At 45.9% G+C, this 255,169-nt stretch overlaps 1 protein-coding gene and 5 long non-coding RNA genes across 27 annotated transcripts; 3 read left to right on the top strand and 3 right to left on the bottom strand.

The window, feature by feature from the left end:
* Positions 1-32,867: 32,867 nt before the first annotated feature.
* Positions 32,868-53,950, bottom strand: SERP2 (stress associated endoplasmic reticulum protein family member 2). Of its 2 annotated transcripts, none has more exons than XM_077855592.1 (3): positions 53,552-53,942; positions 49,284-49,356; positions 32,868-33,313 (listed from the first exon to the last, which is right to left on the bottom strand). In XM_077855592.1, exons 1-3 carry the CDS (start codon positions 53,633-53,635, stop codon positions 33,273-33,275), a joined length of 198 nt encoding a protein of 65 aa, XP_077711718.1. In that variant the 5' UTR covers positions 53,636-53,942; the 3' UTR covers positions 32,868-33,272. The 2 variants fall into 2 exon arrangements, with proteins under 2 accessions (XP_077711718.1, XP_077711717.1); XM_077855591.1 differs by lacking the exon at positions 32,868-33,313 and adding an exon at positions 38,419-40,021 and having other exon boundaries at positions 53,552-53,950.
* Positions 46,383-61,747, top strand: LOC144288022 (uncharacterized). Its single transcript, XR_013355976.1, has 3 exons — positions 46,383-46,794; positions 52,764-53,329; positions 58,271-61,747. It is a non-coding gene; the product is annotated as an uncharacterized LOC144288022 (long non-coding RNA).
* A 17,887-nt stretch (positions 61,748-79,634) lies between these two features.
* On the bottom strand, positions 79,635-253,898 carry LOC144288016 (uncharacterized). 21 transcript variants are annotated; one of them, XR_013355956.1, is made up of 12 exons: positions 252,004-253,520; positions 251,387-251,460; positions 241,595-241,659; positions 240,756-240,938; positions 204,585-204,722; positions 158,229-158,386; positions 155,483-155,617; positions 153,668-153,827; positions 116,960-117,083; positions 97,796-101,986; positions 86,562-86,778; positions 79,635-82,712 (listed from the first exon to the last, which is right to left on the bottom strand). It is a non-coding gene; the product is annotated as an uncharacterized LOC144288016 (long non-coding RNA). The 21 variants fall into 21 exon arrangements; XR_013355971.1 differs by lacking the exons at positions 79,635-82,712; positions 86,562-86,778; positions 97,796-101,986 and adding exons at positions 109,587-112,675; positions 167,725-168,112; XR_013355953.1 differs by lacking the exons at positions 79,635-82,712; positions 86,562-86,778; positions 97,796-101,986 and adding exons at positions 109,587-112,675; positions 151,878-151,988.
* On the bottom strand, positions 83,529-84,703 carry LOC144288018 (uncharacterized). Its single transcript, XR_013355974.1, has 2 exons — positions 84,642-84,703; positions 83,529-84,321 (listed from the first exon to the last, which is right to left on the bottom strand). It is a non-coding gene; the product is annotated as an uncharacterized LOC144288018 (long non-coding RNA).
* Positions 120,222-134,025, top strand: LOC144288017 (uncharacterized). Its single transcript, XR_013355973.1, has 4 exons — positions 120,222-120,573; positions 120,743-120,829; positions 133,024-133,125; positions 133,583-134,025. It is a non-coding gene; the product is annotated as an uncharacterized LOC144288017 (long non-coding RNA).
* LOC144288019 (uncharacterized) lies at positions 171,600-191,349 on the top strand. The gene is made up of 3 exons (XR_013355975.1): positions 171,600-171,732; positions 178,660-178,720; positions 191,095-191,349. It is a non-coding gene; the product is annotated as an uncharacterized LOC144288019 (long non-coding RNA).
* Positions 253,899-255,169: the final 1,271 nt, after the last annotated feature.

Here is a 255,169-nt window from a genome sequence, read left to right as displayed (position 1 = left end):
AGCGGGTGAGCAGTGGGGGGGCGGTTCATCAGCTCTCATCTGCCCTAGGACCTCAGCAGCACCCCCTCCACCCTGTGGGAGTTGGGGCATTTGTAAGCCCTCAGGCTTATTTAAACCCCTGCAGGACAAGGACTTAACTTCTCTGAATCCTTCACTTTTCTGCTGTAGAGCTGGAGGGAGATCAGTGGGTGAGTGAATGGAAGGTCAGTGCCCCCCTGAGAAGTGGACAAGTGCGGGCGCAATACAGACCCCTGATACAGACCCCACAGCTCTCCTTGCAGTAAACCACGCGCTGGCACATGCTGGTGGCAGTTGCCGTGAAGACGGTTTGGGGGATTTGGCGAGGACTTAAAAAAGCCTTTGTCATTTTACTTTGAAGGCGATCTAACTTTGGTTTAAATAAAGGGGGGTATGTACATCATAATTACATTTCCTTTAAAAAAAAAAAAACATAATCGAAATCTCTGGCCACGCCATCGTTTGTGTTTAATGAAGAGCCTCAACACCAGCCGCCGTTAACGGGGAAATTTGGGAGGCTTCATGTCCATGCATCATTAAAGTAATGGAGAACTTCCTTCTCCGTCGTTTAATGGAATTTTGGACTTTTGATTAAAAATGTGAGACTCCCATGACACTTTGGGAGCTGAATACTATGTGTGCAGTAATGAATTCTTTAAAAGATGTTTTCCCATTCATGTTTATTTTAGCAATTGCTAAACATGTTTTTTACATGATTGACATTTCGGGATGTTTAAAAAGGCATTTTATTACTTGCTTACTGGCCTTTGATGACCTGCGGGTTATTATTTAATTGATTATATCACACTTAGGTTCTGTGGAGCAGGAAAGATTTTTCAGAGGGATGGAATGCTGAACCAGCACTGGGTGTTCGTGACATCATCATTTGCAGCAGGAGACACCGTTGTTCCAATAAAGTAGACACAGAAGGAATTTACATGACTTTAATGACTGTCTGCTTTCTGTTTCAAATTAACAATGTGTATAACTCAGTAGTTCTGTGCTATTTTTTGCATACTCTCAAAACAGATTTGTCATTCTGTGATGAAGATGCCCCAGCAGAATCAATTTTTAAATTTACTCAAGACACGTATAAAAAGTTCATTGGAACTGAAATCAGAAAATGAAAATTAATTTCAACAGACACGACCCTGGCCTTGCTGTACGTACCAGAAGCAGCGGAAGCTCTCAGGAGTCGGACAACAGAACTGCCTTTAGCCATCAACCTCAGGTCCATCCCAGCAGCAGTGATGGTGTAACGGAGGCCCAGGAGAAGGTGTCAACTCCCCTTAGTCGGGATTGGCTCCACGCGGAGAAGTGGGGGCAAGAGAGGGAGCGCACCCCCTAGACCGGCTCTTGCACCTGTCAAATAAGGAGCTGGGTCAGGTCACATTCTGTTCTGCCCTGAAATGCTCCAGTCCTTTGCTTTTTAAGATGACTCTCCTGTATTATTCTAACTTCTGGGAGGGGGAAGAGCACCATTTTTGTTTGTTCATTTAACTTCTTAAACTAACCTTAATTTGGTTTTAATGGTAGCTCCGCTGGTTGCCAACTCAGTGACCTCAGACAGGGTATTTTACTTGCTTTTCTCTGTTTCCTTAACGCTCAAAATGGGACGTGTTCTCTCCACAGGATTTTTCTAAGGAGAATGCTGCAAAGCAGTAAGCACAGAGATGGGATCCGAGCAAGTGTTTGAGGAATGCTGGCCTTCCTATTATTTCTGAGTCGCTTGTTCTTTTGTTTATATATTTTGTACTTTTTTGTAGGAAGAAAGCCGTGGCAGTTTTATTTTCTAATAGCTTTTGACCCAGCTTTTGATAGTACTGGTGACTTTTATGACAAAAATACGTTAAAAATGTCATTTAGGGGGCGCCTGGCTGGCTCAATCAGTGGAGCGTGTGACTTTTGATCTTGGGGTTGTGGGTTTGAGCCCCTCACTGGGCATAGAGATGACTTAAAAATAAAGTTTTTAAAAAAATGCCATTTAGAACATGGACAGAAATGTACCATTTTTTTCTTCATCTCAGAAATAATACCTAAAGGCAGCTCTTTCATTTCTGAGTTAGAGAGGGATTGGTTGAGAATTGTGCTTGTTTGAATATATTGATGGAAGTAAATACACAATTACAGGTGGGAGACATATAGATACACACACACACATATATACATATATATAATTATTAATTTTCTTATGGGAAAAACAGTGCTATGGAATGCCAGTCAGGCTAAAAAATCTCCGGGATTAGTAACCAGGCTTTAATTAATAGCTATGGAAGTTTCAGTGGCCATTTTAAAATGTGCGAAGTTAATATAATAATTACAATATAAATCTATGCTTTAATCTGGGTTTTTTTTTTTTTTTTAAGATTTTATTTATTCATGAGAGACAGAGGTGGGGTCGGGGACAGAGACACAGGTAGGGGGAGAAGCAGGCTCCCTGCAGGGAGCCCAGTGAGGGACTCGATCTCAGGACTCCTGGCCTACGACCCAAGCTGAAGGCAGACCATGGGGCCACAGGTGCCCCAATCCAGGTGTTATAGACTCAGATGTCTATAGGCTACGACAAGTTTCTTGCTGCAGTGAGGGTAAGACAGTGGCAGTGATCGGGACAGTGGCAGTTGGAGAGTGCGTACTCCAACTAATGGGGACGCTGCTCCTTGGCTCTGTCCAGTTGCCCCTCTGCGGGGACTCAGGTGTCGTGTTGCCGGGTCTTCCAATTTTTCAAGCTCCAGAAATCCAGGCTCTGATTTTCAGACAGGGCAGCCCCGACGAAAGCACCCTCACTCTACTGATTCGGCCCGCAGGCCCAGAGTTTCCACTCCTTTTCTGTGTCTGTCTCAAGAGCCAGACTCCTGCCCCAAATAGCAGCTCATCCTTCAGCACAAAACAAACAAAAAACCCCTCCTCTTTCTGATTAGAGAAACTGAGCAGAGGATGTCTGGTAACTATGGGTGAGTTTCTTCAGCGAACCTTCTCTGGAGACCTTCCACGTGCCAGAGATAGGAGGGTGGACGAGCCACAGTCCTTGCCTTCCAGGACAGCCCACCAGCTCCTCTTAAAATAAACAAGGTACTTTGTTTTCTGGCGAAATTTGCCTTATGCAAATATCATTATTGCACATCATTATTGAACAATTGCTTCTGTATTCCTTGGCAAACCTATTTCTAAGAACTTTTGTTAAATCCGTGGCATTTGCTCGCGGTAGTACCACTCCCTCCATCATAACTACATCTTAGAACTGACTCATCTAGGGACGAAGACAGCATTTTGCAGATGTGTGTGCTACAAGGTCACACCACACATGCTCCAAATTTCCAGGGATGACCTAGATTCCAATGGAAACCATCTTCCCTGTGGTCTCCAGTGCATTGAGTTTTGTCCTCATGTGTAGTTGGTAGTCCCTGCAGATGGTGGGGGGGGGGGGGCATGCAAACAGGACACTTGGTTTCTCTTCTTAAGGGGAGGGATGTGAGGGAGGCGGCAGAGTGATCAGCTGGACTGGTTGGCCTGGGCCCTCAGGGGTGTTCCCTGGAAGTGGGCCTTCTGGGCTCACACCAGGAAAGTCCCAGGCAAACGGGGACAAGTTGGTCGCTCCAGCTCCCATGTCCTCTTCTACTTGGACACACAGCTGAATTACATCTCCCACCCTTTTGGAGTGAGTTAGATGCGACCAGGGGACCCAGTTGTAATCAATGGATAGAAAGTACTCAACAGCTTGACACTTGGCTTTCAGAAAACCACCGCCAGCAATCCTCTGTGCTCCTTCCTCTTCTGCTGACCCGATGAAGAAGACCTGGCACCCTGGGCATGACAGATCCTCTGCCAGCAGAGTTCTACAAGCAGCTCTGTCCCAGCCATTGGGTAATTTAGAATCTGCTCACTTCGGTGGCTGACCCTAAAGAAGGTGAAGTAAGTATGTCCAAGTGGGAGGGAGCTGTCAAAAAACCTAAGATACATGGCATTGATGATGGTTGGGTGGTGGCTGATGATGACACTATTGGAGGCTTAAGAGGTTGAGGCATATATTCTGAAATGGCAAAACCTTTTCACAAAACTGTTGCTGATGATAACTTAGAAGGCCCCCCAAGTGTCCAGTGAGCTCCTAGCTCTAGGGGGCCGACAGTTGGCTTGTGGCTCTTCCCTGTTTTGGGCTCGAAGGAGGTGAGCTCAGGACAGAATTAGCTGAGTTTGTAAGCAGAAAGGAGAGGGGATAAAAGGTGCAGAAATGTGGGGTGTGCAGCATCAGAAAAGCTTCTAGATCCCCTTAAGACTTTTCAGTTACACAAGGTCCTTCACGCCTTCAGCCAAGATGGTATCGCTCCCCATCTACACCTTTGGTCTCAGATGCGCTGTCAGCTGATGGAAGTAGGCGAGACAAAGCACTAAAACTATCTTGTCCAGAACAGATATTTTAGGTCTTGCTGCCAACACAATGGATTGGATATAAATAGGGCAGAAACCTACTAAGTTTTTGAGGGACTTCTATTGCCAAGGAAGACATACGCCAGCCCAGACTTTACCAACAACTACAATAAAAATTGATAAAACGTTCAAATAACTTTAAGGCCCTGGAACTCGCAGGAGCTGGAAGTGGGTGACGCAGATGTCTAAGCTGTAGAGCTCCCAAGGAGAGCATTCTCCCCAACGCCCACTTCACAGGTGGCTACGGAGGATAACAGACGAGAAAACCTCCCAGAGGAAGGAGACTGGAATTTTGGAGAACGATGAGCCAGGGATTTTTTTCCCCCCCAGAGGGCAGAAACAGGGTCTAGTTAGGGAACTTCCCCCACTGCCACGGCAAAGGGGTCTTCTCAATGCCTAAGCAGTAGGGTTTCATAACTGCTGAGGACTGGGTATGCTTCCAACAGGAGGTTTATGGCAGGTCTTATGCCCTGGCTCCCCCATTGTGCATTGTCTGTAAAGGGAAACATAAATTTGCCTGGGGCCACATCCAGACCTACGTCTCACCCAGAGATGTTGGAGTTTGAGCTGGATGGGATCTGGGGCTGCTGCACCCTGGAAGGTGAATGTGTACTGTGAGGGCAAGATGATGATACACATATTTAAATCCAAAGGGAGGATCCATGGCAGAGACTGGTAGGTGTTTCAAAAAAAAAAAAAAAAAAAAAAAAAAAAACAACTCTTCCTTTCCTCTTCCTGGACACACAGACTGCTTTTCCCAGATTCCCTTGGAGCTGGGTGAGCCCATTTGATGAAATTCTGGCCAGACTTGAGGATGTGGATGGAAATGCTGGTTTGTCATTTCTAGGCCTGATCCATAAAAACTTCCCATGGGCAATCCCCCATGCTTTTTCCCCTTTGGCCAACTGGTTGGCAATGGGATAGCTTTAGGAGCCTGGTTCCCTGAGCGACTGAGTGGAGCAAAGTCCTTCTCCTGCCCCCTCCTCCCCCTCTCCAACCAGGAACTACTCAGGATTGTTACAAGAGGGCAATAAATACATTTCTATTATGCTTCAGACATATGTTTTCAGTTCATTACCTTAGCTGGGCACGGACGCATGGACAGCCTGATGCAGTATTACAAAGTGATGGGCAATAGAACTAAGAACAAATAATCCTAAAATTTGTATGGAATCACAAAAGACCCTTAATAGCCAAAGCAATTGAACCAGACTGGAGGTATCACGATCTTAGATTTTGAGAACTTCTTCAAAGCTGTAGTAATCGAAACCGTATGATACTGGCACAGAAATGGACACATAGATGAATGGAACAGAATAGAGAGCCCAGAAATAACCCCCCAATTATATGGTCAATTAATCGTCAAGAAAGGAGGCAAGAATATACAATGAGAGAAAGTCTCTTCAGCGAAGGTGTTGGGAAACTGGATGGCTACATGCAAAAGAATGAAACTGGGCCACTTTCTTACACCATACACAAAAATAAACTCAAAATGGATTAAAGACCTAAATGTGAGACCTGAAACCATAAAAATCCTAGAAGAGAGCTCAGGCGATAATTTCTCTGACATCGTCCATAGCAACATATTTCTAGATATGTCTCCTGACGCAAGGGAAATAGGAGAGCAAAAATAAACTATTGGGACTACACCAAAATAAAAAGCTTCTGCACAGCAAAGGAAACAACCTACTGAATGGGGGAAGACGTTTCTGTAAAGGGTTAATATTCAAAATATATAAAGAATTTACATGACTCAACACCCCCAAACCAAATAATCCTATTAAAGATGAGCAGAAGACATAACAGACACTTCTCCAAAGAAGACATCCAGATGGCCACCAGACACATGAAAAGATGCTCAACATCACTCATCATCAAGGAAATGCAGATCAAAACCACAATGAGGGATCACCTCACACCTGCCAGAATGGCTTAAATCAAAAACACAAGAAACAACAGGTGTTGGCAAGGATGTGGAGAAAAAGGAGCCCTCGTGTGCTGTTGGTGGGAGAGCAAACTAGTGCAGCCATTGTAGAAAACAGTGTGGAGCTTCCTCAAAACATTAAGAATAGAATTACCATATGATCCAGTGATTTCACTACTACTGGATATTTCCACTACTGGGTATTTACTGAAAGAGTACAAAACCTCTAATTCAAAAAGATATATGCACCCCTGTGTTTATAGCAGCATTATTTATAGCAGCCGAGACATGGAAGTGGCCCAACTGTCCATCAACTGATAAATAGAAAAAGAAGATGTGGTGTGTATGTATATATATATATGAGCAGAAGACATAACAGACATTTCTCCAAAGAAGACATCCAGATGGCCACCAGACACATGAAAAGATCAATATATATATTATATATATATATATACATATATATATGTATGTATATATATATATATATATAACAGAATATTACTCACCCACAAAAAAGAGTGAGATCTTGCCATTTGGAACAACATGGATGGATCTAGAGATTATAATAAGTGAAATAAGTCAGAAAAAGACAAATACTATATGACTTCAGTCATATGTTGAATAAGAAACAAAACAAAGAAAAAAAGAGATAAAAATCCAGACTCTTAAATATAGAGAACTGATGATTACCAGAGGGGAATGGGTGAACTAGCTAAAGGGGATTAAGAGTACACGGTAAAGGGGATACAAGAGTATTATGATGAGCACAGAGTAATGTCTAGAACTGCTGAGTCACTATATTGCACACCTGAAGCTAACATAATGCTGTATGTTAATTATATTGGAACTAAAATTTTAAAAAACACGGGTGCAACAAAATACAATAAAAACTGAAATCAAACCAACCAACCAACCAACAACAATGGGCATGCAAGAACCAAGCAGGAAGTAGAGTTAGATGAGACTGTATCACAGAGGGATTCCAACAAGAGGTGAATTTTTTTTAAAGATTTTATTTATTTATTCATGAGAGACAGAGAGAGGCAGAGACACAGGCAAAGGGAGGAGCGGGTGCCCCACGGGGAGCCTGATGTTGGACTCGATCCCAGGACCCCAGGATCACGCCCTGGGCTAAAGGCAGACGCTCAACCACTGAGCTACCCAGGTGTCCCTAGGAAGAGGTGACTCTTGAGGTTGAAGGGCCTGTAAAGTGACAACACATGAGCAAAACTAATTTTTGATCTAGTTGTTGAAAGCAATTGCCTTCCCATGTGGATAAGAATAAATTATCTTCCTAAGAGTTTTGAGAAATGCTTCTTTGCAGTGAGAATTGGCCTGCTGGACTCTGAGGTGTAACTCATTTTGAGAAGCCCTGCTGGCAAGGAGTCAGCTGGATCAGAGGTCACACTCTGGTGACCCTTGGGCTGTAGCAAGCAAGTCCAGTGACCAGAGCTGGCTCTCACATAGGCTTTTACACAACATTTGAAAAACAAATCAAGAAAGTCAATCAGTGTCCTCCTTGCTGGGACGTGGGTATCATTCCAAGTCCTGGCAACCTTGAGCCTGTCTCCTGTGTGGTAACAATTGGCTGCTGCTAAGTGGGAGCTGCTGTTGGGGGTGGGGGAGTCCAGCCTGGGCTCCCAGACAGCCACACCTGGGATGGCCCCACCCTGTCGGCTGCCAGCACGCCTCACTCATCCCGTTACATACCCAGCTCAGGTAGCCATTGGAAGCTGCGTCCCGAAGCCAGATTGTAACACCTGATTCCTAACATTCTGTGATTTCATTCATTTTAGCCCTGTCTGTAAGAATGCTCAGGTCCTTAAAGAAGAAAACAACTAGAACGGGCTCTGTTGTCTCTTGGGTTTTATTTCACTTCTGAGTCCTTGCTGTTGAAAATGAGCAGTCAAATTGAACTCCAATAAAAATAAAAAAAAGAATAGTACCAAACTTTTTAGAAAACCACTGGAAATGACTATTAAAACATAATTAGGCAAAAAAAAAAAAAGAGAGAAAATGAGCAGTCTCTGCCTCTCTCTCTGTCTCTCATGAATGGATAAATAAAAATCTTTTAAAAAAAAAGAAAGAAAGAAAGAGAAAATAAGCAGTCATGCTTTTTCCTTCCCAGGTGTGAAATGGTCGAACTGGGCCACAGCACGAAGACCTAAAGTCTCCTTCTGGGAAAAGGAGAATGGAGCGCATTTCTTATGTCCCTGAGTTACTGATTGTTGGAGGAGGTGCGGCATCTCAGTTACCCTTCTCCCCCGTGGTGAAGTTAGCAACCTGTGTTACAGGGGAAGATGGGATAAGGAACGTGCCAACTCAGGTGTGTAGAGACCTGATGAAAGTGATGCAAATCAGGTGTGTCTGATACCAAGGTCCATGCTCTCGGCCACCGTTTGGGCCACTTCCAAAGCCAAGCAGCCCTGGCCAGGGGAGCACTGTGGGGTTCTGACCCTCCCTGAGCATGTCTGTCCGAAGGAGGGGTGCAGGGGGCAGTCCCATCCCCTCCAGGAGACAGCCTGCCCGAAACCCCTCCCTGTCCATCAAACTGCTGGGCTGGCAAGGCCCAGGGGTTTCTGCGCCCGCAGGGACACGCCAAGGGCAGGTGCAGGTGCGGGTGGAGTCCGGGGACCCGGAAGGGACCGTGCAGCTAGCTCCCCGGCGTCGTGCCCAGCAGGCGGCAGACGGATCTCGGGCGCAGACAGACAGCCACCCCTCCGGGGTCGCGGCCAGGGCCCCGGGAAAGCCAGCGCGGGAGCACGAAGGGCTCCTGCAGAGGATGCTGCGCCGATGAGGGCCGTCGTCGCACTGGGAGCCCCCGGAGCCCCCGGTCCGTGGCTACGACCGTGACCCGCTTCACTTCTGCTCTCGAGGGGCCCAGGCTGGTGGCAAAGACAGTCCGGCGAAGAATCCTCACAATGCCAAAGGCCATCTCCTTCAAAAACAGTGGACACGAGAGCAAAACGGAGGGAAGGAAGATGTCATGCTGCCTGGGAAGCAGCCGCTAGGGCGGGAGGGACGCTGCTGCCAAGGGGACCCACCGTGTCCCCTTCCACGCCTGCTGGGGGGGGCGTCACCCCGTGTGTGGTCAGCTGTCCAGCGTTTGTTCTCCCTCCTTCTCCTTGGGAGACCCTGCCGTGGGCACAGAAGTGGCCCTGCTGGACACCTGCCCCTCCCCTGGCCATCGTGACCCGACCCTTAGCCCACAAAGGGCTCAGACACTTGGCCCAGCCTCTCCCCGCTCCCTGCTGGGATCAGCCCCTTGAAAATGAAACTGTTGAAAGGTCACGGCCTTGAGCGGAGAGGTTGGGGCTCCAGCAGGAGCCCGGGTGAATCCACTTAAGAAAGCTGGGGTCTCTGCATCTATTGACAGGATCATATGGTGCTTGTTTTTTCTCTTGCTGATATGATCAGTGGAGGGTCCTCAAAGAGTTAAAAATAGATCTGCCCTACGACCCAGCAATTGCACTGTTGGGGATTTACCCCAAAGATACAGATGCAGTGAAACGGTAGGACACCTGCACCCCGATGTTTCTAGCAGCAATGTCCACAATAGCCAAACTGTGGAAGGAGCCTCGGTGTCCATCGACAGATGATGGATAAAGCGGCTGTGGTCTATGTACACAATGGAATATTCCTCAGTCATTAGAAACGACAAATACCCACCATTTGCTTCGACGTGGATGAACTGGAGGGTATTATGCTGAGTGAAGTAAGTCAGTCGGAGAAGGACAAACATTATATGGTTTCACTCATACGGGGAACATAAATAGTGAAAGGGAATAAAGGGGAAAGGAGAAAAATAAGTGGGAAATATCAGTGAGGGAGACAACATGAGAGACTCCTAACTCTGGGAAACGAACTAGGGGTGGTGGAAAGGGAGGTGGGCGGGGGGTGGGGGTGACTGGGCGATGGGCACTGAGGGGGGCACCTGATGGGATGAGCACTGGGTGTTATGCTATATGTTGGCAAATTGAACACCAATTATAAATAAATAAATAAATAAATAAATAAATAAATAAATAAATAAATAAATAAATACTGGGGTCTTTGTGACATCATTCAGCCTGATCCGAAGCCCCGTCTGCCCCCCAGACACAGTCCTTTGCTCTGCAGCTGATTTCAGTTGGGCTTGCTGGGGCTTGCAAAGTAGAGGATCCCTAATTTATACGTGTCCTTTCTCTGTTTCCTTGTCAGCAGATTGGGATTCTGGTTTTATTCCCATCGCCCCCCCCCCCCATGGGAGTTAGGGTTCCCTACTTTGAATTTCAGAAGAAATAATTCCCGTTGCATACTTTGAATTCCCCAAGTCCTATAGGACTAAGGAGATAACTAGAGCCGGCCTCCCATAGGCTCAGAGTGGGTCTGTCTGGGTGAACACGCTCCGGGGCCTCGTCAACCGGTCAGCGTGGTCGAGACCACCGGGCAACACGACCGACGGCAACGGCCACGACCTCACGACCTCGGCGGCAGCGGGCTGCAGAGAAATCCCTTCTGGAGCTCTTGAAATGGATCCGGTGTGAGGGACGAGCCTAAGAAACACCTAGAAATAGAGATTGGTCAGGCAGGGGTGCGGGAGTGTGGGATCCTCCCGGGTCAGGTAACTGGGCGTGCGGGGGGCCCATCACCCCACGGGCCTAGGATGGTAGAGACCTCCACAAAGTCTGTCTTGAATAGGTGGGGTGACCGAGGGGTAAGGCACCCCGGCGGGGATTTCTCAGGGCCAGTGGCTGGGGACCCAGGCGGAGAGCTGGCCTGTGCCTCTCCCTTGTCCCAAGGCACGGCCACCCCGGCTTCGCGACCTGCCTGGCCTCAGGGACGTGAGCGGGGCCCACCCCAGGGCCTGGGGCGCTGCGGGCACCCCAGCTGAGGGGAGCCGTGCTCTGCGGCCTGGCGGGTGCGGGGGGGACAGAGAGCCGGGCTGGGACCAAGGAGACCAAGTGGCTGTGGCTCTGGGCCCAGACGGGTCAGTCACTGCGAGAGCAAGTGCAGACCTCGTGCTGTCCCTGCCACCTCCACCGACACCTCTGTCCCCAGATCGGCAGCCTGAGGGGGGTGCAGGAGGCGCGGGGACACTTGTCTGAGGACCCCAAGCCCTGCGGGGAGACCCTAAGCTCCACAGGAGCCGCGGGGTGGGTAAGGGACAGGGTGGGACGCGCAGACCAAGAAGCCGTGGAATCCAGAAGGCTGCGTGACCAGCCGGACAGAGGGTGGGGACACGGGTCCTGGAGGGATGGCGGGGACAGAGGGTGTGGCCTCGCGAGGTCCTGGGGTCCCGGCAGCAGGGGCCCCTGCAAGGTTAGCCGGCAGCGTTGCATTGCTCAGGAGCTGGGAGCTGGGGTGCTCCCCAACCAGAGTCTGGTCCCCCCTCTTCCAGGCTTAGGGCCACGACAGCGCTGGAACCCAAAGTGAGTGGCAGGGAGGGAAGAGCTGGGGAGAGGTGGGGAGGGGAGGGGGCTCGTGCATCCATCCCTCGCACCTCCTCCCTCCGAAGCCTTTTAGATGAGGCCTGACCACGGCCTGACCACGGGTGGACCCCTGAGTGGGGGAGGGGAGGGCACAGACGGCTGCGGGGAGAGCGTGCAGGGTGCAGCCGGGCAGCCTGGGGCGAGGCTGCATATCTGCCCTGGGTGCTGGACGGGGTGGGTGATGAGGGGCAGGGAAAGCCTCCAAAAGGAAGCAACTTGACCGGGTCTTTAGGGTTCCCCCATCCGAGACAGACGGTGCAAATCACTCAGCTGAGAACTGGAGGAAGAAGCAGAATTCAAAAACCAGGCCTCGGGACTGCAGGATGCACCCCACGGCGCCCCAGGCTGCCCCAGGCCCCCAGGCACCACCCGAGGGCTCCCCGGCTCCCCGGGGGAGTCAGGCTCCTCGGTAACACAAATAAAAAGTGAGGGTGCTAACCTGCAGGGGAGAGTGGGAGGGAGCGGGGATTAACTCGGCTTGGAAGGGAGAGAGAGTTAGGGTCTGAGGCATGAGTGGGATTTCGACAGGGTGCGTGGGGAGTCACAGGGTGATAAGAGCTGACCCCGGGGGAGCCAGGAATTATTCTGATGGAATTTCTACCTTTCCATGGATTTCACAGCAATGAGCAGTTGGAATCCGCACTGTCTTTGAGCCTTGGCTCCTTTCCATCTGCCAGTCCCCTGACCTGCCTGCCAGTCTCCTTACCTGCAACTCCCCTAACCTGCCTGTAAGTCCCCTTATCTACCTATAAGTCCCCTGACCTGCCTGCCAGTCCTCTCACCTGCACGGCTCAGCAGTTCTCTTTCCAGGGCTGCCTTGGTGTCATGTTTCCAGTGTGCCTTGCTTCATAGATGCTAAATAAATGTCTGTTGAATGAATGAGTGAGCGGAAAAGGATCTCTATCCTTCACCCCTAGAGGAATGTTTTGTAATTCTGGGATTACAGAAGGTTTAGTTACCTGTAGGTCACAGGACTCAGACCTTAGCTTCCTCTTCCCGGATTCTTTTTTTTTTTTTTTTTTTTTTTTTAAGATTTTATTTATTTATTCATGAGAGACACAGAGAGAGGCAGAGACACAGGCAGAGGGAGAAGCAGGCTCCCTGCAGGAGCCTGACGTGGGACTCGATCCCAGGACCCCGGGATCACGCCCTGAGTCCAGGGCAGACGCTCAACCACTGAGCCACCCGGGTGCCCCTCCTCCCGGATTCTTAATCCTTTTTTCTGCTTTGGATCCTTTAGGGGGATGGGGTATCCTTCTCAGAACAAAGTTTTGGTGGTTTTTTTTTTTTTTTTTTTTTTTTCAGTTTTTGTCAGGGAATAGATTAATTCTTTTCATTGTTTTAGAACAAGGTATAAATGCTAAAATTAAATATACAGGATCACAAAAACATTTATATTAAAATACAGTTCTCAGAATATTTAAAAAAATAAATTAGTATTATAGTAATACATGGCCTTTATTCACATGTCAAGTAATAAAATCTAATAGCAGTTCTTTTTTTTGTAATAGCAGTTCTCATTTATTCCTGTGATTTTATTTTATTTTTATCTTTAAAGGTTTTATTTATTCATGAGAGACACAGAGGGAGGCAGAGACACAGGCAGGGGGAGAAGCAGGCTCCACGCAGGGAGCCTGAAGCGGGATTCGATCCCGGGACCCCGGGATCACGCCCTGAGCCGAAGACAGATGCTCAACCACTGAGCCCCCCCGGGAGTCCCTAATTCCTATGATTTTAAAGTGGTGATGACCTTCATGACATTTTGAAATATTTGCAATATCCGTAATAGACCTGAAAATACCTATGATTTCCACTCCATACTAAAGTCACCACTACGGGGAGTGCTCGTTGCCTGCATGGATTCCCAGAGAAAGCACTTAGTGATGTCAAGAGGGCAAACGAGGAGGCCCGTCTACCCCGTGCCAGTCTCTGCAGCCACCGAACTCCCTCCCTGGTCCCCAGCTGCTGCCCCCCACTCCCCTGCAACCAGTGCACCTGCTGCCAGAGCCAAGGTCACGGTGGGTCCCCGGCGGCACACACCTGAGCCCGGGAGGCAGCCTGGAGCCAGACACCACCACCCCGAGCTGTCAGGGAAGCCACGGTGCTTTGGAATAATCTGGGCCTTTTGGTCACAGGCAGAAATAGTCGGTCTCCAGGAGACTCCCCGACCTGATGCTCTCACAGGTGGGGAGGCTGCCGGAGGGCAGGTGTGCAGGATGCAGGTGTGCAGGACCAGAGCTCACAGGAGACCCGGGACGGAGCGGGGGGTGTCGTAAATGCCTTTGAGGCTCCAGGGGTCGGATGGAGGGTTTGGGTGGTTTAGGAGTTTGCTGGTTTTCGGGCTGCGGGTTGAGTCACAGCGTGCAGGTTGCAGGTGGAGTGAAAAGGCTCCTCTGCCCACATCCTGACGTTGCTGCGGGCCCAGCGGGATGTGCCCCAAGCCCCAAACGCGGCCTCGGCTTTGGTCTCAGTCCTGTGGCTCCAAGTTTTCCTTAAGAACTCTGTGTCTTCTGGGAAGACGCGTCCAAGGTTCCCGGTGATGTCTTTCCACAGTAGCAACGTTTTGAAAACCAAACAAGGCGGAGGGGGTCATCCGTGACGTGCTGCAGAGAGAGCAAAACCAAATGCGAATGTGGCCAGGATCTCTCTTTTTTTTAATTTAAAAAAAATTTTTTTTATTGGAGTTCAATTTGCCAACATTTAGCATAACACCCAGTGCTCATCCTGCCAAGTGCCCCCCTCGTTGCCCGTCATCCAGTCACCCCAACCCCCTGCCCACCTCTCCTTCCACCCCCCCTTGTTCACTTCCCAGAGTTAGGGGTCTCTCATGGTTTGTCACCCTCACTGATCTCAGAGAGTATGGGACGGTGCCTGGGGGGCTAGAGCTAGACCCCTCGCTAGAGCTAGACCCCCACGGGCCCCTGGAAGCGCTTACAGCAGGTGTCACCGCGGTCACTGGGGGCCTGGGGGCGCACCGGTCTTCTCCACCAGCTCTTCCAGGCTTTCTAAAAATCCTTGCAGGGAGCGTGCAGTACGTGGCTTAGCCAGACACGTTCACTTTCAAGGAAACCTCTGGTTACCTCTGTGTCTGCCACAAAGACCACCGCATGTGTTTCAAAAAAACAAAACAAAACAAAAAACCATGTCTCTTTGAGTGTGAATTCAATGAGGACAATTAAAAAAAAAAAAAAAAAAAAAAAGGAAAGGAAAAGGAAAGTGCCCCCAAGTGAAAGGTTAGAAGCGTTTGCTGGTCTCTATCCTGGGAAGCCAGAGTCTCTGAGGGGAGCCAGCGTCATGATGGTCCCCTGGGGGCTCCATCCCCCTGCCTCCTCCCCCTGGTCTCCCCCTCCTCCCCCCTTGGCAGCAGCCAGCCTGATGGTGGGACAGGGGCCACGCCAGCCTCTGCCACTTGGCAGCGGCAAGCAGCAGCATTGGGGGTGACCTAGGCTGCCACTGGGGCCGGGACGCCCATGTAGCAGTGGTGACACGCTCATCTCCCTAGAACCAGCCGTCCGAAACCTGCTAGCTTCAAATGTCTGAAAATCCCAACGCTTTGCTTTGCCTTCGCACGGGTTTTCTTGCGGAGGAGATAGGCTGCATGTCAGTTGTGGTGAATATTTATAGTACAGGCCTTGGTGCTGCACAAATATTTACGGAGTGCTCACGTCAGAGGGAGCAAACGTTGGGTGGCTCCCTCTAGGACTGCACCGGGGGTGGGGGTGCTCTGTACACCCCCCCATTGGCAGATCCCAAGTATCCTTCCCGGTTTGGTGAAGGGAGGCCCCAGGGTGTGGGGTGGGGGTGGCTAAGGGGAGGGACTCGCATCCTGGGCTGGTGGGGGGGCCTCACTGGCTGTAGTGGGGGGCAGTGGCAGGTGGTGACAGGGTGGAGGTGGCCCGGGTTGTCAGGGGCCCGCAGGGGGCCAGGCCAGGCACCTACGCGAGGGGACTGGTATGTGCGTGGCCGCCCGCGGAGCTTTGTGCCCCTGCTTGCTCACTGCACTCATGCACCTGCATCTGCGGAGACCTTCTGGAAGTGACTCCTGGCTGCGGAGCTCTGGTGACCTACCAACCCCTGCTGCCCGGGGTGGGGATGGGAAACCAAGTCCCTGCACCCGGGACAAGGGCGGGCCAGGCTGAAGTTTAAGGGGCAGGCTTGGAGCTAGGGGAGGAGATGACCAGCTCCGGTCCCCGAGGGCCGGGGACGGGGCCCCTCCAAGGGAGCACGAGCGGTGTGAGGGCAGAGGTGTGTGCAGGCAGATGGTCTGGCCCGGGCACCAGGGGTTGCTGCCGAGGCCAGGCTGCTCGCCCCAGCGGAAGCCAGCGATGTGGCCACAGAGAGCATCGTGGTCCCGCTCGGGGCCCCCGAGGGCTGAGGTCAGGGACAAGGTGCTCCCACCTGCCTGTGGAACTCCCATGCTGACTATGGGGGTGCTGGGGGGAGGGCCCGCGGGGGCCCAGGGACCCCTTGGAAACTGCAGCCAGAGCAGTGACCGTGACCCCGGGAGGAGGGAGCAGGCCTGGTCTAGGGATAGCCTGGCAGGGGGCGGGGGTTGGGGGAGGAAACCAGGGCGGGCAGGACCCCCCCAGGGGCTGCACCAGGCTCACTGCCTGTTTGGGGGGCAGGGCCGGCTGGGTTTTGAGTGGATCTGGGGCAGCCTGGTGGGGCCACCCCAGTGCCCGTTGTTTGCTGGGATTTGAAGCTTGGGCGAGGTGACCCGGGCTTCACAGCCCGCCCCGTCCTGGTGAAGGGGACCCGCGGCGGTCCAGCAGTGAGGGGACCCTGAGTGCCACCACCAGCGACCTTGGGCGAGTCGCTTGTCCTGGCGCGGGCTCCGCTGGCTCCTCTGCCCGGTGTGAGGATGAGTGGGATGACCCACTGGAGCACGGTGCTCCAGACAGTGTCTGGGACAGAGGTGCCCCACGTGTGTGAGCGCTCTTTGGTGACTACCCGGGACCCCCCAGGTCTTAAGTAGGGGTGGTGAGGCCTAATGAACAGATGACACAGTTGGGAGGGAGGGGGGGCAGGTGGAGAACAGCTGTGACCAGAGCGGGCGAGGATGTTTCCTGAGTATCTGAGGCAGGCTGGTGGCGAGAACAGATCACGGGGCCGTGGCTTCAAATCTCCGAAAAACCAAACGCTCGCCAGCCTTTCTCGCTGTACCAGACAACTTAGTTTCGTGAGCAGACCAAATTAAACATTTGCTCCTTATGTTTCCAAATGAGCAAATTGATGCTGCAGAACGTGTTTGAGGTGCCTGGGGACTGTCGGTGACCCCAAAGCTGGCTGTTAACCAGCGGTGTGACCCGGGGAGCCACCGCTGTCTCCGAGCCTGAGTTCAGGAGTCGGTCAGATCGGAAGCATCACCCAGCTCTCGTGAGCCCTGAAGGTCCAGCTCTAAAGGCAGCCAAGGGTTAGGCTGGCCTTGGCTACTTGGTGCACTTGGGAACAAAATGACAGACCCTCTTGAGGAGCCTAAGTACAGGTGGAGGGCAGGGGACAGGCTGGCAGTAGGCAGCAGGCAGGGAGGCTCGTCAGCAGGCAGGCAGCAGGCGGTGGGGGGGCGCTCGGGTCAGGGGATCCTGCAGCCTCTGTCTCTCATGAATAAATAAATAAAATATTAAAAAAAAAAAAAAAAGGAAATGAAGACATGGGGACTCAGGGATTATACGATGAGGGAAGGATAAATTAATCTCCAGGCTGCACACGGTGGCCCTCTGCTTGCTAGCGGCGGGCCGCAAGTTCAGGTCGGGGCTTCTAGGCTATCAGAGAAAGAGGGAAATAGGACAAGGCTGAGCACATCGCTTCTGGTTAAAATGTTTCGGTGATTTCCTCTGGCCCTTGGATAAGAGCCACGTGCCTTCACCTGCCAGCCTCTTCCCTTCCCTCCAGTTCGTGCTTGGAGGCATGGGAAAGCCTCACTCTTCCCTTCCTGGGGCCTGCCATGCTCTCGCTCTCTCCATCTGTCATTTGGGATCAACTGGCCTGCCTTCCCCCGTCACCCAACTCCACGGCCGCGGCTCTGTCCCTCCCTGAGGGTTTGGCACACAGTAGGCATCAGAAAAGGGTAGGATAAACGGATCTGCGGGAACTCGGACAGCTTGCCTTGTCCTGAGATCTCTGTGTCAGGCTCCCCCACAGGTCCCCAGAAAAGGGGCACCGTACGGTGTGGGGGACACACTGCGCTGCCCACGGCCTGGCCCTCGGGATTGAATAAACAGCCGCCCCGGAGAACTGGAGAGAGGTTCACGGTGCAGAGGTTCCAGCAGGACTTGCTGGGGACCACACCCTCAGATGATAAGGACAGAGGGAGGTGGCAGTTTCCTGAGGTGGGGGGCGGGGGAGAGTGGGTTTAAGAGAGTTTACACGACACCTGCAAAGGGCATGTCAGGAAGCCTGCTTTCTGTCACCACCCTCGGTACCTATAGATACGTATCTGTAGAAGTGAGTGAGATTTGGGGAAAGAAACAAAAGATCAACCCCAGAAAAGAGAAAGCAGAGGAGGGTTCAACCCATAGTCTCAAGGGACATAGTCTGGGACAAAGGTCACAGAGATGGAAGTGCCAGTGACTGATCTGAATCATCTGCAAGGTAGGCAGGTAGCAGGTAACCAGAAGTTGACACGGTGAGAACATCCAGACCTGCTGTCCTAGGAAAACGCTGCGGTGAACCTCTTGGTAAATATTTTCAGAACCTTAAAAAGCCCAGTGAGCACTCCATGCCAACATTTTGCAGATAGAGATTGTTCCAGACATCTTTAATCATTACATCTCCACGTCATTACGCATATCCCCGGATTCTAAGCTGCTTGAAAACAGTAAGAACATGTCCCCCTCATGCATTTCCCCTAGTATCCATTCCAGAATCTCCATTCCGTACTTCCTTGTTGGACTCAAGTAGACGAAAAGAATTGGAGTCGTAGAGCTTTCAGAGGGAGGGAAGACATGCCAACCCTAACGGTATAGGCTTGCGTTTCCGATGGGTTAAAAGAATTATTCACTTTTAAAAATATTCGCCACCCCGTTACGGAAGTGATCTGGAGCCTACGTGAAAAATGACTTCGGGGTTTTAGATAAGGATGTATTTCGAGGGGTCATCGCAGGGAAGTGAGTCCGAAGAAGATCCTCCAGAGGCAGGGGCTGCATTCCTCAAAGCGCGTCACTGGCCAAACCACAGCTGGAGGAAGACGTCCTGCTCTGGGCCCCATATCTTATATGATGGATAAACCCAGAAGAACTCGGGAATCGGTGACCGAGAGGAAGCCCCTCAAAGCTGTGGGACGTGGGAAGTAAGATCCCATTGATGCTACCACCTGTCTCCTGGCCCAAACTGGAACCTTGGCACTAACTCCAGATGCTTTCACTTCCCCCAATCCCTCCTGGATCCCAGCACAGCTCGCCTTCCCCCAAGTCCTCAGCTGAGTTCTGATGCCCACCAGGTCCCCCAGCTCTGCAGCAGCCCCCTTCCTCCGGGTGGGCTCATCTGCCTGTCTCCTACAGGGCTCCCAGCGTGAGCTTTCTGAAATGCACACCTGTGGGCGCCTGGGGGACTCTGTCAGTTGAGGGTCTGCTGTCCTGTCCTCGGCTCAAGTCATGATTCCGGGGTCCTGGGACCAAGTCCCTGTAGCTGGGTCCCTGCCGAGCAAGGAGTCTGCTTATCCCTCTCCCCTTGTCCCTCCCCCTGCTCACTCTTCTCTCTCCCTCTCTCTCTCAAATAAATAAATAAATAAATAAATAAATAAATAAATAAATAAATAAGATCCTTTGGAAAAAATGCACGTTTGTGTCACTGCCTGCCTAACCGCTTCTTGATCGCTCACACAGCCGGCACCTGACCCAAGCCCACCGAGGGAGCCTTATCCAATTTCTGCCGCCTGCGTCCGCATCAGGCCACAGACTGAGCAGGCCTCTCTGTAGGCCCCGCGCTCTCTCACCTCCACACTTTTGCGCGTGCAGTTTCCTCTGCACGTCGAGCCAGGACGGAAGCTCAGCTCCAGCTAACTTAAAAAGAGAAATGATCATGCATGCAGTATATGCCTGAGTATAAGGTAACCCTAAACATAAACTATTTCCCCCCCAAAAAAAGTCTCTGCCCTGCCTCCATTTTCCCCCCAAGCTGAATATTCACTCTACCTGAAGAGGCAAGTGCTTCTTCCCAGGTGCTTCCAGAAGTCCTCGCTAATACCTTCCCGCCAGCATGGGGTGCCTACGATGGTGTGGATTCTACACTTGCCCACCCCATATGAGTATGGGATTTAAATTCCTGGAGGCAGGAATTGTGTTTGTACAGGCCATCTTCTTTCTTTCCTATTTCAAAAAGATTGTATTTATTCGTGAGAGACACACAGAGAGGGGCAGAGACCCAGGCAGAGGGACAAGCAGGCTCCATGTGGGACTCGAACCCAGGACCCCAGGTTCACGCCCTGAGCCCCAGGCAGAGGCTCAGCCCCTGAGCCCCACAGGTGTCCCGGGTCACCTTCTTTCCAAACTCCGTGTTCATTCTCCAGCGCCTTCACCCTGCTTTCCCATGGGGCCGGCGACAGGGCACCCTGGGCCTGATGGGCCAACGGGGGGCTTGTTGACAGGAGGTGGGGGACAGAGAGGAGAGCGAGGCTCAGGTGTTTATCCCTCTGGCTCCTTTCCTACAGAGGTACCGTGAACTGGCTGCCCCCCTGAACTGAGGGCGATACCTCCTGCGAGAAGATCTCTCCGCACGGCTTTGGGTTCTGGGAACACCTCCCTTCCCTCACCCCTTGCGGCCTTGCTCTGCAGGCCCCAGCCCTGGGTTCCTATCTCTTCAGGTCTCCCTGTGCCCTGCCCACCAGATAAATAGCTCCTTTATTAAACTCTCCTCGTATTACCCAATTAGAGCATGCCACCTGGTTCCTGCCGGGCCCCTGCCCGACACAGTGTTCTCTATTCATCTTTGTTTCCCGGGGGCCAGAACTGTGCCTTCCATACCATGGGCACTTAATAAATTTGGGAATTAAGGAATGATTAAACAGTGGCTGGATATAGGAGTGTTGAGCCCTGTTCTGAAAATGGACCCGGGTGGGTAGCTTTCAATTTTTTTTTTTTTTTTGGTAAGAAACATAGCTCGTATTGCAGGGCAGGACACACACGTCTATTTATATACACGTGAACGAGAAGTTTTGGGAAGCAACGTGTACCTTTACTATGTGCAACACGCGGGGATATTTTCTATTCAATTCTGTTCTGTTTCAAGCTGAAATTCCCCAATTCTAGGGTCTGCTGAATTGATTTCACGGCCTGAGACAGGATTGCAGCCCACAGCCTAAGAAGCACTGGCCCAGGGTCCTTGAGCATTCCCTCCATCCTGGAGAGTCTGTGGTTGGTTCCAACGGTTGGATTTAAGGCATGATGACTGAGAAGGGTGACGATGCATCCAGTGGGAGCTGACTTGGTGGCCTCGGAGAAGCAAACATCGCCACTCCGCCTTCAGTTTTTCATAGAATTCTTACTCAAAGTTGGCCTTTTTTAGCTTTGGCCTAATTTAGGGGGAAGGGCAAATTAAAGCTCTTAAAACACGCCTATGGGTCTGAGTAAGGTTCAACATCCGATTGATCCAAGTCTGTGTGAGGGACCACCCTGCTCTGAGAGCTCTGGGGCGAGCCTGGAGAGGACAGCTCGTCTTATGTGCCTGCCCCACGGTCCCTGGGCCTCGCCTCCCTGTCCCCGTTGCCCCCAGCAGCTCTCTCTCCTCCTCAACAAAAGCCTGTCATAGCACCCTGGTCGTGTTTGGAGCCTGACCGGCAGGACAGCCCAGGCCTGTCCGTGTCACCAGGGGTGGTAGTCACCAGGGCCACACAGCCCATTCGCCCCTGGGTATTGTCTCGCTGCTTCAAACCCAGCCCAAGTCTGCGGCCCTCTCCACCTCAAACCCTGTAGGATTCTATTTTAAACGTTGAGTTCTATGTTCTCTAAAATTGACTCTCCCTTCCCAACTCACCATCTGTCATTCGCCTGGTATCTGAACCGTAAAGCCAAGTTGGAAGAGTTGAGAAGATGGCAATGGATCTTCTGCAGCTATGATTCGGCATCAAATCCTCAGCCCTCGTCCCCACGGCCCCAACCGGACATCACCTGCCTGCCGGATTCTCGAGAGAGGTAAAGGCAAGGAAGACAATCCCAGACAGGCGGGCGCGTGGCCAGATGGGACTCCGAAGTGGGGGCCTGCCGAGCCCTACAGGCGAGCTGTCATTCACTGGTTTACTCGTCACCATTCTTTCGAAAAAGTCCCATCAGCGCCCACGATGTGCCAGGCACGGGGGCCGAGAACAGTGAGCAGAAACCACAGTCCCTGTCCTGGTGAAGCTTATGCTCCGGCGGGGGGGTCAGGAGAGGAGCGCGGACGTGGACAGCTGAAGGGCCACGTGAGAGGTGGTGGCAGGTCCCGTGAAGGACGCAAATCCAGCTAAGGTGGGTGCTAGGTAGCGTGCAAGAGTGTGTGCGCGTGTGTACGCGGGATCGCCCTTTTAGTTAGTGATGTCAGTGAGGGCTCTTCGAGGAGGTGACATCCGCGGAGAGAGCCTGGTGGATTCGAGCCAAGGAGACACGCAGGGGAAAAGCACCTGGTGAGAGAATTGCGCACGCAGAGGCCTTGAGACCATGCAGGAGAGGCCTGCTGCCCCTCGGCCTCCTCGGCTCTTCTCCACCCCAGCCCCCACCAAACCTCAGCCACTCTCGGACACGAAGACTCAGTCATCTTTTTTTTTTTTTAAGAATTTATTTATTCACTCATGAGAGAGAGGCAGAGGCACAGGCAGAGGGAGAAGCAGGCTCCATGCAGGGAGCCCGACGTGGGACTCGACCCAGGACTCCAGGGTCACGCCCTGGGCCAAGGGCAGGTGCTAAACTGCTGCGCCACCCGGGGATCCCCCAAGACTCAGTAATCTTAAAAATATTTTTAATTGTGCTAAAACATGTCTAACATGAAACTTACCATCGTCACTATTTTTAAATGTACGGTTCAGGGGTGTTAACTGCATTCCCGCCCAGAGCTGTCCAGTCTCGGAGAAGTGGCACTCCCCATCCCTGGGTTGACAACTCCCCGGTCCTTGTCCCCAGCCCCCGGCAACCACCGCCCTACTTTCCGTCTCTACGAGCTTTGACTATGCTAGGGACCTCGGGTACCTGGAATCACATGGCATTTGTCTTTTTTGACCGCCTTATTTCAAGGTCGTTCGTGCGGCAACCTGTGTCCCAATGCCTCCTTCTTTTTGAAGGCTGAGTAATATTCCACAGGCCACATTTGCTTCTCGCTTCAGCCGTCGAAGGTCACTGGGTTGCTTCCACCTCTTGGCTGTTGTGAAGAATGCTGCCTTGAGTCCGGGTGTGCAATCCGATCTCTGTGAGCCCCCGCTTTCGGGCCTTTGGGGTGCATCCCCAGATGCGGATCAATGGCTGTACATCACTTTTCCTTTGAGCTGAACAGGTGCTGTTTGGCCGTGGCCCCTGAGAACGCAGGGGCCTGTGAGGGGCGCTCCTGCTGTCCCTTCTCCTGTCCCTCTTCCCGCTGCACTATAAGCTCCTGGTAGACGGGGAACGCCCACCTGACACTCCGACACCCCAATACCCGGCAAGGCCTGAGGTCTGCCCTCTGCACGATTTAGGAAAGGAACGAGTCTGACCAGGCCTGTTGCAGAGAGGAGGGTGCTGAGCCCCCCGCCTCTGCTTGCATGTATTTCTTTTATATGGGGCTTCCCTGATTTTGTTTGAAAGAACTGCCCTAAGATTAAAAAAAAAAAAAAAAAAGAATATAATTCAGTTTCCTGTGGGAAATTCAGAACCCCACAGGGGGCTGGTGCAGGGCCAGGAGCCAAATCCAGGTTCCACTTGGTGCTCTACTTGGTGCTGCTGCCACATGGCCTCGGCCAGGAGGGGCGGTTGCCTGCTGTGTGGCCCCCCTTGCTCTGGGCCTGTCGCCTCCCTCAGGAGAGAGGGGACACCCCTCAGCAGGCCTGGGCCCCGGGGTGGGGGGCAGCCCAGCGTGGGGTCAGCAAGCTTTAACCACAAGCTTTAACCACAAGCTTTAACCCAGGTAGGAGGTGTCAGCACCCAGGCACCTGCAGGCAACCCGGGCGGGGGGTGGGGGTGGGGGGGCTCCAGATGCCCCAGCAAGAGGCAAGGTGCTGAGGTTCCTCATCTCTGAAGCTGCTCCTTCCGAGGAGGTTTGTTGCCCGAGGACCCCAGACGCCGCCGTGCGATGGACAGAGGGGGGCCCCGGTGTGTGGGGTGTGTGTGCAAATGCGTGTGCGTGAGAGAAGGCCCGGGCGAGGGGGGCACGTGTGCGTGCAGCAGGGGAGTTCCTCGGGGAGTTTTGGGAGCTCCAAGTCCTGAAAAGCCCTTGGAACCGTACCGGGCACAGGTAAGTGCTCCGTGGACGCTGTGCTGGTCACAGGGGCGGGGAGGCGCTGGGTCCAGAGGTGCTGGGTGGGGAGCCCGAGCACGGGAGGGGGCGGGGGCAGCAGCGGGGCCTGGAAACCCCCGCAATTTAACAAAAGCTGGCATCTGGGCAGGCCTCCCTTGCCGGCTGGCTCGGCTCTCACCTTCCTCCTCTATTGTATTCTTAAATTTACATAACACAGGCTCCATTGTGTAAAGGAAAAGTGATTTTCTGGGTTCCCCAGGTACCTGGGCACCGGTGCATCATCGAGGGTCCCCGGGCAACAGCCAGCGAGGTCTCAGGGGATGGGGACCGCGGGGTCTGGGGGCCGCATAGCACCCCCACCCTTAATAGTAAAGACTCCCCGGTGGGCCCGAGGCCCCTGCCTGCCCTCCTACCCGCCCCCCATCCCCTGGGTCCCTCCCATCTTCTGCAGGAGGAAAGCGCTTCCCAGATGTGCAGGGTTCAGGGGGGCTCCCGCGCAGCCCATGGATCCCGGGATGCAGACGGGTCCGGGGTCCCTGCGGGCCCTGACCAGGCTAGTGCAGCTCCTCCGGGACCAGCGGGACCCCACTGCCCGCCCCCCCCATGACTCCGTGATGGCTCTGAAGGGACAAGGCACATGGGGCCCCCGCGCGCTCCCTGCTGGGTTTCCATCCAGGCCATCACGGGGCACTTTGGGTTCACATTTTTAAAATGCTGCCTCATTTCTCCACCGAGCCCGGGGAGAGGCCCGAAGGAGGGTTCCTTCCCCGGCAGGGGGACCCCAACCGTCCTGGTGCCTCCGGCGGGAGGTGGCCGCCCGGAGCAGGATGCGGATCCCAGCCCGAGCAAGCGCCTGCGTCTGCCCCCCGCCCCTCAGGCTGCGGGTCGCGGTGGTCAGGGGCTGCCCGCAGGGGGCAAAGCCAGGCGGCCCCTCTGGAGAGCCGGTGCGGGACGCCGGGACGCAGCTCGGAGGCTGGGAGAGGCCACGCTGTGGCACCCCCGCGTCCAGGGCGACAAGGGTAGTCCTGCTGGAGGGTGGCAGTCACGGCTCCCTGCTGGGAGCCTGAGGAGAGAGGCAGGGGCACCAAGAGGCACCCCGACGGCCCCCGGGCCGCGTGGCCGGGGTGGCTTACCAGGGGACAGCTGCCGCCCTCCCTCCTGCGCTGTCCCCTGGGCCCCAGGCCCACCTGGGTCGCTCCCTCACGCCTTCGCCCCTCCTGGGCCCCGGGAGCCCCCAGGGATCTTCCCCAACACAAGCACGATGCTTTGAGGTGGTGGCCCGGCTGCAGGGAACAGGGAGCCACAGCCACGGGCTGTCCCGAGTGGTTGGAGGGGTTGCAGCCAAGCCCGGTCCCTTGGGTCCCTTGGGTCCCTTGGGTCCCTTGGGTCCCTTGGGGCGCAGGCCGGCCTCGGGCTGAGAGCACCAGCGAGATGGCCCTTGAAATACAAGTTTGGTGACTTCTGACAATGAGCGACCTTAATTCGGGCCGTGCGCGCTGCGTTCCTTGCCAGCCTGTGCCTGGACCCCTGCTGGGACACATGGGGTGTCTCCTGCTGCAGCAAGAGCCCGAGTTCCCCCCCACCCCACCCCCAGAGCAGGCCCTACGCGCCGTGCACTCTCCTCCTTTATTCCCCCCGAAACACCTTCTGGAAGAGACAGCAAGCACCTGTTGAGGGGATGGCCCCTCACCCGCAGGTACCTTTGGGGTCAGCGTCGCGCTGAACGTCGTCCTGTGTTCCGGCAGCCATGCCGGCTTCCTCGGAAGGACAGTCCCGTAGTGTCCCCTGCAGCGGTGTGCAGGGGGGTGCAGGGGTGCCAGGTGCTGGGGCCTCCCACTCTCCGCTCCTCGTCCTGAGCTCCGAAGACACCCCCAATCCTCAGGATGAGGGCCCGTCCCCTGGCAATCGTGCTCCAGCCTCCCCACCCGAGGGGCACCTGCCGTCCCCCCCACACCCTATATCCAGCCTGCAGATGCTTATCAGAGTCCGAAGGCAAAATAAGCCCTTTTCTCAGCCAGAAATAACCCAGGTGTCAGCGCGGGGCAGGTTCCTACCGTCCCTCTGCAGACGGGTCCCTGGGGGCTGAGGCTCGTCCGGGTAGAGGCTGGCGGGGGAGGACCTGGGTCTGGGTCGGGACTCCGAGGGGGCGACAGGGTCAGAGGATCCTCTCACTCACTCCGCCCCCTTCCTCCTTCCTCTCCCCACCCGCATTCCCTTCTTTCCCTTCTTCCTTCTTCCTTTCTTTCTTCCTTCCTTCCTTCCTTCCTTCCTTCCTTCCTTCCTTCCTTTTTTTCTTTCTTTTCTTTCTTTCTTTCTTTCTTTCTTTCTTTCTTTCTTTCTTTCTTTCTTTCTTTCTTTCTGATTTTATTTATTTATTCATAAGAGACACACACACACACACAGAGAGAGAGAGAGAGAGAGGCAGAGACCCAGGCAGAGGGAGAAGCAGGCTCCATGCAGGGAGCCCGACGCAGGACTCGATCCTGGGTCTCCAGGATCACACCCTGGACCAAAGGCAGATGCTCCACCGCTGGGCCACCCAGGGATCCCCCTTTCCCCTCTTTCTTCCTTTCCTCCCACATCCGTTTTGAATCTCGTGTGTTGGTGGACGGTGCGTCCCGGCCCCTTTCTCTTCAGGGGTGACACACGAGGACCTTTGAAGATAACCTGGGATCAGAGTGAAACTCCAGTGGGTCAGCGTCTCCACAGGCTCCGGGGGCCTCCAGAGCCCGGGTCAGTTCGCAGTCGCACCTGAACGACAATCCACACCGGTCATAAGGCCAAACGGTGGCACTGAAGTCGTGCACGGGCCTTGGATTCTCTCCATCGGCTGGGACGCCCTGTGTTCACCCGTCCACCCTCCCCGCCTGCGCACTCTTGCCAGGGACAGCATGGTTTGCTTTTGCTCTTTTCTTTTCTTTTCTTTTCTTTTCTTTTCTTTTCTTTTCTTTTCTTTTCTTTTCTTTTCTTTTTTCTTTTCTTTTCTTTTCTCTTCTCTTTTCTTTTCTTTTCTTCTTTTTTTTCTTTTCTTTTTTCTTTTCTTTCTTCTTTTCCTTTTTCTTTTCTTTTCTTCTTGTTTCTTCTCTTTTCTTTCTTTAAAGATTATATAAAAAAAGATTGATTATTTATTTATTTATTTATTCAGGAGAGACACAGAGAGAAAGAGAGGCAGAGACACAGGCAGAGGGAGAAGCAGGCTCCATGCAGGGAGCTCGACGTGGGACTCGATCCCAGGACCCCTGGGTCACGCCCTGAGCCGAGGGCACATGCTCAACCACAGAGCCACCCAGGCCACCCTGAATGGTTTTCTAAGCCGGGGTCCTCCTGGTAGAGGTAGGATTTTGAATGTGAATTGCTTTTTGTTGTTTTTTTTTTTTCTGTGCAGTCCCCGCCCATCCAGAGTAGCAATTATTATTATATTATTATACGGTTGCCAGCAATGATTACGTAGGTAATTGTATACATAGATATAATTATATACAGATATAATTTGTATACATTTTACAGTTTGTTCAAAGCAATGGCCCATACATGGTATCATTTGCTGCCCACAAGAGCCCTGTGATGTGGGAGGGCAGGGTATCTTCAAATGTGTGGCCGAGGAGATCAAGGTCCAGAGAAGAAACGATGGGCAGGAGCCAAGGCAAGAAGCCCAGGGCCTGACCTCCGGTCCTGGGCCGTTTCCACCCTGCACGTCCACCTGCCACCCCTCCAGTCTGGCTGCAAGTGTGTATTCCCCAAGGGGCTACTAGTTGCTGACTCAGCCGAGCATTCATTTCACGATCACTGGGCTCCAGTCACTGATCTACACTGGGAATATATAGCAGTGAAAATAAAAATGGAACAAAACCCAAATGGGCTCCTTCTGTGCGTGAGGATCAGGCCCTGTTAAGGGCAGCACCTTGGGGAGGAGCTCATACCCGGGTCTGAGCCCCAGCTCCCCGCTTCCCCAGCAGCATCCTCTTCCGGCAGAGTTTTCAAAACTTCTGGGTCTCAGTTTCTTAATCAGTGGGTGGGGAATGATTCCAGCCCCCACCCGTGCGTGTTGTGAGGAATACATGAGCAGATGCAACAAGGATCGGAGTTGTCTCTGTACGCGGCAAGCCCTCTGTACGTGCTGGTTGTGCGTCGACCTACCTTGGGGGGGACTAAAAACACTAAATATGTGTGAAGATTGGAGAACGCTTAGGGATGCTTTGCAGTAAAATTGGGGCGATGACTCAATGCTTCTTTCTGGCTTTTTTTTTTTTTTTTTGTCTTAGCAGAGACAAACCTTCTCTTGTCTGTACCTCCCTTTGCCCCCCCCCCCCCCAAGAAGAAATGGCCAAGTTTAAAAAGTATTCATTTGGGCTTTTCTTCCAGAGGTCTCTGCAGCTCTACTCCGTTCTCCTTGAGTCCCTAACGCAATACTTCACGTTTGTACCTGTCCAAATAACATAAAATAGAAGTCTAGGAGTAGGGGTTGTATACTGAAGACATACAGGATGTCCGTGACGTAGTCTGTGCCTCTGTATTGACAGATGGCATTTGGAACATTCCAGGCTGAAACTTTCCAGTTGCTTCGCAGATAGAGCGAGCCTCCCAGCACCTCCGCCGGCCCCACCGGTAAGGTGGTAGCTTGGCTCTGGCCACCCTCCTGCTTGACTCCCCACTCACACTGGGGCACCGAGAGGACTGATATCCTTGGTGGTCCCAAAAGATTTTCTCATGGCTCTGCTAAGGCAGGTCAATTAGTTACTTGTCTCACTTTGATTATTCTAACATTCTGAGGGGAGTCGGCCTTCTGCTCCGGGTGTGCAAAAGTGCAAAACTTTCCAACGTGATCTAGTGTCTCTTGAGATGTGGCTTTGTGCCTCAGTCCACGGGCAGGCTGACCGTATGTCTGCCCAGGACAGTCACCCTTTATGTTTGGGGTCCTCGTGTAATTGTTCATAGTCCCCGCTTTGTGCTTGACAAGCATCCTGGCTGGGGTGATGCCCTGGTCACCTACCCGCGGCACACAGCGAGCCTTCTCTTAGCCACTGTCTGTGAGCTGGGCACAGCAGGGCCTTTGAGGCCTAAGGAGTGTGGCGAGAGTTAGAAATTTAGAAAAAGTGATGGCTAGAAACCTGCCCTTAACTAAACACTGAGCCTCACAGTCACACAACATAACCCGCTCAAGATACAGTGTTAGGGCGGAAACAGAGTTCCCCAGATACCCACGCGCACCCCATGGGTTCCCAGGCTTCCCTGCAGTCATGGGACTCGCAGAGGGGCCAATGTCGTGGTGAGCGGATGCAAAGGGTCAGGGCAGCGAAGATGCTGTCCCGCTACATTTCACTGTCTGTGCCGAAGGGACCTTGGGCAGTGACGGCAGCGCAACCTGGAAATGGAAACTCCCCTCGCAGGGAAGCTTGGCCTGCTCCCGTCAGACTTGCGTGAGCGAGAAGGAAACACTGGCTGGGTGACTGAGCTTTTCAGTTGTTGCTGCAGCACGGCAGTGCGTGGACCTGAAGCTAGAATATTCTTGCGTCTGCAGAAGATGAGAATTGTCTTTTAGCAAAGTGCGGCCTACAGGTGAGCGCGCGTTTCCCTGTCTTCTGAACCAGCGAGCCCTTTCGTGGATGTCCTGGCCTTTCCAGAAACAGTGTTTGATCTGTAAGTATGGCCTGGAAGGTGGAGACCTGGAAAAAGCCCGTGGCCTTCCCACCATGCACACTCCCCTCCTACAGAGCTGCGGGGGGCGGGGGGGGGCGGGGGGGGCCGGGGGTGTCAAGTATCAAGCACCCTGTGCCCGACTCTGTGAGCTACTTGGAACACCAAAGACATGCAAGACCTGGAGCCAAATGAGACATAGTGTCTCACTGTTGTTCAGCTCTGCCCAGAAGCCCAAATGCTTAAGACATCAGGGGGAGAAGCTATCGTGCCGGGTCGCTGCAGAGTTCGGGTTGGGGGTACTCCTGCTGAGTGAGTCCCTGCTTTGGCTGAAACTGAGTCAGAGTTCAAGCTGGTGAGTTTGTTTCCCAAATGCCAGCTGGTGGATGGGCAGCATCGGAATCTTCTGGACACTAAAAAAAAATTAAAAAATGATACACGTGTAGGCCCATCTTCCCTGGAGACTTTGATTCTCAGTCGACCCAGGGTGGATTCCGGCTTAAAAAAAAAAACCAAAAAACCATCCCGACCACCAGGAATCGTGATGAACCTCGAGTGATGGCTGACAAAGGAAATGTGATATTAGTTTCATATTATTTCAATGAATTCAAGGAGTTGCCAGTGTTCTCTCTGGGATCTGGTGATGCACCGTAGAACCGGGAGCAAGCGCTTCTGGGCCACAGGAGGTACGGATGCGCTGTGACCCGTGTGACATCAGGCTCTCGCCAGAATGCAAAGCGAGATGCAAACTCCCTTATCTTGTGAGACTCGCTCCTCTGTCTCCGCTAAGGGCCTGACGTTCGGCTGAAGAGCAGTGTTTCCAGTGCGTGGGACCTACCGGGGGGGAGGGGTTAGAGGATGCGCTGAGCAGGGTGCAACCAGCATTAAAACAAAAAAAATTAAATAGACCAGGAGGGCGGGGGCTGGGAAGAGTGCATGACGTATGTTCAGGGTAGGTGTTGTTCTGGAAAACTCGTTTCGGTGGGTGTGTCGTGCTTTGGGCCTCCATGTATTTCTTTCTGCGTGTCACGGCCCAAGACGCCGGAAGTCTCAGCCGGACGGCGTACATCAGCAGTGGCCCTCGATTACTTGGGGGCAGCCCCTGTCTCCTCTTCTAGAAGAGGGATAGGAGGCGGCCCCCGGAGGGCAGACCGGGTGGCATACAAGTACTTCGGGGAGGCTCCCTGGGAAGTAACAGAAAACCAATTTGTGGGTGATCACATATGGGGGGACAAACCAATCTCAGGAAGCCCAACCGAGAGCAGCTGACTCACCTGTCACCCTGTCACCTGGGGCCAGCTGGGTTTCCCCGGAGCCCAGTCTGGCAGAGTTTCCCCTGCCTTGCCTGGGGGAGCCTGGCCCCCCGCTGGCTGCTACTGCTGTGGGCGAGGCCCAAGTGGTGTCAGGACAAGGTTCCATCGGTCCCGGAGGAGCGTGCGCCCGGCAGCGGCCTATCGCGGTGGGTGGGTGGGGTGCTGTTCCCAGGCAGGGGGAGAAAGGCCAGACTAGGTGGGCTCTGGGCCACGCGGGACTTAGGGCACGAGCGAGCGTGGGCCAGGTGAGCCCCTCTTCTTCCGAGCCCTGAGGTCTCTAAGACCGCTCGGGCACACGGATCCTAGAAGAGAACCGCGTGGGGCCAACGGGGTGTCGCGGAGCACCTTGTGTGCGGGCCTTGGTGGGGGCAGGTGCCTTCTGCCGGCTTGGGAGGGGCTTAGCGGTGGCCTTTGAGGGGACCCTGAGAGTGCTGGGCTGTCCCTGGGGCTGCTCTCTTTGGAGCGAGCCGGCCCCCCTCTTCTCTGCAGGAAGAGAGGAGGAGGAAGGGAGAAAATAAGACCTTAAAGGACATCACTGAAGGCTCCAGGGGCCCCAAAGCCCCCCCCCCCACCCTATTTCCAAGTGTCCTATTTACAACAAAGCCCCTGAGTGGTCGGGGGAGGTCCTGGCCGCTGCTGCCACTTCCACCTTTAAAGCTCTCACACTATTTGGGAATGAAAAAAACCGCCAGGAAGGCAACGATGGAATTTGCAAAAGCAACACGGGCCTGTTCAAAGCTGCAGGGTGAACGCCTTCAGTCCCGCCGCGGATCTCTGGGGCGGCCCTCGGGCTTCCTCAGGCCGGCTGGGGACAGGGGTGAAAGGGCAGGTGCACTCGCCACCTGCTTCCACCAGCCGCCCCCGCCAGGGGCCCCTTGCTGCTTGGAAGGGCACAAAACTCCCTCCCTCCCTAACCGGGCTTTCTCAGGATGGTGGTCCTCCAAATTTTGGGTGCGTACGCCTCACCTGGGGAGCTCGTCCAAAAACATTAGCCTCATCTCCACCTGCGGCCCTTCCAATTTAGCAGGCCTGAGATGGAACCCCAGGGTCTGTATTTTGAGATGCATCCCCCACCCACGCACCCCCTGACCTGCCCCGGCGTATGCAGGGGTGCCCATGGAGGCAGACCACATTCTGAGAGGCTGCGGGGAGGCTGGCCAGGGAGGGGAGGCTTGCACCCACCAGCCCTGGGCCTCACCCAGAGGTGGGACTCCCGTCCTCCTGTGCTGCTTATTAGGGCCTGGCTGGGTCCTGAGGTTGGTTGGTTTTCAGAAAGAGGCCTCAGACACCTGCTCCTCACCAAGCCCTGGGGCAGACGAAGAGGAGAGAATGGCTAATCGAGCCTCAACATGCTTTGTAAATGCCTTTTCTACACGGAAGAAAAGAACAACAAAAGGCAAACAAAAACAAAAACAACAACAAAAAAAAACAAAAACAAACCCCAAAAGATCAAAACATTTATAAAAGCAAAATGTGTGGAAAATCCAAGGCCTGGGCTTCCTTCTGGGCAAACCAACCAACCAACCAAATCTTGAAAGGTAAATCTAGCTGTGGCCCCTCAACCAGATTCCCTGACCCAGTCCCAACCGTCTGGTCCAGTCCCCACCCACCCCTCCACCCCACCCAGCACCCCCTGGACCCGTGGTGGCCTTGTCTTCGCTTCGGTTTTCTCAGGGTCACCCACACATGGCGTAAGGTTGAACAAAGACATTTATTTGTAAAACCAATTCCCAGTGGGGGAGAGGGTGTATCCATAGAAAGTAGAGTGGTGGTCGTGCAGAGGGCCACATGCATACATCAGTGACACCAAGGGCCCAACCAGACGGGCCGCTGCGGGCACTGGGGAGCTACCGACCCCGCCAACAGAGAAGCAAAATGTCCTTTCCGCTCCAGCACACGGATGTGCCAAGATGTCCTGTGAGAAGGCAATTTGGTCTGACATCCACGGTGAAGTCATCAGGGAACAATTGAGGGAGCCTTTTTTTTTTTCTTCCCTATTCTGTGTGGCTCGTTTGCTTCCCACCACACCCGGCTAAAAGCCTAAGTGGTCCTCCGCCCTCCAGAGGATGGGGGCAGTGTCAAAGCCCCGGGGCCTCCTCACATGCCCATCCTTATGCTCTGAATGATCTGAAAGATAGCTGGAAGGAGGAAAACAAGACACAGGCTCAGACAGAGGCAGCCCGCAGCTGGAAACCCCAGGCCGCAGCCAGCCCTGCTTCTGCTGACCCCCGCCCCCAACTCCAGGCCCCTGACATGTTAGCATACAGCTGATTAGATATTTCCTAACAAGGAGTTAACAAGAGGTCAGTGAACTTCTTTAAAAAGGCAGCCTTGCTCGGCCTGCCCAGGGATGCCTGGGGGATTTATGGATAACTCCGGCTAATTCCAGCGGGAGCTAAGGCCAGCATTCCCTCAGGCGGAGAGCTTTGGGCCCCCTTCCCCAGAAGCCTTTGGTGGTGGCTGCAGGGGACCGGGTTGGGGGGACACAGGGCTGCCCTCATCGAACAGGTCAGCGAGGCTGCCTTTCCCAAGCTGCAGTGCCCTGGAAAACAGGCAGCCCCTGAGCTGGGAAGGCGGGCCAGGTGGTCGGAGCAGGTGCAGCAGGCCGGGGCCCTGGGTGCGGGAGCCCGGGGAGCAAGCTGTCCTGGCGGCTAGCCCCCATCCAGAGCAACACTGAGTTCACACCGAGGGGCTGGGAGCCTGTAAGCCCGCAGAGAATTCTGGTGCCCTGCTGATTGTGCTAAGAGCTGGTGAGACAGCTCCCCAGCCTGGGTCTCGCTAGGGAGTTCTTTTGTTTGTTTGTTTGTTTGTTTTTGTAGCTATGGTGTTCAATTGTGTCCCAGCAGAGTGAGGCCCAGCTTCTATTTTGCACCCTGTCCGGAGGGCAGTGTTGGTCGGTCCTGATGAGGACGACGGGCATCATGATGCACACGGCCGCGACCACGCGTTGTGCGATTTTTTTTTTTTTTTTTTTTTTTTTTTGGAGGCGAGGCTGGGTATCCTTCCACTTAATCATGTCTAAACACAGAATAAACAGGAAAGCAGTGGAGCGGCCGCAGTAAAACAGGCTCTCCAGAACCCTGAGGAAACACGTTGGCATTCCATGATCTAACTTTAGTGAGCACGCACTGGGCGCCAGGTCCCGGGCTTCGGGTGTGCAAAGATCAGTAACACGCAGGGCCCTGGGCGATCTTTCCTGGACAGCTAGATGTGAGGGCGAGATAAGGCCTGAATGCACCTTTTTTTTTTTTTTCTAAAAACAAACCAAACCAAAAAACAACCCTGCACCCATCGCCACTACTCTCCTCAATTGGATGCACACCAGACATGACATACTATTAATTTTTCATAAATGTTCAGTGTCACCATAATGAGAAACGGTCCTTGGTAAGACTCTGCTGTAACATCGTCGTGGAATATATGTGAGGTTTTCCACCTGACACCGACAGCTCCGGTCGGCTGGGCCCTGGGCTCTCATTTCTGCTTCTGTTTTGATTATTATGATCTCCGCTCACCTCTATGGTGTCACCATACCACCATGCAGTGGCCCCTCTTCTATCATCATGTCGCTACAGACCCAGCAGGGCTGTTAGAATTACATGGAGCATTAAAGCCAGCCGGTTCTGCGTGAAGGTCGGAGGGGCTCTTCTCCAGAGGGAGCGAAGGAGTGAATTCAACAACTTGGGATATTTAATTCTGGTTGTGCTGGGAGGTTTCCTTGGCTTCTTCTGGGTTTGGGGATGGGTCTTGACTGGAGAAGGTACTAACTGGGTGAGAAGGCACCTTACCGAGATGTATAAGCTCCCGGAAATCATGGACATCTCTGTCCTCCCCTCCCAAGGCGGACAAGGGATAAGAATCAGATAAACATTCTGTGGTCCAGCTCACCAGGACTGCTGGGAGGCCCCTGTATAGTCAACAACATTAGGGGAAAAATATTTACGTCTACCCTGCCTCATGTTTTGTTCTTGGGTTCGGAGGAAAACGTCCCTAATCTTGACAAACAAGTTGACAGTGGAATGTTAGGGTTAGATGGAACCAGGTTTTCACTGAATAGCTGTGTGACCCGACAAATAATTTAACCTTTTCGAGCCTGTTTCCTCTGGGGTAAAATGAGGACCGTGGTGTTTGCAGTGCTTGTTATAGGGTTTAAACGATATGACACATTGACACATAGGAAGGCTCTGTGACACTGAGGACTCCACCCCGGAGCTGTCGCTGATGTCACCATCCCTGCAGTAATGACTGATGCTTCTCCACGCCTGGGCATCAAGACCAGAGCTCAGTTAAGGCCCAAGTGCTACCCGCCGCTCTCTAGAGGGAACTCCCAAATAGTTCTGAGTGGGAGTTCTGAGCCCTGATAGTTCTGAGCCCTGATTTCTCTATTTGTGCAACTGTAGATGATATGGGACTCAAAGCATGGCAAGGAATAAATAATCATGACACAAGCAAAAAAATCTGCCCATCATCAAACGCTCAAAAATGTTATTTCTCCCTTAACTTTATCCTTAGACAAGAAATGTAGGTCAACAAATAGGAAACAGTCTGTGCCTTAAGTCTATTGTGCCCCATTCGGTTAATCCACGACTTGAAAAGTGCTAGGTAATGATAAAAAACACTTAATTCTTTTTAAGGAAAAATCCGACAAAATTTGCTTGTTTCAGAATAGCAACCCTCTTATTAAAACAACTTGTCAGTTACGGAGTCGGCTTTAAGAACTAATCAAAGATCACTCCTGATCCCACTGAATCCAGGAATTAACATTACACATTAAAATGTGACAATCTGATAGCCCTTCACCTGTTTACAGGTGACTCTGTAAAACTGAACCCGCTTGGAGAGACTACTCTAAGTTCAAGTTCCCCATTGGCCTCCACCTTTAAGGTAATGGGGGGAGGGTTGGGTTTATTATTCCTTTTTCGGTTGTATTAATGTCTTTAAGAAGCCTTCAACGTTCCCTACCAATTCTGTTAACTGTACTTCTGTGTGGCTGCCCGTAATGACCCGCAGAGTAACCCCGGCCTTCCAAGCGCTGACTTTCCGAGGCAGCGAACAGGAAAGGGGCCAACAGTGGGTTCAAAGAGGGAAAGGAAGTGGGGAGTCTGGACCCTGACAAGTTAATAACTTAACAGTGAGTGAACAAAGCTGAGAAAACAGCTGAGCGGCCTGGAGCAGAGGGGCTGTGGGTAGTAAGCCAGACAGCAGGGAGGAGAGGTGCCAAGAAAAGGCAGGCATTCCAGGCCAGGGCATCGGGTCTTAGGCAGGTCACTGGGGTCCAGAGAACTCCAGGCCTGCGCACGAGCTACGGAATCGCAGAGCCTCTGGACTCTGCAACGTGTTCGCTTCCTGATCTTTGGGAACCTTGGATGGTCACGTCTCTCTCTTTTACTTAACCATCCCCTTGCAGTAACATCCTCAGGCTTTCACATGAGAGAACCATTCACACTCAAAAGATCCAACAAACCAGAACGATCCTCCTGACTCGACATCTGCCATCAACAGGTGCCCTCTCGTCCACTCCCCAACTTTTTCTAAAGAGCTGTCTATACTCACTTACTCCATCTCCTTACCTTCAATTCCCAACCCCAATCCACTTCATTCTGGCTTCTGCTCCCTTCACTCCACTGAAATACCTCTTGCTAAAGCCACAAAGCTCCCCCATGTCACTTAATGGGCATTTTCCAGCCTCCTCTTGCCTGCCTCCCCTCCTCACCATTGTTGAACACTCCCTCCTTCAACCCTCTCCTCCCTGGGCCTCTGTGACACTATATTCTCCTGGTTTCTAGTTTTCTTCCTTCCCTTCAGCTCTTCACATACATGGGTTTTATTGGGGGCATCCCGACTCCACTTGACCAGTAAACAAGAATAATGTCGTTCCTCAGTGAGCATTTTGGCTTTCTTCTATTCATTACATTCTTTCTCCCTGGGCGACCTCATCCTCACCCACAATTTCAGCTGGCACATAGCTTTGGATGACTCATCTGTTGGCCCTGACTTCTCCTCAGAGCTGCAGACCCACACCTCCCACCATCTAACTGATACCTACACATTGATGGCTCAAAGACACTTCAACCTCAACAGGATCTTCTCATGGTCTCTTCCCACCACCAAACTTGGCATCATTATCCTCCACCTTGAATGGAAACCCAAAATGCCAGAGCCATCCTGGACACCTCCAACGGGTCACCAAGACCTGTGGACTTTACCTAAGTACCTTGTGATTATGCACCTTTCTTTCCATCTCTCCAGAAGCCACCGTAGTGCAAGTTACTACCATCTTCCCCCAGACCCCTGCGATGACCTCCAACTGGTCTACTCTTGCTCCTCTTCATTCCGTGCTCCATACTGTAGCTAGAATTATTCTTTAAATTAAAATAAATAAGAGGGATCTCTGGGTGGTGCAGCGGTTTAGTGCCTGCCTTTGGCCCAGGGTTCGATCCTGGAGACCCGGGATCGAATCCCACGTCGGGCTCCCGGTGCATGGAGCCTGCTTCTCCCTCTGCCTGTGTCTCTGCCTCTCTCTCTCTCTCTCTCTCTCTCTCTCTCTGTGACTATCATAAATAAATTTTAAAAAATAATAAAAAAAAGAAAAGAAATGAGAGTGTGTCATCCCTGTGTTTAAAGCACATCAAAAGCTTCCTATTGCCCAATCCTTGAGGAGGACTCCATGACCTGCATAGGCTGGCCCTATCAACCTGTCCAGACTCATCTTGTATCACTCTCCTCTCTGAAGGGTAATCCCTCGTGTTTTCAAAAGCTCTCTGCTCTTACTACAGGCCTTTTACACATGCCATTCTTTTGGTCTGAAATACTTCTCCCGCCCTACCCTGTTGCCTAGTTTTCCTTTATAATCCCAAAGTTATTTCTGCCGAGAAGCCTTCTTCCACCATGTGAAGCAAGAGTTCTCAAATCTGAGTGTGTACAGTAGTCTCCTGAGGACGTGTGGAAACAGAGGCTGGACCCCACCTCCAGAGTTTCTAGTCCACTGGGTCCAGAGTGGGAAATGAGAATGTGTATTTCTAACCAGGTCACAGGTGGTGCGGAGGCTGCTGGTCCAGGGACCACACTTTGAGAACCTCCTACCCAGAGGATACCAGCCTTTGTGGTATATGCTTTCACAGCCTTATATGCCTCTCCTTCAAACACCGTCATGGCTGAAATCTCACGTTTCAGCATAACTACTTGACGAACTCCTCTTGCTTCTCCACTAGACTGTGAGCTCCAGGAAAACAGGGACCTTAGATGATTTCTTTTCTTTTATTTATTTTTTTAGAGATTTATTTATTTATTTGTTTGTTTATTTGAGAGAAAGAGAGAGAGAGAGACTGCGAATGAGGGGGAGTAGGAGAAGGGAGAGAATATCCAAGTAGACTCCAACGTAGGGCTCAACCTGAGATCATGACTTAAGCCAAAACCAAGAGCTGGATGCTTAACTGACTCAGCCAACCAGGCACCCCTGGACCTTGAATGATTTTGCTCATGACTATACCACTGGGCCCAGCTCAGCTCTGGGCATAGTAGATCCTCAGTAAATATTTATTGGGGGAATGAAAGGTGAATAATTGCAAAGAGCATGGAGGAAAACACATGTACATTGAAAACCTCAAACTATGACTCTGTGAGCCACGAGTCAACATCAAATCATTACTTTTCAATTCCAATATTGCAAGAGCTCAGTCTTTAGAGGGGAAGGAAAGTCATGAAGGACCATAAACTCCTGAAGTCCCGGGACTATGTCATCCCAACCCTCTTCCACCCTGGGGACTGATCTATCCCAGCTAACTGGGAGTGCCAGAAGGACACGGGGATGGCAGGAAGGGATCCCCGGGGAAACTGTCAGACAGCGAGACAATAGGAGGCTGCCAGAGAGCTGCCTGCCAGGCAACAGGAAGCTTCAGAAGGCCAGTTTTATTGAAAATAAGGCTGATGATAAGCAAGGTCAAGAGATTTGTTGAGAAGAGAGATTGAGACAGGCCAAAGGAAAACCCGTTAGGAGGATAAGATGACTCTAGAAATTATTTAATTCTGATTATTTTTCATCTAAAAAATGAAAAGAAAAATAAAGAGCTGGTAAGAAAAGAGTACAGGTTCTACGAGAGGGTAAGTGGAAATGTCAAGAAATGAGACATTGCAAAGGCGAGTCATTAAGCTCTCAGGAAGAGTCAGCACAAGGAGAGTCAAAGGCAGGGTACTAGTCCTGGTCGCATTTTCTGGTAGCTTCTCCAGAGATGGAGAAGAGGGAAGAGAGAGAGGTGCCTGGGACACATGAGAGCAGAAAGGCGCTGTGGAAAGAAGGAATATTATTAGCAAAGAATATGATGGCCCCATCTCTGGCAAAATGGCACACAGCAGAAACGCTCTTCTGAGGACCAGACTGTACACAAACCCAAATGCTCCATGGGACAGAAGGCAGAGGGTGGCCTGGAACGAGGGAGGACGCAGGTCCCCTTGAGGCAGCCAGTGGCTGCTGAGATTTCCTTCCCAGAGTGTCCATCGCAGGTCCTGAGGCAGGACATAGAGCTATGTCCTCAGTCCTTCCTTCGTGGTGACATCGAAGGGCTCCTTCTGGGCTGCTCAGTTCCTCAGACATCCTGCTCGCCAGTCTCAGGGGCTGTGACAACCACCCTTGAGCATCACAATTTCGAGAGAGTTCTGGAGGTCTCCGGGAAAGGCCAGTGTTTATTGGTCGACCTGCAGACATGGTGAATTCTTGGTCCTGGAGCAAAGTCCAGAAAAGAGTAAGGTGATCGGGGCCTCCCGGTGGCCCAGTCAACAAGCAGCCCATGGCTGGGTCAAGGCTGTCTCCATCTGGGGGCAGACCCAGGATGGCCGTACATCTGGAACCTCTGGCAGGGAAAGTAGGAGATGTTTTAACAGGAGTTCTTTTCGATATGCATTCATACGCTAAAGGCCTAAGGTTGGTGGACAACTTCTGCTGGGTCTGGTCCTACTCTGGGGGGGAGGCCGTGAGAGAGAGAGAGAATGCAGGGCAATAGGAAGGGGATGGATTTAGAGGTCAGGTTTGGGTTCTACCTCTCTCACTCTTTAGTGGTGATGCGGGATGCTGGCTGATTTCCTCTCTAAGCCTCAGGTTCATGATCTGGAGAAATGAGCCCCAGAGCTTCTCTGCAGGGATTCCGTGATGAGAAGAGCAAAGGTACGTGGAGGGCCTGGTGTCATGACAAGCCCTCAGGAAATGGTAGCCAGCATGGTTCTATGAACAGGTCTTGCTCACCCCCATCTGCTAGTTTATAAAGAATCCTTTCTACAGATAGAGAAGAGGCTTGAGCTGCCCCTGCGGAGGTGACCCCTCCGACCTCTGGCTCACAGACCTGTCCCCCACCTCTCCGGGTGGGCGCTGGCACAGCCACAGCTCCCTCAGGACCTCAGGGCTATCTATCCCAATACAAGTTTTCTAAGTCAAGTCACTGGGAAGATGGAAGTGTTACCTTTCTTTCCCTGTGTGCATTCAGAATCTTGGTCAGAACCCCCCCGAGGGGGCTGAGGGGTGGGGAGACGGTGTACCAAGGGTCATAAGCATAACGACAGTAGCAACAGGCTCCTAAGGTCCTAGGAGCTAGGGACCATCCCTATGTCTTTTAAGAATGGGAGAGCCAAGGCCTAGAACGGGCATAAGTTGGACGAGGCCACCGGCTACTAGGTGGCAGAGCCAGGTCTCAAGCCCGGGGGCCTGGCCCTGATGCTGGCACACACACGACTTGGTCCTTTCCCTCCTCCGCACTGTTCTTAACAAAAACAGCCAGTCCTAGGGAGCATCGGGGCGTTGGCTCTTCCAGAGACACGGAGATGCCTTCTGTAAAGGGAGACAGTTGGACCCCCTGACACACGAGGCTGGGGACACGGGAAGGGTTCAGGCCCAGCCAAGAGCATCTCGGGGAATCACTTCTTCGTATCTGTTCTGAATAGGCTGTCCTCAAGGACGGACCTGCCTGTGGCATGCTATCCCCTCCTACCCCCCCGCACCCACAGGCAGGCAGGGGCCCTGGACGATACAGGAGCCTGTCGTCTGTTAAGTGACACACAAAGGAAATGTCTCTGCCCAGAAACAGCGCAGCTACTCGCAATTCGTGTGCCAAACAAACCTAGCAGGCCCTTTGCTGAGAGGCATTAGCTCTGTCATGATCGAGGCCAGCGCTGGGCCAGACGCAGCTTCCTATCTGACGGGCAAGGAGAGTCCAGATGTCTGTTCCCTTCTTGGGATGAAAAAAAATCATAATATCCAGCAACACACGCACGCGCACACAGTCACACACACAGTCACACACACACTCACACATAGACACGCTCTCACGCACACACATCCTACTAAAACCAGGACAGATGCCCTTTTATTAATTTCCCTCTAAGATTTGAGCAGAGCTCAGCTGCTTTTTTTTTTTTAAGGTGAAAATGCACTAGTCTAGATGTTTCCTTCTTCAAATACACTTCATTTTTTTTTTCTGGTGATAGAAGTAATATATGCTCACTGACAAAACTGGGAAATAGAGAAAAATCTGAAGGAAATAACAGGCATTGGTTAATCCTATTACCCGAGGGGTTTCCCTTTGATGGGGGATGCAAGCTCACCTTGTTTCGAGAAGACCCAGGCCTCGGTAGCCATTGCAATTCGCATCATCTCTAATTTAGGAAAGGAGAGTCAGGCTTGGCCACAGCGAGAGGAAGAAAATTGAAATCAGGAATCTGTGAGGGAGAGACAGTCTGAGGGAGGGACCGGGCTGTGGCTGGCATGTAAGAGTTTCCCTCTGGAAACCAAGGGGTCATGGCACCAAGTGAGCACTCCATGAACCCCAGTGGAAGTGTCCCTGAGGACCTGAGGGTGAGGCCCAGAAGGGTGAGGCCCTGTTGCAAAGAGCGCGGCCTCCGACTGGGGCCCTCTGTCTCCAGTTGCCCACTGGGGCTGGGAAAGGGGAAGGACTGCCACGGGGTACGAGACAGGTGGATATGCTCACTGCCCAACGGAACTGTCTAGAACAGCCAACACGTTTAAGGACAAGACCTAATTTCAAGGAGTCCAGGAGGCCTGGACTAGTTCTAGTCTCAGGGGAAAGCCGAAGAGGCTGAAGACGGTTGTCCTGTCAACCTGTGGCACTAACATTAGGAAAAGGCTGGGCCACGGGTGGCAAAGATGAGCTTGGGACCCTGCTGTGGCGGATGTTAGGAGTCAACTGCAGCAGATACCTCCCCCCCCACCCAACCCCAGAGCCTGGCTCAGGCCTCACAATCCTTCCCAGGAAAGTTCTTAAAATTGCTGAGGGCAAAGGGGAGAGGAAAACCCAGGGCTCTGGGGTCCCCCCTGCAATGACTGGCTTCACTGCCGGTCTGGGGCACTGCCTGGGGATGGCAAGTGGCTTCCAGAGATAGTAGCGGGCCTATCTGGGCGACGGCATCTCCTCAGACACACATTCCGGGGCGCGCTTGTCTCTGAGTCTCAAGATAAAAACAAGCAGTGCTCGGGAGCTACGGCAGGTTCTCAAGGAGGCGGGCTCCAGAGGGGACCTGGACGGCCAGGGTGGGCTGCTTATCTGGAAAGAGGCCCCACTGCCCGCAGAAATGGAAGATAATGTTTTTATAAAGAAGAGAGAGAAAAACACAGCAAAGCCTCTGAGCATCCTTTGGGCTTCTGCGTGTACCTGGGGTCCTTTGGAAATCATGGAAGGACAAACGCCACCTGCCAAGTCCCAGGCCAAGACTTGAACGAGAAAAGTTTCTGGCCTTGGGTGTGGGGGGGGACCTGGGGGGCTCAGCAATTGAGCGGTTGAGCGTCGGCCTTCGGCCCAGGGCGTGACCCTTGGATCCTGGGTTCGAGTCCCACATCGGGCTCCCCGCAGGGAGCCTGCTTCTCCCTCTGCCTGTGTCTCTCAGGAATAAGTAAATAAAATCTTAAAAAAAAAAAAAAAAAAAGAAAAGAAAAGTTTCTGGTCTACTTGGAATACGCATCTGGGGAGACTATAACAGGCTTTCTGAGAAACAGGTTTTGGGTTTTGGACAGAATGTATATACTATGAATAACAATAGAGCAAATGACACAAAGAACGGTGTGGCCCCGAGATGTCCTATCCATGTCCTATCCGGGTGATACCATGTCTCAAAAGAACACACTGTTCCCAAAGCCCTTGTATCTCGCAAAGAAAACTTCTGCAGCCAAACAGTGGTGTGGTCAGGTTGCCTTAAGGAAATGCAGCTTCACGTTCCATTTCTGTTATTCAACTTAAAGTACAAGCCCCTATTGGTTAATTCTAGTCTGCACGTGGGTGCTTCCTTTGTCCTGGGTGGGGAGGTCTGAAAGATTTTGCTGCTTTATCATCGGAAAATAGTCTCGTGCACCCAGAGGGTTATCATTTACATTGCTGACACCCATCCTCGGAGAGGCAGGGCCTCTGGCTTTTTGAAAGATCAAGAGCGACGCGAGTGGCTGAGCCTGGAAGGAGGAAAGGCAAAAGGAAGCCGAGCCCCCCACGGCACACGAGCCCCAGCTGCAGAGCCACTGCTCTCCACGAGGGCCACGGTGTCGGAAGCTGCAGCTTTCAAGCTTGCTGGGGACCAGCACCGATGTCCCTGGAGTCACTCAGTGCCAGGGGAGGCTGGGGAGGGGCCCCCGGGATCCCTCTTCGATCAGTAAGGAAATCGATAGAGTCAATAATGCATCCAAGGTTGTCCAGCTGATGGCCACTCTAGGCTTTGAACCTACATCTGGCACATTCCAGAGCCCTCCCCCTCTCCGAGGCCTCTTAACCTCTTATCCTCTTATGGCCAATTGGTCAGGTTTCAAAGAAGTGTCTTGCCCAAGAGCCCTTTTGCAACCATGGAGAGTAAAAATCTACTTGCTCTGAAGAGGGGTGTGTTTGGGCAGCTCCCCCAACTGTGTCTCAACAGGGCCACGTGGTGAGGGCTACGACTGTGTGCCTGGGCTGGACCTCAGCGCAGCCCCCGGGGGTCTGGCGCCCTTATCTGATTTCCTGGGGAGGGGGTGAGCATTCTCTGGGTGCATGTCTGCGCCGGGGTCCCTGGGTGCCTGTGCTCTGTGCCCTCACCACTGCCCTGATTCCTCTCCCTCCTTTCTCACTATCTGGCTCTTATCAGCCCCACAGGCATGAAAGGCATGTGCGGAGAATGAGGAAGGCCTGCAAAGGGGCCGGGAAGCAAGGGGTCAAGCTGCGACACATGGCTCCCCGTGGTTAAGGGGTCCGGTGACCTCCTGGAGGTTTGTTAACTCGCTTTTGCACACACACGGGAGTAAGGGTGACCAGTAAGTGAGCGCATATACTTCAACGCCAATGTGTTCCCAGCCTTAATCCTTTCCCATAATCGAGCTAAGAAAACAGGTAAGATGCACATTCCTTATAACTTGCCTGTACTCCGTGTGTCTCCATCCCAGGCCCACGGACTCTGTTTCTAAAAAGATGTTATACTACATGTTGGCAAATCGAACTTCAATTAAAAAAAAAAAAAAAGTTTCTAAAAAGAGCACTTTGCCTAACCAAGCATCACGAGAAAAGTGGGTTAACAGAGTGGGGTAAGGAGAGCGAGTCTTTCAAGAGCATCAAGTCCAGGATCAACACCTTCATCAATCTTGGAAGATTCCATAGCTTTCCTGTCTGTATAAAAACATACAAACTATGAATCTCCAGCCACGTGGACTCACTCACTGTGACCAGGAGCTTCGATCACCCAGCACCAGGGAGGCTTGGGGCACGAAGCAGAGGACCTGAGAAAATCCCATTCTTTTACAGGCAGAGAAGACACTGGCCTTGCAACCTTCCGAAGGAAAAGCTCGGGAGGGACAGGAGGCTCCGTACGATGAGCTGAATCGTGACTAATCCCAGGGAGGTGGCAACAGGGACAGATCTAAAGGAGTTACTGTGGTTTTTTTTTTTTTTTTCATGACATGTTTGGATAGCAAAGAACACGTACAAAGATAGAAGGAAGGGCACAGTACCAAGGACAAGTTGAGAAGAGTGACACATTTTTGTGAGAACAGTGCCCGGCTTGAGAGAGGCTTGCAAAAAAAAAAAAAAAAAAAAAGAGAGAGAGAGAGAGAGAGAAAGGTGGTAGTGGATTATTTTTAGTTATGATTAAAAAAGAGATGAAGCCCATTATCTAGGGATCACGGTAGCATGTTAACAGAACACAGAGAAAGTGAGATGACCCAACTCCTAACTAGCCTCACTGTAAAAGGAACAGAGGAAGACCTAAAGCACCATCCCCGGAAGAGCAAGGGACCTGAAGGCAGACGGTGTGACATGTCCCTAATCGCGGTGTCCTATCTGCCACTTTGAGTCTGCATCTCCAGGCCCTGCAAGCGCCCGTCCCAGGCCCCTGGACAAACCCCCAGGAAGGATAACAGAGCCAATGTAGTTAATCCCTGGGAAAAAAAAATGCATGGAGGCTGGGAGGGCTCCAAAAGATTGGTGTCAGCAGATGTCCCAATTTACTCGGGGCGGGGGGGTGGTTGGTGGGAAGAGACACGGTTCCTACTATATAGACCAAGAGCCTGGCAAGATTATAATTAAAATGCAATTTCGAGAAGGTTTTTAAGAAGCCCTTTGAAAAGGATGGGCATTGAGAACCAACACAGGTTTGAGACTTTATTGACTGAACCCGCCCTCTGTGCTACCTAACGATGCAGACTGGGGTTTGGGTGGGGGCTGTTTAGTGTGTATCTTGATGCCAAAAATAAGAAAACAGTGGCTCTGTATCTATTAGGTTCCTGACAACCCTGGCTGCAGGATGACTGGGCTCACGGATGCCTCAATAGGGCTTTGGCCATTCTTGAGCCCTGCATATAGCAGATTTCAAGCCTAGGAGCCTTGTCACCTGGCATTCCCTCCTGTGGAATGACCTTCCCTTTGTCTGGTGGTTTGTCCTTCAAAACTCAGTGCAAATGGCACCTCCTCTGGGAACTTTCTCCTCTGCCCTGTACGATTTGGAAGTCCCTGCCCTAGTCTGATCATGTGTGTTCTCCTGTATTCACTTGTTGGAATCCTAACATCCAGTGCGGCAGTAGAAGGCAGGGGCTTTGGGAGGTGGTAAGGTCATGGGGGTGGAGGCCTCATGAGAGGGATCGGTGCTTTTAACTATTTTATTTATTTTTTTTATAAAGATTTTATTTATTCATGAGAAAGAGAGAGAGAGAGAGAGAGGCAGAGACACAGGCAGAGGGAGAAGCAGGCTCCATGCAGGAAGCCCAACATGGCACTCGAACCCGATTCTCCAAGATCATACTCTGGGCCGAAGGTGGCGCTAAACCACCAAGCCACCTGGGCTGCCCTAACTATTTTATTTTTTAAAAAGATGCTTTGATTTATTTGAGAGAGAGAGAGATCATGAGCAGGGGGGAAGGGCAAGAGGAGGAGCTGACTCCCTGCTGAGCCCGATGGGAGACTCGATCCCAGGATCCCCGGGATCATGACCTGAGCTGAAGGCCGACACCTAGCGGATTGAGCCACCAGGTGCCCGGCATTAGTGCTCTTGTAAAAGACACCCCACAGATCTCCTTACCCCCCCTGCGATGTAAGGCTACCAGGAAAAGTCTGGGACCGGGAAGAGGGCCCTCACCGGACCATGCGGTACCCTGATCTGACTTCCAGCTTCCAGAACTGTAAGCGATACATTGCTGCTGTTCATAAGCCGCCTGGTCTGTGGGATTTTGTCACACGGGCCCAAAGAGCCTGAGACAATCCCTTATCCGCGCCCACCAAGCACCCTGGGCACGCTGCTATCATGGAACTCTCCCCCCACGTGCAACTGCCAGCCTCCTTATCTGCCTCCCTCAGGGCCTGCAGGCTTCTCAAGGGGTTTGCATTTCCAACGCTTGGGACAGCGCCAGGCACACAGGGGACCCCCGAGACCTGGTGACTGTTTGCAGGCGTCTTGCTGAGACGTTCAAGGTCAGCCTGAAGGGAGTTGTCCCTAATGGCGTTCCGGAGGCTTCTCAGAGTCTAGACTTTCCTAGTGACTCGGAGGAGTTATGCGCTTTCAGAGACTGTAAAGCTGGCGGAGGAGGATGATTAGATAAAAGGCTCAAGGTTCAAGACCTAACAATCTACAGGCTGGCCATAAAGCCTGAGAATGCAGATTATTTTTTTATGTGGATTTATTTTTCCTGATTTGTGTGTGTGTGTGTGTGTGTGTGTGTTGGGGGCATGCTAAAGGCATACGTTTGTTTGTTCTGTTTTTGGCTGAAAATCAGAGACAGATCGTCTGAGGCAATGCGTAACGGAAGACTCTGCAGGCCATACTCCTTGTAATCGTGTACAGTGCCCTGAGCCATGCACGGCTAATGGGGGGAGACCCTGAGCATATCACGTCATGTCACTGACCGTATTGCGCATTGCAATGTGGTATCGGCAAGCCATTTATTATGTATATTCTTTTACGTTTCTAGACTTCGTGGCTACCCTTGTAGAAAGACAACTGACAACCAACAGTAAAATTTTAATAGAAATATTCATGAAGCTTTATGTTAGATCTCCAAGAAAGTCAACTGGATATCTACAGTATGGGCCACATCTGGCTTTATTCATCCATCCACACATCCACGGATCCATCCAACCAACCACACCGAGCACTCACAACGTGCTAAATACTTACAAGAATGTACACACTTAGTGGATGACTAAACACTGCCTCCCCTGAGCTTATGTCCCAGGGGTGGAAAATGGATAGTAAGTAAGCGAACTAAATAATGTCATATGTTGATGAGGGCCATGAATAAAACAAGACAATGTGTGATGGGGATAAGGGACAACTTGGGACTGGGGTGGGGGCGGAGGTGTGGAGATGCATCTCTGAAGCTTGCAGGACATTTATGTAAAGAAGAGCCTGGTGGTGCTGAGCTGGTCATCAGCTCGATGTGAGTCTCGGATGTGCTGTGACTGTTGAAAATAAACTGAAGCTCGGGTCATATTAATAGAAACAGAGTGACAGGATGAAGGTCAGTCAGTGACAATCCTACTGCCTCTGGAGCAGTCACACCATTTCTAGACTTCTGCAGCTGCAAATGCTATAAATTTCAAGAAAGTCATGAAGTGCATCCAGAAGAGGGGGGGTCTAGAAACCACATCTTATGAGGCGAGGTTGAGAGAGGTAGGGAAGGAGTTTAGTTGGCAGAGTTTAAACTCATCTTTGAGAGAGCCGAAGATTCAAGATGTTCAGAAGAGAGCGAGTCCATGCCTTGTGGTGTTAGGAGTTCACCCCTGAACTACTGAGAAGACAGCACAGTGTCGTTCAAAAGAGGGGAGATGTCTCTAGCAGAATTAGGGCCATACAGAAACGGGGTAGGTATTTTGAAGAAGTGAGCCCCCCACCCTCAGAAGTATTCTAGCAGAGGTTAGATAACATCTGCTAAAGATAAGAGATCCCCGTAATGGGTAAAAGATTCCTATTGAGCTGCATCCTTGGGAACGGGGTACAGTTTTGTTTCTGTACGTGAGAGATCTCGGGAGCCTCGGAAGGCCTGTCCCGCTAGAAATGACCTCGTTTCTCCCCACTGACCACTATTGCAGAGACCCAATCTCGGGGATTGGGGATTACAAGACTCCTAATAACAGAATTCAACTAGAAACAACTGCATGATCCCATGCTCAAGCCTCCCGTGTATGTGTGTGTGTGTGTGTGTGTGTGTTTGCACGTGAGTATAAGCAAAGCTCTCTGAACTTACAGTAAGAGGCACAGGTCAAAGGCCCAGTTCTCCCTAGTTCTCATTTCCTTGTAGGGCAGAAAGCCTCTCCCTTTCTCCGGAATCTGGAGCTATCTTGGGCAGACAGGTGCTCCGCTCTGTTCTAACTGCCCTTTTTAGGCCACGTTTTCACACAAAGGTTTAACTGAACTCTCAAGTGTGTACAGCCGACTTAATTGCTCCGTGTAATCATCTTACGATTATGATTTGATAGTATATCAATTCTGTCCCTACTCATATTTGCTCTGCCGGCCTAGAGACTGGTTCAAAACCCACCGAGATGAAGGCTTCAGGCAGTGATTAACTTGAATCCCAGACCAATATTTTTTTTTCTGTCTATTTACTTATGAAATGTGTTTCTGAAGAACAGAGCAGAACATGGGCCCGTGAGGTCAGCGAAAAACCCATACCTGAGCCACAGACAACAAAAACAAACAGTGCCAACAGCCATGGTCCCACAGGATATTTCTCTTCTTGTGGCCTCTGAAAGGGAATGGGGGAAAGTAAGATTAGGTTCATTGATTCAGGAAACGTTTGTGGGGTACTGCTAGACGCTACTAACGGCTGGGGACGCCACGGTGAGGGAGACAGATCCCGTCTTAATGCCCAGTGGGCAGAAGTAGCTGAAGAAAGCCAACTGTAATGGGTCCACAGAGGTGTGAACAGGCTCATCAATAACCTTATTTCTACTCCTGTAATGCAGTGAACTTGGTGGGCTTAAACATTCTGGGGATGGATGGGGGTACAAATACACAAACCAATACAGTGATTTGGGAGCCCCAAATGACACTACTCCATTTGTCAAAGGCACACTCTATGCCAGGCTCTCCCCTGGGCAATCTCCAGCCCCTATTTCCACCACCCACAGCTCTGTGCAAGGCGTATTATCATCTCCCCACTTCTAGTTGGGAAAGAGACACCCCAAGTCTGGTAGCTTGAGCAGGGGCTGGGATTTAGGACTGCCCCCTTAGAGAGCCAGGGTGTTTTCCACTGATAGAGTCATCTTTAATTCCTGAACCTGTGGATTCCAAGTAAGGTCACAGAACAGCCATTTTCTCAAAACCTTCTATGTGCCCCCCCTTCCCTCCCAAAAAAGTCGAGAAGTGGATGCCATGGAAATCCTTGGAACGACAGAAGCGGCATGGCGACCGTGAGTGGCTCTGCCAAGGAAGCAGCATTTTGTAACAAAGCTCCTGAACCTCAGTGAAGCTTATGCTTTGGGGAAATCTCTACATTCCCTGGGGAGCAGAAGGGCACTACTGTGCCCACATGAACCTGGCCCTGTGTACCTCCTGCCCCCCTCAAACCAACAGCACAGGCATAATAAGAATGACCATCCACAGCCTAGGTCTCTTTGCAGGTGGGGCCTGGACCTTAAAATCAAATCGATCCATGGAAGGACTATCTTTTGAGGGGGGGGGCATCAGTGGTGAGTTTCTCAAATAAAAAGGGTAAAAATCAGAGTGAAAAAAATAAAGAACTCACTCCCATTTCTTCCTGTGTGTGAGCCAAAAAGAGGCTATCCCCAAGGTAAATTAGGGAACTGGTTGTCTCACAGATGGGGCCACAATTCTTTGGTTCTCGGCTTGCCCGTTACATTCTGAGAGAGCGTCCTGTCTTCTACCTCAAGTGGGTCCACTGACCACCTATCTATCGCCACCGGCTTTTTCTTGACAGCATGTCTTAGAGTTCGTATCTGTTTATTCTCAGGATTACGTGTTTACTGTCTGTCTCTCGGCCAGACCATCGGCTCACGAGGGCAGGCACTATGTCGCTTTCCTGAATCAATGTACAGCAATGGCTGGTACAGGATGTACACACAGGAGGTGCTCAATAAGTGCTCATCGGAAAATGAATAAGCATAAGAACTTTTTTTGTATATATATAAATACTTCCTAATTGGTGGTAGGGTTATCCCTATCACCCTCTTACTGGAGAAGTACAGATGAAAGTGCTACTGGCAGGTAGACTCTAAAGATTAAAACCCCTCAATTCTCTGGCCTTGACAAGCACTTAACACCAGATCAAGGTCAGATCAGGTAAATAACAGTGATATTAACTAAAGTTACCTGAACAGAGCGTGGCACTTAGCCCTCTCCACCCTCTTACATTAATGCCCTACCAATCTGTCATAGTTGACCAGAAACCAGTTCTGTGGCTGTCATCCCACTAATGCTATATAAAAAGTTCATTTAGCTCTGTCTCAAGCAAAGCCAACAAGTGAATTTAGGAGCCCGTAAATGAATTACTGGTCCAATGCGGATACCAAACGGAGTCCATTATTGTTCCTTTGCAGGAAAACACAGATTGTCAACACGCAGAGCTTGGGCTACAAAACACAAATAATGTATTTGATGACATTTGCCAATAAATCAATGTTACTGGAGGACTCTCAGAGCTCAACGACAGCAATGTGTCCTTTTCTGAGAGCTTGGAGATCCTCTTTTTTGCAAGCAGTACCCAGCTCAGTCCCACTGGGGCAATTCACCTAAGCCTGAATCTATGGCTGGCAAAGGAAGGAAAAGCAATAGAATCCTGCAAATGACATGGTTCATCTCAAACAGAAGTTTGCTACTTCTGGCGGCTTCAGAACGTCGGGGGCTGGCTTTCCCCATGATTATACACCAGCAGGGTAACTCAGAACTCTGAAATTTGAATCCCCCTTCGTTCTGGAGAAGTTACTACTATATAATCACAAAATGATTATTCTATTTCCTTCTTTCTTGGATTTATCTGCTACCTGGGAGAGTATCATTCACTTCGTAGCTGTTAACTGATGAAATTCTGAAGGATCTGCATACAACTGAAGGGGTTTATTTAGGAAGGATTATTCTGAATTTTCAGTTAGACTCTGTTCACAGGTCCCCAGTGTCATCCTGGAACAAGTCACCCTTGTAAGTTACTTCTTTCAAAGTATAATTGTGTTTGACCTGTGATTAGGGAAATGAGATTTAGGGTTTAAAGTATTTCTTTTTGAAAGAGAACTTCATTTATCTTTTTGGACGCTGGTCCGTTTACGATAAAGTTACCCAAAGAGGTCTTCTAACCAACTGAAGATCAACATAGACTGTGGCTTGGTTTGGGAAACTTTCATTACGAATGTAGTAGGGCCGTGTGAACACCTTCATAGGTGCCAGGCACTTTGGAAGGGCCCACTCCATGGTATAGCAGAACCTATTTATATTCACTCATCATAGATTAAACAAGTATGAATGGAGCTCCGAAAGTTGAGTTGAGTTCCAATGGCGTTAAGTCCATGTTTTAGATAGCTAAACATTTCCCCCCAATTTTTAAGTTTCCTTATTTTGAAGACAGTAACTTTTTCTTTCCCCCAGATCTCAACGGTCTTCTAATGGCCTTGAGAAGCCAGAGGCGGCCCACACTGAGTCTACAGAGCCTAATGGATACATCGGCTCCCCAAATCGGTTCCCGTGTTGTTACTTTTGCAGGCCTATACTTGTCACCTGAGTTCAGCTAATCATTTTCTTAGTTCTTTAGTTTCTCAGTTCATTAAAAAAAACCACACAACTAGAGATTTCCAGCACATCAGCTAGTCTGTATATCTAGGACGAAGCGATCTCCCAGGGACATAAAACCCTGAGTGCTTTAACATCAATTAAAATTTATTTTTTTTTTCAAGGTCAGTTTGGACAGCAAGGTTTGTTTTTCTGAGCAAAACCAAATAGGGAAAATAGATCTATGTGAAAAGTGGTTCGGATTCAGTGGCATAGTAGCATTTTACTGCTCAGTCACCACTAAATGATCTAACACCCGGGGTGTGTGTGTGTGTGGGGGGGGAATTTCCATTGTAACTTAAATCTGGAGCTGTGTATGAAGCTCTGGGTAGATCCTAGAGTTTGATCCTAAGGTCTCTCTGCTTGGTTTTGTAGGAATCCTGCTGTGATGATCGGAGCTGTAGCGTTTTGCTCAGTTACTGAGCTAAAAGGAATTGCCTCATCAGCTCTGCAAGCTCTTCCAGCCAAACCCCAAGCTTCATCTGGACTTCGCTTAAGTGTCTAGGATAATAGATTCCAGGCGCCTTGGCTCATAGGCTTGGAGACCAACACTGCCCGACAACTGGTCCCAGGCATGCCTCTGAATGTCCCAAATCGGCGGCCTGGCATTTTCTCTTGAAGACACTCTAGAAGAAACCCCCTGTGCAGAGGCCCAGGTTTTACTTTCAAGTCCAGTTATAAAAGCCTTAATCTAATCTCCAAAGTTCTGGATCCTACCCTCAGGATGGAGAACAAGAGTAGGGCCGCATTTCAACTGGAGCCCAGTGGGGAGAGGCCTCACGGGAGAGGAGGCAAAGGAGAGAAAGCAGGATGGAGGGAAGACGGGGCTCTGAACCCCGCTTCCCTCGGACTTGCACAAGCCCTTACAAGGGGCTGCCGAGAAAAGCCCGCCGCGGGGGGTGCCCAGGGTGGGGCGCCGGGATCGGCCGGACCGGGTGATGGTAAGGGCCTCCGTTCCCCAGCATTCATGCAAGCGTGCGTGCACCCAAGGGTCAAGGGGGTCAACCCCCCGCAGTGGGGTTCACTGCTCCCTGAGGATGGGCCTCTCGGGCTCCGCGGAGACAAAGGCCCACTCCCTCCCGGGGCTGTCTCTGCCGCTCCCGGCCCCACCCGCCCTGGGCGCCCGGGGGAGCCGCGACGAGCCCCGCCCGCCCCCGCCTTACCAGGGTCTTGGCTACGTTCCCCCTCTGGGTGATGTTTTTGCTGTGCTTCTCGTTGGCCATCCGGATGCGCTGCTTGGCCACCATGGCTGGGCGCTAGCCCCCGGCACGAGCCCCCGCGACCGCGACCGCGACCGCGACCCGGCGGCGGGGACAGCGACAGGGCGGCCGCGGGCGCTGCAGGTGGCAGGCGCGGCCCCCGAGCCCCGCGCACCCCGCTCCAGCCCCCCGCGAGCCGGCTCCCGAGAGGCCAGAGCCCGGACGGAAGTAATCTCTCATCTCAGGAAACCCTCCGCTGCTTCCTCGCCATCCTTCCGGTCCCCCCTGCTACCTAACCAGCGCGGCCGCCCCAACCTGGGCGGCGGGAGCGCAGCGCGGGGGCCCGGCCGGGGGGGGGGGGGGGGAGTGGAGGGGAGGGGAGGGGAGGGGGGACCTGCCGGGTGGGGAGGGGGAGGGGGAGGGGGCGGGGCGGGGAGGAGCGGGAGGGGAGGGGGCAGCACGGGGGGCACCTGCGGGGTGGGGATGGGGGAGGGGAGGGGAGGGGGCGGGGTAGTACGGGGGAAGGGCCCTGCCCGGTGGGGATCGCGGAGGGGGGTGGGGAGGGGGGCAGCACGGTGGGGGTGGAGGAGGGGGCGGGGAGGGGGGTACCTGCCGGGCGGGGAGGAGGGAGGGGGCAGCACGCGGGGCCCCGCCGGGTGGGGATGGGGAGGGAGGCGGGGAGGGGGCAGCACCTGGGACCCCCTGCCGGGTTGGGATGACCGGGAGGGGGCGGGCTGCACGGGGGCGGGCGGGGGCCCTGCCAGGTGGGGATCGATCAGGGGGCGGTGGGGGGGCAGCACGGGGGCGGGCGTGGGGGGGTCCTCAAAGGACAAAGCAGAGCGGGGACGAGGCCGGGCCCTTGCTGTCGGGGACAGTCCCGAGAACCCCGGGGCAGGGGTCTGGGCACGGGGTCCTGCGCCGGGAGCCCCTTCCCCGCAGGACCTTGGTCGAGCGCTGCCGAAAGCGCGGGAACAACGCGAGGGTGGGGCTCAGTGGGCGCGAGGCTGGACTTGGGCGGGTGGCCTTGCCCTGGAGGCCGAGGGGCCACAGGGGGAATGGCAGCGGGCAGGCGGCAGGTGTGGCGCAGACAGGTGTGGGGGCTGGGGGGGCCTGGGCGCCTTTGGCCCCGCCCGCGGGGCGGTTGGAGCTCCTCCCGCCACCCTTAGCCCGAGGGACCTGGACTGGGAGGTTCCTGGCACCGCAGGGATGACAGCTAGAGTGTGGGTGACTCACTGGCACTAGTGTTGGGGCCCGCAGATTGCCTGCTTCCGGGGCGGGGGTGGGGGGGCGGGGAGGGGCGTTGAGTCCTTCACTTTTCCTTGCGCCCCAAGACTTGAGGTTAGCTCTCAGCAGCTCAGAAGAGTGGAGAACGGGGTGGGGGGGAACGGCCTGCAAGGTCTGGAGGGTGGGCTGTGGTGGGGGAACCTGCTTGGGGCCCTGCGCCCCAGGCCTTCCCTGAGGGCACGGTAGGGCCCTGCTTGGATAGAGGGTCCCTGCCATCCTCCCCCTCCTCCTGCAGCCTGTCATCCAAGCTCCCACACAGAGGGCTTGGGGGCTGCCCTAGGTGGCCCAGAAGGGGCTGCCATAAAGCCTCATTTAGTAAAGTCCGGGTCATTACTTCTTCTAAAGTCAGTTAAGTTTCCACTGTAGTTCCCACCAACATCACCACCCTTCCACAGGCCTACAAACCAAGCAGGCCCCCCCCCCCTTTTTTAAAAAATATTTATTTATTTATTTATTTATTTATTTATTTATTTATTTATTTATTTATGATAGACATAGAGAGAGAGAGGCAGAGACACAGGCAGAGGGAGAAGCAGGCTCCATGCAGGGAGCCCGACGTGGGACTCGATCCCAGGACTCCAGGATCACGCCCTGGGCCAAAGGCGGGCGCTAAACCGCTGAGCCCCCCAGGGATCCCCCAAAGCAGGCCCATTTTTAAAAGACCCGCGCTCTTTGTCACGATGGGCTCTGTTGGTGGGGCCGCGTGAGAGAGGGCCACCCCCGCCCCCCGGCTGTCCACTGAGCCTTGCCAGGGTCCCAGGCCCAGAAAGTGCCTCTCCCTGAGGCACCTGCCTGGGGAGGATGTAGAGGGTGAGTTCCCCCCTGAGTTGAGGACACACCTGGCTCTGAGGGACAGTAAGGAAAAGCTACAGACAGAGATGTTTGTCCTTTGGGCCTATAAGCTGAAAACCATCCTTTTTTTTTTTTTTTTTTAAGATTTTATTTATTTATTCATGAGACACAGAGAGAGGGAGAGGCAGGCTCCATGCAGGGAGCCCCACATGGGACTCCATCCCCGGACTCCAGGATTACACCCTGGGGCCAAAAGCAAGTGCTAAACTACTGAGCCACCCAGGGATCCCCCCTGAAACCCGTTCTTAACTGAGAAGCCTGCCTTCCCACAGCCTTAGGTGAGCCCCTTGTTTGGGGGAAAAAAATTCCTTCTTGGCCCCTGATTCCTGCTTGGTGGAGGCTAATTTTGCTCCTTTTTCTTGCCATGCTTTGCTTCTACATCATTTAAAATGTATTCGTTTTAATTTATGTGTAGCCTGCACGCTCAGAGTCAACCTGCCAACAGAAATCGGATATATACAGTAAAAACTGAAGGTTTTGTTTTGTTTTTTTTTCTCTGTCTCTCTCTCTCACTAATTCCCACGGGTCCTAGGTTACCCTTCCAGCATTTTTTATTCATTCATACACCCGCCTGCGTATTTCCTTTTTAAAAACAAACAGAATCGTACTAGACAAACCGTGCGGCCACTTACTCTTCTCTCTCAGTTTATTGACAGTGTTATCACGTCTACTTATAAATCATTTCTATTTTTCGTACATGCATACTATCCCTCAACATGATTATATGGAATGTACTGGATTATTGCTAGACAGTCACTTCCGATGTGAGTGTTTGCCTGCACTGTGCACATCCCTGCCCACCTGCCTTTATGTACTTGTGCAAGTAAATGTGTGCAAGAGATTGCGGGGCGGGACCTTGCTGCACCTTTTCAAGGTCCTGGGTGGAGAGATTGCTCCTGATTTGGGGGGAGCCAACCTGCTGTGACTTCCACCGTACTCAGGCCTGCTCCTCTGTGGATCTCAGTCCTCTTTATGGCCCCTGAGCATCAGCATTATTTGCTAGGAAAGCTTTTCCCTTCCCCCTTGGATTCTGTCCCTGCCTCTCCTCAGCCTTCGGCTGGACCTGAACTAGAGGTTGAGCTGGCTGGTCCCAGAGGCTTTTCTGCAGGGAAGCTGGGGCCAAGGTCTGAAGGTGTGTCCCCAGAGTTCCGGAGTAACCACAAGGTTAAGAAGGAGCAAGGCCCTGGGTTGTCTTGTTTTTTTATTTTTATTTTTATTTTTATTTTTATTTTTATTTTTATTTTTATTTTTATTTTTTTATTTTTATTTTTATTTTTATTTTTTTATTTTTATTTTTATTATTTTATTTTATTTTATTATTTTATTTTATTTTATTTATTTTATTTATTTTATTATTTGTTTTTTTGAGGTGGGAGACCTAGGAGAGGAATGGAAACTTGATCAAGAGTTAAAAGTTCCCTTGGGTTATTTCGTGCTGGCAGCAGGAATTTTATAACATGCCGGTAGCATGCGGTGCTCAACCACAACTTCTAAAATGGCCCTGGGTAACGTAGCAGGAAACTGCTAAATGATTAAAATTTAATTTTGGCCAGTAATTTTTTCGACCTTTAGAGCAAGAATCCTAACCAGCCCTCCCTACATTAATCATGAGTCTGCCCCACTTAGGGTACTAGGTTTGCGGCTGTAGACTCTAGGTTTCACACACCTTTATAAATGATGTATTATCAAAGTGTACAGATGCTACACTTGACTTGTGAAGTAGTGCACATCTGTCATTTTTCTGTGGCTGACCAGCATGCAAATCTCTTTTCTCTTTGGGGGACTCCCCGACTGCATGCAAGTTAGGACCTTCTTTCCCAATATAGAAGCCCAATGGGACAGATATGGCATATCTTATTGTGCTTTGTTCTCTCATGCTTTGAAAATATTATGATTTTTTTAACAAGTTGAAGATTTGTGGGCACCCGGCGTCCAGCAAGTCTATGGGTGCCATCTTTCCAACAGCAGTTGCTTATTTCACGTCCCTGCGTCGCAGTTTGGCAATTCTCGCAAATGGTCAAACTCTTCCATTATTTTATCTGTTACAGTGATCTGTGATCACTGTGTACAACTCACTGAAAGCTCACATGATGGTTAGCATTTTTTAACAATAAAGTATTTTTAAAGTAAGGTATGTACTTTTTTTTAGTTGTAATGCTATTGCACACTTAATAGACTACTGTACAGTGTAAACATAACTTTTCTGTGCCCTGGGAAACAAAAAACCTTATTTGATTCACTTTATTGTGATACTCATTTTAATGTAGGAGTCTGGAACCCAAACCTGTAGTATCTCTGAGGTGTGCCTGTATTTGGCTGGGAGGTATGGCCCAGCTTGGCCAATCATATTCTCCGTTTGGGGCTTTGAATTTTGAACAAAAAGAACAAAAACAAAAGGATAAGGTACTGTTCACCCTGGTAGTGGGGTACCCAAGAGGCAAGCAGCATTCAGCAGTGGAGAGGGTGGTGGCGGTGGAGTGGGGGTGAAACCCACTGATTTTGTGGTACCTGAAATTCTTAGACTCCTCTTCTGCTTCCATTGACCAGAGGTTCTTTGTGTTGTTTACATCCAATAACACTGACTCATGTGCATGAAAATGAACAACAACAACAACAACAACAAAAACCAGAAAGTTTTGGCTTGGTCATTTCCCCTTCCAAATCTGGAATGATTGTCATGTCACTTGAAGCCTTCAGACACTGTTAGCCAGAGGTCCTTCCTCACCAAGGGGAACTGAGTCTAGAGGCCTTGGTGACAAGTGTGGGCAGCCAGTTCTCGAGTATGAATGGGGATGATTGGCAGACACAACTGCTTACATAAAACCAGCAAATCACCAACACTTCAAATTAAGACTTTGTTTCTCCTTCATCCAAACCATTTCCAGTACTGGCAGAGAAGAGAAAAATTGGGCAGATTTCAACATCATCTCCTTTCGTACATGTTATATTCTGGTGCAAATGTTCGTGAAGGTGTCTCAATAGGAAGCAGAGAAAAATAAAAAGAGAACTGACAGCCAGTGTTATCTGCTGCATGCCTTGGAATCAACTCAATGCACTTGATTATGATTTCATGGAATCATGCCACATTGTCACTGGAAGGAAGCTCAAGAGTCATTTGTTCGGTGTTTATTGAGTGTCTACTGTAGGCCAGACACTATTTTAGACACTGAGAATTCAATGGTTGATAGAAGGCTTCTGCCTTCAGGGAGCTCTCAGTTGTGTGGCGGAGACAAAGAAGTAAACAGTGGGAGACGGCCCCAATTTCACAAGTGAGCTCAAGCCCAGGAATTGCAAGGAAAACTGTAGCAGAACTGAAAGCAAAATTGAGGCCTCTTGGCTTTCCATTTTCTCAAGAGAAACGTTTACCAGGTAAACTTAAGAGGGAGCCAGGGTGACAGGGCCAAGCTTTGGAGCAGCTTATACGTACACAAAAATAAATCACACACACACACACACGCAAGCACGCATGCATGCACACTTGTGCATGATAAATTCCATTTTGGACCTCCAAGGCTTGAACTTCGGCCCATCAGGGGTGGCACAAGCAGACTTTAACCATTCTGATGACTGTCATTCCTTGACCCCAGAGGTGATCAGATTAAGCCTCCAAATGCAAGATGTGATTACCCATCTCCGCTCTGTAATCGGCTGGCCATGTCTGTTATCAATTGCAGCAAAACCTTCGTATCCCAAGGGGAAAACACCTGCCCTGCTGCATACAGTTCTCTCCCTGATGACTCCCCATGGCCGTCCCCTCGTGGCTGCAGAGACGTGAGGCTCTTCCACATGTCTCAGCTCCCGCTATGGCTGTGCATCACTCATGACTGTGCCCCCGCTAAGATTCCAGTGCTTCCAGGACAGAGTCACCTTGTTTCAGTTCAACTGGATGCATGTTCTTAATGGGTGGAAGAGTTTCCTGGCAGGGAAGAAATGACATCACTGATAATATCTAACATTTCCTATGTGCTTCCTAAAGAGCCAGACTGCCAAGTACCTTCCTTACGCTTTCTCACTTCTTACACAACCCTGTGAGGATGTGGACCCTGGGAGCAAACAATCCTGGGCCCTCCACTTCGTACTTTAGTGATGGGCCTCTTTTTTTTTTTTTTTTTTTTTTTAATATGCATCTTTTCTAATCTGCAAAATGGGAAGAGCAAGAGTGTTTATTAGATGTGATTGTTTTGAGATGAGATGATAAAAAAAAATGTTTAAAAAAAGCACTGAGCACAGAGGCTGGATCCGTGGTGATCACATAATAAATGGCAGCTGCCGCTTTTACCTACACCATTAAGGCAACAGGTCTACGGAAGTTAAGTAACTTGCCCAAGGAGAGTCAAGATGATGAACCACAGTACCCGCCTTCAGGTGGTTTGGAGTCTTCTTGAGGTTCTTTTTTTTTTTTTTAATTTCTTTTTATTGGAGTTTAATTTGCCAACATATAGCATAACACCCAGTGCTTATCCCATCAAGTGCCCCCCTCTTGAGGTTCTTAAACACTAATAAATGCGGTAACTCAGGATGAATGCGAGAAGCCCTTGAAGTGAGAGACAGAACCTGTGGACAATATTTCTGGGTCCTGTTTTTCTTTTTAATTATTTTTAAATCTGAAAAAAAGAAATTCAAGTATTACCATATCAAAGGCATATAGAGAAGAGTTGGTCTTTTTTGCCTCTGACTTTAAGTTCAAAGGAACCCCTTCGTGTCTTTCTACGCAAATTCGAGCACGCATGCATAGAGCATTTTATATATACATGTGTGTATGCTTATTCATGTATAGTATATTTAAAGAAGCTATTTACAAAATCCTTTTAATCCCTCCTTAAAAATCCCAAATAGTCCATTTTTTTTTCAATATGATCTGTACCTTGTGTTTGTTTTTTTTTCACTTGATAGTGTATTCTGGAGGTTGAGCTACATCATTATATCAAGATTGATTACAATCTTAAATGGTTGCACGGTGTTCCACTGTGTGGGTATATAATGATTGATTTAACCAACCCTTTATTGATGAATATTTAGATTGTTTCTAGGTTTTTTTTTTCCACTATGAATCAATAAACAACCTTGTATATGTGTTTTTGTAAATATGCACACATGTGTTTGTTGGAGAACTTCCTAGAAGTGTGATTACTGGACCTAAGGTTACGCACATAAATCTGTGATGGATATTGCCAAATTATCCTCCAGAGAAGTTGTGTCAATGTATGCTCCTTCCATAATGTATATGAGCTCGTTCAGTCTATTATTTCTTAGTTGCATTGGGCAAACAACCCTGAGTAAATAGTGTTGCTTCTTTTTGTTTCTTTATATTTACTAGTTAGATTGAGCGCTATGTTAATGAGCCCAAGGTCATGAATTTGTCTACTAAGTAGTTAATGAGCTTTGCTGGCTCTTTCATCAAGGTTAGTCCTTTCCATGGTCTGTGAATCCCAACAGAGACTAGAGGAGAAAATGGACAGAGAGGCAATATTCTTGACCATTTCTGGATTTAAAGACGGTAATGGTGAATTATCGACAGACTTACATCTTTAAAAATGATAATATTGCTCTGTTTCCTCAGCTTCATTATTTGTAGCAAGATATATCTATATTTAGTATAATGCTCTAAACAATTTGGAGAAAGAGGACTTACATTTATAAACAATCCTTATTGCGCAGAAATTGTTTTTCCTAAACTGTTAGCCCCTTGGTGGCATAGACCATGGATGTTCAGCGTGATATTCCCAGAGGCTGTCATTATGGCAAATGCGAGGTATTCAGTGGGTATTAAGTGAAAAGATAATGGGAGACTGAGAAGATTTGGGGGGTTTGGATAGTGATCACAGTAAATATTCAGTGTTTCGTCGAGTTTGTATTTCATTCATTCAGAGTGCACATCAGCTTGTGTTGTTAGGTGCACAGAACAGGTACATATTCTGAGTTGTGTGACCCTGGAGTCTAAGAAGGATGACAATGTAAATCCTCATTTAATTGCCTTTGTTGTTTTTCTTTGATCTAAATTAAAAGTTAAATTACCATTTTTAAGTAACGTTCATGTTTTCCTCATCCAATTCCCGTATTCCTCTTTACAGTCGTTATTATTACTATTATTATTGTTTTTATCTCTGTCAGGTCTGATTTACAGAAAAGTCGGGCCTTTTCAGTAACTGCATCACAAAATCACTTGAAAGGAGCTTTGTGAATGGTCAGGAATGCTGTCGGCTTTTCTGACTGTCAGCACATTAAACCCAGGATCCCAGCTTCTGGAAACCTGTCACATCTGATATACTTGAAAAGGCTTTCGCCCAGAGCTCATTGGCAATGAGAGATATGGATTAACAAACCGTCTGCGGAAGGCCCAGATGTTTGCACGGAGCTGCTTTCACCGAAACCATAGCAGCTTCTAATCACCCCACGTGCTTGCGTGATTTTGTATGTGGAGGGCCCTGGCCACGCTGGTATCTTCAGCTTCATGGGGGTGCATGTGGGGGGGTGGCAATGCAAGCCAGGCAGGGGTTGCCCTCAAAGTGAAATCGGAACCAGCATCAGGAAAGAGGGACTGCAAAGAGGAAGCTTTGCTGGGAATTCGGGTCCCTGTAGGAAGCATCGGAACCACACCGTGTCACTGCAAGTACAAGCCTAGGGCCGCAGGCTTGGTCCCTCTCCCACACCCCCGTGCACACCCATTTCATCTAGGAGCAGAAATCAAGAAAAAGCCAGTCTGGGGGAGGAAAGGAAGTGATTCAGAGCATTTGGCAATCATCCCCAGCGCTAAGTGGATTCGCAGGAATTCCTCGGAGCAAGATATTGGGTGTGTGTGGTTCAACTGCCCTTTGACTCCAGAGCCCTTTGTCCAAATGTGACAAAATACCAGCGGAGAGTGACAGGAGCTGCGGCATCACCCGGGGTCAGGCCTAGGGGATGGTGTGAATTCTTTCTGACAGAGGCAGAGGGTCCTGTTGTCCAGTGTTCAAGGCGTTTTGCAGGCCTTAATTAGTCCATCCCCGCACCTCGGTGGGGAGATAGGTCAGCGTTATTATCATCCCAGGTCTACAGCTGAGAAACTAGCACACAGATGGTGACGGCTCCAGAATTTCTCTATGGGGGGGGCCTTCAGGGCAACAGCTGGCCAGAAGGGATGGGGTGGATGGTGGTAGGAACCTGCCCTGAAGTCCTGTTTGCAAGACATTTGATGTACAACCGAGAAAACCCCAAACACACACAACCTCTACCTGGCACCCCCATTGCCCATGGGGACCCCGTGACTCTACCAGTGGAGGATTCTCCTAGGAACAGGGGTGGTGGCATCGGGTCGGGGTTCAGGTTGCCCGACCTGTCCCGTCAGAGCCCCCCAATTCATAGCCGGTGAGCCTACCTCCTGCACAGCCTCACGGGACTCTGGGGTGGAAAAGAAGCCTGGAGATGATCCAGGCCCATGCCCCGGCCTAAAGGGGATGCAAAGCAAATGTCAAAAAAGGGGCATCATTCATCACACTGGGTGCCCTGTGCCTGAGACCCGGGAGTTTCATATGCAGAAACTGTACCCCAAGAATCCGAGCATGTGTGTTTTTTTGGAGGGGCAGTTGGGCCTCATTTCTTTCTTTTTTTTTTTTTTTTTTAAGATTTTATTTATTCATGAGAGACATAGAGAGAGAAGGGGGCAGAGACACAGGCAGAGGGAGAAGCAGGCTCCATGCAGGGAGCGCGATGTGAGACTTGATCCTGGGTCTCCAGGATCACACCCCGGGCCGAAGGTGGCGCTAAACCCCTGAGCTACTAGGGTTTGGGCCTCATTTCTGTTCATTTTGATAACACACGTAGGGCACGCAGTAAAAATAAATCACTTCGTTTGAACAGGGCTAGTCATAATTCCATAGTAAAAGCCATAAACAGAATTTGGCAACAAAAGGAGCAAAGTCCACAAGGGAGACACGGTGACCGATTGGCTGAAGGCTTTGTTGCTCCTTGGTGCTGAGGGAACAAAAATAGGTTTCTTTTCAGATCAACTGCAGTTATTGGTAGCGTTACTGTTTTAAGAATAGAAGTTCACAATTTCCCAGGCAGGCCTGGTTCTCCAGGGAAGTCCTGTGATTTGTTTCCCACCCAACTGTGTTCCCTGGGCCCCCTGGGGCCCCTGTTGTGCATTATCTTTGGTAACGAGTGATAATTCTGCGAGCGGATCCGTCTGGTTCGTGTTGGCATGATCTGCGTTCCCTTTCCCAGGCCACCTTGCCCACGGTTGCCACTCGGTTGACGTTGCGGAGGCCCTGACATGCAGGCGGTGCCCCTCAGATGGCCCGGGCTGGGCTACGTCACGAACAGCCTTGCCTGAATTCAACCCACATTTTGACTCCATGCAATAGAAAGAGCTGAACGTTTTTGCCCAAAAGAAAAGTGGGATTTTTTTTTAAAAAACAATACGCCTAGTTCATTCTGCAGCTCTGTCGCTCTGCGACGCAGGGCCTGCCTCAACTCCGCAAGCCACAGCTGATTGTGTTCAAGGCCCCAGCACCCCTCGTGCTCCCGGCTCTGGGAAGAGCTCCAGGGAGGGCAGGGTCGCTCTGGGTGGACCTCCCGATGGCTGAGAATGCCAGAGAGGACCCATTTCTGAGCCTGCTGCTGCTTTCACCTTCCTGAGATGCTCGGACCTGAGCAGCCCATGGGAACCTCTCAGTGTGTGGCCCTGTGGCTTTGTGGCCTCTGTGCCTGGTGTGGGCCACATCCTCCGGCTTTGCTCCAGTGAGAGTCAGGGACAAGGTGTCATGTCACGACTGCTATTTTATCCCTTCTCCTCCCCTGCCCAAACCCACAGAGCCTAATCGGTACCCAACAAGCTTTATTACAGACTTGGCTTTCTCAGTGACAACTTAATGAAAAGGGACCTTAACTCCCCTTCTTGCTTCTCTCCATCCATTCCTTTGACTTGGACTCCACCCCGTAGGAACTCACTCCGACAAATGGTACGGTTGGCCTTGGCTCTCTCCGGCCCTGGCCTGTAGAGATCTGGAAATAATTGACTCGTCTGACACTTCTTTCCAGAGCTGAACTTGTCTAAGTCAAATTGTGGTTTCTTCTGCTTCATTGGCTATTTGTTTTCTTAGCTCTGAAATGTGCTTCCGCCTCACCACCCCCCTCCATCCTGTGTATCTTGTTTATCCAACGTGGGCGGTTGCCAATTTAAAAGAAAGAAAATGACCGGGTAGGGCTCTGAATAGTTTAGGAGGGGGAGGAAGGGGACAGGAGGACAGAGAAAGAGGGACCGGGCCGCTCGGAAAACTTTTGGCTGAATGGGGCCTTGCCAGCCAGAGATCCGTGAGCGATGTCTCCAGACTAGACGGGCTAAGGGCTGTCTCACGCCCATAGCAGCCCTCGTGTGAAATAAAGATTTTTTTTTTGCCTCCCACTATCTACGAACTGCCAATTCTTTATTAGTCTTTTTTCTCTAGGACTCTCTCTCTCTTGGAAAGGCTGTTTCGTTTTGCTCTTATTGCAAAGGGCTGGGACGGTTTAACCTTTTTTAAAAAATTGTGGTAAATACACATATCATAAAATCGAACCGTTTTAGAATGTACAATTCAGCGGCATTAAATAGGTGCCCAGTGTTATGTAACCATCAGCACTATTTCCAGAATTCTCTCACTATCTGAAACAGAAACTCTGTACCCACTAAACAATAACACTAAACAATACCCTCCCCCCACCCCCCACCCCCGGCCACTTCCCAGCCTCTGGTCAAACTTCTATTCCATCTCTGTCTCTATGAGTTTGTCTATTCCAGGTACTGAAATACAGTTTTGAAGTCTCAGTTTTCTTAAAAGGGTAATACTTGGCTCCAGGCCTCGATGCGCTTCTATCAGATTGCTGAATGACCATCTGGCAGGCTGAGAGGTTCCTTGAATAACCCAGGAACTGATGGCGCACCCGAACTACTCATAGGATGGCTCCTAGCGGACAGGTTGACTTTTCTTCATATTACGCTCTTCAAAGGCCCTCCTGTCTCCCTCCCCTTCGTTTATGATATTTTAAAAATAGTTGACTAAAAGCTAGTTTGTCATAAAAAGGTGGCAATTGCCCTAGTCACTGTTACTAGGAAAAGATTCTAGATTCTAGGTTTTGAAACACATTTCCTTTACTCTTTTTCTAAAAATTGGGCACCCGGGGGGCTCAGTCGGTGAAGCTCCTGCCTTTGGCTCAGGTCATGATCCCGGGGTCCTGGGACCGAGCTCCTGGCTGGGCTCCCAGCTCAGTGGGGACCCTGCTTCTCCCTCCCCCTCCGCTGCTTGTGTGCTCTCTCTCTTAAATAAAATCTTAAAAAAATAAAATAAAATCGTGGTACAATATACATAACAAAATTTACCATTTTCACTACTTTTTATGTGTGCAGTTCTGTGGCATTAAGTACAGTCACATTGTTGTGCTCAAACTCACTAGTCACCTCCAGAACATCTGTATCTCCCCAAATTGAGACTCTGTCCCCATTGAACACAACTCCCCATCTCCCCCTTCCCCGGCGCCTGGTGACCCCTTTCCACTTCCTGTCTTTCTGAATTTGCCTGTTCTAGGTGCTGCATATAATTCCCTCTAATTGACTCAATGTCTATAAATCCTGTTCAACAGCAGCAATGGGATTTCACATCAAGGGGAGAGGGAGCTGTTCAACTTCTGGTCTTTATTTCAGGCATCTGTTTTAACACAGGTGGACTTGGAGAGATTTATAACCGGGTTCCTGGTTATAGATTGGCTTTTTGAGATTCCTCTCCAGTGATAACGAAACCACTTTAACAAATGTTGTCCATATTGGGTTCGTTTCTTAGGAAATAGGAATCACATGTTTCTTTGGCTACAGGTGGGGCTTGCAGATTTCTAAAAGGGAAATTACTTCCTTGAGGGACTGTTGACTTAGTGAGCAGTTGGAGGCCCCTGGGGCACATTCAGGGCACTTTCAAATTCCTTTGGGATGGGAGTGTAAATAAAACTTATTCTTGTGGCATGAGAAGGAGAGATTCTAGAACTGGAACAGGCCACTCAGGTAACCACCTCAACGTTGTGCTTAGAGAAGTGAGAAAAGTTGTCACTATTTTTTCCTTCTTTTGGCCAGAGAGAGAGAGAGAGAGAGAGGAAGGATAGAGGAAAGGATATGAATTTGTTCTCTATGGTCTTGGTCCAGAAAGGATCAAGACAAATGTGCAGAGGTAATTACAGGTAAACAGAAGAGCAAGAGCACAGAACGATTTCTCTATGTAGAATGTACTGGATGGACCCATGTTTTTCCATTTTCTCTGACTTTTCCATAACAATTCAGCCTGTAACTTTTCCTTCTCTAAAATCCTCCTGCTGTTTTCTGAGTCACTCACACTTCAGTACAATTGTTTTTAAAAATTTTTTTACCTGGGGGCACCTGGGTGGCTCAGTGGTTGAGCGTCTGTCTTCAGCTCAGGTCATGATCCCGGGGTCCTGGGTTTGAGTCTCACATCTGGCTCCCTGGGGGGCAGCCTGCTTCTCCCTTTGCCTGTGTCTCTGCCTCTCTCTCTCTCTCTCTCTCTCTCTGTCTCTCATGAATAAATAAATAAAATATTTGTAAAAATATTTCCTTACCTGTGTTTAAAGCCTGACTTGCTTCCCACTGGGACAGAGAGAAAGCTCATCGAGGGCGAGAATCAGGTCTCCTGGAAGGTGATTACCATTACATCTGATCTTGGACACGCTTTCATTAACCACTGAACATAGTGCTTTGCCCACAGGCAGCCATCAGTCGCCATCTGGTGAGGCTGTTACTTTCTTTGGCTTCCCAGGCTTCCTTTTTTGTTTTTCTAACTTTTCATTCTTCACCTACACCTTCCCTCTTTTTTTTCCTCAATACCCATGAAAATTCCCTCTTTTCCCTCTGTGCTGCCCAAGGCAGCAAGGAGCCCCTAGGGCAGTGGAAAAAATACTGAACCTGGGACCAGAAAATATGCGTTGGAGCTCTGAAACCCTGTGTCAGGCTTTTGTGTTCTCATCTGTAAAGCTAAGCCTGACAATACTTCCTCTGTAGGGGCAATAGGCTGATGTGGGGAATGAGCACCGGACGGGAGTACAAGTGTGTTGTAACCTGTCATGCTATGGAGGGAGGCTGGTGGTTAAGGGTGTGGCTTTGGGGGCAGCTTGCCTGCGACTGAACCTGGCTCAGCATGATTACGGTGGCCGTGCCACTTGAACTCTGTGTCTCGGATTCCCAGTCTGTAGAACAGAAATGATAATATCTGCCTCACAGGCTCGGTCTCTAGACTCCCACAGTTAATCTGTGGGTAGACATAGAGTAAGCACCCTGTGAAATGACGATGATTATTATGTAACCCGAAAGAGTGATTATTCCTGAGTGCAGATAAATTCCAGTCTGACACTCAGGTTTAGCATTTGTTCTTATCTCCCACCCCAGTCTGCAAGGTGTTTCCCCTTGGATATTTTTACTATCGCTTGAATACCTTAGCCTCGAATGGAATACATATTATTGCGATCCAAGCACCCCCTAAACCTTCCCTCCTGTCCATCTCCACCACTGCTGGTGAAGGACAGGGCCCAGGTCCTAGCTCCGCACGTTTATACATCCGGAGGAGTCCTCCTCGACTCTCTTCTCCCCACTACCCTCCATGTCCAGGTCATCAACGGGATGCGCTATTTCAAACATATTCCAGTTCAGCTGAAAGAGCTGGAGACGTCTTTGGCTCTAAGAGGAAACTATGGGGTCAAGTCAGTAGGGGACATAGGAGAAGCTGGACTCGGTTGGACATCCTAATTGTTGGCATTCCTGTCATTTCCCCAGCTTTAGAAGCAACACTCAATCAAGTGTTGTGCTTCATAGGTTGTGAATCTCAACACTTCTGCTCTGAAACCTGTCAGGTCAGGCCCCCCTGAACACGTACCATACACCTCCTTTATCAGATTAAATGGGGTATAGCATGTTGGAGTGTAGTTGGCGTTTACTCCTGCGATTATTCGATTAGTGATTTATGTCCCCTCCAGACTGTAAACTCCATGAAGACAGATACCATATCTGTTATTACCATGCTATCCCTAGGGCCAAGAAGAAGAAAGGGAATCCTATCAGTTGACTGAACATATGAAAGCCGAAGTACACAATATTAGCAGGATTATTTCAAGGGCCACTCAACATCCTGTGGAAATTCCAGATTCTAAATCTTCAAACCCTATTTTAAGGATAAAATTTCAGGTCAAATTAAACTCATATGAAGAGTGGTTAAGGGGATAGGCTTTGAGTTCAACCCTCCACTTTCTGCTAACGAGCTGGGTGACCCAGGGCAAGTTATTTAACTTCTCTAAACCTCGACCTCATCAGTTGTAAAACCAGTTTAATAATACTTCATCTCCTCAAGTAGAGTACAGCACTTGGCGCATGGAAGACATTCAGTGAAAAGTAGTAATTATTATTAACTGACTATTTTGACTAGAGTTTCCACAGGGTGCAAATTAGTCATCTTACATCATTCCCGCACGTGAAAATAATGAGTTATTGATTAGCGATGGGCCGTAACATCAAGCTTGTTGAAGATCAAAATCAGGACTTAAAAAAACTTTGGGATATCACTTTCCTGGTTTGAAAATGAAAACACAGATGTATTCTTGATTACGTATATCCTGATCCCATCTGAGCTGTATTTAAAACAAAATCTACCACGTGAAAAAAACTTGACACGTTTATGACCGCATTTTTGAGGTGCAATTTCCATTCTGGTGTGTTGTTTCGCAGATCGCATTGCTGGCAGTTAGGCAGGATGGAAAATGAGATGTCAAGTTGACATCTTGGATAGATAAAACTTCAGATTAATGGGGTAGGGGAGTTTATTCAGGGCAATAGGGAAGTACACTGTGAGTTGAAGAGTAATCTCCTCAGTCTGTGCCCAGGGACACAGGCGAATTGCCAGGCTGGGATGTGACAACAGTGACTGCTCTGACGTTTGCTCTCACGACATGCTGTCAAATGTTTTTGAAGAAACGATCGTGTGCATTTGTAAGTTGGAAAGAAAGAGAAAGAAAAGTAATCCAGCTGCTTTTGCTTATGAAATAGGTTGAAAGGAGGATCGGAAAAACAAGAAATCGAATAAAATATTTGGCATGTGAGCCCATTATAACGGATCACAGAATAGCACCTTTGTATGTGGTCTCTTCTAGGTTGCTCTTACAGTTGGCCGAACAGAAGTTCGACTGAGCATTGGAACATCTGGGTCCTACTCCCAGCTATCCTGGCTGTAGGATCGTAACAGACCACTTAATTCTAGGCCTCATTTGTTAGATTTGTAAAACAAGAATAATATAATAATATTTATTCTCTTAACTCATGGAATGGTTGTGCCAACTGCATTAAATGGATGAAAAATCTTTGAAAAATATAAAGCATAATATGCCTTCTTATTATATGCATTTCCCCCAGGGTTTACTCCTTATTTTCCAATTATGTATGTATTATATATAATATATGAATATATATATATTTCAAAAATTACCCAGATTTCCCCTCATCTCTCAGAAATGCTTAGCAAATATGTCCATTGCTTGTTGAAAAGATGGGCTTGGTGCTCGTTTACGATGGTTACTGTGCACATAAATAGGACTTTCTTCTGAGATGCCTGTGTGTCCTCCGAGCAGGGGATCCAGAAAATGCGCTGCAGTACAATGACTGATTTTAGAGATGCAACCCGTCTAGGGCCAGGAGGGAACTCGATTATATTTCTAAGGCGACTGGGATGACTGTTTAAAACAAGGTAAGTTCTTCTTAGCACTTTTCTTAGGGTTGGCAAAATGGATTAGCTAATAGCCTAATAATGTATGGATTTATCTTGATTAACACGTAACGACTATTTGAAACACAAAGGTCAGGAACTACTACAGTAGAACCTAAGACCCTATTGCTATCACATATCTCTATGTCATGGGCTTAAGAAATAACAACAACAAAAAAATGGGGTGCCTGGGTGGTTGCGGCCAGTTAAGTATGCAACTCTTGGTTTCGGCTGGGGTCATGCTTCAGGGTTGTGAGGTGGAGATCAAGCCCTGTGTTGGGCTCTGCACTGTTTAAGACTCGTTTTCCTTCTCCCTCTGCCCCTCCCCAACCCATGCTCTCTCTTGCTCTCAAAAAAAAACCAAAAAAACAAAACAAAACAAAACAAAAAAAACAAAAAACAAAAAACAAAAACCCACCACCACCACAACAAAAAACAAAACAAGAAAATTTACCACCAACTATAATTTTAAGATATTGGTGATTGTTAACAGAGAGATTGATTTTAGAGATTTTAAGTGAGGGAAACATTGTGACTTAGAGGTAATAGAACATGGTATGGTAAGGAGGACATGACTTCTTCGGTACGTTAGTCTCCACAACAGACCCAGGAGGAAGATTTCTTTCCCTCACTTTCCAGACAAGGAGCCTGAGACATGGCTAAGTTACTCTGCCAAATGAGTCAAAACTGGTAAATAATAATCCTAGAATTTAGATCCAAGTCTGTCTGATTCCAAAGCCTATAATGCCATGTTGGGTTTTGTTGTATGTTGATCTGGCAAGGAGTTTGTCCCTCTGATTGTATTGTAAAGTTGGAAGATGTTTGGCTGGCGCCTTGTGCGTCCTAGCTGGGTGTTCCTCCTTTTAAAATCATGAATCACATTGGACTTTCACAAGATGACTGACCCCAGAATGAGACTAGACTCAAGAGACCATCATGCCAAGGCATCTGCTTGCTGGCCTTGGCAGAGACTGGGCCATCCACCGGGGACCTAAGGAGGGGCCCAGGGTGCAGGTGCAGCAGGCGGATGAGGGCAGACTACTTTCCAGCACAAGGCTTTTTCAGGATATCATTTCCCTTTTCAGTTTGGATGAAAAGTTTGTAAGTTCAGGGATCCCTGGGTGGCTCAGTGGTTTAGCGCCTGCCTTCGGCGCAGGGCGTGATCCTGGAGTCCCGGGATCGAGTCCCCCGTCGGGCTCCCTGCATGGAGCCTGCTTCTCCCTCTGCCTGTGTCTCTGCCTCTCTCTGTCTCTGTATCTTAATGAATAAATAAATAAAATCTTAAAAAAAAGAAAAAGAAAGGTTTGTAAGTTCAGAAACCACAGCATATGTAGCCACCACCCTGTGCCCACCAGCCGGAAGGCATAGATGCACGGTTGTATCATACTTGCTTCCGAAATGTCTGAAGTCCTTCTGTTCCCTTGCCAGGCCCATTTCGTTCCCCCTTTCCTAGACATCCCCATCATCGTGAATCTAGCATGCACCTTCCAATTCATATCTTTTTGCTTTCCCCAAATAGCATATCCTAATGGATAAAACTATTTGCAGAGAGGTGGTGACATGTTGTATTTTTTACGCTGTGTTCATTTCGTGGTAGGTTCCTAAGATGTAACCATATTGGTTTATACAAACCTAGTCGATTAATTTCAACTTCTGCATTGTGTTCCAGAGTGTGAGCACAGCACCACATCTGTTACTTCCCTTATTTTTGGCTACCACCTAGAATATTCTAGTAAGTCTTCTTGTGTGTAGCTCCTGGTGCACATAAGGGCCATTTCTTCTAGGATTTTATACCTAGAATGCCACAGCTGGGTCTTAGGCCCCGCGCATTGGCAATACTATGAAATGTTCTCCAATGTTTGAGTTGATTTGCACTCCTACCAGCCCTATATGAGCGTTCCCATTTCCCCCACACCTTCAACAACCCTTGGTAGTGTCGAACTTTTCAAATCTTGTAAATCTGATGAGTGGGATCCTCTCCTGAAGATCTCCGAGGCTTCCCATCATCCACCCTCTATCCTCTTGAGTGTCTGAGGCAGAAAGGGAGAGGGTGGGCAGGCCAGGGTGTGGCCTGTCGTGTGTGTGGAAGATATGTCATGCTCTGAGTCTGATGACTGCTTCTGTGCCCACATCCTGTTGGTTGACAGGACTGCGTGACCATAACAAATATTGACCCTAATTTTCTTAAGTGTAGGCTTCTGTCTGTTTATCGGTTGGTTCCATTGAGGAGCCACTCTTTCTGGTGAGCTCGTGGAAGAGAAAATACCTCTAGCCAAAGGCCCTTGGCAGAAAACGTTCGGCTTCCATGTCTTTTGAGAATCTACGTCACACCATGACACAGCAGACGTGGAAGCAATGACTCATTGACTGTGATTCTCTCTGAGGCTCTCTGTCTTAACTCCTCAAGTTCACTTAGGCATCAGCTCTTGGGAGTGTTGAGGGAACTGGGATTTGGAGCACACATTTACTGATCTTGGTGTCACCTCTTAACAGGTAGATGATCCTGGGAAAGCTATTTCTCTCTGAGTTACGTTTTTTTCATCTGTGAAATGGGTGACCATGATAACACCTACCCTACTCGGGAGGATTAGGTGAGGTGAATAGGTCCACAGTTAGAGCTCATTACATGTCGGCTATTTGTGGTGATGACTATCAGATTTCTATCGGAATTACAGGTCACAGTAAGTGACATGAGTGCCACTGGATCTTCACTGGCCTCCAAGTTCCCTATATAACACACTGTGCCATTTGCATTTTTACCTTGAATGGAGATTGCAGAGTGGAGGACCAAGGGAACGTATTTTATTTGACCCTCAGGAGAGTATTTTTTAATTTTAATTTGGTTCAACTTTTAGAAACTGGGAACTCTCAAACACATATCTCAATTTCTTGCTTCTCTTAAAAAATTGGAGCTCTGGGGGCACCTGGGTGGCTCAGTTGGTTAAGTCTCTGACTCTTGATTTCGGCTTAGGTCGTGATCTCAGGGTCATGGGCTCGAGCCCCACAGTGGGCTCTGTGCTGAGTGTGGAGCCTGCTTGTCCCTCCCGACCCCACATACTCTCTCCTTCTGATAATAAATAAATAAATAAATAAATAAATAAATAAATAAATAAAATCTTTTTAAAAAATTGAATCTCTGGTAACACGGGGTCAGTAACCTATGTATTCAAGATAATCCCAAGAGCTCTTTCTCCATGCGGTGCACTTTCTCCTATTTGTCTCAGCCCCCATGCTCTCATACTGGATGCATTTATTTATATCTCCTGCCTGGTCCTGGTGCAGAGCTGAATTTCCACCTCCTGCTCTTGTGCTCTCCAATCTTCAAGCTCCTTCACGATGATCAAGCCATCTTTCTCTGAGCTTCTAGGGATGAGGGTGGGAAAGAGGGAAGAGTAGTGTTTGGTGATGGGCCAGTTCCGTGCCAGACATTTATTTGTGCCCTGCACTTTCCACACCCCTGTATTATTTAATCTTCACAATAGCTGTGAGGTAAATACCATTATCCTCAAGTACAAATTACAAAATACATCTTACAAATGGTTAAGCAAGCTTGGTAAGTTGGATAACTTGCAGCAGGTCACGCCGCTACAAAGAGGCAGAGCTGGTATTTGAGGCTGGCCCTTTGGAACGCCTCCCCCCTTTTCTGTTTTTTATGTTGTGCCCAAGGAGAGGAAATTAGCTTCTCAGAGGTTTTGGTGTCCATCCTGCCAAGGCTCCACCTTGGTGTCCTGGCATTGTTATCGCTTTTTAGGTCTGCTCCTGAGGAGAGAGGGGGCGGGATCTCGGGGAGGAGGTGCACCTGTGTGAGCCCCAGGGCATTATTCACTCATCCCTGATTGGAGCTACCTCCTCCTGCAGTGACGGGCTCCCTGAAGGATCCAGAACCTCTTAGTTGTGCTTCTAACTCTTCAGGGATGGTGTTTTGTCTGCGCCCCAATATGCTAGGACACAGGGGTTTTGAACTTCAGGAGTCCGGCCACTTATTTACCTGTCTCAGACTTCCCAGCTCAGTTCTGGAAAATCAGAGAAAATGTTAGTCTGGGAGTTTGAGCAAGCGGAAACAGGATGTGTTCCACACGAAGGTAATTGCACGGCTGGCGCTGGCGATGTAGTCAATGGTAATGAGGTAGGTGAAGTCACACAATCGAGGTGCCTCTGAGTGGCTGAGGAATGTTTCTCTTACCTGGATAAATATTTTGCATCAGTTACCCTGGTGAAAACCAGCTTCCTGGTAAAGGGTTGATTTAAAAGCATCATCAACAACAACAAAGACTCTTGTGGGCCGAGTGCTCTGTGCTATGTAATTATTTCTCAACTAATGATACCAGCTCCACTTTACGCAAAGGGAAGATTCAAAAACAATTCTCATTGGCCAACGAATATTCCAAAGTGGGTAACCATTGCTCCAGAGCTTCAAAGGTGAGGACCACTTGTTCCTTTGTTCTTCAAACAGAATTCACAGTTATAGAAATCTTCGAAATGAAATGAAATGAAATGAAATAAAGCCATTGAATTTAGCACTCACGGTTCCGTAGAAAGTCCTGTGTGTGGCCTTGGGCATCAGAAAACTTCACAGGGAGATCCTAGGTGAGAGAACTTAACTTTTTTTAAGCCTTTATTTTCACCCATATAAATGAAATAATAATATGCCAATTTCCACCTGGTGCTGTGAAGGTCAAGTGAGATTATGTTTGGTTCATGCAGCAAGTATTTATTGAGTGCTGACTATGCACCAGGCACTAAGCTTGACTCTGGGAACAAAAGACAGAAGGGTCCCTGAGCCTCAGATGCTCCCGGTTTACCAGGGACAGACCCCATCCCACCCACTAAAGGATGACCGGGACACAGAAGTCCATCCTGTGCGACAGGAGCCCACGGAAGGCCAAGGCCCGGGCCTGGGATGGCAGTGGGTCGGGGTGGCACTGTTCTGGATCTGGAAGGTGTAGGGGGCTCCACCAGAAACAGAAAGGGGGATGATAAGGTGGGGCAGAGCAGTGTGGGGAGTACCTGTAAGCCCTCTGGTGCTCCTCAGAGTTAAGTGGGGCGCCCAGGAAGCGGGAGTGGGGAGATGAAGCTGGGAGGTGGGAGAGCAGGGAAGGGCTGGCCAGTGCTGCCTGCAGGCCGAGGCGTGGGGGCCTCCTGCCCAGGGCGAAGAGCCCCTGCCGTGGAAGGGACTTTGGCCACTGTGGGGGGCAGCAGCAGGCAATAATAGACAGTGTTGAAGTTTTGCTGTCATCAGGTAATGTGGGCCAGTCAATGGCCTCCAATCAATATGTGAACAAATCTCACCTGGACCTTGACCCCTGCAGAGGCTGCTCTTCAGCACAGCTGTGGATCTCTCTGAAGTCATTTCTCAGAGCCTTCCAGGTGTCCTCCCAACTACAGGCCCACTTGGCCTTGGGCTCATCCTCACTGGATTTCGGCACATGCCAGACCTCAGCACCCTCACTTATAGGGTGCCATGGCATGTCCCTCTCTACCTCATGCACTGGAGAAAGTCCAGGCCCGGCCGAGGCCTGCCCCTCAGACCATCCCCAGGCCCAGCTGGACCTAGCAGTTCTGTGGCCCAGCAGTCGGATATTTGTTTGCCTTGGTTTGGCCTTCAGTGCAACCTTGGGAGGTCTTTGGTTCCATGAGGGGACAAGAGCGTGACTTCCCTGACAATAAGCCACAGAAAGAGCCCACTGGACCCTCTCCCCCTCCCCCCCCATCCATCAGGGGTGCTAAAGCACCGGGCCCACTACCCTTGCCTGTCTCGATTGTTGGGACTCTTAGGCAGGCCAGACTCCACCAGCCGCCGGCCCAGAGAAAGAGTTTGCGGTGGAGAACCACAGAAGGCCCAGCCACGGCGCTAGCAAACTGGTAAATAAAATACATTATTTTTATACCTACCATGCAAAACGGCAACAAAGCTTAAAAATATCTGTAAGGCTATAGTTTTTTTCTTGACTGATAGTTGGCAAAATGTTAAATATCACTGAATTTAAATATGATTGTTGCATGTCTGGGTGATCTTCTGATGAGCTGGCGATGTGCGGATAACTAATAAGTTTAATAGATCTTATATAAATATGTCACAATAAATTATATAGTTTTTACATACGTTTTATTTTTCTTGCCTTATTTCAGCTCAGCCACCATGTTATAATTAAGATTTTCACACCACTGATGCTCACTTGATAATAAAGATAAACAGGATTAAAATACATTGTAAGTTTTTGAAGGTGATGAAGTAGATACTTTTATTTTAAAAATGAATTATATTAAATGTGTAAACATTTATAATTATATTAAATGTGTAAACATTTATAATTATTTTACATCCGTTTTTAATGGTTACTTTTCTCCTAAAATAGTCACAGTTACCTTTTAAAATTAAGAGGCAAATTAAAATAAAAGGCACTCCAAATCAAAATGATTTAAATGGAGCTGAGTGTTTTAATTTAATTTTTCAAATATTTGAGTCCCATTAAATATTTTATGAAAGTAAATCTGTTTGTATTTCTGGTTTTCTATGTCTCTTTAGTTGCCAATGTAAAGAACTGTTGTCATGGCTTATGTCTGTCATGTGCATATTTATAAACACTCAAATTTGAGTGTAATGTGAGCTGTTTAATATTGCAAAATGCTTTTCTGTCAGCATGTTGTGAATGCCCTGCTAATTTGCGAGTGCCTCCAGAACATGCACTGGAGCACAAATTAGTCGTCTGGCCCTACTGTGAAGCAATATTTAATTTATGCCCCCGTGTTATCTGAAAGGAAGGTCTTGGCAAGTTAATTTGTCTTTTACCTTCATGCTTCTCTCACTCTAAAAATTCTGGGCCCTTTGAAGCAGTGTTCACCTCTGACCTTGGCACTGGCTCAACCCACAAAGCTTCACAGCCTTTTGGATGCAGTTGCCTTTTATTTCAAGGACAAAAGAGCAAAGAGGTGTGGACGAGTGATTCCCTGGGGCCTGGATGGTGTTTACTAGAGAATGGTGTGGTTAGAGACTGTTTATGGTGACAGGTTATGCTGTGCCACCGACAAACGCCAGGTCTGCAGAGCAGATGACAGAAGGCCCATGTGTTTCTTTACTACATTTTTTGTTTGTGGTGACTGTGTTTATATTATGTAAAGCCTTCTAAGGCATGGGACAAATACAACACAGAACTCACAGTTCAGTTTAAATTTCAGATAACCAATGACTGACTTTTTAGGACATGTATATCCTCAAAATTGCACGGGACATACTTATACTAAAAATTGTTCTTTGGTTATCTGAAATTCAAAGTCACCTGGCTCTCCTGGATTTTTATTTGATAAACATGGAAACCCTAGAGGCCAAGAGCATGCTCTGTCTTGCCTCGGACTCAGCCACAAGGGCATTGTATGGAACACAAGAAAGAAAAAACTAGATTCCTGAATTCTGAAAATCTCAACCAGGACCCTAGAGGGAGGAGTGCTGAATAGCCTTTCTACTATTGCCAAAGGTAAGTAGAATCAGACAGGTTTGTTTCCTACCAGGAATATCTGTGGGAAACCAGGAAGTGAGTCCTTTCTCCCAAGTATTTCTTTGAAGCCATAATAGTGTATTTTGGGTTCACGTTGTCATAAAACTCAAATAATTACCAGCTCTCCATTTATTTGCTCATTTGCCTATAACATATGTGCCAAACTTTTCCATGGATCTGGCATACTGTTGGTGTCAGAACAGCCCTAGGAAGTAGGTATTATGATCTTTATTTTACAGATGGAGAGATATCAGCTCAGGGAAGTTAAATGAATTGCCCACTATTGTCCACTTGGTAAGTCACAGAGGCATTATCTAAACCCATGTTGTTCTGACTCCCACCTTCTGGTGGAAATGCAAGCTAGGGAGTGGAAGAGAGAACGAGAGGAGTGCTCAACTGTCTTTAGCACCTTATATTTTAGGCATAATCTTTTTTTTTTTAAGATTTATTTATTTATTTATTTATTTATTTATTTATTTATTTATTTATGATAGACCCACACACACCCAGAGAGAGAGAGAGAGAGAGAGAGAGAGAGGCAGAGACAGCAAAGACATAGGAGGAGGGAGAAGCAGGCTCCATGACAGGAGCCTGATGCGGGACTCGATCCCGGGACTCCAGGATCGCACCCTGGGCCAAAGGCAGGCACCAAACCGCTGAGCCACCGAGGGATCCCCCATTTTAGGCATAATCTTAAACACTTTATACTACTGACAATCTTTCTTGTTCCAGTCAGATTATATTCTGACCTCTTAGGAAAAAAATATATATTGAAGAAATGCAGAATTGTTTCCATAAGGTAGAAACTGTAGTGCTCAAAAAAAAAAAAAAAAAAAAAGTGTTTGATCATGTTAAAACTTAACTGGAAATGCAAAAGACTTAAAATTGCCAAAACAATTTTGAAAAAGAAGACCAAAGTGGGAGGACCTAAAACTATCTGATTTCAAAACTTAATGTCAAGGTCCAGTAATCAAATACACCTGGTATTTGCATATGGATAGCACGTAGGTCAATGGTAGACACTAGAATTCAGAAATAAACCCACATATTTGTGGTCGATTGATTTTTGAAAAGGGTGCGTGCAAAAGAGCAAGGATAGTCTTTTCAACAATGGGATTAAGAACAGTCTTTTCAAAAATAGTACTGGAAAAATCTGATATCCGTATGCAGAATTAACAACAGCAACAGATAGAAAATATTTAGATGCTTACCTCATTCTACACACAAAATTAACTCAGAATAGATCATAAGTATAAATATTACAGTTCAAACTATAAAATCTTCAGAAGAAATCATAGGAGAAAAATCTTTGCAACCTTGGGTTACGCAAAGGTTTCTTACATATGACATCAAATATATGATCCATAAAAGAGAAAAAAAGGATAAGGTGGATTTTATCAGAATTAAAAACTTTGACAATTCAAATGACACTTCTAGGAGAATGAAAAGCAAACCACAGACTGAGAGAAAAGATTTGCAGATCATGTATCTCTCACGAGGGACCTACATCCAGAATGTATAAAGAACTCCTACAACTCAACAAGAAGACAAACTATTTAATAAATAAATAGGCAAGAGATTTAATAGACACTTTATTAAAGAAAACACATGAATGAACAACAACAACAACAAAAGGAGCATGTGGAAAGATGCTTACCATGATCAATCATTAGGGAAATATAAATACTACCAGAGTTAGACACTAATACTTACCAGAATGTTGGCAATCAAAAAGACCTACAATACCAAGTTTTTGAGAGAATGTATAGAAACTGAAACCCTTATGCATTGTTGGTAATAATGTAAAATGGTAAAGTCACCTTAAAAAACACTTTTTTAAAGCTTAAATTTAAGGGCACCTGGCTGATTCAGTGGTAGAGCATGTGACCCTTGACCTAGGGCTTTGAGTTCCAGCCCCTTGTTGGGTGTGGAGCCTACCAAACACACACACACACACACACACACCTTGACCTAAATTCACCTTACAACCCAGTGATTCTGCTTCTAGGTATCTGCTCAAGAGACATGATAATATCTATTCACATGAAGACTTGTACGTGAATAATCGGAGCAGCATTATGCATAACAGCTCCGAGTCTAAACGTCCATCATGATGAACGGGCAAAAAAAAAAAAAAAAAAAAAAAGTGATATATTCCTAGCATGGAATATTGCTTGGGCAGCAAAAAGGCACGAACTACTGAAACATGTAACAGCAAGAGTGAAAGTCAGAATGAAAGAAGCCAGACACAAAAGACTGGTGCATGACTCCACTTATGTGAAATTTCTAGAAAAGGCAAAACTGTTGAGGGTGGCAATGGGAGCAGGGTTTAGCGGCAAACAGGTGTCAGGAAGCTTTCAGGTGACAGAAGTGCGCCAGCCCTGGATGTGATGGTCAGACAGCTGGGTAGTTTGCCTCAAGTTAACCAAATTCAACACTGAAAATAGGTCAATTGCACAATGCCTAAATTATATTTCAATAAATCTGTAGAAAGACATGTGTTGTGTTGTCTTTAGCCACTCACCCTACTCTGTCAGATACAGCTTTGTGCCCAATAACCCGCCAGGGGCTTCCAACACTCCGGATTAGTCGTCCAGTGGAGACATCTTTGCAAGTGGATGGGCCTGCTTTGTTGTGTGCCTTCCAGTTGTCCTTGGGGATATTCTGAACTCCTGAAGGACAGGGAGGTATGTGGTGTTCCAGAGTCCTCCAGAAGCCGGTTTCTTAAGACACCATGTTTGGATGGGTGGAGGAGAAATCCCTCAAGGAAGCCACTCAACTCTTACATTCTCTTATTTCTTACAACTGAAACAAATGCCATTAGGTTCAAATTTGCCATGGATGGAGTCACTGCCTTTGGCATTTTTTTAAAAAAAGATTTTACTTATTTATTTGAGAGAGAGAGAGAACAAGTGGTGGGGAGGGGGTGCAGAGGGACCACGGGCTCCATCTCCTGATAGGGGGACAGCAAATGCACCCCACACCTCGCTGGTGGCAAAGGGCGACAGTGGAGTTCCAGCAGAGGCCATGTGCTGAGGGGCGGGGGCCTCTCCTGGGGGTGGCTGACCTCATGCATCGGCTCAGTGCCACACTGAACCCCAGTTCATACTTTCCCAGGGTCCCCAAGATATGGAAGGAAACTCCGCAGAGTCTCAAGCTGGCAGTTCATAGCCTCGGCCTGGATCACTTCCTCCTGCATCTTTTGACCAAACTAACCCACCCCTGCCTGGAAGTGGGGCTAGAAATGTTAGCAGATGGCCCCCACCTTCCCACAAAGGCCCTTTAGGAGCACCTGTCATCCTCGTGATTTGTTTACACGTGGCTCCCCCTCGCCCCCCATCACCTGTGAGTGTCTCTAGAGAAGGTGCCGTGACTCGTCTTCATCCACCCCGGCCTGGCCCAGCACGGCGCCTGGCACTTGGCAGGTGCCGAAGACACATCGCTGGCCTTGCTTTGTTTGGTTTTCTAACAAAGAAATGTTCACCAAGCAAAGCTCGAAGGCCTGGCGTGGAGAAATGGTGTGTTTTCGCATTTGACTGTCTTTCTAGCAAAAAAAGTAGCCCAAATCCTGAAGTTTCCATTTGTTCTCCTGCAAGTCTTGGGATGGGCAGCTGCATTTCTCACAACTTGGCTGGGGCGAATCACGAGGGACGTTTTTCACAACTTGGCGAGGTCAAATCATGTGGTTTATGATTTTTAAAAAATTACGAGAAAGGACCGTTAGTTTCTCACTGTTGCTGGAATATTTACAACAGTGTAACTTGTGCTCAGACCCACTCTCCCGGGAGCGCAGTGTGGTCACAGGCATTACCTAATGCAGTCAGGCCTGGGGAGGGGAACGGAGCTACAGTAACCTCCATTGTCTGGAAGGAAACCTCGGGAAGCCTCCCTGGTTCACACAAGTGCACACATGAGCCGCTAGGCCTTGATTTCCTGACTTTGGTTCACACGTCTCTCTAGTCCCTCTGGTTCTCCGTTCATTTTTCAGATCCAGAAAATGTGTGAAAGCGGCCAACTGGCCTCTTTTTAAGGTGAATATTTCTCTTTTCCAGTGTCTTTTTCGTGTTTTTAAACAACGTGAGTTCAAAATAACAGATATAAAAACAAATCCACCAAAATAGCAAACAAGAGCGCGCTGAAGCCAAGGTCACCCCTCGGGTTGGGCTGGACAAGCTCAGAGCGTGAAATTAAATGACCTCAAAGGCCCCATCCTCTTCTAAGATTTCACGACTCCAGACTTGAGAACATCTCCAAATGAAATCTATCCCGATTTAAACAAATCTCTCCAACTCACTTTCCAACGGCTGTCTCAGGCTGTTTGCCCGGTGCGCTAATGGCCTTGGGAGGTCAGCCAGCCTCTCTGGCTTCTGTTCTTTTGGGAAAAAGTGGTTCAGAGTTTTTTAAAAAAAAAACAAAAAAAACCTACTATATAATGTTGCAACTCACCTGCTTGCTCCATGTCTTTTTCCTCTCACTTTGTTGGTCCATTCACTCATTCATTTCTTCATCCATTCACCAAGCATTGTCTGAATACCTGCCCTGTTCTGGACACGGGGCTTCCTGCAGGGCCTGGAAATGCACCTGGCTCTGTCCTCAAGGGTCTCAGCGTCCAGTGAGCACACAGATAATTATAATCCAGAATGGTAAGTGCAATACTAGGCACAGAATATTTGAAGACCCCCACAGAGAGGTACCTCGGTCAGCTTTGGGGCGGCCAGAGAAGAGGTCAGGAGGGAATTCCTAGGAGAGGTGATTGCTCAAAGTCAGTATTCAGGTATGAGATATTCATCCTGGAGAATACAAGAGTAAATAGAGGGGAATGCGGCAGGATTGACCAGTTGCACTGAGAATCCTTTTGAGATTGTCAGTCATGGGTTGAAACTGAGACCGAGGAGCCCGCTAGAATGTGGTCCACCAGCCACATTTGGATGTGTGGATACAGGTTCAGAGTGGGTGGAGGGTTGGATCTTTCTGGGGCTTGGTGCTTCCACGTGAGTATGAAAGAGGGAAAAACAAGGAAAGATGGTGAGGCTGAATGTCAGGGCTGGCTGTGTTTATGGCCAATGCCCCACAGCTGGGAGGAGTGTGAGGGAGAGAGCAAGTGCAGCCGTGGGATGTTTGGAGTCCGGGTCAGCATCTGAGGGAGTGAGGCGGAAAGGCAGCAGGTGGAGTGGAAAGTGTTGCCCTTGACAGTGAGACATGGTTGGCTTGTCATGACAGGGGACAAGATGGCGGGAACAGGGTCTGTGGAGGAGAGGAACCCCAGGGACGGAGGGACTGGATGATGCTGGATGGATTGTCTACTCTAGCCCAGATGTTAAACTCTGGCCCCTGACCAGAGTTGTATCTACTTCCTACTGCTGCTGTAACAAATGACCACAAACATTAATGGTTTGAGCGACACAAATTGATAATCTTACTTTTCTGTGGGAGGCCGACATAAGTCTCATGGATTTTAATCAAAGTGTTGGCAGACCTGTGCTCTCTGGAGGTTCCAGAGGTGAATCTGTTTCCTGGCCTTTCTCAGCTTTCTTTTTTTTTTTTTTTTTTTCTGGATCTATGTGTTAGTTTTATTTTCTTTGCTTTGGTCTATACAAAAAAAACCAATAACCAAAAACATAAAGCGAGAATAATAAAACTCTCTGCTGGGACCACCCCCAGCCCCCCACACCCACGTGAGGAGGTGGTGGAGGGTTTGAAACAGGAAGGGGAAGAGAAAGCCCCTCACCGCACACCAGAGGGGTCAGCCAAGAGCACTTCTCAGGAGTCAGCTAGGGCGGTTGTATGGGTGGGATGGGGTGCTCCCAAGCAGGGGCCAAAGCCAGCTGAACATCCTCGAGAGGGGAGCAAGCAGTGTCCTCATCTCCGTCCCATCTCCCTGGTCCGTCCCTGAACTTCTCAAACAAGCTTTGGATTCTGGGACTTTGAGCATTGAACCTGGGTTCTGGCCACCCCAGGGGCTCAGAACAGGTGGTGGGTTGGAGTTCAGTGAGAAAATCAGGCCCAGAGAAGGAACCAAAGCTCTGAGGGGCCTGGGTTGCTGGAGTCAGGTCACCCAGGGTGGGGGTAAGAGTGGGGGGTGATTACTGGGTGGGGGAAGAGAGTGATTGGTTGAGTCTAAAGCTTTAGTGCCAGGGCCACAGAGGTGGGAGGGGGTGTTGGGCCCTGGACCCACAGCCTAGGACAGAAAAGCAGGAGCATCCCTAGAAAGACCCTATAGAGGATGTCTGGAGGCATGGGCCGGCGAGAAGACACAGCGAGAAGTCGTGGCCCTGCTCCCCTGGGCTCAGGCACTTTCCTGTCTCGCCCCATCGCCCACATGGAGAGCCTCTCAGATGAGGAACCGCACCTGGGGGAGGGGGAGTTATACACAGAGGGGTCAGGGCAGGCCTATGGCCTCCAGGAGCTTGTGCCACCCCCGTGTCACCCACCCACTACCCACCTGCCCCCAGCAAGACAAGGGAGTGAGGCAGGCCAAGGCACGCCTTCCTCAGGGGAACTCAATGGCAAAAGGCCCCACACTCACTTCCCCCAGAAAAGGGCCAAGGTTTCAAAGGAAAGATGACAGGGCCTTTGTGAGAAGCAGGTTCTAGCGGGGAAGAAAAGCATGTCTCAATGGCCCAGAGGCCCCAGGCATGGGGGAAGCCTGCAAGCAGGAAGGTGCCGTACTGGAGTGCAGCCAGCTAGGCCAGCATATGGTCCGCCGTGGGGTAGGGGGGCCTCAGGCCGTCTCAGCTTTCTAAGGCTGCCTGGACGTCCCTCGGCCTGTGGCCCCTCTTGTACTTCAAAGCTGGCCACAGCAGGCTGCGTCCTTCTCTCATGGCATCACTCTGGCCTCTTTGCTTCCCTCTTCCATGTTTCCTTATGATTGGGCCCATCTGAATAATGCAGGATAACCTCCATTTTAAGGTTAGCTCATTAGCAACCTTAATTTCAACTACAACCTTAACTCCCCTTCGCCATGTGTTTTAGCCTGTTGGGGATCCCAGAACAGAATCCCACAGACTGGGGGGCTTGTACAACAGAAATTTATTTCTCACAATTCTGGAGGCTAGAAACCCAAGATCAAAATGTTGGCAAGGGGACGCCTAGGTGGCTCAGTGGTTGAGTGCCTGCCTTCGGCCCAGGGCGTGATCCTGGAGACCTGGGATCGAGTCCCATGTCGGGCTCCCTGCATGGAGCCTGCTTCTCCCTCTGCCTGTGTCTCTGCCTCTCTCTCTCTCTCTCTGTGTCTCTCATGAACAAATAAAATCTTAAAAAAAAAAGTTGGCAGGTTTGGTGTCTCCTGAGGACTCTCTCCTTGCCTTGCAGATGGCTATGTCCTCCTCTGATCTTTCCTTAGTGTGTGCATCCCTCATGGCTCTCTGCGTGTCCAAATTTCCTCTTAATATAAGGACTTCAGTTGGATTGGATTACACCCCAATCTAAATGCCTCATTTTAATGTAATTACCTCTTTAAAGGGTCCATCTCCAAATATGGTCACATTCTGAGGAATAGGGGGTTAGGGTCTCAATGTAGAAATTTGGGGAAGATGCGATTCAGGCCATATCACCAGGTAACATATTTACAGGATCCAAGGATTAGGACGTGGGCATCGTGTGTGTGTGTGTGTGTGTGTGTGTGTGTGTGTGTGTAGGAGGGCCATTGTTCCACCACAGGAGAAATGTTGAAGAGAATAACCATCCTCCCAGTGCTAAAACCTTCAACAAGTGGGGATGAGCCCAGGCTGTGTGCAGGTGACACAACAGGGGGTTCTGGCCTGAGACTATGTGCGTTAGACTCGCTGGAGTTTGGGGAGGAGAAGCTAGAGGAGGCCCCACGGACCTAAACCAGGCAGGGAACTTGATGTGTGTGTGTGTGTGTGTGTGTGTGTGTGTGTGTGTGTGTGTGAGAAAGGGCTGTCGCTTGAGAGGGCTGCAGGAGAATCGGCCTCCTTAGGAGGGATGAGGTGGAGTGAGGGCAAGAAGGTGACACGGTCTCTCAGAGAGGAGGTTTAGACCTCAGGGTTTCACGTCATGAGCTCAGAGGGCATGGGGCAAGGGCTGGTAGGGTAGCAAAGGGTGAGACTGAGTTGGCGCGCGGGGCTACACACCTGCCCCGGAGGTGGGCCTGGCCTGGAGACTTGGCTGTCCCATGGTGACTGATGGGAACAGAGACGTGAGGCATGGTAACGACTACTCAAGCCTTCCTCCACACCCGCTCATCAAGCTGGCGCTGATCTCATTTTTCTCATTCTTTCTCCACTGAACGTACCATTTGGCTTTGTACCTAATTTTCCTTCAAACAGTTAGACGGTCGTATGGTTCGTCCGCACAATTGGGTTGTACCCTCTTCTAGGGCAGGGACCATGTTTGATTCTCCAGTCATGCCAGGAATAGTCCTGGGCATGTCATTCAGAGACTCAATAAATAATTAAGTTCCCCATACCTTTTATTTTTAGACGAGCTAACAGGCAGGATACTCGCACCACCTTCCATGACTCTATTTTCTTTCTTACAATTACCAACTTTCCAATGACTTGAGAATTTTGCTTAAAATATAAAGTGATCTTGTTTCCTCATAGATCCGAAATGGTGACTGACACTTACCGAGCGCTTTCTTGGTGCGAGTGCCACGCGGATACTCTCACTGCCTCGTTTTACAGAGGGGCAAACTGAGGTCTGGACAAACTAAACAACTTTTCCTGAGACCACACAGTCGGAAGGTGGCAAAACCACACCTCAGATTCAGCTCTCTGTGAACCCGAAGCCCATTCCTCCTATCTTTTGATGGGCAGCCTTCCATTTGTCAGTCTTTCTTTCTTCCCTAGAAAGAAACAGCAAACGATAATGCATATAAAAGTGTTACTTGTACAGGACGACCACTCCCTGGCTTTGTTGTAAAGCGTTATTTCTATTTGCAGAGTTTAAACCTCCAGAGTCCAGGTTCTTGCTATGACATCAGTTTGAGTTTCTAGCCCAGGGGCTTCGGAACGTGTGGAAATGAAGTCTAGAGTCTAGGTCATTTCTGAACAGAGTTGCCAGTAACTCGAGCTTTCTTCTTGTCTGCTCTCCAAACCTCTGTTTCCTGTGATTTGTGAAGATGCCAAGGAGGCCAAGAGATGCTCCCACCTGGGACATGAGCCTTGTGGTGAGCGTCTGCTCCATGGGTCTTTCCCACTGAGAGGAAGGATGATACATGTTTTCTAGGCAGCTCATTTTAAAACCATGGTTGAGTGAACTTTTTTCCTTTTCTTGAAAAACTTAAAAAAGCAAAAAAAAAAAAAAAAAAAAAAAAAGATCATTTTGCTCTTTTGGGGAGGTGGGGAGGAGATTAACTTGGAAGCAGAAATTCTATTGGGATCTAGAATATTTTCTGCCTCCAACATCTTTCTCTAGGTTTTCAATTTCTTTTTTTTTCCCTAAGATTTTTTTTATTTATTTGAGAGAGAGAGAGAGAGAGTGCGCACAAACAGGGGGAGCAGCAGGCAGAGGGAGAGGGAGAAGCGGGCTCTCCGCTGGGCAGGGAGCCCAATGCGGGGCTTGATCCCAGGACCCCGGGATCATGGCCTAAGCAGGAGGCAGAGGCTTAACCGACTGAGCCCCCCAGGCACCCCTAGATTTTCAATTTCTTGTGTGTGTGTGTAGAGAAGTTGCATTTGGGTTGTACTGGCCTGTTTGATCCGGTGCTGTAGGATGGAGAAAATGTTCCAAACCATTCATTCCAGGAAGCAGCCCAATTCTTTCTGAAGGTCACAGAATCTCAAATCACATCCACGCAACCAGATCCGTGCGTCAAACAACTCCAGAGAGATGGCTCTCCCAACTCCTAAAATCTCCAGATTAGAAGACTCTGGGACAACTTGGTTTTTGCAGTGAATTTCGGTGTCTCACATCCTTGTTGCAAGATGAGTTTTGTTCATGAACTGAAATCTCAGCTTTGGGGAAAGAGAGACTCAGACCTTGTTTGCTCCTTGGCGGGGCTTAGCTTGTCTCTCTGAGGTCCATCATCTACGGAATGAGTCTCCTGGGAGCCATGACCCAGACACTGTCATCAGAGCCCCTCCGTGGACACAGTGGACATGGGCCTCTGGAGGTCTGTTCGAGCCTGGGTCCAGAGTGGCGACGAAGCATTGGAAAGGTCTCCTTGGAGCCACGTGTGAAAGCTTGGGCATTGATGGGATTTGGATTGGCATCAGGGGCTAGTGGACACCTGAGAACTACAGACTCTGGTTATTCGGTGGCCAGTGGCTGTGGCTCTGGTAGTGGTTCTCCAACGCTGGTGAGTTAGGAGACGATACAGAGCCTCGGGCTCTCCGAAATAGGATGCGGCCTGGCCTGTGTACTTTTAAAAAGTTCCCCAGGAGATGCTGATGTGCAGTCAAGTTCGAGGGCCACCTTTGGGAGCGTGACGGTAATGACTGTACAACTGCCCAGCCAGTTGCATGCGAGTGAGAGTGTATTTCTGGACAGTGACCTTTTGCAAAATCGTTTTTCATTACGACTGGAAGGGAAGAAATAGAAAGTACCAAAGGTCCTATCTTCTTACAAGGCAATCAGGAGAAAACCTAAATCGTTGATAAGAAGAGTTACTAAGCAACTGCTTGTCTGGCTAGGATGAGAACTTCTAGGCCTAGGGAGAGAGCTTTAGGCCCCACTTCGAGAGCCCTCGTTATTCACTACTTTGTTTCTGTTGTCCCTGCTGGTGTGCATGCCTGATGACGGCGTCCTCATCGAACAAGTAAAGAAATCGTAAATGATATTTCAAATGAGAGCTACGTCCTTTACGCCAGACGGTGAGACAGACGAAGCAGATAGTCCTTGATGAAGGGTCACTGGGTAGACTAATTTGTACTTGTGTGTGAAGTTCGGCTCAAGGATTGTTTTCTCAAAGAAATGGGCACCAATATAGCCTTCGGATAAGACACCCGAATCTCGCAAGGGGAGCTGTTGAGCCAGTGGAAGCCGGACTAGCTAATCCCCAGCCAGGCTGTGGGGCCCAGGGGCCTGCTGGCCTTTGGACCTCGGGGATAGGGCTTTGCACAGCCCCTCCCCGCCTGTCTCTTATTCCCAGGATTCCCAGGACAGGCTGGGCATGAGAATTAACAAAACAAAACAAAACATCAAAACCAAGAGAAAGACGGCCACTAAATGTTTCCAGAAGTTTACTCTGTTGGAAAACTTTTCGAGGAGCCCAGTGACTACCACCATTCCCAGACAAGCGAGTGTGTGTGTGTGTGTTTCTTTCTTTTTTTTTTTTTTTAAGATTTTATTTATTTATTCATGAGAGAGAGAGAGGGAGAGGCAGAGGCACAGGCAGAGGGAGAAGCAGGCTCCATGCAGGGAGCCCAATGTGGGATTCGATCCGGGGTCTCCAGGATCATGCCCTGGGCCGAAGGAGGCGCTAAACCACTGGGCCCCCCGGGCTGCCCTGTGTGTGTGTCTCTTAAAAAGGCATAGGCCTCCAGCCGTGTGGACAAAGGAGCACCCTCCGAGGTGAGGTGCCAGGATCCTGGGAGCGCCCAGGGGACCCACAAAGGGCTTTTGAGGCCCCACCGTTGCCGCCGGGCCTGAGGGGGCCTCTGAGCACAGCGGGGCTGTGTTTGCCCCCCGTTTTCTAAATTCAATTTTATCACCTGGACAAATATTTGTTTGTGGGGCCACAGCATGGAATGTCGGAGCTCAGGACTGTAGTCAACACTGCAGACATAGAAATACCTTGTCCCTCTCTCTTCAGGGCCCCACATGAGACCACCCCATTCTCAAATCCACAAACAAGTAGATTGTCTCAGACCCGGTTTTCTCCCCAGACTTTGAGGGGCTTCTTCAGGGTTCATTTTTACTTGTGCCAATGTTCAGATTTCCATCCTATACAGAATATGCAAGAGAGAGCCTTTCCTTCCCCCTGCCCCCCCCCCCCCCCCCGCTCCTCTAGGCAATGCCTAGTTCTTTCCAGTGGGCAGAGAACAAATTTACCAGCTTAAAAAAAATTAGTAAGTAGATCTTTTGTTTGGTACCAATAGTTAGGAATGCTGGCCAGGGAAAGGTCCCTGGTCCTTCCTTGATTCTGCTCTTGTGCTTCAGTCAGCAGGGTTTCGCACCATCAGCTCTACAGGGCAGCACCCCTGGGCCGAGTCCCCTCTGCTGGTGGGGCCGCTCGGGTGGGCCCTCTGGGTGCTCTTGGCTCTGGAAGGCCACCGGGTGCTGTGTGTCAGGTTGTCATGTGGTACCCGGTGGGCCACTGGAGCCCACGTCCCCGATCCCGGTCCTCGGCTGCCCCAGAAATGCTCATGTGAGCTCGGGCCCGCTCTCCCCACCTGACAGAGACAGCCCGGCTCCGTGGACACCGGTTCTCACCGCCCCAGGTGGCCGTGTACGGGGCCCCGCGACGCCAGGACGGGCACATGGGAGGAGGGAAGAAGAGAGAGCATTTCTCAAACTCTTGCTCTGAGGCAGCTGCTTTATATTTTTATTTTCTTCATGCTCTCCCCAGCCACTTCGTGAGCACCCAGTCTCACCCCCATCTAACGGATGGGCAAACTGAGGCCCTCGCGGGTTGAATCGGCCGCCCAAGGTCCTGCAGCCGGTAAGTGGCTGTGGCATGATTTGAGCTCCTCCGCCTGATTTTGAAATCTGTGCCATCGCTACTGCTTTCTACTGGAATGCCCGGGTACCGGAGATTCAAGTCCCTCTGGTCTGGTACAAGGGCAGAGCCTTGCTTTGGTGAGGTTCCTCCCCTGACACAGAGGTGGCCCTCCTCGGGGGCACCTGCTGCTGGGATGGCGCCCGGCACTCTGGAGGCTTCCTCCCCTGTGCGGGGCCTGGTGTGCAGAGGTCTGGGCGCCTCAGGGGACTCTGCAGGGTGACCTCCTGATTCCGTCATCCCCGTGGTGGGTTGTAGGCCGTGCAATCAGCTCCTCAGCCCCACCGTCCTCCCCGCTCCTCCTCTGCACCCTTCCAGCAAACTCCTTCCAGCTGAGCTGAGCCCACTGAGATTTCTGTTGCTTGCAGAGCACGAGCCCTGGCAGCTGGGGCCTCCTGGAGATGCAGCAAAGGAGAGGGAGGCCCCGTTGCCCTGCCCCTCTGGGCGCTGCCTCCCCCCGCCCCGGATGCGCCTCTCCTTTGTGGGGAGTCTATCACTCCCCACATGAGCCCTTCCAGGGCTTCTGTGCATATGAGCTGAGCAGGCACAGGTTGGCTCCCCGACCAGCACCTTCCAGAACTGTGGGGAGCCTCTGAGAGCCATGACATTCGCTGTCAGGGTTCATGGAACTTCGGACGAAGGAGGTGGGAAGGACAGAAGCAACAGTGAGAACAGCTTTGTCTCCTCAGAAAATTCTCAGCTACGTGGCTGCAGGCTGTGCCTGTGGAATGAGGTCGAGAGAGTTCTCCGTCTCAGCTCCTGTAAGCCACCACCCGTTCAGGGACTGTTGCATGGTGCCTGTAAGCCCTGGCTGTGAGACCCCAAGAGAGGTCCTGTCAATGTACGGGAGGGGCACAGAGTGAGGTTCTGGCCAAAACTGGGTTTCCAAAGCAGGCAAGCTGGTTTTGCATTCACTTTGGTCGGGGGGGAGGTGGAAGGACGGACGGAGGTAAGAGAAACACTATGCCGTCTCTTCTGGAGAGGCCACTGATGAGACCCCCCAGCCCTGTCAGATGGGAGGGCACGGAAAGGAGAGTCCTCTCTAGGGCCCTATCTATCCCCAGAAGATTTTAAGGTCTCTGAATTCAGACTCCCTCCACACCCTGGCTGTGAGCCACTCTGAACTTCTGTTTCTTTTTCTGAAAAGTTGGCAAAATAATGGCACCGAACTTGAGCTGATGGGAGACCTTGGGATAGGATGGTGCTCTAGAAAGGCATTTCTTTCTTTCTTTCTTTCTTTCTTTCTTTCTTTCTTTCTTTCTTTCTTTCTTTCTTTCTTTCTTTCTTTCTTTCTCTTTCTTTCTTTCTTTCTTTCTTTCTTTTTTCTTTCTTTCTTTCTTTCTTTCTTTCTTTCTTTTCTTTCTTTCTTTCTTTCTTCCTTTTTTAGAAAGGCATTTCAAAGATAATAGTGGACTGTTCCCATAAGCCATCCTCATGTAATATTATTTTAATGATAAAATGAAGGAGACATTTTTCATGATGAGAGAGCTTCTACAGGGTCTCATGTGAGTTCTATGCAGGTAACTCTTTGTTTCTCCAGTTCTCCAGAGTGAAAATAGTAGGTCTCCTTTTGCCTTGTTTGAGCCTGGCCTGGGAAGGAGTGGGGCTGCCTCGGGAATGAAGGACTAGAAGGGGGTGCAGAGGCTCACACCCGGGGATGATCGCTGTAGGAGTTGGAAGCGGCTTTGGGAGGCAGGATGCTGCTTTCAGAGTTGATTTTTTTTGAAGTGGATTTTAGAAGCAGGAATCTCACTTTAGAAAAGGATGATGTGACAGCAAAGGTTAGATGCTTGGAGTAGAGGCCCGAGGGGAGAGAGTGTACGCAGGAGGGACCCACACTCTTCAGGAAGTCATGACCCTAGGCAAGCCGCTGGGGCCCATGGATGTGGTGGCCATGGGTAAGAGGAATCAGGTGTGGATGGCTGAAGAGAGAGCTGCCGAGGATCCACTGGGTCCCTAATAGGAGTGGCTGGTTCCCCAGCTGTCCGTGTCTTCAGGCCTCCATCACTGCAGATCCACCTCATCCCACGGCAGCCTCACCACTGACTGGTTGCAGTGGGGGGCATGGCATATCCACCCATTTCAGCCCCAGGTGGGATAGCCCTGGTGGGCCGTGCACACTCCTGAGCTCCTTGCTGTGCCAGCCACACTTTTGTTGGGCATGTATTGCTTTGGCTCTCCTTCTGACCAATCCTATTCCCTCCCCGTCACTTCCAACAGCTCTTGATCCCTGATACATACCCTCTATACCAAACCCCATTTCTAAGTCTCCTTCCGAAGAATTCGGTCTTACTACCAACCTGCAAAGATTGTTGCCAGGAGTGGTCCAGGAAAGCAGGCGCTAAGAGGGACTTTGAAACAGGATCATTTCCCATCGAACTGGGTAAAGAGGTCCCTCTCCCTAGGGAGAGGTGCTGACTAGATAGCTTCTGACAAAACGTGGCAGTCCAGTTGCTCAAACTTTCCCCCAGTACCGAATTGGGAGAACATATTGGTTGAGGACAATGTATTAGCGAGAGCAAGGTGTCAGGCATTGGAGAAGAATGAAAGAAACAGTATATATAGGACTGACTTTGCTCAGTGGCTTTCAACAAAATCCCCAACATAGTAGTTCAGAGGTAGGTATCTATCTCAAGTTAAAAATCATAATTCCACCTTATTGGGAAGTTCGAGAAAGTTCTTGGAGACTCTAGAAACTTCTGTCAGCCAGGAAAATGTCTCTGTCATTGAAATAGTAAAACTGAAAGTCAAAACCTGCAGCACCAATCATTTCCTGGACCCCCAAGAACTGGGAAATGGCTTACCTTGAATAAACAATTGTCACATTGGAGCTAGAGATACAATTTTAAACTCCTGAAATGACCAGTTAATTCTGCACTTATCCACATTTCATTTTCCCTGGTGGCAGTGACCCACTAGTGCGTGGGGATCAGAAATCCTGCAGCCCCTTCACTGTCCTCCATAGTTGCGGGGGGAACACACACCTGCCTTGTGGTTCCTGCATCCACCCATCTCTCTGAGCCCAGCTTGAATTGGGTGTTTTATGAGATACATCCTGTTTGGATTCCTTGATGCAAAAGAATATCCTATAGAAAAATCTTGCCCACCTGCCTCAGTCAAAAGACTTTCCAGCTTAGATTTCAAGATGCATTCCGTCACCAGCTGTTTGCAAACAGTCCTGCGAAGCTTCAGCTTCATGAGCTGGCCTCTGCATTTATCCCGGGTTGGGTTTTGTTTCAAAAGGCTGAAAGGAGCCTCGACATAACTCATGAGCATCTGCAAACTCACAGGGATAGGATGCAGTGGGGCAGGTAGGGTTTTGCTGCATGTACAGGACTCCCCAAGGAACAACATCCAAATTGTGAGTTATTGCTCTTTACCCATAAAAACCGTTTTGCCAAGAGCCCCGATTATGCAGCCTGAGAGGTAGATACTGGGCAGCTGTTTTGGTTTTTCACTCGTATCTGTTTTGTCATAAATACTGCTTTATCTCCTTGGTGTTACATAGCATTTTAAACTTCCCAGACCTCTTTTCATCCTCTGAATAGCCCTGCAAAATAAATAATTACCATCTCCTTTTGATATATAAAGAAGTAAACTTTAAGTTGATATAATGTGTTATCTAGAAAAATTAGTAAGTAATACCTTTTAAAAATTCTTCTAAAGGACTCTAAGTGTTGACTCAAATTATTTTTATCAAGGGCTATATAAAAATGCAAAAAATATGTAAGTAGACATACATTCTGTATGCTTTTTTTTGTTATGCAACCATTAAAAATCTAATTACATACAAATAAGACAAAAATATCAACAGCATTCAAGTTCATAACATTCATTTCATATGTTAGGTGATGTTTTACTGAAACTAAATTGCCAATGTTGGGCTTATTAGCAGACTCAAGTACCTACATTTCTGATACTTCACTTATCAACATGATTCCTTGCCTCTGCTGGAGTCACTGTATCTACCATAGTCCCTATAGTCTCACTTTAACCTGACTTTATTTGATGGATCCACGATCAAGAAAAACAACCAATTAAAAGGTATAAACCAAAAAGTCATACTCAAAAAAAAAAAAAAAATTGGTGTGTAATGAAAAATTCCCCAGTGTACGTTTGCTGTGATAGTTACCAGTGCTGAACCATTGGAGGTGAGTACCAACAACAGTGGGGTTCAGGGAAAGCACCAACTCACAAGGTGACAGTACTGTGAACTTGGCTCAGGATGGTGCCTCCATCACCGTATTTCTCCATTTGAATTACCTTCTATTAGCAAAGCGATATAACACTGTCGCCCTACCCCCAGGTTTATTAAAATCTGCTCACCCCACAGGACCCCAATTCAATGCTTTTGCTTCTGACCAGGATCAGGACCAGTGCCTCCTCTCCTCATTTCCATGGTGTGTGTCTCCTTTCTACTCTGCCTTGGGTTGCAGTTGGCAGTGGCATGTTTGCTTTTCACAGTGGGTGGAAGCCTTTTAAGCCAGGTACGTTGTCATGATCATTGTGGTTCCCAAGATGAATGAAATGTCCCAGTTTTTGGTGAAGGCAAAATGAGGGGCCTTCACAGGATGTGTATTTGAGCTCCACTAGAGGAAGAAATCTCTCTAAATTGCTTGCTTTCTGGCATAATGGAAGCTTCTCAGCATAGACTGGTTGACACAAAACTAAATGTTCAAAGCTTGAGCAGATTTGGGACTCATCTAATCCAACTTCATCCAAATCCCTTGGTTTATAGAAGAGGAAATTGAGTCCCAGAGAAATTAAACAACTTGCCTAAGGAAAGGACACACAGCTAAATATTTGTAGCACCAGTCACTAGCTCCAAGCTCACTATGTTCTTCTACATCAGACAGTTTCCTGCCTTCGAGTCTTCCCTGATCCCCAGAGAAGCCATTCTAATCAATATGCTCAGATCTCAGTTCATCAGAAGTTCCTGAAAATGAAAATTGATTTTTACTGCCTGCTGCGGTTCAGCTTTTAATTTTCTTAACTAATTTCCACCTACATCACCAAAAAATGAGGTCTTCGTCATATTTAATAGAGATAGGACTAATTAAGGACAAAACTAAAGGGTGACTGCATACAGTAGGTAGCAAAAAAACTCATGTTTGAATGAATGAATCAATAGCTACATCCTAAATCCCATGACATATGAATACAGAAACTAATGGAATGGACCAATGGGCTTGCAAACACAAATTGCAGAGAGCGAGACTACAGAGTTGATGGATCGTCTTCCCACTTTACCATTTACACACTAAATCAAAATTGACAAAGTATAAATCCAGGACTTTTTTTTTTTTTTTTGGACTTCTTTTTGTTAATAAAGGCTCATTGGAACATGGCTGTGCCTGTTGTTTATAATTGTTGGTGGCTGCTTTTGTGCTGGCAGAATTGAGTAGTTGTTCCAAACACCATCTGGGCTTCAAAATCTAAAGTATTTACTATCTGATGTTTTATAGAAAAAAAAAAAAAAAACCAACAACTAGATCCTTGAACTTGAAGTGTTTCTTAACCCGGGGTTTGTAACTCCAGTATATCTCTAGACATACTTTGGGAATCCTACCAGAAGTTTTAAATGCTGTGTTTTCATGTGGATATTAGTCTGGAGGGGAAAAAAAAAAAAAGAACATAAACACGCCCTGCATCATCTGAACGACTCCTCTAGAACCTAGTCACTCAAATTATTCAAATTATAAAGTGCCTTGTGTTTTAGTGTCTGCATTTAGATTAGGGTTGATCATCATCAGAAACATGAGAAGATGGAAAGACCTCACAGCAAGCTCGACAAAGTCCCTTTAGGAGCATCGAGGGCTGTGTTCACCGCCTTGCCTATGACTGAGAGGTATTTGCCCATGAGTCAGGTAAACTCCGAACCAAAGAAAAATATACACCCCCAGGAGACTCATCCTGGTGTAGTCAAACCCACTTTCCATGCTCCAAAGGAAAAAGAGCCTCGTTACTTTTGTTGTATGGAAGAGTGAGAAGGGGTTAGTTAACATTAAACTTTGCATGGGGTGCATTTTTCTTAATGTCCCAGGATTTCACAGAGTGGTCGGTGGGTTTCCAAGGACCTGGGGAAATCAGAGCTGCCCCATCTGGTTGGAGCGATTGTACCGCTTCACTCCCGGACTGGAAATGTGCCTCTCACAGGAAGTATGAAGTTGGGTTAGATTATCCATTTAAAATGGTGTCCTTGAGCCATTTACGAATCCTTGGGGGGTCTATATCAATCCAATTAGATTCATGAAGGGAGACAGGGAGATAAAAGCAGACAACCTTTTAAAAGTTCATGGCCTATGGGGGAAAAAAAAGACTGATTGGTTCAAGGGGAACTTTCAAAGCAAGAAAGCAGAACTTGACTTATAAAGTTTGAAACCATGGCAAGGCAATCAAAATACCGATTTCACTAAAGTACAAAGACTTCTGTGATGTTTCAAACCAAGTAACTGCTTAAAGGAACTCAATTTCAGTCTTGACTAGTTAAGATAAAGTTTATAGTTGCAAACTGGAACAATCCTTTTAGAAGGAATTATACAGCAGGAGGCATAAAGACAATACATACCCGAGAAACAGTAATTCTATTCCTAGGAATTTTTTATTTAGGAAATAATTCACAGAAATCAAAGCATTTGTAAACATCTATGTTTGCTGCTGCAATATCTTCAAGATAAAAAAAATAAGGAGGCAGTTTGTGTACAAAATACCAATGTTAGGAGACTGTTCAGTGAATTATGTTGTAGCAATATCATAAAACCATTAAAACGAATACTTTAAAGAATGTATAGAAATGCAGAGAAATGTGCTGTGATTTAAGTAAAAATAACAGCAAACAAAGTGGAATGTTCACTATGGTCGTGGATATGTAAATATTACACTCAAAGGTAATATCAAGGAGCAAAAATAGTTTTAATTAGGTAGTGTGATACTATGGGTGCATTTTAAATGTTTTCTTTAATGATGCTGTGTTTTCTCGAGGACAGTCACTAATTAAAAAGCTGAAAGCTCAGACAGGGACAAACATTAATGAAACACTTTTTTTTTAAAAGGAAACACTATTTTAATTATGACATAGATTTAATATATCAGGGGAAAATAATTCACCTTATTAAAAACATAAAAATTCCGTGAAGAACCAAGGTGCCAAAAGTCATGAGGCTCCCTTTCTCAGGACAGCTAATGGGCACAGAGTACTCACTGTATGGAGACGTGCTTCAGTCTTCAAGCATCCTTTATGGCAAGCACTAAGATTATTCCCACTTTTCCGATGAGGTAAAAGGCATAAGGAAGAGAGAGAATCTGTTTGTGATCGCACAGATAATCAATGGCAGAGCTGGGATCTAATCTGTCTGACTCCAGTGACACTGCAGCTGTTGGGCTGGAGCCCCTTCGAGATGTTACGCTCACCAGAGACAGCCTCTCGGACTAGAAAACTTTTGGAATGAGTAGGTGCGTGGTCATCAGACAGACCTGAGTTGGGATTCTGGCTTTTGCATCTGCCAGGATGCTTTTGATGAAAAGGAAATCGACTCTGACTCATACTGGTGTAGACACTCGGGAAATTTATCATCTCATTCGTATGAAGTGCAGAGGTTGGGCTGGCTGTGGGGTTGGTGAGGCTGGTAGCTCAGTGATGCCACCCAGGATCTTTGCTATCTTTTCCCTTCCCCCTCTGCCGTCCTTAGAGTGAGCTTTGCTGGGAAAAAGAGGCACCTTGTCCTTGCCCAAGGATGAAGAGAGAGTTCCTCCCCCTGGGATGGTCTTTCAAGACAGAGAAGCTTCCTCCAGGAGATTGCTAGCAGAAATATGCCCCAGGAACATTCCTGAAGAAGCTCCTGGGTGGGGATGGTAGGAGCCTGACCGCTTTACACTCGTGCAGAGAGGTGTGGTAGCCAGGGAGTCCACCACAGTGCTCGCCACTCTTCAGTTAGTTACCATGTCTTCTGTAAGACGGTGGATCTAAGGAGTCGGTGGGATGAGGATTGGTTGTGCCTCATCCGTAAGGACAGTCACTACTGGTTGAGTTTGTCATTTGGGGAAGAGCGGGGTGGAGGGCGTGCTGGCTCCAGAAGCCTGGGCTCTCTGAGGGGTGACGTTGGTATGCTCCATTCTTGTTCTTCACTGCTCTGCACTCCAGCAGTGGTAGACTGAGAGTTTGGTCAAGAATGAGGTGCTAAGCAATGTCCACAATAGCCAAACTGTGGGAGGAGCCTCGGTGTCCATCGAAAAATGAATGGATAAAGAAGATGTGGTCTATGTATACGATGGAATATTCTTCAGCCATTAGAAACGACAAATGCCCACCATTTGCTTCGATGTGGATGGAACTGGAGGGTATTATGCTGAGTGAAGTAAGTCAGTCAGAAAAGGACAAACATTATATGGTCTCATTCATTTGGGGAATATAAAAATTAGTGAAAGGGAATAAAGGGAAAGGAGAGAAAATGAGTGAAAATATCAGTGAGGGAGACAAAACATGAGAGAACCTAACTCTGGGGAATGAACAAGGAGCAGTGGAAGGGGAGGTGGGCGGGGTGACTGGGTGATGGGCACTGAGGGGGGCACTTGGTGGCATGAGCACTGAGTGTTATGCTAAATGTTGACAAATTGAACTCCAATAAAAATAAAATAAAAAAAGAAGAGTAGTGTAAAATAGGGGCAGCTGGGGTGGCTCAGCAGTTTAGCACTACCTTCAGCCCAGGGCTCGATCCTGGGGCCCTGTGATTGAGTCCCACATCCGGCTCCCTGCATGGAGTCTGCCTCTCTCTCTGTCTCTCTCTGTGGCTCTCATGAATAAATAGATAAAATCTTTTTTTGTTTGTTTTTAAAGAATGAGGTGCTAAGACTCCTAAAACATTTTAAATATTCTTTTCTCTGCTATTCTTTTTTTTAAAAGCAACTTTATTGAGATATTGATATATAAAATTGTATATATTTAAAAGGTACAATTTGATATTTTGCTATATCTAAACATTGTGAAATAAGCACCACAATCCAGCTAAGCAATATAGCAGACAGTTACCTCTACATGGTTATCGTGTGTGTGTGTGTGTGTGTGTGTGTGTGTGGTGTGATGATTTAAGATTTATTCACTTAGAAGATTCAAGCATATGATATGGTGTTAACTATCATCACACACTGTGCACGAGAGCTCCAGAACTTACTTGTCTTGCACAACTAAACTTTCTCCCCTCTTCTTGTCCTAAGGCTTTACCTCATTTCTCTACTGAATTTATTTGGTCAATAAGAAAAATGCATAAGCCCCAGGTGTAAAGATGCTATGAAGTCCAGTTATTTAAAAAGTGGATGTTAGATTTCACAGAAGATTCGCCATTTTCAAGATCCAAGCTAAATGCGGTGTCGTTTTCCCTGTTCCCCATCCCCACTAATCCTTGTTACTGGTGTTTCTCTTTAGGCTGCTTTCAGTTTGGACACCAGAGTTTCTTTCTCTGCGTTATTACTTTTTAGTTATACTAGGTGAAAACACAATGAGCTTTTACAGATTGCAAAGCTCACGCACTTGAACATTTGTGGCGCTCCTCTTCCTGTCCCCTCCTGCAAACACAGAAAGCATCTGCTTTTCCAGTTAGATGTTCCTGTATAGTGGAGGTTCCCCCCCCCCCCCCAGGAGCATCAGGCCCAGCTTCTGCCTCACATGCTGATGGGTAGGCTGAGCCTCTGTCACCTGCTCCACCTGCCTCTCCCCTCCTATCTCTGGATCTCTGGTGACAGAGAGAATGACCCCTAGGGATCCACACAAGGAGCTGTGAAAACAAGGAAAAGAAAACTGGCTTGCAAGGCTTGTTAGCATGAATACACGATGATTTCCTCCTGCTTTCTATTCTTCCCGTCTCCCTTCCTCCCTTTCTCCCGGACTCACGTACAGAGAGCCCCGGATGTAATGTGTAGTTGTAGTCACATCACTCAGGTGGGGGTTCAGGAATCCTAGGCGTGTGCCTTTATTTGAGTGTTCGAAAATCATCTTTGAAGCCTAAGTAAGGGGCTTTGCAGCAGTGTTCACGGGTACAAAGCCACTCGTGCTTTTGACATCTCTAGTTGAATGCCATAGGAAGCATGATGTGGTTAGTTCTGCTGCGAGTTCCTGCTAATTCTCCAGGCTTGACCCACTCGGTATAACCCTAAGGCCCTTGCAAACACATTAAAAACTACAAAATACCAAAGGGCTAAAGGCAATGGAGTGCAATCTAGAAGAATATGGCTGTAGAGTAATAAGTCATTATGGGACCTTTCCTTTTTGTAAAGCAACAACAGAATACTTAATGAATGGTTTAAAAGGAAGATATTACTTAGACTTCTTTCACCCCAATGACACTGTCTTTTCGTGTTTCCAAGCAACATTGGCTCCATGTCTACATTCTCAAATAGCTGTCATCATAACGCATTTGTAATTACGAATGGTACTAGCTGTTGACATGCTTGAATCTGACATTCTCAATTTCAATTATTTGCCCGGAACTTCAAAGATTGTGATAATTTGTAATTCTGCAGGGGTTTGATTTTGAAATGGCTGGTTTTCAAAACTGTCGTGTGGGAAAGTAAGAGTCCACAGTGAGTCAACCAACCTGGCCCACCGTTCCTGGGAGCAGCATTTCAATACAGCTTTTGTACTTGCATATGGAGCTTGCAAGGGACTCTCACAAAATGATAGATGTTGTTTCTTTGCAGATTTCAGTAAATTTGGGTAAGTACACTAATAGTATGATATAATGCAACCTAGAGTTTATTTTATTGGCAGAATTTATATTTATAGCTTTATAAGCCAATTCTGAGCTCGTAGATACATTAAGAGTCTTAAGGGGTTACTTAACATTTTTAGGTACTGCATTTTAAAGGAGGAAATTGTAGGCTACAATGGTTTTCTCTTACCTGGGAATTTGCAAAGATATTAGCCCATATGCCTCATAAATGTCAATAGTGTACTATATTCTACTTAATTTTTATGTGACGGTCACGTGGTGTTATGTAATCCTCGTAAAGATCATATTAAATGACTACGGAATATTCCACTGAGTGGTTGTATAATGGGTTAGATATTGTCCTGTTATTCCACATTTAGGGTGTTTTCAATTTTGCGCTATTAAAGATAATGTTTCAGTGATAAACTTTGGGCCCACTTTTGAAATATTTCCTTACGATAAATTCTGGAGGTGGCAAAGGAAGATGGACATTTTTAAAAAAGATTTTTATTTACTTTCTTGAGAGAGACAGAGAAAGAGTGCGCACGTGGGGCAAGGAGCAGAGGGAGAGGGAGAAAGACAAGCAGAACCTCCGCCGAACAGGGAACCGGATGCGGGGCTCCATCCCAGGATTCTGAGATCTTGACCTGAGCCAAAGGCAGATGCTTAATTCACTGAATCACCCAGGCGCCCTGCAAGATGGACATTTTCATGACAATATCTATTATTATATTGCTTTCCAAAAGATTTATGTAAATCTACAGTATGACCATCAATATATTAATGACTGTTTAGTGACACAAATTAGATGGCATCATGCATGATTACTAATGTTTCCTGCCAATTAAGTGAGTATAAAGTGGTTCAATATTATCGTCTCTCTGATGCTTTGATGTATGCCCAGATTGAACACTGTATATATATTCAGAATTCAAAGTTTCCTCCAAGATGATGTACCTGTTCATATTTTTTGCTGAGTTTCTTTTCGGGAGGTCATTCTGGGCTTTGGACTTGAGAGATATGGAGAGATAGAGCTTGAATCCCAATTCACTGGCCACTTACCAGCTGTGTGACTTTGGGCATGTTACCAAATCTCCCTGGTCTCGGTTTCCTCATCTGTGATGTGGGCCTAAGAACGTGTGTCTCGCAGAGTTAAGGGGTTGTTAGCCAGGTTGGCCCACATGAAGAATACGGAGCACACACATTACAACGGATTCATGGGTTTTAGTCACATGATGTGATTTTGCTCTGTTGGTTGTTGTTTTGGGTCATAGCCTAAACCCTCAGTGGTTTCCCATCACTCTGAAGACAAACCCTGGTTGGCTGCTCAGCAGCTTAAGCGGCCTTTCACCTCTGTGCTCATTCTCCTGTCCGCCCTTCACAGGAGGGCCTTGCTGGGCCAGAATCCTATCTATGCCTTCCTGCAAGCTCCTTCTCTCCCTCCTGCCCCACCTTCATCTGGCAAACTGCAAATCATCCTTCAAAATATTGTCCATTTACTTGTATTTTCCTCAAGCAGGCTCTAAGTCCCGAGTGAGTAAAAACCATCTTTTATTTGATGTGGCAGGCTTATGGCACAGTGCTTGCGTGTGGAAAGTGCTCAATAAATATTTGTTGAATGAAGGAATCAATGCCTACCTAACTCATCGGGTGTGAATCCATGTCTCATAGGGGGAAGAAAAATCACTTTCACGGAGCAAATATTTGCTATTGCTGGGATTGCTTGGGGTGAGGGCAGCGTTGTAGGAGAAAGGGTTTTGCTATCCAAGGGACAGCCCTGGGTGTGCAAAACTATGGAATTCCAAAATAGACACATACTTTCACTAATCTGCAACCGCCAGTCGTGGTTCCGCGGATGATTCCCTAAAAATTCGAAGGACAGAGAATTGCTGTAGGCTATTGTGTTCACTAGTGGGTGACACATACTCTGAAGGCAAACCCAGACGCGGAATCCCTAAATTACGATGGGTTGTGGCTGTATTGGAGGAAGTGATTAATCTCTCAAGATGAGTACTTTGGAAGTGGCAACAGCTGTTTGGATGATTAAGTTCTGATCTAATTGTCTCAAAGACAAAAAAAAAAAAAAAGGTACATGTTTTGGCACCTGTCTTAAGTGCTTTAAAATATACATGAAGGGATATTGGGAGTGGAATAAATTAAAACTCAAGTTAGCTCTTGAAAGCGATAGGTAAGTGGAGTAAGCTTCCCTGGCAGGAGGAGGAACAAAGGAAGGCATGAGGGGTGGAAGCAGTGAAGGGACAGTTGTGGCTGGGACGTGGAACAGGTGGCTCCCCGAGGAACTCGAGGCTCCCCCAGGCATGCCTTGGTACCGCACCTGTGCAGCCGCAGGAGGGAAAGCCGGAGCAGAGCCTGACTCAGGGATTGAGGACATGGGATTCACCAGAGAGATGATTTTAGGAAGAATAGGCCAGGGAGTGAGGGAAGCAGGATAGGAGTGGGGAGAGAAGCCAGCAAAGAGATTAGCCTGGGTGTGAGTCACTGGGGGTGGGCCATAACTTCATACACTGCAGAACTGTCCCTGCCTTGAGGCAAGGGGCCTTGGGTGTCCCTGCATCCGTCAACCCCTGGCAGTCAGCCACCCCCAGAGGCAGGGTGTGGTTATCTATCTGGTGGGATGTTCTGGTGAGCCCGGGACCAGCTCCAGGGAAAGGAGCAGCTGGGAGCAGCCAGGAGAGCCGATGGCCCAGCAGCCAGGCCATGGGAACGCACACGGGGAGGGGCTCTGAGGGAGACCCCAGCACCTCTGCTATAGTCCTGGCCGCAGCCAATGAATTCTCTTCCTCCCACCCCATGAGCCTGCATCCTGACCTCCTTCTCAGATTTAGCTCCAATGTCTCTGCTCCATGGAGCCATGGCCTCACCACTGTGGGAGAGCAACCTCTCTTCGGACACCCTAAAATGCTTCATTTGCACCTCTTCCGTGGCACTTTTCCCCTACTGGGTGTCATTTCCCTCGCTGTGCGGGTCCTTGCTCACCCACTGGGCTGGCGGGTTCCCCGGGGCAGGTGTCACACGCCCCTCGGCTCTGTACTGCTGGGGAGAGAACTTCAGCTGTGAGTCCGTGTTTTCTGTGTTGGCCACTAAATGCTCTTGGTTTATCCTCAGGCCATAGCTCTGCAAAGTCCTCTGTAATCGTTTTTGCCCCCTTGCACATGAATATTTATTATTAACATTAACATTATATTAACATTAATCTTCTTAATGTCCTTTGGCCTGTGTGCTATCAGCATGCCCAGCCCAGGAGCGACATTATAGTAACTTTGGGATGGCAGCTTTGGGGGGTCCGGAGGATGCCTTCAGGGACTTCCTTCTGCATCACCCCATGTCTAGTTTCCCAGATGGAGGTCGGGCTGTGAATTAGTTGAGAATTGGAGTGCTCTATCTGACATGCCTGAGAGCCCATACGCCTGCCCCACTGTGGCCCGCAGCCAGGCTGCAATTCTGGATTTTCTTTTGGGCCATCCTTCCCCAGAGGAAGGCCTGCCGATTGCTTATCAGCAGTGCAGAGTGGTGAGATGCTGCGGAGGTTGCCCCATTGAGCCTTCTTATTTTTGTCCTTCAAAGTCCCCCGGGGTCACCTGTGTAGGGGCACACGGGAGGAGAGCCCAGGACAGGTGGCACAGGGTGTCCCGAGGCAGCACGGGAGCCCATCACAGCCACCTGCACACTGCAGTGTGTTGGGGATTCGGACCGAGGGCAGAGAGTGGCACAGGTGGGAAAGGAGGCTTTGGTTTGGCAGAAGGGCTGCATTTTCCGCACGTTCTTTTGGAAGAACATCCAAGATGGTGTGTGTGTCTCCCCCCCGTGAGGCCTGATGCATCCTGATGACTTACCACGTGTATTGGAATCAAATCCAAGCTGCTTAAACATGCTGGCGGGGATAGTGACCAGGTATTCTGTGGCCGTGTTCCAGCCTGAACTCGGATCCACTACCCTCAGAAGGCCAGACGTGTCACCCATGCAACTTAAAGGAAATGAAATGATTCAGGAAAAAGAAAAATGGTGAATTCTGACTTGTTTTCTAGACTGGGGAACCTGCGTGCAGTAGCTTTTTCCTGGAGCAGAGCCACTCGCTGGCCAGAGTGATCATTAACCACAGCCACCAGCGTGCCCATTTGGGATGGGTGCTGTTAGTGGTGACGGGAATCATTAACTCCGGAAATGCTGACCAGGCCACAGTTAAGGCCCTTGCCAAATGACTGGTGCCCAGCTCTTCCCAGGCATCAGGCTCCATGCTTTCCAGACTCTTCCTTCCTGCTACTGCAGGATGTAACCAACCCACGGCCAGAGGAACCCAGCAGGCACCACCCCGAAGTGCTGCAAGCAGACAGCACTGTCTTCCTTCTCTTTTGTACCCTGCAGGGTGACAAAGTCTTGTCCTCCTCCTCAGGCACTATCACCTCCTTTCTATCTTTGCTTCGGTTACACTGAGAAAAATTTTGAATTTTTTTTTTAATAATAAAGCAGCAGAGCGTTTTATTTTTACACAGTCATCGTTCAGTAAATGCTGTTACATTGTGAAATATTACACTTCAATATCCTTTTCAATAGAGAGGTCTTCTAAGGAAATGACCTGGAGCCTTCCACATTTATCAGATGCCTTTTCATTATTCTTTTCCATTTTTGCAATTCTGGATCCAAACTGCATGGCCCGTTTTGGCAGAAGAGCACAGGTTGTTAAGCCAAGTTCCACTGCTGCAAGACGCAAAATCAGTTTTTCACCAATTCCACGGGGTAAAGTCAAGTCTACCTTTTTCCAAACTGGTAGGGAATTTAGAAAGGAGATGACATTTTCATCCAGGAAAGGAAATCTTGCTTCTTTTCCGTGATCACTGATAACTCTGTCATCACGGCTGAGATTTCTAGAAGATATTTGTCCAGTTCCATCTCAATTTCCTCATTTAATCCTTCCATTCCATGTGTCTGAAAGCACACACGATGGCGAGAATTACCTGCAAGTCGCTCATCAGCACCAATTCCAGTAAGAACTACGTCTGCACTGCTCTGATAGGACCTCGCTCCATCCTGGGGCACTAACCAACCAATTCCTCTAGAAGCAAACCAGACTCTACAGCCAGTGCTCTCATCCAACACTGTATCCAAGCGCTGGACTAAGTGGCATATCTGACTTCTTCTTAACTCTTGCAGTTCTTCCAGAGAAACATTAATTTTGACAAATTATTTATAAATTTCGACAGCTGCTAGTGCTGTGATATTGTAAATACTGGACTCAGGAACTTTTGTTAGGAGAAAATTGAGAGAACTTAAGTCTTGAATGTCATTGGAATCTTCACCTTGGAATGGAGTTGAAAATGCCATAGCCCAAGTAGCTGTTTACTGCTTTTCATTAGCAGATGCTCACATGTCTTGGGGTGGGGGGGAAAGGAAGAATTGGCTATCTTAAAAAGTGGGTAAAAAAGCTGGTGTTAGGGCATGTGTTCACCTTGGAAATGCTCGATTTAACAATTGGGTCATGCACATCTGGTGTAGGAAATTTTTCTACCGTAAGTGACACCAATAAATGTTTGTTATTTAAACAAACAAACAAATGTTTGTTATTTAAAACAAAACAAAACAAAATAACTCCACTCCACTTATTGAGGACTCCACTTATTGAGGATTCAAGTGTTGGCTCTACCTTGTGTTCTGCCATCGGTGCTTGCTTGTTTTGTCTGCGTGGGTGACCTTGATGGCCCCGGACAGGGGCGCCTTACAAACACAGTACACAAGGGCCAAATGTTTCGGTGTGACAGCTTGATGTTAACAGTACTGGACGGTGGCCCGAGATACAGGTTGGGTCCCCAAGGTGCATGTTGCCGTAGGAAGACCTGGAAATAGCTGCGATGGCGAAGGAGGAGCCTGCGCCCTGGAATCTTATGATCTCCTTCAAACACTAAACCCACCACCAATACGGTCATTGGTCAGGCAATTGCTTCGCCTCCGTCTTGTTTGTTGGTTGGTTGGTTTATAAAGCAGTGTGCCGTGTGGTATCAGCGTTAGTAATCTCGCTGTCCCTCCCAGGGAAGGAGTATGCATCCTCGTCGCACAGAGCCAGGTGTGGCCATGTGACTATTGGCACCGGCCGTGCTGTAGTGGAAGGACTATACCTCCCTGCCCCATGGACGCCAGGCTGGCCTGTGAGATTTGCCTTGGCTGGCAAAGGGAATCGTGTGGCTGCTGTCTAGACCCCTTAGGAGACCCCATGTGGTCTACCACTGTGTTTCTGTCACTGGGTTCTGGAATGAAGAGGACGGGAAGGGCTGCAGCTGACCCATGGTGCGTGTATAACATGAACGAGAAATAAAACTTTGCTGCGGTAAACACTGAGATTTGTGGGGTTTCTGCTATTGCCACCTAACTCAGCTTAAGCTGATTAATACACCAGAGAACAGCATGATCTTGTAAGGATTAAATGAGAGTTAACTTCAACATGGATTGTGCACTATGAGCTTCAAAGTACTGCCTTCTACCTACAAAAGCCAGCGTTGCATAAGGCATGGAGCCCATCTTCCGAAGAGCTAAGAGTAGAATTGACAGAGACTTCTAAAAAAAAAAAAATTTTTTTCATGACAATGTATAGTAGACCTATGGCATTTGGAGGGGATGCAGCCTGGGCCACCACATGGTCCTAAATTCAGGAAAACCCTCTAATATGTGACTTTCCATAGAAAATTCTCAAAGAGAAGTGAGTCGAGAATGGTAACGCTGCATGGTAAACTGGATGCTGAGCAACTGCATGAGATCCGTCACCTGCTGAGTAACTCTGTCCCTGAGACTCACAGGTCAAAGAACCTCACGCAAACCCGAATCACATGAAAACATTTTATTTCAACAGCATGTGGTTGCTTGTGTGCGATCAAAGGTGCAAATGTAAATTATCCAGGAACCGAGAGTACAGGGCATGTACCCTGGCAGTACGTGACACTCAGGATGGCTTATTACTTGATTAATGGCTGGTCTAAAGCCAGGGAGCATGGGAGGGCCTAGTAAAATTCAAAGGTGTCCACAGCGTGCTCATTCTAATCACAAGTAGTTTTGTTGTCAGAAAGAGAAACCCATTTAGACGAACTCAGGAAAGGCAGGGGGCAGGGGACTGGAAGGACGCAGGGGACCCTCATGGGACCTGGAAGGCCTGTGACCCTCTCCATCCCTTAATTCCTCCCTGAGGATGATCACTTTCCTCTCTCTAAGCCGGCTTTCCCTGCAACCCTAGGCCTCCTCGCTTGGTCTTGCCTGGGTTCTGGCCTCCCACTGCTGCCCTGGCCCTTCTCTGTGTGTTGGTTAGTTTTATGTTTCTACTCGACTGGGCCATGGAGGTACCATGATCCTTGGTCAGACATTATTCTGAGTGTTTCTGTGAAGGTGTTTCTGGACGAGATTCGGATTTCAGTTGGTAGACTCAGTAAAGCAAATGGTATTCCCCGATGTGAGTGGGCCTCATCCCATCAGTTGAAGTCTCCATAGGACAAAAAAAACAAAAAAAAACAAAACAAAACAAAAAAATCCCCAAAACCCTGACCTTCCTCTAAGTAACAGAATTCCTCCTTCCTAACAGCCTTTGAACTGCAACCTCGTCTCTTCCTGGGTCTCGAGCCTGTCAGCCCTTGGCCTGGGACTGAACCATCAGTGCTCCTGGCTCTCCAGCTTGCGGACTCACTCTGCAGATCTTGGGACTCGCTGGCCTCCACAATTGCACAAGTCAACTCCTAACAATAAATCTTTTTCTATCTCTACATGCATCCGATTGTTTCTGCGTCTCTGTAGAACCCTGATTAAGCCTGATTGAATCGCTTCAGGTTCACAGACACTCTAACAACCCTTGCTAGGTCCTCACGCCAGTCCTGTGGGAGAGCAACTCTGACTTGCTCTCTCCCTGGCCTGTCAGCTCCGGACCAGGGGTGTGTGGCCCAAAGGCTTACCCCATTCAGAGTGGGTCAGTTCTTGAAAGTGTCGGGCCAGTTCTTGAAAGAACTGGGCCACTAACTGGCTCCCCACTCCATAGGCAATATAGTCAATGATACCATAATAGCATTGGATGGTGACGGATAGCAACCACGCTTACTGTGGTGAACATTTCATAATTTATGTATTTGTTGAATCATTCAGCTGCACACCCAAAATGAATATAATATTGTGTGTCAATGGTACTTCAATTGAAAAAAAAATGGACTCTCCTTTTACCCTCACCGAGCTTGTGATTACAAATATCCTTTCAGTCATTTTGGGGACAATGTCATTTTTCATCATGGCCCTCCTAGGGCAATGGACCAGGAGTCACTAGTATGAGGACTCATTACAGGCTCTGCGACCTGCCAGCTTGTGGTATTAGGCAAGCCACTGGGCCTTAAGGGGCCTCAGTTTCCTGCTCTGTACATGGGGCTGGAGATAGGAATGAAATGGTGTGCAAATCCCTTGAGGACTTCATTGTGACACAAAATGCTAAAGCTCTTCACGAGTTTCAGGCCCTCATAACTGGTACGTATCATAACCCCCAGTCCAAGCCCTTAATTGTAAAGATTGTGATGTCGAGACTCAAAGGGATATTATTATTATTGCTGCGGACACAAACAATGATTCTCACGATTCTATGGTTTGTTCTGGTCTGACCTTTCCACCCTCCACAAGGCATTTGTTATCTTAGCTGGGAGGGTCCGGTTCCCCAGTTTACCCCCCTTCCTTTTAAGGACGTTCTTTGTTTCCTGGGGGGGCACCAGGGGCCCCACTTGTTGGACCCCATCTGAGGTTAGGTGTGTGATCTTCCCTCCTGGTGGGGCGGGAGCCCTGCAGTGGGGGTGAGGGGCGCAGCTCCCCCCTGGGGCTGACTCCCCAGGGCAGGCATCCAAACTCTGCTGGCAAGAGCAGTCAAAGGCAGAGATCTGAGTGAGGCTGAAGTCACGGGGCAGAGAAAATGCACAGCACGCAGGCGGGCGGCCCGGGGCCAGGGTTTCGGGGCTGTGCAGTTGGGCAGAGCCCGGCCTGGGGTGCCCAGCAAACAGCTTTTGATCTGAGGCCCGTGGTGGTGTTTGAACTCCGAGCAGCGCCTCTAATCGCTCTTGGCTCCGATTTCCCAGGTTAATTTCCTGACATCTAAGGAGCTTTGTTTAGCGTGTGTAGCTTCCTGCCTTTTATGTCAGAGCCTGTGAACTGACGGAATGGGGAGGGAGCCAGGGAACCTGGGGGCGGGGGCAAGCCTTGGAGACTCCCTAGTTTTTTTTCCTTAGTCATACCCCTGCCTTAGTCACTTTCCCCCCATATCAACGCAACAGGAGGCTCTTGTGTAAGATGTTGGGGAGGCGGGGGGGGGGGGGGGGGGGGGGGGGATTGTGGAAGGAGCCCAGTGGAGTGCTGGAGGGGTTTTACCCGCCTTCGTGACTTTGCACCCATGTCCCCACCCCTTTGGGATGGGCAGTCCCCGTGGGGCCTCATCCTGGGTCCCCACCCCATTGCTCTCTATCCTCTTTTGTCCACCATTCAAAAGATCCTGGCAAGCCCGGACCAAGGAGACAGAGGGAGTGACCCCACACCCCAACCCCATTGTCCAGCCTGGGCAGACTCATCTCTCTCCTTCTCTCACCACCCCCCTCCCCACCATCTCTGGTTCTTCACCAGCTCTTCGTTTGCATTCCCTTTGTTGGTCTGACAACACCATTTTATCCCAGTTTGCTCAGTTGTTTCTTTGTCCTTTCTGTGGGTGAGCTCCAGGGTTTCTAGAAGCTTCTGGACAGCTGGGCTGTGCCTCTTTGACGTAGTGCATATGGTGCCCCGAGCAGACAGGAGCCTGAAGCGTGTGTCTGACTGCGGCAGATGGCGCAGCACCTACCTCCCTAGGGACTGTGGTGAGGCCCAATTAACATTTCAGACACCCACACTGCAAGTGGCAAGTAGTTAAGTTTGGGAACCCAAACTTTTGTAGGCAAACAAACAAAACGTGATTCCTCTTGCTTAGGAGGGGCTGAATTCATTAGGTCAGGAGATTAGGGATGCCCTCTTGCCACTGTGAAACTATTGAGAGAACGTGTGGCAGAAGGGCCCTCAGAGACCCGGGCCTATAGGCTCGGTGATGTCTCCTGAGTCCACGTGGGCCGTCTGGCTTTTTGTTTCTGCAACCCCACACATCCTTGACCCTCCGTGAGCGCTCGGAGCATGAACGTGGACTGTATGACTCCTTTCCCCCTGGCATCTCACATGTGAGCAACCTGAGCCCAGAGGCCTTGAGGAGTTGGGTGGACAAAAGCTGCTCCCAAGCTAGTGCTGCTTCCACTCCCTCGACTTGTTTGCTTTGTGGGGCTGGTGCGGACCACCGGCTGCCTCGGAGGCCACTCTGGCTGGGTGTGAGGGTCCTCGGATCTCGGGGAGCTCCCCAGAAGCTCCTCTCACAGCTTGGTAAGAAGGAGAGCCCAGGAGTGCTCCAAGGGGGGACTCGCTGCCATCTGTGGCCTCTAGGAGGTCCTTGTTGGGAATCTGGGGTGTCTCCTTTGCACCTGACTGGGTCCCCACATTCTGAATGTCCAGGGATATCTGGCCAAAGACAAATGCTCCCAAAGGCAGTGCTCTCGGGTCATAGCTCCTCCCCCAGGTCGCCTCCAGAGGAGTTGTTAAGGGGACACTTGTCCAGGGTTACCCAGCAGGAAGATTTACCGGTTACAAATAGTGAAACTCTTAGTCAAAATAGAACTACTCAAAAGAAAATAATATCTCTGTTTAGGAATTCTTCTGTAACTCTTTGCCCCTCTCTGTTCTCTGTCTCTGTTTCCGTTTCTGTCCGTTTGCCTCTCTCAGCTTGTCTCTGCATTGGACACGCATGCACTCCATTCTTTCCTCCAGTTTTCATCAGCAGCAACCTTGTATGTGCTGCTCGGTGGCAGATGAACTCCCAGTGGATGGAGAAGGTGTGGCCCTCGAGTTACACTGATTTGGATGCCAAAGGACTGATTTGGAATCATCCAGAGCCTCACAGGGAAATGCGGAGGAAAGGCAGGGGAGCCCTTTAGATCCCCGTTGGGACATAGCAGCTGGTGCACAGGGGACAGTGGTGTCCCTGGCACCAAGCCCAGGAACAGGCATCACGGAGACAGTGAGTCACGCAGGAAAGTCTCCCGATGCAGAGGCTGCTGCTCCTGCCCGGGGTCCATCTCCTTTCCTGGGGCTGGCCCTTTGGTGAACTCCCCGGGCCTCTGGGGCCGGCAGGCTTGCACAGTAAACCCCAGTCTGGCCCCAGTTAGGAGGTAAGCCCAAAATAGTGGAAGAACGAGGAAGAGGGAGGTTTCCATAGCCAGGTCCCTGGGGAAATGCCAGTGATACGAGTCCAATTCTAGAACCTTCTTAAGCAGGATGCTTTAAAGATCTGAAGTCAGGGTTTCCTGCACCGAGAGAAGACAGACTGTTTATAGTACTCAGGCTAGGTAATGCCCTTATTTCTAGTTTAACAGTTTTTTCATTCCTTCCTATTTCCTCCGCCACCTAGCTACTTCCCCAGGGCGTTCATAGGAATAATGAGAACATGTGTAATTGCTGTGAGCTCCTTAAAAGGAAAGGGCTATATAAACAGAGTATTTTTATGTGTGCATATAAAATATATCTTCTCGGACTAGAAGTTTCTTATTCATGGAGCTAAATGAAACAGGTTTATTTGGAATAGCAGAGATCCCAAAGGACCTGAGTAGTGCAGAGAGCCTGTGTGGGGGGAAATATCAATCAACATTAAAAAGTGTTTCTGGCACTGATTTCTCTCCCTCATCTGTGGGGTCTTAAGTTTCTACCTTATTCTCTTTGTTTCACCTTCGTGGGGCTCCTGGAGCCTGCTCACACATAGGCTTTTCTCCATAGACCATTCACCATAAGGTTTCAGGTAGTGGTGTGCTGGTCCTAATTTTTGTTTTTTGCCAATTTTCACAGTGCAAATATTCCTCATCATGGCCAATTATAAGCTATCAACACGGCTGACGTGGACTTGGCGAGAGATGCATGTAAGACACCATTATATACTTTTCTCATCATACAGCTAAAATAAATATAAACCATCTCAGAAGCCCAGATTTAAATTAAAAAAAAAAAAGGTAAAGTGTGGCAAAGTCATTAGGAAGGGATGAATTTTGTGAATCTATGACATTTGTTCTTAAGATTATTTAACTGTAAATTTTTATGCTTTGATTTGTAAGGATGGCCACGTTAAAAACTGGCTTGCAAGATGTCGGAAAATGGTGCAGATGGCTCTCCCAAGCTGGTGCGAGCTGGCCCCCGCACAACGCCGTGCTGACGTGCAGAGATGCTGAGCTGGGTCTGGTCTCACCTCTGAAGCCCAGCATCGGTTGGGCATTTCCACGCAGACATCACACTACAAGGGTAGAGTAGGACTATAAACATAAACTCCTGGTTTCCCCACTAGCATCTCCTTCAGACTTTATCCAAGTAAAAAAGTCTTAAAGTGGCCTTCTTTCCTCCTCCTCTCTCAGGCTTTACACGTTCTAGCAGCTGTTATCAATTCTTCCCTCCGCAACATCTCTTCAGCAGTGGTTCTCCAACTCAGGTGTGCACCGGAATCCCCCTTCAAATAAATAATGATGTCTGGGGTGCCAGCCTCGGAGGGCCTGATGTCACTGGTCTGGGGTGCAGCCTGGACATCCTGATTTTGAAATGCTCCCAGGTGAATCTAATGTTCAGCCAGAGTTGAAAATCACTGTCCTTCCTTTCCATCCTCGCTGGGACCTGCCTCCAATAACAGGACGGTGGCAGCACGGGCTTGGAAGTCCAACGGACTTGGCTGTGAAGCAGCTTTGCCACCTACGAGGGCATGTTTCTTAAGTCCTGGTGCTTCACTTTTACCAAACCGTGGAGCAGGAGCAATAATCCAGATCGTATACGGTTATGTGAAGATGTAGCTCAGCGCTTGCAGCATAAAAGCCAGATTCCCGCTTCGTACGTATCCCAGTCGCCTGCTAACTGCCCTCATCTCTCGCTTCTCCCCAGCCCGTTTATCTCAGACACGACTGCTGAAATGACCATTCCTCCAAGTCAAATCTCTGTTTGAAGACCTTGAGCGGCCGGCTCCCCATTGACTCTGCCTCCTGCTCCAGGACCTCAAGGCCCCAGGAAGGTGGGACCTCTCTCCCGGGTCTGTTCCAGCCCTAGTGCTTGACCCCTTGCACACCCTCCCTGCTCCTCACGCAGGAAGCAGCTCACAGCTTTCAGGAAGCCTCTCTTTTCCGGAGAATTCTGCTGGACATCTCCTTAGCCTCTCCTAATCTCTGGTTTCAACCTCCTGTGCGCCCCTCATTGGACGTCGAAGTTCACATTTCCGCAGCCTGAGGCCTCCTACGTGACAGGCACCGCTCTCTGCGCAGCCCAGGCTGCCCCTGGTCAGCCAGGGGGGCTAACTACACAGAGTGACAATCAGCCTGCGTGCTCTGAGCTGCTGTTTCCTGGAGCTATTTGCACTGGAGGGAGAAGGAAGTGATTCTGAGGTCCCACGGCCACTCCTGCGGGGCCTCTTCCCCACCCCTGCCCTGCCATCTGCCCTCGTGCAAATACCGCACCTAATTGCACCCCAATTGCTTCTGGGTGTCCCAAGCAGCCACCCCAGGGCCTGACCTCTCAGCCAGGCACTCTCCCCAGTGCCCTCCATGCCCTAGGCACTCAACAAATATGGGAATGGTGAGAAAGACAGAGAGAATGCCTGGCTCTTGCTCTTCCCTGCCAGTGCCAAGGACAGGGAGCAGAGCTGAGGACAGCGAAGGGCCTTACACCAACACGATATTCACTTGTCTCCCCGAAGAACGTGTGTCTAACATCACCCACAATAAAAGGAAGGGTTATTTTATAGCAATCGATTTAAAATTATGACTGTTATGAAAGCAACCACATTTACCTGGGCCGCTTCTTATCCTCTTGCTAGACACTGACATTTGGATGAGCAGGGACAAATGTTTCCACCTCTTGTGTTCAGTTTCCCGGCTCCATTACCACCATCACCGAGGACTCGGGTGGCCAGGTTGGAGACCTCAGAATCTTCCTTGACTCCCTTCCTGCCTCACCCTTCAAAGCTCCTTAGCCACCCAGTGCTGTTGACTCCATTATTTCCAAGGCCACATGCCTGGCTCCCCTCTCCAGTTCCACCACAATTAACTTATTTTAGCTTTTATTTCCTCTTAGTGGGTCTGGTCTATGGTACAAGCTTGTGACCTACCTGCTTGCAGGCTGCCTGACACATCTTTGCAAAATCTGAGACGTCATACTCATGCTTAAGATCTTCAGGTCCATGCAAAGAACTCAGTCTGGATCTTTCAGTGTGGCTCCCATGCCCACACCTCTGACCCCAACCCGGGTATCAGCTCCATTCCCGTTCTGCTTGTTCGAACCGACCCTGTACGTCAGACACATCACACTTCTCACGGGACTTTCAGGCCTCTGGGCCTTCGTGTCTGCTGCCCCCTCTGCCTGCGGGAATGCTTGCCTTGTCCTTTCCCACCTGGACATTCCTACTCCTCTAGGAAGGGACAACTCAGAGGTGACCCTCTACACAACCTTCCTTGACTCCCTCTGGCAGAATGAATTATTCCTTCTTTGTGTTCCCACGGCCTTTGGTACAAACCTTATTCAGCACTTGGCCGCATTATTTTAATTATTTGCTTTCCTATCTGCCCTCATTCAAGTGTGGCTTACTCATCTTGGTATTCCCCAATGGCCCCATGGGGCGGGAGGTGTTCCAGAGATGTTTGTGGAAGAAAGGAGGGCCTGTCCTGTCTCATGTCACGCATGCTCTCTCTGGTCCCTCTCTACCAGAGATAGGCCAACAGACCAAGTGGGGAGAGCCTACGTCAGGCCATAATACTCGTAAGCATCTTCAGAGCTCCATCGTATGCCCAGGAGAAAGACTCCTTCCCACATCCCATGTGGCAAAGCAGCGCCTTGGCAGACAGGTGAAAAGTCCACCCTTCACCCCCAAAGAGGCCGTGTTTGGGAAACCCGTGTTGATACTAACTTGAGTATTAGTCACCCATAAAACGCTGCCAGAAATCTCTCGGGGGCTGGCCCGAGACACAAAACGTGTGCAGGTTGTTTTCTAAGCTGCGCTTTGTTAAAATAGCAATTCCCAGTTTGCCTCAGGTGTAAAGTTTAGGTTCATGGTTCACTGGATGTTTTAGGAAAACACGAGCAAACATTCCAATCCCACCCCCCCCGCCCCCACCCGCCACCCCTTTCCTTCTCTTGCGGTATGAGAGGCTTAGATTGTTGATTCCCATGGCTCGGATTCTTCAGAGAAGAGATTGCTGATAATGGTCATTCCGTCGCCTGGCTCTCTCCCAAAAGAACCATCTTTAAGCTCTTGGTGGATTCGAATGTCCACAAAACATTACTGTTCAGGGCAAGCCTGGGGCGGTGTTGGGGAGCTTTGGAGTCCCTGCCGGAGCCAGAGCTCTGGGCCCGGGGTTAGAGATGAGGCCACTTCTGGGACATCTAGCCAAGGTTCAAAGAATGAATAAATAAGTGAGCAAAGGAATCCTCCCTCGTGACTTGAAAAAAGGATCAGGGGAGCCAGCTCTGGACTTGACACTCTTGACCCCTCCCACTCGCCTTCCCTGACTCTCCCTTCCAGAGGTTCACCTACTTGCCTTTGAGCACCGACTTGGTAGAGAGATTTCACTAACCTTTATGTTGCTGGATTAACCTTCGATGTCAGGCAGTAAAAAAAAAGGCCATGAATGGCTGTTGTGCAGGAGGAGAGGCTGGAGGGCTCTCTAGTGAATGCAGGCAAAACCGAAGGAAAAGTATCTGTGAAACAAAAGTAGAAGGTCAGGGAATGACGGTAGGGTATAAAATGCCACCATTCCCTTCATTCAAGAAAATGACGCCTAGGTTGGTTGTCACTCTTCATTAAGCTGGAGGCAGTGTTGACAGAATGGAACTGGGTGCTGAGGGGACGTTGGTGAAGCAGCAAGGTGATGAGAGGGAGGAAGGTTTGGCGGAGTTCCAGCTCTTTCTTGTTAGAGCCCCAGTGAAGGTGAAGAAAATGGATCCCAATCATAAAGCAGCTGCTCCAACACCACGTCGTCAAGAAAATGGCCAAGGGGGGTCTCTCTGCCTTGTGTCTGCTTGGCCGCCGGGGTGACACTTACTGCCCAGGATTAAAGAGTGAACATTAATCTAAAACAGATGTTCTTAGATGTGCAAATATAATTAGGTTACATATATCAGTGAACAAATATTGTATGAAATAGTGGAAAATGTTATAGAAACGAATAGCATGGGGGGAATGCTGCCACCACCTGTCAGCTCCGAGTTCCTCGAGTCCAGCTTCTCTTGATTACCTCTCGAGGAGCTGGGGAGCTTCTCTCATCTTGGGACGTTTGTCCTGCTGATCCCAAGATAGCAACTGACAAAGTTCTTTTTATGGGCTCTACCCTGGCGGAGGTTCTCAGAGGATGTAGTCTTAGCCACACAACTCTGTGATAGGGTGAATTCAAACGCTCACATAATGGTGTGCAGGAATTCGCCTCTTATTTTACTTGCTCCTTACTGGGTCCTTCTAATGATAGACAGGGCATTTATTTATCCATTCAGGGCACCCTGGGTGGCTCAGTGGTTTAGTGCCGCCTTTGGCCCCGGTCGTGGTCCTGGAGACCCGGAATCGAGTCCCACGTCAGGCTCCCTGCATGGAGCCTGCTTCTCCCTCTGCCTGTGTCTCTGCCTCTCTCTCTCTCTCTCTCTCTCTCTCTCTCTCTGTGTGTGTCTCTCATGAATAAATGAAATTTTAAAAAATGCTTTATCCATTCATCCATTTGTCCATTCACTAGCCACATGGGCCAAGCTCTGTGCTAGGGCTACAAAACATAATAAGACAGACCCTGGCTTTAAGATGCTTGGAGCTCAGAAAGGGAGACTGGAAAGCGATCAGCTCTGATACCACAGTGAGAACATCACACTGGACTTCTGTATAGGACGCTGTGAGAAGGTATCAGAGAAATACTGGCTGCAGCCTCGGAGAGAAGTTCAAGCAGACTTGGGGTGACCTTGAAAGGTGAGTAGGAGTGCGTCAGCTTTCAAGGTGACAGGGGGTGAGGTCTGGATGCTTAGTGGGAATAGCACTTCGAAAGAGACAGAGACATGAAAAAAAATGGGGACCAGGAAGCTGTAGGTATTTCAGTGGTGGACCAAGACAGGTGGGATCTTAGCAGGAAACGGAGTGGGAGGGATAGAGAGGGGTCATCATCAAGGACCTTGTGTCTAAGACTAGTATTTTTTACTTTACTCTGACATAGTGAGGAGCAATGGAGTATTTTTTTCTTGATACATCTTTATTGAGGTTTACCTTAAATACAATAAAATGCGCTCATTTTAAGTGTGCAGTTTGATGAGGTTGGGCAGACATACCTGCGTAACCACCGCCCCGATTCAGATGTAGAACATTCCCATTGCTCCCCAAATTTCCTTGTGCCTCTTTGTGGTCAACACTCCCCTCTAACCCCAGCTCCAGGTAACCACTTGATCTGTTTTCAATCATAATACATTAGCTCTGCCTATGCAAGAATTTCATATTCGTAGTATGTTTCCCTTTTACATCTGGCTTCTTTCACTCAGTATAATGTCATTGAGATTCATTCACATTGTTGGGTGTGTCAGAAGGTTATTCCTTTTCATTGCTGAGTAATATTCCATGGTATGAGGATACCATACTTTTTTTTTTTTTTTTCCATTTATCTGTTGGTGGATATTTGGTTTTCCAGTTTGGGACTATGGTAAAGTCATTTTGACCATTCATGTACCTATGTCTTTCTGTAAACATGGGTTTTTATTTCTCTCGGGTAAAAAAGTAGGACACGAAACACGAAAAGATGTTTCACATCCTTGGTCATCAGGAGATGTGAATTAAAACCACAGTAAGATACCAATAAACACCTATCGGCATCCCTAAAATTAAAGAGACTGACCATAATAAGTACTGGCGAGGATGTTGGAGAAACTGGAACTCTCAGACACTGCTGGTGGGAAAGTAAAATGGTACATCTGCTCTGGGAAATGGCTTGGCAGTCTCTCACATTGCATAAACATGAACTCAGCAAGCCACCTCCTGAATTTTTGGCCATTGAATAGTTTTAAGTAGAGCAGCAATATGAACAGATTTTGTTTTCAAAAGAATAGTAGCATTAAGGATGATAGAGTCTGTGTATTTAGATCATCTTCATATATGTGAATTTTTATTAGTGAAAAATCGTTTATCATGCTTTAATGCCATACAGAGGTAACTATTCCCCTGTCGGGAATAGCTAGAGAACATTAAATATCCCATTATTGACTGTAATTCCATATAATCTTCTTGATGCATGGAATAGCACTGTTGCTGCTGAATTCGTTTCTTAAAACAATATCCCAGGGTTGGGATCACTGAGCTCCTATTCTTAAAAATCTTTATGCTTTTTCCTGCCAGGTGACATTCTGACTACCTAAGGGTTGCACCAACCAACAACAGGGTACATATTATTGTTTATTTTTCCCAGGTCAGGAAGGAGAAGCTCAGGTTCTGTGAATTAGCTAACGTGGGTAGAGAAAGGTACAGCGGTGCTTGAACCTACATCCTTGAGCCTCTCTTTAGTCTAGGGTTTCTTCCTCCTTCTATTCACACTTTTCCTTGCTCAGAGCTTTACTTGGAGAAATGCTACTCTGTGCCAGAGACTCTGCCAAAGCAAGGGACAGACAAATGAAGATGCATAGTTCCCCTTTCCCAAGAGCTTATCGCCTGGTGACCTTCCCAGATTCCCTCCTCTCCTTCTGGAGAAAAATCTCAAGTGAACAGGCCATACTACTAAAAGAAGGAGAGGCAAAGCATTAGAATCATGGGGTGGGTCACAGCTTTGATACCACTGTCTGGTCTAGCTTCCAGGACCACGTTGAGGGAACTGCTTCCTCTGTTGTGCTGTTACGTGGGTGGGTCAGCCACAGGGGGCAGAGGCCTGAGGTAAGAGACCCCTCTCAGTGGGGGGTGACTACAGAGCTCTAGTGTGAGCTTACGCAGGGCAGAGCACCCAGAAGCACTCAGGAGGGATAATGACAGTTGGGAGCGACAACTGGGGTGGGGGTCTGATGGAGGCATTCTGAATTGAGTGCACTTTATTGGGAGCAACTGAAGTTTCTCGAGTTCTTTCTGTGTGGTTGGCACTGATCCAGGTGCTGTAAAAAAGTAGAGGGAAAAAGCTTTGGGGGCTGGAGATCGAGACGTTCCGAGAAACCAAAGATACCAAGAAACGTCTGGCACACTTCGGTGCAGGTGAGGGGGGAGGCAGGGTGTGGAGGTGGTGGCATTTCATTTTAGTGTGCTCTAGCTGTCTCCCTCCCTCCTTGCCTCCTTCCCTGACTCTGAGTGCCCTTTCTTCATCTTCTACCCCATGGCACCCCCTGGGCCTCCAGATACAAGATACCCCATCATGTTCTCCCAGGCCCCCCACAGAGGTGCCTTGCCCAGGACTGCACTCTGCTTTGGGATCCAAACCACAAATGGTGCAGATAGTAGCCAGGTCAGCCAGGTGAGTACAGAAGGATGTGTGGGGAACCAGCGGTGGGGGCCGCAGAGGACTGAGCAACTTCTGGTCCATCTCAACAGGGCAGCTGCTCCTGCCCTGGTGACTGATACTAAGGAAACTGGGCATTACAGGGGCCCCAAGGTTCTGGGAGGAGTGGGAAAACTAGTTTTTATTTGAATTCTCACTATGTTTGAATATTGGAAATCTGGTTAATTTAACTATTTTTTCTAATGGTTTTTATTGGCCAAATAAAATAAGACTGGACTGGATTCCACTGGGGACTTCTCATCTGTACTTCTCTCCCTAGGCGATGCCACTTTGCTTTTTCTTTCTCTCTCAGAGTCTGTCTCTCATTCTTGGGATCTTCTCCCTTTAGGACCCAGGGAGGTAGCTGGTTACTTAATTTCCAGTGGTGAATGTGTCTTTGACTTCAAAGCTGTGGCCTAGAGGTATGGGACTCATGGGGAAAAGTAAGGCCCCAAGGGGGTTGTGGGTGATCATCAGGTGGCCTGGCCCTCCTGACCCCAGGTCTTATCAAGCCATTTGGGTAGCCTGTGAGTTCTGACCATCTTTAGGGTCATTTCCTTCTTCAAAGGTTCTGGGGACACTTGACAGTCATTCCCAAATGAGTTCATTTGGGCCTGGGACTTGGAATGGGGAAGGGATGGCTCTGGGGAATGGAGCCTATGGAAAGACATGGTGACTGACCCAGAAACCCTCTCAGCGTAGCTCAGGCTTAGCACTACAGCCCTACCTGCATTGTCCAATATGGTAGCCACTAGTCACCTGTGGTTTATTTACGTTTAAATTAATTAAAATAAACTAAAAGAACAATGTTTAGGTCCTTGGTTGCACTAGCTGCAAGCGCTTAATAACCACAATGGGCTGGTGGCTGCCATATTAAACAATATAGATATGAAAATTTCTATTATCACACAAATTTCTATTGGACAGCATTGCTGGACCACCAACCTCATGAGGAAACAGGCGTGGGAGTTAGAACTGAGTTTTGGTCCTAGCTCAGCTACTCATTGCCTCTGAAACCTTGGGCAAATTACTGAATTCCTTTGGATCTTTTTTCTTCACTGGTAAAATGGAAATAATAACATTTTCCATAAGATTCCCTTGAGCATTAAAGGAAAATGCAAATACTTGGGATTGTAGCCATGAATACTGTTAACACGGCCTGTGACCTCCAAGCCAGAATGCTGAGCTATGTGATGGGAGGAGCCAGGTTTCACACTCAGATGGGAGTTTTTGTTCCCCTCCCTATAGTTCCTTGTCTGCTTCTTAAATTTTATTGTGCTAATTATGCTTATTAGCATAACCTCAGAAAGATTCTTTAGGTGTATGTAGGCAGGGAGGACAAGCAAGAAAGCAGAAGTATGCTGTGGAGGCTGCCCTGAAAGTTGTGTAGTGCAGTCTGTACAACTGTCTCAGGAGACCTAAGGGAAGTTCAGGGTTGAGCATGCACCTGGGAACAGGGAAGAAAAGAGAATGTAAGGGGGCAGGTGCGTCTGGTTATCAGTGGGCATTGGTGATGCTGGAAAGCAATCAGATCTAGTGCATGGCATGTGCTAGGTGCTCAAGAAATACTTTCTAAATGAATGAATGAATGAACCATGCAGAGGGTAAAGCCCAATAAGGCAACTTCCGATGACCCTGGCTACTCTACTGACTTCCCCTCAGTAGAAAGCCTTGAATTAGTGGAGGTAAAGGCGGTATATGGGGTGGGGGGATGTGGGCTTAGCTTGCAAATAAGATGCAATAAATATAGGGGAGGTTTAATAGCTTCTGTGTTCTGAGTATCTATTTTGTTCCAAGGATTTTGCATGTTTATCTTCATGCCTGACAAATATCCTGCCAGGAAGGTGTCTCCATCTCTATTTTACAGAAGAGTGAGTTGCTGGGGCAGCCCCGGTGGCACAGCGGTTTAGCGCCGCCTGCAGCCCGGGGTTTGATCCTGGGGACCCTGGATCGAGTCCCACGTCGGGCTCCCTGCATGGAGCCTGCTTCTGCCTCTCTCTCTCTCTCTGTGTCTCTATGAATACATAAATAAAATCTTAAAAAAAAAAAAAGAAGAGTGAGTTGCCCAGTGACACCTGGCTATATGCAACCATCAGCTGCACCTCCAAGATCCGAACCTCCACTCCCCATCTTTCCTGCTATACCAAGCTACCCTTAAATAAGCAGCATGTTTTCTCTGAGGAAGCCTGGGCTGCTCAAGTTTTAATGTAAGAAGCTGCAACAATCTCTAATCTTCGGGTGGACTCCTGACTTGGCGAATGCTCCTTGTAGTCTAACAACCTTCGTTGTTAGACTAGCCTGCTCCGGCATAGGACTCTAAATACACACACACACACACACACACACACACACACACACACACACGGATTCTGCAGCACTTTATGGTCAAATGCCTTGAATATACAACAGCAATAAAGCTGCTTCTCCCGTAAGTTCTCCTTACAGCACAAGGAAGTTCTATGACTTATTAGAGAGTGCAAAAGAGTGATGAGTCACTAACAGTGTGTGTCTGGAAATGAGGACATTTGAGAGACTATTAGGGGAACTGAAATGGATCCAGGACATTTAATAGTGTGTATCTACTGCTATGGTCATGGAATTGTTTAATCCTTTTTGCTTCTTCGACTTCAATGCTTGTAATTGTATATCCCAGAATGCAACAGAACGAAGCTAAGAGATTTTAGATCACACAGAACACAGGTGTCAATCGCAGGCCACTCTGCCTGGAGACTGGTTTGTCTTATGCTAAGGGAATGTCCAGTCACTGGATCCTATTGAGTATCCATATTTTTACCAACACCTGTGTGGGCCCTCTGTTTACAAGAGTAGTAGTCAAGAGTACATGGTCAAGGGGGTGTGGAGGAACAAGCAGTCAGCAGGCACAAGGGTCCAGCCTGGGCTTGTTCCTTTTACATTTACCACCTAGAAGGTGTCTTTCATTTGTGGATGTGGCCACATCTCCTCGTGTTCCAGTGAGGACCAACCTGGAGGTCTAGCTATCTTGGACAAGATCTCCTGGGACTAGGATGCTCAGTTCTGTCCAAGGCACTTTGGAAGGAAGAGAAAGGAAAATGAAAATCAACGATTTGTGGAGCTCAACAGTTGCCCTGAGGCAGCGTTTCTCAAAATGTGTTACACGGAATGCTAATCCCGTAAGCTGCTCTGTGATGAAAGGATTCTGGGTTCAAAGATGTAGGGGATGTTGCATATCATATCACTCGTGTGGAGCTGCACAGTGCAAACCAGCATATGAGAGGCTGTAAGAAGTTTTACAGAAAAAAAAATCTTTTTTTGTTAAATAAACTTCTAAGTTTACTTGAATGTAAAACTCATCTTCCCTCCACCTCTATCACATCTCTTAATAGTCGAGGAAGCCATTGAGCATTGAGGGCAGATGATGATGAAGATGCAGGAGGGGATTGAATCTACTGGCTAAAAAAAAAAGTGTGAACCCTTTTTCTACTATCTTTTATTCAGATCAGTAATCCCAAACTCTGTTTAGGAAGCCACTGAGGTGTCAGGAAGCTCACAAAACACCATTTAAAGCATGGAAAGGTGCATTCGCTTTGACCAGAAAAGCACCCATCATCCACTCAGTGGTGAATGGGAAGAAGAGGGCCACAACCCTATTCTCCTCTAGTCCTGTGCATTCCCAGCCTTGTCCTCAGAGAACTCCTGCTGACTCCTCAGTCAGGCTTGGTTTCCTTCATTGTGTTCACTCATAAAACCCGATCCTTCCCTCCAGAGCACTCATCTCCTTTGTAATTAGGCATTTGCCAGCATGATTATTGGTTTATGGCTTCCACTGGACTAAAAGCAGAGAACAGGGACTGGCACATAATTGGTGTTCATTATATTTTTTTCAAGAAATTGTATTAAATCCATTAGAAGTCCTAATAAATCCACATCCCTTGGTACTCATTAAACCAGACACTTTCTCACCCTCTGGGCAAGAGTCTATATTAGTTTGCTAGGGCTACCATAACAAATAACCACAGTGTGGGTGGCTTAAAACAACAGAAATGTATTCTTTCACAGTTCTCAAGGCTACGAGGCTGAAATTAAGGTGTCGGCAAGGGGGCTTCTTCCTGAAGGCTCCGAGGGAGAATCTGTTTTATGCTCTCTCTGAGCTTCTGGTGGCTCTTGGCGTTCCTTGCCTCGGTAGCTACATCACCCCCACCTCTGCCTCCATCTTCACATGGCTTTCTCTTCTCTGTGTGTCTGATCAGAGATGCCTGGATGAAACTCTGGGAATTCCTTAAATATAACAAAAACCTAAATAAAACCTATGGCTACGCCACCTTGTCCCATTTTCCTGCCAATAGTTATCCACCCATATCTTCCTGCCTTTTCTCATGAGCCTGTAGTATTTCCTAAAAATGAAAGGCTTATACATCTTACTATCATTAATTCTGCCAACAGACATTTGTCGAACATCCTGGAAGATACTTGGAGCCATAGTCATCTGCTGGGCAGGAGTTTCCCAGGAAGGCTTCCTCTTCGTGACTCTCTTGAATACTTGTAACTTTCCCCCTCCAAACCCACAAAAGACACAGTTGTAGAGTAACTCTATGAGGCAGACAAACTTGGTAAGGATTACTCTTACTAGCTCAAATACTTGAGAAGAGGTATCAAATGCATAATGACTTTTCCATCAATTATACCAAGAAGAATGAGGGAAGAGGCAGGATTTGGTCTTTTCCTGGTCATAAAGAAGGGAAGAAGTGGCATGTCTGAAGAAATCCATTTGCTTTTTCCATCTATTGCTTTTTTTTTAAAGTAAAATATGAACTCACAGATAAGAAAGAACTTGAGGAAAATAAATGAAATGCAAGGAATTACCTTGATGAATGCCAAAAACATACCCCACCTGCAGAAGAAATGTTTCCAAGAATGTTGTGGGGAAAGAGGAAAAAACAGTGCAGTCACATCAATACCATGTCTGTGGAGGCAGGAAATACTTTTTGAAAATTAAATTTTAAACAGATAGTGATGATTTTGATATTGAGACACTTGAACAAAAACCCTGGATGAGTTTCAAGATTTTGCTTTCTAATATTCATCTTCTTTCCTTTTAGGAAGCAAAATTTATGAACTTCAGAATTAAATTTAAAGGATATAGTGGCTTGGAATGCTGGAAATATTCACTAGCAAATATGTCAGACTTTAATAAAGGTGAGTCTGACATATTTCCATGAGAGAGAAAGGCATCTTGTATTTTTATTCTTTTAAACCAGGCATATGAAATACATTTCATTAATTTTGATGCAATAAGGGGCCCTTAGCTCACATATTTTATTTAGCAAAAGGGCATGATACACCTTTCTTTCCCCGTGTCTTCATGCCTTGAGAAATCTTTTTGCCCTTCATGCTCACATAAAAAGCATATCTCCAAGGTACATAAATTTTTAAACTATGTCCTCAACCAGGTGAATTGCAAAATGGATCACTCAATCCTTCCAACCAAGAAGAGATACTGTCATGGGAATACCAAGAAGAGACACCTATCTTTTGTTGGATCCAGTGATGAAAAGTTTGGGAGCCTTCACCCTGTGGTTGGAAAAACTCTCATCTAAAATAATACTCCTTTGACCAGGTGTGTCCACTGAGTTCTGGGATTGCCAAACCAGTGAGAACAAAAGTCAAGTTGAAGAAAGCAGTCAAGGAGAGAGAAGAGAAGAGGGAGGAAATTTGAAGATGAGATTTGAAATGAGATCAAGAGTTGATGAGGCGAAGACATACAGGGTGGCTGTTCCAGATGACAGGAGCTGCAGAAGATGTTTTTAGGAAGGGAGAAAAGCTTAAAGGAACAGGAGCATCAAATATTAAAAGTACTACAGACAGCACAAAACATTGTTTTGAAATCTGAAAATGGTACGAGAATACAGATTGCATTCTAAATAGTTTGGGAACATGATTTTCAAAAGTGAAGGAGTAATTTTACATGGTATGGTGGTGTAGTGGTTGAATTGTGGTCCCTAAAATGAAATGTCTACATCCTAGCCTGCAAATGTGACCTTATTTGGAAAAAGCATCTTTACAGATATAATTAAAAATCTTTAGATGAGATTATCCTAGATTACCTGAGTCTACCCTAAATCTGGTGACAAGTGTCCTTATAAGAGATTAAGAGGGAAAACACAGTCCTACAGATTTCAAAGTGAGCATGCCCTGCAAACACCTCGATTTTGGGACTTCTGGCCTCCAACTCTAAGAGAATAAAATTTTCTTGTTTTAGGCCATTCAATTTGTGGGAATTTGTTATGGCAGCCCTAGCAAACAAATATGAGTGGTTAAAGCAGGGTTTTAGCATCCAGAGAGACCTGGTTTTGAGTTGTGGCCCCTCTTCTTCCTAACCTTTTGCAGGGCTCTTAGCATCTCTAAATATTAGTTTCTGCATGAGCAAAATTGGAAAAACAATAGTACCTACTTCATAGGTTGCAGAGACCAAAGGAGTCAATGTGTGGAAAGGATGGAACACAGTGAACGTCACATAGTAGACACCCACTAATGGCAGCTGATATTACTCTAGTGATCATTATTATCTCCCATACTCCCAATCACTTGCATTGGGGCTTCCACAGAACCCACTCGTGCTGGTTAGGAGACAATTCTCTCAGCTCTAAACCTGCTGTATTCTTCCATTGGCTGGAGCTTTGCTGACTACATGTCTCCTTTGCCAATTATCGACATTCCAGGGAGGTAGGGTGATGCAAAGAGAGGAGGAGTTACTTGCCCTTTCTGTTTGCTTGCTTTTCCTATCAGCATCTCCATCAGTGAGTTTTCACTCTGGAAACAGCAAGGTTCTAGTCAGTTGCAGTTTCCAGCATCTTTCAGAATTCCCCAAAGCAGTCCCATAGCACTTGCATGCTCTGAGGGACCAGCCCCACACAGGCAGTGCCCCCTCCTCAGAAGTCCCAGGCCTAGCTCCCCAGGCCTCTCTCCAAGCTTCCAGGGTCTGGCACCGCCCAGTCCCCTCTCTTGTGTTCCTGCAGCTCTAGAGAGGTTTGTTGGCTACTTTCTGCAGTTGCTAGCTTTTGTCACCTTGGGGTTCCCTGCTTGCCTTTTCAGTCCCCCAGTACCTGTTTAAACAATTCTCTGTAGTAGATTGTCTCTGATAAAATACTAGAGAAGTTCCTGTTTTCTGACTGTGCCCTGGTGGAGAGGACACTCTTCTTGGTTTCCTATGTGTGTGTGAAATGGTTGGCACAGCTTAATGGGCACTGAATTGAAATCAATAAGACTTGAGTTTGTATCTTGGCTCCCTTACTTCCCAACTGAGAAATCTTGGCCCAAATACTTGGCTTCTTTGAGAGTCCAATTTTCTAATTTGTGAAATGGGATTAATAACGTTTATCCTGTAGGGTTATGTGTAGTTGAATGAGATAATGTCTAAAAAGTGCCTGGCACCTAATAGATGTTCAAGAGGCATTGGCTATCATTTTATGTGTGTTACAATTATACTTTTGCATCTTTATGCCTCTTACAGGTTCTTCTGCTATTAACTGTTGAGCTTATGAGCTCCTCTGGCAAGTCTGGACTCTCTTATTGTGGTTTCTTTGTTTCTTATAGTGTTTGTTTTAGATGAGACGACTATAGTTCTGTTGTATTAATTAGCTTGACCCCAACTGATTTATGGATGAGGAAGTGGTAGTTGTATGTACGACGGAGCTGACTTTAAAATGCACAAAATATTAGTATGAAAACAAGACTCCCATTGGGAAGTGCCATTGGGACACTTTAGCTAGTGTGGTGCTCAGCCTCTTCAGTCAGCACTCTTTCCCATGTAAATGTGCTCCTGACTTCTAGAAGCCTATTTAGGAAGAGGCTGTGACATGTCAGAGGCGGTGGAATGTGAACAAAAAACTAAATGAATACAATCTGACTGAGGCTGTTTTCCTAAGACTTAGTCAAAATTCATTTGAAGCCACTCCCATGTTTACAGACTATTTTAATGTCAAAGAACATGGTCTACAAGTCATCAAACATTCTCTGGGTACCTCAGGAAGCATTCTGTAGGGGCTGCTGGAATTAAAGTCACACAAAAGCTGTGGTCTTAACTGGTGTGGGGTTTCCATTAAAATGGGACGCCAAATTGACAGGCCCAAACACAAATATAATAGCTGCATATGTAATTCTTTTAGGTTCTAGAATTTTCTGGAACTCCCAGGAAGATTCCTGACTGGGCAGGTAAGGGGCCTGAGGCATGGGTACCACCATGGTAAAGTATTTTTCAGTCTATTGGGAATTATTTCCCCATTCTCTCTTCCCATCCTCAAGTGACCTCAATGCCTAATACCACTGCTAGGCATTATCACATCAACTCACAGGAGGCTTGATCCATTCTTTTGGCTCCCGATTACTTCCCCTTCACCACCACCAGAGTGTACCTATTCTTTCAGGATTCTGCTTTCTTTATATGAGAAAGTCCAATCAGTCAGCTGTATGAATCAGACATTGGCCTAGGTTTATTGACATAAAGGTACATATATCTTGGCCTCAAGTACTTTCTAGTCCTCGTAGGAGAGACAGATAGGTGAACAATGAGTATATATATCAAATGTGCAATGATTTTGGGTTCTAGGATGATGAAACACAAAGAGGGAATGCCCATTCTAACAAAGACATGATAAGAAAGAGTTTCATAGACACTTCAAAATGGGTAGTAGTGCAATGTGGCTTTAGGGAAAATGAATTGGAGGGTGCAGAAATGGGGATTCTATGGCAGAATAGAATATGAGCAAACAAAACCTTGAAACCCAAAATACAGATGTGTGGCAGGTTTTAACATCTGAGGATTGATAGAAGAGGTGACAGGCTGAGGTAAAAAGGTTGGTCTGGCACAGAGTACAGGAAAAAGGGTCCTTGCTTTAAACTATCTTTGTTTCACACCTCATAGCCAGGTCCTTGGTGTTTCAACCAGGTATTTTGCACTGCTTCCTCTAATGTCTGTTTATCACAAGCTTCTCAACTATCATGTCATGATTGTTGAAAAGGTGCCATACTTGGGGAAAGTATTTAGGAAAAGCAATGGAGCCTCACACCTCTCCATCATCTGGGATTCTGATGAAAGGTCTACCATGCTCTTCTCTGCCTTCCACCCCAGAAAACAAGTCCTACAGACATCCACTGGGCATCTACTGCAACATGGTTCCATGCTAGTCACAATAGGAAGTAACTAGTGCTTTTTAAACAAACATTTACTATTTTCTAAGCACAGTGCTAGATGCTTTGGAGGCAAATAAACATAGGGAACAGTTCCTCCCATTAAGAGCTTACAGTTTTTATTGGGGAAACAGGCCTATACATGGCTTATAATACACCTATGGCCAAAGAAGAGGTATGCAGAGGATGCATTAGGGGTATGGAGGAGGGCACTCAGCCTAACCTGGAGCTTCTGGGAAGTCTTCAAGAGGTGATGGAAGCTGAGCTGAGTGTTGAAAGGTGTGTAAAGGATAGCTATGTTAACAAAGGATGGACAGAAACTCCAGGCTGAGGAAAGAGTGTGAGCAACAGCAAGGAAACTTGAAATCACACAATGCTTGTTCGGAGCTACAAGTGCTTTAGCAAGATTAGAGCATGAATAGTGAGGCAGGAAGAGGCAGAAGAGGAATTTAGAAGGGGAGAGGTCAGTTCATGCAGAACCAGTAAGACAAGCAAAGAGCTTAACTCTGTTTTATCATGATGGAAAGCCATGGAATGGTTTTATGTTGAGGGTGACATACTTCAATGGCATCTAACTGCAGACTAGAAGATGGATCAGAGTGGGATGGCTGTCTAAGTCTTGTGTCATAGTCCAGGTAAGAGCTGAGCTAAGAAAGGGGCTGGAGGGTAGAGGAGGGAGAAGGAGATGGGGAATGAATAATGAGTAACTGGAAGAAACCACTAAGATTTTCATTATTCTGAGAGAAGTAGAGGCCATTGTGATGGGGGAGAGAAAGAGAGGGATGGAAATGTGTCCTAATCAGAGATCTTCTGCAAACTTACTTTTAATAGAATTTTTATCATTAGAGGTTTACACTAAACAGGAAAGGCACACTTATATTTCCTTCTAATGGTGATACTTCCTGTTATGTTGATCATTTCCTTTGATATTTCCATTGGTCATTTTGAGAAATCTGTATAAGGCAAAGAGGACTTCCTTCTGTGCCCACCATTGAGTGGGTTAGGTCATCTGTCTGGTCATCTCTCTGTCCTGCTCTCCTGCTCCTTTCTGACTTTGCCCTGAGCAAGCACTGTGAGCATTCATTGCTTCCTGGGTATGGAAGGGGATAAAAGTGGAAACTATTGTTTTTTGATGGTTTCCTTTGCTGTGAAAAAGCTTTTATTTTGGTGTAGTCTCAATAGTTTATTTTTGCTTTTGTTTCCCTTGCGTGAGGAGGCATCCATAAATATGTTGCTAAGGCCAGTATCCAAGAGATTACTATTTGAGTTTTCTTGAGGAGTTTTATGGTTTCAGGTCTCACATTTAGATCTTTAATTCATTTTGAGTTAATTTTTGTGTAGGGTGTAAGAAAGTGGTCCAATTTCATTCTTTTGCATGTAGCAGTCCAGTTTTTCAACAGTATTTATAAAAGAGACTATCTTCTTTCCATTGTATATTCTTATCTCCTTTGTTGTAGATTAGTACCATATAAGTGTGGATTTATTTATGGGCTTTCTATCGTGTTCCATTGATCTATGTGTCTCTTTGTGGGCCAGTACCATACTGCTTTGATTACTATTGCTTGGGAGTATATCTTGAAATCTGGGACTATGATACCCCCAGCTTTGTTCTTTTTCAAGATTGTTTTGGCTATTCAGGGTAATTTTGTGGTTCCATACAAACAAAAAGGCAACCTACTGAATGGGAGAAGATATTTTGCAAATAATAAATAAGGGGTTGATATCCAATATATATAAAGAACTTTTATAATTCAACACCAACCCCCCCCAATAATCCAATTAAAAATAGGCAGAGGACCTGAATAGACATTTTGCCAAAGAAGACATACAGAACCAACAGACACATGAAAAAATGCTCAACATCACTAATCATCAGGGCAATGCAAATAAAAACCACAGTGAGAGAACACCTTATACCAGTTAGAATGGCCAGTATCAAAAAGACAATACCAAGTGTTGGCAAGGATGCGTAGAAAAGGGAACCCTTGTGCACTGTTGGTGAGAATGTAAATTGATGTAATCACTGTGGAAAACAGTATAGAGATACCTCAAACAATTTAAAATAGAAATATTATATGATCCAGTAATTCCACTATTGAGTATTTACCCAAAGAAAACAAAAACACTGATTCAAAAAGATACATACACTTATATTTATTGCAGTATCATTGACAATAGCCAAGATATGGAGGTAACCCAAGTGTCCATCAAATAGATGAAAGAATAAAGAGGGGTGGTATATATATATATATATATATATATATATATATATATATATATATTAGAATCATATCAGCCATAAAAAAAGAATAAGCTCTTGCCATTTGCATATACAACATGGATGGACCTAGAGGGTATTATGCTAAGTGAAGTCAGACAGAGAAAGATAAATACCATATGATCTCACTTCTTTGTGCAATCTAAAATACAAAACAAATGAAAAAACAAAATAACAGAAACAGACTCGTGAATACAGAGAACAGACTGGTGGTTACTAGAGGGCAAGGAAAGTGAGGGGATGGGTGAAATAGGGATAGGGATTAACAGGTCCAAACTTCTAGTAATAAAATAAGTAAGTCATGCAGGTGAAAAAAAAAAAAAAAAAGAAGTGGAAACTGAGCTCGCTTGGGAACAAAGAGGAGGGAATATTTACTGTTTTGTGGAGTTGGTCCCCTCTAGGAGCACTAGGGTGAGGCAGATCCAGGCTTGGTTTCTGGATTGCAGAGTCTTTTGATCTTAAAGCAGCCCTTTGATCCTGGACAGGATTCAGGCCTGGGGGAATGTGGCTGGTGGTTTGCAGAATCGTTTGCTCACTCCTAAAACCAAATTTTACCTTGCAGCCATTAAAATTGTGAACCAAATGTTTCAAAGCAGGAAATTATTTTTATTAAATTTATTTATTTATTTTTATAAAGTAACAATGCCTTCCACTTGTAAAGCATGTTAGCCTTTACAAAATACTGTCACAAATTATGTGTGGCCTTCACATCAGCTTCACAATTTAGGTAAAAGGAGGAAGCGGCCCACCCGGGAATCCAGGACTTCCATTAGTGTTCTCAGCCTGGGGCTCAATCCTCTGCCCCTTGCTCCCTCCTCACCTCCAGCAGGTGAGTATCATCTAAGAAGTTTACTAAGAAAGCTGACTCTTCCATCTTTTACCCCTTAGCCTCCTGTGAGTTCTTTCTGCCACCTGGTACCAGGTGTGCACAGAGGGAAGACCAGCTGGCCACTGGGAAAGCCCGAGGTTCCTCGCCCAGCTGGAGGGAAGACACCTCTATTTCCTCTTTTGTGAAAACACAGATTCTCATGTGGTGTGGGGAACAAATATGCCCCATGGGAATTATTTTCTTCAACCAGGAGAAACTAGATCTGTGTTAAGATGAACTTCTGTAAGGCTTCTGAGTCTGGGAGGATGGATTTCACATCAGTAGGCTGTAGACATTAGCGGCCTGATTTCTGTGGTGTGTGTGTGTGTGTGTGTGTGTGTGTGTGTGTGAGCCATTAGAGAGTGGCATTCTAAGTGTTCCTCCAGAAGTAATAGCACATTTCATGTGTCACTCACAGGAAAGACGTCATGATGAATGACAGCCTCCACCTACAATTTCAGCTAACTTTGGGTTGCCTTCATCACTTCTAAGACAGTAGCTTCCACTGAAGCATTTGTGAAATCCCTGGAATGGAAGGCTGGTGAGAGAGGAGGCTTCTCAAAGCTCCATTGCAGGGCCCTGAGGATACACCAGAATCTTACCACATCGAGGTGACACCCTGTGGCTGATGGCTGAGAATAACACCCCTCTTAGTTCTCCTCCTCTGGGAAGTTGATTCAAACATCATTGTCAATGCACACATTTACGTGTTCCTGCAGGATGTTCTGGAGTCTAGCCATTACAACCTTTCATCCATGAAGCTTTGTGCCCATGCCTGGAGGCAGAAAGCATATGAAATCGTACACTGAAGAAAAAAAAAAAGTACCAAATCTCAGAGGCAAGTTCTTCTCAGGTTTGAAAGGAGATTGAGAAATCTAGAAAATTCAGAGGTTAATATGTTAGAATCCAAATAACCAGTCAGTTCAGTAAAAAGTAAAATAAGATACACCCATGTTCATGGCAACACTATTCATAATAGCCGAAAGGTAGAAGCAACCTAAAGTCCAACTGTGGATGTACTGATAAACAACACGTAGTTTATACATACAATGGATTCTTCAGCCATAAAAAGGAAGGAAATTCAGGTCTGTATACAACATGGATGAACTTTGAAGATATTCTGTTAAGTGAAGTAAGCCTATCACAAAAGGATGAATATTGTATGAATCCACTATATGAGGCCTCTAGAGTAGTCAAATTCAGAGACAGAAAGTAGAATGGTGGTTTCCATGGGTCAGGGGGATGGGGGAAATGGGATGTTATAGCTTAATGAGTATAAAGTTTGTTTACCAAGTTGAAAAATTTCTAGAAATTGGCTGTACAACAATGCGAATATATTTAACACTACCTAACCGCACACTTAAAAGTATTTAAGAGGGTCAGTCATATATGTATTTTACCATAGCTAAACAATAACAAAGAACAAACAAAAACAAGACAAGCGAGTTGAAAAACAACTAATGGATTGACAGAGCTTTGTTAACTGGCCGCTCAGACTCCTGGGAGACACAGCCACATGTGGCCAATGGAGACTGGGGTCAGAGGAGGTGATCTCAGCTGGGAGAGAAGCTGCCCTGGGGAGGATTTGTTGGAGAGGGAGGTGGGTCATCCTCTCTGCCCTTTGCCTTTCTGGGAATTCTTCCCTCCACCAGTAACTTCTGGAGGAAAACTCATTGTGAAAGTATCCATTTCTTTGTATTGCTCTAAATACTGACACTATCTTGGGCAGGGAACTACGGTCTCTTAAGATTTCTGGGGACTGGAGTGGTCTGTCTTTCATTGGGCCCAAAGAGTGATCAGACTGGTTCCATAGATAGGAGAATGCTGCCGGGGTAGGTGGTTCATCTAACAGACTGTTTCTCAAGAGGAATCCACAGGTTCTATGCAGAAATAATTTATAGTAGTCTAACCTTTATAATACGACAATAATTTAAAATTATGCATTTAATTTAATAGTTGGAGCAACTGGATGATGAACTTATTGCAAGCCTGCTGGTACAATTTGAGCACCCACAGTTATGACTATATTCACTCCAGTGAAGGGCAAATGCCATCTTGAAGCTTTGCATGAATGGAGGTGTAGCACCAAATTAAACCAAGAAAAGTGGTGGGAGAATTGAGTCATCCCATGGCACAGGGTGGCACAGGCATGCCACACTCAAAAATGCCAGCATCGTAATGATGCCAGCGTCGCATTTGTGCTGCGAAGTGATTTCAACAAAACAATGTTATTGGTGTCATTAATTTAATGTTGTTAATTTGAATTTTATTGACCTTTGAGGTATTGTTTCCATTTAATTTGTAAACTTGTGTTGCTTTTCATATTATATTAGAGCTACAAGCATAAGGAATTCATATCTACATTTTTATTGGTATATTTTTAAATAGCAATATAATAAGGTTAACTCATAAATAAGGTCAAGTTAACAGTAACTCTAGAATGGCTTCTTTTCTTTAGAAGCTTCTGCAGCTCCTAGTATTGCACAGGAGTTAACAAGCTCTGTCCGTATTTGATCAGACCTAGAGGGACATCTTCAACTCAGGATTCTATGAGGCCAATATAATGACTTTTCAGAATGAATGAGCTTACATTTAGGAAATCTACCCATTATCATCACCATAAATACATAAAAATCCACAGATATCATTAATAGCTTTCTGGTTTTATGTAGAAACTTGCGCTCTGACTTCTTAGCCTCTTCTCTCAGGCTACGTTGACCTCTGCTATGTTTCACACCTCTTTCTTGTCCTTTCTTGTCAGCGCTAGTTTGGCTGCTTCTTTTGTTCAGGATGCTTGTTTTATGTATGGAAACTTCTAGACTTGCTATCAGCAAGTGCTTAGATTTCATTTTAAACACAATTCTGATCAAGCAGTCTCTATGGAGTTTGGTTTCCCCAGAAAACATTCCGCAAACTCCTTTGTTATTGTGCTTGCTACCCCAAGGCTTGTTTTGTGGTTCTACTGGCATTCACAGCTCTTTTCGTCTTTCTCTAACCGCACACTCTGCCTTCCATTTGCGTTCTTCCTCCTGATATGGATCCCGCCCAAGCATCAGAAGGGTCCCTGTAGTTCTGTGGGCAGGATTCTCACTTGGGGTGGACTTAGGCACCCAGACACTTTCTTTGAGAAACCATTAATGTTTCCACTGTCCTTGGGAATTAGGGATCATTTCTGGTTATCTTTCCATGACCTGCATCTGGGGGTATCACATCTCCATGCTATTGGGTCACTTGGCAAATATTTATTAGATGTCTTCTGTATGACAGGCACTGTTTCAGGGATCTGTCAATACCAAGATGAATAAAATATAGTATCTTTCATGAGTTCGTGGTCTCATTGGGGATGCCATGTACATTGAAATAGGTTGTAGTACCTTGTAACTAATGCCCTACTATATATAGTATGGATGCCCTGGGTCCTCCAGAGGTGAAGAGGAGGAGCCATTAACAACAACCAGTGGAGGCCAGGAGAGACATCCTGAAGGGTGTGGCATTTGAAGCCCTCTTGAAGGATGAAGGGGAGCTCCTTTGGTGGGAAATGGTAGGTAGGCATTCAAGGTAGAGAGGAGCTTGTGCAAAACTCAAAGGAATAGAACTGCATAGAGTTCAAGTGGAAACGTAAATTCTTTGGGATGGTTGGAGTATAGGTTTTGGTATGTGTCAATGTGTATAGTGGGAGGGAGAGGGTGGGGGACGCTCACACTAGAAGGAAGCAGAGAATTTAGATTCTAGGCTGAGCAGAGGCAATTATATACTACTTGTCCTGCCTTTGGGCTCCTGTGTTTTCTCTTTCTTTACTTCCTTTCATTTCTCCTTCCTTTCCTTCTTCCTTTAATTTTTTCTTCCTTTTTCTCTCTTTCTCTCTTTATAATTTGTTCACATACCATACAACTCACCTATTTGAAATGTGCAATTTTCAAGTATACTATATACAAGTATATTCAGAGTAGAACCATCACCACAAATAATTTTAGCACATTTCGCTATCCCAAAAAGAAACTCCATACCTTTTAGCTATCATGCCCCACCCCCTCAGCCCTAAACACCAATAATCTACTTTCTGCCTCTACAGATTTGCCAACTCTGGTCATTTCATGTGGATGGAACCATATGGTGTGGGACTTCTTGTGACTGGCTCCTTTTGCTTAGTATAATGTATTTTCTTGAGCGGCTGCAGAATGGGCAACAATTTGACTTCCCCTAACCTTGCAGAGGGATAGTGAGATTGTGGAATAGAAGAAAGAAAATAGTGATGAAGTATTTGGGGATCTGAGAGTGCAAAGCTACAAAGACATAAAGTTTCATTTAAGACATTTTCTTTCTGGGACTATGGCTCTCCAACTCTAAATATTTCTCTTATAAAAGACTTCCTCTTTTTTTGAGTAATGGGTAGTTTATCTGGAGCCCTGTGGCATAAGTCCATTTTTGTACGCCAGTTGGTAGAGACAACCCCTCTCTCTCCCACTGTGTGTTGCCATTCCCCTCTTGAAAACACCACTGAATTTGCCATCCAGGATCCTTGCTTCTTTATGACCCTTCTGCCTAATAGAGGGTAGGCATAAAACTGCCTCTCCCCCAAAACAAACTCAATGAGCTGATAGGTGGCATAGGCTGTACCCGGACCTGTTTTCATAAGTGTGATAAAATTCATATTTGCAAAATTCAACAGGGCAGCCCTTGTTCCTTTCCTATGTCACTGTGTTGCTGAGTTCTGAAAAGGTCTGCTTTCTTTCTCCGTGAGCCTTGCTGACCCATTTTCAAAGACCGCCTCAGCCAGTGTGAACAGCCCTGGGTCCTTTCCATGCAGCTGTCTTGGGGTTTTATAGATCCTGAGCTGGAATCTCGTGAAGACTGGCTGCCACTTGGGTTGCAGTCCAGTGATTGTACCTCTTGTCTTACATGAAGATGTGATTTTAAATCGGTTTGGGAAAGGACAGGACTAGCCTGAATCATCTTAGGATTCAATGCTAAAATAGAACAGAATAGGCAGTAGTTGACTCATGCTATCGTAGTTAAACTACTTGTCACTTAATACTACGTGACTTTAAGAATTGTTTTCATCAGTAATTTCATAAGGCACAAAGACGCCAGGGAGCTTCCTCCATTTTGTTCCCTTCTCTAGTGATGTGCGTCATTATTACACCTCTCCCGAATAGTGTTATTTTAAGAGCCTATTGTTTACGACTCTGCTTTTTTCTTTCAGTTTCTCTCTTGCTGCCTGTCTCTGTCTCTCTCTTACTTATATTGACCAAAATATGATGATAAATATTGCCCACATATATATATATATTTTTAAAGATTTTATTTATTTATTCATGAGAGACACACATAGAGAGAGGCAGAGACACAGGCAGAGGGAGAAGCAGATGCCCTGTGGGAAGCCTGATGTGGGACTCGATCCCAGGACCCTGACCAAAGGCAGACAGATGCTCAACCACTAAGCCTCCCAGGTGCCTGCCCTGGTATCTTAATTAGGAAGATTTGGGGATCCGGCTTGAGGCTGTCTGTTAATGGTTTTTAAAATATGCTAAATGAGAATGGGAAATGGGAGAGGCAGGTCCAGGACAGCAGGTGGAGGGAATGCTCAATGCTGGTAGAAATCCCAGACTACTGAAATGAAGTTTCTACCCAAAGTTAAAGACCAATTTGCCTAATCCTAACAGCTGTGATCCAGAATCTGATCTGGGAATTGACATCTTCAAAGAGTTGATTCAACCTAGAATATTAAAGTTAGGAATGGTAGCAGCAGCACAATTATCCTCTATATTGATGATGTCCCAACCTCCGACCAGTACGGTATGGTGGGAAAACACAGGTTTTATGGTCAGTAAATTTGGGCTGGAGTTTGGGCTTCGGCCATTTACTGCTGTGTGATGTTCGGCGAGTTATTCAGTATCTCTGATCTTCGATTTACATTTTTTTTTTTTTTTTTTTTTGTAAAGGGAAATGGTAATACCTATCTCATGGAAGGTGAAATGTGCAGGTATGGGGTATTTCAGATTCAAGATTTATTTGTTCCTGTCCTTTGATAGGACAGTGTGTTATATGATCTGTTTGAAAATACCTGGTCGGAGATTTAGCTGGAGAGTGTGCTGTATCCACTTTGTCCATTTATTCTTTCATTGATTCACTTGTTCATTCACCAAGCCTTGGCCACTAAGTGTGTGACACTGGATGGGTGTTGGGGATACAGCCATGCCCTGCCCTTGCCAGTGTAGTGGGGATGCCTACCGCAAATGCCAATTACACTCCAGTGTGGATACTCACCACGCTGGGGGAAGTCAAGTGCTGTGGAAGCATTTGGAGAGTCAGTCAACTTAGCTGGGGGAGGGTTCGGGAAAGCATCCCCGAGGATGGAGAGAAGAGAGCCAGGTGGAGGTGAGGCAGAGAGCATAGATGACACACGGTGGGTAAGGGGTTGGGGATAAAGTGGCTCCGGTGGATACTTTGGTATGTCTGCAGTGTCAAGTATGAGGGGAAATACAGAGATGGATCCAGAGGTATGGAGAGAACCCAAGCTTCCAGGGCCCAGGATTGTCTCCCTGTTGGGAGTTCTGTCCCTCAGATGTTGATACAATGGACGCTGTCATCACCAAAGAGAAGGTGCTAGTGCAGTCCTCACAGTTAGAGTTAGAACCTGAACTACATTCCCCCATAGAAACAGCGTGTTAAATGGTAGCTCCATGTAGTTAGAATACCCCTACAAAGAACACCTTCAAGTGCATTTTAAACAAGTAAAATATAGAAAAATAAGGGGAAACGGATTCTGTTTCTAGGCTTGTCCTTTGTAACACAGAGCTCTGTACTTCTTGCTCTGGCCATCTGAGCCTACACTGGATCCACAGGCTGGCTCTGCGTGGCCCACGCTGTTTGGATTTGCAATGTCTGGTCCGGTGGGGGTCTCTCCTGAGTGCTTCTATGGCTCCCTTGCTCCCTGCTGGTTGATACCTGGCCCACTTCTTCACACTGATGTTACCTAACTTGGCCCCTGGAGACAATGAACGTGGGGACCCTTTCTCTAGGCAGCAGAGGCGAGAGATAGTATCATCGTTTCTGTCTGATTCATCCTTGCTGTTAGTCCCTATGTGAGGTCAAGCATGATAATTGAGGCGGAGTTTGGAGGTGCCTTCTTGCTTTGCACCAAATGCTGGTTTTTCTTTTCTCTTTCTCCAGTCCTCCTTCCTGTCTCTCATTTTGTCCTGCCAATACTTTTCTAGCTCCGTTAAATTTAATTCAGCAAAGGCATAGGGGCCTGGCACTTAGCGGGCAGGGGCTAGAGAAGCACAGTGGTGACCATAAGGAGTTTACAGTTTGGCACGAGGGGGTCGAGGACAGACAAGCGAAAGGTCCAGCTCTGTAAGGTTGGGGTCACAGCCCTACCGAGGCGGGGTCTACAAGAGTGTGGAGGAGGAGTACCTGAGCCACCTTGGAGACAGAAAGAGGCCTGATGGGCCAGCAGGAATTAGCTAGACAAACGTGCGTGCGCTCCAGGCAGGCACAGAGTAAATAAAACATGAGCCAAGGTCAGACACGTAGCAAGGTGCACTAAGGGGAGATTGCAGGAGGGAGCCAAAGGCTGGGAGCAGAAAGGAGGAGGAGGTGCAAAGCCCTGAGAGCTGAGGATGGAGAGGCCAGCTCCTGCCTTTCAGTCTCTCCCTAGAAGGGTTTTAGGGTAGTACTTAGCACCTCCTGGCAGCACTCTGAGCTGAGATGGGCATTGGTTTTTGCCCTCTGGAAAGTCTGTATTTTTCAAATGTTTCCTTAGAGGAAAGGGTCCCTGGAGAGTGGAGGGGCTGAGCCTGCATTGGCAGGAAAAGTGGATTAAAAGCAGGCCAAACCCAAAATAGCTCCTGGGGTTGACCAGATGGAAATTAGATTGCTGGCCTGTGTGGGTGTAACCCTGGGGAGGCCAGCCAAACGGTGAGAAGGGAATGATCCCTTCTAGAGAGTGTAGGAGACAATGTTGTGGTCCGGGTCCTAACTCAACAAATGTCACAAAAAGCATAACCTAAGCAAGCCACAACTTTAAAAAAAGATTCAAAATGCAAAGGATTTTCCAGCGCCTGTAGGAGAAAGCTTACTCTAATAGTAGATGAGTACCAAGAAGATCACTGACTCTGCTGTTTAAAATATTAACACCTGGACTTGTTCGGGAAGTCACAGTCTAGAGGCAGCTTTCTACTCCTTCCTGCTGGCAAGAATTTAAGAACCAAAGCCATTCTCCTTAGGTTGCGGTCACTAGGCTTGTGGGTGTTCCATTAGGAAAAGGTGCCCGGGCTTAGGAAGTGAGGCAGGGTGCTGTGGAAACATGTAACACCTATACCGTCTTGGCTTTCTTTTCATAACTATTTGGGGTGCTCATTCATGATGCCAGCCTCTCAGCTGGCCCAGGGCTGCCCAGCATCCCCACGGGCACCCCTGAGGCAGGCGGGTCTGATTTCCTCTTCTGAAAGCTGCAGGATGTAACAGCTCGGGTGTGAGGGTGTGAGCACTCCCCTCATCCTTGTGAGAAGGACAGGCTTTGGGAAAGGAGGTTCAGACTTTCAGTAAACAGGACGGGCTTTCTTAAGCTTCTCGGAAATGCCTGGACCTGACACTTGTCATCTGCTACTAAATTTGGCCGTTTCATTTTCCTTACTCAGGATATATTGGCAACCATGGCACACATTCCGGGATGAAGTTAGATAAACAACTTGGCTGCTGAGGATTTTTACCTGCTACGGCTCCAAGAAATATCCAGTGTTCTAAGCACGACTCAGGGCAATTTCAACCAAAGTGTTAAGAATAGAAAAGATCAGTAGTCTAGTTGATCTCTTTCCCACCCCATGATTTTCATTAGTCTCAATAAGCTGCTAGAGGTAAGTTTTTGCCCTTTCAGCTTTGATGTTGCATGTAAGCTAATTCCTGTGTTTGGGTAAGACCGTGGAGAGTTCCAGTATCACCTCCACCCTCCACCTGGGTGGGAAGAACGCATCTCCCCCACCTTGAATATGCAGAGCACCTGTGCACGCCACTGTCCCAGCACTAACTGCTGATAGCATATTGTTTGTTCACCAGTCTGTCTCCCCCGCTGCTCCTGGAACCCCGCCAGGGATCATCTCTCCTTCGTTCTTGAATTCTCAAAATGAGCCCAGTGCCTGGTGCATACTTGTGTGCCTGGTGCACACATACTTGATACCAAGCACTCCTCCCGATTCTGGGGGATGATGCTTTTGGCTGCCGACTGACAAAGGAATAGGCCAAAAGGGCTCATGGAAAGGCAGCTAGGAGATAGGGGAAGGAGCAAAGGATTTGAAGACCAAAGATCCTTCTTTTGTTTAGTAGCTGTTTCTGTCACTCTGAGCAAATCATCAGTTTGACATTTTGTTCCCCAAAAAGTGATCATCCTGCTTTCCTAGTTTTGGGAGAGAGGAGTAAATGATGTAATAGATATGAAAATGCTTTCTTAAAAAAAGAAAGAAAAAGGAAGAAAGAAAGAAAGAAAGAAAAAGAAAGAAAGAAAGAGAAAGAGAAAGAAAGAAAGAAAAGAAAGAAAGAAAAGAAAAAGAAAAGAAAGAAAAAAAGAATGAAAGAAAAAATGCTCTCTCAACTGTGATGGGTTTTATGTAAGAGAAGCATTTTTTTTACCTGCCAATTGGGACAGCCACGTTTTTGTGTAGTTCCCTCACATTCTGAGTGACCTCAGGCAGGTCAATTATTTAGCCTATCATGGATGCTTCCTGGGTAAGGAAGCTGTCATTTTTGTCTTCCTGGGTCCTTGTGAGGATCAAAAGAGATAATGTATATGAATCTGGTTTGGAGATTATTAAAGTCTATGAACTAGAGTCATGATATTGTTTGATAAGGTGGGATGAGTATAGGGCCTGCATTCCCCGCTGTCCTCCACCCCGTCCCTATCTTCCCACCATCAGTCCTGGGTGCACGTATGTATGTGCACTTACTGTGGTGCCAGGAGGCAAGAGCCCAACCATCTCCAATTGCTGGCAGTCACGGTCCCATCCTTACAAGAACCGGATGGGTGAGACTCTTGGTAGTCGGCCATGAGGACTGGACGTGGAGGACCGCCAAAGCTGCTTCTGCCGAAATCCCACATTTTGAGGAGATGCATCCAGGTGCATAAACAGACACATACATTTCTGACATATCTGCCCCCAAATCAGACATCGGTAACATTTGTCACTCTTCAATAAACAAGATCAGCTTTTTCTGCTAGCTGGATAGTATAAACAGTCAGGGTTCTCAGCTGTGCACTGAAAACAAAGCACTTCAAAGCATGATTAAGTAGAACCTTAAGAACCAGGATCCTCAGTTCACCAGAATTATGTTGCTGCATTTAGTATTCATGAGAACGATTAGTAAGCAACACACAAAGCTTGTATGTCAAGATAATGGATTAGGATAATATTTGTGCTTTGTGCTGCAATAGAAGAATGCACTTGAATGAGACTCTGTTGTGCGTCACTTATTCTATCCCAGCTTTCTCGTTCTAAGAAAGTAGGTCGTTTAGGGACGCTTGACTGTGAACTCCTGAGGCAGCAGAGAGAGATAAGGATTTTGGGGTGTGCAAGTGAAAGCTGAGAGGGAGGGGGAGCGATCCTGAGACTGGGGTGCTGGTGGAGATGGGTGGGTCTGCTGAGTCACGGCAGCCTCACCTCCTCTCTGTCCACATCCAGCCTTAGCAGTGAGACCTTGGGCAGAAATGGTTGTGGAGAGTTCTCAGAGGGCTTGAGTCCAGGAAATGGGGATGCTGGCCCCAGTAATAATTGGCTTCTTCCGCCCCTGGCATGGGCTAGGGAGTACCAGGCACTAGGACTTCAGAAGGCCATGTTGGCTCCTTGTATGATCCTGGTAGGTCAGAAAGGCACAAAGATTAAATTTTGGAATCATTGTGCAGTGCTGGAGTGGATAAAAATAAATAAATATGATATTTCTTGGAAAGCTGAATTTGTTTGCAAACTTAGCCTCCCTTGGTTAGCAGTATTTATTTTAGAAATGCAATTTCCAGGGGGTTCTGTGAGGTCAATTGATATCCTCCAGTTTCCAGCATCTACATCTTCAGGATGGTAGGTGGGGGTGGAGCAAGAGGAGAACTGACAATCCAGTTTCAGAACTCAGGGTAGTGGGATGTGGAAGAGACTGTGGTTCACCTGAGTCAGGCGCTGGAAGTGTCTCTCATCTCTCTTCCCACTGGGAGTGCCTGACATCCTCAGGTTGTGACAGTGGCAAACCAGGTTAACCTCGTATGGTGCTAGGCATATTATACACATCCACTCATTTAATCCCCATAACAGCCTTGAGAGGTGGGTACTGTTTTTAGTCTCATCTTATAGATAAAGAAGCTGAGGTTCAGAGATGCTCAAGATCATATCACTCGTAAGGGCAAAGCCAGGAGTGAATCAAGCAATCTGGCTTCAGAGTTCGTGCTCTCAGGAACTGTACTCTCCTGCAAGGTTATTCCTGACGTATAATGGATGGGCTGGGATGTTGTTACTAGACAGTGCTCATGGGCACGCAGGATGCTATTCCAAGCAAGACTAAATCATCAAGAAAAGAGCGAATGTGCATGTTCATTATGGTTACTCAGGGGTGTAATATTTTTGTTTTTGCCTTTCTATTTTTTTAGGACAAATTTTCATTAATACTGAAACAAAAAGGGATTTCTGGGTAAACTTGGATGTTTCACTTCGGAAATACAAAGCAATTCTCTTCCTAGCACATTGTGGGTAATCTGGATGTTACTGCAACAAGGAAATTTCAGTAACTGAGGCAATCTTGAGGTGGGTGAGGGCAAATTCTTCCTGTGACACCCTCTCACTAAACCAAATCTGGTCTGGTTTGCGTGGCTCTTCTTAGAAACACTGAAATATGAAAAGTGGCACAGGAATCTCAGGATGAAGTCACAAAAACAGTATATTTGCTTTCTGGCAAGAACACTGGATTCCGGCAGAGAAGAGGGGCCAAACACAGAGTACGTGGTTTTGTCTGGACCATTCCATCTAAATGAAATTTGACTGGGGATTTGGAGAGCATTATTACTACCTCGGGGAATTCCTGTGTGAATATAAATAGAGCTTAGTATTTGTTTATAGGTAAATACTCAAAAGGTTGTAAATAGGTGAAGGTTTGGAGGATATAGCAAAATAGTTTTTTTTTTAAATAAGGATTTTATATTATGTTTGGGTACTTTCCATGTCATACTACTTTCTGGATTTAAAGATGACATTTCTCATGGTAGTTTCAACCCATGGTTATATGGCAGAAGGATCATATAAAAATAGATACTTTTAGAGTCTTCGTGGATTTTAATTTTATCCCTAAGAGAGTAACAGACAAGTGACTAGAAGCTTCCTTTGTTAAAAGCCTAAGACCACCCCTCATTTCTCCTCTCTCCCTCCCTCGCCCAGGGGGCCTGCCCCAGGGCTGTCCGCCTCAGTAACAACAGGTCTCCACAAGGAGCAAATCGTTGAAAGAAATCATGGGGGTATCCTCTGACAGCCCTTTATCCTTAGTCCCTTGCAACGGCCTTTCATTTCTGACCCAGCTTTTCCTCTGGACTTGGGTTTCTGACTTATTGCCATGAAGCCATCTGTCTAGCCATCCAGCCATCCATTTGTCCACTCTTTCTACTCTTCACATATTATCTATTACCTGCCTCCTCTGTGGCGGGCCTTCCTCAGTGCCTCCAGATGATTCTGTTCTCCTCAGGAGACCTGTGTGCTCCTAGTGGCCGAGCAGGCGGGAGGAATGCAAGCCTCTGTGAGGACACCCTCAGGCTCATTTTCCCAGACCCCTCCCTTCACCATAGGAGACCATTGTAGTGCCAGGTTGACTGGTCTGCAGTTCCTGTCTGGCACCTCCAGACACAATTCTGAGCTCCAGGGCTGGAGTGGGAGGAAGGAGAGGGGAAGCTCTAGGGGTGCGGGGGTGGGGGGGGTGGGCAGGCCACAGTCTTATCTTGGTTCCTCTTCTTCCTGTGGGGTAGGAATCACCCTCATATCGCTCCCTACCTTCTCTCATTCCTTGATACGTATGGCCAGCCAAAAGAGCTTTTGGGTCTTTCTATGTTTAAACAAACAAACAAGAAAGGTCTGAGAGTCCTGATAAAATGCCTTCTCAACAGTCTTACAAAGTCTATTGCCATTAGAGTGAGAATTGGAATTCACAGCATGAGCAATGGTGTTTTTTTTCAACAGTTAGTTTATCCCCTTCTAGGGGTTGTCTGAATAGCATGATCCAGTTCTAATGGCAGATGGGCTGGGGGGTAGGGGGCAACAAATAGTCACTGGGAAAATATAGTGAGTGGGCAGTAATTCGAAGCATCCCTGGAGATGTGGGAACCTGTGTGAGCCCCACCCTCAAGTGGCTTCATCCTCCATCAACACTGCCCTCAATGACGCCCTTTCATGTGACATGGGAAAACCACCTTCCCCCTTATGTTGGGTTCTGATTTATGTGGTTGTTTTGAAGATCAAAACTTGGACTCAAGCTCCCAAGCTGGGCAACCCTGCCAGTGTGCATGGGAGGCCCCTGTGCTGGACTCAGCTGTCACACCGCATCATCTCTGTCCCACTACCCCTGGGCAATTTGGCCCTCTGTCCAGAAGCAGCAGCTCCAGGGTATCGCCATCTGTCAGACCAGCGAAGCTTCTCTGGGGCATCCTTCAACTTTCCCTCCCTGGACTCTGACCAGTGTTCAAGTGCAAGCAGCCTCTCAAAACACAGGCAGCTTGAAGATTGCTTTTCAAGGACAATTCTCAGCCCCAGCTGTGGCCCTGACCTGCTCCTCCTATCTGACATTCTGGTGCTCATGTCCGTCATCTTAGAGGGAGGGGTCTAACCATGCCATGTGGGCAGCCCTTCCTAAGTTTCTCATCATTATGGCCTGAGGACTCAAACCTTCCATGTTCTGTCTTTGTGCCTTTACATAGTTTATTCCTTCCTAGAATACTTTCTACTCATGCTCCTTGACTCAATAAGCATTCCCTGAACCAGCTGGGCACTTCTCTGGAGACTTCCTGAATCTAAGTGTCACAGGCCTGGAGGCCTTTGCTCAGCATCTCTTCTGTCTCTTGGGGGACTGCCTTGATTACTTCCTTTCTCCTTTACATCCATTTCCCCCTTTCCTCCCAATCCTGAATCAAGGGCTCCTCCTCTGCCCCCTTAGAACCCCTCATACCCTCCTATTGAAGCATTTATCATGTGTTCTAATTGCTTCCTCTGTCGTCCCCTGTTTGGGCCTCATTAGCTCCAAAGGGCAAAGATACAGTCTTGTTCATCCAGCACACTGTCTGCACATAGAAAGCCCTCAACAGAATTCACTAAGTGTGTGCAGATGAATAAATGCCTGGTTTTAACAAATTTTTGAAATCACATCCTGGTGAAGGATTGACGAAGAAGATATTCCTAGAACTGGCAAAACAAACCAGAGTAATTTAGTGGGACTTTAATTTTAACCTGACCTTGAGGCTCTGAGCTGAATAAACAGAAGATGAAAGACAAAATATTGGGATTAAGAAACAGGCATTTTCTCCCTGCTTAAAGTTTTAAAAATCTCATGCAATTTTGCCGAGAGAGAGAGAGAGAGAGAGAGAGAGAGAGAGCTGTGAATTTTCTCTTGTCTCCAGGGCAACAAAGTGAGTAACGTTAGAGAGAGACAGAAATTGAGACAGAGTCTCACGAAGCAAATTTGCTGTTCCTGCCAAAAGTCATTTGAAAAGACACAAGGACTTTTCCCAAACAGAGGGCATGGGATCAACACCAAAATAAAAAAGCTAGTGGGGTAGATTCCCTGTCCATAATCTCTCGGTAGGGGTCGAAGCAGTGGAAATGTTCTGACTGGTCAAGTGTGTGGAGCCCCGACAGGGGCTTGGGGTGGAGGAAAAAGAGCAGGTCAGAACTGTACACATCAGCCGGTTGCTAAAGCCCGGAGGAGCGCGATCGCAGGCAAGGTGTGAGGGAACACAGCGACAGCATTTCTCTGGAAAGGGTTGGCAGGGGCCCGGGCTGCTCCCATGGGGGCCCCCCGCTTCCCACCTGCCCGGAGCCTGCTCATCTTGGCTCCATCCGAGCGAATTTCAGGCCTGTTTCCGGTGTGGTCGTTGCCTCCTGTTCCTGGCACTCTGAGCATTGGTCGTTGTCATGGAAACAATCATTTAGCCGATTCATGTGAACAGGGCCTTGATCGGAGGGCCAACAGGACCCACATCACTTGGGTGCAGGAAGGTCTCGGTTGGGAACCCAGTCGCTGCTCCCCTAGCAGCCAAGGTGGGTGGTCATGGGGCTTTCCAAAGCCTTCTTGGTTCATCCCTGCCTGTCTCCATGTCCTCAGAATGCATTTTTTTTTTTTTTTGCTTCACCAGTATCCTCTGTGTATGCCTTCAATAGAAATGTTTTTGGCTTCTCTGACTGTCAGGACCCTCCCACAGTAGCTGGCTCCCACGTTTGGTCATCAGATTGCCCACAACAATCCACGGCGGTCATCTCTGTCTCCAGCACCTCGTGTTCAGAATGTGGATGATGAGCAGCTTCTTACTCACTGTCTGTGGCATCCGTTGTGAGGACCCTGAGGGCCTGGGCCCCCGGAGCAGTTCCATCTGTAGTGGTGCCCACAGTCTGGCACTCAGATGCCTAGCACCCCAAGTCGTGGCAGCGAGGGGAGCCCACGGGTGCCAGCCTAGTTAGGGAGAGATATGAGCCACTGGGAAACACAGCTGGCCCCGAAGGGCCGTGCATTTAATCCCATGTAAGTGATGTGAAGCTGCCGTGAGGATCTCGTCCCTGAAAACTATGCATCACACAGAGCTGTGGAGGCAGCTGGTCAGATCCACACAGAGAGTGACATCTGATATGACAGGAGCTTACAGTCACTTAGCACCGCCAGATGATATTGGAGGCAAAGAGTGCTGCAGAGCCTAAAGGCCACCAAAGGTCTTGTTTTATTGGTATTCAGAAGGATGCCAACATGTCATTGAGGAAAGTTAAATATATTTGTGGATGTACATGCCTGTGTGCACATACTTCTTAAGGAGGTGAAGTATCAAGACGCCAGGGTGGCTCAGTGGTTGAGCATCTGCCTCTGGCTCAGGTCGTGATCCTGGTCTGGGGATTGGGTTCCGCATCAGGTTCCCTGAGAGGAGCCTGCTTCTCCCTCTGCCTGTGTCTCTCTCTCTCTCTCTGCATCTCTCATGAATAAATAAATAAAATCTTAAAAAAAAAGGAGATAAAGTATGTAATGTACATCAGGAAGATTTCCTACCAAACAGACAAAATGACAAGGGGAAGAAATGGGTTGTATGGGAAATTCAGTTATGTGAACTAATACTCTGCATACTCTATGTGGCTAGAACTACTTTCTGGTAGTAGTTCCGAGCCAGTGGAGCTAATAGCTCTCTTCTTCTTGGTGCTGCAGAAGCTCTGCTAGAGCCAGAGGGACCCTTGCAGTCACATACTCTGATAGTCTTTAAGTCATTACCAGCCTTGAAACCCTTCCTGCCGTGGGGTCTTGTGTGGGAGCCTCCCCGTGTGTGAAAAGCCTTCTCTCTGCCAGCACGTGGGGAAGCAGCTGGAAGGATGGCTGGTTTCAGGTGTGGGTAGCATCTTAGTCTGTGCGGGCTGCCCTAACAAAATGCCACAGATGTCCCTTGAACAACAGACATCTACTTTCTCACAGTCCTGGAGGCTAGAAGTCAAGGTGCCAGCAGGGTCGTCTTCCTGGCTTATAGACAGGTGCCTTCTGGCTGTGTCCTCACACAGAATGGAGAGAGACAAAGGGCTCTCTGGAGTCTCTTCTTATAAGGACACTAATCCTATCATGAAAGCCCCGCTCTTATGACTGCATCAAACCTTAGTTATGTCCTAAAGTCCCCCTCACCACATGCTAGCACATTGGGGGTTAGGGTTTCAACATATGAATTTTGGTTTGACATCATTCTATCCGTAACAGGTGGGAATGAGGAGGTGTGAGGAGGTCCTATGATGTGTGTAGGGTCCTGTGGCTCATGTAGGCAGACGGGGGACTTATTCCCAGGGTGATGACGTCTAATTCAGGGCTCCTTGCCTTCCACCACATAGCATCTGTCACAGGATCTTGGATCCTCAGTCTCTTCTGTTACTTTTGATAACTGAGTGGGTTTGAGGAAAGATTTCTGGAGGTTGCCTGTTCTAAAACGCATCAGGAGCCATATTAACAATTATATTAGAAATCAATATCGTATGGAGAGCCTCGACTCGTCAGCATTGTTCTAAGAAGTTCGCAAATAGTCCCTTATTTGACCTTCACGATTACCTAGGGTAAGGCCCTGTTACCCTTCTCAATTTCATAGACAGAGCACAGAGACACTGCGTGATTCTGCAAGGTCACACAGCCAGTAAGCGGCAGAGCTGGGCTCTGAACTCAGGCCATCTGGCTCCGGATCTGTGCTCCTAATTAGCACAGGGATGAAACAGACAACACCATGGTTAGGAGAGAGGCAGGGGTAACTCTTCCCCTGGGCTGGGTGTGTTGGAGGACACCTTCTGTCTCCTTGTCAGGGCTGGGGCCAACCAGTAAGGCTGATTTTGTGAAAAGCTATAAGGGAGACCAACATATGGGTGCTTCCCAAGCTGAGAACACAGGCCCAGAACAGAGTCCTCTGCTTCTTCTGACGCCAAGTAATGAAGCAGACAGCCTTCCTCTTTTCTAGTAGGATAGAGGTCAGAGATCTCTTTTTTAGGACCACAGCACCAAGGAGCTAAGCAAGGCCACTGCCCTGGACCATGGGGAATAGGATACCATTTTGAAATGGTCTACTATTTAGGGATTATGATCTCCCCTTCCTGTTGGTGATATTCAGTAGTCACCAAGGACATTCGGTGTGCTGGGCGTCCTACAGCCTAGACACGTGAGCTGTGCTATTGAGGTTTCCACAGGACATTGACTGATGTCTTTCGCACTTAGGGAACCTCATCATCAGCTGTTGCTTCTGGTTAGACTGCCCGTGCACTACTCTCAGGCACAGGAAAGGATGTGGGCATGGAAGAGTGAAGGTATCTAAGGGTAGTGGGGAATATGTTTCACTGCCAAGATGTAAGCAGTATGCCAGATTTGGGGGTTCTGTTGATAAGGGTTCAATCTTGGCCAGTCATTGGGTTAATGGGCAAAGAACTTCACCTTCCCAAACTCCAGCTTCCTCACTTACAAAATATAACAACCGCTTTGAAGTTTGTTGTTTGGATTTACTCAAGGTGTCCAGCATCTGGTCAGAGCTCAATGTTAGTTTGTTTTCCTCATATGCTGCAGATTGTGTGCTTTTACTTAAAGAAATGCAATGCTTCTGCTACAGTTTAATTGACATCATATTTCTTCGGTGGGTTGTTTGTCTTTGACTATGAATCTTTTTATAACTGAGATGCTTTCATGCTTCTGGGTAAAGAACAGAGTTAAACCAACAAAGTAGCAAAGCTGGGTTTAAGGATAGTCACAGAACAGTGAGGACCACCCATTGGCAGAAAAGAATCACAATGATTTAAAAAGAAAAAAAAAAAAGAATATCCTCGGGGGGAAAACTGCATTGAAGTTCATTCTATTGTCTCAAGTCTTGGAAAGCTTTTAAAGTTATTATTTTATGCCATGTTCTCAAGTGCAATCTCAACAAAGAAATGACTGTCTCCCAGAAAGATTGGACCAAGAGAAATTAGGGAATTAGAAGATCAAGACGGTAGCAAATAATCACTCACCAGAACAAGAACAAGGAGAGAGAAGCATCATCAGAAACTCAGAGTAATATTTCAGAACGGGTTTTGCCCAAGGTCAGTATTCCCTTCACAGACCTGCCCCAGGTGACAGAGCTGGAAAGCAGGAGACAGGTAGTTTCAGAATTAAAGCATTATCTCTTATTCTTCTTTCCTGCAGATCGCAGTTTTTAAAGATGTTTTTCTGGCTAACTCTTTAGTAATAGGGAGCAGCTGATGTGTTATGCTGTTTCTCTCCTATGGGAATATGTAGTTTACTGGCAGAGAAACACACACACACACACACACACACACACACGTCATGCAAGTGAATGGATGAGGGTGAAGGAATCGTGATTGGCCATGAAGAAGGCTCAGAAGTTACCCATGGAGATGAAGCACGCAGATTTAATTTAATATTGATTTCAGGTTTGGGAGGAAGAAATCGCTCTTGCCACTGAGCGTGGTGTCATTCAGCGACCTCTATTTTCTCATTCTGACCAGGACTCTGCTCTCCTCCAGGCCCCTCCCCACATGCACGTGTCTCATACTGAGGGCATTTTGAGGAGCTGTTTATTCATTCTAAGGCGATGAAGAGTGGCATAGAAAGCGCATCCAGTCAAAAGCACCTCTGTACAGTGACCAGGAAATCTCAGACAGATGAATTTCCTGAATAAGATGCTTTTCTTTCCCTACCTCATCAGGATCTTCTCTGACAAGCTTATCGCTTGTTCTTAAATGATCTTTAAGAAGAATTCACCCTGGTTTTTGCCTCCTCCGCAGGAAGGGGATGGGTGGTAAGATAACCAATGCCTGCATCAAACACTGGGTTACCTATTTCTGGTGCGTGTTTTCTTTTCAAGTTTTGAAAAAGGCAACATCATTCAGTGCCAGGCTTGTGTCACACGGCATCTTCCTATGTCTCTGTCAGGGCACACACTCACCCATTCATCTCCTCACTGCCTGACCCCCTGAAAACAGTGTGACTGACAAATAAATTGTGCCAGGCAAGGGACAGGTGGGTTAGCTGAGCTTGGGGCCCTGCCAGTCCTCCCATCATGTAATAAGAAAGCTCTCAAATAAACACTGTATGATTTAATTGAATCTGAGCGAGGAGATACGGTTTTTACAGAAACTAATTACGGCAGGCAGCCTGGCATATTAGTGCCGTAAATCTCGCTGATGTCAAGCCCTTGAGCTGTTGCCATGTTGGTTTATTTTCCCTCTGTTTCCCTCTTCCCATGCTTTCTAGTGTTCCCCCCCCCCCCCACTCAGTCTATTTCCACTTAGGTTCATCCCTCCCTCTTCTTCCCAGTATGTTGAGACCTTGACCAGAGGTTCAGTACTTGTAGCTGAATGATGCCTGCTTCAGGTCCATAACCATATGTGGTTCTGTGTATGTATATGTGAGTGTGTGTGTGTGTGCTGGCCTTTCTGTCTGCAATGGACGTGATGATTCAGGATGGAATGGTATAGTAAGTCACTATGGCAGGTGGGGTTGGGGAGCGGGGGCAGTGGCTAAAAAAATGATTCAGGCTTCCTTTCTTCAAATAGCTTGTCACAGGTGATACTGGGGGTGGTAGTGTTGGCGATAAAAAGGGGAAGAGGAAAGTTGTGTAAACAACTAGTCTTGGAAACATCAGGCCGGATGAGGCACAATCCATGGATCATGAGAATGCAGACGGAGGAGTTTAATTCTGACTAGGCTAAGCTTTCACTTCTGTCCGTCCGTTAGGAACAGAACACTTGATTAAATATTATGAGTGAGTGAACTCGTAATTACATTTATTACTTACTTAAGAAGTCTGGAGCTAAGTGGTGTCGGAGACTGTTCAGTCACTTGATGATCCTTCCATGTTTTTTCCATCCTTCTTTGCCATCCTCAGTGTTAATGGCCTTTTGTTTGTGACCTTAAGATGGCGGCTGCAGGTCCAGACATTGCATGTGCATCCCAAGCTTAAAGAAAGGGGCAAGGGCAAAAGACTTTCTTTTTATTAGGCTACAGATTTTTGTCTTTAAGAAACAAGTTTTTTCTTCAGGCTTCAAGAAAATTTTCCTTATATCTCCCATGATCTGACCTGGGCGGCTAGCTGTAAGGAAGGACAGGAATGTGAGTAGCTAGCGGAGGCGAGTGAAAGGGCCATGAGGTATTCCCCAGGGATGCATGAAGTGTTACTCTCTTAAAATTGAGATTCTGTGAGAAAGGGGGAATGGGACTGGGAACAACAGCTGGGTTGGTCAACCTGTGGCATCTGTCATACTTTCCTTTAGTATATTTGAGAAAAAGGATATTTGTCTTACTATAGTTACTGAGCTGAGCCCTGCATTCCACCAGCAGATGGTCCTCACATGGATACCCTTCTCTGCCATTTGCTTTGTTGTTAGTCACCACCATAGTTCTTCCAACTACGGTTCTCTTGGAATAATATTGCTTCTTCTACACACGCCTCCACATAGGATTTCAGATGAGACAGCCCTGGGTTCAGATCCTATCCCAGATGTACCGTTCTCTAGCATCGTGGTCTTGGGCAAGGTGCCTAACCTCTTCACTCAGTAAAAATACACATAGTGACTTGTGTCTCATTGAGTGGCCAAGAGCATTAAATAATGAATGTAAAGTGCTTTGCACTGTGCCTGGCCCGAGGCAATGCTCAATAAATGAGAGTTTTCTCTTTTCTCCACATTTAAAAAATAATAATGGCTAGCACTTACTGAATGCTTACTATATAGCCCAGCACACTTCTTCTTCTTTTTTTTAACAATTTATTTACTTGACAGAGAGTGTGCATATGTGGGGAGAAGGGGCAGAGGGAGAGAAGCCCAAGCAGTCTCTCAGCAGAGCTTGGAGCTTAATGTTGGACTTGATCCCAGGACCCTGAGATCATGACCTGAGTTGAAACTGAGTTGGAGGGGCACCTGGGTGGCTTGGTGGTTGAGCATCTGCCTGGTTAGTGTCTGCCTTTGTCTCAAGTCTTGATCCCGGGGTCCTGGAATTGAGTCCAGCATCAGGCTCCCTGCAGGAAGCCTGCTCCTCCCTCTGCCTGTGTCTCTGCCTCTCTCCGTGTGTGTTGCATGAATAAATAAATAAAATCTTAAAAAAAAAAAAAAAAAGAAAGTGAGTCGGGAGCCACCTAGGCATCCTTGCCCAGCACAGTTCTTAAAGCCTCATGCCAATTAACTCATTCAACCCCCACAGCAACACAGTGAGGTCTACAGATGCATTATGTCCCTTAACAGCTAAGGGAATGAGGGACAAAAGTAAATTCGTCTACAATTCCAGCCATGGTAAGAGGCAGAAAAAAGATTGAATCTAGGCAGTTGGTCTTGAACCTGGGCACTGCCCACTGTGTGTACCTCCTCTCACACACAATCTGTCTCTCCTGAGAATGGATTCATGCTAGGACCAAAGCTTCCTATTAGGTGGCAGACGCTGACCAATGGGCAGCTTGAATGATCACAGTTGTGTGGTCACGGAGAATGGTGGGTTCTTCCAAGACTGAGTGCTGTCCGAGGAGAGGAGCACAGTGGGAGAGCAAAGTCACATAGGGGTGTGAGGAGACGTAGTGGTCAACACTACACAGCAGGCTTTACCCCATCCCTGGTGTCCTCACCCTTGTTGTGAGGACATACATCTCATTGTGCCGCAAGAGCACCCAGCTCCCTGGGCACGAAGAAGCAGGGAATGGAAGTCTTCTGCTTCCAAAGAAAGACAGCTCTGGGCAGTTAGATAATTTTCCAGGTGGGAACTGTTGAGAGAGGGAAAAGATCAATATGAGAACCCAAGAGCACGAAATCACTTTGATATCTCCCTGGGTACAGCTTTTCTAATGGAAACAAGACAAAGCCTTGTTCTATGGAGGAATATGGTCATTTTTTGGCTTCTGAAAAGCCTCCTCAGACTCATTGAACGATTCCAATCCGTGGACATAGGCTATAGCATGAGGCTCCCCATGGAGCCCTGGAGCTCTAACACCTTTTGGTCTAAGGTCCCGGAAAACCAAGGGAGAGAAAAGATCTGAATAGAGAACCGAATCCTTGCTCTGCTGGCTATCCTACATTGAAGTCATTTCGATTTGATTTTTGGATGGTGACATTTTTTTTCTGTAAGGGAACCATGGAGCCAAGCCTTAGTACCTGCATTAATATGCATTCTATTAAAAGAAACAGATGAATCTCAAGCCATGCTGGAAAGGTGGTTGGATAAAGACAGAGCATTTTTTTTTTAAAGGGATTACACCACAGTCCACGAGGTCAGGTGGTGGGTGGTGGGTGGTAGGATGGTGGATGTGGAGATGTTTAACAACCGTCCTCTGAAGAGTGAGATTCCTCTGCACATTCCTTCGCCTCTTTATTGCTTTGTTGCCTTTGGATTTTGTTTGTTTGAGTAAAGGATGAGCACCCACTGTAATGGGCCAGAAAGTTAATGTAGCTGAGTAGCATCAGCCTGCCTTGAAATAAGTCTCTGCATTGTAATGATGAGGTGTGTGAATTTTTTACATGCCAGGTATATAATCAGTTTCTTACTTAGACCTATCTGAGCACTGCTGAACCCTCGATAATGACAAATTTATCTTTTTTTGGACAGATTTATCATTTTAAAAGTGAATTCCTGGTGCCTTATATCATATGACATCACAGTACCATGGCTGGAACTAGGATAAAGGAGATTTAGTGCTATCCTGATTTTACAAAGAAGAAGACCTGGACTCAGAGTAGCCAAATGATTTGTAGTGGGGTAAGGACTCTGACTTCTCATCTTTGGAAACAAATCTCACCACACCATTGGGCCCTTCCCTTAAGTGGTTGGGAGGTCTCCCCAGGTCTCCCTCGGGACTCACATTCAAAATGCATCAGGAAGTTCATGTCCAGCAGAAATGAGAATGGACCCATGGATGTTTTGGGTCATCAGTCCTCTGCCTCCACAGGTCAGAGCTGCAGGTGGGTTCAGCAGGACTTTGAGAATATGGTGGCTTATTAGGAGAAATGGAGGGTGGAGACAAGGTAGTATGTCCATATTCTAGAATCAAAACCAGGGATCCCTGGGTGGCGCAGCGGTTTGGCGCCTGCCTTTGGCCCAGGGCGTGATCCTGGAGACCCGGGATCGAATCCCACGTCGGGCTCCCGGTGCATGGAGCCTGCTTCTCCCTCTGCCTATGTCTCTGCCTCTCTCTCTCTCTCTCTGTGTGACTATCATAAATAAAAAAAAAAAAAAAAAAAAAAAATTGAATCAAAACCATACTGAACACTGGAATGGACATCAGAAGTTTCCGGAGCTAGTTCTCAGGAATTAGGAAAATGATACCCTAATTCTGCCCCCAATTCCAAAGTGTGGGTTTTCCCTGCCAGCAACCAGCTGAGTGTCCTACAATTCAATTTGATTCTGAGACTCTCTACCTGGAAATAGCATCAGATCCCACAGGCTAAAGAATCAGTCCTGCAAGACTGCCTCTGTCTTCAGTTGCCAATCCTAAATCTAGATTAACTGTGTTTCTGACCAACTGCTATAAATTGGATGTTCCAATGACCTCCCCCCCACTTACATTCAATTAATTTGTTAGAGTGGTTCCCAGAGCTCAGGAAAACATTTACTTATTAGATGACTGGTTTGTTATAAAAGGATATAATTCAGGAACAGCCAGAGAGATGCAGAGAGCAAGCATGGAGAAAGGGTGCAGAGCTTGAGCCATGCCCCCTCCAGGCTCCTCGCTCTCCCTGCACCTCCACATGTTCACCAACCCAGAAGCTCTCTGAATCCTGTAATTTTGAGTTTTTATGGAAGCTTCATTACATAGGCATGACTGATTAAATTGTTGGTCATTGGTGACTGAATTCAATTCTTTAGCCTGTCTCCCCTCCCAGAGGTCAGAGGGTGAGAATTGTAAGTTCCAACCCTTTAACTATAGGGTGGGTTCCCCTAGCAACCAGCCTCCATCCTTACATTACCTAGGGCCTTTGTAAACACCATCTCATTAACATAAAAAAGATACTTCTCTGACTCCCATCACTACGTGAGTTTTTAGGGGCTCTGTATACTAGGAATGGGAAAAAACTCAAAGATTTTATTTCATACTATAAATCACAATATCACAGAGACTCAGAGGGGTGAACTGACTGACCTAAAGCCACACAGCCAGAACACCATGCATTAGAGCTCAGATCCCTCTACAGGTACCGGGTCCAGTGCACTTTTCTCAGTCCCTCACTGCCTAATGTTTTGGTTTCCTTCCACTGATTGTAATTTGTGGACCAGAAAAGTGATTAAAAGGAGACAGCGGGACATGGTGGCAAGGAGAACAGCTCTGGGGGTGGCTGAGGCCCCAGTTTGAATTCCACCTTGACCATCAGGTAGCTATGTACCTGTGAGAAGCACATTCAAGGCAGCACCAAGGGGGAATGGCAGGGTTGTACTGGCTACGACTATTCCTTTTTCCCAGAAAAATTTATTCTGGAAGCAGCGTCCAGGAGTCTTCTGTTTGCATCTTATGGGAAAAATGGGATGATCTGGCTCTGTCGAGCTGCAAGACAAAGAGAACATTAAGTTGTGGCCTCTGTAGTGGGAGGTAGTGAAGGAGAAGGGGATGGGACATGGTTTACGGGGAACAGTCAACAGTGGGATGAAATCCTGAACTTCAGGGAGTAGGGAGATGGTGGCATGCAGTCTATGGCTCAGCCTCATGTGTAACCCCGGGAGGCAGTTTTCCTACTCCTTAAGAACCAGGTAAAATTGGTCCAAGTCTCCATTTCTTGGCACTGCCAAGGTTGTCTCCAGATGTCTTCATTTACGAAGGAGGGTTTTGGACTCACTGTCATCTCAGGCACAGCCCTCAGCGTCAGCTGTCTCTGTTCCACTTGAAGGATCACACCACTCCCTATGGGTGCTATTCCTGTTCTCCCCCAACTGACCTAGGACATTGACCTCTCTTCCACAGAGCTTCCCAAGCTCCGGGCACATGCTTTTTTACTAAGAAGTGAGTTTAGGGCTGGGTCCACTGATACCAGAGCCAAGGAAAAGTCAATGGAAGAAAACAAACTGGTTGCGCCATTGTTTCTACAATAGTTTTAGTCAGAATGAATTCTTTTAATTGTGTTTTGCCCTTTTGGGCCAGCCGAGTCTGTTTTCTTCAAGACCTCCCCATGCTGTTGTTTGTGTGATGCTGGATTCCCAGAGCAGAGTGGGTGTTTAATAAATTAGTTAAGTAAAGGGAAGGACAACCGTGAATCAGGAAGCAACCACTCATATAGCCAAGAGCTTTTGCGCAAGTTTGGAATAAGAAGGAAGAACAAGCTCTTTCAGTTAACTAGGGTTTAAAAAAACCTTCTTGAATCTTTCCCTTTTCACGTGAAAGATTTTCTTACTGTTTTTTTCAGTGGAGGGTATAAGTTTCAGTATGAAACTCTAGACACTTCCCATTGGGTCATTGGGAATGGGCTGGTAAATAAATAAATAAAATACGTATAAATATATTTATAAATATATAAAAATATATTTGTGTTTGTGTTTATATTATTTATATTTATATTATGTAATATATGACTTCATAAAACTTAGAAGTATTTTCACATACATAAAATATAAATATTTATTTATTTATTTAAGTAGTTGCCTACAATCTAGGTTATCTATCCCTCCATTTACCCACTCTTCAAACTACATGGGCTGCATTCCTGAGGTTGCCTTGGGGAAAGGAGCTCCAGGGGGAACCTTTGTGGCTCAGGTCCTGATCCTGGGGTCTTGAGATTGAGTCCTGCATCAGGCTCCCTGCTGGGAGTCTGTGTCTCTCATGAATAAATAAATAAAATCTTAAAAAAAAAAAAAAAGGAGCTCTAGGATCTTAAGCCATAAGTGAGGGCACTGAAGGTTTTTTTTCTTTTCTGCTGGGGAATGTCTCTGGGCATGGACCATGCTTGTGTGTTTGCTGTGGCTCCTTATGTGAAGAGTGGAATTGTCATTACTCAGATCCTGTGACGAGTAATTGTCATTACTCAGACAACCCCTGAAGGTGTCCTGATGGGTGATTTTCAGGCAGTGTGTTTAGGAAGCATGGGCTGGCCATAGTTTCAGGAAGTCGAGCTGTGATTTCAGAAGGTGCAGAGATCAGATTAGGTACTGAGAGGATTTCACTGCTAACAGATTCTAGAAAATATCTTTTCAGGACCAGCATGGAAAAGAAGCCTCCTGTGTCAGTCCACTCTCATTGAGGGGCCAGAAGACTTAATAATAGGTCCATTGGCTCTTCCCTTAAGGCTCTGATAGATTTCAGCTGCCTTTTTTTTTTTTTTTTTTTTTTTTGATGGGGATGGGAGAGAAGGATGCTGGAGGATGGCTGGAGGAAGTTAAATACTTCCACCTGGGCTAATGTTTCCTCCCTCTGAGCTGTAACGTGAGATTCCTTCTCAGAGGAATCAGAAGTGGAAGCAATAGTTTTGGTTTGATAATTCATCATCCTGCAGGTGGGATCAGAGGATGACATAGAAAAATCACACAGGGCCATGAGGAAGGTGGGGAAAATCCATTCAAGATGTCCATTACGGTGTGCGAAGAGTCAAATTGATTTCTGCAAAGTCACTTTGTATGATCTTCTGGAAGGGTGTGTTGAACAGCCGCTCTATTCAAATAATGCCCCTGAATATTTTCATCAGTGGGTGATGAGAAACTCAGGAGTTTCTCCAGTTGCCTGGAGTTCCTTTAAATGGAAGAAGTGTCACCCCACCCTGATCCCATGTCACAGATGAAGAGATTGCACTTGGAAGAAGACATTTGTTTACAAGGCAGAGAAAGAGCTCAGAGAGCCATTTAAATCAAATCAAGCCTTGGTTCTTGTTCCCATTACTGTCTTCCTGCCTCTGTGGCTGGGGTTGACGGGGGCACTGAGAAGGGGTGACATGCCAGGCGGACATCTCATTGGTGTTTTATTTCCTCAAGAGGCCTCAGCCAAACTGTTACAGCAGAACAGATTGATACAGACCCCTGCCTCCTGTCGAGTTCTAACTGTGGAGAACTACCGACCCCTCTCCAAATATGGCATCCTCTTTGTTGATTTGTGCCCCTGCATGGTCTCTCTGTCTAGAATCCCCATCCTGATTCTCTCTTCTGGGTAAGGCCCTATTCATTCTTTAAGGCCCTGCTCTGTGGCTGACCCTCCTAGGAAACCACTGAGGCCTCAGCCTCTTTCTAACACCCCTTCCGTAGCCCATCCCCCCAGACCTTGTTACTATCTGAGCAAGTACCTTCCTATCTCCCTGTCCTGTGTGCACAACATGAGGACAGTGACCTGGGCCTTTTGATTTCTAGGGGCTCCCACCTTCACAATACCTGATACTTAAAATAAACTGAAAAAGCACCAGTCACATAACAACTCCCACAGAAACCCATATTAATTCATGCTCATTACGCCTAACCTCTTGAGGGGGTTGCTGGGAACTCACAGAAACAAAGCCCAAACACTGAGGAGTACTGAGTCTGTCGGCAATTTACATTCTCATTCCACTTTTTACTCTTTTTACCGTGTCAGGCCCTTTCCACCCACCATCTCATTTACTCCTGACAACGGCACTACAAAGTAGGTGTTACTGTCCTCATGATTACTTTACTTTGGGGAAACTGGGATAAAAAAGATTATATGCTTGGCTCAGGGTCATGGAACTCCCCAACATGGCAAAGCCAGATTTGGACGTTAGTTGGCTGAAGGCTAAAAGTGGCTCTTGACCACTGAGCTGGATTACCTTTTAACACATCCATCACAGCATGTGTTTAAGTGGTACAATGATGGCAGGGGTGGAGGGCCCTGGGATGGGGGTGCCTCAGCCTGGGTTGAGCAGTTGTTTCTCCTTCAGGCTTAGAGTAATATTCCTAAATGGGGTCAGGCCTGGGGGCTTGCACTAGTGCTGTTTGGGTAATTTCTTTGGAAAGGTACCCATGCGCCCCCAGAATCAGAGCATCTATGGTGTCTACAACCAGCAGTGTCATTAATTAAGACCAGGTATGATGGTCTTCACACACACACACACACACACACACACACGTACACGTGAACACATGCTCATTCCGCCAAACAACTGCTTACCGAGGCCAAGCAATTCTAGAGACTCCAGAATCTTTCACAGTATCAAGGGGAAAGGTCCTGTGTGGGGCCAGGCAAGACGCAGCATAGGCGACTCCAGAACAACACCAGTAAGAACAAGCCCCAGGGGGCCAAGTGCACGGCTCCTGCCTTGTGTTTGCTCAGATTTCTGAGCAGGAGTTTGGGGTGGGAGGGGAGAGGCTTCTAGCCGTTCTGCGCCAGCCCTAGGCAATGGTCAGAGCCTGGGATTTGTCTGGGCTTTGCAACCCTGGAGGGCTTTGCTGCTTGCTGCAGACCCAAGAGCTGCCAGGAGGCCCCAGAAAATGCTTGAGAACAAAGAGGCAATAAACACACTCTGAACCCTTTTACCAACTGGCTTCATCCCAAACCAAAATGAGAAATGAATTGTTGGGGTAAGCTTGTGTGTGTGTGTGTGTGTGTGTGTGTGTGTGTGTGTGTGTGTGTGTTTGTCTTAAGCTGATGGGAAAGGAAAACAGTTTTAGATGGGAATAGTCAGTTTGGGCCATTTAAAGTTATGGTCAAATGAATATAGCCAATTTAATTTTGATAAATTGCTCCTTCCCAAAAAGCTGCTCTGATAAGCTATAAAATCTTAGCACCTCAAATTTTCATAAGTACAACATTTCCAGGGGAAAGGCAAAGCGTTTGCTTAACTTGAAAATGTATTTTCTGAATAGGGAAGCTCATCGTTATCATCATCATCTTCATCCTTTATTAAGCACAGTTTATGAACTAGGCAATCTTCTGGAAGCTTACAGATATTATCTATCATTTTTATAACAACTCCATTGGGGTGCCATCCTTGACTCCATTTTATTCAGGACAAATTGATGTTCAGATACTCACTTTGTTCAAGATCACGCTGTTGGTACTTAAATTTACGTCTTTCCGAGTCCAAAATCCACACTACTTCTGCTATACTTCCTTGTGTGCAAATTATTTGTTATTACTAATACAATGTCCTAGGGCAGATCAATATTCAGCAGTTTGATATGGGGATGACTGTCTTCTCAATACACTGGCTTTTCGTAGAGAACTTCAGGTGGATGGGCTGTTCCCTAAGCGTGGATCCAGGAGGCAGGGGCTGGATTCCATTTCTGGTTCTCAAGGACTTTTTCCATTCTTTTTTTTTTTTTTTTTTGATAAGCTAAATATGATGCCTCTTGCCTTTATCCCTGTTTCATAAGACTCGGTGAATTCATATCTGCAAGTCACTCCTAATATCTAACCATTAGGTAGTCACACATTTTGCTAGTTGCTTTCTTTGTTTTTGAATAAGTCAGACCATATACACTTTGTTATTAACTGAGCTGAAGTTTTTGGAGGGGTCTTAAGTGAGGAGATTGGCATGGTCAGCTCACCCTCTGGAAAGCTTTTTGAGGTCTTCCTCTCACAAAGGGCTCACTACTAGGGAGGCATCAGTGCGTCCAGGAGGTTGCTTGTCCCAGTTTTGTAGGAAGAGGGTCAACCCAAGAGAAATGTGGGAATGTAGCTTCACTCTTTTGGTAGCACAGGTAAGTCTGAACAGAAAAGTCACACTTCATATGAAATAATGGAAGCAAAACCAAGTACTGATGAGCAGTTGACCTTTTAACAAAACAATAACAAAAAACAACCAAGAAAACTTTCAGAACTTTTCTAATATGATTATTTGACCAAAATAAATTTTAGATATATCTGTTAAATTGTTGAATATGTGCCAGACTTCTGTGAGGACAAAGGAAAAGTATAATCAATGGGAAGATCTATACTCAATGATATTTAACATTATTCAGCATTTTTTTAAAAAAAGAATTTTATTTATTTATTTGAGAGACAGTGTGTGTGCTTGTACAAGCAGGGAGAGGGGCAGAGGGGAGAAAGAAGCAGATTCCCCGCTGAGCAGGGAGGCCTAGGGAGGGCTCAATCCCAGGACCCTGGGATCATGGCCTGAGCCTAAGGCAGATAATTAACCAATTGAGCCACCCAGGCGTCCACATTCAGCACTGTTTTAAGGAGATTTATACAATGAAACCAATAATCCCCACAACAATTATGATCCTTTTCCAGATGAGGAATCTGGGTGCAGACAGAGAAGTCAAGCAACTTGTCCAAACTCACTAAATGGTTCTTTGACTCCATTGTTCATACTTAGTTCATTTATTCATTCATTCACTCAATATTTATTGGCTGTGATGTCTGGGTGCTATTCTCGGCACTGGAGGGAAAAGGTATGCAACCCCAAAGGTGACCCCTATGCCCCTAGTCCTTGTGTTTGAGTCAGGGGTGACTCTCAAACTGCACGTGTCATGTTTAACATAACATCCATACCTTCTGCAGCTCTGGGTGTGACAAGTCACACTTCTGAAGTGGTGGTGAATGCTGCATCTTTGTAGCAGGTATTTGTTTTAGTAAATTGATTGTACATTGTGAGTTCCACGGTAACAGACGTTGGAGCCTTTCTCTTATTTCACCTCATATGGATGTGAGTGAGAAGGTGTTTAGTAAATATTGGCTCTTTTTTAAGATTAGGAAATTATCGGTTCCTTGCAAATGAAGACTTTTGGACTAATGGAGCACAAAGTGCTCGAGTTTCAACCAGAGACAGAGGGGGACTCAGGAGGGATGAAGGCCTGAAGCAGAGCTCTCAGCGTGGATGCCTTGGTTCAGTCCTATATACACTGCAGACTGCTTTCTGGATTTGTGTGGGTTTGGTTTGAGCTGCACTCAGTAAAGGATGGGAACCGTGGGGACACTCTGAGCATCCAGAGGCCTTTCTCCCTTTGATGTTAGCTCCCAGTGCTTCTTGCTATCTTAGCAACAAAGACCTCTGAGGGCAGAGATTCTAGTCCTCTCCCTTGCCCAGTTCCTCAAAGAACTGGTTTGTTTAAGTACTTGCCAAATGTTGAATGGGTTAAGTTGAAAAGATCCCAGGACCAAGAGTCATGATAGCTAGTTTCTGGTCTTAGTAACTCAGGCCAGTTTGTCCGGGTCTCTGGGCCTCTGTATCCTCATCTATAAAATTAGGAGGCAAGTCCCCTCAAACTCAGACAATTGCAGATGCTGTTTTCCAGGAATTCTTATTTGGAACAGTAGATATGGAAAGTCCATAACTTACATTTTACCTCTGCCTCATAGCAAGCCCTATGGAAAACTCCAAATGGAGACAGCTCTGACTTTCTATAGAGTGCTGAAGGGCTGCAGGTTCTTTGTCAGGAAGAAGGAGATTTCATTATTCTTATTATTACAATCATCTATCATTTATTGAACCCTTAGAATATTCCAGGCGTTGTGCTAAGTAAGTGCTTTATGTATATTTTTTCCCCATTAATCTCTGAAACAGAACTATGATTTGGCCCTTTCATTTTCCTCATTTTATAAACAAGACAACCAAGGCTCAGAAAGATTAATTAACTCAAGCAGGCTTATAAACTAACAAGTGATAGACATGCACATGTACATGCATGTATATGGGTGTATGTATGTGCAGGTGTTGATATCTTGGAATGAGACTATCTCTTTTTTCCTTTTATTTGTCTAACTCTGCAGTGGGAAGGTCTGTCCATCCCCCAGAGAATACCAGACTCTGGCAAAGATCCATAGCTTAAACAAAACCCCTTCCTGTCAGACCCACTGTCTTAGTCCATTCAGGCTGCTATGAAAAATACCACAGACTGGGTGGCTTACAAACAACAAACATTTATTGCTCACAGTTCTGGAGTCTGGAAGTCTGAGATCAGGGTGCCAGCATGGTTAGGTTCTAGTGAAGGCCTTCTTCTGGGTCACAGATTTCTCATTGTATCCTCATTCGGTGGAAGGGGCTAGAAAGTACTGGGTTTCTTTTATAAGAACACTAATTGCATTCATGAAGTCTCCTCTTTCATGATTTAAGCACCCCAAAGGCCCTACCTTTTAATACCAGCATCTTTGGAAGTCAGGATTTCAACATGAATTTGGGGAAGGGGGGACACAGTCAGATCCTAGCCCCTGCCTAAGCCAAGCCAAAGTGTGAGGAGAACTAGATGCTTTCCACAAAGGTGAAGAGAAATGAAGGCCAAGTCCAGATCCTCACTAACTGACTTCTCTGGCATGAAGAGCCTCACTGAGCAGGGGCATCAGTGATCTGTCAAAAAAGAACCTGAAATGATTCCCAGAGGGGAAACTGGGGTTGTTAAAACTCCTGAAAATTTTTGTGACCCTTATTTCCAGTTGCTTAAAATGCCTTCCCATAAAAGACACAATTTCACTCAATTCTTCAATCTCAAGATTATAGCCATCTTCAGAGGAGGGCACATATTCAGGCACCCATCAGACCTGGATTTCAAAAGGATTTGTCTTGCTTTCTGTTAACATTAACAAAACTGCCATTGACGAAAACCAAGGGCATTAAAACCCAGGGCACATCCACCGCCATGGGGGAATTAATCAGATGATCATTTTGAGAAATGGGCCTCCTGTTGGGACACACTGGCCAGTCTCCTTAGAACGTGTCCATGATTTCATTACAAAACCATTCATTCCATCTTGTGTAGAGATTTCTCTTGGGAACTCACACATACAAAATGGCCTCTGCTGGTAGGACAGCCTTCCTTGGACAATGTATTTGCTGTGTTGTTTCACAGAAGAAACAGCATAGGCCAAAGAATGCACATATCATAGTTTGGTGGCTGGAACACCTTGGTGGAGAGCACCCAATAAACTCAGGGGTGCTGATAGGGCTGTATTTATGTCAGGTGTGGGCCCAAGGCTCCCCGCCCGCCCACTTCCTATTCACAATACCTCCATCTAGTGTCACTGGACAAGGCCTCCAGGCCTACCTACTAAATGAAATTATTATGCACCTTCTACCTGGGTTTTCAATGTGCTTTGTTTTACCACTGCTGCTGGGTGTGCAAAACAATTGTTGGTGCCTCATATGTGCCTCAGCTTTGTTCCCCTGAGCCCAGTGTAAACTCTGTTCAGCCCCTGCAGGCCTCTCTGAACCTCACAGTCTGAGTTTAAGGGGATTGGAGAGCTTGCATTCTCATTGCACACACAGGGTGAGGAGGAGCAGAAAACTTCAGTACATGGCCAAGGTTCCAGTTATTTGTTGTCAGAGCCAAGACCAGAAACTAGCGATCATGACTCTTGGTCTTGGGACCTTTGCATTTATTCAGTCCGACATTTGACAATCACTTAAGCCAGTTCTTTGAGGAACTGAGAATGGGGAGTAGAAGGGGGGGGTCTCTGTCCTGAGGAGGTCATGGTCTTGTTGCTATGACTGCAAGGAGCACTGAGAGCTAACATCCAATGGAGGGAGACCTTGAGATGCTCAGAGAGCCTCCTCATAGCATCCATCCTTCACTTAAAGCAGCTTAATCCAAATCAGCACAAATCCAGGATTCATGGAATAAAACCACTGGAGAATAAGGTCAGAGTGAGACCTGGGCCAAGGGAACCAACACGGAGCCTTCTTATTCCTTCCTGAGAGGCACGCTGAAGAGCGGCCCCAAGTGACAGCCGTGGGACTCACGGCTGGGCCTTGCCCCCCACACCAGCACCGCCTGGGATGAATCACACACCAGAGAACAACAGGGCTATTTCTTGAGAGTCATTTGTCAAGTTGACATCCCTGCCTAGAGTTATTTAGGGCTTTCTAAAGACACTTCTTTCCCTCCCTGGTGCAGGAAGCACCTGTGAGGCTGTTGAGTTGTGGTTTCGCTCAATAGCACTTTGATATCCCTTACGGCCATCAATTACCCTTCTGTCCTTGCTGGCCAGGCTTTGGCCAATATAAAGATAGGAAAACTTACAGAGGATGGTGAAGAGGAAGAGGATGGTGGGTTCTTCTGGGATTTGAGGCCAGACACTGTTTGGAGGTGGGCTTCTTGCTGATTTCTGTGGGGTTCCTCTAGGCCAGGACCGTCTGCATCCTTGGCTGGCTGGGCTTGGGACGTCACTGCAGTGTTCCTGTGAGACCAGGCCTCCCTCCTGGAACACAGCTGTGCTCCTTGCCAACTACTTAGAGAAAAAGCAGGCCTGTAGGATGAATGTAGCTGGAGCAAAACTGGTCCTCTGATTCAGGTAAATGACTTCAGGGAGAGGGAAGTTGGAAAGAAGTCAGAAGAGAAGAACGCAAGTGACCAGAAGACTTGGTGAATGGGCCTCTGTAAGTGGTTAGGGGAATCAGACTTGTTGAGCCTAGGGAAGGAAAGAGTGAGCTAAGAACCAGCTTTGATTACAGGGAGAATAATTGTGCAGAGATTAGTGGTCATTTCCACCGAAAATATGATGTGGGTTACAGATGCTGAAATTGCTGCCTGAGGATTTTGTTCAGTGTGTGCTGGCCTGTCTGGGCTATTGTATTGTTCTTATTCATGAGGTGGGGGGGTGGCTCCTTCCTTGGAGATTTGCATGAATGAAAATGACATCCTCCCAGCTGGACTGGTTTAAAGAAAGTTTTAATGGCACATGGGTCTCTTCCCTTCAGTTCACACTGCCCAATGGCCCAACTCAACCCTTATGTCTTAATCGGTTTGGCAGACTCTTGATTGGTATCCAGACATCCCACCCCTGACCCTCCAATCCGTTTTGCACACTGAGGTTCCATTAACCTTCCTTAAATTTATCTTGGGTTATGGCAATGTCCTGTTCAAAAAAAAAATGTTTATGCTTCATTTATTCCTTCAACAAATACTGAGCACCTATTGTGTTGAGCACCTATTATGTGTCTGGTGCTATACTAAGCTTTGTGCATATGCTATGGCACAAAATGCAGTACAGCCTTATGGAGGTCACTCAGTCTTCATAGCCTTGTCCCAGAATTTTTAAAGGCCACCACTATCTGGTTTTAATATGTCTTTCTGACTTTATGTCCACTGCAAAGACTTCTCTTCTATGAGCCTGGTTGACTCACCACTCCCAACTCACTGTGGGCCTTGCCCGTTGCCACTACTGATGCACTGAATACCCTCATCCAAAGCCTATGTCTCTTTGGAGTTAACACAGTCTCCCCTCCTTCAGCTGGACCTCTGTCATCACCTGGGTTTAGGAATTCTCCAGCATGTTAGCCCCCACAGTGCTTACTTAGCACTAGATACTTTCTGCCTGAGTACAGATAGCAAACTGGGCTGCTGATGAGCCTACTCTGACCACTGCTGCCTTCACTCATTGTGGGATAGGACCTGAGAGACATCATGAGCACCTGGACTTTCCCTCCCTATCCAAAGCTCTGCTGTGAGCTGTGATGGGGGTAGGCAGGTGGGGGGAGGTGAGAGGGAAGTGAAGAGGGTGAAGGGAGTGGTTGGCCTGGGCATGCAGAATGTTCTACATCATGAAGAAAAGGTCAAGGATATTACATCTCTGAGCTTAAAGGGGAGAAAGGCTCTTGAGACTGTTTAATAAAACAACCTCATTTTACAGATGTGGAAACTGAGTACCAGAGAAATGGATTTACCCAAAGTCACAAAGTAAAGTCATAGCCTGTTTTCTGATTCATCCAAAGTCACGAAGTAAAGTCATAGTCATAACATCAAGTCTGTTTCCCTTGTCCGCTAAACTATCTATCTTGTCTTTATTTGGTTCGGTGGCTAGAATCCTAAAGAACCTAACACTTCAGGACACACATGAAAGAAATAGGAAATGTGTTAGTTTCTTACTGTGGCTGCAACAAGCATAAACTTGGTGGCTTAGACAACCCAAATTTATTATCTTGCAGTTCTGTAGGTCAGAGGTTCAACATGGGTCTAATGGAGCTAAAACCTAAATGTTTGCAGGGCTTCCTTCTTCTCTGGAAGCTCCAGAGAAGAATCTGCTTCCTTGCTTTGCAGTTGCTAGAAGATGCCTCTGTTCTTTGGGTGATGGCTCCCTTCTCCTGGCTTCTGAGCCAGCAGTGGTGTGTGGAGTCCTCCTCACATTGCATCACTCCACTTCCTCTCCTGCCTCCCTCTTCTATTTTGAAGGACCCTTGGGATTACAACGGGCTCCCCAGGGTAATCTTCCTATCTTCAAGTCAGCTGAAAAGCAGCCAGAATTCCTCTTTGTCACAGAACATAACATATCCACAGTTTCCAGGGATTAGGATATAAACATCTTTGGGTTTTTTTTTTTTTTTTCCTGCCTATCACTGGAAGGGAGTAGGAAAATGAGAACAAAGATCAACTCTTTCTCTTGCTTTCTTGACTTCTCTAATTCTCTGTGGCCAGAAAAAGGCAATTTGAAGATATTTTAGACCTCTGTATTCAACCCCAGGCTTCTCTTCTCAGCTGTGATTTGGTTAGTATAGCCAAGACACAAAGAAAAGGAATAAAAATGCCAAAATTTATAGAAAAGGAGGCTCACAAATGTTGTCTAACATGGGATGAGGAGGAAGGGAAGGCTTACTAGTTTCTAAGGACTTGTGAATTCCCAGGCTTAAAGGGTATGGGCTTACATTGCCAGAGTGGGGTGTTTAAATGAAACATCCAGATGGAATCCTCTAGTACAAGGTTTGCTGATCGTTCTAATCAGTAAGAGTGGTGGTGTGAGAAAATGTCCTGAACAATTTAAGGAAAGAACCAACCAACTTCAATTTAGGATGGCTTCATAGACTCACATCCTCTCACAGACTAAAGGACTTTTTCTTTTTTTTTTTTTAATTTTTATTTATTTATTTATGATAGTCACAGAGAGAGAGAGAGAGAGAGAGGCAGAGACATAGGCAGAGGGAGAAGCAGGCTCCATGCACCGGGAGCCCGACGTGGGATTCGATCCCGGGTCTCCAGGATCACGCCCTGGGCCAAAGGCAGGCGCCAAACCACTGCGCCACCCAGGGATCCCAGACTAAAGGACTTTTAAGAGTTTCTTTGTCCAGCTTCTCACCTAGTGCAAGACCCTCTACCTGTACAAGATCTTTCACCATCCATCATCACCCTTCTTTGTAAAGCTCTGGCCAGAGATGGGAAATCTAGATTCTCTTAGATATTCTCCAATTCTCTGGCTCTATAATTTTTTGTGAATCCCAAATTTCATCTCTAATTACTTCTCGGTATTGGTAGGAAAATCAGACAAAGCATCCCCACCTCTTCCCCACCAGGATGGTAGGATGTTGACTTGTTGTTATATCTTCATGTAAAGGGTCCAAGAAACCTTAGACCACATGTAGTATTTCTCACAAATGGGGCTGCGAGGATAGGGAGGAGTCATCTGTCAGTAGACCTGGCGTCTTCATGGAGTTCTTTTCCTTAGTTGCTATATTAACTGCTATTTAATCTGCCTAGAATTCCCCACCCCTCTTGTGATAACAGAGACCAACTGTCCTCCTGGCCGCATGGGAGACATGACCTAGGAGAGCTGATCACATACCTCATGTGGTTAGCCTTAGTGAATGGGCCAATCAGCATCTCATCTTGGATTTTTTTCCCAGCCCCTAGGGGGAATGGGAGAAAACACCTATGTGCTCAGATCATGAGCTATGAGGAGGTGAGCTTTGCCCATGGCTGTGTCCCCACCTCCATGGAGGATCTGGTCTGGGAAAATAGCATCAAGCAAGAGCAAAAAGGAGAGAGAATGAGAGTCCTGAGGATATGCCTCAATCCAACTGTCCTTTTTGTTTTTGTTATATGAACAAATAAATTTCCTTTTAGGCTTATGCTGGTTTAAGATGTGTTTCTTCCATTTGTAACCCATGAGTCCTGAATAATTTAGGTCCTTTCTCAGTTTTCCTCTTTCCTAGAAATGCTGAAAAGTGAACTAAAAATCAGAAGCTATTAGCGTCAGAGTCCAGCCTGTCCATTATGATTTGGGGAAGAGTCAGAAAAAAGAAGGGACAGGACATCATTCAGGTGAGACAGATTCTTATCTGTGAGGTCCAGTGAGATGGAATCCACAGGTGATGCATGGGATCTTGCTACCTCTGCTCTTTCTGGACCTCTACTTGCTTAAAATAAATTATGACTCCAAACTCACATAGATTCAGCCCCAAATTGGCGTCCCAAAGTGAGTGTTTTTCTATTTTGGTGTCAATCAGAGATTTAGAGAGTACTCAGTAGATTCACTGGTAAACACAATGTTTTGGCAGCAGAGGGAGAAAAAAAAAAAGAAAAATAGGGGGAGGGAAGCGAACAAAGTAGCAGGAGAACTAAGGAGAGAGAGAGAGAGAGAGAGGGAGAGAGAGAGAGATGACTCCATCAGCAAAATGCTGACTGAATATCTCCTATGTGTGTAAGGTTGTGCTAGTTTCAACCTGTCATTCCAAAGCAACAAGCAGAAACCTTTTTTGTGACGACAGACGCTAAGAGATAGGTGTGTCTGGTGTATGAAAAATGCACACCCAGGTATGAATGGCAAGCAGCAAAGTAAGTGGACAATTACTCATGAAGGCTGTTAAGGAAGGAACAGGATGAATGGGCCCATGTTTAAACCAGAAGTTAAGTTAAAACATATGGAAAATGTTTTTTTGATATTCACTTAGAGCCTGGAACAGTCTACACGAAGAGGCTGTGGCGTCTCCTGTAGAGGGAGGCTGCTGCGAATAGTTTAGACTGCCTCATGGCTGCTTCACAAGCTTGATTACAGGCCTGCATCTCTGCCCTTCACATCTGCTTTTCAGTAACAGCATGGGGGGAAGGCAAGCTGTAAAAGGCTTTTGCATTTTTTTCCTGGCGGACTTTGTTTCTCATGTTTGTTTTGTGAAGAAAAAAGTATATATATAGTGCAGTAAACAGTTGAACAAAATCTCCACAGTTTTGTCCACACTTTTTAAATGCCCCCAGATTTGGATATAGTGTTTATTTTCGTAGCTCGAAAGTCAGAATGGATCTGGAAGGTCAGAAGATAGCTGAACTTTTGACTCTGCCCTTCAGCTCACACACTTTTGTGCATTGTTTTATCTTCAAAATGGGAAAACGAGGAACCATTCTTCAGCCATATCTCGCTCAGAGAGCCTTTCCCCTCCTGCAGACTGTGCCACCACCCGCAAACTGGAAAACACACCAGGAAACCATCACACCATTGTGAAAGGACTAATCGCCACACAACACTTGCTTTTCCTTCCTGGACTGCGTCACGGGCCATGGCTGTGTGGTTCCCACATTGTTTCTGTCATGGTCCCAAGGAGCGTAACTCTTAATCCAGGGTCTGGGCAGGACAGCCTGTCTCAGCACGAGCTCTTATGTAAGTGGCTGTGGGGAGAGCTGGCAATAAACAAACATTTTTCCAGCCCTTGTTTTCCCTGCAGCCTTGAAAAATTTCTCTCTGGGGTTGCTGCTGCACTCCTGCAACACGATGGCAAATTCCCAGCTTAGAAATATCTTGCGCTGCATTTCTAGATTCTAAAATCAGAACAGAGCGATCCAAGTGTTCAAAGAAACTGAATTATTGTGGGATATTTAGATGGATTTCTCTAAAAGGGGATTTGAGGCAGCATTTCAGAAAGCTCATCCACAGGTCTGTGTCGCTGGTACCTACTGGTAAATTCCATCATCACTTCAGGGCCAGAGATGGGGAGCAAGCAGATGATAGGAATGAACCTGGTCATGGAAAAGTGATTTCATGGCTACCAAGTCATATCCACCAGTGTCAAAGTCAGACCTACTGCATGAACAAAATACACACATACCAGAACAACGAGGCCGAGAATTTGTAGACCCCTTTTTCCTTGGGCCACTCTCACTTAGAAACTCAAAGAAGGAACAGTTTACAATAATGGCCTCAAAACACTCTGCCTCTTACTCCCGTTATTGAATTTAGTGGACATCCCACCCAAGTAGGTAACATCCTGCATGAGCACCAAGACAGGCTCCCAGCCCACTGGGGTACACTGCTGGAGGCGAAAGCTCCTGTGGTGGACATGGATGTCACCTGTGAGGTTACCTGGCCTCAGCTGCTTGTCCAAAGTGGTCATGGTCATGTCCTCCTGCCCACCCCCCATAATAGTCTCCATTGGGAGACCCCAGCCTAAATAACTGTGCTCTCAGTTTCCCAACAGTGGTCGGATGCTCTTTGGGCACTCCCTGTGCTGAAGGCCAAGATGGCTGCTCTGTATCTCTGAGTAACTCAAATCATTTCTCTATGAATTACCAAGTATGTTTGTTATTTGGGGGAATTGATAGTGATGGGAAGCACATCCACAGTTTCTTTCAGATTTCTTTGAGTCTATGGAGACCCCTGGAAGAGAATTTATTGCCTATAGCCTGAACACATTGCTACACATTCAAGAAGGCTTTATTCTGCTCGTTGGCAAGCCTGGGTCTGTGGCCATATTAATCTCATTTCTTTCATCATTGTCTCCACAACATCCATAAAACTAAGATAGAGCCATCTGGAAAGGGAATAGCCTTCCCAAGGCCACTTGGCTAGTCTTTGAAGACAGGGAACTAGGGTTGGTTGCATAATTTGCAGGGCCTGATGCAAAATAAGAATGTGGGTCCCCTTTGTGAAAATTATTAAGAACTTCAAGACAGCAAGAGCCAAGCATTAAACTAAGTGCAGGCCCCAGGCAACTTGCACAGGTCACATGCCCCCAAAGGTATGATGTGTGTAGCTTTTATTCAAAGCCTCGAGTTATCAGAGTGGAGTAGCTAGAGGAAATAAGTACTTTGCATGCCCTGTAACAAAGTCTAAGGCAGAATGACATTAAGTGGTGGCTTCTTTTTATTTTTTTAATTTACTTATTCATGAGAGACACACAGATGGAGAGAGAGAGAGAGAGAGAGAGAGAGCAGAGACATAGGCAGAGGGAGAAGCAGGCTCCATGCAGGGGCCCGATGTGGGACTCGATCCCAGGACTCCAGGATCATATCCTGAGCTGAAGGCAGATGCTCAACCGCTGAGCCACCCAGGTGCTCCTAGGTGGTGGCTTCTAATGGGGAGTCTTGTGGGGTCACTATGAATCACAGATACCATTCTAAGTACTTCCACATGTAAAATCATTTCATACACATACATGCACACACACATATATATATATAAATAATCTACATCTACTAAATCATAAATCCTCACAGCAACCATACAAAAGAGGCACTATTGTTTACCACTGCTTTATAGATGAGGACACTGAGGCACAACAGAACTTCAAAAAGCATTGACTGAATGATAGATTCTCAGCTTTCTGATGCTGACTCTCTATTCTTCTATCTACCTGGAGCTGACTGCATCATGCTAAACTCATGGGCAATGGCTGTGTATGCCACAAAACAAATTTATTCCTACACAAAGATGGGTGCTACCCATATATTCATTCCCATAATCCAGGGTACACCTTCTTCGGGAATTAAGGTACCTGGGATGACTGAAGAAAAAATTAGAAGGTTTCTCAGTGAGCACAGAATCAAAACAAAGCTAATTGCATAATCTCAGGGGGGATGTCCAGCAGACTAATACAACATCTGGGAAATCATCCTTCTTGTGCTTAATGCCTTTCTTCCTGGTGGACAGAGTGCTCCTGTCTGTTGAGCACAGGGTTTCTCTCCGGCACATGGTATTGTCTGGGCCACCTCATGCCAGGCCAGTTACATTACAACTGAATGGCTTCTCCCTTTCTTTATGTTGTGTTCTGATCTGGAATTTAATCCCAAATGTCAAGATTCCAGCAGTAACTTATTTACAAACCAACTCTGAGGATCCCCAATCCACAGGAGGACTGTTGCTTTCTACCTGTTTCCACTTCCTTGGGTGAACGGAATCTGGGCCTCTATGTGCTGCCTGAACTTAGCATTTAGGTGCTCTAAAGAAGAGTAGAATGGTAACATGTTAAAATAGATTATGTTAGTTCCACCAGGAATTGAAGATAAATATGCCAGGCTGGCCCCTGGGATGTAAGTTAACTCCCTAAAGGCTCTTACCCGACTGGCATTAAATAATTCAACAACGAAACTACACTTGAGTAGGTTTCAAGTGGAACAGAGGAAATAGTCGTAAAGTAAATGACTTTTGCATCATTCAGGAATTCATTCTTTTGTTTCATTTTGCTTTGTTCGGTAACCCTCCACTTGAAAGTTGTCTTCTCCTTGCCAAACATTGGGGTGATTCATAAAATCAACTTCTGATGTAAAGAGAAACTGCTAGAGGTGATTTTGAAGGGCATCTCTGGAAGCCAGTTTAAAGAGTAGCATGACTGAATTATGAAGACGATGATGGCAATGATTGTGAATAACATTAAAAATAATTTTACATACAGGTGGCAAGCATTGTGCTAACTGAATAAAAACAAACCTATGAGATTATTCCCATTTTACTGAGAAAGAATGAGTTTGGGACCAGCAATGGTTATAAAGATAAAGGTGATGATTCTTAAATCCTGAACTAAAAGCAGTAAGAATTGGCTACAATTGGAAACTTGTCTGGGTTGGAAGAGATGGTTCCAGGGAGACCAACATGGGCTGGATACTTGTGGGGCACATGGAGGAAGACCAGGGACCACAACTAGCCAACCAATACACATGGAGGAAGGTCCTAAAAGGATCTGGGTGGGGAAAGGACCAGGTCAGGTCCTTCTTTCAGATTAGGCCCACCTGGGTGAAGCCCCGAAATCCCTTACAGAGAGAGGACCAAAAAGCCCACCAGGACCTCTTACTCTGGGCTAGGTGTGGATTTGAATCCTAACTGATTGTATGTGCTCATTTATGCTCAAGTTAACTGTTGAGTAGATTGGTTAGATGGCATTCCACAGTGTGGATTTTGCCTCTCTTTCCTAATTTCTTTTGCTCTATCACAAACTCCAGATAATAAAACCCTCTCAATGCTGAGAGGCAGAAGCCAGCTGAACCCCACTTAGTCACTTAGTCTTCTGTGCCTCCCTTGGGAGGTGGTTTAATCATACCCATTTGTAAAAGAGGAATTGGTGGCTCAGACATACTCAGTAATTTTCACAGCTATGTACTTCACAGGTGAGGGTTCAGACATTGGCCTCTGTCTCTCCGGCTCTTCCCTTACACTGGGGAGTCAGGCACACTGCCGCACTCATACACAAGCAGTTCACCAGGCTTATTCCTATCTTCAGCATGCCTCCCACTACTCTGCCTTCCTGTAGCTGCCCCTGGGCTCTAAGCCAGGTACACCATCTCCTTTAGCTCACTGCTTTGTCTACGCATATGCAGTTACTGAGAAAAGCAAAAATATGGCTGGGATGTCCTATCTACATTTTTATGTTCAAAATCAGTTATTTGAAAGCAATGTCAAAATACAGTACTACTACTACTACTACTACTACTACTACTACTACTACTACTAACAGTTCACAGTTAAAGCAGGAAATACAATAGTGCTTCTATAGCATCTACTATGTGTTAGGTACTGTTTTAAGTGTGTTATATTAATTTACTTTGCCCTCTATCTTCATAAAGCAGTGTGTGTGTGTGTGTGTGTGTGTGTGTGTGTGTGTGTGTTAAAGAATGCTAGAATTTCAGTTTTCTTCTCCAGTCTTCAAACTTCTCAAAATGAATTTTAGCAGGGCCTGACCTAAGTAGAACCGGTTCTAACCTGTGGCTCCAAAATGATCCCACTCTAATGCCTACCTCTTTGGCAAAGTGGGGGGCCAAACAAAACTCTAAGGTCTAAGTTGCATCCTGCATTCCCCCAGGCCTGGTCTCCCTGGGAGTGTTTCTCACAGTCTGTGGTTCTTTCTTTCCTTCCTTTTGCTTCCTCCCCTGTCACCACAAAGTCTTTCTTTTTCATCTTGAAGAGCCACATGCTAATTACCAAACACACCAACAAGCCACTCTCCTGGGGCTTTCAGGGCCAAGACTCCCTGCTTGTGGAACACTTGTAGCTCTCTCCCACCATGGAAGGGTCATGCCACAGAGCCATGAGAGACACATGTGGGCAGACAGAGGGGAGAATCTGGCTCCCAGGTCCAACAACATGCAAAATCAAGCTCTGGGGAGTAATTCCCCTCATAAATCTCAGCTTTAACTACAAATTATTTAGACTATCCAGTTTCACTTCCTTCTCTTCTCCCATCAGATTCAGAGGATTTCAGACTTAAGAGAAACATTGAATCTGAATTAAGTGTCATCAGCTTGATCATCTCTAAATCTCTCCTTTCACAGAGGAAGCCTAGGAGTGGGGAGATGTGGGGGCAAGGGGTCCCTGGGGCAGGGATCAGAAGATGTCTACAGATCAAAAGGAGCCTGCCACGCCAAACTGGATTTGGACTTACTAATGTTGAAGATGGTACCACCCAAATGAAAGACAAAAGGCTGTGATGTTACTGCCCTTCATAACTGTCCTGCGTGGTACCCTTCCGGAAGTTTGAAACAGGAAATAAACAAGCTTTCAGGGGTTACAGCAAGACAGTAATGACAGCTTTGGAGTGCAGCTGCAGCCACTTTCTGTGATTAGACCTCTGTCCCTCCCTTGGCCTTGGCAATGGGTCTAGGGCGCTATTTGATCCCTAGGCTTTCATTCCACCCAGTTCAAGTACCTGCTTGCAGGCTTTTCCTTGCCCAGCACACAAACAAACTTTAAATGACAAAGGAAAACACTGCCAGTGTTTTCCAAGGCAGGCCTGAGGCGGGGATTTCCCAGAATTTGTTATGAGAGGCAACCTGCCTCCCAACCAATTCCAAAGGAGCCAGGAACCAGGTGGAAAAGCCTTGAGTCAGGCCTAGAGAATTTCAGTTTCAACACCCACTCAGCAAGAGGCTGTTTAATTATACGGGTTACCTTCAATGAAAAGGTCACCCACCCTGTAGTAAATGATTAATTGTTGGCTGCTTCACATACTGTTCTGAGTCTAATCCCTTTACATTTCTGGTTAATTTTTGTAGGAAAACCATGATGCGCTTCGTTTTCTTTTATGAAATGGTAACCACAGTCGCCAGTCAATTGGTAAGCTGGCTCCATTTGACGGATCTTTTGCAAACAACTCTGTGACGGGTTGAAGGGTAGGGGATGGGCAGCATCATACCCAATTTGTTGTTCCAAATCTGCTGTAAGTGGCTCACTCAAGTCAAACATTCACTGACTGATTGGAAATCAGTTGACTAATCATTGTGGTCTACACACAGAAGGAAGAAAATACGCAGGCTTCTAGAGAGAACATTCATTGACACCACACTGCTACTGCATTCAGGGTCTTCCAGTGACAAACTTGCTGTCCTCAGCCCTCAGGGTGACTGACCCAGTAAGATCAGAAGGTCCCTTTGTAGGGCCTGTCTTAGGACACCTGAGTCTAAAACAATGCTTAGCCCTGTCACACTTGCTGACTTTCCTCTGATGGTGATGGCCAAAGGGACAGAGAAGTGTTGCTGAATTTGACCTATAACACATGCCACAATTTAGCGCCTTCCATTTCCCTCAAGAGCATGGTTGTTAAGAGTCTAATTTGTTGGGGATTACTTTTAGGGGAGATAAGGGGAATGATGGATTGGTAGATAGAGGGACTGTCAAATGCATTCTGATAATTTCTTCACCTTTTTTCCTATCTGGGACTCACTCAATATCTGTTGGAAGCTCCTTAATAACCACAGGCATATCATTAGAACCTGTATCCAGGAGACGACCCAGTTAGCTTAACAACTGTGGGAGCATTTATGAACATTAAATATTTATTCAGATTAAGGATAGAAATAGAAATAAATTTTAAAAATTTAAATGCTGACAAACCCTACAAACATCACACCCCACTCCTCCATCCCCCATAGCATACCATTTCTATTAACTAATTGCCTGACATACCTCTACAATACTGTTTTCCCCATACCTTTTTGGCTACATATTCTTTGATAGCCTCTTTATATGACAATAATTTTATAGGAAAAAACAATAGAAGGATAGTCTTTCCTCTGACATGGTTGATCAACACCAGTTTTTTTAAAATTTTAAATTAAATAGTTGGGATGCATGAACAATTCTCACAAGGATATATTTGCTATTTAAAGTACTACTCCTCAAGAGTTTGTGCCCTACGGACACAGAGAGAACTTCCTTTTTTACTACATGTCCACGAGAACTGAAATCTGTATTTGCGATTTTATACGTGTGATGACTAGAGGAATTCCCACAGACGAGCTTCTACTTTTGTAACCTCAAATCTGGGCGATCCTCCATTTCCCATCCATTTGCAGGTCTGGATTCTGCATAATGCATTTTATTGTGGTATGGCACCTGGCTGTGTGTCTTCATATCATGACACTAGATGAGTTGGTGCAGTGGGTTCTCAGAGTATTTCTAGAAGCAATTTTATGCTGACTTGTATAGCAATAACATAACTATTATATACAAACATGACTTTGAACCATATAAATGTATCCCATTAAATGCAAACCAAATGTATCTCCAACTCACCTTCCCTTCAGCAGAATCCCAAAAATGCTGTGGCAACTTGCGCAGGGGTTAGTGTGGTGAAGGGGAAGTCAGAGCAGAAGGATAGTTTTAACTGATTTCAGTGAAAATGTTTCACTTTTGCAAATCGGTCTTAGAGCTTAAGTTTTATTCACAGTAATTGTGCCTCAGCTTGTATCCATTTTAAAGCCCAGTTCAGTGCTCAGTAAATAGCTGTTAATTGAAGGAATGAGGAACTCAGTCTGAAAAGGACAATGCAGAGGGATGAAAGAGGACATCAAAGGTGAGGCTACTGCTAGCCATGTGTGTACCCCAAGCAGCATCTCAGCCTAATGTGGGAACCAGGAAGCAGCCACATGGCCAGCTGAAGGAAACTTCCAGGGATGTATTGGCTGAGAGGATCTGGTTTTTGGATCATGACATTTTCCAAAAGTACAGAGCAGTCTTGGCTGTTAGAGAATATGAGAGGGCAGCCAGGATATTCCAGAGAAAAAGATAAAAGAGGTTGAATGTGGAGAGGAAAGGATGATAATGATTATGATTTTCTTCACTAGGCCTCTGACTCCCTCAGTAATGGCAATTCTGTGTGTGGCCTAGAAGGTCAGAAGTCACTTTTGGGTAGTAAGCACACAAAGGTTTCTGAAGTGACCCACCAATGAATGACAGCCAGTCTGCTGGCCCTGGAGAGAATTCCTTACTAAGTCTGTGTTTCTAGGAGGCCTTTGTGGTTAGTTCTTTTCCTGGGTAAGAAAACAGGTTTACAGGGGAGGGACTGTGATCTATGAGATTTATTTGTGAGCCTCTGAGATCTGTGGCAGAGCTGGAACAAGACCTCAGATTCACTACTTCCTATTCTCCAGGGTACCACTATTCTCCTGTTGGCTCACTGATTCAATGACTATGCATTAACTATGTATCGATCACACCTACAGGCCAGGTCCTGTTCTAGGACTAGGGGTACAGTGATGGACAGGACCAGCAAAGCCCTTGTCCTCAAGGAGCTTCCATTCTGTGGCAGGGGGTGACAAGTAATATACAAGCAAATGAATAATATGTATCAGCTCCAGGGCTGATAAGTGTTCTGGAGAAACTGAAATAGGGGTGGGATATGAGTTTTGAGAGGTGGAGAGGGGTGGTAACAGCAATTTCAGGAGTGTTTCACTTTTGGTGGATAATACCTGGGGCTAGAATGATGAGAAGGAGGCAGGTGTGCAAGCACCCAGGCAAGGATGCTCCAAGGAGAAAGGGAACACGAAGGCTCTGAGACCGAGATGAGCCGGCACATTGGAGGGCCAGTGTGTCTGCAGCAAAGTGAAGAGGTGAAGAAAGACAGGAGAGGAGATGAGAGGGACAGGGGCCAGACCATGATGAGTTTTGTAGACTATGGTGAGTTTCATGGATTTGGACAAATTAGCTTCCCCAGGTTGACAAATTGACTCTCCATATTACAATACTATGCCACATTCCTAGAAGGGTACAAAGAAGGTGACTATTGTGAATCTAGAAACCACCAAACCAGTGCTAACAGCAAGTTCAGGGACCTGTGAGGGTGAAGGAAGGGTGTGCAGACCTCAGAGGAACAATGGAGTGAAGTAAATTGGTCTCACACGATCCCTGCTGGGGCATGTTCCAAGGCACTCAAGAGAGTAATCGGGCACCAGATGCGCAGAAATAGTCTTTATAGTTTATAAAGGACACTTTGGTTATACGAACAAACAGGCGGTAGTGGGAAAAGAAAGGTTACAGAAAGGCCAATTAGAAGGTTATTTTGGTTGTTAGGCTAGAAAAGCTAGTCAATGGTAATAGACGCAGGCATGTATCTTGGGGATAGAGCTGCAAAGACCTGCTGAACAACTGGAAGAGGATGTCAGAAAGAGGGGAGGAGCATGGTGTCATCATTTGCTGAAATGAGAAAGATGAGAGAAAAATAACATTTTGGTGGGAAGACCGAAAATTCTCTTTGACTGTGTTGTTTGCAACACCTAATAATATATTAAACGTTAGACAGAAGACATTAGACAGAAGATTGCAACCCAAGGAGAAATTCAGGGTTGCATTTATATATATTACTGGTTTCATTGGCTCATATTGATGCTTCAAGAGTGTTGTGAGTAAGCCAGGCAAGTACACAATTCAAATCTTGCCATTGACCCCTATGACAAGTTAACTGGCTCTTCACTAAAAATGCTTGCTCCCCCCCCCCCCCTCCAATAAAAGAGCTGTTGCTGGAAGCAGCTGCCCACTAGGACTCATTTCTTAGCCTCTTTTGCATTTAGGTGGGAATGATGTGACTAATGTTTCTAGGTCAAGGCATTTACAAAGCAATTATATCTTAATCAGTTTCTCCACTTCCCTGTTTAGCTGGCCGGATGCAGAAGATGTGTCCCTTGGGCAGTATTTCTCAACCTTGGCACTACTGACATTTTGGGCCAGAAAATTCTTTTTTGCAGGATCTCTCCTGTGAATTGTATATTCCTGGCCTCTACTTAGAACTGATAGAAAAAAACTACCCTAGAGGATAGTGAAGCCACAAAATGGGAAGAGACCTGAGTTTCTGAACCACTGCGTGGAGGATAGCCATCACCTGCTGAGTAGAATCTACATTGTACTGTCACATGAACGATAAATAAACATTTATTGTAGTAAGACACTGATGTACATTAGGAGATCTTAAACATTCACATCACAAGAAAAGAAATTTTATAACTATGTAAGGCAAAAGATGTTAACTAGACTTACTGTGGCCATAATTTCTCAATATATACAAATAGCAAATCATTATGTTGCACACCTGAAACTAATAAAATGTTATATGTCAATTACACTTCAGTTAGAAAAAAAAATTAAAAACCACTGCCACTCACAGGAAGAAATATATTGTGACCTTGGACACACATGAGTTTCACAGTCTAATACTGAACATTACTATGAGCAGATGATTCTGATATAGATAGTATATTTGTATACTATCTATACCATTCAAGTTATGGCTATAAAAAGTTTGTAAGAAAATGGGAAAATGATTATTTGATTATGTTGAAAAACAATATGTTTTAACTGAGCTCTTTCCCATGGCAATCCTTGAGCACTATGTATAAAAGCCTTTTCTTTCTTTTTCTTCCTTCTTTTTCTTTCTCTTTCTTTCTTCTTTCTTTCTTTTCTTTCTTTCTTTCTTTCTTTCTTTCCTTTCTTTCTTCTTTCTTTCCTTTCTTTCTTTCTTTCTTTCTTTCTTTCTTTCTTTCTTTCTTTCTTTCTTCTCTTTCTCTTTCCCTTGCCTAAAAATGTTGTTTTTCTAATAGAAAGGAAACCTAATACCTTATTTGAAATCCAAAGAAAACCCAGGTTCTGGCCCCCACAATGATTCTGACAGACTATGTAATCTATAAAAGTGGTGTGAGGAAAATATGTTACTTCCACAAGGAATTCTGGAGGGAGAAAGAATTACATTATTTGTAGCACTTTCCAAGGGCTAGTTCTATATAAATATAAGGTATTATTTTATCTGCCTTTCATAATTAGAAGGAAAAAATATTATGAAACATTTTCTTAAAAAAAAAAAAGAGACTGAGTCCTGAGTAATTGCTACCATGGACATTCAATAGAGCATGGAAGTTAAGCTCAAATGGTAACCTGTTTTTCTGTCTCACACTATTTTACTTGATTAAAAAAATTCTAGGTCCTAAATCTCCAGGCAACAAGGATCCCCGAGAGCTGCAGTTGAAGTAAAGGAACTAGTTTTTCTTGAGATATCTCCCTTTCTGGAGTTTTCAATGGAAAGTTTTATGAAAAGTAAGACATAACAGAGTTAATGAGAAGATAGAGAAGTCCAGTCTTGAAGACTCCAATTTTTCCTAGAGGACCTCACAGCTTTTCCTCTGCAATGTAATCTTGTGTGGTTACACATAACTTTGCCAATTGGTTCCAGAAGTTGGTCAACTGTTTTGATATCTCTCTGAGGAGTTATCTTTTGTTGCTCATGGCATGGACACTTCCTAAGACTGTAATTTCTTGGACTTCAATTACCTGTGAAGTCTCTTTTGGAAAGATTAAAACAAGTATCAAGGGCACCATCATCTTGCTTTTCCCACCCAGATCCATTAGTGTTTCATGCCTCAGTGGATAGAAAGAGAAATTATGGAAGGTAGAAGAAAGAGATTTTAAGTAACTTTAGGCAAATGATGGAGTTGGATATAAATGGAGACGATGTATAGAGAGACATGTTTTTTATTCCAGAAGGATGATAGAATGGAACATTATCACTATCACCCATCCTAGGAACTCTCTAGCCTTGAAATCCCTGGGCACTCTTAATAGTAATAATTACTAACAACTAATAATTAATAATAATAATTATATTTAATATGTAAATATTAGTATATATTATAACATATTATATATAATGCTTGTAATGAAAACCATAATAGCTGGACTAAACATTTAGTGATCTCTTTTTATTTATTTATTTATTTATTTATTTATGATAGTCACAGAGAGAGAGAGAGGAGGAGACACAGGCAGAGGGAGAAGCAGGCTCCATGCACCGGGAGCCCGATATGGGATTCGATCCCAGGTCTCCAGGATCGCGCCCTGGGCCAAAGGCAGGCGCCAAACCGCTGCGCCACCCAGGGATCCCCATTTAGTGATCTCTAAGTGATGGACACTGTACCAAGCATTTTATGTTTCATTTTATTATTTCATTTAATCCTCACAATAACCAAAGAGGTAAATTTTACTATTACTCATTCAGGAGGATAAGTAACTTGCCCAAATACCAAAGTTAGACATTGGCACTGTGAGGATTTGAATTTGAGTAAGTTAGAATCCAAAGTTAATGTTCTTAGCCATTATGCTATACTGCCTTCTCGATGCTCATAAGACATCTACAATAAACGTATACATTCTAGAGCAAGGTCTCAAGGCTAATCAGTGCTCTTTTGTAACACCTTTGTCTTTCTTAAAGAAATAATGCTTTCTCCAAAACCTAATGTACTAGATATGATACACTGTGAAAACATTTCTTTTTGCTTCTTTCAAATTTGTCAGTTTATGATTGTCCCTAAGTGATCATCTATAATTCCTCTTTCTCCTGGAAATAAATCCACTTTCTACGAGCACATGCCACTTTGGGTGTATGACCCAGGTCTAGCCACAGTGATTAGTCCAGACTTGGGCACACAATTCAGTTTGATCAATTAGAATCCTTCTCTGAGACCTTTCTAACTGGAGGTGGTGAGAAGACTCTTGCGACCTGAGCCAATAATCTCCTTTTTGGGGGGTCTTACTTTTTATTGAGCTTCTGAAAGAGTTCTGGTTAATGTAACCTTATCTGCAACTCTTCTTAATTTTTGTTTTATTGTAGGCCCTAGTACACTTTAGCTATAGGGGAATTTGGATTTGTACCAATAATACCAAAAAAAAAATCATTTGATATTAAATGAAAAATGAGATAAAGAGGGGGGAAAGGTACTTATAGGAAAGCATCTTCATGTTTGAGACCTAGTGTTAGAGTGTTACAGAACATAGTTCCAAGGGAAGTTATAATATTTCTTCTCGAAATATTTGTTTAAATATGGTAAGAAATTTTAACAAGGAGGAGGTGCTAGAGAAGATGCAGTCCTGCCTAAATGTAGGAGAGTCCTGAAGATTTTCTGGATCTAATCTCTACTATTTTGTGCCAAGTTTGAGGACTCATTATACTTTAGGCTTTATAAAATATTTCTCCTCTGGGTGCTTCTGTTTGCGTAAATTTTCTATATTGGGTATGCATGTTTTTCTAGTGGAAACTTTCTCCATTGTACATCTTTTTTTCCCCTAAGGACATATAAGAAAAAAATATCATCTTGTTTTTCTATCTAAATGGAGGTTTGTGCTAAACACAAAAATCTAACTACAAATAAATTATGCTCTGATCTTGAAGGATAAAATAAACACAAAGCAATGCAGAGCTGCATTTTGTCAGAGCCAAATGGAACATGACGTTCAGAAGTTTCCAGTTGGGTTCCAAAATTAGAATGAATCTTGGCAAAATGCATACTCATGTCCCATTTAGGAATCTTATCATTTGAACTCATTACTGGCTACTCCACGCCTTACTCATTCCAGTAGTTCCCAGGAGGTCTGAGGACCTTCTTCCATGAGTTCTGGAGCTTCCCTAAGTCAGCTAGTTTTAACTTTGCCTAAGTTAGGAAGGAAATAGGGCATCAAAAACCCGACCAGTGATCTATGACTTGAACACCCACTTCCAGCCGCATGTCTTCTGAGAAATTCAGCTGTTGCTACAGAATGCATGCATTGAGTAGTCATCATAACTGGATTTTACAGCTTAGCCCTCTCAAAAGTATTTGGTGGTAGATGCTGAATCTAAGCCTTCTGGTTGGGCCACGAGCTCTGGTTACTATGAGAGTGTCTCTGGATTATATATTCTATAATAAATAGTTCATTTCTTGATTGGAAGCCTTCTTGGATAGGAAGTCTGGTTCAAGGGTGAAAGCACGGGAGTTCCTATCAGGAAACTCTAAAATAGCTGCCAATTAATGTCAAGCAAGGGTGAAAACTTGCTGAGCTCCCTTCCAGGGGCCAGAATGCCAAACTCCATAATCAAAATGGACTGGAAGATCTTCACTCTGTTGTTCATAGGGCCTCTAAGCTCAGTATTTCATCTTATCTCCCACTACTCATGAATCAGAGTGTAAATACTTTCATCAACCAGTGTCCTATGAGTCCCTTAACATGCTATGTTCATTCTAACTTCTGGACTTCAGCTCATTCCAGTTTTTCTCTTGAAACACTTCCTTTCAGTCCACCCTGTAAATGCCATTCACTGTCTCAAGCCCATCTCATACCTTTTTACATCCTGTATCAGGCATCTCTGCCAACAATTTCAACCCATTTTGGTTGCTTGCCTCTCTCTTTTTTAGTTGCCTCCATCACACAATTACTACTTAATTAATATTCTGTCTTTTATCTTTCTGCAATTGCATGCCACAATTGTATTAAAGCATTCTGAATTCAAGGCACATATTTTAGACTCTTTTTTAAAAAAAATATCTCTTGAAACTGGAAAGATAGGTATTTGGAGTTTGCCCAAAGTTGAATGTAAATCTAACAAAAAATGAGCAAAATCTGTAGACTGAAACATATAGAACATTACTGAGATAAAGTGAAGAAGACCTGCAAAAATGAAGGTATAGATCATGCTCACAGATTGGAAAACTCAGTATTAAAATCAGATGATTATTTTCATGAGCAGAGGAGAGGCAAAGATTTCATTAATAGCATTTATAAATTTTATGATGTACTAAATATAAAACTGGCACTACAGGGTATTGAAAAAGAAAAACTCCAGTGTGCCTGGGTGATGTAGTCAGTTAAATGTCCAACTCTTGGTTTTGGCTCAGGTCATGATCTCAGAGTCATGAGATTGGCCCTGCGTTGGGCTCTGTGCTCAGCGCAGAGTCTGCTTGAGATTTTCTCTCCTTCTCCCTTTGCCCCTCCCCCCAACTCTCTCTCTCTCTAAAGTAAATAAATAAATCTTAAAAAAAGGAAAAAAACTTCAGTTAATCAAAAGACACCATTAAAAGAGTGAAAAATGAAGTCAAAGATTGGAAGAAAATATTAGCAAATTATATACAAGACAAAGGACTTGTATCCAAAATATATAAAGATCTCCTACAAATTAATAAGAAAAAGATAGACGTCTAAACAGAAAAAAAGTGCAGCAGACTTGAAGAAGTTGTTTACAAAAGAGAAAATTCAAATGGCCAGTAAACATATGAATAGATACCTAACTTCATTAGTCATTAAGAAAATGCAAATTAAAATCACAAACTTCAAAAACAGACACCAGACTGGCTAAAATGAAAAAAGACATTCAATACCAAGTATTGGAAAGGATTTGGAATATTCGGAACTCTTGTACACTATTGTTACACAGTTGGTAAACCACTTTTCAAATGTCTTTAGCAAAATCTACTAAATCTGAACATATGTATATGCTATGAACTAGTCCTTCTAACTCTTAGGTGTATATGAGCACATACACTCATCAAAAGACATGTAGAAAAAATATTCATAGTAGCTCTGTACATAATGACCAAAAAGTGGAAACAATCCAAATATTTATCAGCAGTAGAGTAGGTAAATAAATGATATATCCACACAATGAAATGCTTTCAGCAATGAGAAAGATCAAATTATTGCTACTTGCAACAATCTGGATGAATCTCACAGATAATATTATTGAGCAAAAGAAATCAGACACACGGACTATATATTGTATGATTCCATTTCTTTAAAGTTCAAAAAAGGCAAAATTAATCTATGGTATAACCAGGACAGGTTTCAGGATGCAATAATGTTCTGTTTCTTTATCTGGGTGGTTGTTACAAGGGTTTGGTCTTCTTGTGCAAATTCATTAACTGTGCACTTATGATTAGTGCTTTTTTTTTTTTTCTGTATGCATGAAGTATTTATGTTTAAAAGCAAAAGGTTTCATCCTAGGCAGATGAACTCCCATTCAATAGGTATTTTTATCCACTGCTCATAAGCTCAGGAGTGGAAAGTGAAGAGTTTTATTGAACAAACAGACCCATAAATCCAATTTCAAACCTCATCTTGACCTTGGAAAGAATAAAACACTGGGTTGAACTACTCAGCTCCTCCTGCTTCAACAAATTTACTCATAAAACCATTTTATAGACATTGCTTTGCTTTGCTTTCAACAAGGAAAGCATCTTTGTTAATAACCTTCCCGTCCTCATTATTTCCCATTGCAGCTCATCTCCTGGCTTAGAGTTGTCCAAGTCTCTCTCATGACTGTCATCTTGTTGAATCTTGCATTACAACTGTGGTATTCTTTTCTTATTCCACCACCCTCACCTCCTGAGGGCAAAGTAGCCCTGTGTGGCTCAGTTCAATACATAGGAAAGGCTCAAGGCTGGGTTTTAAAAAAATTTAATTTAATTGGATTAACTGCAAGGCTCAGGGTTATGAACTCAATGGGTGGTGTTGGCTACACCTGGTTATATTTTGGAATCTCCTGAATCAGGTAGAAGGCCACTATCCACATCAAAACCCCTCCAAGTGCTGGGGAGTCTTTGCTTGAGTCTGCCACACCCCAGGCTTGATTTTCCAAGGTTGTTCTTGGGCACTCAAATTGGTTTAGGTTATTCCAACCAGAGCACTTTTGAATGTTGAAGGCAAATTGGGAAATATATTGTCCTGGTTTTGTGTAAATTACATCCATCATACTAAAGTGTAAGAGAACATTAAATTTGGACTCTAGAAGTACTGAATTTAAAATGTTTCTACTTTAGGGATGCCTGGATGGCTCAGTGGTTGAGTGTCTGCTTTCAGCTCAGGGTGTGATCCTGGAGTCCCAGGATTGAGTCCCACATCAGGCTCCTTGTGGGGAGCCTGCTTCTCCCTCTGTCTGTGTCTCTGCCTCTCTCTCTCTCTCATGGATAAATAAATAAACTCTTTAAAAAAATAAAAATAAAATAAAATGTTTCTACTTTAGCCTTTACTGACTCTGAAACTTTGGTAGTGGAGGTGGGAGAGGGGCATGTAGCACCTGTTTCCTTATCTTCCTCCAATGGGGCAGTAATGCCACCCCACAGGATTACTGGGAGAATTCATTCAAGTACACACTGCACTCAGCTTTCAATGTTCGACATTTATTCAAAACATTCTATCAGCTCTGGGGACTCACAAAAGGTTCATAGTCCAGTTGGTGGGTAAGATGTATGAACAAATCAGTTCTGTATTTCTCAACCTATTTTTCATTACTGGCCTCTAAGGAACCTTCTTAGACATTCTTTTCCTTATCTTTCCCTGCTCTCCATGAAATTTTAATACCACAGGTACACTGTGCATATATTTATGGATTGTATTCAGATCTGTGCTTTATAATAAAAAAGAGTATGATTTTTCCAGACCCCTCCTTCAAGAACTACTTCTCTCCCCCTTGTGGGAAGATATATATCCTCCCCTGAAAATGAAGGAGACAAAGGGTTACAGGGGAGTGTGGTGAGTGCAATAGGAGAAAGTGGTACAAGTTGTAGAGTCACTCCACTGCCCATGGGTGGGGGAGACTGACTGTGGTGGGTGTTGTTTGGAAAGACTTCAGGGAGTAAAGGGAGATGCTAGAAATCACAAAGGAGGAATCAGAACTGTCTGGCAGGCATAGAGAGGGGAAGTTCCCATGGAAAGGCATAAAGGGTGTGAGGCAGTATGCCTACTCTGGGTGAGTACAGATGGGGAGGCCTGGGGCATGAGGTGGGCTGGTGTGGCCACAGAGGGCCTTGAATGCCTAGCCAATGGCTGACCTTACCCCAAAAGCATGGGAACACAAAACATCTTTAAGAAGCAGAATGACTTGATCAAATTCATACATTTGCAAGTTTCTTCTGGCTTTTGTGTAGATGAGGGGGAATCAGGTCAGAGTCCTTTACAGAAGTAAAGACAGAAATCGTGAGGCCTTGAATGAGAGCCTGTGAAAATGAAAGGCTGGAAAGAGATTGTAGAGACAGGATTAAGTGAAACGGTTTATGTGACAGCACCTGGTTTATGCCATAGGTAACCGAGGGCTGTTTACTGAAACTCAGCAATTGGGACGGTTTGGCACTGCAGAAGCTTCCCAGAGATCTCTGGACCAGATTGCTGGGATCTCTCAGTGGCCCGAGGCTTGATATCTGTACAGTCAATATGCTTCCTTGAGGTAAAACCTGGCAGAGTAAACCTAACCAGTGGGCTATGAGGGAACAGCATGGGCTGTTTCTGGGCTGGGCCCCGACTGCTGGGCTGGATGACTCCATGAATCATTACATACGAGTGTAACAACAGGACAGTACCGGCCACGGGCATTGTCAGGCCTGGGCAGGGCTTTCTGCATTGACTTCCACTGCTCTGTTGCCTTTCAGCTCCAGCCAACCTGAATCCACCAACTACATCACCAGCTGCTCTCGCCCTCTGGCTTTACTGTCTTCTGGGAATCACCTGATCTGTTACCAAGACCCCTGAGCGCTGACCACATGCTCCCATTTGTGACTCTAGTTCACAGTAAAATCACCGCCTATGGATTTTCCAACATGAAGCTGTTCATTTCACTCCTGTTAGCAGCTTTGAGGATTATGAAGAAATTTTAATTGTTTAAGAGAGAGAGTGTGTGTGTGTGTGTGTGCACAAGTGGGAGGGGGGGTCAGGGGAAGAGGAGGGGGAGAGAGAGAACCCTAAGCAGGTTCCATATTCAGCACACAATCCAATGTGGGGCTCCATCTCACGATCCTGAGATCACAACCTGTGCCGAAGCCAAGAGTCGATCGCCTAACTGACTGAGCCAGGAATGTATGCAGAAAATTTAAAAGGCAGCTGTGATGTGACATGTAGGGTAAACAAGGACTGAACGAGTCTTCCACTAAGTGTAAGAGCAGGTGTCAATGGCCTTTTGGCCAAGGCACGCATGCAGGGAGGTGGGCCAGGGAGGTGGCAGCGGCCAGGAATGCAGCTTCTTCTCTCTCTTCTGGGGTGCTGGCAGTGGCTGCCCCACAGAGCTGCCTGCCTCAGGGTACCCAGGGAAGGGTCTGTCTGCCACTGGGGACCTTGTGGTACATACATTCCCTTCAGCTTTATACAGAACACACTCACCATGTTTGAGAAGATGGCTTTGAAGTAAAGGTTAATGCTCTTTTGCCCGTTTGGAATCAAATCTATCCACTGGCGCCACCTTCTCAGTGATCATCTTTATCATACCATGTCCCTTATAGTCCCTCTCATTGCTTCCAGAAGTCGCCATGATGGTGGCATGAATCAAGACCTGCCAGTTTCCCTGCCAACCATCCCTTTCAACCTCTCTGCTCTTTGGCTTCCCCAGTCTCTCCGCTCTGCCCAACCCCAGTGGGACAGACAATCGGGACGCAGCCTGTTTACCTTGGCTCCGACACGGAGTGCCTATAAAACACTGCCCTTCATGGACTTGCGATGAAACTTGGCTAAGGGGCCCTGGCCCTCTGCCGTCCTAGGGTGTAGGAACTGGATTCAGTTGGGCTTGCAGAACCTTCCAGATTCCCCTTATTTGTTAGGAGAAGGTGGAAGCCACAGTGCTGAGAGACAGCCAGAGCTGAAAGTGACTAAAGAGCTAGCTAGGGAGCTCTGGAATGCTCCAGTAAAGCCAGAGCTTCTGACTCACCTCGAAGTCCATCCCAAGCAGGGGCTACCTAATAGCTGAAAGGCTATAGCCAAAGATTGCAGGCCTGTGCATTTTGATATCTGGAGGGAGGTTTTCGGTGGGGTGCCACAGTTCCTGACATAGTCACCATTTAAAAATTAATTGGATTAGGAGCTTTGAGAAGATGTTAAACAAACACTGAGAGAATGCATAGCTGGCAGAGGAGACCAGTACACTGTGACAAGCTCCAGGATTTAAAGCAACTTCGAGGGGCTGAGTGGTGATGTAATGTTCAGCGAGAAATGTTAATGAGAAGTGTGAATTGTTTTTCTATTAACTGCGTAGTGCATGGGAGAGGACATGTGGCATACCAGCATGAGCTGAAAGGACCTTCAGGATTTTAGTGGATAATAAGACCAAGGGAATACAAAACAGACATGCTGGCACCTCAAATTTTACATACCCAAAACTGAGCCTGTCAAATTTGTTCCTCTCTTGACGGTACCAATTTCTACAGATTAGAGCTATTATTAGCCTCCCAGAATTATCTACCATATGGTGACAGTCTATAGCAACTATTTAATAAACATATATTTGGTATGTATTGAATAATATGTTTTGTTTTAGTGAGTCGTTTTATCATTCATTCATTCTTTCAGTAAATATTTATTGAGCACACAGTAAGTACCATACCCTTTGTGCAGTGCTAGAAATATAGTAGTGAATAAGATAGACACAATTCCTACCCTCTGAGAGTTTATCAGGCACAACAGGTATTAAACTAGTGCATACACATATAATTATTCAAAATTATAATCTTCATTAGTTTTATGAAAGTACAAGATTCTAGAGGGCATATAGGGAGGAGATAGGGCATATTTGGGAGGAGGATTCAGGGAATGTTCCTTGAGGAAGTGAAATCTGAGCCCCCTTATGGTTGTTCTGTCTGCTACAGTTGCCACTAGCCGTGGCATGTGGGTAATTAAATGCAAGTGGATCAAAATTAAATAAAATAGTTCAGGTCTTCAGTTGCACTAGCTACATTCCAATGCTCAATAGCCACCTTTGGCACATGGCTACTGAATTACATAATACAGATATCAAATGTTTCCATCATTGTAGAAAATTACATTGGGCAGTGCTGTGACACAGAATTTAAATAGCTGAAAAGGGGCCAGGGGAGGGGAAAAGAAATATCTTGAGCCAAACCAAAGATACTTCAAATTTAGAGAAACTTTATAATCTAAGAGAAATAAGATTTTTAGAATGTCCATTTGATGGTGAAGTTGGATGGTGGGTTTTAGTGAAGGATCAGAGGAGATGGGGAATGTCCCCTCCCTAGGTTTTCCAACTCAGGCGCAGACAGATAATACCCAGCCCATTGTTCAGGGCCCCCTGTTCTGGACCTTTGCCTTGGTTCCTGGGTGTAAGAAGTAGTCAGTGACCAGGACAGCAGAAAGGAGAACACTTGTAATATATAAAATAAGTGACACAGAATAGGGCAACAGGGAGTAAATTTTGAATTGTATCCTAAAAACCACACATAACTAAATCCTGGCAGTCGTCTGCCTCTGAGTCATCTGCCTCTTGCAACAGCCTCCGTTCTCTGCCCATCTAGTGAGTCCTGGTGCCCCTAAGAGTCCTATTGTGGGCGCTATTCTCTTTTCACTCTGTCCATTCCTCTGAGTGTTACCATTCACTCCTTGGTTTAATGTGTATTCTATGTGCTGACAGTTCCCAAGTCTGTATTTCTAGTCCCAGCACCCTCTCTTGGGCCTCAGACTTCTAAATTCAAATGCCCACTAACCATCTCCAGTTGGCTGTTCCACAGACACTTCAAACTCCTCCCTCTGGTGTCTACCCAGACTGTACCTCTTACTCGGTTCCTTACTTCGACAACCGCAATGTTTTCTCTAAACCAGAAGCCAGAAGCCTGGGCACCATCCTTGACTTCTACACTGAAATCCCATCGGCCACCAAGTCCTGTTGGTTCTGCCTCCCAAAATATCTTCTTGAATTTATTGGCTTGCCTCCCTTCCCTTTTGTACTATCTTAGTTTATTATTCCCTGTCTGAATTATGTAACCATTTCCTAACCAGTTGCCATGGCCTAGTCTTGGCCCCCTCCAAATCATGCTCCACTCTACAGCCATAGCAATCTTTTGAAATCCAATAATGTCCTTCCATTGCTTAAAGCCTTCAATGTCCCCCCATTACATTGTTCCAAAGCCCTTTCTGTAGTTACAGGGCTCATCTTGATTTGGCTTTGCTCACTTCTCCAGCTGCTTCTCTTAACCTTTCTCCTGTGTATATTATTCTGTAAAAACACTTAGCTTTATTTAGTTCCAGGAACCCAGCATGCTTAACTTTGTGTTGTGATCTTTGCACACGCTATTTCTAGAAATATTTTTTATCACCATCATCCTCCTTCTCCCTCCTCTTTTTCTGGCTTATTCAGCTTCAACGTTTTTTTTTTGTTTTGTTTTTGTTTTTTTGTTTGTTTGTTTTTTTAAGAAGACAACCCCCAGTTCCTCAGTGTGGGGTTAGCTGACCTATCACACACCCTCTGAAGTAGTTTTTTTTTTTTTTTCCTGAAGTAGTTTTAATGATGCCCCCGCAAATGTCCACATCTGAATTCCCAGAACCTGTGAATGTTGTTTTGATTGGAAAAAGGCTCTTTGCAGATGTAATTACGGATTTGAGTTGACAATGACAAGGGTCATTATAAGAAACAGAGAAACAGAAGAGGACATGTGAAGAAGGAGACAAAGATCAAGTGATGCAGTGACAAGCCAAGGAATGCCCAGGGCTACCAGAAACTAGAAAAGGCAAGGAAAGATTCTCCTCTAGAGCCTTCAGAGGAAGTGTGATCCCACTGATACCTGGATTTCAGTCTTCTATTGTCCTGAACTATGGGAGAACTAATTTATGTTGCCATAAGCCACCAGGTTTGTGGTAATTTGTTGCAGCAGCTGTAGGAACTAATATATCCTTCCCTTACTTCCCTTATACCTGTTTTCACAGTGCTTCAAAGTGGCCTCTTTACTTGACTGTCTACCTTCCTAACTTGCAATAAGCTTCATAAGGCATGGGTTTGTTTATAATTATATTTCCAGCACTTGCTCAGGACCTGGTACAGATTAAGCAACAAATAATACTTGATGTGTGAATCTGATACACACAGGATAGATTAATAGGACCTACTCCTGCCAGATTTTCCCTAGCAGGTGTGCTCAGCTTCTCTGTGTGCTGGGAAGTGGTCACAGTTTGCCATGACATCTGTTCCCCTCATTTTGGTTGTCCAGCATCTGAATCTCCAGGGGAGCCCACTATAACACACACATTTTCATGTTCTTTGTGTGCCATGCTCAGAAAAGACTAGGAAATACCTTTAAGGTAAGGAGTCATGGAAGCTTCTTGAACTGAAACATGAATAGGGCCAGCTATATAATTGGTGGGCCCCAACACAAAATAAAAATGTGGGCCTCTGGTTCAAAAATCATAAGCAATTTCAAGATGGAGATAGCAGACCATTAAATTAATATAAAGCTCTTCTAAGTGTGGGGTCTGGTGTAAGTGCCAGATCTCACACTCATGAAGCCAACCCTGACCATGAAAGATTTGCTGAAGATGGATATGAAGTCATTGTGTAAAATGGGTTGAGCAAGTTGGGGGTATATTTGGGGATGAGGTAAGAGGTTACTGCAATACACCAGGAAGGTGGAGGTGATGAGGCCCTGGATTCAGGCGGTTTCATAGGAGTATGAAGGGAGGAAAAAGGCAAATCTAAGAAATAAGAGATGATATGTGCTCACAGTCAGGGATGTTTCAGGGTCTCTCTATATTTCTCCCAGCAGAGGAAGCACTGAGAAGCTCCTGAGGAATTGGGGAACATTAGTGTGTCATTGACATTCTACTGAGAGCTCTATCGGGTAGGACTGGCCATTTTACTCCACAAAGGAACCACATGGAGACATCAGGCTGTACCTAATAACTTCCTGACGTTAGTGAGGGAGACCGATGCAAAAGGAAGTGGGAGAAAGGACAAGCCTACCATACTTCCGGGGGCCAGAATGTGTGAGGGTGAAGAATGGTAGGGACTGCCACAAGCTCTGGCCTGTCCATGGGTGACAGCCACTGTACAGCTTTAGCTGCACACAATTATGTGAGAACACAAGGGCATGGTGACCAGAGCTTCAGATTTTTTTTTTAAGATTTTATTTATTTACTCATGAGAGATACACACAGAGAGAGAAGCAGAGACACAGGGAGAGGGAGAAGCAGGCTCTATGCAGGGAGCCTGATGTGGGACTCGATCCCGGGTCTCCAAGATCATGCCCCAGGCAGAAGGCAGGTGCTAAACCACTGAGCCACCCAGTGATCCCCTGGAGCTTCAGATTTTAAAAGAGAAACTAAAGGTTCAGAATTGTGAAATCATTCTCAGTTTTAAAGCATTGACAGTGAAGTTACATTGTGTGTGTGTGTGTGTGTGTGTGTGTAAATACTGTAAGCCAAGACATATACACTCATGGGCCAGATCTGGCTCATGGAACTCAGCTTGCAGCTTCTGCACAGGACATAGTTGGTAAGAGCTGGGGCAGGGTTCAAATCCTGCTTCTGCACTTGACCAGAAAGGCTCCTCTAAGCCTCACCCTTCTATATAATGGGGATGATTTTAATATCTACCTCTTGGGGTAGCAGTGAGGTTTAATTGACATCTTTTAGGCAAAGCACAGATGGTGGTAACTGGTATATAAAACCTAAATAAATGTTAGCTGTTGCTGTGTTTACGCATCCACTACATGTCAGCTTCTGTGCTGTGTGCTTTATATATTCTATTTTATTTTGTGCCCACAACCAGGCCGTTAAGTAGGCTTTATTACAGTATACTCACCTCCCAGACGTGGGGCAGAAAGAAAGGCTCAGAAATCCGAACTCACTTGCCTCAAATCACAGGCTTTGAGTTTGAGCAGGAATTCAAATCTTATAATTTCTGCCTACCAAGGTGTTGTTTTTTAAACAGTCTCTCTTACCCTACAGTGACTCTTGTGTTTTATTCTGGAGGTTTTTAGAAAGAATGTCCTAGCCAACAGTACTTTTCGAAGAGAATTTAGTAACAAAACACACTTGAAAAAGAAAAAAGAAAAAAAAGCTCTCCCTCCCTCTTCCAAACACAGATACACAAATGCTCAAAACAAAAGTAACGAAAGCTGCCAGTGTATTTTCTCCCCCATCCAGTGGACTCTTAAATAACATTGTTTGGGACAACACATTATTCTTTGTATTTTCCCAGTTCCTTAGGACAACCACTGCATTCCTATTCTGGCTTAGAGGTGAAGAAGTTGACAGCATAATGGATAAGGAACCTGTGTACAGGCCCTACGGCAAGAGATTAACAGGTAGGACTCCAATGCCTTTATTGACTAAACAAACTCTCTTGGGTCCACTCAGCTATGGTGACAGGTGTCAGAGCCAAGCACGGGGCCCTCAGGCCTCTGTGCCTTGGAACGTAATTAGATATTTGCTCCGTGGCCTATACATCGTGTATATCCTCTGGTCTTACAAACTGATAACTCCATCCCCCCACTTCTCTTCAGGGCTTTACACTTTGGAGCTGGCTACCCAAGATTGTCCAGCAAGCAGTTTTTTTTTTTTCCTTAAAACAAGAAAGGGAAAGGAAAGAAAAGATTTGCATTGTTTGTAGGTCTGAAAGTAGCAAGAATTTTAACTTGTTCCTGGAACAAACCCTGGAGCATTCGAAATGGGAGTGGAATTAGGTAGGGGTGGGGGAGGTCCCAGCTGGGCAAGTCAGAGTGATGAAATTCATGGCAAATAGCTTTGTTTGAGTCTTTTGACTATGGCCAAGCCAGTAGGGCTGAGAGCATGATGTTCTCAATAACAGCCTTGACAATAACATGATTTGTTTTCCTCCCAAAGCCGAAAATGGCATCTCAGCCTGCAAAGGGGAGCTTTCTTCTGAACCTGTGGGATGGGAGAGCTGATTTCGTCCTTCACAGTAGGAAATGAAGGCATTAAGCAGAGCAGACTCAAATCTAAATGTCATCTGACCATAACACTTGCCTAAACAATACATATTTTATTTTGGAGGAGCTTCTCTTTAGTCTTTTCATGGGTAGGATTTCAGACTAGGATGTTCCGCTTTCCTAACCACCACGTTGAAATTAAATTTTGCCACAGTCTGAGAGTTACAATACCCATGTTATTTCTATATTTCACACCATAAACTCAGTTCTGAAGCTGGACCCAATATAGCTGATATTTTTTAGGTCCTGGGATGATACCTACCTAAATGGTTTTCCTTTTTTCATACTTTTCCGGGTTCTTTCAGAGAATTGGAAGGATGTAAAGTAAGCCCCCATGCTTTCTCAACAGGGAAAACTAAAGCTAATAGGCATTTATGCCATTAAGAAAAATAATGGTCTCAGTTAGCTGGCAGTTAATAATGATTGCAAGGGACTACAAATCTCTTCAGTTGCACAAATGCTGCAGATAGAAATATGTGAGATTCCCATGCTTTCTCCATTAGTGGAAAGCATGGATGGAGCTCAGTTCTGGCCAAAGCAGTGCTTTAGTGCTTCGGGGAAACAATGAGTCACCAGAGACATGATTGATCCCTGCCTCACTGAAATTACTATAGAAAGCAAAAGCAGTGTGCTCACAGCCACACACATGCACAAACCTGTGAAAGATAGGCACAGACTCCAAGGTGAGCACTGTGCAAGTTCATTTCTAAATCAATGGCTTGAACTTAGGTTGTATTTGCCAATGTAAATTATAAATTATACCCTAAAGGTTGATTAAGTTCTCCAGTGGGCAAACCACAGCCCATTTGTTCCTTCAGACAAGGGTAGGATTTATCCACCTTCTGCAACTTTGTTTCTGTGGACTAATGAATTGATCCCCTTGGTCCTCACATTAAATCACAGAAGCTCTGTGTCACCATCTTGTTGGAGGGAATGTCCCTTCCTCTCTCCTTTTACTAAGCTTCTGCCTTTTATTTTTATTTTTTTAAGATTTATTTATTTGAGAGAGAATCTGTGAGGAGGAGGAGGGGCAGAGGGAGAGGGAGAGAGAGAATCCTCAAGCAGACCACCCCGCTGAGTGTGAAGCATGACACGGGGCTTGATCTCATGACTCTGAGCTCATGACCTGAGCCGAAACCAACAGTTGGACACTCAAAAGTGACTGAGCCTCACAGGCACCTCCTGAACTTCAGCTTTTTAATGGTTCCAGTGGGGGTGAGGCCATGGTACCTGGCTATTGGTGGGAGCAGTGAGTGGTAGGTGCCTCGGGTGGAAATGGAAAAGCAGGGAGGGCTCCAGAACATTTAGGGAGCAGCTCATCTTTAGGCAGGAGTTTAATCCTCCCTGTGGCACTTCTTAGTAGTGGGGACTTAGGCAACACTGATTTAATGAGTCCCTTGGCCTTCAGGGACCCTTTGAAGCTAGGTTTCCACATCTGGAAAACAGGATAATAACAAATGATGCTTCCTTTATGGGACTGTTGTGCAGATAAGAAAGTGGGGGTGCAATACGACCAAGCACTTAATGTAATGTGCTGTCACAAAGTTGGCATTCAGTACATATTGGATCTGGATCTGTTAGAAAAAGAGACAACATGTATAAAAGTATAAACAAGTACAAATACATTGAATGCAAACTGCTTATATACAGGCTGAGAAATAGGTGTGGAATTATTTGGGTAGGAGGAGGTGATTTGTGGGATGGCAGATGAAGCTACCCAAGGAAACTCTGAGAAACTTCCATGTGGATGCCCCTCTACAAGACATATCTGTTAACACAGGCAGTCTTTTTGAGTTCTTCATGATGGTCTTGGATTGGTCAGGGCTTCTGTGTGGGGCTCCTGGCTCTGTTTCTGTTCCTGCTGATAGCAGGAAGCTCAGTCCCACCCTTGCAGAGTTGCAAGATTTGGCAAGTAAAAATAGAGAATGCTCAGTTAAATTAGCATTTCAAATCAACAATGAATAATTGTTTAGTATAAGTATGGCTTATGCAGTATTTGGGATGTGCTTAAATAAATAAATAAATTCCATTGTTTAATTGAGATTGAAATCAAACTGAGTGTCCTGCAGAGTATTTGGAGACCCTACCCCTAACACCTCAACTTGTAAGAGACCAAGGGCAGAACTCAACAGGATACTCTATACTGATATGTAGTTAAGAGGAATTAACTAAGAGGTTGGATTGATTGAAGAAAAAGAGCAAGGGCAAGGTGGAGGTATATGAAGGATGTCTGTGTCAGAAAAGCCCTCTCCTCAACTCTATTTGGATCACGGGGTCTCCTAGCATAAGCACCAGGATTGATGCTTATTCCCCTGCACTGTGGCAGTGTGGGGAATTTGGGCCCAGAGGGAAAGTGCTGCCTGCCCTGGATAAGGATCTGAAAGAAAGTACATGTGACCATTGGTCAGGAGTTCCCCTAGATTCCAGTCAGTCTTCTGCCTCAGCGTCAAGTCTTATAGCATCAAATCCACTGCTCCTCTCAGCACCCACTGTTTTCATGTTTCCCTGATGGACACAGAGACTTTTCATTAATCCTCCACACTGTGGTAATGCCCCTTAGTAAATTCTTAGGACAACAACATGGTTTGAAGAGAAGACAGAACAACGTGGCTTGAGGAGGCAAAGAGAACATTAAAAATATAAAAATAAATGGTATCACCAACTGAAGTTTGGAGGGAGATGATGTTAGAAGAACTTTAAAGCACTCATTTCTTAATCGTATATAGTGAAGAGTAAACCAATGCTATCAAAAGCTGATGGAACAAGAGCCAAGCACATAATTTAGAGTTATACACATAACCATTAGAAAAACTTAAAAATAATAATGAAACTAACCATACTCAAGAAGTGGGCAGGAGGGTAAGGAAGCCCAAGAGAGTGTAAGAGGCATTCATTCTTCATCTTTCAGAACAGGAAGCAAACAAAACAAAACAAAGCAAAAACACCTATTAAAACCTAAAAAGTATGGGGTGCCGGGGAGGCTCAGTTGGTTATGTGTCTGCCTTAGGCTCAGGTCATGATCTTAGGGCCTTGGGATTGAGCCCTGCATGGGGCTCCCTGCTCAGCGGGGAGTCTGCTTCTCCCTCTGCCTCTGGCCTTCACCCACTCTCTCTCTCTCTCAAATGAATGAATAAAATCTTAAAATAAAATAAAACTTAATAAAGATATATAAGTGTATCATTTTAGCTTTCTTTCTTTCTTTTTTTTAAAGATTTTATTTATTCATCTGACAGAGAGAACACAAGCAAGGGGAGCAAGACAGAGGGAGACAGAGAAGCAGACTCCCTGCTGAGCAGGGAGCCTGATGCGGGGCTTGATTCCAGGACCCCAGGATCATGACCTGAGCCAAAGGCAGATGCTTAACCAACTAAGCCACCCAGGTGCCTCACAGGTTACTTTTGATGGGTTATATTACAGCAAAAACCACTGCCTAATAATAAAAAGATGATTTATTATTTTGCTTATAAATCACAGAAGGCAGACTCACTCACATGTGGGGACCTGAGAAATGACATGGCCAAGAGTTCTCTGGGTTTTCTTTTTTGCCTCATATAGTCCAGACTTGAGCTAAAGAAGCCAGCAACCCAAAAAGGCCAACAGGAGCAGACAACAACAGCAATAAGCCCTAACTAAGAAAAGCCTGCTTTCTCTAGTCAAAGGAAGAAGAAACGAGCAATCTAGAAAAACAGAACATTTTTAGACATTAACTGCTCCTTCAGCCAAATACCACAGAAAAAGCTGTGGCTCCATTCCCACCCATGCCGGTGAAGACCATGTGAAGATTCAATGCTTCTAATCCTTGTGAGCTTGTATTGAGGTACTCCTGAATCCCCCACTCTGGGATAGGCAGAGAAGGCCAAGTAGGGGGCTAGGACTTTCATCCCAACTGGCCTGCAAAAGTGTTCCCTCATCCCCACTTTGAAGGGTAGGTGGAGATTACATGGGAGCTGTATCTCCCATTGTCATCCAGCAGTAACAAGAAGCCCCTTCCTACAAGGGTCAATAGAGACTGTAAGGGGAACGTGGATTTCCGTCTGCTCCCTGGCAATAACAAGGTGTTTCTCCATCCCCCACAACCCTGCGACCTCCTGCAAGAACAGTATCAGAAAAACTCACTTAACAACAGAAATTTTTATCAGACCCAGAGTCTGAAACTTTTTTTTTTTCAGAGTCTCCTGTTTTGATATATAGTTTTTTTTATTGGTTTCCTGTGGCTGCTACAACAAAAACTGGATGGCTTAAAACAACAGAAAGTTATTCTCTCCTATTTCTGAAGGCCAGAAGTCTGAAATAAAGGTACTGGCAGGGCAGCTTTCCCTCTGGGGGCTTTAGGGAATAATCTGTTCTTTGCCTCTTCCAGTGGCTGGTGGCAGTCTTGTTTTTTTGACTTGTGGCCACTTCAATCCCATCTCTGCCTCCATGGTAACAGTGTGCTCTCCTTTTTTATCTGTCTCCTCTGTGTGTCTCTTATGAGGACACTTGTCATTGAATCTAGAAGCCACCTGGATAATTCAGGATGATCTCCTCATCTGAGGATCCTTAACTTCATGACATCTGCAAAGACCTTTAAGCCATATAAGGTCACATTGATTCATTCCAGTGATCAGGATATGGGCATACCTTTTGGGGGACCACAATCCAACCAACTATAAGGTTTAGCTCAGTTCTATCAAAATATCAGCAAGATTTTTGTAGACATAGACAAGATTAGCCTAAAATTTATATGGAAAGGCAAAGAATTTAAAATAGCTGAAATAATTTTGAAAAAGAAAAATAAATGAGAAGAATCAGTCTACTAGATTTTAAAATTTATTATATAGCTGCAGTAATCAGGATTTGTGTGATATTCGTAGAAGGATAGATAAGATGGATCAATAGAACACAACACAGAACCCAGAAATAGACTCTTACAAATATGCCCTACTGGGTTTTGACAAAAAGTAAAAAGAAAGAAAGAAGAAAGAAGAAAGAAGAAAGAAGAAAGAAAGAAAGAAAGAAAGAAAGAAAGAAAGAAAGAAAGAAAGAGAAAAAGAGAAAGAAAGAAAGAAAGAAAGAAAGAAAGAAAGAAAGAAAGAAAGAAAAAAGGAAAGAAAGAAAGGAAGAAAGAAAAAAGGAAAGAAAGAAAAAGGAAGAAAGAAAAAAGAAAGAAAGAGAAAAAGAGAAAGAAGAAAGAAAGAAAGAAAGAAAGAAAGAAAGAAAGAAAGAAAAGAAAGGAAAGAAATAGAAAAAGAAAGAAAGAAAGAAAAAGAAAAAGAAAAAAGAAAAGAAAAAAGAAAAGAAAAGAAAGAAGTGGTTCTGGATCAATTAGATATCCATAGACAAATATATGAAATGCAACCTAAGTCTCCTTTCTTTATAAAATTAACTCAAAATGCATCATGAACTTAGATGTAAAATGTATAACTATAAAAGTACTAGAAAAAATAGGAAGATATCTTTGGGATCCAGGGCAGAAAGGTATTAGACTTCATACCAAAAGTATAATGTTTTAAAGGAAAAACTGCTAAGTCTGAAACCTCAAAAAATTTGCCCTATGAAGAGACCCTGTCAGAAAGAAAAGACAAGCTATCTACTGGGGGAAAATATTTACAAACCACATACCTGACAAAGGACTAGTAGCTAGTATACGTAAGGATCACTCAAAACTGAATAGAAAAAAAAAATCAATTAGAAAATGAGCAAAAGACACAGATATGCCACCAAGAAGAATATACAAATAGGAATAAACACATGAAAAAAAGCTCAATATCATTAGGGGTGCCTGGGTGGCTCAGTCAGTTAAGCTTCTGAGTTCTGATTTCAGCTCAGGTCATGATCTCAGGGTGGTGAGATCTAGCCCCATATTGGGCTCCACACTAGGCATGGTGCCTGCCTAACATTCTCTCTTTCCCTCTTCCTCTTCCCCTCCCTGTTATTCTCCCTCTCTTAAAAAAATGCTCAACATTATTAGCCAGAAGGGAAACAAAAATTATATTTGCAATGAGATATTACTACCTACTTATCATAATGGCTAAAATAAAAAACAGTGACAATACCAAACAATGGCAAGATGCTGAGAAACTGGATGATTCTTATATCGCTGAGGAGAATGTCAGCCATCCTGGAAAACAGTTTGCATTTTTTTTTTAAAGCCAAACATGTAAGTACTATATGATGCATCAATTGTACCCCTAGGCATTTATCTGAGAGAAATGAAGACTTACGTGCACACAAAAACCTGTACATGGATGTTCATAGCAGCTTTCCTTTAGTAATCAAACGGTAACTACTGGAAGCAACCCAGATGTCCTGCAGTACATGAACAGTGAAACAAATGGTGATGCCTCCGTATCTTGGGAAACCTAGTAATAAAAAGGAACAAACTATCAGTGCACTCAATGACCTGGAGGAACTTCTCGAGAATTGTGCTGAATGAAAAAAGCCAATCCCAAAAGGTTATAGACTTTACAGCTACATTTATATAACATTTTTGAAATGACAACATTATAGAAATGGAGAATAGAATAACAATTTCCAGGGGTTAAGGGGAGGGTGGGAAGGAGGTGGGTGTGGCTATAAGAGAAAAACATGGAGGATCCTTGTGACAAAGGCCATGTCCTGCATCTTAGCTGTACAGATGTCAGTATTCTTGTGATACTGTACCACAGTGTTGCAAGATGTTAGCATTGAAGGAAACTGGGTGAAGGGTAAAGGAGACCTTTCTCTATTATCTTTTAGAATTGCATGTCAATCAACAACTGCCTCAAAAAGTTTAATTAAAAAAACCTGAAACAAACTTTAAAAAACCCTTATTTTTGTATTACTTTGATCATTAAAAATAAAAATAAACAACCTACAGGAAAATATATTTAACATAAGTTACAGTAGTTTAATGTTATTATTGTAACATGATCTTTATATAATTGTTAAGAATAGACAAGTAGATAGAAAAATAAAAGCTGCCAACAAGTAAACCTCAAACTGAGAAATGCAAATGGCCAGTAAGTAGTGTGGCCATGAATTCCATTTGCTTCCCTACTGGTTAGTGCCTCTTTTCACTTTTAACACACTCCAGACCAGACAACCAACTGATAAAAAGATGTTCACCTTCATAAGTAATAAGAGAAATGTGAAAAACAAGTTATTGCTGTCTCCTATCAACTTGCTAAAGAATAAAAGTCTGTTAATTCTCACTGTTGGCAAAGGTGTGGAAAAAGTGCATCTTATGTTTTGTTGGTGAGAGTATAAGTTGATTCAAGTTTTCTGGAGAGTAACTGATCAATAATGTTAAAAATTTTTGAAAAGTATATTCTCATGAATAGCAATTCCATTTCTAGAAAATTAGATAAGTAGACAAAGGTATATGTTGAAGGATTTGTCCCTTAAATGCATATATATGGTGAAAACTATCCAAATAGCAATCATCATTAATACTTAAATAATGGTACCTACACATGTACATGTCGATGAAATGTTATGTATGTATAGTAAGATATTGACATATCTCAGTAAATGAGTAATTTGCTAATGCTTATTTTCTTATGTATATTATTTGTGTTTTCTAAATTATTTTTAAAAAACATGTATTATTGTTATAATCAAAATACAGCAAATCTATTTTATAAGGGTCCTGAGAAAATTATACCTAGAAGATCAAGGTAGCCTCAAGGAGATTAAGTGAGGCAAGAAAAATGCAGAGTGTCATTTAGGAAAGTGGCCTCCACAGGATGTAGGAATTGATTCCAGCACCTAAGAACACAGTCAAGGCTGGGCCTAGTCATCCTGAAAAATATAGCCACCTTGCTGTCCCGCAGTGTTGAATGCAGTGGCTGCACTCAAAATTAGAACATATGGGACAGGTACTTCAGAGAGCATAAAAATCTATGAAAATGTAGCTTATCACTCTTGTTACATGTGGCCTCTCCTTGCTGCTGAGCTGGGGTTTAATGGTAGCTCTGGAACACCAAAGAGCCAACTGGATCCTCCTTGCTCATGAATGGGGCGCTCTGGTGAGCAGTTCACATTCAACCCTTTGGCCATCCTTAGGCTCCATGCTGAGACATCACATGGTGTGGTGCCCAGAGCAAAGGTTTGGACATCATAAGGCACGGGATTAAATTCTGACAGACCCATTCATCATTTCAGAAAACCTGGGCAAATTGCTGTAATTCCTCTAGCTCTGTCCCCTACTTGGAAATGAAGAAAACAATAATACTTATATTAGAGGACTTTTCTGAGGATCTGATGAAATGGGGTATGTGAAAGTGCTTTGTAAATGCAATTTCTGCAAAGCCCAGTTATGCGTGTTAAAGAGGCAGTGTGGATACTAGAAAGGCATGGCATTCCAGTGTGCAGCCAGAATGACCATCTGCAGTCACGTGAATTTGACAAGTTTCTTTAAACTTCCATTTCCCCATCTATAAAATAAAAATTATAATACCTTCCTCATTGTGTGTGTGTGGTTTTTTTAAGTGAAAATTACATGAGATAGTGACATAGGGAAGGAAACTCAAATTTATTAAGTTTACCTGCTATGTCATACACAAACTAGATGCTTTTATATGATAGTAAATACACAAATATAAGGCATATTTCCCTCCAAAATACCCCTTGATGTAGAGAGTTTTGCCTTACATTCAGGTTCTTACAACGTCTCTAACTGTGGGATGTTCTCTCAGTTATTTTATATGTGAAAGACAACATACCACTTGGAAAACACACTAGACCATAATGACTCAATGAATGCTGGTTTGGGACACATAAAGGTCATTTGATGGGATCCGGGAAATAGGAGGCCTGAGCGCTGAATCAGGAAGTAGCATTCCAGATGGTTAACCAGCACATGAGGGGCCTGACTGTGAATCAGCATCTTTAGAGGGGGGTTTCTAGCTCTCCCTACATCTTTAGTGAAGTCAATTCTTTGGTACAATGAATAGGTCAAGACTGGGGACTGGTTAGGTATGTTGTAGAGACTCCACCCTCTTTCATAAGACAAGAAGATGGCAAATCTACCCATGCCACCAGCCCCAAGGGGCTTTTGTCCTTCCCTTTACAGAGGATCCTCTTGCCCAATCCAACTCAGAACTGCTCAGTGTCTTGTCCCCATGCCAGCCTTTCATGCTCCATGCTCACTGGACTGCTGGGGGCCTCTCCAAACTACTGAATGAACTGAATGGCTGTTTTTGTGCTTCCTTGCCAATACATGTCTGTATGTTTGGTGGGGTTTAGTCTAACACTTCTGAGGTTATAGGAGAGGGGATTTATAGTTCTCCATGTACCTCTAACCTGAAGAGCCTATCAGTCGTTAAGAGAAAGCCCTGATGTTTGCAGAATGGCCAAATTTGCTGAAGTCAGTTCTTCAAAAATCTTACACAATGCTGTCTGTCTCTCCACCAGGACATAAACACTTTTAAAGTAGAGATCATGCCATTTCTGTTGACCTCTTTCAAATGCCTAGTATGGTGCTTTGCACAAAAGTAAACATGGGAAGCAGATACCCTTAGTGACTATAAAGGTTGGATTTGGAATAAAACTTCCCCCATTAAGTAGGTGTAAAATGTTTGTTGAGTAAATTATTATTAGCAGTAGTACAGGATTCTGATAATTGCACAAGAGTTATGTCCAGGCCAGCTACTATTGTGCAATCAGTTGTCATAAGTCAACTATTGGTTCAAATGTATCCCTGTCAATAAATTCACCTGCACCACCTACTAAGCCACCCCCGGCAGGGTTGGAGGCAGTCCACACAGCTAGCCCCTCCATCTCCCATTCCTGCTTCTTGGGAAAAGCCAGCAGGATACTTTCTGAGAAGGCTGCCTGAGATCCAGTCCCAACTCATTCCTAACGAGTACTGTTTTTTCCAGTCTAAGTGACCTCCGCATCAGGATGTTGATTATGACAAATGGTAGACATTTTTTGTGCCATTCTATCTCAAGACTTTACACTGCTCTTTCCCCCTAACTATGCTAGGTGATTCCCAGAGGGGGAGCTGGAATGAGAACAGAGTATTTGTTGACTCTTGGAAAATAATAGCTTTTCCCATCAGAGTTGGATTTGGCAATTGTTTTGTGGTTAGGCTTACATGTGTGGTGCTTGTTCTGTTTTGCAGCATCACGTGGGTTTCCACACACATGCCCAGAGGCACCAGTATACCCATACAGATCTACGGGAGAGAGGGGACTGGTGCACCTACATGTGTACATAAGCCCCTCCTATTCTCTACACAGATTCCAAACTTATCCTGAAAAGACCTGGCATGGGGAGAGAAGGGAGGGGAAGCAACTCACTTTAGTCTTATCATATTTGTTTTATAATTGTTTTTGAAGAATCAGGGCCTCTATACTCATGTTCATTCTTTCTCTCTCCCCGCTTGGCTTCCATCCTGTCCTCCACCCTGGGAGGGCTCCAACTGTGGGCATAAGCCCAGGTGTGTGTGTGCTGAGCTCAAGATGATGATTCACTCCAAATATAGCCTTGTAGGCCCTATATGTGTCCAGTCAGGAGGAAGTCAGGATATTGCCCTCCCATATTAACCATCCTCTCTGCTTGTTTGTGGCTGTGGTGCTTAGGATAGTCATAGGGAACAGGCATTCTAGACTTGAGGGGTGATAATCTATCTTTCCAGGACTGCCTTCATTATTTTAGAAGCTGCTTATCTCAGGAGACTGTGCCTTTGGGATCCCTAAGTACTTAAAGGCTGCTGGCTCCCACATCCTTGAGATGGTCCCACTGGGTTCAGTTCATTTCAAACAGTTTGAAACTAATGTTGCTTGTCTTACATGTCAAGACAGCAAACATGAGTGTGAGTTCCATCAAGAGGAGGAAAGGCCTCTCCTTCTCGTCTAAGATGGTGACAACATGGCCCTACTCCTCCTACACGAAGGAGGTTCTTTATAGTTAGTGTCTAGGGCCACCAAGGCGTGCCTCTATAAATGGAACTTTATAGATAAACTTTCCAAGCGAATTTTATCAGGCCCCTCCATAGTGTTGGCTGACAGGGAGAGGCAAAGCTGTATTAGCTTTCCACCAGCAAGTATGTATGACAAGTGAGATGTTAATGAAGTTGAATAGGTAACTCCTGGCCTAGAGAAGAGCAAGAGATAGACATTGTTTAAGAGATATGGGCTCTTTCACCTGGCACCTATGGTTTGTCTCTCCACTGATTATGCGCTGGCTTCAGCAAAGAGGGTAGGTAATATAGGTAAAACATGATTGTATTCTGGTTGTCAAGGATACAGGAAATCTGTTTGCTTAGCTCAATACATAAGCAAACTTAGTAAGCACAACCCAGCATTTGGATTTCTGGGCCTTTACCAAATCTCTGCATCTCTGCCCCAAAGCTATGCTAAGTTTCATGATGTGTGGCATCTTCTTTCCATGTTCCTTTTCTCTCTACCACACGGTCGGCCTATGAACTACTGACATAAAATGAAATCCCTCATGGCAAGGGAGTTTCAGCCAGCAGCAGAGTTTGCCTGATGTTGTTCAACCCTCAGAATGATAGCACTAGGCGAGGAGAACATTCACAGCCCAGCTCCCAGCACTGATTCCTCAGGACTGTGAGGAAAGCAGAGATTTCCTCAGCTTGTTGATTGGCTTGGTTCAAAGGACAGGTGACTGTAATGGAAAATGTGATGTTGAAAGGCTGAAGTAAAAGGGTCTTGGAGCCAGAGAGAAACATTGTAGACCTGAGAGCAAGAAGGCGTTAAACCTTAGATGTTGTTGACATGTTTTCATATCAATCAAGTGCCCGGGACCCAGGTACTAGAATGGCAGGGTCCTTCTGGCAGGATGGTGGGGAAGCTTGTGGGACTTGTCAGGCCATGGTGAGTCTCACTGGCTGTTCTGTTTTCCTGGGATCATCTCTCGTGGAGTCTGTTTTCCTTTCGTCAACTGGCAAATCATTATAGAGTCACAAGTGGACTACATGTGAATGTTCCCCAGGCTTCATTAGCTTTGCACAAAAATGAGATTGTCAACCCTTAGGATCAAATTTTGTTTGCTCAACTGCATCCTCCATGGGATTTTGGTCTTTCTTTCACAGTTCTGGCCCCACTAGTATCTCTTGGAGTTCTGAGGATGTGTCTTTTTTTTTTTATTTTTTAAGATTTATTTATTTATTTTAGAAGGGCAGGAGAGGCAGAAGGAAAGAGAGAGAGAGAATCTGAAGCAGACTCCCTGCTGAGCACAGGGCCTGATGTGGGGCTTGATCTCACAACCTTGGGATCATGACCTGAGCTGAAATAAAAAGCCAGATGCTCAACTGACTGAGCCACCCAAGTGCCCCAAGGATAAGTCTTATATGCTTCATGGTCAGTCCAGATGCATGGAAACAGCACCCTGTGTTCTGTGAGCCACTGTTTAAGGGGTCGCCCTTTAGTAGATCAAGGTTGAGTTATATATGATCCTTTCTCTTTCAGGCACACCACAGAGGATAGTGAGGGTAAAGTCCAACAGAAGCCATGCATGCCTTTCACTTACACTGTACTCTGAGATGCATTCTCCCTGAGTAGGCTCATTCTTCCTTTATGTTTGCCTTCTTTTATCCTCTCCTCCCCTGTTACAGTTCACTGGTTGAAGAAGCCAAGTTCACAGAAATATGTTTTTGTAGCTGAATGAATCAAAATGTACAGGTAAGTGTGGAAAAATCTGATTGCATCCACAGGGAGGAGGGCCTGAGGGAGCAAATGAGGGGCAGGCCTAGAGAGCCCCCTGGGAGAGGTTTGCAGAGCATGGAGAGAGCTGAGAGATGAGGTTACTGGAGATGTGGGAGGAGGACATCCTATGTGCCTCCATAGCAACCCAGGCTTTCCTGACTTGCCTACCACAATTACAGTGCCTTGTAATTGCTCTTTCAGCTGTCTCTCCACTAATCTATGAGCTTCAGAGACTGAAGCTTTAATCTCTGTATTCCCAGAATCCAGCTCAGTTCCTGATATATAATAGGTGTTCAAAACACAGAAGAATGGCTTGAGCAAAGATCTGGAGGCGAAACAGGCAAATTGCGGGCTGGAGGCAGTAAACAAACTTGCTTGGTTCAAAATGATGGAGATGACTCTTATGAAGGAAATGACTCTTATGAGGGAGGGTGACACTTTGGCAGTTAGCCTTGAGTACTTGGATTTTACTTAACTGTGAGTCAGTAGCTGGAATCAATCCTTTAATGTAGATCCAACAATACAGTTTAAGAATTAATATTCAGAAGGTGTGTTTAGAATGCTGGGTGCAGGGACAGGAGGAAGGAAGCTAGGGGCTGAGGGACTTACCTAGAAGATGTTATAGGTAGTAGGCATGAGATGAGAGAGGTAGGGACTGAAGGAGCATTTATGGAAATAAAAGGGGGGGGGGGAGGCAAGAGGGAGGTTGAATGAGCAGGAATCAGGCTGGACTATATGAAAGAGTTATAGATGTGGATTCATTCATTTACTCATTTTTCATGAATTCATGTATGCTTTATATAGCGTTGGGTTGTGCCAGGGCCCTTGCTAAGCACTCTTCTCTGTTGTTGACTGTCAGATGATTGTGGTAGCACACACCACAGTCAGTGAGTAACTGTGCAACACAGTATGGACTCAGGCTTCAGTTTCTGCTGGTTCATGTCCTAATTCTGTCTGTATGCTTTTTGTCAAGTTTTTAAACTTCTCCAAATCTCACTCTCCTCGTCTGTGACATGGGGATAATGACCTGGCTCACAGAGTTGTTGTGAGGATTGCCTGAGCTAATACACAGAGAAAACTACAGCTAGCTATCATATAATAAATGCAGATGTCTTAAAGAAATGCCCATGTGTTAAGCACTGTGATATTAGGATATCCACACATAGACAGGGAAGATCCCATCTTGCCCCCTAGCACCCTGAAGACAACTTTGGGGGATGGAAATTTGCCAACTGTGCTGTGTAATATAATGTGGTAAATGATCTAACGGAAGGACGATGTTAGTGCCATGGAACTCACACCAAGAGATTAAGGGGCCTGAGGAGTTAAGAGAGATGCCATAAAGGAAATGGTCATGGAACTGGATTTTGAAAAGGAGTAGAAATTTGAAAGATGAGAGGACGAAGGAAGAAAAGGAATTTCAGACAAAAGGTAAAACTGTACAAAAGAACAAAAGAAAATGACACACCTTTCTCGCAGTGTTATTGTAGGGGCTGGACTGAAGTACCACAGATGCACTGTACAAAAACCTGCAAAGTGCATAGTAAGCACTCAACAAATCAGCAAACACTAGGTCTCTCCAGGCCTTTGCTGAATATCAGCTGTATCTTCTCTGGAACACTTGTAGCTCAAACCAAGAAAGGAGGTATGCTTCAGAAAGGAGAGGAGAAAGAAAGCTGGGGTTCTAAGACCAAGGATTTTATGACCCTGGTTAATGAGTGAATGAAGAGGGAGGAAAGCAAGTGTCTGCAAAGGAGGGTGACAAGGTCACTCAGGGTAAAGAGCAGAAACAAGACGATTCATGTCATAGAAGCCAAGGAAGGAAAAGTCTGAAGAATGAGTCTGGTCAGTTGTGTCAAATGTAATGTGAAGTAAAAAATAGAAGAACATTCTCCGTAGTGCTTCTGGTGGCCTTCAGCATCCTCCTCAGAAGTTGCCATGGTAACCACTGCAGCCACTCTAAAGGGCTATCTCTCCAGTGTCTACTCACAGCTCCAGAAATGGTTCTTCTTCCTCTGGCATCCCTACTGTCCTCTGCATCCCATACCTTCCCCAGGTTCATGGTGTAAGCACATCCCAGAGAGGTGGGAGCAAGAGGGCACACTGCTGTACCTAGAGCCACCCTACAGACCAAGCCACTCTCCCAGGACAGCCCCACCCACCTGAACTTTTCATGGTTACAGCGTCTATGTAGAAGAATGCCACCCCCCCCCCCCCCCCGAGGAATTTGGTCACTGAAATAAAAGCAAAACAAAGCTTTCCCATGTTATTGTTGCTGGGATTGGTCTTCAGATTACCTATTGGTACAATTCTCCCAGGAGATGACCTTAAGGACTCAGACCTCAAATATTTAGTGACAAATAAATAGGGTTGTCAAGATAAAGTCCTATGAGACTGGGTCACTCACAAAGGCACTGATAAATAATGAGACCATATCAAACTACTAAAATGTCAATCTATCCCAGCACCTATAACAAAATTCAGGGAACTTATAGTTCCTAAAAACTACAGATCAATAGGCCTTCCTTTGCTTGAATCATATACCAGTGCATCAGGACATGGGCTCCCTTCGCTTTATTTACAGTTGAAAAGTAAAGTAGAATAAAATGGAAGTTACTCTGGAAAGCACAGAAATACAATGGAGGAGGCAAACACGATCGGAGGTTTCCTTTTTTGTGTCTCTTCTTTGCCTCATATTTTCTAAAACTTAGTGAATCAAATCTGAAGAACTACTCCAAAAAAGTAGGATAAACTAGTATGCTAATGTTTAATTCACGTTTGGTTGATCAGTACCTTAAAACTTTGACCAAAATGGACTTAAAAGATGAAAGGAGATCTTGATATAATTTTGGTGGAGAAGTAAGGGCAAAAGCAAGTAGTTAAGGAGGAAATAGTTTGTAAGGAGGGAAAAAAGCTACAGCTAAGAAATTGGCAAACAGAGCAGTGAGGATGGAAATCTGTGCTAGAAGCTCTTGCCTCTTCATCGGGTACTGAGCTGTGTTCTCACTGTAGTTCCCATGCTGCTAGACTTCCTCACTCCATGCCCAGTAAAACTTGCTCCTTGGTCACCCAATAGATCAGTCCTAACCTAGCATCTGCTAATTGCAAAGCAGAACACTGAGCATATGGAGCACAGAAAGAATAAAACTCGAAAGCCCCCTTCCTCTTCACCTATCTCAGAGATCCTCCTCTGATCCCCCCCACATGAGATCAGGGCCCTCATCCTGGGCTTATGAAACACCCCGAGAGTCTCATTCACAATAGCTATCACCCTTGTGTTTGATTAATTTCTGTCTGCCTATAAGATGCAAGCTCTAAGAGGGCAGTGACTCTTGGTGAACTGATCCTACCTGTATCAAGGGCGTCTCATATAGTGCCTTACACAGACAGAGGGGCTTCCATACAGGATGAGGGAATGAGTACACAAGCAATGGAAGAACGGATACCATTTCTAGCCTATGGAGATCATTACCTCACCCCTCTCTTGGAACAGCAATGGCAGGATGTCATTCAAATATCAGCTCATTCTCCCCTTCCTTCTCTTTCCTTTTTTTTATGCTTCTCCTCATACTGCCACATGCTTCACTCCTCACCCCTCCCACCAGCCCCTCAAATATTAAAATAACAACATCATCAAAAACCACAAAATGCATTCTGAGTGTCTGCATCCTGGAGGAGGTGGTGGTGCCAAAGTGGGCTGGATGAGCACAGCCCACCTCCTCTGCTATGCCGCATGGGGTTTTTGTATAATAGGAACATGTCGATTGGCATGTTCTCAGTTTGGAAAGAGAAGCCATGCCTTGTTGTGGCTTTGAGTTCAGACCAATTTTTCTTAATCTTTGAAGATGAAGAACCCTATAAGCAAAGCAAGTCAAAATGAGCCTAAGTGCTTCAAGCTCTAGGCAAGGCAGGAAGAATGCCGTGCGGTGGTATTGTTTAGAAAGAGACTTGGTAATTGCTGTACTGGAGAGCCGACATTTGCAGAACTCAATTGTGTGGCGTCCGACTGAGTAAGTTAGCAAAATAAAGACAGATGGCAATGGATTAACTCCAACACGCCCACCAGACAATGGCAGCCAACATGGAGAACTGCGGAGCGCTCTAAAAATGCGCTTTCTGGAATAGCTCTCCAAATGCCTCTATTAGATGCCACCTAGTGACTCCCCAAAACATTGCATCTTGTACAACCACGTAGGCTGAGGACACAGGTTAAGGAGATCTTGCCACACATAGATGGCTTTTTTTTTTTTTTTTTTTTTAATAGGAAGAGAGTGAGAGATGGCAGATCATGAGGGACTTGAGAATTTATAGTTTAACGTCAGTTCACTGAGAAAAAATGGTTGAATTCTGTATTCTAACTTGTATGTTTAGAAGAGAAAAAAGACGAAAGAGAGAGAGAAAGAGGGAGGGAGGAAGGGAGGGAAAGAGGAGGGACAGAGGGAGGGAGGAAGAAAAAGAAAGAAAGAAAGAAAGAAAGAAAGAAAGAAAGAAAGAAACAAACAAACAAACAAACAAACAAACAAACAAAAGAAAGAAAGAAAACAAATCCTGCAAGACAGGCAACTACCTTGCATTCAGAAATACATGACTCAGAGGTAGGTGCAAGATTTAGGACAGTTTATGCATTTAGGTCCTGATTTTATACAAACTAAAACCTAGGGTAGTGAATCATTTCATTTTTTAAAAACGTATTTTATTTGAATTCAATTAGTTAACATATAGTATATCATTAATTTCAGATGTAGAGTTAGTTATTCATCCATTTCATACAACATCCACTGCTTATTACCTCACGTGCCCTCCTTAATGCTCGTCACCCAGTTACCCCGTCCCTCCACCCACCTCCCCTCCAGCAACCCTCAGTTTGTTTCCAGTAGTTTAGAGTCTCTTATGGTTTGTCTCCCTCTCTAATTCCGTCTTATTTTATTTTTCCTTCCCTTCCCCTATGATCTTCTGTTTTGTTTCTTAAATTCCACATATGAGCGAAACCATATAACTGTTTTTCTCTGATAGACTTATTTTGCTTAGCATAATACCCTCCAGTTCCATCCACGTCATTGTAAATGGTAAGATTTCATCCTTTCTGATGGCTGAGTAATATTCCATTATATATATATATATATCACATCTTCTTTATCCATTCATCTGTCGATGGACATCTGAGCTCTTTCCATAGTTTGACTAGTTTGGACATTGCTGCTATAAATATTGGTGTGGGTGCCTCTTCGGACCACAATGCTCGTATCCTTTGGGTAAATTCCTAGTAGTGCAATTGCTGAATCATAAGGTAGCTCTATTTTTAACTTCTTAATGAACCTCCATACCGTTTCTCAGAGGGGCTGTACCAGTTTGCATTCCCCTCAACAGTGTAAGAGGGTTTCCCTTTCTCGGCATCTTCATTAACATCTGTTGTTTTCTAACTTGTTAATTTTAGCCATTCTTACTGGTGTGAGATGGTATCTCATTGTGGTTTTGATTAGTATTTCCCTGATACCAAGTCACATGGAGCATTTTTTCATGTGTCTGTTGGCCATTTGTATGTCTTCTCTGGAGAAATGTCTGTTCATTTCTTCTGCCCATTTCTTGACTGGATTATTTGTTTTTTGGGTGTTGAGTTTGATAAGTTCTTTACAGATCTTGGATACTATCCCTCTATCTGACAAGACATTTGCAAATGTCTTCTCCTATTCTGTAGGTTGTCTTTTGGTTTTGTCAATTGTTTCCTTTGCTGTGCAAAAGCTCTTTATCTTGATGAAGTCCCAATAGTTCATTTTGCTTTTGCTTCCCTTGCCTTTGGAGACATGTCTAGCAAGAAGTTGCTGCACGTGGAAGACCTAAATGTACTATATGTTGGCAAATTTAATTTAAATATATTTTTTAAAAGACCTAAATATGAGACAAGAATCCATCAAAATCCTAGAGGAGGACACAGGCAGAAGAATCATCCATTTTAAATGCCAGTTCCAATTGACTAGCTGAAGCTCTTTGGATAATGTGGAATTGTGAGATGGCTTCCAGGCACAGAGTTGGCACTTTGTGGTCATTGAGGTTGTCTGCAATCATTATAAGATGAGGGGACTAGTTATGCTTGGGTGCATATTAGAGAACCATATATCAGGCTATGAAATCTCCTAATTTGTTTAATAGTGGATATTTAGCCAAAAAGCTCTTTGTATTTCTGATTGTCTGAGGGCAGAAGCTGAAAGGTGCACAGAACCTATAGAAAAGGTGATGCTTTTCCATCTAAAGGAAAGGTGAAGAAATAATACAAGCAGTTTTGCTAGGTTCCACCAAATTAGGGTTTCATTATGTTTGCTCTTCCATTGTGGAAGGTATTGTTTGACAATTTGCACCATTAGCACATAAAATTTAAGTCTTATAGTCCTTGAAAATGTGCTTAGTGATGAGATATTGATTATTCCTAACTATAGGATTTATTTTACAAGTGAAGGTCTCGACAATTTCAGTAACTGACCCAGTATGCAAAGTAGTTGAGGAGAGAATGAGCTTTAGTTTCTGGGCATCTCCATCTCTACTACCATACTGAACTGACACTGTATTTCTTGTTTCTTCCTGGCAGTCTCCTGGCTGCATTTGGGTCAAAAGAGAAATTCTTTTCTCTATTGGTTTTTAACAGCTTTTGGTGACCAGAAAACAATGCCAGCTGTGTAGATTTTGGGGACTTCTAGTCTATAGGGTCAGGTAGTTGTGTGGTTAATTGATTTGACTCTATCCAACAAGATCCATGTATCCTAGGTGAGAGCCTGGGTCCCCAGCTGCTACAATTCTGTTTTCTCAAGCAACTTACTCCTTCTTAGAGGAGTCATGACTGAGGCCATGACTAAGGGATGTGAGAGCTAAGTGAAGAAGGTGACATTTCAGCTGGGTCTTAAAGGGTGAGGAGGAGTTGGACAGGCCAAAGATGAAGGATTAGCATTTACAAGGGCAAGGTCACATAAAAGGCAATGTGTGATGCAGGAATAATGAGTAGAGGTCCAGGTTGACTGAAATACAGTAACAAGAAGCCATTACTAACAAAGCCAGGAAGGCTTTTTGTATCACTTTTGCTTTGACATGAGCTTCATGTTTGGACTTTATCCTGTAGGCTATGGTCCCCAGTATTCACTCTTAAGGACTCCCTTTTTATACTTTCTTCCCAATTGATCATGTCGTCATAGATTTCTTTTTAATCTTCCCAAATATCACCATTAAAAAGAAGTAACTAATTGTTTCCCATTTTTTAAAGTCATCTAACTTCCATGACTTCCAATTGGAGCCATGGGTAAGTATGAGATACAGCATATTACCACACCGAGTTGATAAAACACCATTCAGGAGAAAAGAAGCTCTCCTATTCAATGAACCATATCATGGGGTATGTTCCAGATATAGAATTTCAGCTGCTGTATCAGACAAACCCTCAAATCTCAGTGGTTTAACACATGAAGGTTTATTATTGCTCAGGTGAGGTCCACTGTGGATTGGGAAGCCCTCCTCCATGTTGCAGCAAGGCCACTGAGAACAGTTCCTCCAGAGTTCCTGGATCAGGGGAAGACAGAACACGGAGGAGGCACCCCATCTCAACCTGGAAGTCACAGTATCACTTTTACTCATAATCCATTGGACAAAACTAGTCACGTGCTCCAATCTGACCTCAGAAGAGGGTAGATCACATGGGGATGCATGCAGAATATTTGTTCATCATTTACTGACTCTACCACATAGCATAAATGTGCACTTTTGTTCCGGGGTTCTTAGGAGTTCAGGACAGCATCCAGTGGAGAACCACTACTCTGGCAATAGGAAGCAGGGGAATGACTGGATTGATTTCTTTCTCAGAAAGATCACATAGGTGGTGTTTCAAAGAATGGACTGTAATGGGTAGACTGGAGGAGGAAAGACCAGTTTGGAGGCACTAGGTCCAAATGAGGGAGGATGAGGGCCTGGCCCAAAGCACTGGCAGTGGGACAGAGCAGGGGAATGGGTTCTAATAATAATCTGGATAAAATTCTTTGGTATTGGAGACAAGATATAATGCCCTGAGGGTGTTGGAGGTGCCAAAATTTATTCTTGGGCTTCTAGGCTGGTTGAGTCAAAGACACTATGACAGCAACAGCATGAGTCAGAGCAGAAGGCAGGGCCTCCTTCAAGGTTGCAGGTATAATGGTAGCCATTCTTTTTCCTTCTGACCTAGTCATTTGCCCTACCCCCTCCCCACCCAAGAGAAGGCCTTAGTCACAGCCTGTGGGAATTTAAAAGCCAAGGCACCAGAGTTAGGGCAGGTCTAGCTAGAAGTTTCAGAGTTCAACCCAGGGATAAAAGGCTTTGTTGCTCTACCCATCATGTTTAGGTGCTCTATTAAGTGTTTGAGCCACAAGTGCTATCACCCAGTGCTCCTTCTTCTCTTCTACTCACTTTCTTTCAACAGTTTTTTTCCTCTGAGACCCTTCCAAATTATCCCCACCAACCTTTCCAATTTGCACCAACCATTACAGCAATCTCCTACTCACTCTGGGTATATTGGAATCAAATGTATCTGTGCACTTCTTATTCAGAAACCTAGTCTGTCCTGTCCTGTCTCCCAATAGACAGCATCCCTGAAGAAATCACACCTTCCCAACTGCTGTGAATTGAACAGGGGGGGTGCAAATCCCACCCTTTTCATAAGAGTGCTATACCCTTTACTAAATCTGGTGTACTCTGGACATCAAACCTTGAAACACAAAAATCAACAGTGTTCCCTTGTTTGAAGCATCTGCCTCTTAGCAGAATCTGATGTCATATGGTTTCTTTGAACTTTATAGACAATTGAAAAAAATCACTAGAGCAGAATTAAAACCACACTTATGAATAATCTGTTCAGTTTCCTCAAAGTTTATTCCATTCACTCACTACAATGAACTACGAATCAGTACATGACCATTATCATGGACAGCAGTAAAGAATGGTCTTGGGCATAAGCCAACAAAACCCTTGGTACGGGGTTGTACCTCTGTGGTTTACTACATATTACAGGACTTCTCTGAGCTCATCTGCGAACCAGGGGTGATAAAAGGCAAACAGCAGTGCTGTTTGGGGTTTGGGCACATGACTTGTAGAGAATTGAGTGTAGGCCTTGCCCAATAAAAGGTAGCAATACCATAGTTACTATTCAGTTCCCTTCCTTATGGTGTGCGATATTGCAACTCCAAATGTTTCTGCCTTCCTTCCTACCTGGGTTCCCTTGGTTTTGACCTTCTTGATTTTTATTATGCACTGATCCCCATCCATACCTCACATGAAGCCTTGCCCTCCTCCTCACTTCTTAGATCTAGTAGTAATTTTAAAGAGTTCTCAGTATTTTGTTTGCTCAAAAGTTGAACCTAAAAGTACAGAGTTTGCATCAACTGCTTTTATCCATACAGTCTCAGTTATTTATATTTCCATTTGCTGCTCTATGAGACCGTGCAAATGCCAGAGAGATTTGCTTCCAATTCTCTGAGAGCTTCCTGGGAATATTGTCTTGTGGTAGAGGAAGCCGAGCCAGCAGATTCTCCTTTTGCCAGAAGTTCAATAAGTCTCCCTGCCTTTCAGTGGGAAGAGAAATATTTTCAGCTTGAAATGAATACACTGCTCAGAGATAAATCACTTCACAATCTGACTTTTGTGTGGCCATTAATTATCCATGTTAACTGTAGAAGCTGGGGTTGAAATCCAGACTATTGTTTCCTTGCTGCTGTTGTGCTCTTCAACCATTTCTCACCGTTTATATGTGTGGCACCAGCAACTCTATGCCTATGTGCACTCTGGGAAGTACTTAAATTTCTTTTTGACATGTGTGATACATTCCTGACCTAGTCTGAGCATTCAAAACAGCTCCACATAACCTTCTGAGGAAAAATTTGTAGGACTATACCCAAAGAAACACAAACACTAAATGACACACTTTTCCATCTGGGCCTGCAGACAGTGTCATGGCATCCTTAGGGTATTTTAGTACTTGAGTTGCCTTCCATCTCTTGCAAATGTTTGACCAGAGCATGGAAGTAACCACATAGGAAAAAGAGAGAGGAAATTACATCTTGGGAGAAATAGCATGGCTGGAGGTATGGCTAGAATGGTAAAAGAGCACATGGTAAAGGAGAGGAGGAGGTGGAAATGTGCTACTATGGGCTGAATTGTATCCCCTAAATTTATATGTTGATGTTCTAACCCCTGAGAAGGTGACTATATTTGGTCTTTAAAGAGGTAATGATGTCAAAGCAAGGTCATTTAGATGGGCCTCAATCTAATATGACTAGTGCCCTTATTAAAGAGGAGGTTAAGACAGACACCCACAGAGGGAAGACAACGGGAAGACACAAGAAGGAAATGATGGCCACTTCCTGCCAAGAAGAGAGGGAGGCCTTAAGGAAACCAACTTTGCTGATCACCTTGATCTTGGACTTCTAGCCTCTAGAGCTATGAGAAAATAAATTTCTGTTGTTTTAGCCACCCAGTCTATAGTGTTTTGTACCACAAGAAACTGATACAAATACCTTACTGGTATATAGCAGCAAGTGAATATTTAACAAATAAAGAAGTTTAGGAAGGCTGGACAAATAATTATGTATCTCTAAAATATTGTATGTAGGTATGTTGCTATTTTATATATATTTGAAGTCACTTTCTATCTCCTACTCCTGAAATGCTTGCTCAAGTTTAAATTGTTCCAGATCTTGTGGTCCATCTCACTTAAATCACACTCAAACTCCCCTCTTTTAGAGAGAAGAGACATTAATTGGTAATTCTCAAACTCTTCTCTCCAGGTATTTCTAAAAGCAGATAAGAATGGTTGCAGCAGTGAATTAGCCTGGAAGGGGAGTTTGAAGTAACCTGACTCTTTTAAAAGTCAGGTTTATTGAGATATAATTTACATAAAGTAAAATTAACCCTTTTAAATTGTACAGTTGGTTAAATTTTTCTAAATGTATACAATCATGTAACCACCATCACAATCAAGATATAGAACATTTCCGTCATCCCAAATTTCCTTGCGCTCATCTGTAATTTCCTTCCTTTTCTTCCAACCCCTGGAAGCCACTGATATGAATTTTATCCCTATAATTTTGCCTTTTTCAGAATGTCATATAAATGGATTCACGTGATATGTAGCCTCTTATGTCTGGTTTCTTTCATATTTTTTGAAGTCTATTGTTTTGATTCTAAAATTTATTTGAATTTTATATGCAATGCTGCTATATATGTATATATATATAAGGTACATATGATATATCTTCAATGATGATATAATACATATATACATATATGTGTGTGTGTGCATATATATGTATATATATAAAATGCTGAATAATATATTCATATTTGTTTTAATATTGCAATACATTTGAACCTACTTACCTAGTTAGGTTACTTAAGTATGATCTAATAATAATTAGATAAAATTAATGCTCCATGAAGGTGCCCCATTTACTAATTTAAAAATATTACTACTAATTACAAAGATGTTGGTTGCAAGACATGTCCAAGAAAGTTCAAAGAGATATTCTTTAAATACTGGAGAAATATGGAACAGAGAATAGTGAGCAAAAGTCTTCCTACCTTTTACCAGAGACTGAGATCATAAATGACTTCTTGGGGTTTTAGAGACAACATTATATGCAAAATAAATGGAAAACATTTTTAAAAAGAAAAAAGTATCCAAATAGGCCACAAGATAATCTCAACAGTGATATATCATTAAAACATGCTGAGGTCCAGGGGTGCCTGGGTGGCTCATTTGGTTGAGTGGCTGCCCTCAGCTCAGGTTATGATCCCAGGACCCTGGGATCAAGCCGTGCATGGGGCTCCCTGCTCGGTGATGAGTCTGCTACTCCTTCTCCCTCTGCCTCTTCCCACTCATGCTCTCTCTCCTTCTCTCTTGATCACTTTATCTCTCAAATAAATAAGTAAAAAAAACAAAAACAAAAACAAAAACAAAAACATGCTGAGGTCCTAAAGTTTACTACTATCCTGATAGCAGTGGTAGTAGCTATGGAGACTACTGTTTCAGCCAGTACCCACCAAACCACTTCCTCACAACTGGAGGCTTTTTAGTTAGTTGTTTCTCTGGGCCATAGCCTATCTGCAGGACAGGTTTCATATATGTTTCTAGATTGGTAATCAAAAAATAGTTTTGGGGGCACCTGAGTGGCTCAATTGATTAAGTATCCAACTCCTGATTTCAGCTCAGGTCATGATCTCAGGGTTGAGACTGAGCCTAATGTCGGGCTCTGTGCTTAGCACAGAGTCTGCTTGAGATTATGTCTTGGTCTCTCTCTGCACCTTCCTCTCTTCTCTCTCTAAAATAAATAAATAAATAAAATCTGGAAAAAAGAGTTCTTGAATGAAGGTAATTCTTTTCATGCAAGGTCCAGGTTTCGGAGGAGATCAACAAATAGAAGGAGGGGAAGAAGAGGCACCCACTTGATCTGCTGGACAGTACATTTTCTGCTCTTTTCACAGTCTCCTTAAAATTCTTTAAGATCCTACTCAAATCTTACCTCCTGTAGTGTCTCCATTATGGCCCATTCCCTAACTCAAGGCAGAATGAGTTACTCTCTCCTTGGACCCCTTCTAACATTGTGCACAAAGAGTTAGCACATTTTATGATAATTAGTTCTTTATGTGTATGTGTCCCCTGCTATTCTTTAATGAGCTTGAAGACACAAAGATTGTCTTATCTCTCTCTGTATCCCTAAATCCTTGCATACAGCAAATACTCAATGAGTATTTGCTAAATTTAGTTGGCCCCTATAGCACAGGATATGCCACATGTCACAGGCTCACCTCAACAAGACTTTGGAGAACTAAGAACTGGCCTGTGTGGATGAAAAGCTAGCCTCCATTTTAATTTGTGCATCAGGCCTCATGTTTCCTGCCAGTCTGCCAAGCTTTTGACCCAGATTCTTTCTCTGAGCCTATTTGCCTGGTCCAAGTGCAAATATAATTCCTGATCTGACCCAGATCCACTGCTTCTACTTGTTCCAGCTCACCAGGGTCTCCTGCTTTGGCTTCATCTATGAAACCTGATGTGTGACCGAGGTCACCCTGGTGAAGGGCCAGGTGGGACAAGCTGGATTGCAAGGTCCCAGAGTGACATCTGATTCTCCTGCCTGTCTGTGAGGCAACTGGGTGGGCCAAGTAGAATAAGCCTTCATGGGCTCAAGTATCCACATGCTCCTCACAGTGAATCCTGAGGCAGGAAACAGGTGCAGAGGTGGGCCAGAGCGGAGCCCAGGAAGGAGCAGATTGGTTGGTTGGAATGTACTGCTTGTCCCTCTGGCCGTGTTCATCCCCTTGAAGAAGTATGGATGAGATTGGAACAAGAACACAGGGAAAATAAACAGGAGTATATTCTATTTATACCTAATTAGGGCCCTGTTACCCCTTATAGTATGTTGAATAGTTGGCCCCAAAAGGTATGTCTACGTACTAACCTCTGGTACCTGTGAATGCAAACCTATTTGGAAAAAAGTGTCTTTGCAGATAAAGTTAAGTATCTCAAGAATTAAGCTGAACCCTAAATCTAATGACAGATATCCTTAACATGGAGAGGCAGGAGGAGATTTGGGACAGAGACACACAGAGGAAGGCGGCCATATGAAGACAAAATCAGAGATTGGAATTTTGCCGCCACAAGTCAGGAAGGCTTGGAACCACTTCTTGGAGCCAAGAAACTGGACGAGGCAAGGAAAGATTCTCCCATAGAGTCTTCAGAGGGAGTGTGGCCCTTTTGACACCTTGAGGTCAGACTTCTGACTCCAGAGCTATGAGAGTATGAATTTCTGTTGTGTTAAGCCACCAAATTTATGGTACCTTGTTACGGCAGCCCAAGAAAACCAATACACCCCTCCTTTGCTTATATACCAGAGAAATAGGTATACATTGGTGTGCTTGGTCCATGAAGGAGGTTTTAAGAGGATTAGTGAGAAAGGCAAGGCACGAGGGAAGTGACTGGCTCAGAACCACTAAGAAATAACTCCTTTTCTCCCCAAATCATCAGTAGAGACCAAAAGCATGCACAGGAAAAATGTTTCTACTATTCAATGAAGTTCACTCCAAGAAAGTATCTTCCACTTATATAAGAAGTAATAGCAATAGAAATATTAATATTACAGAGAGCATGCCATATGTCAGGTGCTGTATTACGTGTTCCGTTTTTCCAATGAGAAAATTGAGGCTTAGAATGATGAGGCAAACCTTTATACAGTACTTAGGATATGCCAAGCCCTGTTCTAAGAACTTTACAATGATTAATTCCATCCTCAAAACAACCTGTGAAGGAAGAGTTATTTCTGTTTTACTGATGAGAATACTCAGGCACAGAGAGGTTACATAACATGTCTAAGGTCACACAGCGAGGAGCTGGGATTCAGATCAAGCTGGGATTCAAATCTTTGTCCCAAAGATTCTTCTTTTACTTAAGTTATTCCATAGCTCTCGGTTTAAAAAAAAAAAAAAAAGGATTTGAATGCAGGTGTGTCTGACCCCAAATCATATGGTTATTCCATAAGCTACATAGCCTCCTAAAAAGACTGAGAGGTAAAATCACATTGTGAAGAGTGGTCCTGCCCACATGGCCATCCCAACCTGCCCACTCAGTTACAGGCTCTGAGGGTCTTCAGCCAGGAGGCCTGATTCCTCCCAATTGCTTATACAATCTTGAGCGTAATTACCAACATAGATAGAAGCTCAGATCCACTTTGGGGGAGAGACTGAAATTGGTTTTGTGGGCCAGTCTCTGGGAGGTCACAAGAGAGCCCTACCCACCCCTTTCCCTGCTCCCTCTTGCATACTGTCCTGCCCATATTTACCCAGTTGTGTAACTGAAGTTTTTATTGTTTGAACAAATATTTATCAGGCATTTATTGCATTCTATGCAATATGGCAGATGCTGGAGACAGAGTAAAGGCCTAGGTCCAGGCAAGGCATGCATAGTCTCCAATTCAGAGTGATAGATGCTACCAAGGAAGAATAATATTAATTAACAGCCAGTACTTTTTTTATGTGCCAATCATTATATAATCCTCCTACCCATGCTGCTCTGGCTTAACATAGGAGGGTCATCTAACCCAATCTTGGGAAGTCAAGGAAGGCTTCCTGAGGGATGAGTGGGGGTTAACCAGGTAAAGAAAGGGAGCCATGGAGAATGGTCTTCCAGGCAGAAGCCTGAAGCTGAGAAAGCACATAGTATACGTTGTAGAAAGGAAAAGTAGCTTAATATAGTTGGGGGCAGAGCAGGAAGTAGGAGTAGTAAAAGATGTGGTGGGAGAAATGTCTGTAGGTAAAGATTCCCTTGGCTTTGGAAACCAGGATAAAGGTTTATTAGTCCAGCCAGATTGGAGTCCTCCCTATTGGCACCTGTCAGCAGGGGCCCTCAACATCTTTCCCCTTTTGCTGAATTCCCTGCCCCTGTCTACTGCCTGGAGTCTTCCTTCCAGGTGGGTGAACAACCCAGAGCTATGACTCTCCCACCCAACTGACTATAAGCATCATTATTGCCCAAAAGCTCCTTGGATATTGACACTGGCCTTAGTGGCTCTCAAGTTCACAGCTCCCCACACCTCCAAATTGATGGTTGGACACCACCAGCCCTTTAGAGCAGATCCATAGAAAAGTTATTCCTCTAGGTCTGGCTCAGTTGCCCCTTCCTCCTCATTATCTGGTTGCTTAGAGGGTCCCTGAATGTTTCAGGAAGATGTCTACCATCTGAAGGTTAAGAAGAGATTCAGAGCTGTTTCTAAACAAAGACTACTTAACTGGTTAGTGGGAGGGCACCCTAGCCTCCTGACTCTATGTCCCCAGTTTTGGTCAAGTGCAAGGGTGTAGCCTGTATCTGAACACTGATTGTCCTGCTAACCAGTAGCTGGGTGATCTTGGAGCAAGTTACTCAGCTTTCCTAAGCCTCAGTTTCCCCAACTATAAAAAGGGATAAAGTTTCTCTACCTATTAGGATTATAGTGAGAATTAGAGTGTGTATAAAGAACTTAGCCACACGGCCAGGCATTCAGAAGACTCCTATTATGAAGAGTGTAGTGGATATTGTGGAAACATGCCAGGTTTCCCTTCATGTCTGAAGCATTCACTCTCCTGGTGCTGATGGTTCCCTAGGCCAAAGGAAGCTTTCTTGCTCAAGGCCGTGGCCCTTTTCTGGGGTAGCCCACATTCAATGATAGGTTGATGTGGGAATACAAATTCTGACCCCCTTTGCCCCATAAGGGTCATCAGAAGAGTCTCCTTCCATCTTCAGAGTTCCTCCTGAGATCAGCTGAGGTCTTTGTTGCCACTGCTGGGGAGCTCAACATCTTCCAATCCCATTTCCTGGGCTTTCTCACAACTGCAACCCCCTGGAGCAGTCCTGGATACATTTTCAACATGCATATCTCAAAGTTTTAGATGACCCAAGCTGTAATGATGAGGAGGAAGATGGTGTGGTGACTGTACCTCACTGCCTTTAAAGATAAAACCTGCACTGGTATTGACAAGAATATTAAACTGGTAGCAAATTAACTTACTGGATTTTATTTCTTACTTATTCTCAAATAAGTTATTTCTTTGTTTATTTGAAGTTCCTATTACAAAGAGAATATACAAACTCAAATTTCACATGTATGATTTACAAAAGTGTGATACTTCTTAAGAAGCTAGCTTCAGATTCCTCCTTTCAGACATTGATTGTTCTCAGTAAGTCACATATGTGACTTAAGCAATATTTATCATTTATGTTAGAACAGCAAATCAATCAATATCCAATTGGTGAATTCAGTTATAATTGTTGTTAACTATTTTTTCTCAAAGTCTAAATCATATACATTGTAAACTCTATTACTAGGCTTGGTAAAAGTATGGGACCATTTGGGCAAACCAATATTCTGATAGAGTTACTACATTTCCACACATGCTTTACCAATTTTAATGAATTAGAAAACTGTAAAACGTATTTAACACTAAAAGTCTGCTGTTCACAGTTCAATTTTATTTTTGATAATTTCAAAGGCATTTGACATTTGAAAGGTTATCAGTGCATTATAATTGTGCAGAGATAAGTTACTGGAGAATGACAGATAGCCAATTTTAATCTGCGTCAATGATATACATGAATATCCATATTTGCATATATTAATTTTGTTTAAATATAAATGAGGACTATTATAAAAATTGGTAATTGGAGTATAGCTGTTCATGGGCATAGTAGGGGACTCATCTATCTGAGTGGGATTAGATAGCTCAATTTTAAATTAAGATAAAATTTACATACACTGCACATCAAGCATACAGTTTGATGAATATTGAAAACTGCACATAACTATGTAATCAACAAACTGATGAAGATGTGTCCAAAGCAGGGATTATGTGGGACAAGTCTTCTGGATTTCTGAATGTCCTCAACAGTATGCTCAGCTTCAATAGAGAGCTGGTCAGCTGTTGGATCCTGGTGCCTGCTTCACCCTTCTGATCTCCATTGCTTCTGGCAACTTCCATTGGCATTCCTTGCCCCTCTTCTCTGCTGAACTTCACGGCACATAGTTGTCATCAGATTTGGAGGTGACTTCTTTCACTTTCCCAGACAAAGGCTGTTTCCATTTTTTCCTTGAACACACACAGTGATCAGATTTCTCCACTCCTTCCAGGACCTCTCTAAACCTTTGTTCATAAATCTTCCCAGTACAATCCTGGGTGATGAGTGGGCAGCAAGTCATATGCTCTGCTTTTATAGATGGAAACCTTGAAGCAAAGTGAAGTTAAATGGCTTCCTGACCAAGGAGACTGACACTGACTCACAATTATATGACCCAGTTTGTGCCATGATATTGTTTTATTTTCTCCAGAAGGAAGGAGAGTATGGTGGAGTTCAGGAGCCACTTTATCTATTGAAGCCTCTCTATTTTTTCCACCTCTACCTGAGAGGTTATTCCATGGTTCAGGGGTGAGGACAGAGCAGCCTGGAGGGAGATGCAGCAGTAGGAAGAGACAGAGATTTGGTGTGAGAAGCCCTGGGTCTTGGTGATGTTTTTAGAGATGAGAAGCAAAGGAGAAAGAACCAAGGGTGGAAGATGGTCAGACAGTGCTTCTTGGGGCACCTGGGAGGCCTAGTAGGTTAAGTGTCTGCTTTTGGCTCAGATCATGATCTCAGGATCCTGGGATCAAGCCCTGCATCGGGCTCCCCGCTGCTTCTCCCTCTCCCTCTGACACACACTATCTTTCTAATAAATAAATGAATAAATAAATAAATTTTTTTCATAAAACAGGGGTTCTTAACACTTCTTGCAGTTTTATCTTCAGTAGCTTATATTGGCATTTTTAATTATCACTATCAAAAAGATGGTGAAGAAGTTTGTAAAGAGGTCATTGAATTTTACTTTTTAAGAAGGCATTGAATTTTCTAAGAAATCCCCCTTCCCCACTGCAAACATTTCTCCCTCCAAATGTTGTTCTTTATGTTAACTGATTGGCTTTGTTGAAACAGCCACATTTAGTTCTTAGGAGGAATATATATATTTAGAGGCTTAGGAAATTGTACCAGAGGATTTTCCATGTTTTCAGCAATGGGAGGTGTAGCCACCCAGTGTATTAAATTTTGTAAAAGGAACTGTGGGGCTGGCTTTGCCCCTGCCCTACCTCTCCAAATGGAGCCAAGAGACTGGAGCAATCGGAAATGGTACCACTCTCCAGCTGTTCTTATTGGCTGGCTCACAGTTCACCTCATCTCCTTAGCATAACGACTATGCTGTGGGATTTGACAGTTGCAACATCAAATTGCCTCAAAGGCTCTTTCTCGTTTCCAGGGAGTTCCACTGGCCCTCCCTTAGTTTGGTGTAAGAGCTAACCACAACTTTAATTATTAGTCTTCTTGAGAGAACCAGGGAGACTGTCTCTCACACTATGACTCCATCTACTCAGCTCTGAATGAATAATCCAGCTTTTTACAGTTAACTCCCCAAACAAGCCTGACACCCCAAAGAGTGAGTAAAATAACTATATGCCTTATTCATCACTACCTGGGCATGCCGCTCCTATTTTGCTCCTTACAAAATATTTTACATTTATCACAGCCTGAGTTAAACTTTCTCTGGTACCTTCTGACTCATAAGAGCATCAACCTAATCCACTGTAGACAATCAAGAACTCTCTTTAACTGTATTTCTGGAAGAGGCATCATCATCATCAAGGTTGCTTAGCAGCAGAAATTGGTTTATTAAAAACAACTTTCTGTGAGGAAAGCACCTTCACATTTTTTTGTGGATTCACATCTTCTTGTTGACTGACTTGCTAACTGAATTACTCAAAAGGTTTTCTCCTTATATGTGCTGGGAGGGGGGACCTAAGGGGCAAAATGGCTGGGAAAGACTTGATATTAGAAAGTGGATGAGACACCTTGAAGCAACTAGGGGAACCATGTTTCTTCTGTCCAGAAAGAACATGTGTACTTTGCCCTGCTGTCCAGTCTCATTATGGGCTCCTGCAGGATGAGGGAGAAGCTCAGACAAGAAGGGACACATGTCAGGCTGGGGATGGGGCCAATGAACCCAGGAGATGTTGCAGACGTGGGTTATTATCTAGTGACCTGAGGCACCACAGTTGCCAAGCTCATTTTTTTTTTTAACTATTCAGACCAACAGTTATGCTCTGAAAAATAGCAAAGCTACCTGTGTAAGGGAGGTGAGAGGGGAATCACTGACATTTACTGAATGATTATTATATGCTAGCCACTGTTTCAAGCATTTTTCTGGACGCAAAAATAAATACTATTGGTTTAACATTGTCCGTAAAAATGAGAGACATAGGGCAGCCCAGGTGGCTCAGCGGTTTAGCTCTGCTTTTGGCCTAGGGCGTGATCTGGAGATCTGGGATCGAGTCTCACATCAGGCTCCCTGCACGGAGCCTGCTTCTCCCTCCGCCTGTGTCTCTGCCTCTCTCTCTCTCTCTCTCTCTCTCTCTCCCCCTCCTCTCTGTGTTTCTCATGAATAAATAAATAAAATTTTTTAAAAAATGAGAGACATGGGGCACCTGGGTGGCTCAGTCAATTAAGCATCCAATTCTTGATTTTGGCTCAGGTTATGATGTTGGGGTCATGAGATTGAGCCCCACATCAGGCTCTGCGCTGCGCATGGAGCCTGCTTAAGATTCTCTCTCCTTGCCCCTCCTCTACCAGTTCATATATATATGTGTACTCTCTCTCTTTCTAAAAAACGAAAATAAAAACCAAAATAAAAATGATAAGCCAAGATTTTGAGAGGTTAAATTGATGAATATGGTTATCTGTAAGTAGCGGGGATGGGATCTGAACCCTGGCATCCAACACTCCTATCCACTGCACTTCTTAGCCACAGGGGGAATTGTGGCCGAGTTGTCAGATTTTCCCATTTTTCAAGGACGCCAGTTTATTTGAATTTATTAATGAGAAATTTCTGAATTTTTAAATTGTTGTCAATATCTTTTTAATTTTTTTTGTTTGTTTGTTTGTAAAATTCATTTCAGGTCAGCAACTAAATGCAGGCTGAACGTGATCGAGGATTACTTCCTTTTTGCCAGTCATTAGGTCATTGCTCAACCTGTAACTCTGTGTACATACGGGACAAACCTGGACCAAAGAAGTAGAAATGTAAACAGGAACCTGCACTAGTATCATTGTAGTAAATGCTCATCAAGGAAGCTTTGAAAGATTGGGTCATCAGAGGGAGTCTGACTCCCTCGGCTTTTGCTAGTTTCACCAGAAACCAAGAGAAAATGTGGATTTCAGATTTGTAATGGAGCAGAGTCTAGACCTGTGTGTTTCAGCCTTAATGCTATAGTCTTATGGTTCAAAGAGGTCAGTGGGTTACAAGTGAGCTGAGATACTGGCGCTTTCAGTCCTCAGGGGGCTGAGAGTTTCTGTGGTCCAGAAGTCCCTCACTTGGTCACCTCTGGCCTTAGGTAACTTCTCCTTCTAGTTCACCACATGTCGCAGACATTATAATTTTTAAAAATGTGTGTCATGAAGTTAAAACAATTAGGAAGCACTATGATGGTCTGTTTCTTGTGTAATGTGGATTGTTCTAATTTACCATCAAGTTTTTTTTTCTTCCTGATGAATGGGATTTACATCTTTATATGAATCCTTTAATTGAAGTTTTGTCTTCTTATGTTCACCTGGATAGTAGGATATCCTCCTCCCGCTTCTCTCTCTCTCTCCCCCATTCATGGATCTTTTTATTAAAAGCAAATTATAAAAAATAAAATAAAATAAAAGCAAATTATTTCAGGGTGGTTCAGTAGGATAAGCATCTGCTTTTAGCTCAGGTCATGATCCCAGGTCCTGGGACTGAACCTTGCATCTGACTCCCTGCTCAGTAGGAGCCTGCTTCTCCCTCTCCCTCTGCCACTCCCCCTCCTTATGCTCTCTCTTCCTCAAATAAAATAAAAATCTTTAAAAAATTATTTGATTCATTTGTTCATTCGTTCATCCATTCATTCATTCCTTCATTCCAGTTTTCTTCCTGACTTCTTCTATTTTTTTTCCTTTTTTTTTTCTTCCTGACTTCTAATCTCACATGGCAATGTGGTATTATTTGGTATCAATTCATTCAATAATTATTTGTTATTTGTTTGGAAAGGGGAGAGGGTAAGGGACCTACTGGGGCAATCAACTTATTTCGGTCTTCCTGGGACATCTGTAGCACTGAAAGTCCCATGGATTCCCTCCTTAGTCTTGGGCTAATCAGAATAATTAGTCACCCTAGGCTCTAGCAAACATGTAAAGATGTTGTTATAGACATAATAAAAGACCATTCTTCATTTGCACATCTAGATATGAAGAAAACCAGGGGTGAATTTCAGACAAAATAACCTCAGTTTTTTACTTAGATAGATGTAAGCTCATCTGCTGGAAAGGAAGGTGAACAGATGGTAGAGGAACTGTCACTCAATGAACCCTCCCCCCCATATTCTAAATAACAAACCTAACAAATTATACTCACTCAAAATTGGGGGAGATGTGGCTATTATGGAGGGAAGCACCTAATGTGAACCGTGGCCCATAAAGATCCAGTGGAGAGTAGATACCACCAGGTTGTGAGAGAAGCCAAGGACAGAGCAAGCAAAACTCAGTGTGTGACCTGGCACAGGTGTGTAAATGTCTGTGCCCTGGGCCTCCATCTGCAAAGTGTAGGAGTGGACCATGCACACCCCAAAGTCTCACATGCATTCTAGAATTCTAGCATTTATTCAAGGATTACATGGGGAGATAAACAGTTACAAACACACACAAACACACACAAATGTTAGAAGTCCTTGGTATGTGAAACCAAAAGAATAGGCCAGGGATCCCTGCCAAAAATTAGGATTACGACTAGGATGGAGTAAACTCTGGCACACCAAAAACCAGGCAGCACCCTGAAAGTTTGGGATGAAGGAAGTTGCATTCCCCACATCAGAAACAAACTTCTCACTGTATACTTTAACAATTTAGAAAATATCATCATACAAATCAATAGCTTGTAGACTGAGAAGCATTTGAACATAACAGTATTTCATTTGATCCTCACATGATCCTGGGAGGCAGACAGCAGAGCTTTTACTCTCCCCATTTTATAGATGAGAAAACAGTTTCCAAGTAGCTAAGGACACAAAGTCAAGTCCTGGATTCTGTTCTCATGAATTTCTGTAATTTCTGAATTTCTGCTTAAAGAGAATGGGGGTCAGCTGCATCTTATCACTAGGCAGCCATTTCAGAAGCAGAAACCCTAGGAAAGAGCGTTAGGGACCCATGGGACACACTGTGCCCTTCCCGGACTGGAGCACAGGACTGTGGTTATGAATGCCATGGTTGGCTTGTTCTACAGAGGGCTCTTCTTGGTATCACCAGAGATGTCTCTAGATCTGAGGGTAGCCTGATCAGTCTCTATTACCCTCTCCTGGGGCTGTGCCCTTGTGGTCACACTTCTAATCAGGTCACTGCTGGAGTCCTTCTTCCTAAATGTCCCAGTGCCATCCGTAGCTTTGGGCTTTGGAAGGCTGTGGGATTGAAATGATCTGAGTCTATGAGGACTCTTGCTTTTCTGTTGTGTGCTGTTATGTGAAGCCCAATGCAATTGTACCACTTTTGTTGCTGTTTAGATTTTTTTTTTCCATCATAGATCATTATTCCAAAAATAGACTGGTAATATATTCTTATACATCTGAATTTAATTAAGGATCTTCTCATTGACATGGATGTTGTTTTACTGCTTCTGGCCAGGCCAGACAAGGGTGTCTAAGGACGGATTTCTGAATTGTGGGCTAATTTCTCTGATCTTTTTAACTTAGGGCCCCTGCTCTGAGATGGTGATTTAGGACTTTGACGTGCTGTCTTCCACCACACTCTGGTCACTAGGGAGTATATCAAACCTCACAGAAACACTGCTTCTAGGAGTCAGGGTTGTCCCCTCCAACCTCAAAAGGATCCTCATGGAAGTCAGAAGATTATTTAATGTTCAGTATTCTGAGGACTGTCAGAATTGCCCTGGCCTTACTGAATCATTTCATGACTTGGGAGGGTTGGTGATGGGATTAAATCTTCCACACTATGGTCCATTTCTGATGTGTTTGGTCTATGGAGACTCCAAGGGCATTGTGGGCTCTACTTTGTTTCCCAGAAGGACTAACCAGAAACTCATGTACTATTTTGTTCGGTAGCTTCTCTATTCAGCAATACCTCACCCTTGAAGCTGATGCTGCCTAAAGAATGAGAGAAGGTTTGGCAGAAATGACAATTATTATTATTATTTAAATATTTTATTTATTTGTTTATTTGATGGAGAGAGAGCACAAGCAGGGGGAGTGGCAGGCAGAGGGAGAGAGAGAAGCAGGCTCCCCACTGAGCAGAGAGCCCGACGTGGGGCTTGATCCCAGTACCCTCGGAGCATGACCTGAGCCAAAGGTAGATGCTTAACCAACTGAGCCACCCAGGTGCCCCAGAGCTGACAATTGTTACCAAGTATGCTTCCCGTACCCTGTGCCCCTCTCCATATGTGAAGTCCACACCGCCTGCACCTGGGGCAGTAGAAGCCTACATCCTTTAACAACCTCACTGGTGTTCACCCCAGCTATTGACTCAAATCCTGGGGAACACTGACTGCCTTTTTGGTAGATGTCAAAATCAGGAAATTATGGCTCTCTTCATCTGGAGTTCACACCATTTGGAGCCCAGAGTTTGGGTGGCAGAGATGATGGGACGACAGCATCCACCCATCCATTCATTCATACCCACCTCTAGTTATGGAGCGCCCAGTGTGTGCCACATGCTAAGCTGGATACTGGGCATTCAGCGGTGAATAGAGAAGTCAAGGTCTCAAGGAGGGGGTTCTGTTTTGACAGAATAGCCCACAGAACTCCAACTGCTTTTGCTTCAGGTGTGTTAGTTACTGCCAAGAGTTTTTAAGTATTTAAGGGCCTTGCTAAGTTTGGAAAGCTCTGGCTCCTCTCTGCTCCTTTGGAGCCTGGCCTTGAGTGAGAAGCTGGTTCCTCAAAGTGCCACTGTCAGCACTCTCCAGATGAGTACTATGCATGGGGAGGGCCCAGGGCGTGGGGCCCTCTGAGGGCTGTGTCATCCCCCGCTCCAGCCACAGAGGTTACATCACGAAGGGAAGCTGAGCTGTCAGCTTGTTGCTAGGCTGTGGCTATTTATTTTTATAAATGAGACTTGTGCTTAATTTAGAAATCTGCTTTTCCTTTTCCTTTCTTTTCTTCAGCATCATCTGGCTGTCTGGCACCACCAGAGAACTGCATTTCTGACCCAAGGAGAGCTGGTGGGTGGATGGGGGCAGGAAGGAGGTTGGGGAAAGGATGGATGCCAGCTCAGCTGCCTCATAGGGAGGTAGAAACACGTGGCCAGGCCATTAGCATCCAGTTGGGCTTCTAGATGGGTTTCATATGTGACACCTACATAGTCCTCACTTGGAACAACAGAGCAGAAAGCCACCCTGGTGCTAACTCCTCTTCTGAACAACCACACACTGGAATACAGCAGAACAGAAGGCAATGCCACAAAAAAGAGGATCAAAGTCAGCCAGAAGCAGGTGACATCTAGACTTTTAGAACTTTGGATGCAGCTATTTTAATATTTAATAATATTTAATATATTAATAATATAATAATATAATATAATATATTAATAAATAATATTTAATATTATTGCAGTTGTTCTGACATGAGGATATTTAGATTTAGCCTAAAAATTCAGCCAATAAATGTTCTGATTTTCAAAAATAAATAAGTAAAATGGGCATTTTATATTCCTTCTGTGAACTCCCTCCAACTCCAGTCTTCACCCAATTACCAATTCTACCTCTGGGCATCAAGGTGAATGGGTCAGGAACAGGTAGGGGGAAAGGGGGAGAGAATAAAAATGGGAGAAATACTGAGGATCAGGTAATGGTCAAGAATGAAGTAAATGTCAGGAATGAGGTGCCCAGTCAGGAGTAAAGGAGAGGAGGGTCAAGAGGCCTCTAAAATCAATAAGAAGGTCACAGTGACACAGAGCAGAAGCCACAGATAGAATGAGGGGTGGGAAATTGGTTATAAACATAAAATACAGTGAGTCTGCATTTTGGCTCACCTGTCTTGAGGTTGTGTGAGAACAGTTGCATGAGAAAACAGTCTACTTAGGATTCAGAATCATTCATGTTGGTTCTTCCACGGGCAGTGTCTGACTCATAAATGTCTATATATTTCACTTGAGGGCTGGAGCCTCAGTTTCCCCACATAAAATGCAGATGATTATGTCTATAATTCCTCTTTCCCCACCTTTTGCTCTCCCTGCAGGGGACATGCTGAGGATGAGCTAGCAGCTTAAAAACTGCTCCCAGCCTCTTGGAGAAAGGTGCTTCTGTAAACAGTGGGTATTTGTGTATGTGACTCAGGATTTTGGAGTCGGGCAAGGGTAGCCGTCTGGTGATTCATGTGAACACGCTGATGCCTCTAGCTGGAATGTATAGTGTTTGGGATGAATTTGTTCTTGCCACCACAGAGAACTTCACCTTCCCCCAAATGCTAATACTTGAGGAGTCTGCACATGGTCACCAGGACATTAGCTGTGACAAGAGGTGAAAGGAATCTGGCCTTTCTGCCCATCCATCATCTACAGTTTTGTACAAAGAGCTATAGCAGCACGTCTATGCCAAATCATCCACTCCCCTTTGCCAGCAAAAATGTCTTCCAAATACTTCTGCCATTTGTCAAACTGGCCAAAGTCCCCCAGAGGCAGTTCTGTAATTGAAGGTAGATGGAAGAGAACACTCTCTGCCAGGCTTAACTACCTTCTGTGTTGACTTTCTGTATTGCAAGGTGAAACCTCACTGATTTGATCCTGGAATGTCCTTCTGGAATTGGTGCGAGGCAGCGGGGTGCTGGGGCCTCAGCTTCCAGGAGCCTGACCTGAAGTCACTACAACTGGGCAGGGACCTTCCTCTAAGCCCTCAAAATGGAGGTGAAGGAGGCACATATCTGCAGCTCGGCTGCCCCAGCTCTTCTACCAAGTGTGAGCTGTCACCGACCCTATTCTAGAAGCCAATGTGCCATCTCCTTTGGTACAGTTAAGCTTTGTTCCTGCTACCAACTCATCTTTCTTTGTTATTTCTCACCATGTCCCTGACTTCAGATTTCTTATGGATTCCTTTCTCAGACATCGTGTTTTGATTCCCTCCTCACATTTACTTCCAATTGCCAAGAACAACTCTGTTCCGGCAGGAAGATATTATTTGGCTTAAAAGAGAGCGAGCAGTGGCTTTTCTCCACTAGCATTCTTTGAATTTACGTGGGAATGTATTCTGGGAACTGCTCAGAGTCTCCCTCAAGTCTCTCCCTCACCATCAACATGTTTCCGTCACAGCGTTGCTTTGCTTACATTGTTTTTAACTGGGTAATGATAAGAGTTTTTCTTCTGGAGCCCTGCTGTAGGGCTCAGCACCCTCCCCATGCTAATACTCCCCAAGGACCTTGGCTGAGCCCACACTGAATATTACAATGGGTTTGTTACTGTTGTTACAGACCTGAGCATTGTTCCCCGTGTTTGTGCGATAAACCTTGAGTCTACCTTCAAAGTTGTTCGTTTTTCCAACTCTCGGGCATCAAGTTCGCCCTTGAAGGCAGCCCATCCCAAGGAAATGACAAGCATTCTTGATTCAGCTGGACAGATAGGGTCCAGCTGACATGGGCTTCTCTGTTGACATCCCAGAGGCCTGAATGACACATGTTAAGCATAATGGCTGATCCCTAGCCATGTTCTGAGGAAGTTACATCCCTCCAATCACTTTGTATAGTGATTCAGGAATCTGCTGTTTGACATAGAGTTAAATGATAGGAGGGGCTGGGCACCACCCAGACAGCAAGCAAGTCTGCTCGGCCTGTTCCCAGAGCATGTTCTGAGAGCCCCTGAAAGTGTCCTGGTCCTGGACCTGATCTGCCTGGACCAATTGCAAGTAACAGCCTAGTCCTCCAGACTAAGGGACATGCTGCCCTCCCTGAACAGAATGCCACACTGGGGGTGAGGGAAAGATCTCTTTGAGAGGGCTCAGCCAGTAAGACCAGAGTCTCAGAGCCTAAAATCAGTGGAATGCGCCAAGGCTGAGCAATGAGCATCCCTTCCATGTGAAGGTGCTTCCAGATATATGATGGGCTCCTTTGAGTCTGCCCACAACTCCTGGAGGTGAATTGAGCAGGTGTTACTACTCAGATTTTAACAATGGGGAAACTAAGTTCCAGAAGTTCCTCCTAAGACAGTGGCCCAGCTCCTTCCTCCCGGGAGCACCACATATGTGGGGGCCTTCCACACAGTCAGGCACCTGCTGAGAGTGGCAAGCGTGCACCTCCTGGTTGGGCACTGCTCTTCTTCAGCCGCTGAATGGGAAGACTGTGACTCTGCTAGTAATAAATTACAGAGCTCTTCAGGTTGGAAGAATGTCTTCTCCTACTTATCCCGGAGGGCCCCCGCATCAGGGCTGCATGGATGAGAAACAGAGAACTGAACTCAGTGTCTTAAAAAACAATGCCAAGTCGAAGTAAGTGTGGAGGTTCCCTGTTGTTTTATCTCGTTTTGCCGACCACATGGACTTCTGAGCAGGTGCGGCCTCAGCTACTCCTTACTAGCTCTCAGGCCTGATGAGCAATGCCATAAATGCTCACTTTCATTGACTGTGCCTGGATTGACTTGCTCTATAAATTCCTCTTCATGCAGCAGCAAGAGAAATCTCTGGAGCATGGGAAGGTAGAGCCAGAGCTCCCTGGAATGGAAGTGGGTTCCTGGATGCCACTTTCCCATCAGTTCTCCTGGGTTCCAGCAGACAGCAGATTGGACTTGCAACCAAGCAGACACATGAAAGCAAACGTGCGCTTCTAACATTTTGTAACCTGCCTCCCACAAAACAGAAGGCACTCTTCCCCTCGCATTATTCTCTGCCTTGTTCTTGACATTTTTAATGTGCTGAGTCTACAGCCGACTTTGCATTCCCGACACCTCCCACGTGAATTGGCTCCTGGTCCCTCCAGGCCTGAGGATCCCAGTCACGTGCTACACCCCAAGAACACTCTTGGCTCTCTTTCTAGCCAGGCTACACTCTCCTCACCTTGACATTTAGGGCCGGCTGTTTCTTTTCCTCTTCTGCTCCAATAAATCGGGTCAGTCAAGATACACTGTTCCTGGGCAGGGTTTAGGGAAACTAGTGTTGAGATAAGGGGAGGGGGGGGGTCTGTATGTGTTGGGTGAAAGCAAGCATTCCCTTTCTGCTCCTGTTCCCTGGCTTTGCAATAATGTGAAACCCTAAGCAGAATGCCTGGGCTCTGTTTCCAGGCCTTTGTCTACATGGAGCTAAGTATATCTTTGAAGTTCTTCTGTTTAAACCAGACAAAGCTATACTGTCCCTTTCCTGGGTCCTTCCTTATTGATGGCCCAGGCTGAGTGGCTGGTTCAGCTCATTCACCTCACGGTGTCTGGCATGGAATGGAGTCATTAATAGCCTGAGGGACAGAGGTTGGACCAGTTCTGTCCCTCCCCTCCCCCCAATTTCACATTCTGGACTTTAGGTGTAATCCAGCCTAGGAATGAAGGGAAGTCAAGTGTCAGATGCTAAGTAATGCCTAAGGATACCTATGCATGGGATGATAAAGTCATCTGAAAGAGAGAAAGGGGAAGGGAAAAGAAAGCAGACAGGAGAGAAAAAGAAGGGAAAGGAAGAAAAAGTACAAAGTGATAGTAATGCAGCAGAGTGGCTGAGTGCCACCTACAATGCTTGGAGTGGCACAATTGCCATCTGTCACCCATCCTCGTTTCAAAGTGACATCAGGAGCTGGTGAACACATATGCTTGCTCCAGAGAGGACACACAGCTCAGATTTTAGAACCATGTTGCCTCCTATGATCCCCTGGAGTACAAATGAGCAAAACCCTCCTTATTTAACCCTGAATGGTCTTGACCAGAGGACTCTAAAATGCTCTGTAAAAAAATAAATATAAGATGGTATTTTTTTTTCTCCTAGTCACCTCAACACTTGAACACATACTGTTAGCACAACCCTCCAAGGTTAATTTTAAGATGCTGATTTACAACATTTTTAAGGGAAGAGACCGTGAAAGCTGAATTAGGTATATTGCCTGGCACACAGTGTGTGTTCAATAAGCATCTGAACTTGAATTAGTGAATGAATGAACATGAGAGAAATATAATGAACAATAAATGAATAAGATATTTGAATATTTAATGTCACTTACTTTAAAAAAACTTCATGGCCTTTGTTCAGGGCCCCAAGGATGAGTGAACTCTGATACGTAAAGTCAATAGGTGACCTGAGATCATATGCCCATACTGGAATGCTTGTGCAAGGAAGACATGGACAGGGCACAGGGATGAAGGTGGCAGACTGTGCCCAGGAGCTGCTGAGGACTCACCAGGCCCTGGATGATAGAACAGGACAACAAAGTATGAAACAGCCCATTGTGTCAGAGAGTTCAATACCCTAATACCAGGGGATGGCTGGTGTAAATGGAAAGGGTATGTGTGAGGGGTGGGGTGGGATTGTGGGGAAAGCAGGGGCCTTGGTGCGAGAAAACACAGACAAGATAGAGAGCCTTGAATGCCTCCAGTAACCACCAGCTTTTGCTGGTGACCATAGGTATTAGAGTGTCTTGTATAAAGGCCAAGCACTGGCAACAGTAGGTTTCACTTATCTAAATCTTCCTGGGAGGCTGAAACTTCATGTATAAACTGCTGCTTGGCCACTGGGGAGTGTGTGGGTATCTCCACGTCTCCTTATAGCCTCCAAGCTGATGGAAGAGGGGAATGATCTCTGACGCCTATGTGATTTCTGGTCTGTATTCCTCTCTGCTGTGAGCCACTTAAGCACAAAATCTCCCTGGTCTCTGAGCAGACTGAGCACAGCAGAGCTTTACTCTGTATGTATGTATGATAGATGAACATATGGATGTATGTATGTATGTAAGGATGGATGGATGGACAGACAGATGGATTGGTGGATGGGTGGACGTTCAGAGTCCTACAAAGGCCTTTATGCCCCACCCCTCTCTCCTAAGGGGGCAAAATTCATCTTTACCACCAGTACTTGTTCATCATTAGCCTTGTAGTCTCTCACAGGCACAGAGCCCAGAAGAAATCAATCTGGAATGAAAGGAGACAAGGCTGAAGCCTCCAAAGAACTTAGAAAGAAACTTGGTCAGAGCTTATTGGAAGCATGAGCAGCACAGACTCTAAGGCCTAGAAGGAAGAAGGGGCTCGAAGGCTCTACAGATCCCCGGGCTCTTGTGTGCCCAGCAGCACTGGCACAATGAGCCCAGGGCTGGAACACTGTGAACACTTCTGCTGCAGAATGCCTTGGGAGCCAAAAGATTTGATAAAGCCTGAATCAGAGCAGATAAAAGGCAATTATGTTCCCACATCCTGGGCTCCTGCCACCCTGCGGCTCCCTGGGGATATACTTGTGGCATTTGGATATTTCTCTCACAAAGGCCCGCAGAGAGAAAAACAGCCACTCAACATCTAATAAATTATCTGCCATGCCACTGCTTCTGCTGGTCTCATTCTGACACTTCTCTCCTTCTGACTGTAGACAATAATTATCTTCTAATTGCTTAGATAATCTTGTTCATGGAGCTACAGCAATGACAAAAAGCTCTCATTTGTTATTGCTTATTCTGAAGGTTGATTCAAGCCGAATTACACCTTGGGTGTACGTGTGACTGTATTCTGAAGAGTAGAGCACCCATCCCCCACCCCTACTGATCAAGGTCTCTAAGTGGGTATCAGCATGTTTCTTGCCTCTTTCTTTGCCCAAGGGCTGCACTTGACTTCTGGGAGGTCATTACTCAGCTGTTCCCCAAATAAGGCACCAAAGTGGGGTCCTTGTGTATTTGAGGGCCACCAGCCAGCCAGCAATGGATGGAGAATAAGTACAGGAAGGCAGTGAGTGAATCCAAATCCCCACCCCTCTAACAGTGGATATTCCTGGAATTCAGAACCAGTCTTTGACTCTGTGTGTCATTATCTCTTTTTTCAGAGCACAGAATTGAATAACAGAGAAATATCACAAATCATTGACTTAAGTAGTATTCACTTCCTAATGCTAGATGCTATACAGTCTTTGAGAAGCTTATTTCCTGTAATATGAGCACCGATTATGCATTGAAGGCACCATGAATATACAGAATGTATAGAAATATGAGGTAAGGTGCAAATCAGACATAGCAATGAGCATGGATTTTCAGAGCAATAGTCAAATGGAGAATGCTTGAGTAAAATACCCAAATATGAGCTGAAGGGCAGGAGATCAGGCTTGTAGATCTCAGTTGCTGGACTAATTACTTGGTTCATTTGTTCAACTCTATTTATTGAGGACCTACTAAATGACAAGTACCAAATGAGGTACAGAGAGTTTTAAAAAAGAATAAAACACTGCCCATGGCTTTGAGGAGCTCACACTGTGGTAAGAATTAAAGCATGAATGTACCATATGAATAATTCATGTACAACAGTACATAGAAAAGTTGGGGTATTAGAAAAGCACTGACGAAAGATGAACAGACTCAGCCTGAGGAGATGGGACTCCCATTTCAACTGGGCCTAGGAGGGTTGATAAGCTTCTGAAAGCTTTGCTGAGGGCATTTTAGGCCTTGAAGCTGAAAAAACAAGGAGTCATTAAAAGAATGTGAAACTATTCCATGTGACCAAAGAATATGTGGAGGGAGGCATAGTGAGGGGATGTGGCTGGAAAGGCTGGGGCTAGTTCTGAATAACATGTGATGGATCTGGGCTTTTACTTCAAAGACTCTAAGTGGGGAGAGGGCATAAAGAGGTTCACTCTGGCCAGTGTGGAGGGAAATGGATGGAAAGAAGGCAGGCAGGAAGCAGACACAGTGGAAAAGTAGCAGAATTAGTACAGCAGAGAAGAAGCTTCCAGAGACCTAAGAGAGATGGAGGCTTTGTATTTTCAGTGCATGTGGGGCACTGTTACACAGAGACGTTTTATTATTTGATTCTCGTAACCTGCTTATTCTAGAAACCTGTCCCCATTTTCTTGGGCCTTGAGATCTAGCCATTATTTATGCAATGTCAGGGTGAACACTATTTTTCATCTTTGGCCAGAGAGAGATCCCAGGGTGTACACTCAGGTTAACAGAAGTTTCAAGTCACAGGTTGGACTCAACGTGAAGCCCTTCCTTTATGATAAAAGTAATTATGCTTTCTCTTTTCAAGCTGACAAATTCTCACTTGAAGCTGAAGTTATTTGTGTAAGGACACAGATCTCTCCTTACTTCCTCTATCAATGGTGTTAATAATCCCGAGATCAAGTCTCAGCTGGACACCTGCTGTTTACTCTTCACATCATTATTATAGGTTGTGTTCAAGAAAGAATGAATATTGTTCAATGGCCAGAGGAAGGTTCAGGTCAGGTGTTCACAGAAATATGTAGTCCCTACCTGGTTTTGAACTCAGCCAACCTTAGGCTAATGGTGAACACCTTTTCCTTTCCAAAGTCCTGCCCATTTGCTTGGAGTACCTCTGATGACTCAACATCCTCAGACTTCCTACACACAAACATCTGTCTGGGATAATTGTCATGTTGTTTCCAAATGATTTCTGTGAAAAGTGATAAATGAAAGTGCTCTCTAGGAGCCCTCAAAAAATGCTCTACTCTGGACCTTGACCTCTCCTTATTTTCTCCACCAGCTGTGTTAATAATCCAGGGGTCAATAATCAGTCAATCCATGGTCAAAGATTTATTGGACACCTGCTGTTTACACATCAGACCATTGTTCCAGGTTGTGTTCAAGAAAGAGTCTAGACTGAGTCTCAGCAAAAGTCCCTTTTAATTCCTCCCGCTGTCTGCAATCCTTCTTGCTACCTCAGAATAGCCTATGTGCTGTTGTGAAAACTAATCTCTCTTAAAATGCTTGCAAAGCCTGATGCGTATCAGTCATCTGCTCCTTACCAATGGACAGAGAAACAAGAGAAGGGCTAGTCTCTGAAATGCTTTTCAGATATAAATCTCCAACCATACGGAGGAAGCAGCCTCTCCCTCAGAGATGGTACATTGATTTGCCTAAAAACAAACAAACCTACATTTCTCTGAGCCTGTTTCCCATTTCCCAAAGGTAACATATTCTGGAGAATAAAACAAAATGAAAATATATTGACTCAGCATATCCTGTATGTGTGTGTCTCTCTTAAGCACCATTTAGGAACTATAGGGTCACAAAAAAAACAAAAAAACAAACAAAAAAAAGACTTGACCTCTGACCTCATAGAGCTTACATTTTACTTGAGGACACACAGAGCTTGATAAATACCTTCACAGGTCCTAACATGAAAAGATATGGTCCCTCCCACCCATATACAGACCAAAATTTTAAAAAAACAAGCACAGTATAAAACACAGAACTACCTGTATGTAAAAATTCTAGATTTTTCTGATTGCAAAATTCTAAATGTTAATTGAATCAAAGCTGAACTTATCTTACGTTTTTGTACTCCTGCATTATTGACTCTTAATGTATGTGCTTTATTTGCCAACTAGTAAACCAGATGAGGGCCTTAACTATACACACCACAAGATACAGGACTGATCACACCAGACAATATTACAAGAATAAAAGGACATGGTGGGTCCCTATGTCATTTAGAGTTCTCAAGAGACATAGAACTAGTAGATTATATACATATGCTATATACAGTATATTTATAGTGCACATATATGTATATGCATATATATACATATGCATACAAAGAGAATAGATTTTATATATAGGTGTGTATATATATACACACACACATTTACATATATGTATGTATATATGTATTTATACATATGCATATATAGAGAGAGACAGAGACAAAGAGAGAGAAAGATTTATTTCAAGGAATTGGCTTAAGGAATTATGAGGGCAACTGGCAAGTCTGCAATGTGTTAAGTCAGGTCAGCAGCAAACTGGAAACTCTCAGGCAGGGGCTGATGCTGCAGTCCGCAGATGGAATTTTTTCTTGCTCAGAAGAACTTGTTTTGCTCAAAAGGCCTTTCAATTGATTAGATAAAGCCCACCCAGATTATCAAAGATAATTGTTACTTAAAATCAATTTAAGTACCTGTGAATCCTATCTACAAAATACCTCCATAGATGACTATAGCTTGGCCAAGTAGACACGTGACACTGACCATGACAGTCCCCTATAAAGGATTTGGCCAAGAGCAGGGTAGATGAGCGGAAGGAATTCTAGACTGTTGAGAGCTGGAAAGGGATTTGGAGATCATCAAGCTCAAGTCTTCTGCACACAGGGAAAGGGCCTACAGTGCTTGGTCTGTACAAAATTTTGAAAACTGATTTTTCCCAACCCAGAATCACATTTTATGTGAGGAATTCATGGGGATTGTTACAGAGGCCTGGGGTCTAGATTTTTTGTTGATCAAGGCCTGATGGAATAGAGTGTACACAACAGGTGCCCATATTTTTTTTCAAACAATATTTTAAAATCAGGTCACGTGGGTATTAGAACTGGGTCTGAGGCTTAGCTCTACGCTTTGAGGAAAGGGTCCAAGATGATCAATTCACTGATATCTCCCTAGGGCCTAGCCAAGTTGTGGTATGTAATAGGTGCTCAAAATTATTGGTGGAATTCATGAATTGAATGAATGCATGGAATTTAGGCCAGGTGGGTGTGCAATATCCTGGTTCTAGCCATAGGAATGCAGACACAGAAAGAAAATATTTTAAGTGTGAACTACGGTATTTTCTGAGTTTCCTCATCAGTCCAATGGAAATGGTAGTATATTACCTATTTAGTAGCTGTTTTCTAAAGACAATATGGGTAGACAGATAGATATAACATTTAGCACAGCACTTGGTATATAGTAGGTGCTCAATAAATGGTAGTGATTACTATAATCACCATTATTTCACACTATCCGGTTCCAGCACATTCTGTTGGTGCCATACCCAGACTCCTTTTACCCGCCACTGCACCCATCCCCCAGCTCTGGGAATTGAGTGCTAACAGCTCACAGTTGTCCCCTTCTCCAGAGAATTGCCCTCCACTGAACAAAAGCTGTGTTCACCAGGCAGTTATGGTTCCCTGCTCCTAAAGGACAGCTCACAGCCAATGACTGACCCAAAGGAGAAACACAGCGTTAAGATGGCACCAATCCTAAAGCTCATGCTAATCAAACTGCAGCTAGTGCTGAGCTGGGCTTACATGCTGGCATTTCCCCTGCGCTTTTCTGTTCCTCTCACTCCCTTTCTCCTGAAAGCATGTCCTCAATAAATCACTTAGACAAGACTCCTCACCTCAAGCTCTGCTTCTAGGGTATTCAACTTAAGACACAGTTACTTGGAGACAGCTCCCCTTCCTTGTCTATGCAGGAATGAGCCAGTTTGCTCACTGTGGTTCTGCTATTTAGATTCTTGGGTAACTCGCATGATGTTCCTAGCCAGAAGAGTAAAAGGGCTTTGCCTCTGCAGCTGGCACCTGGCTCATCTGCATCACACCTACCCAGTCGGAGAGGCTGAGTCCTCTTTATCTTACATTTTGCCTAATTCTTCCTGGCCAAGTCCATTCAATTAGCTTGTCTTGCTCTGTAAACCAAATAATCGGGCAGCCCGGGTGGCTCAGTGGTTTAGCGCCGCCTTCAGCCCAGGGCGTGATCCTGGAGACCAGAGATTGAGTCCTACATCAGGTTCCCTGCATGGAGCCTGCTTCTCCCTCTGCCTGTGTCTCTGCCTCTCTCTCTCTCTCTCTCTCTCTCTCTCTGTGTGTGTCTCTCATGAGTAAATAAAAAAATCTAAAAAAAAAAGCTTGTGTTAAAAATAAATAAATAAACAAACAAACCAAATAATCACGATTTTGACCACCACACTTGAATTTCTGGGAAAACATTCATTCATCTATCCGTCCATCCATCCATTCATCCATCCAACAGTTAGAAAGTATTGTCCAAGTAGCCAGGTATTATGCTAGGTGCTGGGGATGTGGCTATAAGCATAGATAAGATAGAGTACTTGCCCTCCAGGAACTCATTCTGGAGGGAGAAATGGACAAGCAAATAGGCAATTGTACATGATGTTTATAACCCATGCTCTAATATGATGCTAGGAGAACAGAGAGAAGCTCCTATATCAGGCTGGAGGTTCAAAATGCTTGGTTTTTATTGTGGTTGATCTACACGCAAATAAATAGAATGGAGATCTCTTAGAACAAACCAGAGTGGTTCCTTCAAAGAATAAGGTGTTACAATGTAGAAAGAAGTGTAGTTTTAAGCACAAAGAATGGTTGCTTAGTGATGGGCAGCATAACAAGATATAAATGCAAAGGACTCTGCCTGCTGTGTTATTACTGCTGTAGCTTTGCTCCCACTCAAATGTTCACTTCCTGGGGGCCCAAAGAAAGAGGAGCTGGATTTTGGTTTCTGCTTGGGGACTGGCTAGATCAGTGGTAATAAAAACCAAGTTCTCCCACTGGCTTTCTACCACCGTCGTGGCTGATGGTCCACAGCATAGTCAGGATGCAGGGGTCTCATGGCACAACTGCCTTATTATTGCTTATTCCTCCCCTGCCATTCATTAGTCTACTCTGGCAAGACATGCAGAGGTTATAGCATAACTATGAGGTTAGGAATGCTAATTGTTCTATGTTGATATTAGTGTGGCTGGTGCTAATGCGAAAATAATTACTACTCTGTGCCTTTATGGACATTTTCATTGCCCTCTGGTGGTTACGCACTTATTTGGCTATAGATGGTAATGACATAATGCATGGCGGCTATTATTGCTTTAGCTATACAACTCGGGGGAGTCAGAAAGGAGAAGGTGTTTGGGAAGGAAGGCTGAGATTTGATAAATTATTTATTTCTTGAACTTTTTTTTTATTTTTTATTTTTTATTTTTTTGGTCTTTGCAGAGAGTTCTCTTTGGCTGTAAGAATATAAAGTCCTGGGATGCCTGGGTGGCTCACTGGTTCCGTTTCTGCCTTTGGCTTGGGTCATGATCCTGGGGTCCTGGGATCAAGTCCTGCATTGGGCTCCCTGTAGGGAGCCTGCTTCACCCTCTGCCTGTGTCTCTGCGTATCTCTCTGTCTCTCTCATGAATCAATAAATAAAAGCTTTAAAAAAAAGAATATAAAGTCTTAAGAATACCAGTGATTTGGTGATCAAGAATCCCAAGAATTTATGCACAAGTCAGCTCTTCTGGGGATTACATGCTGAAGTCTGAGACATAAGAAGTGGTCCTGGAAGTGTTCCTCTCACTCCCCTCCCCCAAGCTTTGCAGTTATCTAGATACCTCCATTTCTCATATCCTCCTGTGTAGTCTCTTCATTGGCTATAGAATAAAATAAAAACTTCTTTTGGAGATGCTTCAAGATCTAATTTCTGCCTAGCTTTCTAACTTCACCTCCTTTCCCATTGCCCTGCCATTCCCAGTAGCCTGTGTCTGACTCATTGTTCTTCCCCAAGCATATCATGCTTTCTCCTCATATGCTGCTCTTACTCCCTGGAATGCCCTCATCCTTCAGAGGCTGGTTCATCTGAGAGCCATCCCTAACTCCACTAGGCAAACATGATCATATCTTTCCTGTGCACTGGAGGTTTTACCCAAAGCATAGAAACAACCCCACTGTATGATAACGGTGTTAGTTCACCTGTTTCCCCATAAGACATGAACTTCTAAAGAGAGGTTCATGAGGCTTTTCTCTAATTTCCAGTATCTGGCTAAGTGTCAGGCACATAAGTGATTAATATATGCTGGAATAAATTAATAAGGTGGGTTTCCTCCTCATGGGCGAGGTTCTTCTGGATTAAAATGACAGATAAATCAATTATACTTTATAAGGCTCACATGAGATGTTTATATCAACAGTCATAGTCACATAATCATATCTTTTAGAAGGCCAGTTTCCTTCTCTTCATGGACCTCACATCTGCTGTTCCTTCCACTTAAAACACTCTTGTTTCCACTCCATATGATTCCAGCTTAAACATGTATTCCTTGGGATCCCTGGGTGGCGCAGCGGTTTGGCGCCTGCCTTTGGCCCAGGGCGTGATCCTGGAGACCCGGGATTGAATCCCACATCAGGCTCCCGGTGCATGGAGCCTGCTTCTCCCTCTGCCTGTGTCTCTGCCTCTCTCTCTCTCTCTCTGTGACTATCATAAATAAATAAAAATTAAAAAAAAATAAACATGTATTCCTTAAAGAAACTCTGAGCACCTTTCCAGTCACTATCAGACAGGCTAGATCCCCATGGCATCTGTATGTTGTTTTCCATTTTATTTACACAAATTATAATTAGAAAATATTTGCTCACTTATTTGTTTAATAATTGTCTAAGCTATAAAATGTTAAGCTCCTTGAATGCAGGGGCTGTGTTTATCTTATTCACCACTGTGTTCCTATTGTCTTGCCTATAGAGAGTTTACGATAAATATTCCAAATAATGAACTAAAAAAGTCCCTAAGGCAAGACATACTTCTGTTATCTACTTATATGCACACATTATAAGGTTAAATAACTACATCCCTTTTCAGAGATAAGCTGAAGTATATGTTTTCTTATGTAACATTTCAAGGAGCACACTGAAACTTCATCAACTTGGACTAAGAGGAATAGGAGAGAAGAAAGGTTTAAATATACGATAAATTTCAACTTTGAGCTTCTTCTTCCAGATGGGTTTAATTCAACATCTACTAAGCACTACTTTGTGCTAGGCACCGTCCCAGACTCAACACAGGGTCTGCGAACATGAATACAACATGGCACCTGACTTTGAGATGCTTAAAGCCCTCTGAGAAGTGTCTTTCTTTCTGTAGATTCACTAAATTCATATTCACTCTAAACACAAATTGTTTCTTTAAATCATGTGGTCACCTCTGCCCATTTCTGTGTGCAAAGCTCTTTCCTGTCTTGGACCATTTAGTTAATTATAATTTTTCTCTCCCATAACAAACCTTTTTGATAAGATCATACACTTCCTCCCTCCTTCCTTCCTTCCTTCCTGTCCTTCCTTCTCTCTGTTTTTTCCTCAGAATCCTACCCTCATAGCTCCTTCTCTGCTCTACTCTCTTGTTCTCCCAGGTCCTCTCCCCATAACACTATTCATTGCATCTTCCTCACCCCTTTACTCCTGTTCTGTATGCGTCTTCAGGACAGATACCATCATTTTGTCTGTCTCTAGCACAGTGACTGAGCCATAGGAGATGCTCAATGATTCTTGTTGTTATTACAGTGAATGAATAAATAAAACTAGTGTTTATGATTAGAGGTCCTGCGAGACTATTTTTAATGGATTGTTTACAATTAGGAATACTCACTCTACAGTGATCTAGACCCTCAAAGTTCCTCGTTTGTTTTTTCCTTCAGTCAACTAAGTTAAACATCCCCTCATATATTCGAGATTCTATAAAATTCAGCCATATGAAGTTACAATTTTTGTGCACTCAAAACGACTATCAGCACTTCCCATGTGTCAATCTCTTAGAAAATCCACTTGCTAATGATGGTGCCAAGGTGAACATCAAAGTGTCTGTATTTAAATGTTCCAGATTCCAAATGTAAGAACTGTTTTCCTTATCTTGGCCTAGGTCTACCTGGCTTACATATTCAAAGCTATTCAGAAGGGTCTGCTAAGCCCACTGCTTCTTACATTCTCCCTAAGATCACAGATGCTTGGAGTGCTATGAAAAAATAATATTTTTTAGGATCACTTATGAAAGGTTAGCATGTTATAGCCAATTACTAAAAGCCTTGCACAAAGTAAATGTGAACAGAATAAAGGAGATGTACAACAAAACCCCAGCATAAAGTAGAGGTACATTCTTTGAGAACTAAGTAGCATAGGAGGTATTACTCACATCATGAAGAAAATCACCAGTTGGTGGGAATGCAGGAGCTTGTGGGATGGTGGTTTGGTGAAGTCCCTTCATTTCTGGAATAAGAGTCACACTGTTTGGCTATTGTCCCTGCGTCTTTAACTCCACTGCCCTGCTCCTGTCCCATGTGGCCAACACCTACAGGCCTGAGCTGTCCTCTGAACTGTCTAATCCACAGCTTCTAAGACTTTATCGCTCATGCCACCCTTTACTCCATTTTCCACACAACTGGTGTTGTTAGCTCCAAGCGTCTTGACTCATCTCCTGTCTATGGGATAATTACACTGCAAAAATCTCACAACCAGTATTTCTCTACCAGGATTGTCCTAGATTTCCCTCCTGAATAGAGGTCACTCAGAATATCATCTCAGGATGTTGACAGAGCCCCTGAGACCCAACCCCCAGCACCACATCTACTCATCTGTTGCTGTCTGTGCACCTCACTGCTATTTCCCAGCCCCTGAGGTGGGTGACTTTGCCCCACAAACGACCTGTGGCTGCGAACACAGGCTCCTCTAAGGTTCAAACGTCACCTAATATTGGTCAAAACTTAGCCTCCACTCAGCTCTCTCTTCACATTTCATATTTCTCAGGCTTACCGGAAAGGTGAAAGAAGAGAAGCCGGATGAGAGGCGTGAAGCCCAAGACCTTAGGTATTTTTATTAGGTACGAGTCAAAACTGACCTGGACAAAGACGAGCTGTGTATGGAAGGGTATTGTGTAGTTCAAGCCACCACAGCTATACAGGCCAATGTCACTTTAGCAAGAACGCTGACCTGGTTCCCAGGGAGAACTGTTTGTTGCTTTCCCCTGTAGGTATTATCCCTTTTTGTCCTACAGACAAATAAAATCCCTGCTCCCACCTCACAGGATTTGACCTTCAGTTTGGGTCCTTGGTTTCCTCCCAGATCCCACCTCTCAATCTTCTTTTTCCTTATTCTGTCACACTTGCTGAATGAGGCACACAGTTTGCAGTCACTGCAGTAAACCTTGTGATTGTGAGGTAATTGGATAATATTATCACCTTCTCAGAAAAGTCTTCAAAAATTATCATGAGGAAGTGAGGCATTCCTCTCCTGGTAGGTATCCCTGTGGTCAGATAAGACGGCTGCTACATTCCATTCTGATCAGGTCATTCAGCCATTCTTCCATAGCGGGCACCTCCACGGAGACACAGGGATGTGATAGTGCAAATCGCCTGGCTAAAATGGAATTCCAAACATAGCGCCTACACTTGGGTTTCTTTCTTTCTTCTTTTTTTTTTTTTAGATTATTTATTTATTTATTCACGAGAGACAGAGAGAGAGGCAGAAACACAGGCAGGAGAAGCAGGCTCCATGCAGGGAGCCCGACATGGGACTCGATCCCAGAACTCTAGGATCATGCCCTCGGCTGAAGGCAGGCGCTAAACCGCTGAGCCACCCAGGGATCCCCCTACACTTGGGTTTCTAATAATCAGTCCATATGTAGTCTGTCCACAATCAAGGGCTTAGTTTGTTCTCTCTCTGTTTGTTTGTTTTGTTTTTGTTTTGTTTTGTTTTTGCTTCCTCTTACCCTTCAGTAGTTTCAAGAAAAGTCAGCGTCATCTTGCAGATGGTGACAAGTGTCCATCATCAAAGTGAGCTCTCGTCACAAATCCCTTTTGTCATATGTAGCGTAAAGCACAACCATTAATACGTGGGGCTTTATGAGCTAGATTGGTTGGGTATAAACCTTCGCTCTGGCCATTTTTAGGTTTTTAAACATGAATACCTTACTTAACCTCCCGATGCCTCAGTTTCTCATCTATAAAGCGAGGATTTTAATAGGATGTGACTCACAGATCATTGGGAAGACTAAACACACAGCATGTGCAACAGGGCCTGGCAAAAGCTGACCAAAAAAAAAAAGAAAAATATATATATATATATTATTGACAGGAATGGTTAAAGATCATGTTCTGTATTTGCCTTAGAGGGGTGTCTGTCCTATGTGAGAACTCAGTGAACCCCTGAATGCTTCCCTGAACCCTCCGAGCTCTCTAGCCCCGGCACTGGGTTTAGCAGAGAGAGCCCCAGCCTGGAGGGCAGACGACCTGGGAATTTTTGAGGTACTTTTGAGGTATTTTTCACGAATAACCTACCACAGGCCAGTCCTGGCGCTAGACTCCGCTCCTACGTGTTCCTCACACCAGCTTCCCAAGGCGGACATTACTGTCCCCATTTCACAGATGAGGCAACGAGTCCGGAACATTGTAACCACCGGGCCGGCGGCGCCAAGCCGCGAACAGTTCCTTCTGGAGCCTTCACTGCGATCCCAGCAGGTGGGTCTGGGGCGGGTGCTTCGACCTGGGTGGCCCTTACGTGTCCGGCCTGTGAGGCGGAACTGCCCTCGCGGGGTCAGGAGCGTCTGAGAAAGATGTCACGCAGGTCGCCGGAGGCCGCGAGGCTCAGGCGGGCGCGGACCCGCTCGGGGGAGCGCTGAGCGGAGGCGCACCTGAGGCTGCGGGGGCCGGGAGGAGACTGCGGCCCCGCCTCCCCGCCCGAGCCCGGATAGGCGCGCTCGGCTGAGTGGCAGGAGCCTCGGCCAATAAGGGCCGCGGAGGGCGGCGGGGGCGGGGCTGTCCCGGGGCCGCGCTGGGCCCTCTGGGAGGGCGGGCGACCTCGGGGGTCGTCGCGGCCGCGCGGAGAAGCCCGCCCCTCAGCGCGAGGCGACGGGCGAGGTGTCGCCGGCGGGGACGACGTGGTGCCGGGGCCTCGGCCGGCTCCCGGGCTCTGGCCGTGATGGCGACCCGGGGGCACCCCCGCCTTCTGCTTGCCCTGCCAGCCCCGACGGACCCAGGGGTCAGGGCCCGCCCGGGAACTGGGGACGGTTTTCCTCCCGGAAACACATTCGCCGTCCGCCTGGGAGGAGGAAGCGGGAGCCGCGGGGTGGGCGAGAAGGGCAGCTGGTTCCCGCGGTCGGGGCGATCCAGTCGCTGCCGCCGCCGCCGTCTGCTCGCCTGCTCCTTTATTTTTTTTTAATAAATTTATTTTTTATTGGTGTTCAATTTGCCAACATATAGAAGAACACCCAGTGCTCATCCCGTCAAGTGCCCCCCTCAGTGCCCGTCACCCAGTCACCCCCACCCCCCCGCCCACCTCCCCTTCCGCCACCCCTAGTTCGTTTCCCAGAGTTAGAGTCTTTATGTTCTGTCTCCCTCTCTGATATTTCCCACTTATTTTTTCTCCTTTCCCCTTTATTCCCTTCCACTATTATTTATATTCCCCAAATGAATGAGACCATATAATGTTTGTCCTTCTCCGATTGACTCATTTCACTCAACATCATACCCTCCAGTTCCATCCACGTCGAAGCAAATGGTGGGTATTTGTCGTTTCTAATGGCTGAGGAATATTCCATTGTATACAGAGACCACAGCTGCTTTATCCATTCATCTTTTGATGGACACCGAGGCTCCTTGCACAGTGTGGCTATCGTGGCCATTGCTGCTAGAAACATCGGGGTGCAGGTGTCCCGGCGTTTCACTGCATCTGTATCTTTGGGGTAAATCCCCAGCAGTGCAATTGCGGGGTCGTAGGGCAGGTCTATTTTTAACTGTTTGAGGAACCTCCACATAGATTTCCAGAGTGGCTGCACCAGTTCACATTCCCACCAACAGTGCAAGAGGGTTCCCTTTTCTCCGCATCCTCTCCAACATTGGTTGTTTCCTGTCTTGTTAATTTTCCCCATTCTCACTGGTGTGAGGTGGTATCTCATTGTGGTTTTGATTTGTATTTCCCTGAT

This window comes from Canis aureus, chromosome 17, assembly GCF_053574225.1.
Source record: "Canis aureus isolate CA01 chromosome 17, VMU_Caureus_v.1.0, whole genome shotgun sequence".
NCBI lineage: Eukaryota > Metazoa > Chordata > Mammalia > Carnivora > Canidae > Canis > Canis aureus.
The sequence above is the reverse complement of the archived record's forward strand: the minus strand, read 5'-3'. Positions and strand labels throughout refer to the sequence as shown.

Coding starts and splice junctions, on each gene's coding strand:
- SERP2 (XM_077855591.1), bottom strand. CDS start 53,635: ATGGTGGCCAAGCAGCGCATCCGGATGGCCAACGAGAAGCACAGCAAA. Junction 49,357..53,551: donor GGAACGTAGCCAAGACCCTG/GTAAGGCGGGGG, acceptor ATTCCCTTTCAG/AGGCCACAAGAAGAGAAATA. Junction 40,022..49,283: donor TTTTGTTGTCTGTGGCTCAG/GTATGGGTTTTT, acceptor TTTCCCTGCCAG/AGGTTCCAGATGTACGGCCA.